We start from the raw sequence: 288,358 nt of genomic DNA on the forward strand, positions 1-288,358 counted from the left end.
TTGATTTCTTTTATAGTACCTCTTTCTTCATTTCTAAGCTTTTTTTTTTCCTGTGAGCTTCACAACATTTTGCCACTTTTGTGATATTTATCTTCTGTATTCTTACCAGTAAGAGTCTCTGTAGCTCAGTCGGTATAGATGAAGCTCTTTGGTCAGGAAGACCTGGGTTCAATTCCCGACTGTGACATAAGGAACCTTCATCTAGTCTCTTTCAACTAAAAGTGAGTTAGCCGGTCTCACAGAGGTAGAGGGTTTTCTCTCCTGGAAACTTAGGTTTTTCATCCCTCAGAACAGACAAACCGGCCAGTAGAACGCACCATTTACAGACAAAAATACTTGAAGGCATAGAGGTAACTGCCTTATCCTCGTATTACAGTTAGGAAATCAAAAGATACGTGGGAGACTAGCTACTGATGGAAGAAGGATTCTTACCAGTGCTTTCCTGTGACTTTTATTTAACTACTTTTAAGAATAGTTTTCTTATAACTGTAATCTGAGTACATCTACTGACTGACTTGCCAAGATCAGTATGATTTCTTTAACTTTTCACATTAACTTCCTCTTTAATATACAATTGACTTTCATTACATCTGCAACTTCTTTAGTTTACTGTAAAATTCCCATATTTTTTTATCTCTAAAGAACTTCACTACATGCATCTCTGGATTAATGAGTGAATTAATGAAAACATTTTCCTGAGAATGTTTCTTCATATTTTGCCACAGTTTTCCAAGGTTTTATTCTTGTTTTCAAACTTTCATTTTATCTTGAATAATATTTCTATATCTGAGATTACACTAATCCTCTTAAAGTTTCTCAACTTTAATTTTTTTAAACTTTACAACATATTTTTGTTTCAGCATGCTATTGATTTTTATTGTGCTCAAAACTAATTGTTGACCATTTCCTATTTTCAAGATGCATATATTTTTGCATCTTGAACCACTGTGAAGATATCACTAACAACCATAACATACTCAGTAATACTTTATTTCTTATGTCTTCTTTCCATATGAATTTATGTATCCATGTCAACAGAAATCCACAAATTTCCCAAAAGATTTCTATAAGTCTAGTAATCATTTCTTATTCCCTCAGTAATTACTAAAAATTCCACCCTTTATGCTTAGTGTAATCTTCTTTTGGATCATACACACAAACATCTGATTGCCAGTTGGAAATCCTGAAGTCTTAAGTGGATTGAAAATGCTGAAGAGTAGGGGCATGCAGTGTAGGGAAATGTTGCTCACAGAGAGCATTTAGTCTCTTTGCACTAACACAGTTTCAACCCAAGGAACATGCTATTTATCACCTTCTGGGTATGGTCTAGCATACCAGGAATACTAGTTTCATATAAAAACTTTCAGCAGGAATATTCATTTTTTTTTTTTTTTTTTTTTTAAATTCACTATAACAAACTGTTCTTGTGGTCTGTATGAGTTTGCTATAGTGAGAGTTGACTGTATGTGGCTCCACCTCCATTAGTGGCTCAGAATAGTCTGTGTTCATTGGAAATTTATAAGCAGGAGTTGCAGAATAAGAAAAATTAATCATCATTGCCCATGACCAGTAAAAGGCACAGGCAAGAAAGGTGATTTATATGATAAGGAAGGCCAAAAGAAATGCTATGCTGCAAGTGATTATGGACGGATGACTTTGAAAAGTGGTAGTTGTAGGGAGGTAACAGAGGCAACCAAATAGTTGAGTTAATGCGTGATCAATTTGCAATAGTGTACCATCCAAGTGGCAATATTGCAGTGTCAGCTATGACATTGACTGATGGGAGATAGAGGTTGATTAATTGCAGATAATTAGGATATTGCAAAACCTTAATGTGAACATAATGGGAACTATATACTATCAAATCCCATACATTACAAGAATGTACATGGGAATTAGCATCTTCTCTAAGCTGTTTAATTTAAGCCTCAGTTCTGGGAAGGTGCCAGTGAAGTAGAAAGAGGGCAAAATAGTTCCACTGCATAAAGGAGGCTCCGAGAGAGAGAAGTAGCAAATTATAGGTCAATCACTATCATTGTAGGAGTTGTGGTTTAAGTATTGGAGAAGTTGATAAAAGACAGAATTCAAGACTGGGTGGACAGGAATATGATACTCTATAAAGGACAACATAGTTTTGTGAAGAGTAAGTCTTGATTTAGTAATTTGCTTACTTTTTATAATAAAGTGACAATTATATACTATCAAATCCTGGATAAAGAAAATGGCTTCTCATATTTCTGACTTTGCAAAGGCATTTAACATGGGTCTGCTTACTCCTCCCCACTCAAGTTCTATTTCTATGCTATCTTGTGGCCCATAACACTATATATATACAGAGTGGCCATAATTAAAGAGGTGTTCAGAGCCTTGTAGCAAAATACAGAGTGGCCATAATTAAAGAGGTGTTCAGAGCCTTGTAGCAAAAAATGTATTGGACGTTTTTCAGACCGATAATAAACAATGCAGTGAAACTACACCGCTCTGTGACTTTCAGTGAGTGTACAGGTCTGATGAAACATGATTATTCGCAGCCCAAATGTGGCAATTGTGTGAGTTAACACTACCATTCAGATAAAAATGTGCCTCGTCACTCCAAAAGATCTTCCACAGCCATGCACCATCCACCTCCATTCATGCTAAGAATGTCAGGGCAACTGCTGTTGAGTTTTCACATCACCATGAAGCAAAGCTTGAGTATGGGAGATCTCATGGAAAAATTTCAGCATTTTATGCAGGATTTTCCACACAGTTCAGTATAGCATGTCCACTTGCCTTGATATTGTCCAAGCACTGCTGGATCCTTGTGTATTATTCATTCCCTTGTAACTTCGTCTACTTGTTGTGGAATAACCTGTTTGCACCCCCTCCCCTCATCCTAGCCTCACTGCTAAAGATTGCCATTTTCAAATCGTAAAATCATTTTTCTTAGATTTGTTATTGGACCGTTTCTCCCATCCCTCAAACACCAGAATCCTCGAAGCGCAGCATTAGCGTTATTGCATTGTTAATAGTAAAGCTTGGTTTGCAACGCATGTTCTGGTAAGGTGAAGTCCATATCACTTCTGTCTTATCAGAATGAGTGGGAATACGTTTCAGTTTTCCTTATATCCACCAACTCTTCATTAGAAACAGTGACATCATGCAAATATCGCGCTTATAGCGCGAAATTTCCCTTGGTGGCAGAATTGTATACTATTTTTTGTCTTCTGTAAATAACACCATGTTCCAGGGTGTACTTACACCAAGTTTCGTTGAATTTCGTCCAATACATTTTTTGCTACAGGGCTCTGAACACATCTTTAATTATGGCCACTCTGTATTATATTTTATTTTATATATGAAATAGCGCAAATTCTATCTTCGATTTTCTTGTATGGTTAAAATCCCGAGTTTAAGGCGAAAAAAACTATTGACATGTTCATTGCCAATCGCGCGATGCGAGTTCTCACCAAACGGCCGATCACGCGTTATCGCGTTGACGTCGCTAACTACACAAAAAAATAAAAAAAATTTTGGCCACCACACGAAATTCCAATTTTCAGCTTGGCAATGAACGATACGCGTGATGCGAGTTCTCGCCAAACGGCCGATCACGTGTTATCGCGTGGACGTCGTTAACTAAATAAAAAAAAATTGGCCACCACACGAAATTCCAATTTTCAGCTTGGCAATGAAAGTGTTAACGTGTGTCAAACGTCGACTAATCGAATTCGTAAAAGTGAAAACTAAATACAAAAAAAAAAAAAAAAAAAAAGTGTATACATAAGAATTAAAGTATGTAGGTTTTCTGCAGAATCTACACGGTATCATCATTCAACCGATTCCCACTAGGTTTGGAATATACTGTAGTTTCTTACTTTACAGGTGGATTTCCTTGTGGAAATAACCCAGTCACACTAGAAGTGGGGATTCTGTGGGCGACATTACTCAACCAATTTCGATGAAAGCCTATGAAGAGTTGCCCAATCTAGAAGGAAGAACTGAGAGTGGAGATGGCCTCCTTTATTGATAACTACAAGGTGCATCAGCCAACCGATTTCTACCAAATTTGCGATACGGTTGTTTTTTATATAAAATCCGATTAAGCTGAGAAATTCGCTTAATCGGACTAAAATAAAGTGTGTGGTTGGGTTTTTCTCAGCAGAATCCTTTACAAGTTCTATTGTTCGATTGCTGTGACCCAAACTTGAGATATAGTTGTTTATTAGCTCTAAGAATGACGTTTGCATCCATAATGCGGCGTTGGAAGGTTAGATTCAAGTCTCAAGCCAGAGGAACTTTTTCTTTCTTTCTTTGGTAGTTATTTAGTTATAAATGTAAGTTTCTGTGATTAAGCAGTTCTGTATGTAGTTTTCGATATTAAGACCACATTAATATAAAGAGTTTATTAAAAATAAACAATTAAAAACCCCACAAGTTTTGTTCTTCGTAAGACTTACATCATCAGAGGTAATGGTACATAAGTTTTAAACAACAAACACTTATTGACAATTTAATTACACATATTAGATGTTTTTAATAACGTCACAACTGTTAAATAATTAAGAAACTAGAATACAAATGATATATTCGTTACTGTACGCATGCTGGAACATTGCTAGTTGTCACGCTCTGTGCCACTTCCTAGGTCCTTGGCAGTTAAATTTTTATGAAGGCAGACCACACTTGATGTAAAATCAAGTCTCGATTTTTATTGCACTGTAGGGATCCTAAGCATTTGTGCGACTTCTTTAAATTTTTTTGTGAAACTTATTATCAATGTATGACATGTTTGTCTGTGGCAAGAGTACTTGATGGCCAGTAGTGGGTGTGTGAAATGCTAAACCTGATTTGTGCTCCCTTCTTTTTTCGACATCTTTTACATGCTCAGACATGCACGCCTCTCCCGACCTTTCCGTCTGGCCTACATAACAAATACCACAAGAGCAATGAATCTAATAGATGCCTGGTTTTTTCGTGGGGTGATGTAGTGGTTTTGGTGGATGTGGGAATCTTGATGTTTTTTTGTAAAGGTAGAAACGCCACTTTTATGTTGTACTCGGAACATCATACCCACTTTATCCGTGACAGCAGAAATGTCACGGATAAAAAAAAAGTCGAAAAAATCAAATAAATCAGCTAACGCCTTTTATTCCCTTATAGGGAACAGACGAGGCTGTTTTAGTCCTATCTAACTTTTGGAGACTGAGTGGGCAGTTCAACCATAATGTTTAGTTATCATAATGTTAAAAAGATCTGCTGGAGATCTTATAAAGCCACATGTACACTCTGTGATTCCCTTGTATCGAAGAGAATCAGAGTGTAATTTGGACATTTAATTTTGTTGTTATTTGGGATTACGTCTGTTAGAAACTAGCGGTATGATACCAGTGTAATGTCTGTTAATCGAATGTGTTCTTATGGCGGGATTGCCAGTATTGTCGGATGAAAAATCCGAGTTTCCTGGAAGGAAATACCCTTCCATCTCCGTCGGTCTCTGAAAAAGACATAAAGGTCCTCATTCTAGACGAGATTCGAACCTAGGTCTTTCCAGCCGATACTGACTGAACTATGGAGACATGTTTATGAGGGAGTGCTGAAAAGCTCTGATAAACACCTACACCCTCGGTCCAAAAAGAAACCGAACTTTTCGAAAATAGAAGAAACTAGTGGCGCCACCTGTTGATCTTTTTGTTATCGAAAGCAGCAACCTTCATTAGTGTTGTGTCAACTGTTTATGACATTTGTTTCGTTAACATCACCGAGTTAGGTGATGAATGCTTATCCCATACTCAAGTTTACGAGTGGTTTAACCACCCAACCAACCAAGACGTATATATACGTCCAGGTGGTTACCATGGATGCGAACTGCATATTAAAATTGTAATACTATTGATATTACATTGAAATATATGATGGATACGAAGTGTAGAGGAGTGGTGTATTTTATCCATATTGACGGCGATTTAAGCGGTTTCAAGGTGGTTGTGAGACGCTTGAGGACAACAAAAAAGCCGGGTCGTCCAAAAACTGAACTGAGCGAAGTTAACATCCAAAACGTGCGTAACTTCATCAAAGAAAACCGAAATCGTGCGTGAGATCGATTGAAGATGAATTGGAGATTCCAAAATCAACTTTGCACAACATTTTGACCAAGATTTTGGGCCTTCATAAATTGAATTCGCGATTTGTTCCCCACAAGTTGACCATCGACCAAAAAATGTATCAAATTGAACACTGCAAGGACCTCATTAAAACCGCTCGAAAGGACTCAAACTTCCTTGGAATGATCGTTACTAGTGAAGAAACTTGGTGTTTTGAGTATGAGCCCGAAACAAAGCGCCAGAGTGCTGAGTGGAGACCACCAGAAGAGGTGCATCCGAAAAAAAGTCGCGTGGAGAAGTCAAAAGTAAAGACAATGCTGATTTGTTTCTACGATTCCAAGGCATTATCCACAAAGAATTCGTTCCGCATGGCCAAATTGTCAATGTGAGTTTTATCTCGAAGTTTTGAAGCGATTGATAGTTAGAATTCGTCGTATACGGCATGAATATCGTGAAGTCCGACCGTTTGTCAAAACACACTGTCACTCTTGGCACTATAACTCGGCTTCTAATGAAACAAATGTCATAAACAGTTGACTCAACACTAATGAAGGTTGCCGCTTGCGACAACAAAATGATACAACAGGTGGCGCCACTGATTTCTTCTATTTTCGAAAACTTCGGTTTCTTTTTAGACAGAGGATGTAGAACATAACTTAACCAATTTGTACAACAAGGGAAATACTTTTTTTCTCTGAGTATTACAAATGATTTAACAGCGTTATAGTAGTGTTTACCACTTCGTGGGGAATATGTAGAATAATGTGTAAGTTACATAGTGTTACCTCAATTCCTGCATGGTGATTTTCACAACTTTTCACATACCTGCCTAAGGTAGTTTGTGGTAGTTGTAAATGCAATTTAGGTTTTTGTTAAACTGGGATGCTTTTCTTGATGTCTGCAAGTAATAACGTATACTAAGTATGTTAACATTTATATTTATAGTGCGAATACTGGTGAAGTGCATGTAAAAGTGATGATTTTTTACAGTCAGTTTTTCATGCCTTTTAAATGTTTTTGGTCAGGATATTTGGTTTCTTTTATAATTTTGTGGAATTAATTCTTGAGAAACATGCAGTGGCCTGCCTGCTTCTCCGAATGGATACCCACTCTTCAGCCAGTGGGTTGCGAATCCGAATGCCACCATGGGAATGGATGTTTGTGGTTGTCTCACTAATTTTATTTTTAAAGGACGAGTGAAATCTGACATCAAATGTCAATAACTAACTAAACGTGAGAACAGCCAGACGCGTAGATCATCTCCTTGCGATTCGCTAATAACTGTTCGTTAAACTAAATTTCGTGTTGTGTGCAAATAATAATCCTTTTAGTCTTTCAATTAATAAATATACAGATATAATTATACCTGAAATGAACATCCTGGAAAATGTTTAATTCATACCCTTTTTTTTAATTTTTTTAAGAATAGGTTAATTCTTAACTGGAAAGTCAGGAAGAGATGCCAGCTTACATTCGTTTATTATAAATAAAATAAACCGGCTATTACGTTCTATTCCTAGGAAGGAAACTAGACTATTTAATCCAAACTAGCGTTTTGAAACAGGGAGGTAGCTATCTCCACCCTTATCCAAAGCTGGCTCAAGACTATCAATGATTTTAATTAGCATCTGAGAAAGAGAGTACGGAAAACAACTGTTGCAATTTCATCTTGTGCACCCTAACACTATACATTATTATCGGAAATAGTGTGAGTTTGCATGAAGCAATGGCTGACTGTATACCTAGAGTCCGAATAATAAATCGACTAGAGGTTAAATGGATGAATAACACCATTAAGCTTGAATCTACTTTCCATTGCCAGAGATCAACTAAGTCGACAAACTATCGACGAAAAGTTTAGAAAAGCTCCTTAAATTGAACTTAGAACTGTCTTTCTTCGAGAGGACTAGCGCTATGATGCAAACACCATTTCCACAGGGATATACAAGAATATTAGTTTTTTTTTTAGTTTCAGAATTAAAGAAACATTTACATTTAAAGAAATGTTACAACTTATCAAGGAAGTCTATATACTTCATCTTATTCCTTTTCTTGTAATTTATATTTTATGCTGTGAAATGCGAAGGTATGAAATAGAAACATATAGTGATTGTAACAAAGTTATGACAACGATTCGATAATTCTGCAATACCTTTCTGTGAGCACCTCCAAATCTTCCTCGTTTCTCTGCCTGCATTGCAGACTTATTCCTCTACTCTTTACTGGGTAACTGACACATTCGAGAGCTGTTTAAGCTATTCTTACACGATCAGAGGAAATGATGTGGAAAAAAAAATTGGGCTCGCATTCAGAAAGTTGCCATTTCCATCTAACACTATTAGGACGATCTGGAACGTCGGTATGGACCGAACGAGTGCCTCCAACAATGACACACTGACTGTGACTTTCAAGTTGGAGGAACGAGGATCCGAAGTACATGTCACCGACTTCAAGAGAGTATGCCTAGAAGGTTGATTAAGCCAAAAGATCCCCCATGCGTTATTGAGGGTGTGCAAATTAGGTCTATCTGAAATGGAGCAGATTTCATTCAGATTCAATCCATCCTGAAGGCATTCTTGTTTGCACATGAACAAATAAATCTCTTTCCCGCTGATTGCATTTTTTATTCTATCCAGTATAACAGCTGGTTGTGCACGTATAATATCTCTTCCGCCTGCTACAGTTGGCAGAGCAATCAGGCATCTAAAAAGGTTATTATTTCATATGAACAAGGAATAACAATAACAGGTGAGTTTATGTGTAAAAAAAAAATCAGCTAACGCCTTTTTTATTCCCGTATACGGGGAGTAGGCGTGGCCATTTAGCCCTATCCAACTTTTAGAGACTGAGTGGGCAGTTCAATCTCCACTGGTACCAATCAGAGATAGATGGCCCAAGGCTATCACTAATTAAGCGGTACTCAGTGAAGAGAGACGGCTCAAATGTGCCGCCATATCGTGGTCCCTAACCCTAACACAATATATTTAATGTCTGAAATAATGTGGGTTCTACAGTCGATTTTGTTGAGTTTCCGGGAGGAAAAACCTGCTTGCCCGTGCCAGAGATCGACTAACTCGGGAACCGGTCGAAAAAAGGCTTAGAAAAATTTCCTCTAGTCGCCGACTAGACTCGAAACCAAGTCTTCCTTCGTGCGGCCAAGCGCCGTGGTTGGCAAACGCCACATCCACTGAGCTGCACAGGAGTTTATGTGTAATTATGGAAATTTAAAATAATTATTTTGCAAAATATTTTTTATTCTTTAACCAAAGAAAGAAAAGAAAAGAAAAATAAAGCGCCTGTGTAGGTCAGTGGAAGTGGCATATACCGTCCATTGCGCTAGACCGCCAGAAGAACAAGCGCCGTAAGTTCAATTCTAGTCACCGACTAGAGGAACTTTTACTAAGCTTTTTTGCAATCGGTTCCCGAGTTAGTCGATCTCTGGCATGATCAAGCTGGTTTTTCGGCCTGTGTCCTCAAGAAAATCAACCCGAAACACACACTCTTTCAGACAGAAAAATATAGTGTTCGGATTAGGTCAGCTGCCTCTCTTCGACGTTGCCGTGTATAATTTGTGATAGTCTTGGGCCAGTTTTGGTTATAACAGCAAAAGATAATCGACGCACGACTGCAGGTCAGCTCCATTCAAGCACAGGCATGCAGATATCTTTACAAACTGTGACAAGACTTGTGCGACAAGTAGGCCTATACGCCCAAACGCCTGTCGTCTGCGTTCCTTTATCTACAACTCATCGTAGTGCATGTTTTCAGTGGTGCTGTATCCCTAAAAATTGGACAAGACACCAATGGGCTAATGTACTCTTTACAGATGCGAGTCATTTTAGTCTTTCCTCCGATTCTAGACGGCACTTAATATGGCGTGAAAGTGGTGCTGCTTACAATCACGAGAATGTTCTTGAAAGGGATAGATATGGGGGGTGCTGGGGTTATGGGGGGGAATCATTATGCTTAATAGACGCACTGTGCTAAAAGTGCTGGAAAAAAGGGAACTATGACTGGCTAACGATATTGCAATGAAGTTCTTCAATGTCATGTTCGATTGTTCCGTGGTGCTGTAGATGAAGAATTAATTTATGTAAATTACAATGCCACAGCACATCGCACACAAGCAGTGGAGATACTTTTGGAGACTGAGGATATTAATAGAATCTTATGGCCAGCGCGCTTCCTACTTCTCAATCCCATACAACACGTTTGGGACGCAATAGAGACGCATTGCTGCTTGAAATTCCCCTCCAGGAAACAAACGCGGTCTTGTCCTTGCTCTGAAGGAGGAGTGGGCCAGTTTGCCTCAAGAACTCCTGAATCACTTGGTGCTAAACAGAGGACGACGTTTTGAAAGCTGCATCGCATTTCGGGTTGGACATATTCCATACTGAAATGTCTCTCCGCATAGTTTTCTGTAAGCACTGTACATTAATTCCTTACAAGGAAATTTGTAACTTTTGCCAAAAACGTATTGCAATTTAATTTGTACGAAATTTTTTAACACATTTTTATGTAATATAATTTGTGTGCTGGCAATAAATTTATGTCGACATTTGGCTGTAGTCATGAAAATGTTTAAATGTAGTTTTTTTTTTTTTTAAAGTATTTCCTCCTCTTTGGCGCCTTGACTATCCTGGCGCCTGTGTGCGTTGCACACATTGCACATATGGCCGGCGCCCCCCTGTATGCAGTTCAGCTTACCGAACCGGCTTCATACCTTTCTCTTGTATTTCGTTTATTTTTGTTCTTTGAAACAGCCTTCCTCACACTGTTTTTCTAAAGACTTGGCCTTCGTAGCTCAGGTGGTATCATCAATGCCTTTTGATTGACAAGACCTCAATTCAAATCCCGCCTAGAATGCGAAGAACTTTTATAGACATATCACACGCCTCATAACTTTAGTTGCTTTGGTCGTAACTCCAAAACTGCAAACTCCAAAGATTTCTGTTTCCAGCTGCTCAAGAAACTTATCACAAAATTCCTTCTCGCTTAACTGTTTGCCCAAATAAGCTGCGGATTATGGATTTTTAACCTTTTGTGTGTGTTATGTTGATATCTATCCTATCCCAATGGCTTTAATAGGCCTTTAAGGCCCACAACCTTTCAAGCATGCTTGGATTTCATAACCGAAATACGAGGATAGAATGGTCACTCCTATGCCTCAAGGTATTCTTGGCTGTAGATCCGTGTGTGTTCAAGGGGCCGGTTTGCCTGCTTGTGGGATGAAAAACACCAGATAAACTGGCGGAAAAAACCCTACTGCCCGCGCCCAAGACCGGCTAACTTGGCTATGGCTGAGGAAGATCCTTCAGCTCCTCACGTCTCCGACGGGAATCGAACCTAGGACATTCCTTCCCCAGGCATATGGTTGCGAAGCGCAAAGCCACTAGGCTAACCGCGCGGACGTGATGTTGATATAAAACACAAAAAACAAGTAGGATTCAGAGTTTAATTTTCAATCGCTATGAAGATCTTCGGTTCAGTTTATTATTATTATTATTATTATTATTAGCGAGAAAATATTTATTTCAAAACACATTACATAAGAGAGTCTGCTGTTTTTCCCCACTGGTTATGTCAAGATTTCAATATTGGAGATTATAGTGTACATTTTTGTTTATTTATTTATTTTCGTAACACATAGGTTTAAGAATTTCTTTTTAAATTGTTAAAAGCAAATCTTGTGTTTTCAACTCAGCACTTTTAAGCCATCATATTCCTGTCAGTTTTCCTGCCTCGTATAAAGCATCTTGTTAGCAATTTAATTATGCACCTTAATTATGAAATATTGATTATAAAATATTAATGAAAAATCATTTTTAATTTACTAAATAGAATTGCATAATCTCTAAGTTTGTGAGATGCTTAAACATCTAAAACACGTTAAACAACTTCGCTGTGATACCTATCACAGATATGTTTTTCATCTCTGCATCCAAGAAAATTATGATTTCTCTTTTGCATGCAATGTTCCTTTAACTCTGAACAGCTCTTAACACTATACAAATGTCAAATCCACCCGACCATTGAATACTGTTCTCATATCTGTGGAGCTCCTTGAAAATATTGGATTCTATACAGAAAAGAGCAGTTCCATTGATTGACGATCCCTCTCTCACTAATCCACTCTACTCACTTTTGCACATGCATTCAGTCTCTGCAGCCTGCATGTTCTATAAATAATTCTATGACCGCTGTCCATGAGAATTGGCATCAATACCCCCCCCCACACACACACCTTGCAAATCCGTCCAAACGCGTCAACATATCCAAACGCATCCAAATCCGTTTAAACAGCACCCCTCTCACAGTTCAACTCCAAACCCACAGAACAAATTTCTCCTTTTCTTCATTCATCTCTTCCACTGCTGTCTTCTGGAACAATCTTCCACCACATGTGTTTCTCAAGAAATACAATCCACAACTTTTAAAGAGAAATGTGAACAAGTTCCTTATTACCCATCCAAGGTGCTGGTGCTACAGATTGACCAATCTCTCGTGGATGCATTCTCTATAACAAGGCGAGGGAAGAAATGACTGTAATGAGTATCTCTAAGAAAATCTTTAACGTGTTCCTGACAGCAGCAAAAAACTTACAAGAGTAATAATAATTCCAAAAGGCATGAACGACATCGATCGTTGGATGTGATATGCGAAATTCCTCTGCATACATAACAACCAGGGATCGATAATCCGTTGTCTCACTATAACCAGAAATTCTACCTACACATCTGTTGCTGTTTTTTCTTTCTATTTTGTTGACAAAAGCGCCCGATGCTATGAGGCCAGTATACTCTATCATCTGTATGTGTTGTTCTAGTTAGTTTCTTCGTATCCCGTAAGTACCCTATCTTCATATGAGACTGTATAACTCCAATTTCATCGACTTCAATGTCTAGGAGAAAGGCAGGTCAAGTTTTTTTTTTTTTTTTTTTTTTTAAGAAACTGGAGTGTTTAATTCCATAACCTAGAAAAATAGGCCACAGAACGCATACGATTACTGAAAATAAATACTACTTATGGTTAGGAACATCTTTTAATTAGCTCAGGGGCGAAATGCACTGAACATCAGCGATGAAGAGAAGTGAAGACTGGATACTTATCGATTTCCAAAAAAGCGATCACTAAAAACGTATTGTCCACTCCCTTTGGAGATTAAAAAAAAAAAAAGTCATCAGATTTTATATTTATTATTATTTTCTGATATTTCATAATTTGAATTTTACAAATATTTCTACAATCATACAGAAGAATGATAATGATGAGAAATAATAATTTTTAAAAAGTTTAAGACTAGCTTGCTTAAATTGCACTTGCTACACTTTTGTTTAAACGGCAAAATTGTAGTAAACCCATTATCAGGACGTGAAACATCATTCTTGCACTTTGATGCTCCTCGTTATTCTTTCTTTCCTTATTTAGGCAGTAGAAGTTTCGGAATTCAAATTAACTAAAAAACAAATTGTTCTTCAAATTTTAGTGACGATTGTACAGAAAATTTCACCAGAATTTATCATGCAAGAGCATTCTGTTAAATGCATATTCAGGAGGCCCAGAACTCACCATATTCCACTTCTTCCGTTTGTCTTATTATCGTATTTTTACGCCTGATAATCCTACGGGTTACAAAATTTCTGCGATTCACGCTAACAAAGACTTAAAGCTTTGTTGTTTGCAGACGCAAACGAACTCTTGAAGAGTCAGTGTTATAATTCCTCTGCACATGTTGATATTTGTTCTTAATTCCATCATTAAGGAACCATGAAAGCCACATTGAGAAGCGTTGTCGTATTAGCATATTGTAGCAATTGTCACAACTACTTTTAAGAAGAGAGTCAAACGATACAGTGAAGAAATCCGTAAAGAACAACGCAAGACGCTGTTAACGAGATTAAAGAGATAAGCAGTGAAGTAAGATAATAAGGGCATGATGCAACTCTGATTTCTAGGATCAAGCAGTTGCCATTTTAACGATATCAGGGCTTAGCACGCTGTATACTTAACCATTTCCTTGCTTGCCTGGCAAACTGTTAATATCTCCTAACAGCCCGAACAACTCGAATGACGGGACACCTGGTGGTTATAAGGCTCAACCAAATTCCAAGGTGTGATAAAATAGCAGCACTGACAACTATAAAAGTCAGCTTCAGGCACTCATTCGCCTACGAACCAAACGATGAGTGCCACGAAGCGTGCGAAGCGTTACTTTTACGGCCTAACGTCTCCAGGTATATAGCGCTTTAATATTCCTGTTTTTCTCGCCTCGGGTTTTTAACACCCAGACGGCTCTGCTGACTTCTGTAGGTTTGCGCTAATGACGGCATTTGTCCGAATGGTCATAAAACTTTATAATCCTGCCAGGTTAAAACACATTGCTGTCTCTTGTGGGAGAATGCTTTCAGGGGGAAAGGAAAGGGGCAGTATTTAAATTAGAAAGACTTTTCGCCTCGGCTGCTTTGCTAAAAGAGAAAAGGTGCATTCTTGTTTGAACATTTCTCACTGAAACTAAAACACGTTTTATAAATTCTCTAATGTGACTGCTTTAATTTTTGATTAAAGTACCCACATAACCCACTGTAATAAATAAATAAATAAATATACGAATTACAGTAGGATATGTGAGTTACCCTGCCCCCCCACCCTCAAACACAAGAAACGATGGGAAAGCAGCTATGGGAATAAGACAGTCCAGAGTACAAATATTTTAACGGTTATAGTGTTTTAAAGAGGGCGCCAGGGAACATATAGCAGACGAACCTCGATGTCGACAACCAAAATCACCTGAGGCTTCAAACTGCTATATAAAGCGGAAATGCACTATCACGTGACAGTCTATTAATACTGAGAATGCCAGCAAGTCGTTTAAATGTGAATGAGGAATTAATAAGGTCTTTAATTGCAACACGCTTTGTGCGTGTCTGTGAAAAAGGGGGGGGGGATTCGATGGGGAATCCCCCACTGCTGATGGGGAAACACTCAAATGATTAAGGCTTTTTTTTTTTTCCTTTTTTTTTCTGGCTGATTTTATTCAAACGGCTGAAAGTGATTTCCATTTTAAAGAGCATTAAGTATGATCTTGAGACCAAAATGCAGAATGGCGTTTAATGAGATAAAAGAAAAACACTCCTGTAACCTTTAAATCCCCAATCGGAGTAGACGAGGCCTTAGCCCTAATTCTTGAATTTCGTTAAGCACCCAAACTCCATCTTTAGCCGATAACGATAGATAACTGTCCCAAAGCTATCGATGATTTCATAAGTATCCGGGAACGGCACATAACTGCTGCCATCTCGTGGTCACTAACCCTAAACACTATATATAATTACCTATATAAAATATTTTGAGTTTTTACAGTTGGTTTTCCTGAGTTTTGGAGTTAAAGATCCTAGTTTAATGGAGAAAAACCCTATTTGCCTAGAGATCTACAAACTGGGTAACCTGATTAATTTGAAAAAGTTCCTTTAGTCTGCGACTAAAATCAAACTTTTAACGGTCTTTCTTCTGGGAGTTTAGCACAATGGAAGCAGATGCAGTTCTCACAGGGTTACACGGACACTTAATAAATAAATAAAACAGTGGTCATAAGAGTTTGTTTCCAGAAATTGCATGTCAAAGACATGATGATCTCATTCTTGAATCACAAACAGAAACAGATAACCCATAAAGAATTTGTTCCATCTGTTACTTCAATCTCTTGCTAGCAACGGATTTGTTATTATTATTATTATTATTATTATTATATTATTATTATTATTATTATGTGACACCTCCAGGGAGTCCAAAGACTCATCGAGGGAGAGTCTGCCAACAGCATCGAACGATTGATCACCTTCCAAATACTAACAGTGCTCAAACTTGCTTAACTTTTTGCGAGCCATTAGTAGCAGAGGCTCCACCAATCGACCAACCTTTGCTGCTTTGGTTATTATTTGAATGCACAACTCGTTTCGTCTTGACGAAACGCGTTGTGCTAATATATCTGGAGACTTTATCCGGTATATAACATGAAAAGAGATACAGGAAATACTCATTACAAGAGAACAATAACTATAAATTAAGTTGCAAATGGATTAGTGATATTTGAAGAGATTCTGGATGCCATGTAGTGTTGAGTACGTTCACGCAAGCAGGATCTCATGTATGCCAAAGCTGGATAACTGAAAAGTAACAATCAGATAGGTTATAGTTTAGTTTAGTATAATGTGGACTGGATTGAGGACAAGTTCGGTTGAATCCATAATTCTTCTCTCCAGCTCATCGTATTGTATAAAAATGTCTGCTGATTTGTTTCAGATCACTGGATGAATGACAGAATCTTCATAGAGTTAGCAGAAATAGGAACGTGACAACAGAGCGGTGTCTCTCACATTCCATCTCTATACGTGGCTCAATAGGTTTTTCCGTCTAACCAAAATACGATATTTTGCAGTCACACCAAAGATAGTAAACCTGTGGATATTTTAATCTGTCATGTTTTGGTTTTACTATATGGAGCAAAGAATGGAGTTTAATTAGATGAGTGAAACAAGAGTGAAATTTATATTTTTTAAGAATTTTGGCTACATTTAGTGAAATACGACATATATACGGAAGAGATATAACACATTTCATATCAGAACTATTGTCCACACGGTGAGCAGGGCGGGGGTTAAACAGTAGCTTAATAATGGTCTGCTTATTTTGGTGATTTCTTCTTCTTCACTATATGACCAGTTGTCAAACAATACCTAAGGAACTATCACTAATAACACTCATTTTTATCCATTCAATATTTACTAATGAAATTTTGTGTTCGTTCTGTATGTACAGGTAGATAATTTGGAGTTCTTGCATTTATAACATTATTTTATATTTTCAATTCTTACAGTTTAGCATGTCTCTTGACTCCATGGAGGTCTGTTGATAATAATAATAATAATAATAATAATAATAATAATAATAATAATAATAATAATAATAATAATAATAATTTTTTAAATAATTTTCATTGCATATGATACATACATTACATACATTTGTTTACAAATGTATGTAATGTATGTATCATACATTACATACATTTGTAATGTATGATAAACAAATATATACGCATGTAGTGTTGTTAATATATACGCATGTAAAACGCATCTAATGATACGTACATTACATGCGTTTGATTACATATGGTACATAGTTTTTTTTTTTTTTTTTTTAAATCTTGGATGAGATGTAATTTCTCAGCTTTCATCCTCGAAGCTTACTTGTTAGCTTATCTAAGGATGACACCACTTATTATTAATAGGTTTGTTTGCTGTGTTGGGAAGCTACGAAATCAAATGTATGTTTAATAGGTTTTTTTTTTTCCATTGCAGCCGTTGATTGAGAAATTCTCTCTCTCTCTCTCTCGCACGCACGCGCGCACACACGCACACACACGCACGCGCGCACGCACACACACACACACACACACACACACACACACACACACACACACACACACACACACACACACACACACACACACACACACACACACACACACACACACACACACACACACACACACACACACACACACACACACACACAATAACTTAGAATGTATTGATGCATCGCTGAACTGGAAGCCCGAACGAATATATTGTGTTTCATTAAGTATGATATTTTGGATTCATTTTTCTTGTTCATAGTATGTCCTTAGAGCTCTTTTCAGGCTATTGTAGTTTGCAAGATTTCTGTATTAAAAAGGTAATTTGTTTATCATGTCTGGGATGTAGAAGTTTCGCGTGGCCTTTCCGTAGTGATTATTGTATTTATATGTGATATAATTAGTAGTCTGAGGTCTTGTTATACGGTATGTATTTCTGACTGTCCTGTAGTTGGCATCGAAATAATGTTTTAGCAAAGCTGCATAGTCACCTAAATGTTTTGCTTTCAGTATTTTGTGTTCTGACATTGCAGTGTATATAAAATCGTTATTGTCTCTTTGTTCCCAAAATATCAGTTTTATCATTTTGTACTGTAACGACATTAATCTATTTAGTTTGTAGGGTGCAAGGCCGGCGCTACTATTTAGGCAACTAGGCAACCGCCTAGGGCGCAAACCATGAAGGGGCACAAAACTTCAAGCTATGCTTTATTCATACTTTACTAAAATATCAAAATTAAATAGTGATATATGGTTTCGGTATCGATTCTTTTCCCTCATCCCTCACACATCACACTATTTTACTGTTTAACTCTTGGTTCTTTTTTGTTCCTTACCTAAATGATTTGAACTTACCGCTATTTAGAATTCAGTTAAGATAAATATTTTAAAATGTTAAGATTTTAAAATATTAAATTTCGGTATTTTATAACTTTTTTTTTTTTTTTGTAAATGAATTATAACAGAGAATTTTCAAATTAATTAAAAAAGGAAATAAAAAAGCCCTATTAATTTAACCTGAAAGACAATTTTATTTTGCTTAATGTCAATTAGAAACATTTTAGTTTATGAAATAAGGGGCGTACTTGTAAAATAAGGGACGCACTTGTAAACTTTGCCTAGGGCGTAAAATAACCTGGCACCGACAGTGGTAGGGTGCCAGAAAGCATACGTTGTTATAGCATATCTTAGTATATTTTGGCATAGTGCTTTGTATATTAGTGTTTTCAGGCGTATGGGAACTGTCTTTTAACCTGTAGAGTTTGCCACTTATTGTTCGGAGTTTGTTGTGTAGATGGTTTATATGGTTTACTATTCCAGTTCATATCTGCATCGAAGTAAACTCCGAGGTATCGTATTGTTTCAACCTGAGTGATTGTAGTGGTTTTGCTGTTCTGAGTGTTTTTTGTGTTGGAAAGTGGATGTTGGATGGTTATATATTTGTTATCAACTGGTCGAGTCAGTGGATTTCCGAATATCATTAATTTTGTCTTTTGTGAGTTTAGGTGTATGGAGGTTTTCGTGAGCCAGTCTGTGATCAGATTTATGTCATGTTGCATATTTGTTTGGGCTATGCCTGGCGTTATTGTGGATGGATATTATTGCTGTATCGTCTGCGTTTTGGAATATCTTACCTTTGAGAGGTAGCTGATTAATATCATGCGTGTAAATGTTGAATAGAATAATAATAATAATAATAATAATAATAATAATAATAATAATAATAATAATAACAAAAGTTAATGGCTTATTATTATTATTATTTGTTAATGAACTGAACAATTTCTTAGTTTTCATGTTATACTTATTTTGCATTAAATAGTAAAATTAATGTTTTTATTCTATAAAATATGTATTTAGTAGAAAAATAAAGTATAATTATTTTCTGTTCTAATTTAAAAAAAGAACTGCGACCCGCGATTTCCTTTTCTGAAATTCATCGTAACCTCCTACAAATAAGCGGCTATTTATTATTATTTGATTTATCCTTTCTTTTTATGGATTTTTTTTATTTTATTCATTATTTATTAATTGATTTATAAAAATAATACTAAATTCTGTAATGCCTTTTTATTCCCCAAAGGGAGTAGGTAGAATTTGCTCACCTCTAGCTCTTTAGAACACAGGTGTACTGTAAATCTTCACCCTTCACCAATGGTGAGCCCAAGCTATCAATCAATCAATCAATCAATCACTCAAGGCTTTTCATGAGATGGACAACTGCAGGCAACTGTTGCCATATTGTGACCCTAAACCCTAACATTGATTTCGTTCGTAATTGTGTGTTCTACGGTCAATTTTTGAGATGTGTAGTTAAAATCTCAGATTCCTGGAGGAAAAAAAAAACCATTCTTGTCTGTGCCAAAGACTGACTAACTCTCGGACCGTCCTGGAAAAGATTCCTCTAGTCGGCAAGTAGACACAAACCCATGATGGTCTTTCATCAGGTGCCCCGGCTATATAGATGAAAATGTCACTTTTGCATGGCTTCACGTGCACCTATTTATTTATTAGATTTGTTATTTTATTTTAATTTATTTATATTTCTGTTTTGAATCCTTTGGCATAAAATGAGCAACAGATGACAGAAGCTGCTACGCTTAGTCAGCTACTCAAAGATGACGACAGGTGAGAACGGCTTTCTCGCAAAACTTGTTTAATTACTCACATAATAAACATCAGCTTGGATTGTGTTTCTTAGGACATGAAGGATTTCACTACGTCAGTGAACTCTTTTTACTGTTCTGTCTCGAGAGAGAAGAGAAAAGTGGGATTCATCTGATTATACACCATACCAAGAAGTGGATATTTTCTTTCGAAAGAGAAGCTGATGTCACTTAACATATTCTGAATATGGAATTCTTACAGGCACTGTTCCTGTCAGTAACATTTCCCTGTTCTTCAGAATAAAGCTTTCTAGGATTATACTCTAATTTTTCTAAATCCCTCATCACTTTGTTCGCTTTGGTCATTCACTTAAAAAACTTATCTTTACATAATTATTCCGATATCAGGCATTGTGGGTCCCTGGCGGCTACGTTGGGCAATGCAAGTATTAACTCCTAACTCCTTTTTTTGAGATTAAATAAATAAATAATTAAGGCCAGCAAAGATTGATCGATTGGTAGAGCCTCTGCTACTAATGGCTCACGCAAAAAGTTAAGCAACTTTGAGCGCAGTTAGTGGATGCTGTTGGCACACTCTCCCTCGATGAGTCTTGGACTCCTTGGAGGTGTCAAATAATAATAATAATAATAATAATAATAATAATAATAATTAATAAATAAATGAGCTAACGCCTTTTATTCCCTGATAGGGTATAGGCGAGGTCTTTATATCCTATCTAACGTTTGGAGACTGAGTGGGCAGTTCAATATCCACTAGTAGCCAACCAGAGATAGCTAGCTTATGTCTATCACTAATTATAGGCGGCCAGTGATGAAGAGGCTGGCAAACAAGTACTGCCAATTCTTAGTGCCTAACCCTAACAGGATAGGTTACTGTCTGAAATAATGTGGATACTACGGTCGATTTTCTTGAGTTTACGGGATGAAAAAGTCGAGTTTTCGGGATGAAAAAGTCGAGTTTTCGGGATGAAAAAGTCGAGTTTCCGGGAGAAAAAACCTGCTTTCCCCTGCCAGAGATCGACTAACTCGGGAACCGGTCGAAGATAGGCTTAGAAAGAGTTCCTCCAGTCGGCGAATAGACTTGAACCTAAGTTCTAACTTCGAGCGACCAAGCGCAGAGGACGCAAGCGTCACATCACTGAGCTACACAGGCCTCTTTTTCAGATTAACGTCTTTCTTTTTTTCCCCGTTTCTCGTTTCCTTTTACTCTTCTCAGCATTCACACATTGATGTTCTCCGTTTGTTGCATAGCTTGTGGGCCACATTTGCCTCGCATACAGCTCTTAGGCTTGTACATTCCGTAATTGTATTTTTTTTTTTGATATTGTATTCAAATAGGCCCAAAAGTATTGTCATCCTACTAGTAGAAAATTGCCGTGCCGAATTCAGAAAGTGACACAAGAATCTGATCGTAAATACGCGTAGTTGTTGATTAAGTCTTATAATCAGTATACATTATTTTGTGGTCATCTCGAATGCTTGCCTAATCTTCTTTAAAACCACCTTACCGGCCATTATGGATCAAATACGCATCCTCATACGCTTGGTATCCATCATATATTTGAATGTAATATCAATGGTATTACAATTTTAATATGCACTTCGCATCCATGATAACTTCGACGTATATATACGTCCTGGCCGGTAGCGTGGTTAAAACGAAAACATTGCAGTTTATTATTTCATTAATTGGTAACATTTTCCACTATTAACAGATTTTTTTACAAACAAATTCACTACTGATTTATCTCTGCAAGGCATGAAAGTTTGAAAGTACCAACAACACTGAACTGGAGTGAAGGGAAGGCAGAGATTGACACCGAAAAAAACTTGATGATACTAATTGCACAGGCAGATGTAACTATATACAGTGGACCTAGCGCGAGAGGGCTACTGTAAAACTTTACAAAAGCAGAACAAAGCTCGTGGATAAAAAGGCATTTATTCCACGGTCAGCATCTTCTTCACGTTCTTTCTGCAATTTCTTTAAAGAATTACTCTTGGTGGAATCATTTCTCCTCGTGATTTCAGATCAGGCTCCTAAGGGTGTCCCTGCATTTCATCTGTCAACTGATGTCCATGAGCGTTGCTTTTCTTTCCTGTACATGGTTTTAGAGTCACCATTTCGACTGGTCCACTTACCTTTCCTTTCCAGGGCATGAATTGTTCTGCTATTTTAGTGGTCTTCACGAGTAAAGTTATAAGCACAAAGCACACATACACATTCTAGTGAGGGCTGCCTAACCAATGACGATGTCACTAACACTTAGTTTCCTACATTGATAAAAACAGAAAAGCCGTTAGCAATATATATATTGCTAACGCCTTTTATTCACTGTAGATTAGGATGACCATATTTCCTTGAGACAAAAATGGGAAATTGGGATTGCAAAAACGGGACAGGGGTTATGTAATATTTTGTATTCATGAAAAAGTAAGAGGATAAAAAAAAAGTTTTATTATATAAACATATTGAACATTGTTCTTCTGTCACTGAAGAATAATGTTCAATATTATTCTTCAGTGACAGATCCCATACAAAAATTAAGGTAGACCTTAGAGGGGAACTGTATTTCACCACGATCGTACCATGAAAATTTTGCAGATGAAGTGATCTTACACAGCAAATTTCAGTCTTTCAACATCCTATTATAAAACTTCTTATACTCCATGACACAATTTTGTCTTACAACTAACATAGCCCTCATTGTCTCAACACTTAATCTAGATTTCTCCTTTGACCACATACTGTTCATAACAGAAAACATTCCCTCAACAGGTGCTGTACTTCCTGGAAGACAATGAATAAACTCTACAATATTACAAAAGTGTTGAAAGTCTAGGCGTTTTTCGCTCATTTCAGAAAAAATCTCTACTTTTGTTCCATCAATTGTCCAGTTAAATAAATTTGAATTCTTTTTGGAGATCGCCATTAAAATTGTTGTTTCTCCTCTTTGACATTGATAAGACTTAAAACTTTAAAAAATATGAAATTTAAACCACAGGCATTGAATAACAAAGCCACCGGTTAGCATACAGGCAAAACAAAAACTAACGCTACAGCAGAACAGACGCCGCGTCTGAGAACCGCGAGTGTTGCCAGCATGCATTTTTTATTTTCTCTGAATAAATCACTGCAGATATCGATATTTAGTATCGAACAATGCGACTCCATGGTTATACAATTACTGGTATCTATGATATTGATATACGATTACAGGTTATGAATAATAATTTATGATTGACCAATATTAAAGTATATTTATAGTTTTTATTAAAAACAGGACAAAATTGACATTTTTATTAAAACAACGGGACCGCCGGGAAATATGAAAAAAAAAAAAACGGTACATTTGGTCAGCCTACTCTAGAGTAGGCGACTCCGTTTTAGCTCTATGACTTTTAACTCTTGAAGACTGAGGAGACAGTTCAGTCGGAGATAACTAGCCAAGACTATCACTAATTATAAACGGCATCTGTTGAAGTGCATCAGACAAGTGTCGCCATCTCGTGGTGCCTAACACTTGCAGTATATTATTTGTCTAAAAGTGTTGTTCTACTGTCAGTTTTCTTGAGTTTATGAGGAAAAAAACCTAGTTTCAGCGAGGAAAAAACCTCATGCCCAAGATCGATCAACTCGGAAATTTTTGGAAGAAAGGGTGAGAAGAACGACTAGACGGCCTAACGCATTGAATGCAAACGCCATTTCTACAAGGCTACACTAGAGTAACTGTCAACTAGACATAATACTATTTTTATTTAATAAAAAAATAAAATCTAAAAACTTTTTTTTTTACTTTAAGAAACTAAAATTTAAGTAACGAAAATTAATGTAAAAATATAGATTTCAAAATATCAATGTTGTTTTAACTGTTCTTGAATTCTTTGGAACGGTTCTTACACAAACGAAATGTTCTACTATTAACCACTTTGTGAAATTTCTATTGGGACATACCATTAAAATGGGTGTCTTTCGTGAGTACATTTTTTTCTTGACGAGTAGGATTTTTGCCTAATTTGTCGTGGCTTTATATGTTTCAATTTGCAATTATAAAAGATCTCAAATGAGTTATTTAATTTAGATGTGAAATTTTTTCGATTGGAAAGAAACACAAACAGCAGTGATTGACGAGGACATCTGTATTTATAATTCTTAGAATGGTTACAATTCTCCAAACCATCACAGGCTGTACACAGAAGGAGATCACACACACTTCGCCGCATCTTCATACATCAGAATCTTAGCTAAAGTGTTACTCTCCTCCTTCTTGGGGGAAATAATCTCAAAGGAACTGAGATTCGTCTTTCAACGAAGTGTGACAAACACAAGGGACACACGCACGCACGCACGCACACATGCACTCACGCACACATACAAAAAGAATAATAACACAGTAATAACATCACCGGAGTCGTCATGGAATGTGATCAAGGAACTTTAGAATGCTGTGGCCTGAGAGATATTCCACACTGCCCTTGCTGCTCAGTCATTCGGGAATCTTCTGGTTGCGAAACAGTTTTTCTGGCTCTGCTTTCTATCTTTTTCTAGTTCTAATTGGTCTCTCTTTTCTAGTGTGACAAAGACATTTCAATGTGCACGTGAGGCTTTGTTTGCGTGTATTTCTGTGTATGTATGAAAGATAGAGAGAGAAAGAAATTGAATTCACTGCAGATCCACTGAGTTCTTATCTGCTGCAGAATTTTGATTTGTGATCGTCCATCGAAACTCTTAATATCTTTCCTTTACTCACAACCAGAAGTCCGTCAATTCCAACAAGTCACACTTGAGGGACCATGCTATCACAGTTGGGATCAATAGAACTTTTCGATGTCGAAGGCTGTAAGAGTCGAGGATGAAAATAAGGGTGAAATCTCAATCCCGGATAGAGTCCAGAAAGGTGAAGTCTAGAAGTGTACAGACTGGAGGCGGAGGCAGGTAGCGGAGAACTGGCACCGGACACTGCTGCTAGGGATGTGAAAGGTAATGACGCTGCTCTTTGGGTCGTCGAAGCCGCTGCTGCGGCGGCTGCGGCTGCAAGGGCACTGTTACCGACCCCATCGGTGGAAGAGTTGCTCACAGGAACACCGTTGCTGACGCCCGAACTTCCAGTTACCATGGATACGGGTGGAAAGAATGTCCGAGGGAGACCGAAGTAAAGGCCGGCGAAGTTAGCAGCGGTCTGTTGCGGATTGGCCATCAGAGAAGACAACTCGGCAACACTAAGTGGGACCCCAGGAAACTTCCAAGGCGTTCCAGCTTGACTGGCCATCAGCAGGAGGTCACTGCTAGTAGGAACTCGGGCCAAAGCTGGAAGAAAAGGAAAAGCAATTTAATGAACATTGTTACTCTTTTTTGTTGTTTTGTTTAGCAAGCATAAATTACATCAGTACCACGACTTGTGTGGGATTCAGTTCCGAGGTGGCTCATATTTTCCACCAGTTTGTGACTTGCTAAACTACTCCCCTTCCATTCTTCATTATGTAACAGAAGACGGCGTTTACGGATGAATCCTCACCTCTTCAACTCGAGTATTAAGCAATGTTAGTTGGCAACCAGGCTGCCATTTAATTTGTCTTGATGCATTCATTCAACTTCTGTACAAACATGAAATTAAAAAAAAAAAAAAAAAAAAAAAACTCCTTTGTAAAATCTCCACATATATCTAGGACAACAGTCAATAATCTTTCATATCATTTTATATGAAAACTCGCTAAGGCTTGTCAGATCGAAATATTTCTTTATATATTTTATTAATAAAATCTTATGTTTTACGGGTACATATTTTTTTATTATTAGTTTTAAAAAAAAAGTATTCCTCAATCTTCAACATGCAATGGTACAGTGCACGCTCATTTCGGTACTTGGCACCATACAAAAAACTCGGTTTTGTTTGTACAATAAACAGTCATCACTTAACAGCGTATAACACACTTCTGTAGTGATTCCAACAAGCATTTTAGCTGCATGTAAATTAGTTTTTTTTATTATTATTATTTTAGAGAAGCTAAGACTACTCTAAGTGTAAAATTATTTCCCCTACATCATTGCCACTGGAAATGTGTTGCGATACCAGAGGTCCGAGCATTAGGTTATTCTATATTTGGGTGTTTCTACATTTGGAAACAGTGTGCTTTTAAAATTTTAATTATCTAAATTTCATAGCATTTAAGTGAAATATTTTATTTGTTGGGGAAGGGGGGGGGAACAATTTTAGTTTCTGCAAGAAAGTAGCAGAAATCATAGGGTTAACATCAATTGAAGTAACTTCGATTTTATTTTTCCGCTTAGTTCAAACATAAACACAATATCATGTACGAATAATTAGATATGTCAGTTATGCATGTAGTGAGTTCATTTTCCGGTTTACTTTAGTTCTTTATGATTCTACATCGTCATGTGTAATTGCAACTTGCGAATGTTATGTTAATAGAGTTCTTCCACTCTCGCAACGGCCATTATTGCATTACGCAGTTAATCAAATAACGTAATTGAATTGGTTTGCCGCATTCTGCACTATTGCTTATGAGACTTATAAAATATTCATTTCAGAAGTGCGTGATGTGGTTTACTGTGTGGATATAATAAAAATAATATTCAAAACATTTTATCATTCCTTCCAGCTTCACCTTTTTTTTTTTTTGGTATAAATTGGCTACTTAGTGTGCGCATTGAATAAATAAAATCTTACCAAACGACGCAAGCTACAAACAATTAGAGGCCTAAGTTACACTCACTATGTCACGGTCTTGGCTCATGTAATCTATTGGTTTACGTATTCAAATCGTTATAGAGTGACATCACATGATTCATCATCCTCCTTTAAATGGTAGTATCTTTCCTCGCACAGAATAGATTTACCAACGTGGTTAATTACCGCATTTTTCAAACCATAGCTTAATTAACACTTGAACATGATTGAACGTTCGCTGATTTGGCATTTACATTCTGGGAAAGCATCCAGTAGCGAAAATGCTTTAAGGTCGTCATGTTCTGACGAGCAAAATAATCTCTGAATAGCACACCGATTAAAACAATATACATACAGTATATTCATTACTTTAATTTAATTTACTGATTAGACGATCTTTTTCTATGCTTATTTATTTATTTATTTATTTATTTATTTATTTATTTTAAAGCCGATCTCGTATCCGAATTAGCCGACCTTCAGAGTAGGCAAAGAGTGTTTTATTTCTCTCGGAAACGCAACTTTTTTTAATCTTGCAGTTTTAAAATAAATAAATAAATCACCAGCAAATTCACACTACTTCAAACCATAACACTACAAGGATTTTAAGAACACGAGATTGTGGCAGGTTAACCATTCTGTACCTTCAAAGTCTTCAAAATTATCAGTTGCCTTAAACTCAACTATCGGTGATAATTGAAGGTGGAGGCTGGCTGCCTATTAATTTCCAAAAGTTAGGAATAAAAGACTTCTATCAACTCCCTTTAGGGATCAAATGTGTTGGATGACATATACTCAAAGGGATTCTACAGAATTCAAATCATATCTCCTCTTCGAGACATATTCTTGACTTTTGCTTTCCTGTAAATCATGTCCTCGTATAGCTGCCTTTATTACTCAGCATTATCGTGTTGAAATATGATGAATTTCGTTACACGGTGACGCTGTTCTATAGCACTGGTTCATCATATTGCCCAAATGTTAGTCTGAGTCGTGATGCTGAAAGATTCCGGTTCGAAACAAGAAAAGCGATCCCGCGCACAATATTTGCTCCTCGAAACTTCGTTGTAGGGGTGATGAACTTGATGACAATTTTAACCCATTCTATCTTTATTAGTCGCTTAGTGCTCCATAAGCTCAATTTCCATGAGACCAGAGTAACATAAAGATGGTGTCCGTTAGAACAGTTTAGGGAACATTAGTTTTTGTGGCCTCTGTTATGATAACTAAGGGTGACAGACAATGATCCTGCTTCCTATAACTTTAATCGGAATTTCAGGGATTCTTTAGGCACAATGAAGACGTCAATTATGATTTTTAAGAAAAGCAACTGATAATGTGTCCGATAAAATGCCAGTTTCTAGTAGCTTTACACAACAATTCGCAACTTATCTGCACGGTTTTATATCTTCCCTTTTTCATGTATTTTTTTAATGACTGAATGTAGGACTTACTCAAAATAACAAATAAATGCACCTCATGGCAAGACTGCTGAATGCTTGGGAGTCAAATACTTGGTAAGCTGCACCTCTTTTCATTGAGTCATACTTTGCATTTATTTGATGTTATCGTTATAAGACGTGGTGGACTGTAATCTTAACGATGCTGCCAGTCTAACTAGTAGTATCAAAATGTCCGTCTTGCATGAGGGAAATCATACACTGTCGGAAGGGTTTCCCTCCCGGAAACTCGAGTTTTTCATACCACAAAACAGGCAAACAGGGGAGAAGGTTATCATATAAGAAAAAAACTGGAGGAAAAAAAAGAGGCAAAGAGAGACCAGTATATAGGTACAGAGTCAGATCAAAAATATTCGTACACCACTAGCAGTGGACATACATACCACAAACATAGCTCAAAAGGTGTAAAAGAAAGTACAAGGTTCTGTAACCTTTATAGACAAACATTACCAATAACACTAGCCTCATAGCTTGCGCTGTTTCAGTCGCAGTGCCAAACAAACCAAAGATGGGAGAAAAATCAAATAATTCATGCCACGTCATGTCATATCTTTCACAGATTCGAATGGATATTCAACTGAGAATTCAACCTTTCAGAATCTATTGTCTGAACAGGGTTCCCTCGTCACTCACTAGACATTCATTATGGAAAGTCAGGTTTCGATTTTTTTTATGATTTTAGCGTCCATTATGACCCAAGTAGTATATGTGGAATCCACCCTAGCAAAAGAACATTCTTTTCGATATGAGCATGTATAACTGCTATAAGTTAGCAATGCCTAAGTGGGTAGCGGCAGGTAATCTTCACCCAATCAGCTGATGACACTCACAGAGATAGTAGGTGACTTGGATGGTATGCCTACTCAATTATCTGATCACATCAGTAGATTGCTGAACTTGTCTACGACTTCAATCGCTCACATGGTGCGATATGATCTCAGTCATTTCTGCGCTAATTATTAAAGCCCAAGCCAGCCAGTCAAAGAACTATTCGATTTAAATTGATCGAATTTCAGTTCCAGTTCATCCCACAGGTGTTCGACGGGGTTAAAATTAGGGCTCTGTGCAGTCCAGTCAAGTTCCTCAAAATCCATATAATCAATCTCTTCCTGCACAATCATCGCCTTGTGAATGAGGACCCTGTCGTGCTGATACAAGAAAAGGTCTTCAACGAACTGTAACCATAAAGTTGGAAGTGCAGAATCGTCTAGAATGTCACTATAGGAAGAGTATTAAGATTCTCCGTGACGGGAATTAGTGGCACAGCCCAAACCATGAAAACACCTCCAGACCATGAGGTATCCTCCACCAAACTTACAATTGGTACAATACCATCAGTCAGATAGTGTTCTCTTGGCATTCACCAAACCCATACCGGACTTCCAGATGGTGGAGCGTGATTCTTCTCTCCAAAGAACACGTTTCCACTGCTCCAGAGTTCAATCGCGTCAAGCTTTATACCACTCCACCCTACGCTTGGCTTTGTACTTGTTAATGTTAGGCTGGTGTGCGACCATGGAAATCCATAGTCTTCAGCTTCCGGGTAACAGTTATGATGCTGGCATGAAATCCATACCACAAACATACCACATACAGTTATGAAACAGTTATGATGCTGGCATTTGCTTTCAGAAGCATTTCGGAGGAACTCATTAGCGGGTGTTTCAACCGAGGGAAAGCATTTTTTTTTGTGTGTGTGTGTGTTGCTGTTACTCCTAGCCGTTTCCACTTCACAATAATATCACTTTTAGTTGATCGGGGAAACTGGCAACAGGAAAAAAATTTCTCGAACTGAGTCGTTGTTGCTACGTCGAAAGTCACCGAGATCTTCAGTACGATCCATTTTACTGGTAATGTTTGTCTATGAAGGTTACAGAACCTTGTACTTTCTTTTACACATTTTGAGCTATGTTTGTGGTATGTATGTCCACTGCTAGTGGTGTCCGAATATTTTTGATCTGACCGTGTACCTATATATTGGTCTTCCTTTGCCTCTTTTTTTTTGTCCATTTTTTTTTCTTATATGATAACCTTCCAACATGATCAAATTGGCTTGAATACTTTTAAAGGTTGCAATTACGTCAGATATGCAGAATATCCTTATCTTCAGTTTCATTGTAAGCTTTGTTCTTTCGTTTTTTATATTGTTTCCTCCATTTCTAAGTTTTTTTCAAAAGCCTCCAGAACGTTTTGTCACCTCAATTCATAATATTATTCTTCTTTATTATTTCTTATTCCCATGACTTCTGCTTAATTTTGTACAATCAGATATCTTCTGGAAGTTTGTTGCAATGAACAGCTACTCTTTTCTTGTTTTACTTTTTGCCTACTATTTTTCATTAATTTAAAACTACGCCTGAAATATTCAATCTTGGGAAAATTTGATAATATTCTTATAATTTATTTCAATTCTCATCTTGTGAACTTCATCAAGTGCTGTTCTTCCTTCTGTGCTTTTTTTATGAACCACAAAATCAAAGTTTTCTCTTATAAGAGCGTCCACTGATACTGGTTATTAATCTACTTGCTCTTTTCTGCTTTGTCCAGCAAAAAAAAAAAAAAACCAGCTGACGCCTTTTTATTCCCGTATACGGGGAGTAGGCGAGGCCATTTAGCCCTATCTAACTTTTGGAGACTGAGTGGGCAGTTCAGTCTCCACTGGTACCAATCAGAGACAGATGGCCCAAGGCTATCACTATTTAAGCGGTACACAGTGAAGAGAGACGGCTCAAATGTGCCGCCATCTCGTGGTCCCTAACCCTAACACAAGATATTTAATGTCTGAAATAATGTGGGTTCTACGGTCGATTTTCTTGAGTTTCCTGGAGGAAAAACCTGCTTGCCCGTGCCAGAGATCGACTAACTCGGGAACCGGTCGAAAAAAGGCTTAGAAAAATTTCCTCTAGTCGCCGACTAGACTCGAAACCAAGTCTTCCTTCGTGCGGCCAAGCGCCGTGGTGTGCAAACGCCACATCCACTGAGCTACACATATTCGAATTATTTGGATTACTCCAAGACGATAGCCTTGATACCAGAATATTTTGTCTGTTAATGGCATGAAGATAGACGTTCTGTTGTGGTAAAGAAATAACTCTGCTTGTTTGTCTATTTTGTGGGATGAAAAATCTCGTGTTTCAGAGAAGAAAAAACACTCTCACCTTCTATGAAACTCATATACGTAACTCTGTTTCAAATGAAAAGACTTGGTGAAGATTCTTTTTCTATTCCTAGTTGAATTCGAAAGCAGATTTTTAACTTACATGTCGCGTCCTTCGATTGCTTTCTGCAGTATATTATGTTTTCTTTTTATGCAGTGAGCCAACTGTAGAAAGAGAGCTTCTTGCATGTGAGGACTCTTTATTCGTCGCACGCACGCACGCACACAAAGAGAGAGAGAGAGAGAGAGAGAGAGAGAGAGAGGAGCACATTCTTTATGTAGCACTCATGCCGCTATATCAGTCTTTTCACAACTCATAATTATGCCCTTTCGTGTTTTAAATCGGAAAACCGAAATATTTCTACCAGTAGACCAGAATATTTATAAAACCCGATTAATAATTGCGTGAGGTGAAACTAAAATTGGCCGCATTTATTTTTTCCGATAAGCTTAATGGACAGGCCGCATTGCTTTAAAATTATTCATTGAGGTAATTCTCATAATGCGTATGTTGTTAATAATTCTAAAGACCCACATCTCTGTTATTTGAACAAGAATGAAAGGTAACGCGCAGAAACTATTTCCGAAATTTGGCATTTTTAAATCGAAAAAAATACACTTATACCGACTGGAACGCACATTTGAGAGTAATGTTACTGTGGGTTGAATTTTGAAACAGCGCGTAGGTTCCCAGAAAAAAAAAGAATCCACAATTTGGAAAGCTAGTGACAAATAAATAAAAAAAAGAAATTTTAATTTTGCACGTGCATATTTCACACCTTCACATTCTTCCAACGGAACTCAACCCAGTTTTGTTTTCGACAATTCCCTAATATAATTTTAAAATGTTGTCAACTGAATTAACTGACACACCAAAATCATATTCTCTCCAACCATACGTGCCGATGTCTTGAGTGGCCCAACACTCAACTTGCGGGAGTAGCCAAGACTTTTTGGCTACGGAAATCATTGCTTTGCAATCGAAAATAGAGTGTAACGGGAAGTTTCTATAAAATCTCGCTGAATGTATTTGATCTTAAGTCGTCACTGTTGTTGTTACTGGCCTGTTGCATCCTGCTACCTCCTGCTGTTCCTGTGATATCGCTCCACCACTTCTCCTGTTTTCCTCTTGATCTCATGCTCTCTCTCTCTCTCGAAAGATAAACAAATACTGTTCACCTGTAAATTTTTATAATTTTGTATTTTTGCAAAACTCATTTGAAGTCCACCAGTTTTTTTGTGCTGTTCAGTTCGTTTATGACCTCCAATCAATTCGGTGGGACCTTCTGAGAAGATGACAATATCATCAACAAATACAAGACTATTTAGTCTTTTTCCTTAGATACTGATATCCTCGTGGATCCAGTGAAGGTTTTCTGACGGTATGTTCAAATTAGCAGTAAAAAGTCTAGCGGTTATTTGGTCAGCTGGAAAATAATTTCCCTTTCCACTGTGCAGCCGAGCCTCTGTACCTCATTTTGTTTTGACAAGTCCTTCGATTAGAAAGACCCGGATTCGAATCCCATCTATGACGTGAGGAACCTTTATCAGGTTATGGTGAGTTACCAGTCTCATGTGGAGGTAGAGGATTTTTCTCCTGGAAACTCGGGTTTTTCGTCCCTCGGAACAGTCAAACCAGTCCTGTGAACATTCAGACATAAAACAGTCTGATTCTAACCATCACTTAAGATGGTTAGAATCCCCTTGTCCTTAGGGGATTCTAACCATCTTAAGTGATGAAATGGGCTGAAGGAGACTGTGCAACTGTTCACTTTTTGCGAATGTTTTAATAGAGTATATAAAAGAGCAACTTGAGCCATGGCATCAAATGCTTTATTATGATCGATAAAAAAAGCAAAAATGCGTAGAGATTTATTACTTTCACTATTCTATTCTCTTCCCTCAGCCATACGGCTCGTGGGGGTAGCCATATGCTACCATACTAGGGAAATGATTATTGGCAAGATGATTTCCCGTTACCTTCCTTGCCATACTATATCCTATGATTGTAGCCTGTGTGTTCACGGGGGCGGTTTGCCTGCTTGCGGGATTTTCATCCAGATAAACTGGGGAAAAAATACTGCTGTCCACGCCCAAGACCAGTTAACTTGGCTATAGCTGAAAAAGATCCTTAAGCTCCTCACGTCGTCGACAGGAATCGAACCAAGGACACTCCTTCCCCGGACATATGGTTGCGAAGCGCATAGCCACGACACATTTATTATATTTTTCAAATATAATGGGCGAGGACGTTTAACTAACTTTTGAATGCTATTGGAAGCCAATCTCCGCCTTTAATTCTCAAATGATCCGAGGCTATCAGTGATTTTCTTGACTATCTGGAGAAGAGAATACGGCGGAGAAGTGCCGCCATCTCGTGTTTCATAATTCTAACTATATATTGTTTCTTCCTCAACTCCTCTGTCCCTTAGGATGGGTAGCGTCCCCTGATTACTACAAATTAATGCAGACGACACATCACTCCTCTGCTGCATCCCGTAAGGGCAAATATGTTTTGGCTGTAGATTTGTGTGTTCACGAGGCTGGCTTGCTATTCTGAGGGACGAAAAACCTGAGTTTTCTAGAGAGAAAAAATCCTCTACCGCCCTATGAGACCGGCTAACCTACCATTTGATTCTATGCATATAGTGTATGCTATTGTGTGAAATAGAGTGAGCTCTAAAGTCGATTTTCTTGAGATGCGTAGTTTTAAAAAAACAGAGCAGTAAAACTCATTTGATATTTTTGAGATCGTTTTATTGTAAATATTACACCAAGTAAATATCGCTCGATGTGATATTCTCAATTCACAATAAAATCGCATTTGTGGAGTCTGAAGTTTTATGATGATTAAAGTATAACTAAAATAACACCCATGACGCTTAATTCTAAACCAATGCCCACTGGTTTAGGGGTACGTTCAATTGAAGTCATTCAGCGTTCATTTCTTGCCTTTATAAATTTTGGATCGTCACGCAGCTCTGTCGCTGGTATCAGCTCGTGAACGATGAAGCCATTCTGATAAATTTCGCAGCATAGCGCAGTTCTCTACGTAAGTGGAGTATAAAAATACAATGTAGTCTGATAACTCCACTCCTCTGCTGCACAATGGATTTTACTGGATGATCTAACATCTAAAAAAAAAGCGGTTATGGCAATGCCATGATACTGTCCGACCGCATAAGCGAGAGCCATCGTTGGCAGACCGCCAAGAAGAGTCAATTCATGTTGAAGGGGAAAAAGAAATAAGGCGATGCACGATTTGGTCACCAACACGCGAAATCACGTGCTTTATACGTAACATTTTCCAACTGTTATACAAGCAAAATAGTTATCACTTTAAAAACAACATGATGATAAAAGGGAAGTTAATTTTCCGACGTGTAATTATAAATAACTCATCCCACAAGAGATTGATTACCCTATTATCGGATAGATTCTCCTTCTTCTGACATGCGCAGAAGTGTCGAAGGGTCTCGTATCTGTGGGCGTACTATAAGCATCATTACGGGGAAGTAATTTATGAAAGTATATTTGATACCGGCGTAAAAAAATACTAACCTGCAGCTCCTGCGAAAGGATGTTGATCAAGGGAAAGTTCTCCAGTCACGAGGGCACGAAATGGGGAGTGTCGAAAAGCATGTTCCCGCAGCAGTGTCTCTACCGATTCCCTGAAATAAGAAATCATACTTAGAGCACCTACAGGGTATTATATTAAGGGAAAAGAATCCTATAATAAATCCTCTAATCTTACTCGGCACCGATAGCTGAGTTTATGACTAGCGATGAATTTTTTGAAATCAGGGGGGTGGAGAGAAACAGAACAGACAACCATTGTCATTTCGTATTATAAATCCTAACCGCTATGTTATTGTTTTTTGAAACAGTTGAGTTCTACGTCCATTTAGCTAAGATGGAGGATTAAAAACCCAACTTCCAACGAGAAAATTATTACTTTCCAGTGTCAAAAAGCAAGTTACTCTAGAACAGGCTGTAAAAGTTGAGAAAATTTTTGATAAAGAAAAAAATTTTGATAGAGAAAATTTTTCTCTGTTCGGCGACTAGAATCGAACCTGTAACGATATTTCCATTGGTGGAATAGCATTATGACTCAGAACCGTTATTATGTGCCTACACAGGCACCTAATGCGTTTTGCGAAAAAAACAACATTTAATTAAATTAAATAAAACAAATAAATGAATGAATAAATTAAATAAATAAAAACATTTCTGGGAATTATTTGATTAACTTCAAAATCCTTTATTTATTTATTTTCAATTTCATAATTAATTCGCAAACAGCGCCGACAGAAATGCTCTACCTCATAAACATGGGACTTCATAAGTGGTCTGTTTTATCAGGAATTAGATGCAAGAGCTAGGATTGGCGTATTAATATACACACCTTAAAGCAATATAAGAAATTGGCGTCCTCTAAGATGTCGGAACCTCACGTTGCGATTATCGAATTGTGATTATTCATACATAAACATGAGCGCTTGCAACATCCAGTATGACTTATATTTGCAAAAACAATTAAGACAAATAAAAACGAGTAAGACTTTGAGCCTGAAGTGGCTTGAAATTGAAAATATGTCTTGCTTATAGTTTAACAAAAGAAAGAAATAACAAATATGACTTTTTACAAGCTTCGTCTGATGTTTGAATCACATTAATTCTTTCGTTGATGAGAATCCTCTCTCGCCTCTCCTTAAGTTGTGTAAGATAGAATAATTGAAATAAGTTTTCATCTATCACCAATACTACTACAACTAATAATACTAACAACAATTAATAAATAAAAAGGCCTCAAATGGCTTTGGTATCCACAGCGCTTGACCTAAGTTTTAAGTTCGATTCTGGTTGCTGAGTAGAGGAACATGATCTAAGCATCTTTTCCTTTGACGAGTTCTCGCATTATTCGATCTCCCCCCGCCCCACCGCAAACTTGGGGTTTTAACACTGTTTCAGACAATAATACACAGTGTTAGGTGAAGTACCACAAGATGGAGACACTTATCTGTCGTACTGTCTTCTCCAGATGCCAATTAAAATCATGGATAGTCTTAGGCCAGCTATTATGACTGGCGAAGGATGAAGACTGTGTTTCTCAGTTTCCAATAGTTATGGCTAAACGGTCTCGTTACTACATTTATTTTCTATTCATTTATAATAATACATTTTTTTGGTTATGATCCTGAGCAAGCCTGGTAGTTTTGTCCATATTAAACGCCAAAACCAAGAAATAAATAAAGAATTTTAATTACATTCAAATAAGATTGCTTAAGGTTATTTCTTTAGGTTAGATATAAAGTTAGTTATTTCTTTAGGTTTTTAGCTACTTTAGACTTTCAATAAAAGAGCTCTGTCTTTGGTATCTGAAGGAGGGTTCTCTGTATTTATTTTTTAAAAAATATCACTGCAATAGTAATCAATAGAATACCCTTCCACTGCACACATACACTACAACTCTCTAAAACATGTTAATGAAAATGCATAACACATGGATAGGATTTCATATGGTTCTTTTGGGTTAAGTCTCACATTAAAGCGACTTAGAATGTACTTTGTGTGTGTGTGTGTGTGTGTGTGTGTGTGTGTGTGTGTGTGCGTGCGTGTGTGTGTGTGTAATTTTCGTTCTTACAACTTGTCTTTCTCATTTTAATGTTTTTATCACTGAATCAAAGCAGCCACAGAGTTTGCCTTTTCTCTTCTTTACATTTTAATCTCTCTGTCTGTCTATCTGTCTCTCTCTCTTTCACTCTCTCTGTTCCATCAGTGGTCCCGGTTATCGATGTTGCAAGATCTCATTAAAAACGAACCAGCTCAGACCTGAGAGTAATCATGGAAAGCTTGGCACATCTCTCATTCACCAAGTCCGCTTCTTCGTCACCTTCTTGAATACAAACAGACTTCCGTAGCTCCCCTGCCTAAGAAATCTGCCAGGGTGGCCGTCCGAGTACCGGATGAACAGGGTCGTTCATCAGCCTACCTGTCACGGGCTGGTTGCGAACGTGCGAAAGCACCAGAGGGGGTAATTCTGGAGGGGAGGAGTGATCTGTTGGTTGCATTCTGCCATTAGCACCTGGCCCGATGCTATCACCGCTGGTCGAAAGTCGGGGTTCGTTTTGAAAGGGAAAACTACAGAGTAGGTCGAGGTAGAAAAGGAAACGGGAGGGGAAAAGGACACTAAATGTATTTTGTGTGCGTTGGAAAAGGGACGGTCAAGAATTTCTTCAGACTCTAAATGAGTTCCAATGTTCTTATTTTCCAATAGAGACAAAAAAAAAGTATATAGGAGCATCCTGTAAAAAATTCAAAACCTAAGTTAATAATTTCATTGGATTCCAACACATACACATCCCTGAAAGCTTAACCCTTGAAACAAACGCTGAGTATGATTTTAGGTAAGCAGTAAAGTATATATTCATCATCACAACAACATTGTGTAAAAATTCTTAAGGCATTTACATTCTTTTGTTATCCCTATCACGAAACGCTTTTGACACTAAATCATTCCCTTAGCTTCTGAGTCGAATGTTGGGATGAAAAAGGAAGCATTGATAGGGATTTCATTGGAATAACGTGCATTTAAGAAGAGATGTTTCAAAAGATAACGATTGGAAGAAAAACAAAACAGCAAGTTCTAGACTTAAATTGTGAAGCCGTAGCAACCAGCCATGGTTATGTTTTAGTTTCGAGGGAAAGTGAACAAGTGAGAAAACAATCAGAGCATATTGGTTCCAGATGGTTTATAAATCAAGTTAAATATTTTCTTTTGCGCTGAGTGCAGTCAAGATTTTTTAGGTAATGCTTAGAAACTCTACGCACGTTCTTTTTTAAAGAACCAATCAGTCGTACACGAATAAACATGGAATGTTTGAGCACTAAGGTTTGTCAGTGAACTAAAAGAAACGAGAGCGGACTGTCGTCAACCAAACTATGGATAAGATATGAAAGCAGTATTTTTGATGCATGGAATGGCACTCCAGAATCGGGAGAGGAATCTGAAGCGAGGAGGCTGTCCAGTATGATGTGCAGTGAATGACGGACAAAAAGTATGTTCAATTACAAATGGTAGAAGGCAGACCATAGGAGTGCAATTCATCGATCAGGCCTTTATGAAATACCCGATCAAATGTTCTGGATATGATAACCGGAAGTGCATGGTACGGGATCAAAGATCCGCAATGGATTTCTCAATGCAGAATCTATAGTGTTCATTTCTCAATGCAGAACCCACTTCCTCATCACACGGGGGTCCACGGATTAGACCTCCATGTGATCAGGAAGTGGACTGTTATGCCTGACGTGAAGAATAAAAATTAATTTATTGAATACCCTCGTGTTGAAAAACTTGCGATGCAGGAAAACCAAGAAGGACTGCGGGTTAAAGTTATCCCGAGAAGACAAATCTTCTTTTCTGTCCGTTTTTGTTTGTTTTTCATGAAACAAGACAGAAAGTTCTCGCTCTTTCAACTGCAAAAATCATTAATATGAGAAGGAAAAAGATGAATATAAAAGGACTTTGATAAGCTCTAGGATCTGTCTATCCCACACAGGGAATGTGCATTGAGAGAGAAAATTGGCAACTCAGTTGAAGAAGTCAGAAGGTGGACCATAAGATGGGAATTTACTGTGGACTTTGTGCCAAACCCAATGAAATACTTTGGAGATATCAACAGCAAATATCTTGATTTCTCCAGAACACTTTTTTCATGACGTTTATCTAAAGGTGGGAGAGAATAGAGGAGAAAAATATCTATTTGGTCAACCGTGGAGGAATTAGAATGGCAATCGTCTTGTAATGTCCACAGGTAATGAAGTGACCTCTTAAAGAATGTCACTGTTATTTCAAAAATTATTAAAGTGGATCGGGGCGGATACTAGAGCGGTACTTTCATGACATAGCTTATTCTTTTCTTTTTTTTTTCTATTTTTAGAAATAGAAAAAAAGTAACAAAAAAAATCAATTTTGGATCATTAATTTCAGAAAAATAATAAAAAAATGCCAGTAGATTTTTATTGTTGTTATCCAGCTTCGGTGGCATTCTTCTAGTGCCTTTCTGACCAAAAATCGAAGAGGACATTGAAATGCAAGCATTGGAGAAAAAGATTTTCTTTGAGAGTAATAATGATGCTATCGAACCTTTATCAAGAGGCCCGACAGCATTGTGACCACGAATACGAATATCACAGTGCGAACAATAGGAGAGATCAGCTTGTGAAAGAACTGATTTCAATGTAAAAGATTTAAAAGTAGAATTCTATTTTTCACTGATATTATCATACGATAATATCAGTGAAAAAGGACACCCACTGATATTATCGTATGGTCCAAAACTACCGAATTGTTGATGGAGAAAAACTGCTAATGAAAAGTAAGAATGGAAAGGCACTCGAAGTCATTACAAAATAAATTGAACATTGAAGGAAAATAAATTATACAAAAGCAAAGAAACTGGATTAAATAACGCCAATCGAAGCAGAACCTCTGCTCAAAGTATAGGAGAATTTTTGTGGTTGTAAATCAAATACCCAAGTTGCTTACACGGAGAATAAATTTAAAACAGATGACCATCCTGAATCAATCATATATTGACTTTAGATAAATGTTTAAATGTACAACAATGCATCAGGAAGGAATGGAGTTTGATCTAAAGAAGTGGAATCTCACATTCCACTCTGTACGATTATTCCAGTCTTCATCCTGTAAGCCTCTTTTCCCCATCGCTCTCACAATGGTTCCTCTCCACGTTGCCTTTGGTCTCCCTTTTTTCTCCTTCCAATGGTGACCTATTCATATTTCTCAATGGTCATTGTTCTTCTTCCATTCTCCGAAAGTCTCTGTATCATTTCAAAGCACGTACTTCTGTCCTCTCCGTAAGAGGTTGTTCATCTCCTAGCTCTGTTCGAACACATGCATTCCTCAGACGATCCATCTCACAGTGATCCCTCTTCACAACTTCTACTTGTTTTGTTTGGTCATTTTATGCACCAAGAAAGCTATAATGGCATGCTATTGGGAGGCCTAGGCATTGGTCATCAAGTCCATCTATAAAGATACAAAATAAATGGTGGAAATCGGATCACCTATGTCAATTTGTTACTTTATGGACTGTCGTTCACTCATGATAAGGTAGCCGTAGTCAACGAGATGTAGATTCTGAGTGCATGTACTAACGAGTATGAAAAGTGAAGGCCTAAATAGACTTGGAGAAGGCTTTAGAATTGACAATGTCTAATGGACGATGAATGTCGTCCATTAGACATTATCGAAAAAAAAAAAAAAGGATCGATAAGCACATTGAGCTCCGAATGGCGAATTTGTTTCTTAAAATATGTTTAAGATACCAAGCAATTTTAAACCTGGTTTTACTCCATTTCCCAAGTAAGCAAACAGACTAAAAGTCAAGTTTGCGCCTCCACTTGGGAAATGGAGTAAAACCAGGTTTAAAATTGCTTGGTATCTTAAACATATTTATACCCAAGGTAAAAATACTTTCTACATTGTTTCTTAAAAGTTGAACAGCTCATCTGTTGCTGTTAAGAACATGATCAGTTGAGTGAGTGGTCACTCGCTTGATAGACGTATAGGAATACACAACTTCGTGGTGTACGACGGCGGATTCGGAATATGCTAGGGGTTATCGCAAGTCCAAGAGGACGAACTTTAAGAAGGACATTTCAATGTGACCGAAGCAATTAATTTTACTTCCACTTTCTTTTAATTTCTTTATTTGGACAGAAGACAGACTGCTTGACCTTCCGCAAGTACGTGATCTACAATGCTCCCCTTCGCGTGGTAAAGTAATTCGTCACCCTGAACCCCCTGGTGGTAAGTATGTTAACAAGTGAGAAATCCCTCCGGTTGAACCTTAATGAACTACCGGCAGTAACGAGGCTCGAGGAGTGCTGTCTTGTCGCGTCTTGTTAGGGATCGAGGTGGTGCTAACGAACGCCAAACGGAACGCGATGTGGGTGTTCGGTAATATCCGCGGACGAAGTGTAAGAAACATGTTACAGGAATGTCTATGCCTCCTTCCTCGTTGACGTATGCTACGGAATGGGGTCCAGCATGTGGGCTCCTTCAGAGAGAAAAAAGAAAAAAGAAAGAAAATGCCAAGAAGGACGAACTGATCGAGCATCAGTTCGAGCCAGTACTCGTGTTTCACTTGATTGTTGACAACAAAATGGATGCATTGCTCTGATGAGTGTCTCGAGAAAACCAGGGCTCATGATCGCTGAAAGAACTGTGGGGAAAAGGTAAACAAATAAAACAAAACAAAACATAAGTCTTGTCTTTAAAAAAAAAATCAGAAGTGGGTTTCATGGTACAAAAAGTGTAAACATTTTTGAAAATAATATAGCAAGTAATAGAACTTACATAACTCAGCCCACTGCGCATGAATTGTATTGCTCCCATTTTGTTGTTACTCTCGTCAACAGCTTGCACTTAATTGTTGCTCATAGGTGTTTAGGTCGTTGCCTCCGATGTCATTTAATAGTTCTAAGTTGAGCATTAGGTTTGTTTTGGTTATGTTATGCGAGGCTTAAAATGAGAATATGTTTAATTAGTTTTAGTTATTTTGATTAAGTTGAGTTATTTAAGTTTGCCAAGGTTACGTCATTTATTTATACGTATTAGGACAGCGTCGTTACTACGTTGTCTACCCATTAAGTATATTTCGTTATATGGCACATAAATTAACGCGGGGGTTGTTAACACTTTTATTGCCAAGCTGAAAATTGGAATTTCGTGTGGTGGCCAAATTTTTTTTATTTTTTTATGTAGTTAGCGACGTCTACGCGATAACGTGTGATCGGCCGTTTGGCGAGAACTCGCATCGCGCGATATCGCGTGATTGGCAATGAACATGTTAAAGAACACAGCAATATATAGTATAGTGCATTATACGGTGTTTCGACATTATGTCGTTAGAGGGCGCTGAAATCGAACTAATGATGAATTTTTTAAAAATTTGCATATCACCCGATTCAAGTTCATTTCCCACGAGTATCAGCCGCCGTGTGCTGTAAGTAAAAAGCTGTTTTTGAAGAAAAACACGAAAAAATGCATTTTTTGCAAAAGTGCACGGGAGCGTTATTTTCGTGTTTTTCACACACAAACGATATTAATTGAAGCTATATGCGTGTATTTAAGATTTCGTTCTTATTGGGACATCGTTTTACTTAGTACTGAAATAAACCCGACCCTAAAAAGAAAAAAAAAATTGTTTCAAGCTGGTTTTATGATTTTGGAAAGGAATACTGGAGCAGTCGGAATACCTAACCATACAGCCCAAAACTGACTCAGTATTGGAGATTAAATGATGATGATGATGATGATGATGATGATGATCATCATCATCATCATCATCATCATGCGTATCAAGTATTTAGGCCTAGCGTGTCCTGTTCCGGCCTTAGAAGTCATCGTTGAATCGTTTAAGAGGACGTCCTGGTTTTCGTTTTCCTAATGGCTTGTACTTTAAGGCTTGTTTGGTAATCTTTCTGTTTTCATTCTTTGAACGTGTTCCATCCATCTATGTTTATATTTTTTAACTTTTTTTTTTTTCTGGTTCTTGGTTTAATTCTTTCATAATTTCTTCGTTTCATTTGTGATCAAATAGGGTATACTTTGCAGTTTTTCTCATAAACTTCATTTCTGCTATTATTAATCTTTGTTTGTCTTTTTGTTTTATTGTCCAGATTTCGCTTCCATACATTAAGACCGGTAGGGCTAATGTATTGTATACTTTTAGCCTGGTTTGTTTTTGAACTAGGTTTGGTTTAAATATAGAGTTAATTACACTTGTTATTTTTAAATATTTTGCGATTTTTACGTTTATATCTTTTTCATTTTCATATGTGATCGTACATCCTAGGTACTTAAATGAATTCACCTGTTCTAAGATCTTGTTATCTGTTACTATTTTAGTTCTTCTGGATCTTGTCCTTTGAAGGTCACAGTTTTTGATTTTTCTGTTGATATTATCATTTCATAATCTTTGGATATCTCGTTTAGATTTAAAATAGCTTTCTGTAAGTTATCTTCAGAATTTGTAGTTATTATTTGGTCGTTGGCAAAGAAGAGAGTGTTTAAGCTTACTGTAGGAGAAAGTTTAATTTCTTGATGGAAATTTTTATTCCATTTTATTATTATTTGTAATAATAATAATATTTCATTTACCTAAATGAAATATTATTATTTCATTTAGGTAAATGTTAAAAAGTGTTGTTGAGAGGGGACATCCTTGTCGAACCCCTTGGTTTATCTCTCTCGTAAATGATAGCTCAATGATTTAATCTTATTTGTATTTGATTATTTTCATATATACTTATGATATATGATGATGATGATGATAATAATAATAATAATAATAATAATAATAATAATAATAATAATAATAATAATAATAATAATAATAATAATAATACAAAACTGCTAACGCCTTTTATTCCTTATAGGGAAACAGGCGAGGATATTTTAGCCCTATCTAACTTTTGGAGAGTGAGTGGGCGGTTCACTCGACGCGTAGCCAATCAGAGATAGCTGGTCGAAGACCATCACTAATTTAAGAGGCATCCAGTGAAGAGACGGTAAACAATTGACGCCATCTTTCCCTAAGAACAATTCTTTGTGTGCTAGTATCTGAAAATCTGTGAGTTCTACGATCGATTTTCTTCAGTTTACAGGACGGAAAAAAAAAAGAACCGCTTGCCAGTGACACAGATCGACCAACACTGGAACCGGTCCAGGAAATTCCTCTAGTTTGCGACTAGAAATGGACGTAGGTCTTTACTCGGAAAGCGTAGAGTATACAACGCAGTATAGATGATTCTTACTTAAAGAACAGGTATATCCAAAAATGACTTTGAATGCACTTTCTTTATGAGACAAACTTTGCCTTCTTGTTTTCTAACACGACTTAGAAAACGATGCAGTTTCCAAGTTATGCAATTGTAAGCTACAAACGTATCCAGAAGCAAAACAATCTTTCTGATGTTCAAGAAACGTGTATTTCGGATGATGACACCGTAAACTAGTTGCTTGAATATTGCTGAAGAATCAACCACCAAGAGATCAGTTGGGTTTGATAACAACGTGGAAAATCTGCACACCCACTGGGTTCGTGGTGTTTGTAGGTGATGACATCTATAATACTTTTTTCCCCACTGTTAAGGGTGCTATAGGTTCACAAATAACCTTTCGTGGGTGGAAGCTAGATAAAAATAAAAATAAAAATATTATAAGGTTGTACCTTACTCCTGGTATCCTTCTCCCAAAACAGACTACAGTAATATCAGCCAGTTTATTTACGACGTCCTTGCTCGCTACATCGCTTTGTGTTTTAATGTTTCGCTGCGAATTACCAACTGCTTATAACTAATATTTTATTTTATTGTTGCTATTAATGGCATATAAATTTCAAATTAAGGGTGATGTTGCGCTGGTGAAAAGAAGACGCCTAAACTTATTACATTCGATATTAGAATTAAAATTTAGTGACGAACATCGTGATGTGTTTCAGGTTAGGCTTACTGTAACAACAGTAGTTAAAAACGTCAAGTTCTGAGTGAAGCGAAAAGTGCTATACTAATTAATACTACAGTTATCTACAACCTTATTAACGAAAGGGAGACAATTTGAAGGTGTAGCTTGATGACCAAATTGGTTGCCATGTTTTCTTAAGCCTTAATTCCATAATTATAACTATAGCCGTAATATCCATAATTATATATATATATATATATATATATATATATATATATATATTCGAAATTCATTTTTACTCGGTTGGAATATTATTAAAAAAAGGTTTAATGACTATTACCGAGAGAAAAGATGACAAGATATATTTAACAAGATACTACTAGTTAACTAGTTTCGTTACATGAACATCCTCAGGTATCATAATCAAAGAAGTATATAAAAAATTACAGAGACTTAAAATTGTACTAACAGAACAAGTATAAAAAACAGTAGCGTGTTTGAAAAAAAAATGCAAGTATGAGTTCCAAACAAACGAATACTACGCGCTGTCGCGAGTGCGCCAGTACTGAACAGAAGCAACGTGTGCATCAGAGAGATTGTAACTCAGGCTGTTGTTGATATGAGAGGAATCTAGAGAAATTTCCCTAGATTCAACAATCTTTCTTTCGAATTCATCGTAGCACACATGGATGTTAGCAGTTTGAGTCCAGTTTACAATGTGCTGGCGGCCTTCGTCTGAGTTAGCTGAAAAGAGAACGAGGCTAGAGAGAGCGCTAGCTCTAGTCCTGTTATAGGAGATATCTCTACGGTGTTCATCCAAACGTAGAAGGATGGATTTAGCAGTCTGTCCATAGTATGGCTTTCCGCAATCACACAAAATCTTGTACACTCCTGGAAACTGAGTAGGAAGATGTTTCTGTTTATGTTTGCAAAGTAATGAACGAAGTTTTGGAAGCGTAGTGAAGCACGTTTTGAAGTTGAATTTCTTGAGAATCTTTGCCAGTTTTGGTGAAAGAGAGCTGATGTAGGGCAAGGAGATGAAGGCTCTTGGGGAAGAAGGATCTTCAGAAGTAGTTGAGTCCCTGGGGGAAAGAAATTTGTCAATTTTCTTTGGAGAGAAACCATTGTTAATAAACGTTTTTTTTAAGAAAACGGAGTTCATTTTCAATTTCTGTTTCATTATCCCCCACAAAAATGTGGTATTATTTCCACTTTAGCTCACCGAGCCAAATCATTACTTACAGAAGAAACAGAAATTGAAAATGAACTCCGTTTTCTTAAAAAAACGTTTATTAACAATGGTTTTCTCCAAAGAAAATTGACAAATTTCTTTCCCCCAGGGACTCAACTACTTCTGAAGATCCTTCTTCCCCAAGAGCCTTCATCTCCTTGCCCTACATCAGCTCTCTTTCACCAAAACTGGCCAAGATTCTCTAGAAATTTAACTTCAAAACGTGCTTCACTACGCTTCCAAAACTTCGTTCATTACTTTGCAAACATAAACAGAAACATCTTCCTACTCAGTTTCTAGGAGTGTACAAGATTTTGTGTGATTGCGGAAAGCCATACTATGGACAGACTGCTAAATCCATCCTTCTACGTTTGGATGAACACCGTAGAGATATCTCCTATAACAGGACTAGAGCTAGCGCTCTCTCTAGCCACGTTCTCTTTTCAGCTAACTCAGACGAAGGCCGCCAGCACATTGTAAACTGGACTCAAACTGCTAACATCCATGTGTGCTACGATGAATTCGAAAGAAAGATTGTTGAATCTAGGGAAATTTCTCTAGATTCCTCTCATATCAACAACAGCCTGAGTTACAATCTCTCTGACGCACACGTTGCTTCTGTTCAGTACTGGCGCACTCGCGACAGCGCGTAGTATTCGTTTGTTTGGAACTCATACTTGCATTTTTTTTTCAAGCACGCTACTGTTTTTTATACTTGTTCTCTTAGTACAATTTTAAGTCTCTGTAATTTTTTATATACTTCTTTGATTATGATACCTGAGGATGTTCATGTAACGGAACTAGTAAACTAGTAGTATCTTGTTAAATACATCTTGTCATCTTTTCTCTCGGTAATAGTCATTAAACCTTTTTTTAATATATATATATATATATATATATATATATATATATAAAAATATATACATATAATTATGGATATTATGGCTATAATTATAATAAAGATGTATTCAGCGAAGTGGAGTAGTGTGCCCTCCCACGATGAGTCCTTGGATTCCCTGGAGGTGTCACGTAGTAATAATAATAATAATAGTGATAATTAAATTTTATAACATAACCATAAGATTGTTATGTTTATGGATAACTGTAGTATTAACTAGTGTAGCACTTTTCACTTGATCTAAAATTTTATGTTAATAACTACTATTGGTTGATAGGAGAAAAAGAGAAACGTTTAAGTTGCTTAAAGGGTTTTATAGGATAAATGCAGGGGATATGTTTCAACACTTTGCTAGAAGGACCAAACAAGGGGTCATACCTGGAAGTTGAGTAAAGGTGGTTAGTAGGGATTTGAAGACTAGATTTTTTGCTTGGAGAGTTGTGAATGAGTGGAATGGGATGCCAGAGTTAGCTGTGAGTGCTTTTTCTGTTAATGGGTTCAAGGAGTGTGTGTGTGTGTGTGTGTGTGTGTGTGTGTGTGTGTGTGTGTGTGTGTGTGTGTGTGTGTGTGTGTGTGTGTGTGTGTGTGTGTGTGTGTGTGTGTGTGTGTGTGTGTGTGTGTGTGTGTGTGTGTGTGTGTGTGTGTGTGTGTGTGTGTGTGTGTGTGTGTGTGATGAGTGCGGGGTATTTATTCTTAAAATAAATTCTGCCATAAACTGCGTAGTAAAAACTACAAAATGTAAGACCATAAAAGATTCATTTTCTGTGGATGTGCATAAGCTATCGTATCCTCCCCCTCCTGCACATATTAAAGGAGCGATTACGTCAAGTTTATAAAATTAGGGATTTAATTTTTAGAAGAAAATTAAACACTCACCTTTCCAAGTCGGTCAGACGAGAAGAATCCCTAAAGCCTTTGGCAAAAGGATTGCTGTCGATTTTCAACTTGGTTATCTGCAAGAAATTCAACTCTTATTAGAAACTGCACATCATATGCAAGTCTTCATATTAATTCCAGCTGCGATTATTTATTTATCTTTGATAATTATGTTTAGTTCATTGTTGGGAGTGTAGAATTTGTTCACTACACGCTGTACACTTGATTGGCTGCGTGGTTAGGCATATCCACTTCCCAATCAACAGGCAGTGGGTTCAAATCCTACCTTAGGCATGTTTTCTGAATGTCTTTAGATGGGAAATGAATTTCCTTTCCTGGTGAGACTACCCTGCTGCTTACTTGAGGACTGAAGTGGCCTACAGGGCATAGTTTTCAGAGTATTAAACTCTTATCCCCCAATGAACTTAATAATTTTGAAGTAGATGGGGAGAAAATGGAAGCAGTTAACAATTTTGTGCTCCTAGGATCCCGAATTGATAAAGATGGTTATTATACCAAAGAAGTTAGAAGAAGATTATTACTCGGAAAGAAAGCAATGACAAATTTTAGCAAGTTCTTTAAAGATAAAGATATTAGCCTCACAAGAAAAATCAGAATCGTGAAAGCAATGGTATTCCCTGTGGTACTGTATGGATGTGAAAGTTGGACCCTGAGAAAGAAGGAAGATAGATGCATTTGAATTATGAGTTTGGAGACGCTTACTAAGAATACCATGGACTGAAAAGCAAATCAATCAATCAGTGATAGACAGAATAAAGCCAGATTGCTCCCTTGAAGCTATGAATATCAAGCAAAAATTGTCATACTTCGGACATATTATGCGAGCAAATGACAGGCTGGAGAAGATCATGATGATGCTTCCTAAAGTTGATGGAAGCAGGAGAAGAGGAAGACCAAGAATTAGATAGGTGGATGGAGTTACAGAAGCAACTGGAGTGCGCTTGGAGGTTCTGAAAGACAGTCAGGGACAGATCTGAATTGATCTGTTCCCCCAAAGTTCGAATCTGCTTTAGGTCTTTTTACAACTTTTTGTGGACAGGATTGACATGAAAAAAATAATAGTAATGGTAATAATTAATTTAGGAATGCTTACACACCTCCCCTTTATTCCATTTTCACTAATCATTATTATTATTAACTGACACGTCCAGGGAGTACAAAGATTGGAAGGGGTTCCAACTACTAACCGCGCTCAAACTTACTTAACTGAGCCATTAGTAGCAGAGGCTCTACAAATCGACCAACCTTTGCCGGCAAATCATGAACATTAAAATCCTGCTAATCTGCATTTCTTTTATCGTCCAAAGAAATCGCAACTGCCTTAGTTGCTTTTAGACTAATATAAGCAAACTGCGCCTTTCAACTTATGTCATTGTGGCATGTGATTTGATTCAGGACCCCGTCGTTCACTGCGTCGTTCACTACAGCTGATCTCCTACTCTGAATATAGAATATGCATGGAAAATTTTCACGCCACTTCAGTACTCCGGTAAGCACAGTGGTGGTCCCAACACTTTCGATAAACTTCATCTCCCATAGTAGTATTAACAAACGTGGCGCGATTCGAGGCATGGCCAATGATGCTGTCAACTTTATTAACCAGATTTGTAATACGACATTAAGAATATTTGTTAAATCCATTATTTATTTTTTAAGTTAAAATGCGTAATTTATTATATGTTAAATGATTATATGGCGTAACAATTATTATAATTATTTTAAGAATTATAATTATTTAAAAGAAAACATATTTGGCACTATACACACAGTGGTCTATATTGCTTTATCCAAAAATTCCAAAAAAAAAAAAAAAATGTTTTACTCATGAGAGAATGTTCAAGCAATGAAATATCAACGTGAGAAAACTCTTACTAAAAAAGCAGAATACGGCAATGCCTTCCACGCGTGGTTCTGAATAGCGCCAGTTTCGCTAGCACGGTTTGTAATTTTTACCAATTTTAATAGTAGTACGGCACCGTACTGTATTACCTACATTGCGAAAGCACTAAAACAGTCCCGTAGTGAATTAACATCCCGCAGTAATGGCTGTATCGATGTACCGTCTAGTATTATATCAGTTTTGATACAGTCGTGGTTGCTCTACATATTTTTATTCTATTTTTGATTACCTTTTTTACGCAATTATGAGTGGGAAGAGAAAATGCAAAGAAGCTTGTGAACATAACAAACGTCAGTGGTTAACAAAAGCTTGAAATTACAAAGCGTCAGGAAAAAAAAGCAGCGCATCTAAAATAGCACGCGAGAAAGGAATTCCCATTAAATGAGTTTTCTACTTTTATCGGAAAAATAGATTACACTTCTGATTTTCTTATGGGCACCCAATCCTTACATTTGAACGAATCACTCAAGTTTGGCAATCATACCAAAATTCTACTAGATATTGCAGAGATATTCATGCAGAGCAAACGAAGCAAAAAAAAAACAAAAAAACATGTAAACTACGTTTTTTTTTTTAAATACGATTTTTCCAAATAAAAATCCATGTTTAGTTATCAATAATAAAAAAAAATTAAATAAAACGGGAAAATATAGTAATCATTTTTAATTATTATTATTATTTTTTATAATAATAATCATAATTAAAATTTTAGTATTAATTAGTATATATCTGGTGAGCGTGTAGTAAACAAATGATGCGTAATTATTTTATTTATTTATTTTTTTCATTGTAATTGTTAGTTTGGAACGGATTTCACTATAATGTTTTAAACAGTGCGGTTTTGCATAGAACAGACTTTTTTGATTGCATTGATATTCTGGTTTATTTCTTCTGATTCCGATAGATGGCGACACATGCGCAGATGTTTCAGGAAAACGGTATACGCCTAGATTTGTCCTTATTCGAGTCGGCCACACGCTATTCATCCGGATACTTTGTTACATCGCTAATTACAACATCATCATTACTAACTTAAATTTCCTGTTTTATGGGAGTTAAATGAAATCCTGTCACTTTTCGTATGCCGATCTATGAATATTTTCAATTAAAAGTCCATCTGGTTATTTTATCTGAACTCATTGCAGAAATGCCACTTGCTTGATTTCATCATTTTCGTATTTTGGAATGCCCAACCCAACTGCGTAAAATATATGAACTTTTTCTTTATGATAAACATTATAGTGAATATTTTTGCCTTTTAGTAGCCCCTTTAAACGAAAAAAAAAAATGCTGAATGCCACTAATCCAAATTGTTTTCGTGTCCAGTAAGAGACGAGTTATCGTATGAAATACTAACTTGCTGTTTAAAAGCAACTCCAGGCAATCCCATGATCGCTTTTATTGTTTATTCTAAATAAAAGGCGTCAATAAAGCTGTCAAATGCCGGACTGGTCTTTTTCTAAATCGCTGACGAATGTAAACAGTGAAACTCTGGCAGCATTCAATGCAAGTGTGGTCCCGAATAATCCGCGAAGATTAGCGAAAAGGTGAAATAAATTCATATTCATCTCGACGGGCAGTTTAGCAAGTCTAATGGATTTTTGTAACGTCTGACCCCCCCCCCCTCCTCCCTTGCGATTCTGAAGGAAGGTGTCATTCGCTGCCAGAACGGCTTTATGTAGACAGGCTTCTTTTTATAGCTCGTCTTGGGACATTTTTCTTGCCTTTTTGAGCCGCCTAATGAAGTTGTAAAGTAATTATGTCTGTCATTATGGTGGCTGTAATCTGATGAAGGCTTATTTAAGAACACCAGCTTCTCGGGACGCCATATGTAATTAGGATTTGCCGCCGTAATTACAACTGACTGTTCACTTTACAGAGCCACATAAATTTACGGCCTTTGTGGGCTTTCTCGCCTTTTAGAGCGTGAAAGATTTCGGGGGGGAGGAGGGGAAGAAGTGCTGACTTTTATTGTCTCACGGCGATATGACTCTGCCGTCGAAGGAGGGGGAAAAAAATTGCCAAAGAAAAACGATAAATCCCTAACGGCATTCTTTGCAGCGATAGTTCAGTCGGGGAAAGTAGGGTGACTTCGAACATCCCCTACTTCTTAATTACACAGATCTGTAACGCGGGAAATGGATCATTAAAACAGAACGATTCGTCTTCTTCTTTTGCGACTCGTTCTTGTGAGATTTAAACTCGCTCCAAGGTGAAGAGGCTTACCGTTCGTCCGTCAAGCCTGTGGCGAATGTATGACGTCAACATACCTCCTCCCTGCGCCGCGCTTTGGGTGGCAGAGCAGTTCCCCCCCCCCCCCCCCCTCAGGCGGTGGTCACGTTCAACGGGTGCAACATTTGGCCTCTTTGGTGCGATGTTGATAGCTGGGCTGGATTGCTGTAGCCGTACGATTTACAAGGACGTTGATAAAAACATGGCCCCTAAATAGATGCCCTTATGAAGCGACAATGGATTACTATGCTTTTCCCTTTTATTTCTGTATACAATGTAAAATCAATTATAATGGATATATTTGTTCACATTTCAAATTGTTATTTACACGGAAGATTCTCAACCCAATCTGATGCATCCGGTCTCGGTAGAGATAGTAGGGTTTTCCTTCATGGGAATTGGAGTACCACCCACTACGGAGAGGGAATACTCCCATTTAACATAATATAATATACTAGTCTCGTGGCCTAAATGATATCAATAAATTTTAGTTATTTTTCGGATTTTTTACACTTTTCTCCTCGGATACGCCAAGTTCCATAAACAAACTCCCACCATGAAAAGTGCACAGAAGATGAAGAAGAAAAAGAAAATAGGAGGTAATGATCATGTGGTTTTAGCCTTAGTTGTTTAACATGCTGGATTAGTAGAAGGATACGCGTGTCTGAATTAAATCATCCAAAATTAATCCATCTGGAGTTCTCGACTGCATTTGGATTCAGCATGATCACAGTTTTCAGACGTCATCAAGAAACAATGATGACCCAACCAGTCGCCGGATATGCATAAAAGCAACGATTTCGCAGTGTAGCAGAGACGTGATGATGCATTTTTATTAGGCGCAAGCTCTGATCAAAAAATTTCCGGATTTACCTGCTGTTCCATGCTGTCTTCCATCCGCAGTAGCTCTCTTATGACTTGAAAGAACAGTTGCAGAAGTCCGGTTTGTCAAGCAGGAACTGCGTGATTGCGTGTGACATCTGGCGGTCAGTTCAGAAGCATTTTGATCACACTTTGTATTGCTGCAGCATGGATGATTGCTTCAATCGGGCCGCATTTCAGTATGTTTAAAAATTGCAAATCAGCTATAACATCTGTAAAAGGAAACCAAAAGTGATAGAACGAAGAAAAGGATATTTTCATTTCTCAAGCTCGTGACTGCAGATGCAAACAAAAGAAGGCTACCGTAGTGCAAAAGTCGGACTGAAGCAATAGGGGAAGGTCATTTCGCGTTAAAATCGGATGCATTATGAAGTACGGCAATCCCTCGATTAGTGCGTTCTTTAAAACAGGCGCATTAATCGAAAACGCACTAATCGAATATAATAACCTAATCGAATAACCTATGGGAAAAAGTATAACTCGTTCTTCAAATTTCTTTTTTGACCCTTAATTTTTTTTTTATAAAAGAATGAAGGTATGTCTCAGGGCCGAGTTAAAGGAAAACCATGAAGCTGAAAGACAATAAAACATATTCAGAATATAAATTTTATTATTCTACTTCTTAACAAAGAATTGAGCTAACGTAGTTTGGTGGGCATTTTTTTCAGACAACCGACGGTATGGTCCTATTGCCTCTTCTGCAAATTTTACTGCTTCTCTCTTCACCAGGGTCAGTCTGTAAGCATTGCTGCTTAAAAACTTCGATTTCACGAAAACTATTTTCAAACTGTTTCTCTTTGGGCTTGTCAGTGATTAGATTTTCTTCATATTCTTCAGGATCTAAATTTAGCAGGTCGGAATCACTCAACTTCTCAGAATGAGATTTAATTAACTTAGATCCATTTGAAAAGCCTCTAAAATCATTTGCACAATGTGGAAGAATGTGCTTCCAAACGGCTCGCAGATTGCTAGCAGTAATTTCATTCGACTTTGCGACTTTATAACCAGGCTGAGATTTCTATGATTTAGCCAGAAAAGTCTTGGAAGGCATTCGCTTCCAAAAGAAGACCGGTTTCATCTACATTTAATATTTTTTGATCACAATAGTCCCCTTCTTACACAATTTTCTTTAAAATCTCTGAATCTTTCCTCCTTATCTGCACTTGCAGCTTCGCCTGTGATTAGAACATTATGTAGGCTATTTCTCTTTTTGAAACGCTCAAATCACCCAGCACTAACGTGGAATTCTTCTTCATTTCCATCGTCGATAGTCCTTTCTTTCCAGGTTACAAAGAGACTTTTGATTTAATAAGGCCAGTGTTTAGCGGGATCCGTTTTTGGTTACAATCTTCGATCCATGTAGAAAGAATTCTCTCTAATTCAATCATTATAATACTTGGATTTCGAGTGCATGCACGATGAACTTGAAGCAGCCTCACCTTTCTCTTTGTATTCAGCAGTTGATTCACCCATTTTTGTGTTCTTCTCCTATCTTTCCTCTGGACTCGCCTTGTTCACTTTCTTTATTATTTCAAGTTTTTTTTTCCAATCAGATTACTTTTCGAATCATTTTTACACTTCTATTTTTTGCTCACTAATTCTTTTACTCTTGATTAAAGGTTAGGGAAATAATTTAAAATAAAAAAAGAAAGAAAAACAATTACACGAGATATGATCAGCAAAATGCTGTGTAAAGCAGACGACATAAATTTTGCAGTAAATTTGGAAATTTAAACATGGTGTACATGGAAATAGTGTAGAATGCCATTAAAAAATAACTTTGTAAAATGTTTCAAATCGGTAACTAAATTATTTCATTCTGGTGAGTGATTTTTTTAAATAGTTAGCCATAAAAATGTATACATACAAAATGTTCAAAATCTGTAACATTTATTTTTCAGATGTATACAGGCGCACTAATCGAATTTTAGAGGCGCACTAATCGGATTTGGGTATCGAAAAAAAACGACGCACTAATCGGGGGCGCATTAATCGAGGGATTGCTTCTGACATAAAATGGGAACCTTTTGACTCACCTTGAGCATTTTTGACCTATGGCTATTTATCCCGCATTTTGCACATAAGAAACGAAACCAAAGAATGTGAACTGCAACCGCAGATGTAAATTCAAGCAGGTTTTTGATTTATGTGTAAAGAGGGGAGGAGGGGGAAGATTCGATAGGATAATACGTGATTTGTCTCACATGACCGAATGCAAATATCGTTCACAATAAAAATAGCCAAGAAAGCATTCACGCATGCGTTCCAGTGACATTTGGTGGTCAATAGCTTGAAGAAACAAAGTTTCCTTAAGCTGGTGGTAAAACCAACTGCGGGATTCGATATCTGAATAAAAATGCCTTCCATCCCTCTTTATCCCGTGCTGTTTCCGATGGCACCTCAAAGCCAACACCAGAACTAAACACGAATTCCATTCAATTTTGTATAGAAAGAGCTCTAGAAAATCCTCAAAACAGTTAAACAACGTTGAAAGATTGTTTTTTTATTTTTATTTATTTTTTATTTTATTTTATGGAGCACGGAATTCAAAAATATTTCCACAACACCTCGGTATTGAAGAGTAAACGACAACAAAATTAGAACTCGTTTGCAAAGTCGGTGGAAAAATTTAAAATACCAGACATATGCAGATTAAAATATTTCCAGAAAACTAATCGCAAACAATGGACAAAGTAATTCACCAAAAATGTCGATGATTGCGAAGTAAGAAACCCTTCATGTCCCTTCAAATATTATTTTTACAGTTTCGTGACGCTTGCTGGTATTACTCAGAAGAGACTGTGCTTGGATGTCACATGAATTCTTTATGACACTTCCACGACGTCCCAAGAATCATCGCTAGAGGGCACTCCACACCATATACTTCGAAAATATATTTTTCTCTGTTTGCCCCGACCATTTGCTCTATTTTAGATTATTCTTATTATATGCGCATTACTTATTTCACAATAATAATGATACTGATACCATAATAAAATCCGAATGTAACAGCAATAATAATAAAAGATGTCTTTCTGGTTTTGTCTTCTTGGTCGTATTTTGAATTGCACTGTCATTTTGTACAAAGAAGTGGACTGCGAATAAGGGTGTCATAAATTCATAAATATAATTTTCTGGTATAGTGAAACCTGTGGAGTATTCATAACTATAAAATAACACGTATGCCACAGTAGATAACGTTTTAATATGTAAATAGTTCGTCTTACGTATCATACGACGTCGTCAGTAAAATTATCAAACAACAATAGGAATCAACAGCAGAGAAGAGCAACTCACTAGGAAAACTTCAATTGCGACAAGGCAAGTTGGGTGCCAGAATCTCATTTTTAAAGAAGTGCAGACGCGATAAACTTATTTCCACTTTTGCTAAATTAAAGGAAGTTATTAAATCACCAGGTACTCATGAAATTTATCAAAACGATAGTCATTGCTTGTTTCTTAATCAGTTACGAGTTTCAAAACGGGAATTTGCATTAAATATCATGAAAACAACAGAACTGATCTGTCAAATATATTAAATCAAGACTTGCTACAAATAGTAATATCTCAAAAAAATGCGGGCACAAAAGCATTTGAAACGAGCAACGCAAATGTCAATAAAAAAATACTTCACATTGTTCGAACGATCTAAGAAAAATACAACCTCACCTAACCTGCTGAGAAATGGGTTGAAAACTTATCTGACAAACCTCGAACTGAAGATGAGCTGAATGTGCTAGCACGAGATCATAAGTTTGCGATTTTGCCGAAACGTGTGCCATATTTAGATTTCATACACAACACTGAAAGGAACGCCAGTCATCTGTCTAGCATTGAAGGCAACAGACTACGTTTTGAAATAGCCAAAGTGATCTATGATGTCCAACCAGCAGAAGTGAATATTTCACCATCAATGAAATTCTTAAAACGAAACAGTAACATAGTTATCACCAAAGCAGACAAAAGCAACACCACTGTAGTCTTAGATGCTACGTCATACGATCAGAAAATGAATTTATTGCGTCGAGATCGCAAAACATAATCCCTTAATTATGATCCTACCAAAAGACAGCTAAACAAAACTCAAGTTGGATGAAACTACATCCATAGATCAAGAAACCATTAAAAGACTCAAAACATACCAAGCAAGATCTCCTAGAATATATAGTTCACCTAAATTACATAAAAGTAAATGCCCACTTAGGCCTGTTGTGGATTCTATAGGCAGTCCCACGTATAAAATATCAAGATTCTTGTCTAACCTTCACTGGCCACTCAACTTCGATTGAAAAGTCCATAGAATTTCTTACAATAATAAAAGCCATTAAATTGGCAGACACAGACATGTTAATAAGCTTCGACCTTGTCTCTCTCTCTTTTCGCTAATATCCCTCACAAAGAGACAATCGAATTGTTAACTCAAAAATTTCCATCCGATAAAAAAAAAAAAAAGAAATCCACTAACGCCGTTTATCCCTAATAGGGAGTAGCGAGGCCTTTATACCCTATCTAGCTTTTGGAGACTGAGTGAGCAGTTCAATCTCTACCTGTAGCCAATCAGAGATAACTGGCCCATGTCTGTCACTAATTATAGCAGCCACCAATGAAGAGGCTGGCAAACAAGTGCTGCCATCTCTTGGTACCTAACCCTAACAAGATATGTCACTGTCTGAAATAATGTGGGTACTAGGGTCGATTTTCTTAAGTTTACGGGACGAAAAACCCGAATTTCCGGGAGGAAAAACCCGCTTGCCCGTGCCAGCGATCGACTAACTCGGGAACCGGTCGAAGATAGGATTAGAAAAAGTTCCTGCAGTCAGCGACTCACCCGATATTATTAAATTATTCAAATTTGCAAGCATTTCAGGTTACTTCACATGAAAGATAAAACATGTAAACAGTAGGAAGGAACAGCAATGGGCTCACCAAGACGTTTTTGTTGTCTGGAGTCACACAAAACAAGAACTCAACTCATTTCTACAAAAATTCAACACCGTGCATCCTCGTGTCAAGTTCACACTAGAAAAAGAATCATCAAAAAGTATTTCTTTCTTGATGTACACACCGAATATAAACAAGATGGTTTCATTTCCACCACAATCTACCAGAAACCATGTTTTCAGGTCGCTATATCTATAACAAATCGGCTCAAGATCCATCTCAAATATATGGCACCGTAAAATCTTGAGTATCCAGAGCACATGAGAGTTGGTCTTCTGAAGAATCTCTAAAACAAGAATTGGAAATTATTAAAGAAACCACTCTACTACATGGATATAATCCAAAAATTACCCCAAAAAATTAACCACTCTCCTGCAACTCAATCCAAAACAAGAAGAAGCCCACAGGACTCCTATACCATATATTAAAGGCATCTTTGAACTTTTGGCAAAATATAAGGGACGGATGAGAAGGATAGGATGGAATCTTACTATGGATAAACAGGACGATCTATAAATAAACGTAACTCTGAACATTAAGACCACATTCCTCACAAATCTGGCCTTGCACAACATGGAATCGAAAACATTAATCACAGGATCCAATGGTAAAACGCTAAACTATTACATCGACCCATATGTAAACATGAACGTTTATATGGAGAAAGTGCTGAAGCCTTACGTCATAGACCTAATGTTAATCGGAACGACTGTCTCACTGTTCCAAAAGTCTGTAAATTGTTATCTCCAAGTGTATAAAATAAGTTTATCTATTATGTTTTAATTTAAATTTTTTTTCTGTCCAGTTAGGTTTAATCCATAAATACGCAACTGTATACGTAGAGGAATTCCAATTTAAGCATGCGCACTAATGTTTTTTTTTTTAATATAGTTTCTATTGCTGTTTGATAATTGTACTGACGATGTCCTATGATACGTAAGACGAACTATTTACATATTAAAACGTTATCTACCGTGGTGTACGTGTTATTTTATAGTTATAAATATAATTTATGAATATTAAAGCAGATCTCGATTAAGGAGACTTTGGAGGTCCCTAACACGAGTGTTAGAGTTGAGAAAAATGTGTTTTTGGGGTATCGTGCGCTTCCCTGTTGGAATAGTAGTCCTGGGCTAGTATGTTTATGTTTAAAGGGACATCGTGGGATGAAAGAAGTGCACTTTTTTTCAGGGAATAATAATAGACTGTTAATGATGCCCTCAATCAGAACCACCCGGAAATGTGCGGTGCCCTTGAGGTACTCCAAATTAAAACTGCTTTGCTTCATTTGATCGGACTGCTTTGTGATCTGCTTCCCAATTTATTAAGATCATTTTAATTAAGTGATGTTTTTTTATGTCTTTTGTTTATTTTTTCATTGACTGCTTATCCCCCCCCCAAAAAACCTATCCCGCGATGAATTGCTTTTATGGTGCATTGTCTTTTGACTATTGTTTTCTGAGAATTATCTCCCCACCAAGAAAAAAAAAAGCCCGACAAGTGCTCTTGAGTTGAAATTCCCTGGGTTCGAATCTCAATGGGTGGTCTGCTGGATTTGTGATCTGATTAAATTTTCTTCTATGTTTAAACGTAAATTAATGTCTTGAAAGAAGAAACTAATTTTTTTGGATGATGATGAGGAGGATATATTTGTACTTTTTTTTTTATGGAAAGAAGGACTAAAGGTAGGGATAATTCCAAGAAAAGACATCTCACTTGTCTAGAGATTTGAGTGTTGTCAAAAGTAAGACTGGAAGAAAAGGCTCTTCTTTTAAAGAAATCAAAGAAGGTCGAGTATTAATAGCATTCAAATAATAGTCATTAGCCCTCCATAGTCCGCGCGGTTTGCCTAGTGGCTATGCGCTTCGCAACCATATGCCTGGGAAAGGAGTGTTCTGGGTTCGATTCCCGTCGACGAGGAGCTTAAGGATCCTTAAGAGGGCTTAAGGATCTTTCTCAGCCATAGCCAAGTTAGCCGGTCTTGGGCGTGGACAGCAGGGCTTTCTCCCCAGTTTATCTGCGGTTTTTCCTGCCACAAACAGGCAAACCGGGCCCCCTGAACGCACATGGACTGCAGTCATGAATACGTCCCAGCCAAATGCCGGCCCCGAGAGTGGATACAACTGGGGGTTGGGGAAAGCAATGATGAACTACCCTGTAAAAATCTCATCAGGAACACTTTGTGGGCAATGCCTACGAAGTCGACTACGGTTGGAAACGACTGAAAAGGGAAAATCAGTCAGTCAGCACTCCATCGAAGAATAGTTTGGTGCCTTTTAGTGCAATTCTGTTTAAGGAGAAAGAAGGGTGTAGTGTTGTGTCATCAGCAAAACTGTGTATTTGATTGGCAATCAACTTGAAAAAGGTTATTACCATATAGAAGGAAGATCGTAGGTGAAGAACAGAATCTTGTGATTCAGGATTAGTTTCAAAGTTCTTGATCCACACTTGATGAAATGTCCGAAGACAGAAAGAGCAAGCTATTTTATTTACAGTTTATAGGCTCGATAAATAGAACTCTCAATCCAAATACAGTCACGCTTGAAAATATACAATACTTTAACAGTACCTACATTGCTAAATGGCAGTGAAATTCGGGCAATAAATAAACAAAGAATAAAAACAAGCGAAATGAGATTCATGAGAAGAACTGCAAAACAAAAAAGGAACGAAGACATTTTAAAAGAACTAAAAATAAAATCAATAGAAGAAAAACTAAAGAAATATAAACGAAATTGGAACATGTAAAACGAATGGCCAAACACTCGATATCCAAAAAAATTAATTAAATATAAACCAACTGGGAAGAGAAGACCGGATAACCTCAAAAGGGGATATTGCATTGAAAATGAGACAGAAACAGATCATAAGGATTCGCATTTAGCTTATATTACTTGTATTTCACCATTTTCTATAGTATTTTCCATAAGGTGGAGATATAAGCAAGGAAATCCAATTGATGAACAGTGGTGGAATCTACGCTGATTTTGGTTTAACTCGAAAGATTTCCAAGCAGCCATAAAGTTTGTCGTTAAAGAATTTCACGGAAGTGAAACCAACATAATAATCACATGACAAAGAGCCTTTTCTGGTATCGAGATTGAACAAAGTTTTTTTTTTAATGTGAGTTTGGACTTTGTAGGTGAATATTTGCAGAGATCATAAGTGTTAGAAGTAAACAAAATCAAATGATTGGCTTTGTTTTATGAATAACGATACAGTAAACATCCGAGATGGAAGTAAGATTGGATGGAAGTTTTAGCAAGGGGGGACAGAAATCATGATTGCTGTTTCAGACATGATGCGAGTTTCCTGATTGTGGCCCTTTCAGGATCACTTTTGAATGCTTTAATAATTTTCTTGCATCTCTTTAGAAAAGGCTGAAGAAGAAGATGATATTGCATTTAAAGCCACCAACTGCGATGTTCTTAGTTCATCTCTTGAACAGCCTTGGATCATTTCACGGGAGAGGCGTGGCTTAAATAAGGGACGAGAATATAAGATGGGATGAAGAAAATTGTTCAGTGCATTCAGTGCAAACATTCAAATCAGACAAACAGACACAATAATCTAATCAAGGAAACCTGACATAAAGTCACGAAGATCATTCTAATGTTGAGAGAGAGAGACAGAGAGAGAGAGAGAGGGGGGAGAGAGATACTGATTGCCATGGTATTAAACAGCGTGTTTGTCCCTTTAAGGTTTCTGCCTGTCTCCGATTAAAACCAACAGTTCGAAGCAGCTATCGAGCCAATGAAACCCGAATGCACTAAGAAAAGGCGAATATACGGACGCCAGGGGCAGAGTTTGTGTCTTTTGAGTAGTACAAGTATAAGGCAACTCTGATGACGAAGGTCGCGCTCTCGTAAGATCTCCGGTGTATTTCTTCGTAACATTAGAAGTTCCCATACATTCGGCTATGAAATATGAGTAGATTTACAATATTCGCCATTTCTGGCAATAATGGGTTGCGATCTGATCTCCACACTTGGTTGTTGGTTCATCGGTGAAGAGGACGCTGAATTGAAGGGGAGTTTGGATTATCTTGTATTCTGGCACGTGCGACCAGTTTGTGTGCGATCATTGGTGACAGCAAGTCTCTTCATCTCTACTTGCATGATTCAGTGCGCTTAGAAGAAGGAAGTTATTTGAAGTTCTGAACATTAATATCCGAGCGTACTGACCTCGCTATTAGGAAAGTTGAATTGAAGAAAATGAAGATTAAAATAAAGAATGATAAACGTTCGGGAAGATTGATTGAGGTTTGCATTTGGTTTTTATTGCAATGGCCGAAGCAATTTAAGTTAAGAAGCCGCCTTGTCTGTTAACTGCGTGTATCAGACCAGCTAACTCCCCTTCACTTCCAGAGCCTTCATTTTTAACGACGTTCAATTCTAAGTCTTTCCAATAGAAAGACAAATGGAGCGTCTTTCACATGACACCACGCATGCACGATTGAATAATAGGACACAGCAAATGAATTTCAGAATGAAACAAGACAATGAAAATAAAAAAATAAATAAGTGGAAACTCTCAGACGTAGGCTTTCGTAAACTTGGTGTCATAACGCTCAATGTCTCTTTGAAATGAAAAGAATAAACTTGGTCTTTAGAAGAGGTTAACTGGATTATTTACCGCTTTATCACACACACACACACACACACACACACACACACACACACACACACACACACACACACACACACACACACACACACACACACACACACACACACACACACACACACACACACACACACACACACACACACACACACACACACACACACACAATCTGATATGATATGATGTTTAGTGGTTGGAACTCACATAAAAGAAAAAGTAGAAAGCAATTAGTGATGGATGCAGCTGAAATTTCAGTACGTGTTGGGAATACCATCTAGGATGCGCAGTACCTTTAGAGGACTTTTTAGCTGAAGATGAGTTAGTCGATCGGATACGAAACCGGAAGGGTTTTTAAATCGAGCAAAACCTTACAAACTGGCTAAAGAATACGCGCAAATTCATCATCAACATAATACTAATTACAGGTGTAGACCACATTGGTCTGTTTCGGTCTCATTATCATCCAATATCATTTTTTGAGGTCCATTCTGCCTTCTTTTTCCAATTAAGTTGTATTTTATTATTTGTTTAGGATGTCGGGTGTTGGCCATTCGGTTTGCATGTTCAATCGTTTTTGTTTATAACTGCTTAGTTTTTCTTCTGGTGATTTTTTTTAGTTCTTTTAAAAATCTTTGTTCCTTTTTTGGTCTAACAATGTGTATTTTGCAGTTCTTCTTATAAATCTCATTTCACTTGTTCTATTCTTTGCTTATCTTCTTTGTTTATTGCCCAAATAATAATGTGGGCACAAATTGAGAAACACAATACTCTCTTCTCCTAGCCATAGTACTTTCGACTTTAATTCCCAAACTGGGTGCTTAAGGATCAGAGCTGTATAACTGAGAGGAGACCTCCAAATAGCCTTTAAAGGAATGCGGAGAACCGACCAGGGCTTCTGACCTAATGTCCAATCCTCACCTTCTCGTGGTGCACCCTGTTGGGTATCTACTTGGATACTGAAGGAACGAGGATAGGCTGGCAATTTGGGATTCAGCCGATCAAATTGTATTCTTAATAGTTAAACCAAAATAAAAAAAATGATGGTACGAAATGACAAAATTTCATGCCGGCTGGGGCGTTGCCCGGTTAAACAAGGCCTCCGTTGTTTTAGCCAGGGAACCAGGGCAAACAGCAAAAAGTCAGCTACTAGAACAAATTTGAAAACACACTCCAACTCAACATCACCAGAGTTAAAGATTGATACTATCAACATAAGAAGCCTGAATGGCAAAGAAATGGAGCTAGCTGAGGAATTAGATAAGTACCAGATTGACATAATAGGGATGACTGAAACAAAAAAGGCAAAACTGGTGAGATCTTTCTGAGCAATAAATACAAAATGTTATATTGTATTTATTAACACTAAATACAAGGCTAATCTTCTTTAATGGCAGGCAGTCTCAAGTAGAGTAATGTGGGCAAATATCAGAATGGGGAACTGGACAATGAGACTTATTTGTGCCTATGATGGTCCCACAGAAGGTTCTACTAAGATAGAAGTGGAGGAATGTTTTGAGCTTTAGAGAAAACAACTGACACAATGAAAAAGGAAAATTGGTCCTTGTTGGGGATCTAAAAAGCAGAGTAGGAAATGATTGTCAGACATACAAAAATATTTTGGGAAAATTTGGAGAAAAGAGCAAAGCTAATAATAATGGCAAATACCTGTTGGATTTCTGCTCAGGACATGGACTGGTTATTACTAACACCATGTTCCAACATAAAAATGTGCACAAATTCACATGGAGAGGAGAGGCAAGGAATAAGAAATGTCTCATTGACTATGTTATTGTTGATAGTGATGTTTTCTCCCTGGTGCAGGACACCAGAGTGTAGAGAGGATTTGAAATTGGAAGTAATCACTATTTAGTCTTGAGCAGGATAAAATTGAACTTTATATTGAAAAGAATAACATGTAAGAAAGTTTTAAAGCGAATAAAAGTTGAGCAGCTCTCAGATGTGAGCTGTAGACTAAAATACAGAAAGATTATTGAAGAAAAAATGAAAGAATTGGAGAACAGGACCCAAACCTTGGAGATTCAGTGGCAAGCCTTGAAGAAAACATTGATTGATTCAGCCAGAGAGGCATGTGGTGAGGTTGTCTGCAAGGATAGAAAAATCAGAACTCCATGGTGGACACAGGAAGTTAAAGAGGCAGTGAAGGAAAAGAAGAAAGCTTATCAAGGAACAAAAGTCAGCAGTTAGAATTGAAGGAAGTACAGGAAGATGGTTTAATGTTAAATCTAGTGTGAGACAAGGATGTACATTATCCCCTCTGTTATTCATTATCTATATGGATCACATTATGAAGGAAAGTGGAATTAAACAGGATATCAGAATTGGAGATGTTAATGTCAGCTCTTTGCTTTATGCGGACGATGTTATACTTCTAAATAAATCCACTACAAGTTTGCAAGATTTCCTGACTAAATTGAATAGCTGTTATAATACATATGGTATGAAGGTCAGCATTAAAAAGACAAAGACAATGAAAATAGGCAGAATCATTTAAAATGTCAACTGTGTTGTGAATGGAGAACCTGTGGAACAAGTAAAACATTTCAGCTACTTAGGCACGATTTTTACCGAAGATGGTAAATTAAATATAGAAATAGACAACAGGATCAGCAAAGCTGGTATGGTGGGAAGTCAATTGAATAAATTCATATGGAATAAGAGAGAAATTAGTCGGAACACGAAATTAGCTGTATACAAGACAGTGTTCAAACCAGTTTTAACTTATGGATCTGAGAGCTGGGTCAGAAGTAAAACACTTGACCGCAGATATGAGACTCCTGAGAAAGATTATAGGCATGAACAGACGGCATCAATGGCAATATTATATTAAAAACGAGGATATTAGGAAAGAACTTGACATTGTCAGCATCCAGGAATGCGTTAGCAGAGCTAATCTCAGGTGGTAACTTGAACAGAATGGGCAAGGAAAGATTAGCAAAACAAGTGTTCTCTGCCCGGTTGGCAGGAAAATGACACACAGGAAGACCAAGACATAGGTGGATTGATACTGTACAAAGACGATAGCCTTAGACGATAGAAATATAAGATCCGATAATGTTGGAGTCTTGACAAGTAACAGACTGATTTGGAGGAAAATTGTAGATAGGAAGTTAGTAATGATGTAATTTTTTTCGTGTAGTACTATCATATCCTGTACACCCCTTGAGAGTAAATGTCAGGAATTTGATGATGATGATGATGACATCTCACCCCTTAACATCCTTGGCCTTTTATATTTCTCACGTATTTCGTGGTGTCCCTTGCCCGGTTCCACATATCTGAAAATCTCCAGAAGCCTAACCTTTAAGTGCCGTCCACAAAGTGTGAAGGGAATGGACCCACTCCCGAAGTTACGACTAATGGAGCGCACTGAAGTAACGGCCAATTGGCAAATAACCGTTAAAGCCACACCTTCGATAAAAATGCCGAATATTTTTATGACGACTGTAATCCAGTTGCACTGCATGCCGGAATAAATGTGAAAAAAGGAATGCGTTAGCAGAGCTAATGCGTTAGCTGATTGGAACTCCAGCATAAAGTACCGCGTCTTTATGCTGGAGTTCCAACATGGTTTTTAGCCACTTGAGATCCTTGAGGACTTGTAAAAGTGCCAAACTCTAGAAGTTGGTTTTCGGTTTATGTAACCCTCAACCCACCACGGTACTGAATGCATGACAGGTTTACAACCTTTCTTGAGTAAGATTTGGATTTTTTTTTTAATACCAAATTGTCGGTTTGTACTCTAATCACTCCATTTTAATTGTTCAAGTCAAGGCGGTTTGTATTATTCTATATGGGCGCCTTATCACTACTTCATATTAACTGGTAATAATCCATGGATAATGAATTTTCCCAATCCATTAACCGCTGGCATTCCTTAAAAAGTTTAGATGCGATCATTTAAATTCGCGGACATCACAGTTCAAAGTTGAAATTTACATTTCGATAAACTGAATCTTATCCAAAGCTACGCGTATTTGATTCTTCATTAAAATATTCTTCAGCCCCAAATAAGTTTTAGTTGCTCTTCTTCTAAGTCGAGTGCTCTTGTTCAGCTTAAACTTTGCTCAAAGTCATCACAGCAACACTTGACGATCTGTCACAGACTATCTTCGTGTCTAAAAACCCTCGCTTAACAGCGAACCAGCACGAATATGAAGCGATATTCACGATTGCCTTCACTCATAACGTGCGTTAAGACGTGTACCAAATTGACTTCATTTCTTTCATATTTTAATTGCTTTAATTTTGTATTATTAAGAAAAAGAACTCTTAGTATTGAATTTTATATTTTTAATTAATAGATATCGTGTCCAGATGTAATCACTCTTCTTGTTCCACATATTCGGATATTCTATGAATGAATAAATAAAAACAACGCCTTGAATAATTCGGAGTCTATGCTTGTATGATAATAACTCCCTAAAATATGTTAAGGAATTAAAATGTAGAATTATTTCTATAATATTACAAAAATAATTTTTGTTAAAAAAATATATATATATCATAAAAGAAAAAGAATTCCAGCTAAATAATAAAACTTCTCCCCGGCGGGGAATCGAACCCCGGTCTCCCGCGTGACAGGCGGGGATACTAACCACTATACTACCGAGGAACTGTCTCTAAAGTTTCAAACAGAATATATAATGCATAATATCTTTTATTATTGTGTTTAGCATTCTTCTTCTTATTGTGCTATCTTCTATCGAAGGTCAGCGACCATCTTGGCGAACAAACTGCGCTCTTGTGTTAATCTGAGCAGTTGTGCACTGCTCTTTCCTGTCCACGTCTTGATGTTGTCAAACCATGATATTCTTTTTCTTCCTCTAGTTCCTTTGCCATCAATTCTTCCTACCAAAATAGTTTGTAGAAGTTGGTATTTGCTGTTTCTCATGATGTGTCCAAGATATGATGTTTTTCGTTTCTTGATTATTTGTACAAGATGTTTAGCTTTGCCAATGGATTTTAAGACATCTTCATTGGTAATTTTTTCTGTCCGTGATATCTTTAGCATTCTTCTGTATAGCCACATCTCAAAGGCTTCGATTTTCTTGATGGTTGTCGCCTTCAATGTCCATGTTTCAACTCCATAGAGCAGAATAGACCACACGTAGCATTTCAGCATTCGGCATCTGACTTCCATGTTTAGGTCTTTATTGCAGAATAGTGTTCTCATTTTCATGAAGGACTGCCGTGCAACTTCAATCCTTGTCTTTATATCTATTTCTGGATCCCACCGTTCATTAAGCCAGCAGATATAAATATAAACAAAGATATTTATATCTTGACACTTGATCAATATTTTTCCCATTGAGTGTCAGTTTCATTGATGAGGCTGGATGTTTGCTGATGATCATGTATTTTGTCTTGTTGATGTTTATATTTATTCCCATTCTTTGGCTTTCTATGTATACTCTGTCAATGAGTTTTTGGAGATCCATAATGTTATCTGCAATTAGCACGGTGTCATCTGCATATCGTAGGTTGTCAACAATCTTTCCATTTATTGTGATTCCCTCTGGACATTCTTCCAATGCTTTTTTAAAGATTACCTCTGCATATATGTTGAACAGGAGTGGTGAGAGCACACATCCTTGTCTCACTCCTCTTTTGATGTTAATATCACTGGTGGTAATGTTGTCTAATTGAACGGTGGCTGACTGATTCCAATTCAGATTTGTTATTAGTCTTATGTCTTGTTCGTCTAGCCTTATTTGTTGAAGGATTTCTATTAAGTTGGTGTGTCTGACTTTGTCGACACACCAACTTAATAGAAAATAATTTTTGTTAAAAAAAAATATATATATATCATAAAAGAAAAAGAATTCCAGCTAAATAATGAAACTTCTCCCCAGCGGGGAATCGAACCCCGGTCTCCCGCGTGACAGGCGGGGATATTAACCACTATACTACCGAGGAACTGTCTCTAATGTTTCAAACAGAATATATAATGCATAATATCTTTTATTATTGTGTTTAGCATTCAACATTTCTAATTATTATTATTATTAATATTTGATGACATCACCAAGGAGTCCGACCACACTCTCCATCTCTACCACTTCATCCACCAACTACGCCGAACCTCTATTATTTTCATCTACATAATCGCCATCTACTGCCCACCTATTACTACGAATTAAAAATATTTTTCTTTTTTATTAATCTGATATTTCATCTTAAGGTACTAAAGTGAATTTTACCAATTCCGTCTCCTAAATTATTATTTATTTAATCCGAGTTAAGGCCTATATTTCTTTTTACAAAATATTACATGAACAAATTACACTTGCGATTTTTTTTTTTTTTTTTAACAATAGCACTCACAGTAGGCTCTTTTTTTAATTTAGCATTTGCTCAGAATGTGAATATATTCGGACATGAAATATTTCTAGAACGCGTAACATTTATGCCTTTTAAATAAAGTTATTTAGGATAGATTTTTAAGGAGTAAAACTTTGTTTAACTAATGACACTGCATTAGAAAAAAGTTGACATCGCAGTGGGGAAAAAATTATTTAAATTAAATACGTTCAAAGATAGTTTTGCCATCGATGTCAGAACAGCTCCAAGAAATATAATCTTCAGCATATATTATTATTAGTAGTAGTAGGAGGAGGAGGATTGGCTTTTCACCAGAGACTTAAGTTCATTTCAGAGAACAACGTCGTTAACTCACCAATGACTCATATTCATACTTTACACCTAAATTACATCAAATGCGTTTAGGGACGGGAGCACTCGGAGGAAAACCAACCCAGATTAATTAATTCAGAGGGTGGCATCAAAAAGCAGGTGAACTACAGAGGGTTCAATACTACAGCCAAACAGATACCCATAACATGTGTTGGTTGGCTTCTGCATACTCACTCATAGCTTGTCTTCTTCCCAGTCTTAATCTCTCACATCGCTTACTTGCATATTTACACACACACACACACACACACACACACACACACACACACACACACACACACACACACACACACACACACACACACACACACACACACACACACACACACACACACACACACACACACACACACACACAATATCTTCCACTCATGACGACCATCTTAATTCTTTCAAAAAAGGTGCATAAATTCTCGCTCTATCTTTCACTGTCTTTTTATTATGTCCTTTAAAAGAACTTGGTTCAATCAAATCAACTAACTCCTGCTGTCTGTCTTATATAAATTCATTAGATTGCAACTAACCAATTGCAGTTCTTCTACCCACCATGCTGTTTTCTCCACACATTCAGTCCTTCGTTAAAATCCTTAGTTAGCAAAGCCGGGAGCTATAATCTAGTAATGGATTATGACGTCCAGCTGATTATGGATTATCTACCCACATATATTATAATTGGTTGATTCATTCCCTCAAAGCTATACTTTCAGTAGTTGTTTTACCAATATGATTCCTGTATTTAAATTCCCTATCGACCACAATAACCAAATCTTCTCCCTTCACCTTACTTGGCTAACCGCCGTCCTAGTTGCCGAGAGACCAACTAGACCAGTGGTTAGCCAAATTACATGATGCAACCGCTCTCCAAGCAGCAGGCTGTGCATTTGGATACTAATATGGTTGCATGTGAATGTCTTTACGTGGCTGTTAACTTTCTTCTCCCAGTGGTAGACCAATCAGCTTATTAGAAATCTGAAGTGGCTCGTAAAAGCTCCACGTTTTGTCTCTAAATCAGTGATCCAAGATTACCCAATCCTAATCGAAAGTTGTAAACCTATTGTACGTCAGTACAATATGCAAAACGTCTGAGTGTGCCTATGCCCATGTAACGAAATCGCGAGAATGAGGCAATATATTTTCTCCTATTGGACTTGGATCGAACCTCGTCTAGAGGGAGAGCGAGTACCGTTTTCTATTGGAAGTAAAACAGCTTGTTTCATATGGAGATTGCAGGTTTTTTTCTTTTGATAACTTGATCAACAGGCAAACCGGCCTTAGAATACACGCACGTGTTACCAAAGTTGAAACCTTATATAGAGTGAGAGAGAGAGAGCCCGGATTTACAATCCAGCATTACAGAATTTGGTTTTGACGTCATCAGATTGTCGTGACGTCGTAAATGTCAACCACAGTGCAAATAGCGAAAACCCTGACGTCATCACAGATGAGCATGTTCATAGTCTTCGGACATCTTTTATTTCTCATCAGTCTCCCGACCGACAACGTATTAGCAGTGGGACGGGCACGTGACCTCATAGTTGTGAAGGTCATCAACTTCGCCTTCGACGTGTTCGAGTGACCCTCAGGAAACAGTCGGAACTACTTGCGATGCCGACGTTGCTGGGAGCCTTTTTGAAGCGTTTCACACCTTTGGTACCGGGAACGGATAATTAGGCGCGTGTTAATTCTAGGACGCCACGAAATCTACCGAGACGATGCCATCGGGAAAGAAGGAAGTTGTTGGGGGGAAGAAAAAGCAACACGAAAAAGAACATCCGTCCTTGTAGCAAATTTCTGTGCGCTGAAAACTGAACAACGAAACGAGCAATTAATTGTTGCACATGCAGGATTTATCTTCAACTCGAGTGGTCCATTCAATGATAGAAGGCATTAGTTTATCTTTATAAATATTTTTTCTTTTTCTTTTTGACTTTTTTCCCCTTTCCTCAAGTGGACAGTCGTCATCTCAGATGTTCCTACTCTTCCACTCGCCTTCAGTTAAGCATTTTAGTGTCTCAAAGTCCTTTGAAAATTTTCGAATTTCGTTAAGTAAAATTCAGTCCCTTTCGAAGCTTTGAAATTCCTTTTCGGACAATTTAGTCCACAGATGAATTAATGGTGAAGACTAAGAAATTCTCTCGTGGCGCTTTTTCCCTGACAGTGGGTTTAAATACGCATACAGTGCGAATTTTTGGGATAGGGAGTGTTATTCTATCCGAAAGCAGGCTAGAAATCTTCAAATTCAGGGTGAAACGGTACGGACAGTATCGTGTACTGGAAGAAGACACATTGGATTAGGAAGAAATGAAAGAGGAGCCATAAACTGAATCAGAATTCTAGTCACAGGTTCAACTCAATGAAAGAAATCAATGCCAATGAAATCAAACGCAAGCAGAAGGGAACCTCAATAACTCTCGATGGTGGATGCTACTCAAGGAAAGGAAAAAGTCAGATCATCAACCATCTGAAGACACACGCTCACACATACAAAACATCCGTACCTTTTAGTGGGATTCGAACCCACAATTTTTATATATATATATATATATATATATTTTTTTTTTACAAAACAAAAGATAAAAACTGAGAGCAGAGTATTCCTGAACTAAAAGCGTCCACCAAATAGTTTCAACACTATTTGATTTAAATCCTTTTTCGCGTGGACTCACGCAAAAAAGGATTTTTTGCGTGAGTCTCACGCAAAAAACTCACGGACTGCTGAATGCGCATTCAAATACGAACCGTCATTCTTATTAAGTTCACTTCATAAAATGCGTAGCACCTGTGAGATTCATTTTGTCTATCTATATTCTATTGGCAAGCCTTAATAAGAACTACTTTGAGGGCTGGAAAAATTTATTTTCTTCTCCTTTCTTTTTTATTTTTATTTTTTTTTAATGTAGTATTTTGAATCAGTATTGAAAATTTTCGAACCACTCCACTTTGGCTTCGGTCGGATGTCAATATACAATAATGCTATAACGAAAATCACTTTATATATGTGTGTGTGTGTGTGTGTTTCTTGGTCCTGCACGTAGTTCAAGACCAAGGCAACTCATGGTAAAAATAGAATAAGCTCTGATCACTAATCTTGAAAGTTACCCTTAATGCAAAGCACATCTCCTGGAGGAGATATATGATGCTTTGTATTAAAGGCAAGGGGCCACTACCCAGACCGGTTTCGACCTTTATTGTAGTCTCATCAGTGGGAGCCAGGCTTAGGAATACCAAGATTTAAGTAATACAGAGCTTATAAGTAATTTATCAGAACAAGTTACCATAAGGTGTTTTAACCTTATTAAATAAAAATCTCAGGAGGAGATATAAATGTAGAAAATGTATAAATAAATAATAAATAAATAAGTGTATAAATATAAATGTATAAATAAATCTTGCACTACGTGCAGGATCAGCTAGACTTGCAGGCGCAAACTTGACTTGTTTGCTTACTTGGGAAATGGAGTAAAACCAGGTTTAAAATAGCTTGGTATCTTTAACATTTATTATACCCAAGGTAAAATGCTTTCCACACACACACACACACACACACACACACACACACATATATATATATATATATATATATATATATATATATATATATATATATATATATATAACCTGTCTAAAGTCATTGTCTTACTTGTTTGAGATGCTTTGACCAATCAGATGAATTCTCCTGTTAATGGACTCTTCGCTGAATTCGTACGTTGCACCATACTAAGGAGACAGCTTTCCAGTGTGTGTGTGTGGGGGGGGGGTTGCTAGGTTTTAACGCTCTTGGCAAATCGTAGAAACGCACCGTTTCAATGTGATAATTTCGTTAATTGGTAAAACATCCCGTCACTGGCCCCATTGGAAACTGCTCCAATGGCATAGCGTTCCTACGCTCTCATCTGTATTGGCGCAGTTCACACATGCTCGAAAACTGCCTTGTGTCAATTATTAAAGCATGACCAGTGCTGAAAGAGCGTCGAAAATATTGAAAAAATCCCACATACTTATTCTCGACTACAGGAGAATGATTACCAATGAAATGGGAAATCAGATTCACATTGGTTCGTTCCAGTATCTGAGCTCATGGCTACCGATGAATTTGGAGACATCAGGGGGAGAGATATGGCAGACGTCTGTTGCCACCTGTCTCCAAAAACACTAAATCTCATGCTATTTTCTAAAACAGTATGAGTTTTTTTCTGTCTTTTTCTGAATTTGGGGAGCTTAAACTCAGGGTGAAATCCTCTTCTTTGTCTTCGCTAACGATCAACTAACTGGGGAACCACCTGAAAAAAAAAAAAAAATGGGGTGGGGGAGTTCTAGTTGACGATTGGAATTCGAACCCTCAATGGTCTTATTTCCGGTCTAGCATTAAGGAATCAGAAAGATTTCAACACGGACACACAGGTATCTTCAGTGAAAGGTATGGAGACGACATTTCAGGTAAGATTCTGTTGACCGAGCGACAATCAGTCGAACAGAAAAAAGGGTGCTTGCGTCCCTTAAAATGATATGTAGTAAATTTCAAGCATTCATTGAACAGAGAGTGAAATCCGCAAACAAAACAATAATACTGTTAGTAATAAATAAATTAATAAGTGTATTCCAAAAAACATTAGCAAAGCTCTTATTTTGAATACGGGATTTTATTATTGGTCAGAAGTAATTTCGCGCTGCAATGTCTACTCACCAGTTGATTTTGGTAGGCTGTAACTGCAGTGAAGACAGTCTCAGGAGAAATGTAAGTCCTGTACTGTTCTGATTCGAGGTCGGTGATGAGCGGTTGATTGCTGCAGTCTGTCCGTAGCTTCACCAAGTGGATTCTCGGCTGGTATTTGTGCATCGAATTCAAAACAATCTACCGGGAGAAAAAGAAAAAGAAAAAAAAAATAGACTGAACACCGTGAATTTATTACAAATTCAAATAGACACTTTGTGAGATACATTATTCAGTTAATGTGAACGTAGAAATTTATTTTTAAATTTCTAATTTCTAGGGTGCGCGCTTCTCTTATCAGATTGACTTCGTTGCCAAGAGAAGCGCGCACCCTAGTGATAAGACTCGGCAACCATCGGTCATTAAGATGAGCAAGACAGTTACTTGAAATCCATAACGATTTGGTACTTGTATTACAACGAGGTCGAACACCATTGACCTGCAGCTACGAACCCGTCTTTTTGTACGAGTCCAAGAGGTCTTCGGAGAAAAGATAAGAGGCTTTCTCATTCCTTACGGCAGTGTGGGAAATTGCGTGTTGATGTGGGGGGTGCGAACGCTAATGGGTGGATTTGAGGACTTGTTTAAAATCAGCTCCGTTTGAATAATTGTATTTTCTTTCTCGTTGCGATGAGTTTGGCAAGAACGGGCGTGTCTTCGTGAAGTGCAGTGGCCCATCGTAAGTGGCAGTCTGTCTGGTTATGAATGTTCTGAGTTCAGAGTACGGACGCATTTCATAAATCAGGTAATAGTGGGTCCAGTTTCACAGCACAAGTCCACACACCAACTTGTACGTTAACACTGGGAACAAAGGCTTGCCTTTCTCGCACTGTATATCAAGTATCCGTTGACTGTCCCTCGCTGTATTTATGGCGTTATCGAAGTTAAACATGTGTCTGCGATTTCGCTAAACACGTCGAGTGTTTTCTAGCTGCCATAATAATCGTCTTGTGATAAGCAAACACATATAACAGACGTCGCTATTAACAGTCAAATTTTAATGCCCGATCTGTAAAATGCGGTTCTCACAGCTCTTTTAAATCGCCATATTTCAGCTCAAAACGAGCTGTCAAGGGTCGCTGGAAAGGTGTAGAATTAAATAAATCTAAGCAGACAAGACGACCAAATAAATTATGCCCTTAAAGCTAACAGCAAGGTGTTGATGATGTAGATAAACGCGCTGAGACTGCGTTCAGTGAAGGGGGGTCTTGTCGGAGGCAAAAGGATCAAGACGTTATTTGTCGCTGAGATCGTTCAGAAAATACTGCACAGTTGCGATCTTCCATCAGATGGAAATGGAACACGCGTGGGAAGGTTTGCTAATTCAAGATGCGGTTGGTTGTTGTCTATTGTTCTAATATTTATTTTTCAATGCTTTTTTCTGTGACACGCGCCCAAAATTTAGGATTTTAGTCCAGTATGGAAAGTCACAAACAAGCAAGAAATGTAAAACTGAAAATTGTAACGCTGCTTCCACATGAATCACGTGAAAATGCGAATGAAATAAAAAATAACATTTCAAAAAATTGATTACTGGAAAAGATGTCGAGGCTATGCATCGTGTTCATAGGGCCAAAAAAAAAAAAAAAAAAAAGAGAGAAAAATTCATTCCAAATGATCAGAGACAAAATGGTTGAAGAACAGGCGAAGTCAATTATCGAACATTCCAAATAGTGTACAGCAAAATGAACTTAAATGTTTCACTGAAAATGTGAAGCTTCTTCTGTTGTCAGCCAAGAAATGTCAATAAGAACCACACTACGAACATCTCCGAGGCAAAGAGATATTTCCAATATGAAAAATGAAGATTTTTTCCACATATCTTTTTAATATGATTCCCACTCACGAAAAGTTGTGAACTTATGAGGGGTCGAAGTTTTCATTTTATTTTTATTTCTTGTTATTTTTTTACACACGATGTAAGTCTGCTACAGATTGGCATCAATAGTAATGATAGCTGAAGTATCGTATTTTATTATTATTATTATTATTATTATTACTATATCCCATGCATAAACAGTAACAACAACATAAATAGTGAAGGCTAATCAAACTCTCTTCATAAAAGCTAACCCAAGCTTCGAAGTAGGTGGAAGTAGTAGGGGTCCCACTAGTGATGAGACCAAGATCAAGATAAGATAAGGAATCGTAACGTGATTGGTTGTTCATTTGATGACGTCATTGTTGGCGTGACGTCATGAGATTGGAATATTAGGAATTTCCCTGTGGGCGTGTCAGTGAGGCGAGTTCTTGTGTTTTGGTTCGCGTATGGAATTATGGGTGATGGTAGAGATAAGAATTCGTGTTGTGATTGGTGGGGCACTAGTGACCAAATGAAGATCAAGATAAGATAAGGAATCATGTCGTAGGTGTGTATTGTTTTCAGATATAGATAAGTAACGTTGTTGTTTTGAATGGAAAGGGATATATATATATATATATATATATATATATATTAGTGTATAAGGAATCGTTTCGTGATTGGTGGGGCACTAGTGACCAGATGAAAATCACGATAAGATAAGGAATCGTGACGTAAATGTTTGTTGTTATAGAGTTTGGAATTTCGCTGGGGCCCTCGTCTGTCAGGGACATCACGTGGTATATTTGGTTCGCTTATTGCTTTATGGGTGATATTTAGAGATATGAATCGTGATGTTATGTGTTTGGAAATCCACTGTTCCGAAGTTTTCTGAATAATTTAATTATATGCAATGTCACTCAAACATACAGTTTTTTTTAATTCTATAGATGGCTGTACTAATTTCCCAATACTTTAGGGTATTTCTTTCCCGTTAAAGGGTGGAAATTCTTAGAGAAGAGTCGTGGTGGCGGTAGTGTTTCCAGCTTTTCTGAATAATTTAATTATATCCAAAGTGATCTTACTGAAATATACAACGTACATTTAAGTAAGATCAACAACACTGTTGTTCTTTTAAGTTTACATATTTATTTCACAGATATTATTTACAATTCAATATGCAGAAATAGGAATTTTCAGATATCCCCAATGCATAAAAAACTATTCAGTATTAGAATTACACTTACCAAAACATATAAGCAGAGATTATTGAAATTACAATTATCAATTGTTATGTTTAAGTTAAAAAAATTAACTTACATTTCTTTCCAGAATGGGAACATATTGGTACTATCTAGGTTTTCTGAATATTCCAAATTGTTGATTTTTAACATATTCACAACACAGAACACAAACACAAGTCTGAAAATTCAGTTGACTTTTCATTATATGGTGACTAATATATCCACCAACGATCAGTAATTTCCCATCTCTCATTGCGGATTTGTTTTTTGTATTTTACTTTTAAAATTCAGTTAACTACATATTATAACCAGATTAATGGAGTAAATTAAATAAAGAAATTGTGTGTGAATTATTTTCCACACTGTTAATTTTTATTAGACTTGTTTGTAGATAACTGAGTGACTCATATCCGGTCAGTCAGTCATCGTTTGGAGATTGAGAACATTAGGTAGACATTTGTAAAATAAATTATCATCGCAGTTTCTTCAAAGGTAAATTTCCCCAGGATATTCATTCTTCGTTCCCGTAGGAATTTATTGCTGTAAATAAAGTAGTGCTTATATTACATTTATTTTTTTAAAACCAATATTGACTATTAATTTTATCTTCGAATTCTTGTGCTCTTAACCTATTTTTGTAACTGAAATTAATTTATTTTATTTATTTTTTCTTTAGCATTAGTAATATTAAATAACGGATATGCGACAAACAAGGTTTTGAACTCGCTATTGTGTTTTCTTTTAGAAATTTCTTTTGCAAGCACAACAAATAGATAGTTATTTCTTATTATTTCAAATGAATACTAGCTCTGTAATATATACTTTGATAATTTCTATGTTATCTTTTATTTGACTGAAATATTATTAACAAATGGCTCTGTAGAATAGACATATTCTTACAGTATTCTAACTTTTCAGTTGAAATCTTCTCCACTAAAATTCTGGCTATTAATTTAATACCCGATTATTCCCATTGCTTCCAAGAGTTGATAGTTTCATGAAATATTTGAGGGCTTGCATGAACAAATAAGACTTTTAATTCACTGAGTCAAAAAAGTCTCTGGTTACTTTATGGCATGAAATTTCACAAGGGAAAAAAATATTATGATCTTACTTAAATTTGTATAACACATCAACGACACCCAATTTGTTCATTTAAATTTACACATTTTATTTGAACAAATATTATTTACAAATTGTATTTACTGAATCTAACATACAGAAAATAAGTAAATTGAAAAATATATCAAAGGTTCTTCCCATGCTTCTGGAATTGCCATCATGCTGTTTTTACAATGTGACTCTCATCTGAAAGTTAATTTTTCATTTGGTGATCGTTTTGAATTTATTACTGTAGTAAAATTAAGGTTTGCATGTTTATTTTTTAGAAACCAATATATATACTTATGTGAATTATTAAAAGCACAGAATCTTTCATTATGTTTCCAAAAGCATTTAAAAGTATACTTAAATTTTTCACGTTTTGGGCATCCAATTTCATTTAAATCAAGAACAGGCCTCCCTATTAACCTCGTTAATGTTTTTGATTTTTCTCTTCCTTTGGCGAGTAATATTTGATATTTGCATGTTCATTCCATCATCCAATTTCTTAGTTTATCCAGAGGTAGTGAACCAATTTCCCACTTCAACTGATGGTTAGATTTTATTAACCAACAATTCTGTTTTTCAACTCTTTCAGATAATTCTTTCCAACTACAAGGTGATTTTGGCAATGCATATCTTACAATAATTCCATCAGAAATACAAATTTCTTTAGGAAATAAATTTGAAGTTCTTATTCAAAAGAAATTGGCAATCAATTATCCCAATGATAACTGAAAATTCATATTTTTCACCCACTGTCGATTTTTCATAATGGTTTTCCTTCATTCCTCTTCTTCTTAGATTACTTCATATGGCACCACAAATAAATAGTTATTTATTTATTATTATTATTATTATTATTATTTCACCGATTATTAGCTCTGATCGTATATTTCATGTTAACTTTCTCTTACAAAATTCTAAACAATTAGAACTTTTCACAAAGAAACTTTCAAAGAATTTTGTGGCTCACCCATTATTTTTACATTAACAAACACAAAACACCACAACAAAAACAGCAGCTGCAATGGATGAACAATTACCTTCAAGCCAAAGTCACTTGACTCTATGGTATTTTCTTATAGTATTGTTTACACTTACCATACCCTACCCTGACAATTCCTTCAAAAATGAAACTTTTGCACAGATGACTCAATGACATGTTTTCACATGGTGCTGGATATACTGTTGGTGTGTTTTTATCTTACTTTGTGTGGGTAAAAGTAAAATTTGTATATGTGTTATTTGGAGAGTACAAACATTTTTTCTATACCAAACTTTAACAGTTAAATAACCAAATTTTAACAGTTCAGATTTTGGATTATGTGAACGAATTTTTTTCAGATAACTAAAACAATGACAATAGGTAGCATTAGACAATTTCTAAAATAATCAATACATCGATTTCAGTTTTAAACACTTTTTTTCCTGATCCTGGTATTAATTTGACAGTTGTGATTTTTTTAAAAATAATTAAACAGAATTGCATTAAGTTATAAAATTTTGGATTTAAATATCAAGTTCTAATCAGAATAACTGAGTGAAAAAACACATCAACAAAAGTACACATCTTTGTTCATTTAAGTTTACAAATGCATATTTTATTTTGCTGAAATACTATTTACAAGTATGTTCACCGAGAAAAATTCAAAACATGTAATTACTTGAAAATATTTCACAATATTTAGTTTAGCCTCTTAACATTTTCCAGAGTTCAATGAATAATAATTTTTGTTACTCAATGTTTCTTGGTTGCATTACATCAAAATAGCTGGTCATGCAAAAGAGTTTTTAAATCAGATACCATGGTAACCACACTTTCCATACATTTGATATTGTGTCAGTCTGTAAATGACACCATGCCTCCCTAAACATTCTGTGTATTCTTTTGTCAGCAAATATACATGGACACTTTTTGTAAAATGTTCTTAAATGTCCCAAAATAAAGAATCTTTATCGAATTGGATAAAATCTTGTAAGTCTAATTTTACCATTGATGAATTTAAATGATTAGTGATAATTTTCACCATGATACAGACAGATGGTAATTCAGTTTCCAAAAATAGTAAATGATTATCAATGTTGTACATTTTTGGTGAAAATCTCTCAGCTTCTTCACAACTAATAGAAAAAATTTTACTTCCATCAGCTCCTGTATCATCAAGTATTAGTTCTCCATCTTGGCATTTCAGAATATAACACTCACCGAGGTCCATTTCGTAGTCAACTCTTCTTTGCAAGTAGCTAAAGATATCAGACTACTTCCTGCATAACTTTTTCCAAGTGGTCCTGGATAAATACATCACAATGTACGTGTCTTCTATAATACTAATCGGTTTCCATCCTTTTAGAGCTATGTGAAGAGTTTTGTCTCGTGTTATTTTCCTGAAGAAAGAAAATTTCAATGACTTTTGTGGCTCACCCATTATTTTACTTTACTTTCCTGGATACCAATCACCACAACACAATACGATAGCTGCACAGGATGAACGAATTGCCGGAACTGCAAACACGCTTGACTCATTTCATTTTCCTTATAGGACTGTTTACCTGACCCTTAACCCTGACTGTTCCTCCCAAAATGAAACTTTTGCACAGATGATTCACAGACATGTTTCTACATGCTGTTGGATATGATATTGATGTGAGATTATCTTACTTTGAAACATCATAGGGCAAATCTTATCTCTGTGGCTCGAAGGGTATTCTATATTATTTGTCCGTATTATGTTAAGTATTTTATCCTCAAAAGGTTTTTGATATTAGACCATGTAACTATATCTCTCACTCACTCACCCAACAATTTCAGACATGAAATTGTTGGGATGGGAAAAAAATAGCATTAGGTGGTGGAAGTGAAAAGGTTGTCAAGAAGGTGACAGAGGTCCTCCCTGCAATGCTCCCCCACCTAACCCCATCACCCATATTCTCCCTGCTCTCCTCCAGAAGATGTCTGCTCAGCCTTGTGGAGATGAGCAAGCTCATCATTTGTGGATATCTTTTAGTGATGTCACCTCCAACTGATACTGATAACTTTTTAGGAAAAAAAATAAAAAAACGCGTTTTTTTATGATAACTTTTGGAGGGAAAAAAATAAATAACGTGTTTTTTTATTTTTTTCCTAAAAAGTTATCAGTATCAGTTGGAGGTGACATCACTAAAAGATATCCACAAATGATAAGCTTGCTCATCCTCATCTCATGGAGGCTGAGCAGACATCTTCTGGAGAAGAGGGGGTGAGGGGAGTATTGCAGGGAAGACCTCTGTCACCCTCTTGACTACCCTTTCACTTCCACCACTTAATGCTATTGTTTTTCCCCCCTCCAAACTTACCAGTATCAGTTGGAGGTGACATCACTAAAAGATATCCGCAAAAGATGAGCTTGCTCATCTCCACTAGGCTGAGCAGTCATCTTCTGGAGGAGAGGGGGATAATAGAGGTGATGGGGTTAAGTGGGGAGCATTGCAGGGAAGACCTCTGTCACCCTCTTGACGACCTTTTCACTTCCACCACCTAATGCTATTTTTTTCCCATCCCAACAATTTCAGACATATCAGTGAGAGATATAGTCACATGGTCTAACATCAAAAACACTTTTTGAGGATAAAATACTTAACATAATAAGGACAAATAATATGCAATACCCTTCGAGCCACAGAGATAAGATTTGCCCCATGATGTCTCAAAGTAAGATAATCTCACATCAACATCATATCCAACAGCATGTAGAAACATGTCTGTGAATCATCTGTGCAAAAGTTTCATTTTGGAAGGAACAGTCAGGGTAAGGCATGGTAAGTGTAAACAGTACTATAAGAAAATACCATAGAGTCGAGTGACTTTGGATTGAAGGTAATCTTTCATCCACTGCAACTGCTGTTTTTTGTAGTGGTGTTTTGTGTTTGGTAATGTAAAAATAATGGGTGAGCCACAAAATTCTTTGAAAGTTTCTTTGTGAAAAGTTTTATTGTTTAGAATTTTGTAAGAGAAAGTTAACATAAAATATATGATCAGAGCTAATATTCAGTGAAATAATAATAATAATAATAAATAACTATTTATTTGTGGTGCCATATGAAGTAATCTAAGAAGAAGAAGAATGAAGGAAAACGATTATGAAAAATCGACAGTGGGTGAAAAATATGAATTTTCAGTTATCATTGGAATAATTGATTGCCAATTTCTTTTGAATAAGACTTCAAATTTATTTCCTAAAGAAATTTGTATTTCTGATGGAATTATTGTACGATATGCATTGACAAAATCAACTTGTAGTTGAAAAGAATTACCTGAAAGAGTTAAAAAACAGAATTGTTGGTTAATAAAATCTAACCATCAGTTGAAGTGGGAAATTGGTTCACTATCTCTGGACAAACTAAGAAATTGGATGATAGAGTCAACATGCAAATATCAAATATTACTCACCAAAGGAAGAGAAAAATCAAAAACATTAACGAGGTTAATAGGGAGGCCTGTTCTTGATTTAAATGAAATTGGATGCCCAAAACGTGAAAAATTTAAGGTATACTTTTAAATGCTTTTGGAAACATAATGAAAGATTCTGTGCTTTTAATAATTCTCAGAAGTATATATATTGGTTTCTAAAAAATAAACATGCAAACCTTAATTTTACTACAGTAATAAATTCAAAACGATCACCAAATGAAAAATTAACTTTCAGATGAGAGTCACATTGTAAAAACAGCATGATGGCAATTCCAGAAGCATGGGAAGAACCTTTGATATATTTTTCAATTTACTTATTTTCTGTATGTTAGATTCAGTAAATACAATTTGTAAATAATATTTCATTCAAATAAAATGTGTAAATTTAAATGAACAAATTGGGTGTCATTGATGTGTTATACAAATTTAAGTAAGACCATAATATTTTTTTCCTTGTGAAATTTCATGCCACAAAATAGCCAGAGACATTTTTGACTCAGTGAATTAAAAGTCTTATTTGTTCATGCAAGCCCTCAAATATTTCATGAAACTGTCAACTCTTGGAAGCAATAGGAATAATCGGATATTAAATTAATAGCCAGAATTTTAGTGGAGAAGATTTCAACTGAAAAGTTAGAATACTGTAAGAATATGTCTATTCTACAGAGCCATTTGTTAATAATATTTCAGTCAAATAAAAGATAACATAGAAATTATCAAAGTATATATTACAGAGCTAGTATTCATTTGAAATAATAAGAAATAACTATCTATTTGTTGTGCTTGCAAAAGAAATTTCTAAAAGAAAACACAATAGCGAGTTCAAAACCTTGTTTGTCGCATATCCGTTATTTAATATTACTAATGCTAAAGATAAAATAAATAAATTTCAGTTACAAAAATAGGTTAAGAGCACAAGGAATCGAAGGTAAAATTAATAGTCAATATTGGTTTTAAAAAAATAAATGTAATATAAGCATTACTTTACTACAGCAATAATTTCCCAGTGGAACAAATAATGAATATCCTGGGGAAATTTACCTTTGAAGAAACTACGATACGCCTATGAAAGGAAGTGATTCGAATAACTTAGTTCTCATCATCACATGAGGTCAATTGCAAACCTTTGCTACCAAAAATAGTGTAAGCCTTTAGTCACAACAGAAAGCTTAAGTAATTCATGATCCTGGGTAAATTTACCTTTGAAGAAACCGCAATGATAATTTATTTGACAAATGTCTACATAATGTTCCCAATCTCTGAACGATGACTGACTGACCGGATATGAGGCACTCAGTTATCTATAAACAAGTGTAATGAAAATTAACAGTGTGGGAAAATAATTCACGCACAATTTATTTATTTATTTTACTCAGTTATTCTGGTTATAATATGTAGTTAACTGAATTTTAAAAGTAAAATTCAAAAAACAAATCCGCATTGAGAGATGGGAAATTACTGATCACTGGTGGATATGTTAGTCACCAAAATACATGTGCTGTGAATATATGTTAGCCCAAGTAACCTATAATGAAAAGTGAACTGCATTTTTGACTTGTGTTTGTATTCTGTGCTGTGAATATATGTTAAAAATCAACAATTTGGAACATTCATATAAACTAGATAGTACCAGATGTTCCCATTCTGGAAAGAAATGTAAATTAATTTTTTAATTTAAACATAACAATTGATAACTGGAATTTCAATAATCACTGCTTGTATGTTTTGGTAAGCGTAATTCTAATACCGAATAGTTTTTTATGCATTCGTGATATCTGTGAATTCCTATTTCTGCATATTTCATTATAAATAATATCTGTGAAATAAATATGTAAACTTAAAAGAACAAACACTGTCGTTGATGTGTTATGTATATTTAAGTCAGATCACTTTGGATATAATTAAATTATTCAGAAAAGCTCGAAACACTACCGCCATCACGGCTTTACTCTAAGAATTCTCACCCTTTAACAGGAAAGAAATACATCCCAAAATATATTAGAAAATTAGTACAGCCATCTATAGAAGAAAAAAAAACTGTATGTTTGGGTGACATAGCATATAAATAAATTATTCAGAAAACCCTCGAAACAGTGGATTTCCAAACACAACATCATGATTCTTATCTCTAAATATGACCCACAAGGTATTAAACGAACCAAATATACCACGTGATGTCACTGACAGACGAGGCCCCCACCGAAATTCCAAACTCTATAACAACAAACATTCACGTCACGATTCCTTATCATATCTTGATCTTGATCTGGTCAGAAGTGTCCCACCAATCACGACACGATTCCTTATACACAGTTAATACAGCATTAACACCTATATCCATCCTTCAGTGGCTTTAACAGGCACTTAAGCACCCATTGCCTTCCAAGTATCCTTGTACTTTACAAACGAGGATAAGGCGGTGTTATGCCTCTAAGTATTCTTGTCTGTAAATTGCGTGTGTTCTACTGCCGGTTTGCCTGTTCTGGGAGACGAACAATCTAAGTTCCTGGATGAAAAAAAAACCCTATCTTCGTATGGTACGGCTAACTCATCTTTAGTCGAAAGAGACGAGAGACGTAACTCAGTTCCGACTGAGCTACGGAGGCTCATTAACATTTATATACTCTTCACAAATCACCAGCATCCATCGTCTACATTCCATCCATAAAAAAGTACCAAACAACATAAATAGTGAAGGCTAATCCCACTTCATAAAAGCTAACCCTAACTATATACGGCTTAATCAACTAATTCTCATTATCCAATCATTAGAATTAACTTCCAGGTCACAATACCTTGACCGATATCCTCTACTTGACCCTATATATATATATATACAGGAGCGCGCCGAGGGTATTTGTCTCCCAGGTGCAAACTTTTATCGGCCGCCCCTTAAAAAATAACTAAAATTGCATGTAGCATATGTCAATGTTGTTGCCTTGGTGGGGTGGACCCTTTGCACCCTCGGGTTGGCGCGGCTCTCTCTCTCTCTCTCTCTCTCTCTCTCTCTCTCTCTATATATATATATATATATATATATATATATATATTTTTTTTTTTTTTTTTTTTTTTTCAAAATTCATTTTTACTCGGTTGGAATATTATAAAAAAGCTTTAATGACTGTTACCGAGAGATAAAAAGATGACAAGATATATTTAAAAAAGATACTACTAGTTTACTAGTTTCGTTACATGAACATCCTCAGGTATCAAAATCAAAGAAGTATATAAAAAATTACAGAGACTTAAAATTGTAATAACAGAGCAAGTATAAAAAGATAGTAGCATGTTTGAAAAAAATGCAAGTATGAGTTCCAAACAAACGCATACTACGCGCTGTCGCGAGTGCGCCAGTACTGAACAGAAGCAACGTGTGCGTCAGAGAGATTGTAACTCAGGCTGTTGTTGATATGAAAGGAATCTAGAGAAATTTCCCTAGATTCAACAATCTTTCTTTCGAGTTCATCGTAGCACACATGGATGTTAGAAGTTTGAGTCCAGTTTACAATGTGCTGGCGGCCTTCGTCTGAGTTAGCTGAAAAGAGAACGTGGCTAGATAGAGCGCTAGCTCTAGTCCTGTTATAGGAAATATCTCTACGGTGTTCATCCAAGCGTAGAAGGATGGATTTAGCAGTCTGTCCATAGTATGGCTTTCCACAATCACACAAAATCTTGTGCACTCCTGGAAACTGAGTAGGAAGATGTTTCTGTTTATGTTTGCTAAGTAATGAACGAAGTTTTGGAAGCGTAGTGAAGCACGTTTTGAAGTTAAATTTCTTGAGAATCTTGGCCAGTTTTGGTGAAAGAGAGCTGATGTAAGCTGATATTTATTTTTAGACCACCTAAACAAGTGCCATGAAAAAATCTCTTTCACCTTCGAACTGGAATCAGATGACTGCCTTCCCTTTTTAGACCTCAAACTTACCAGATATGCGGAGAGCATTAAAATCTCAATTTTTAGAAAGCCTACTCATACTGACAGATATCTTCATGCTTCCTCCCATCACTATTCCCCACAAAAATGTGGTATTATTTCCACTTTAGCTCACCAAGCCAAATCATTACTTACAGAAGAAACAGAAATTGAAAATGAACTCCGTTTTCTTAAAAAAAACGTTTATTAACAATGGTTTCTCTCCAAAGAAAATTGACAAATTTCTTTCCCCCAGGCACTCAACTACTTCTGAAGATCCCTCTTCCCCAAGAGCCTTCATCTCCTTGCCTTACATCAGCTCTCTTTCACCAAAACTGGCAAAGATTCTCAAGAAATTTAACTTCAAAACGTGCTTCACTACGCTTCCAAAACTTCGTTCATTACTTAGCAAACATAAACAGAAACATCTTCCTACTCAGTTTCCAGGAGTGCACAAGATTTTGTGTGATTGTGGAAAGCCTTACTATGGACAGACTGCTAAATCCATCCTTCTACGTTTGGATGAACACCGTAGAGATATCTCCTATAACAGGACTAGAGCTAGCGCTCTCTCTAGCCACGTTCTCTTTTCAGCTAACTCAGACGAAGGCCGCCAGCACATTGTAAACTGGACTCAAACTTCTAACATCCATGTGTGCTACGATGAACTCGAAAGAAAGATTGTTGAATCTAGGGAAATTTCTCTAGATTCCTTTCATATCAACAACAGCCTGAGTTACAATCTCTCTGACGCACACGTTGCTTCTGTTCAGTACTGGCGCACTCGCGACAGCGCGTAGTATTCGTTTGTTTGGAACTCATACTTGCATTTTTTTCAAACATGCTACTATCTTTTTATACTTGCTCTGTTATTACAATTTTAAGTCTCTGTAATTTTTTATATACTTCTTTGATTTTGATACCTGAGGATGTTCATGTAACGAAACTAGTAAACTAGTAGTATCTTTTTTAAATATATCTTGTCATCTTTTTATCTCTCGGTAACAGTCATTAAAGCTTTTTTATTATATATATAAACTGAAAAAGGTAATTGTGTTAACAACCCTGTAAGACTGTGAACTATATTTACAAACTATTACTACGATAGTTATAATAATATTGCATGCAGGGGCGGCTCGTGCATAGGCACTGCGGAACTGCAGCACCCCCAATTTTTCTCGATATATAAATATATTTATTAATATTTGCTTGTAATATTTAATTTTATCATCAACAATCCTCTACAATTCTCTTATTTTGTATAAAAAATAATAAAAATCCATCTTGTAGCACTTAGGAGTGCGAAGGACGCTAGTGTGTTTAACCACAGTGTCATATTGCTACGCGTCATAGTGTGATGCGAGCTATTAGCGTAATGCGGCACTGTCCGTCCCGCAGTTCCACTGTTGTTTATATGCAGTTTGCGCCAGTAGTAGAGTGTTCGTAGTGCTTATCGTGTTTACTCCGTCTCTTTAAATATTTGGACATTACAATTAAAGGATTTAATTGTAATGTCCAAAAATTGTAAATCCATTCCTTTAAATGTAATTAAAGGAATGGATTTTATTTTTAAGTAATGTTGAATTAATATTTTTTCATTTTTAATGTTTTTTTTTTAATTTTTACCATAATTTTGATATTTTATCCAATTTGAAATTCTGATAATTTTATCAAAATTAAATTACATTATCGAAATATAAGTATACACCGTACTTACAGTGTGTATCTATATTTCGAAAGTTGCAGCACCCCCACGATTTCAAGCCACGAGCCGCCACTGACATGAATTGTTCTACTAAATGAATAGCATACAGTGCAAAGTATGATATGAATTGGAATTTGAACCGAATCACATGTGAGAAATTGAAGCATTATTTCCTAACTTCTATTGTATATTTATGTACGTATGTTATTCGATAGGAAATAAAGTGTTATTATTATTGTGAAGGCTAATCCTTGATTATTATTACTATTATTATTATTAGAAATAAATATTATAAAGATATGTTATTTCTCTGAGAGGTAATAAAAAGTAAAAGTCAAGCGATGTACTGAATTGTAAAGTAGTAAAGTTTCATTATGAGGATCCGTAATGATCTTTTCTTATGGGAGAAAGGGTGTGGGATGTCTCCATTCCTTTTTAATGTCTATAGTGAATGGATGATGAGGGAGGCCTTGGAAGATCTGAAGGATGGAACAAAGATAGATGGACATTTGATAAATAATATAAGATATGCAGATGAAGACATTAGACTTATGAGCGAAACAGAGGAAGGCTTGCAAAGAATTTCGAACAGACTGAACAGGGTTGGAAATGAGAGATATAAAATGAAAATAAACGTTCAGAAGACAAAAGTGATGAAGATTTCAAGGAAAGGAGATGATGGGATCGAAATCATTTTGAACGGACGAAGAATAGAAAATGTAAAAAGTTTTGAATACTTTGGGAGTTGGATAACAGATGACAATAGATCTAACTATGAAATTATGAATAGAATTAAAAAAGCAAAAGCAGCATCTTTCCAAATATACATAATATTAGGAGACAGAAATCTGAACAAACAGTTAAAAGTAAGAATCCTCAACACAATGATCTGGAGTGTGGGGACGTACGGACGTGCGTCCTGGACGATCAATAAGGAGATGAGTGACCGATTGAATGCATTTGAAATGTGGTGCTTGAGAAAAATGGATCGTATCGGCTGGACTGAAAGAGTGAGCAATGAAGAGGTCCTTAAAAGATTCAAGATGAAAAGAGATTACATGGCTAGTATCCAAAGAAGAAAAATAGCGTTTGTAGGACATTTGATGAGGGGTTCTTCTGGAGAGCTCCTCAGAATAGTGTTGCAGGGAATGGTGGAGGGAAGGAGAGGAAGAGGAGGACTCTGACTGCAATGGAAAGACAACACCAAAGACTGGACGGGCAAGCGTCTTACAGGAGCAACAGATAGAGAGGCATGGAAGCGGACTGTTCATCAATTGCGGCCACAGGATTAGATTAGAAAGTTTCATTGTAGTTGTAGTCGATTTACAAAAAAAAAGTATTTATTGTGAAAAGTGAAATGAATCCATCCATTCAGCATTCCCTACTCATAACAAAAAAAAACTGTAAATATAATTCGTGAATGAAAATGAACTGCAGATTGAAATATAAATGTAAATGACAAATTGCAGAAAAGAATTATGCATATTTATATAAAATTATTCCATAACCAAGTTAATATGAAAAATATCTTTCTCTTAACACATTAAATGAATCGTTGTAAATATGTGATAAAAATACATTGTTAGTATCATTATTTAAATAAGATATTTTCTCAAGGGCTCACATTGGTGAGTACGGGCATGGCAAACCCGAGATACCCAAGCTAGACCTGATCTTACTTCGTACAATATACACTTGGTACATCATATGTGGAGACTGGTCTTCTACTCTTCTTTCCCTCTACTCTCTCTTACTACTTACTCCTTCCCCCCCAGTGCTATTAGAGCAATTCGAGGGCGAGGGGGTGACTCTTTCCTCTCAAACTGTAGTTTCCACTATCTACTAAAAAAAGGCAAGCCTAGTTGGCTTAAGGTGGCAACCCCCACCACTAGGACACCTATCGTCATGCTAGTCACGTGACATAGGGAAACACATATTACTTTCAAGTCTCAACAAAATCCAAACTGGACAGAAAACATGGGAAACGACCCCAAACTAGAAAAGGTTAAGAAACTTTGGGAAAAGAAAAACGTAGTGAAATATGCTACATGGAACATTAAAAGCATAGCACATAAAGAAGAAGAATTAGATAAAATTTTAAATGACGAAAATATAGAAATTGCAATTCTTACAGAAACGAAAAAGAAACTTAAAGAACAAAAAAAAAAAAAAAAAAAAAACAGCTAGCTACAATATCATATATAGTGGAGTGGACAAAGAAATACATGCGAAAGCTGGTGTAACGATTTGGATCCATAAATTAGTTAAAGCAAAAATAACTCATTATACATACTGGAATGAAATAATATTAGAAGCTCGATTAAAATTAAATAAAGAAAATTATTTAACAGTTTTTGGAGTGTATGCCCCTGAAGAAGGAAAAGAAGAAGAAAATGATTACTTTTACAAAGAGTTACAAGGAATATAGATGAAAAATTAACCACGCTATCGGCCAGGAACGTATATATACAACAGACCATATAATTATAGCCGGAAATCTTAATGCCAGAATAGGAATGTAAAAAAATAACAATAATATACAAAAATTTGGAGAACCAACAGTAAACAAAAATGGAAATTGACTCATTTATTATACCATATATAATAATTTAAAAATCATGAATACATTTTACAAACATAAAAATATACATAAATATACGTGGTGTGAAAGAGAATAAAAATCAACAATAGACTACTTCATAGCAAATGAAAAAGCAGCAAACCTCTTCCTAGATGTTAAAGTTAGAAGAGGGCTAGAAATTGACACAGATCACTATTTAGTACAGGCAAAACTAAGGTTGTTTCCACCAAACTGGCTACGAAAAAATAAACGAAAGAAACAAAAATGAACTAGAGAAACAAAATCTAATTACAAAGTAAGACTACTAAATGATTCAAGTACAAGAAACTTATACCAACAGAGGATTAATAACTACTTTGAAAAAATACAAGAAAATGAAGACATTGAGAAAGAATGGAATAATATAAAAGAAATTATCGCATCAGCAGCGTATGAAAGTCTAGGAACGCACAAAAAATATCATAAAAATAAAAATTTACACACATGGGACAATGAAATAAAAACAATAATGAAAATAAAAAGCTGGCTTTTAAAAGATGGTTAAGGAGCAAATAACAAGAAGATGAAATAGAATATAAGAAAAGACGAGCAATAGCCAAAAGAGAAACCAGAAAGAGAGACAGAGAAAGCTGGGAAAAATTTGTATCATATCTAGAAAATGACATACAAAATAAGACCCAGTGCGTACAAAATACTAAAACACATGAACGAAGATATAAAAGAAACTGCAAATATAAATTGTGAAATAGATGTAAAAGAATTCTTGGATTACTTTTCAGATCTTTGGACGGATAATACTGGCATCAAGCATGATTGCACCAGAAACTTACAAAATACTTTAAATGATATGATAACAGTGAAAGGATTAAAGGACAACCGAAATAAAATAAAAAAATGGCAAATCAGCAGAAGAAGATGGGATTAACTCCAAACTATAAATTTGCTGGAAAAAATATTCATCAAAGATTACTAAAAATTATTAAAATACAAGCATAGTAATACATATATTTAAAAAAGAGGATAAAACAAAACCTGTTAACTACAGAGGTATTTGTTTATTGAATACATGCTACAAAATATATAGCAGAATATTTAATGAAAAACTAAACATATACAGTGAAAAAATGTTATTAGAATGTCAAAATGGATTTAGAAAAGGATGCAATGGATTCAGCTTTCTGTTTAAAACTACTTATAGAAAAAAGAAGAGAATTTAATTTGGAAACTCATCTTTTGTTTATAGATTACGAAAAAGCATTTGACAAAGTAAAAAGATATGTGCTGTTTGATATATTACAAAGAATAAATATACTTAATATTTTACTGCAATCAATATTGAATATATGTAAAGATAATGAAATAAAAATAAAAGTAAATGAAAAGTTGTTTGAAAAACAATCTATAAAGCAAGGAGTAAGACAGGGATGCCCCCCCTCTGTCTCCAACACTTTTCAATATTTACGTTAATGAACTATTAATACGGTGGAACACCTTAAACAATCCAGCAGGTATAGAAATTTCCCGGAATATCAAAATGAATACGCTATTATTTGCAGATGATCAGGTAATAATATCAGATAAGGAAGACAATTTACAAAGAGCAATAGATAATTTAAACATTAAAGTAGAACAGTTTGGAATGAAAATTTCCAAAGATAAAACTAAAACAATGGCATTTTGTGGACAGACTCCAGTTAGAAGCAAAACAGTTATTAATAATAAAATAATGGAACAGATAAATACTTTGATCATATTGAAGGAGAAAAAGACATAAAATTAAAAACTTCAACATTTTTACAGATTATAGGCCTGATAAATAGAACACTCAACCCAAATATAGTACAAAAAGAAACACGCTTGAAAATATCCAATACTTTAGCAGTGCGCATTATTATATGGCAATAAACAAACAAGATAAACCAAGAATAAAAACAAGTGAAATGAGAACTGCAAAATACACATTATTAGATCAAAAAAAGGAACGAAGACATTTTAAAAGAACAGAAGAAAAACTGAACAATTATAAACAAAAATGGGTTGACCATGTAAACCACATGTTCAATGGCCAACACTCGATATCCTAAACAAATACTAAAATATAAGCGAAAGAGAAGGCAGGGTAGACATCAAAAAAGGATAATGAGTGGATAATGGGACCAGAACAGACCAATTACACCCGTAATTAGTGTTATGATGATGAGATATTTACTTAATACTCTGTACTAAATAATTGTAGTGAACAAAAATGTAATACAGTAGTAGCACTTCAATTGTATATTTGTAAATATTCTGTATATGTGAAGAGGATAATAAACCGATAAAATAATAACAATAATAATAATAATAATAATTCATAAAAAAATTCCTTTAAATTTCACCGAGCCAGTAATACGATTATCACATGCAGCAAACTTAAACGTCACGGATAGATAAAACAAATTTAAGTACTTATTCATTAAAAAAAAAAAAGAAAAGAAGAAAAAAAAGAACCTCTCTGACTCTCTTAGAGCGTTGTTTGACGATCGTAATTCTCGTAACCAATTAGGGGAACTTCGACTTGGATGACCGATTGGATAGTTCTTATGCTATCAGCCAACAGGCTGTCGGTTCAAATCCCATCACGAGCCCTTAAGTGTTCAACGATTCTCTTCGCTTGGTATCAGATCACGGGGCCTCATTAGAGGACTCGAGTACCTTAAAGCTCCTCCTGATTCGTCTCTAGAAGAGGGTTGGTTCCCGAATTATCTTACTATAGCTCACTTACGACTAAATATACAGGGTTTACAGACTTTCGTGGACGGGAGTCATGTTGAATTATTATAATAACAATAAGAATTCACCGAGCATCGTTTTCGCCAGAAGATTTAGGGGTGGGGGGATAGACTTATCAGTTGTTATTGTTTTTCCATTTTTTTTGAAAAAATATCTTGCTTACTGATCGGCTAATTCAGTTTGATCCTCTCTCTCTCTCTCTCTCTCACACACACACACACACACACACACACACACACACACACACACACACACACACACACACACACACACACACACACACACACACACACACACACACACACATTCATATTTTGAATTTAGGTCATTAATTAGCTCCGAACATCGATAAAATATTGAACAGCTTTTCCACTTAGCTATTAACCTGTTATCGGTTTGAATCCAACTTTTCTTTGACTAATAAGTCGCTGTTTTCATTGTCCACTCAACCCTACCTTGCCCAACTACCTTTTTCTATTCCTATATTTTTAATATAATATACAAAAGTATTCCAGTTCTGAAAATAAAGGATTCAGAGTGGCCCTGCCACTCCAAGCCGCATTTCAGAATTACTATTATTATAACGTGACACCTGCAGGGAGTCCAAAGACTCATCGAGGGGAGGGCACCTACTCTACATCGGTTTCCACCACTCAATCCACTAACTACAACTCACCGCAACTATATCAACGTCATCTACCGCCCGTTACCACCACTACCATTTTCACAAACAATCACAAACCTCCACGCCCACGGCGAGATCCGAACCCGCAGCCTTTTGGGTAGAGAGCGGATACGCTAATCGCTCGGCCAATCGAGCCGACAAGATGAATTGTCTCTGGCACCTCTTAAAAACATATACTGAAAAAATCCCTTTCAAAATAATCTACTTTGACAGATTTTTTTTTTATTTTAGGCGAATGTCATCCATGAAAGGTCCCAAACATATAGCATTGACGCTGTGAATGGTCTGACGGTTAGATCATCATTCATGGAGCTATTTTTAAAGTCATTACAAGCTTCCAGTAATAGGGACTATGATCTCATAGCAGGCAACGAAATGCATCTGACAACTAAAGACGTACATATATTATCCATCGAAGTGGGATTTGAACGGGTAGAGCCGCTATCCAGCTAAGCAGGGCGTCAGCAAGACATTTGATTTTGTGCTGTACGGCTTCAATCCACAATATATATATATATATATTATAGTTTCGGCCTGTAACAGCCTTCTTCAGGTGACATTATAAAAGAAAGAAAAAACACTAAACATTGAGGGTTAAAAGACTATGAACAACATAGACAGTCTTTATACATAATTAGCATGAAAACGTAGTCGTATTTGAAGCTGTTCTTTCGTTTGTTCAACAAACGAAAGAACAGCTTTAAATACAACCACAACGTTTTCATGCTAATTATGTATAAAGACTGTCTATGTTGTTCATAGTCTTTTAACCCTCAATGTTTAGTGTTTTTTCTTTCTTTTATAATGTCACCTGAAGAAGGCTGTTACAGGCCGAAACTAGTAGTGTGTTTATATTAAAACCTTTTAAATTAAATCTCGGTTCTAGTCATTTAATTCTTCATAAAACTATGTATGTTAACCGAGTCAATGATCATTCTGTCATATATATATATTATAGACAGATAGATATAATTTTTTTTTTATTCTAAACATAACAATCTTATATACAGGATTAACCGGGTTTTGGTTCTCTGCAGTCAGGCAGAGAGGTTACCTGCTCATACTCTTGTTGAGGTATGTTACATCGAAATGTCAGTTAGAAGGTGAAGTACATTTTTTTTTTTTTTAAATAAAAGCCACTAACAATTATTTTGACATGATACTGTGTAAGAACGTACGATCTGTGTGGAAGAACATAACAATTGCTATAGCACAATATTATCTATTTACATGAGAGTGACAGCTGATTAATATTCGCACTGTTAAGCACAAAAAAACTTTCTTTCCCCTTTCTTTTTTTTTGGGGGGGGAATGATGTCACTTCTATGCTGGAAAGTGGACTATGATGCAGAACCTCGTATAACCAGTGTCTTGTAATTCTTGCCTATTTTGCCTGCTTATCGTTGATATTTTATGTCGATATTCTGAAATAATCATAATAATGACTATTGAAACTTAAAACGAATATCTTTCAGACACTTCCTCACACCTTAAAACCATATTTTCTTCGGAGATCACTGGTACAATCCCATATGTAGTTTTTTACTTAATTTAGTTCGATTTCAAACACACAGCAGAACTGCATGTGCATATTTGCTGCCCAAATACCAAACACTTCCTGACGTAATTTTTTAAAAACGAATTCTTCTACGAAAGAATGAACCAACAGCAAACGAGAACCTCTTTACATAATAACTGAATTATTTTCAATCTCGCTGAACCAACGAAGGAACACACTCACCTGGCCTTGTTTGTCCATCTCGTTATTGGTCAGCTTGACCTTCTCGAAAGAAACCACCTGCTTCTTCAGTTGGTCTCCGCTGAAGGGAGAATCCGGATGGAGATAGAGACGTGCAGGCGAAGGCGGGTCCGCTTTTCCAGCCACGAGCCACGACGATCTGTGGTAGGCGTAGCGATACCTTTTATTGTCCACCGGGACGATGTCCAGCAACACGGCGTACTTCGTGCAAGGGTCGACTCCTGTGAAGGACACTCGGATCGTGGGAAACATGCGTCTGCAGGAAGAGAATGAGAAATGAACATAAGCGCTTGCCATACTACAGAGCATCCATTGTAAAAGAAGAATTGATATTGAGAATGCAAAATATTCGAATGAGTCTCTTTTGAAATAATTTTTGTGTGTGTTATGTATGTATGTGAACGAATTTATTTCCTAAGTTCGTAAAAGAAGGGTACAAAAATCAAAAATATTTATCGTATGGCATAAATTATTATAAATCTTCCTTTAATGTGAGTAATTTTTTTTCAATGTTAGTAAATGTAAAGTCATTCACTTTGGCATGATTACATATCCAATTTCGTATTATGTTGGTGGGATTAGGCTAGACGAAACGAATGAGGCTAGGGATCTTGGAGTGTTAATAGATAGGAAGTTGAAGTTCAGGGATCATGTAGATCATATTAAACCACCGAACCTTCGGTTACGAAGTTGCAAGCCATTTATGCTATTCTCAATACAGTTCAAATATGAATGCCTTCACTGAGAAGAGGACTAACATCCTTGTCCTCTTCATGAAGTGTCATCTCCATCCAGGAGGTGGACTATTACAAATCACTACCTGAGATTCATAATGTGCAGCAGAAAGATAGGATGGTGAAGCTCAATTCTCTTCCATCTCGCAGTTAATATCCTACGTCTGTAGATATGTGAGTTCACGAGGCCTGGCTGTCTGTTTTGAGGGATGCAAACCCCTGGGAGAAAATCCGCCACCTTCGAATGAAACTGACCAAGTCAATCATGATTGAAAATCCCAGTCCCTCGCGTCATAAACATGATTGGAATCCAGGGCTCTCTATCCAAAGGATCATCTATGCCAACTAAGCTACGGAGGCTCCACTGCGTTCTTAGATTCACATTAATGACTGTCTTAACCCAACACACACAATTTACACACATAACAGACACTCTCCTCATAGCCTTAGATGATTCAGCAGTAATTCTAAATAAGATCGATAATATTTACTGCAAGGGTAAAGGTTTTCAATCCCTCAATCGATGTTTATTTTTTGAAACCGTTTGCTTCCATACTATACTGCAAGTATAACAGTTTCTCCAAATAGCAGACGTATACTTGCAACATGTTTGTGCTTTTGGCTTCTACCTGGAAATCTCTTTTCCAGTTGTATGATTTCATCGCAAAGTAAGCAGAAACCCAGACTATTGTGTTTCGAAGTTTTTTCAACGCCTTCAATGTACAAACACTATTTGTAGAGATCAGTGTTTTACACCCTCTGTCCAAAAAGAAACCGAACTTTTCGCAAAATAGAAGAAACTATTGGCGCTACCTGTTATATCTTTTTGTTCGAAAGCGGCAACCTTCATTAGCGTTGTGTCAACTATTTATGACATCTGTTTCATTAGAAGTTCTAGTGCCAAGAGCGACGGTGTGTTTTGACGAACGGTCGGAAAATGAGTTTCAAACAGAGAGCTGCGATTGACTTTTGTGTTAAACTTGGTATTTTACAGAAACGCATCAAATGCTTCAAAAAGCATACGGTGATGAATGCTTATCTCGTACTCAAGTTTACGAGTGGTTTAAGCGATTTCAAAGTGGTCGTGAGATGCTTGAGGACGACGAAAAGCCAGTCCGTCAAAAAACTGGACTGAGCGAAGTTGACATCCAAAAAGTGCGCGATTTCATCAAAGAAAACCCGAAATCGTCCGTGAGATTGATTGGAGATGAACTGGGGATTCCAAAAATCAACTTTGCACAACATTTTGACCGAGAGTTTGGGCCTTCGTAAATTGAATTCGCGATTTGTTTCCCATAAGTTGACCGACGACCAAAAAATGTATGGAATTGAACACCGCAAACGATCTCATTAAAACGCTAGTAAGGACTCAAACTTCCTTGAAACGATCGTTACTGGTGACGAAACGTAGTGTTTTGAGTTTGAGTATGGGCCCGAAACAAAGCGCCAGAGTGCTGAGTGGAGACCACCAGAAGAGGGGCATCCGAAATAAAGTCGCTTGGAGAAGTCAAAAGTAAAGACAATGCTTATTAGTTTCTACGATTCCAAGGGCATTATCCCCAAAGAATTCGTTCCTCCTGGCCAAACAGTCAATGGTGAGTTTTATCTCGAAGTTTTGAAGTGATTGATAGCGAGAATTCATCGCGTACGGCATGAATATCGTGACGATCGACCGTTCGTCAAAACACACTGTCACTCTTGGCACTATAACTCGGCTTCTAATGAAACAAATGTCATAAACAGTTGACTCAACACTAATGAAGGTTGCCGCTTTCAACAACAGGTGGCGCCACTAGTTTCTTCTATTTTCGAAAAGTTCGGTTTCTTTTTGGACAGAGGGTGTATTATCCTTTATTGAAATAACACAATGAGATATTGAAGACTTTTCGATTGTTTTTTCTTCTTAAAATTTTAATTTGTTGTCAGAATACCTGAAGCTGTTTCTTGATATTTAGAGTGGATGAAACCAGGTCCGTTTCTACATTTTGCGGGGCTCTGTGCGAAATGGAAAAGCGGGGCCCCCGAAAGTTAGTAACTTTTATGTAAATTTTAAATGGAAGAATATCTTGTTAATTACTTAATTAAATCAAATATGAAATATATTTATGCACATAAATAAACAAGTATGCTCTTTAGCATCAATTTAAGTAAAGGGAAAAAATTAGTTAAAAAATAAATGCGTTTGTATGTATATAATATATTATTTTTTTATGTAAGCACACATCATCATATAAATACGCCAGAACAATGATTTATTTAATAATATAAATAATAATATAAAAATATGAAATAAATATCCATTTTTACTATAAAGAATGAAATATAAGTATAACAACTTATAAGATTTGAAAGAAATCTTAATATATTAAATTTTATTTAACCTAATGCGCTTATGAATAAAATCATTTATAACGCTATCAAAATTCAAATATTTCGCAATTTCATGCTCTATAGCTATTATTGTCAGGGATGACAAACGTTCTTGAGACACAGAAGATCGCAAATAGGTTTTTATTAATTTTAATTTGGAAAATGACCTTTCTGCTGATGCGACCGTAACTGGACTGGTCAATAATATTTTAAATGTCGTAGTAATATTTGGATAAATATCCGACAAATTATTTGCAATTATGAATTTTAAAATATTAATGGGTGCATCTTCTGGAACAATATTTCTAAAAATAATTAATTCATCGTAAAATTCAGATTCGTCAATATTTGTATTTAATTTTTTATACAGCTGTTTGCAGCAAAAGTTTAATTTTAATTCATTTTCTGTCATTTTTCTTATTAATTTCAAATCGCAAAGAAATCCAAATGATTTTTCGTGAATTTCATACAATTCAAATCTTTTTTTGACAGATTGTAGAGCAGTATCTAAAATTGCAAAAAATAAATTTATTCTAAAATTATCTTTGTTATCACCAATCTGTGATTCATCAAGCGTTTCATAATCAAAAATTACTTTTCTTCGACGTACTCGACTTTCTTTAAATTTAATTTCTGTTTCTAATAGATTTGAGAGTTCTTTAGCAATCTCGAAACAGCTATCAAATCCTGATATTCTCTGCTCTTCGAAGTACTGCACTAACTCTTTAATATGCTTAGTTGTACGTCTATGGAAATTTTTGCATTTTGTAATACTTGACTTACTAAATTAACTTTTGACAAAAGCTCATTCCAAATTACAAGGCTTAGTATAAACTCCAATGAATCTATTTGTTCATATATTGAAACCACTTCTACTTTGATAGTATTATCTGATGCAGTTATAAATAATTCTTTTAGTGCATTTAAAAATTCTGGAATTTGAAAACGTACAGTTCTAACTGATTCTATTCTACATTCCCATCTTGTATCGCATAACGGTTTTGGAGTTAATTGTTTAACAAATTTCTTTAATATGTCCCAACGTGAAGTTGAGGCAGCAGATAATGTATATATTTTTTGTATAACATTAAAAAAATGTATTGCTATAATTGATGATTTTGCGACATCCCCTAAAATCAAATTTAAATTATGACAGGCGCAAGGGGTATAAAATGCCTTTGGCATTTTATACCCCTTGTTTTCATTTAAAATTTAAATGAAAAAACCTCGTTTTCATTTAAAATGTAAGCACGGACTCCCTTATATACTCCTTTCATATTCGCTCCGTTATCATACCCTTTCCCTCTACAATCTGACAATTTAAGATTTAATTTATTCAAAAGTGATTTTATATTTTCATATATACCTTTACCAGTAGTGTCATCAGTTGTTAAAAACGTCAAGAAGTGTTCACGAATTTCAATATCTGCTTCAAATATATGTAAACATCTAAAAATTACTGAAATTTGGTCCTGATGACTTACATCAGGAGTGCAATCGAGAATTATGGAATAGTACTTTGCCTGTCGTATCATATTTACAATATTTTGGTTCCCATATAAACAATTAATTCATTTTGCACAGTGGGTGATAGATACAAATTTTGTTTCTTACCTATAATTTTTTTTCCCGAACATCGCATTAAATGATCTTTTAAAAGTGGATCAAATTCTGCAATTAATTCTATGATTCCAAAAAAATTACCATTGTGGGCTGTGTATAAAGTATCAAAATTACCTCTAAAAGCTAAATTATGTTTGGATAAATAAAGAATTGCTGCTACTATTCGTCTTAAAACATTTCTTAACCGTTCTGCTTCAAATGTTTTGACATTTTGATTTGCCTGATCAATTGTATTGTGATTTTTTTAATTACATTCCATATGTGTCCATGAATACATGCATTTCATGTGCACTGGATTTCGTTCGTGCGACTTTAATCTTTCACTTGCATGTCGCCAGTCAGAAAAGCCATTATTAGATAAAACATTATCATCAGAAGAAAATAATTTGCAACAAAAACAAAAAAATAGAGTTGGAAGAGTTTGAATATACGATCCATCTTCTGTTTTGCTTCTCTCCGTTTGCAATTGTCCTAACCTGTGGAAAAACACCTCTTGTTGTCATCTTTTGGAAAATCATTTTCAGTCGGAGGAGACGCTGGACCACGTTGTACAATTTGTATTAGTGTTGCGTTGTTAAAAATTTTCGGCCATGTTGCAGGATCATCAATAGTAAATAGTTCGCCTTCCTCTAGTGTTTCAGTTTTAGGATCTTCAATACTCATCGTTTGACCGAACGCGTCATGTTCTCCGCTTCCTTTGAGTATTTCCGAACTCTCATTATTAATTAAAGTTGAAGCCGAAAAACTGTTTGCAGTTATTTCAGAACTCCCGTTATCAACTGATATATCTAAACAAATATGAGTTCAACTTCATAAATTTGAACAGTGAATTTCTTTGAAGTTCCTCAGCCGCTTCTTTTTCTTGTTTTCGCTTTCGTTTTTCATGCCCACTTGGGTATTTTCTTCCATAATAATCTCTCTCACGACTAGTCATACTCTAGATAGATTTAATTATAAAATAAGTTAATAAATTAAAACAAAACTACTTACCTGATAAATAAAATATATCTACAGTAGATAATATAAGAAAATAAATAAATCTAATCTAGATTGAAAACTGCTATTGAAGAAAAATTCTGATGTCGGATAACCTAAAACCAGTTTACAAAATATATTTTTTAAGATGTTTTGTCACATAAAAAATTGCCATGACAGTACGTGTATATACTCGCTTGTTCATAAAATCATAAACTAAAATAAAAAAAAAACTCCTTAAAATTATTAAAAACACCTGTTTTAAAATGCACTTTTCCCTATTTAACACTATGTTGTACGATATTTTTATATATCTTAGAGTAGTTTCAAATACTACCGCTCTAGCGCTACGATCTTATTTCGCTTACTATAACAACAATAGTTGGTTGTAAAATTATACACATATATTTTTCTATATAATAATATTTTTATATAATAATTACATTATTAATTTATATAATAACTAAAAAATTAATTGATTTTCTTTTTTCAATTTTTTGCGCCTTGCGGGGCCCTGTGCCACCGCACAGTTCGCACCCCCATGAATACGGCCTTGGATGAAACAGCCTTTCAGAATGTTCTGAGACAAGATATGTTCGACTTGCATCAGAAAAAGTCGTCTCTTAAGCGGACTGATTTCGTGTTGTGAACAAAAGATCCTTCTGCGCTGTTGTCGTAAAGATAAAAGACTGAAGTTTAGGAAAAAATTAACTTTAATTTATTATTATTATTTATTTAGGAGGTCGAGAAAGTGAGACGATTGCTTTTTATTAGAAATTCTTTCTGGTCACATGACTTAAGTCATGTGACAGGAAAGAATTTCTAACTGGTACAAAAAATAAAAATTGAAAAAAAAAAAATTAAAAATCTCAGGACGAAGTCAATGAAGATGCAAAACAAAAAAGTTGTCGCCTAAAAACCGATGAAAATGTTCAAATGAAAGGAAAACAGATTAAGTTTGTTTGATTGGCATTTAAGAACACCCCATTATCAAACGAAAAAGAAAGTTTGAATAAAGAAACAGGAAGGCCATTCCACTTTTTATGGAAAGATAGCCGAAAAAAGTATCATCTTACTTTGATCATTTCATTCTCTACACTTTTCGGTTTTCATTTTTTTTTTTTTTTTAATGTGCCATTTAGAAAAGCAATCGCTGCCATTGAAATCAACTCTCCTTTTCCTAAAAAAAGTTTAATAATTAAGTTTAAGGGAGATGGTAAATCCCGTATTATTCTAGAGCCGGGTACGAAACTCGAATCGAAATCCATCGTAATCCTAGAGTTTCATGCCGAAAAAACTATCGGCGAGCCCAAGTGTAAGTAATCACTTGGGTAGTACAACACCAGGGCAACTCGGAGCAAAGGTGGAGCAAACTCCGTCGCTATCCTTAATCTTCTCTCATAATGTAAAATGCAGCTCCTAGGAGATGTATTACTGTTTTACATTATGAGAAGAGGTCACTACCCAGACCGGCTTCAACCCTTTTTGAATGTAAAAGTGAAACGGGCTCTAAAAATAAGATGATCCCGAAAGATCGCCCAACTCTGCGTTGTTCCACTCAATGACAGGCTCACCCCGTCACCGAGAAGAACTTCTCAGTATTGGCTCTACTCAGTGGCAGGTTCACCCCACCACCAAGCAGAACCATAATCTCAACGGTGGCCCCACTCTGAGACAGGCAAAAACCTATCCACAAGCAGAGCCTCACGGAGCCCCAGAGCCGGCGCTAGGATCTTTGACGCCCGCATGCAATTTCTATCTAAGTCCCCCCGTAACGATCCAGGAGTGTGTGGTTCTTTTACGATAATAAAAAATTTAAATTATATGAAATTTCCTAAATAAATTTTGACAGAACAGCCACACGTTGGTTCGCTAAATGTAACAAACCAGGCGTGTTGACTAGGCAGGATAATCGTTAAAAACCCGAATATTCAAAAAAATTCTCAAAAGTTAAAGCAAATTCTGATAAAGCCACTTCACTTTAATCGTTGAATATAATGATACAGGGATTATAGCCTTCTCACCGACCCGAATCGCTAACAAAATTAAAATGAATTTTAATTAAAGTTAAAATTTATTTGAACTAAAGTTTAAAAAATTCTTGCATTTTACTAAATTCTTAGTAACTTGTAAAAATTTTTTAATAATTTTTATAAGTGGAACTATCTTTTAAGAAAATAAAAGAAACTCAAGATAGATGAGAAAATAAGAAAAGAATTCAGAAATAATTAGAACATTTAATATAAGTATTCAAAAAATAACATCCTTACAGAATAACAGAAAATAAATTAAATTACATAAACATACTTGAAATTTTTTTAATTAAAATTTTAAGGTTTTTGATTTTATATTCACAAAATTAGAAATAATGGTCTTAACGTCTAATTCCGCACATACATCATATTTAATAGCTATTAACGCCAAACTAACAAGCCTTTTTTGTGACATACTTGTTCTTCAGTAGGTTTTAATCAATTTAAACTTGGAAAAGGAACGTTAACCGCTCCCTACACTAACAGGTAAGGTTAATAGTATTCTTAAAGCGATTGAAAAGTTAGGGAAAGATAAATTATTGGACACAATAAAATTAAGAATATCGAAAGGGCTTTTGAATATTTAAATTATCCATCCGAAAAATATCCCGGAAAGTACATAACTCATCATATAGTTCTATTGCATTTACGTTTTTATTGTCGCAGTCCTTCAAGAGAATCTCTAAATAGTCACAAATTTTTGTAAATCTTCGTTATTAATTTGTAGTAATCTATACAAGAAATTGAAATTATCATATCTTTTAGTTGTTCAAAACGTTCTATTAACGAACACATTGCAACGTCTAGAAGTGTATAAAACACATTCACTCTAAATTTATCTTCTGGCGATTGTGGCGTTTCGTCATGATGCTCGTAGTCAAATTGTCGTGTCTTCTTTCGTCGTCGAACTTCCTTACCAGTTTTAAATTCTTGTTCTCCATTCACCCCTTTACTCAGTTATTTAGCCATTTTTAGAACTTCTTTAAAATTTATATCTGATCGATACTCTTGTAAGAATACTTTTAAGTTTTCGATAGATTCTAAAGCAAGTGTAATGTTCATATTTTTGTCTTGAAGCATTTTACTCACAGGGTTTATTCTGTTAAGTAAATCATGCCAAGTTATAAGAGAACAAATAAATTTGTAGTCCTTCATTTTAGCACATAATGTTTGTGCTTCGTGCTGAGTTTCTTTATTAAAATTTTCATTATTTAAAATTTCAAAAAGTGCATCGTAAATTTCTCGTAACTGATATCGTAGAGGGCGGATTGCATTAATTTTACTTTCCCATCGCGTTTCTGATGGCTGTTTCAATGTTAATTTTTTTACGAACTTTAAAAGGATTGCCCAACGTTTGTAAGAGAATGAAAAGAAATTGTATATTTCTTGAATAATTGCAAAGAAACTAATTGTATCTGCATTCACTTTGGCTGCATCGTTAATGATTAAATTTAGAGTATGAGCAGCACATGGCACCTAAAAAACTCGAGAATTTTTGTTCAAAAGCAAATTTTGGAGCGCATATTTGCCCCATGGTCATACCCTTGACCTCGCATGTCTTGAATGGGAATGTTCCATTTTTCCAGTTGTTCCACTATTGTTGCACATACACCACGTCCTGTGGAATCTCATATATCTGCAAAACCTAAAATTACCTGATCTTGACAATTCCATTGTCACAGGAAACAAAGCGAATAATAATGGTCATTTGTTCTGTTTTACTTGCAGTAAAATCAGGTGTGCAGTCTAAAATTATGGAATAATATTTCTTTATTAAAATTTGCATTATTTAAAATTTCAAAAAGTGCATCATAAATATCTCCTAACTGATATCGTAGAGGGCTGATTTTACTTTCCCATCGCGTTTCTGATGGCTATTTCAATGTTAATTTTTTACGAACTTTAAAAGGATTGCCCAACGTTTATAAGAGAATGAAAAGAAATTTAGAGTATGAGCAGCACATGGCATGTAAAAAGCTAGAGGATTTTTGTTCAAAAGCAAATTTTGTTGCCGATATTTTTTCCCTTTTATACTTGCCCCATTGTCATACCCTTGACCTCGCATGTCTTCAATGGGAATGTTCCATTTTTCCAGTTGTTCCACTATTGTTGCACATAAACCACGTCCTGTGGAATCTGATATATCTGCAAAACCTAAAACGTTTTCCCTGATCTTGACAATTACATTGTCACAGGAAACAAAGCGAATAATAATGGTCATTTGTTCTGTTTTACTTGCATCAGGTGTGCAGTCTAAAATTATGGAATAATATTTAGATTTACGAATTGATAATAAAATTGTATCCCTGATTGCGTTACTTAAAGTTTCCAATATTTCATTTTGACTGTCTTTACTCAAATAGTGTACCCCATTGTTTCGTTGTAGGGCCCTTTCAAAATGATTTTCCATAACGGGATTAGTTTTAAAAGAGATATACCGTGAGTAGACATATCGATACAAAATTAATAACGGAAAAAACTCACATACAAAGATTATACTATTAAATAATCTTTGTACGTGAGTTTTTTCCGTTATTAATTTTGTATCGATAACGGGATCAAACTTCCCAAACAGTTCGACTAATTTTAAAAAATTGCCGTTATTCCTTTCATATAATTTATCAGATGATCCTCGAAAAGCTAAATTTCGGCTGCCAAGGAATTTTATAATTTCAATCAAGCGTTCTAAAACACTCGTCCAATGTTTCTTTTCCATTTCATACATGCTTTGAGTCTGGCAATCAATAGTAGTTTTGTTTTTTTAAATTTTTATCAAGTTCCTTCCATTTTAAGAAATTTTTCATGTGAGCTAAACTAGTCTCATGTCTATGCAAAGGTGCATTTACATTTCTCCAATCGTTATAACCTTCTACAAGACTACTTGATTCGGTAGGTGCGAAAAGTTTGCAAAAAGCAAAAAAAAAGAATTTAAAGTTTCGGAATAAATGAGTCATGTTCTTGGCAAGATCCCCCTTTTTCCATTTTTCTATTATAATACGTGTCGCCAAATTTATGATCATATGTATCTCTGGGATATATTATATTTTTCTTTTGAACAGGCCACATTTCATCAAAAACAACTTGTAATTTTTCATCAATATTTCCCCATTCACCTGGATCTTCTAAATTTACAGAGACTAACAATGTGTTAGATTCGTGGTCAACTACAACTAAATCTTATAACTGTTTTTCGCTTAAATCATGAGTCTTGTTATCTTGTTCAATAGTTGCAATAGTACTTTCATGCAAACTGGATGATGTGCACGGTTCTTCAACTCTGATTTCTGATGTATCGAGTTGGTTACAATCAGCATCAGAATATTTTAATATTTTAACAAATTTATTAAGAGCCCCAGTTTGTTTCTTAATATCTGCTTCTTTCGCAGCATAACACTTACGATTTTGTGCACCGGATAACTTTTTTTTTTAATTTTTGATTCCGTTTCTATTTTATACCCACAAGAAATTATTACACAACACGACACAGAGACGAAATAATAGTCCGCACTGCGCTACCGTCAGTAGCCTACTGAGATACGTACCATATGACTGGTTTACCTAGCAACAAATGTTTTGTACGATAATTCATTTCTGCACATGTTCAGTTTCACTTTAGTTAGACTGCAGCAGACACAACATTCTGCTGCCAAGCATTTAGCCTGCTATCGCTGCAAAATTGTAAACAGCTGGCTGATCAAAGAGGCGGCAATATACATTTTTTTTAAAAATTTTTATTCAGTGTATACGGCCTTATTTATTTTAATATTGATCATTCTAAGAATTTTTTGTTTTTATGATAAAAATTTTGTATCTTAAAAATTAACTTATGAACCGTTCCCTGGCGGCGGCCCCCCCATCGTAGTAGCGCCCGCATGCTCTGCATACCCGCTTCCGCCGGCCCTGCGGAGCCCCCACCGGTTTCAACCTTTTTTGAGGTCTCCTCAGTGAGTAGCTAGACCCTAAATACCGGTCTCATCACTGAGTAGGTAGACGTGGAACATCAGTGAGTAGGTAGACGTGGAATATCAAGGTTTTAAGTTAACCGAACTTACATATACCTCTACTAATGAATTGCTAAACTGGTGTACTATATTGTTATTACTACTATAAGAAGCCAAAAGGCTATTTTACCGGCGACATAAATTAAGTTTAAGGGAGATGGTAAATCCCGTATTATTCTACAGCCGGGTACGAAACTCACTGCTGAGACCTCAAAAAGGGTTGAAACCGGTCTGGGTAGTGACCTCTTCTCATAATGTAAAACAGTAATACATCTCCTAGGAGCTGCGTTTTACATTATGAGAGAATATTAAGGACAGTGACGGAGCTTGTTCTACCTTTGCTCCGAGTTGCCCTGGTGTTGTACTTCCCAAGTGATTACTTACACTTGGGCTCGCCGATAGTTTTTTCGGCATGAAACTCTAGGATTACGATGGGTTTCGATCCGAGTTTCGTACCCGGCTGTAGAATAATACGGGATTTACCATCTCCCTTAAACTTAATTTATGTCGCCGGTAAAATAGCCTTTTGGCTTCTTAAAGTTTAATAATGTTTTACATAACGGCAGCATACAGTGAGAGAGAGAGAGAGAGAGATACTAGTTGATTAAATCAGCAACACGTGTGGTGGGGGATAACATCTATCTTTGTCAGTGGCATATATATGCCACTGACAAAGCATATATATATATATATATACACACACACACATACACACACGCAAAGAGAGGTCCTCTGAAATGATTCTATCATCATTTTTCCTTTGCAAAGTGCTCCAAACTATCAGCTCTTTATTTTACTCAGATTTACAGTTCAACAATTTTCTTTTTATTGATGTGGAGGTGTGAAATTTTTATGATACAGAAAAAGTGCACGTGCCACTTATATGCACAAAGAGAGGAAATTTTATATAGGCAAAAATACATGAAAGGTGATTAAAAATATACACGACATAATATTTTTAAAGCAATTAAAGCGCATAAACTGAAGTTACTTCGAATTATCTCCTTCACAGCACGATCAACCCGAGTGTATAAAGCAGCGATCCAGGCTTTGTGCTACCTTGGATCTACATAGTGGACCTATTTGAAAATAGTCTTCGCAAATGCAGTGTTATATTAGCTTCGATGTCTTAAATTGTTTGACAATCTTCGGGATATTTTACATTTTGGAGAAGAGGAAAAATTAGCACACATGATTTGTTCTTGTGTGGGTGGAGAACCACAGAGATGCTGTGTCGAGCTGATTATGATTTTTTGGACAGCCAAGTCATTTGCATGTCGTGTTGTCAGAGTCCCTATTGACTACATGAGAGGAAAAAATTGTTAGTCATATATGGGCATCCTCTTGTGAAAGGACCCGGGACCATATCATGTATTATTTCTAGAATACCGTAGTAGTAATACACTTACAGAAAAAGGGAGATGTAGATCAGGTTAAGTCCCTGTGACCACATCTGTTTCAAATATAGGGAAAAGGCTATGATTACTGCTAGGACTAAATCATAAGAATGATAAACGTGAATTAAACCCTTCGGGCCTTCATCATTCGAAGTTGTCACTTTGAAAATGAGGAAACTAGACTATGCATAACGACATTGAATAGAAGGAGTTTATTTCTGAAAGGCAAAAAAGTATTAAAAGCATCATCATCATCATGCTTGTCAAGGCCTAGCGTGTCCTGTTCCGGCTTTAGAAGTCATCGTGGAATCTCTTAAGAGGACGTCCTGATTTTCCTTTTCTTAATGGTTTGTAATTTAAGGTTTGTTTTGGTAATCTTTCTGTTTTCATTCTTTCAACGTGTTACATCCATTTATGTTCATATTTTTAAATTTTTTCTATTACTGGGTCTTGGTTTAATTCTTTCATAATTTCTTCGTTTCTTTCGTGATCAAATAGGGTATACTTTGCAGTTTTTCTCATAAACTTCATTTCAGCTGTTATTAATCTTTGTTTGTCTTTTTGTTTTATTGTCCAGATTTCGTATTAAACACGAAATGAACATCAGCAACCTCGGAATGAATAAGATTAGATGGACAGGATGTGGAGAAATAAAGATGGATACCTACACTTCAGTTTATTCAGATGAAAATGAAACATGAATATTTATGGGCAGTCGGACTTTATAATCTTTAAAAGGATTCTAGCCCACCTCAGACAGAATTATTTTGATTACTTTTGAACGTCACACCAATCAACTTATGCCTACTACAAATAAATAATAAAAAATAATGCAGGAAGAATTAAAAGTGTAAAATCAGATGACTTCTTGATTGACAAGTGTGCCATGTAGAGAATGCAAAATATGAAAATGCAGCGGGAAATTTTCGATCGAAAGAAATAACCGAGGTGACAACCGATTGACTTTTGTAAAGAAAACGACAATACTTTGTATTACTTGATTACTTGGTTCAAAAACCATCCAAGACGACTCTACACATGGAAGACGCCTGGGACCTGACAAGGAGTCAAATCGATTCGATTAATGATTAAAGATTGGTTTGGAAACTAAGTAAGACATTGATCGTAGTGTAGTGCAGTCTGTGATTCAAATCGCGACTCATTAGCGGCCACAACACACAATAAAACTGACGAAGTTAACAAAGGGTGGCATCAAACTGAAGACTTAATTTTAATGATAAATCAGCTTAAGATAAATATGCGCAAGAAACAGAGAAGCCATTTAAAGAATTGTTTTGCAGTGAAAGAGGGGAAGTGGAAAATGATGGTTGCGAAGCAGGTAGAATAATAAACACTTGGAATGATTTCAAGAAAACAATGCTCAAAATCTCAGAAGATCTGATGGCTTGAGAGAAAAAGGATCAAAAATGTAAGAAGACAAAGGAAGTAAGGTTGAATGATTAACTTGAAGACACCGAAAACTTGAACAGTTACTATTATTTTACAAAGTACAACAAAAATAAAGAATTCACAGGAAAGAAAAAAAAGGGAAAAACAAATGTATAAAAAATGAAACGCGGGGTGAGGTGATGTTTGAAGGGAGAGATGCCGTAGAACATTGGGATAAATATGTTAAAGAGTTATATTCGGACAATAAAGAAGACTTAAAAAGTGGGAAGAAAATAGAAGACGACCTTTCAATTCTACCTATCTTTACGAGACTCTATCATTCAATTTTTATCTCTTTATCTTATATTATAATTCTATCTTTCAATTCTACCTATCTTTAAGAGATAAAGGCATCATGTAGTTAACAAAAATTTCAATTTAATATATGATTGTGTATCTTGTATATATGATAGCAGATATGTAAATACATAGGTATAGAATACGTGATTATGTATTTAATCAGAGGCGTAGCTAGGGAAGGACGGAGGGGGCAGCCCCCCTGGCGGCACTTTGAACCTTTTTGAACTTTCGCAGTTAATTCTACAGTCTTGAGAACTCATTTCCAAATATTGTAATACTACTGCGAATTTTACTCACAGTTGCTGTAAGTGCTGCTAATTGTGAGAGGAGTTTTTCTAAATAAAATCTGAATAAGAATTACCTACATTACTGTGAAATAGACTTCGCCAATGTCATCGACGCTTTTGCTAACAGAAAAGCAAGAAAAATAACATTTTAGAATGTTGAAATTAAAGTTTTTTGAAATGAAAGTTTTACTTCAAAAATGAACACGGCGTTTTAATTTATTTCCCTATACGTCGTTTTGACGTTTTGTAGTATTTTTGGTGTGTATTGAGAGGGGCGGCAAACGCTCTAGCTACACCACTGTATTTAATATATGGTGACGTACAAAAACTATGGAAAACTCGGTGAGCATCTCATTACCGAAAAAAAAAAAAAAAAGCAAAACCATATTCACTGAGTTATGGTGATTACAGAACAATTACCTTCATCAGCAATGCCTTAAAATTATTATTTCTTACAATAATATTGAACCGCTGTCAAAACTGATAAATAAAATAATAGCCGAAGAAGTACGGATTTAGAATTGCATTCAGTATTACAAAACACAAGCGATGACCTAAGAGTGATGTGTGAAAGGTCAGTTGCAATACAAAAACATGTCCGCCTCTGCTTCATAAATTATGCAGAAAAAGCATTTCACACTCTTTCTCGTGATAAGCTTATAGGAATCTTAGAAAACATTGGGGTTGACTCAAAAATTTAAGGATAATAAAAAACATACTGGAGTCAACAATCTGCAATAAAAAATAAGCAACTCCCTTTTCCAATGGACAAATATGAAAAAAGAGCCTGACAAGGATGTGTATTATCATCATTAATTCCAAGAAACTTAACTTGCACGTAACGAGTGTTTTGCCACCACACGATACTGACATATAGGTCGTGTGACTTGTCGTGTGTCGGTCAAATACATATACATGATCTGTACCATGACGACACCATGCGGTTGTATTATGATTTTTGTAATACTTTATCTCCAACTGTTTTTTTTTTTTTTTTTTTTTTTTTTTTTTTGCAGAACAATTCATTAAAGCGACTTAAATATAAAGAGCCAATAATCTTCATTTCGGCGATATAAACATTATTCAAATTAAGGGGATATTAGATCCCACATTGCTTTAAAACCGAATAAGAAACTCAAAGATTGGAATCAGAGAGTTGCCCGAGTTTGTACTACGTACTTGGACTACTTGCATTAGCTCATGCTAGTAGTCGCTGATACTTTTATAGTTTACTATATTCGGCATGAAACTCTCTGATTCCGATCTTTGAGTTTCTTATTCGGTTTTAAAACAATGCGGGATTTAATATCCCCTTAATTTAAATAATGTTCATTAAAGCATTTATTTTAAAATTAAAAAGTGGATGTTCAACGGTTTATTTTGAACTTCGGAGAAAAATATGATTATTTCAAAATTATAGTAGAAACTTTTTTCGTTGGTACGTATTGAATTAATAGAATTAAAATTACAGAAAAATATTATACCCGAATTTCTAAAAATAAGATAAAATAAAAATAAGAGACGTGCATGCTCTAAGTGTATTGTTTTTATTTCATACAACTCACTTCATACATAAGCATCTACACACTCGTTAAAAACCACAAATGTATATTAATATTTAGCGCGCGCGCACAGACACACACACACACACACAGGTGTTGTTATGCCTGCGAAACTGGCAGCCGTCTGTTCTCAACTTGTATTTTAAATTCTAAGTTCTATCGAATTGTCATCGCTATTTACCAGCAAACGTTTTCCCGCGAAATTGTTGTTTATTGTGTTTATAATCCCAGCTTAAAAACCTTGTGGCAAATATACAACCCCAAATATCCAATGGATGTATTTTTTGGAGGGGGAAATGGGAAGGATTAACTCATCCTTAGGGTTCACTACGTGAACCTTAAGGATATGTTAACAGTGAATATGTTTGAATGCTAAAACGTGTAGGTCTGTTTTATTATATTTTAAAACTAATTTTATTTTTGTTTATAGTGAAATAATCCAATGTGCAAATTATAACATAAAATTATTATACTCAATACTGTAATAAATAATAAAAGATGAGAATTTTTTATTGTTAGTAATTTTTACTTGTTAGTAAAACAATCAGATAGAATCCCTGAGCATGCAGGGAAGACTGGGTCATAAACTACAAATTCTTCAAATTTAGGAACTACAACAAGATCTGATGATGATTCACCAGATGTCTAACTTGTAGAAGATTTAGACTCATCTTCAGTGGGGGTAAGTTTATTATAGCAGGAGTGGGCATCTTTAAAAATGTATGCATCACATCAAACTTAGTATACGCAGTTCATCTTTTATTTTTTTTTTTCCTGAACAAATCTCTTTGGAGCAACTGAAGCTCGCACAATTCTTGTACTATGTTAAACCTTTCTGTGTAGAAATCTGTTCCTAATAGGGAATGCTGGATTAGAACAGCAGTAGCACTTAGAAGCGCAAATTTAGTGAAGTTTGTGAAAACATTTGCACCAAAAGTGTGAAAAAGAACGAAGAGTCGAGATAAACATGTGCTTAATATGAATGATTATCTGATTTGCCAAAACAAGGACTTTTTGACGTGGTGTTGCGAGGAACAGTGATCAACAAGACAATAAAACAAAAATTGAAAAGAAAACAAATGTAAAAAGAAAATATAAGATTGATTTTATAAAACTGGGATTTTCCTGTACAGGAGAGAAGACCTGAACGAAGCAGCGAAACCTCCTTGTATATGTCAGATATGAATATTTAGGGAAATTTTTTTGTTTTCTGCCCAGCCTTGCCTGCTTAAGACCACAGGAGTAGATATTATTGAAGATTAAATTATTTTCTGGTACGTAATAAAGTGGATTAGACAAGATATATCAGTCTTTGCACTAAGAATATGCCAGACGATCTCAAAACAGTTATGAATGAAGCAGTAAACATTGCAATATACATCAAGGGCCTCCCTTTGAATATGCACACTTTTTAAATCTTGTGTGAGGAAATTAGAAGAGAATTAGAAGCGCACGCAACTTTTCTTTCGTACTGAAGATCATTGGCTGTCCCAGGAATAGCTCTTACCAGTGTTTTGAATTGCGAGACGAGATCAAGATCTGCCTCCTAGCTTGCCCAACTGACATATCTAATCGATAGTTTCAGCATCTGAAATGGTTTGAACTTTGCTTTGCAATAAATGATGGCACAGTCTTTAATGTGCATGGAAAAGTAAAAGCGATTTACACAAAAATGGAACTATAACGGAAACGCTTCAAAAATCAAGATTTTGAGAATTTTACAACTCTGAATGATTCCATGCTGATGTCCTGAGAAAAATTTAAAATCTGATTATTGAACGTGTATGGAGCACATAAAAATATCGGAGTTATGCTTTCATTGAAAGAAAGACACAATGTTTTCGAGCTAGCTTCAGAGGTCACAGAAGAGCTAATTCAGAGAGAAACTGATATCTGAAAGAAAGAAGTGCCACTCGTCACAGTAATATATTTAATATATTTTGTATTTAAAAAAAAAAAAATACAAACTTGCTTCCTTGAATTCTTGAACTTAAATAACAAGTACTGTAAATACTTTACAAATGTCTCTCGTTTTGGTATAAATCAAAATATGTCCCATTCCTATTCTGGTTTTCCTCCAGCTTAATTTTCCACTCAAAAATATTAAGGTTGTATATGCTACGCCAAGGAGCCTCTGTAGTTCAGAGGTTTGAATCCACTCCGGGTTGAACTTTTATCAGGACTTTTCAGATGAAGGTGATTTCCGGTCCCGTACGGAGGAGGCAGGTTTTTATCGAAAAACAGCCAAACTAGCCAAAACACACACGAACTTTAGAGAAACATGATACTACAGAAATAAGAATAGGCCATCCTGCTCCGTCGGATATGGCTTCGAAAGCCTGCATGGTCTATTCATAAGCATAAATTAGAACGGATGTTATGCCAACTACTCCACAATTGTTTTAACTTAGGGGCGGCATATAAAGACTCACTGTTGGTAGCAAAATACGACCTATTCCAAATTTTAATTCAGTTATGTCCTTTATGTACAACTAACTTTCTAAGAAAGTTGCCGAATTACCATGGTATATAAGCAGCAAATTGGCATAGCCACCGATTAATAATACTAAATCAAAATCAACCAACGCCACACGTTAAATGGATATATTGCAAAAGGAGTAAAATGAATTTGTAAACATTACATCGCTTTAGAAATGCGATTGGCTCTCCAGGACTTTACAATCGTCTTTAAGAGAATTTAAAAATACCCATTCATAAACTACACTAGTTAAAATTAGTAATAACCGTAACTGCAGTAAACTAACTGATTTCCCGTACATTAGTCTGGTCAGAAACTGCTTAGAAAAACAAATAGAAACATTTTTAATTCTAATCAATTAGAATGCTTTTGTGTTAAGTATCATATTTTAGACTTCTCTCTAATATTATGATACAACAATCTCGCTCTTCCCCAAGAGGATTACGCAATTTATGGAAAAGCGTTTATTTTCGTTTGGTTATGCCCTTATCTCTTCATTACAACTAATAAGATTATAGAGATTGAGTTAAGCCAGTCTCCACATGTAAAGTTTTTAGAATCTTGCCAGTTGTTGATTTAAGAATCAAAATATGAAGCTAAACCTGCATAGAACTTATGCAACATTATTAGTCTTCCTAAAAATTTAAAAATAATAATAAAACACTGAAAGAATAGTCATAACCGGGTTTGCTATTGAGAAGATGGTATTCATTCCATACAGGCCCTTAATGCAGACGGGCTACACTTCTGATTACAAACGGCCATTTGTTTTGTGAATGGTACTTTGCTACAATTAGTAAAATAACAAGGCGAATTCCAAAATATGTACTAGGTATTTATTTGAGAATTATATATATATAATTATAAAATAAATAAGGCGTAGAAAAGTGAACTTGAGTTACAGATCCAATCTGTTCTCTTAGACCGAGGAGCAGCTAGTCATTGACGAGGCGAGCTGTGCATCTTTTCAGATTGGAGAGATGTGCGAGGTGCAAATATTTTCAGTCTTGCATTAATTGGGAGAGAAACGTTATTTAGTCAGCATAAGACCATATGCGTCCAAAACGCCATTTCTGAAGCGCACAAGCAGCAATGAAATAGCAATTAATACACCCAACAGTATATCAGCGTTTCCCCTAAATGACACGATAACTTGTTTCCCAGCGACTTTCGTTTTGCGTCTGCCACAGCGAACAACACACAGCCCATCAGCTCAACGCTTTCCTGTTGCATAAGCCGCTAAATAAGCGAGCATCTTAAAATTACATCTTCTAATTGCCTGAAAGTGAGAAATTATTCATTCTCTTCACCTCTCTTACTCTTCGCAGGCAGCGTTTGCTCGTTAAAGGAGAACCTTTGATAAATGATGTTGCGGGGAAGTGATGCTCAAGAGGCAGGATGCAAACGAAGGATAAAATGACGCGTAATTAACTTTTTCAACAGATAACCAAGATGGATGAAAACACTTAGACCTCACGAGTTACCTAATTATATAAAATGACGGCCTGTGCCATTTATTTCTCTTCTGAGACGGCACCTTGTAAATGCCAGGTCGCTTGTTGGAGGCGAAGACAATTAATTCTTCCTTGATTTATGTTTTTCTTTTGGTTTGATTTCCTCGATTGTGCTTAACCTAGTTTTATACAAAATGAGCGATGCTTTAATTGTTCTTTAATTTGTAGGATAGTTCTACGCAAATACTGCCACTGATAATATGAAAACAGGTTATGGTGACTCAAATATCGTTAATGCAATTAAAACCGCCCAGCGTTACATGAAGATACGAGACTTGGTTTTCCAGAACACATACAAGCAGTTCATTTAAGACAGGAGAAAAGTCCAAAAATAACCGTAAATAATTGCCAAACAGCACAGATTAAAGACGACAGGTACAACATGTTTGACAGAAAACTGGTTGAATATCAATAAAGTTGTTCTGATAATCTAAATAGGCGGATTTAATTTTGACGTCAGAGCATTTCAAGACCATTTCAAAACTGGTAGTCGAGTTTGAGCCTTAAATCATTTATATGGTTCCCGTTAACTTAGAATTATGATATCATAACTCTAAAATTAAAATACGTTAAATTTTAGAATTACGATACCATAATACGAATTAAAATACAATTATATTTTACCGTAATACACATATATCAAATTAAAATTGCTAACTTAAACCCAAATGTATCAAAGGTGAATTTTAATGCACTAAAATCAACATGAACGCCTACTGCAGTAATTTATTACTTCAGTTAGTATGTTGATCGAATACGAAAAGAGCATTGCATTTTTTAAAAAGCTTTTAATGATTCAACCTCGAGGTTGAATAAAAGGCGTTGTGTTCTACTTAATCAAACTAGCTATATTTTGTAATTACGTAAATAAGTAATAAATCCACTAACGCCTTTTATTCACAAAAGGGAGTAGAATTTTCTAAATTATAATTCGATTTTAGCGCCACCTTAAACCTATTTAAATAGCAAATCTAATTAAATAGTTTTCAGATGGCGCTGCATTCTGGTAATGTTTATTGCAAGATCGTATAAGTTATTTTGATAATTAATTTTTATTTGATTTTCATTAATTAAACGAAAAAATCAATTAGCAATTTCTATTGTACGAAATTTTAAATAATTAGTATGTGTATGTCAGTTACATTAGAAATAAATTATGTGTGCGTATGTATATAAGCCTAATATAGTATATATATTACTATATTAGGCTTATAGTATTGTGTAAATAAATGTCGTCTCACATATTGTGGTTGCATAAGAATGATGATGATGATAATAATAATAATCTGGTGAAAAAAAATTCTTCATTTCTCATGTAGATATTCTGTAATTTTACAGAATATCTACATGCGCATTAATTACAACGCAACCAGTTTGCTTTGTTGCAATTTCTGTTCTTTGGTAAGCTTTGATTTTAACGGGTTGTATGGTGATGGGTAATCGTTATAGATTTGACAGTTCGTGTGGTCCAGAGATTAAAAATTGCATTCTAAATTTCATTTGAAATTACACAATAAATACAAGGATAATTCCCCAGGCTTATTTTTATTTCTTTCTATGTTTGATATTATCTATTTTGCTATGATAAACTGTCCCCATAATTTTAAAATATTCCTGCTATTTTCAGTAATCTTTTATAAACAGTTTTACTTTAAGGGTAGTAGTTGAATAAGTTATCCAGGGATATTTTTAACAATATATTTTTATATTACTTTACTTTGACTTTGACAGATTACAATTACAAGTTAATCGTTAGAAGTACAAATTTCGGCAAAGCTGTAATATACGGCAAGTCGATTTCGCTATGACTTTCTGCTACAATATTACTACTACCAATGAAGCTGTTTATCAATGTTCAATGTGTGTAGAAACTGATGGCCAAAACTTACGTGTAAGTTAATTCCTTTGCCCCCAGAGAAAGAGTTTCGAAGAAACAAAAAACGTATGTTTTGGAAGATTATTTCATAATTTGCCATAAATCTGGCTGACAATGAATAATTAAAGACCACTGTTTAACTTGATATTTACTGGATACAAATACGATCCTTAGATGAAATGTTTAGAAAGAGCAATAAGTATATATATATATATATATATATTAAAGAATAAATTTTAAATGACTTTAAACTGAGATAAAATATTAACTTTTAATGATAATGTAAACTTTAGAGACGTTATGTCGATGACATTTTCATTATATGGAGTCACGACACACATTTCTCATGGATTTTCTTCAGCATCTTAACAACCAGCATCCTAATATAAAATCCACTGGCGAACTAGAACGAAATAACTGCCTTCCTTTCCTGGATGCAATTCTTACACGATGCTCTGATAGATTTAAAATATCTATATACCGAAAACCAACTCATACTAACAGATATCTGCACTGTCAATCTCATTACTTTCCACCACAAAAGCTTTTAACTATTTCTACCTTAGGACACAGAGCATGATCTCTTTTAAATGAATCAGATGTTCTCCAAAAAGAAATTGAACAACTTTCTCTTATCTTTAAACAAAATGGATATTCTGAAAAAAACAATTAAGAAATTTCTTCTGGATCCTCCTAGGCAGCTTACTACGGAAACTACTGATTTTAAAGGTAGCATCTCAATACCTTACATTAATTCAGTCTCCAATAAATTGGCTAAAGTCCTTAAAAAATGCAACATCAGGACGTTTTTCATACACTCCCTAAAGTCCGTTCTCTTATAAGCCATCCGAAGCCTATTCATCACAACCTGAAATATCCAGGTGTTTAAAAGTTATGGTGCGACTGTAATATTCCTTATTTTGGAAAGACTAAAAAATCTGTTGAACTGCGTATTGAGGAGCATAAGAGAGACATCACCTATAAAAGATCACATGCATCTGCGCTATCCAGTCATGTTCTTTTCTCTAATAACCCTCATGACGATTTATCCCAGCAAACAGAGTCACTCAGTTTGCTGGGATAAATCCGAAAACATTTTTCGCTGTAGTGATGAGTTTGAAAGGAAAATCGTGGAGTCCAGAGAAATCCTCCTTAATCCTGAACATTTGAACAGCAATTTGAGTTATAACATCCCTGATGGCCGTACTGAAGTTGGCGCTCACGAGAACCTGCAAGCACGCATGCAACAAACAATAGCACGTTAGATAGAACGATTTGAACAATACAACGTTTTTGTGTCAATTATGTATTGCATTTTATGCCCGTAATTCTCAGTTTTTTGTAACTTCAATTTTTTATTACTGTGTTCTACCTTTAGTGGATACCTGAAGAAGGCTGAAACTAGTTGTATCATTATCATTAAAATTTAATATTTTATTCCGGTTTAAAGTCATTTAAAATTTATTCTTTAAAATGTATCATTACAACCGAGTAGAAGATCAAGAATATATATATATATATGTATATATATTTTTTTTTTTTTTATTATTATTTTTTTTTTTTTTTTTTTTATCGTGTACGATATTATTTAGCAATTAGCACTAGTAAGTTGACTGAATAATTTTTCTCGGATTTTGTGACTATTTTTGCTACATTTATTTTAATTTTTATTATTGGTTATCAAAGAAAGAGCCATTTTGACGATGTAAACAAATTATATAGAAAAAGGGGATATGTACTAACTAAAGGCGAATATCCTGGGCAGTACTCGCGTCTTTTAGGTAGCAAGTTAAGGCAATTCCGATGCCGAAAAATGTATTCTCATTAGCTCTCTGGTCAAAATTTCGAAACTTTCAAAGTTTCCACATGTATTTTGCTTTGAAATAAGGTTCGATCTTTAATATACCATAGTTATCTAATAATAATATTAATAATTACCTTTTTTAAATTTTATATCCTTCGTTTAAAACGGTAAATTTAATTTCTATATTTAGTAAAAAAGTATTTCTCATTTAGAAAGCTTGTGGTGGAAATATACCATACAGAAGTTATTGAAGAATGTTTATGTGATATACAGTTTTTCCCTTGTCTTGTATTCACACGTAATTTTTTTTTAAATCGGGGTGCTATTTAATCAACTTTTACGTTGTAATTAAATATTTTGAGCTGCTGTATCACAATTGAAAAAGCAGAAATCAACCACATTCCATATTATGATCTTTTACAGTAGTTTATTTATGTATACATTAACGTGCATTTATTTTAAAAAATGCAAATGAAGTATTTTATTTTATTTTTATAAAAGAAAATAAAACAGCAGTGGAAATCTTTAGGGGAACAACTTTTGTCTCGTTTTTCTCATCTTCCATATCCTAAAGTGATTACAATAAACTAGTTAACTTTAGCATCAGCCATTCTCATTAAATTTTGGGTCATCTATCGGTTAACTGGAACTTCGACTTTACGAAATGACTGCATATCTTATCTACGTAATACAACAAAGAACACGGTTTCGAAAAAATGTGCGGATTCCATTAATGGACACGTAGTTTTCCTTCATGCTATTTTTCAATAACTAATTAATCTGGTCTTAAAGAAAAGTGGTTGTATTATTCAAAATTTTTATTTAGTTCTACACCTCCTTTCGGATTTGAGACCCCTCTACGCCACCTTCTCCTTCAAACATTATGCACGCGGAAGCAGGTAAAATGGATGAGATAACGAATGTTAAATTTCAGATCTATTATGACTGGAAACTAATTTAACATGCAAATCATTTTGTGCGACGAAATTATTTTATGGTAATTTGTCACGAAAAAATGTCATAGCCCACCCGCTGTTTTATGTACTCAAGATTCTCAACCTTTCTTGGGTGGAAGCTTAATACCTAATTTTCTATTTGTATATTCCTTAGTCAGATCGAATTCAAAAAAGAACACAAACAATAAATAAAGTATTCTTTGCGTAAAAAAATATTCTTTTCGATTATTTTCTTTCAAACCAAGGCACAGAGAATTCTTATTGCCCTGGTTAGAAATAATACGAAGACGTAAGAAAATGATCCGAGAAAGTCATAAAAAATAGCATTTCTTTATCTTACTTTAAAAAAAATGGACTGAAAAAAAAATAGGCCCGAGATATCACTTGTCCAGAAGCTGCTACGATCAGTCAGATATTTGTAATCCCTAAAAATTATTTCAGGGATACGTAAATCGACGAATTAATTTACTGTAACCAGTTTCCAATTATTTATCAATAGCCAAACGAATTAGAACTTATTTTACTTTACACACGCGCTTCACTAATTTTAGCTTCTTCGCCTTTTATACACAATCATCGCCTTTATACGTTGACACAAAACCAACAGAATATAATTTCCACATGTTAAAAGATAAATGCAATAATCTGTTAAGAGCATTCTAATAATTTCTCTTAATATGAAGAATATTTAGTTGCATGCGAAATTCTTATTTTCCTTATGGCCCGCCGTCGTCTACAAGGAATAGGAGCCGATGTATACGCTTATATCTCTTCCCTAGGATGGAGTGTTGGCTGTATTTTAGCTAAATAAATGTGCTATTTTACAGGCAGGAAAGAGCCGTAGAAATTATGTAATTCTTTCACCATACGTTAGCGGTGGTGCCCGTTCGTATGGGCTCTTCTCTGAAAGGGCAAACAAGTGCGAAACGCAAGTTGAAACCGTGATGAAATAATTTTCGCTAGTTCGTGTAGCCGCAGTGTGGAAAGGAAGACTTGACTCTCGTGCGATTTTTGAGAAAATGGGTTCGCAATTCCTGAAGCAATAATAGTTCTCGTATACTTTGCGAAAAGTGCTGTGTGGGAGGAAGGCAAATTACCTGCCTATCTACTCCTCCCTTCAAAACGCACCACTTTTACCTGGCAGCTGTTTAGTATCATCTGTGTGATTGGTGTTTTTCGCAATCACGTGCAAAAATCAATTACCCTAAGGACTAGCATTTCTCTTAAAGCCGGATCAGTTTCCGGAACATCTCCTGCGTTTCCATGGATGCAAACAATGTTGTAAAGGCGCACGTGGGGGGTAATGTTGGCGGGCCGTTTTTCGAGGTGTTTACCATAAAGCAGTCTTAATCCCGAAACCTCAGTCAAAGCCGTGAGTTTAAAAAATGGAGCACTCCGAGCAACATCGCCCAACTCTTTTCACTTAGATGGGAGCCACGAGGCATGCACACTTTCAGCCGCACAACCGCTAACATCGGCTCCGTAATTAAAGCGACGGAAAACAAATGGGCAGGCGGGCAAAGAATGATGTGAATGATGGAAATAAGCAGTACGCAGGGCGAATTTGCATCGCAGGCTTATGTCTGCTTACTTAATGTTTCCTGTTCCTGACACCCAGCATCGCTAACTGCATTAGAGGCGATCAGCAAGTATCTTGTGGGCTGCGTGCAGATTTCCCTCTCCCTGCTCCGGATTCTGTGAAATGATGAGGATGCACAGCTGGTTTCCATGGTGAGAAATTATGATACCACTTCAGGCACAGGCGCGCTATTTGATATCACCCAATCTGCACGCCACGAGCAAAAGAAACATGCAAACCACCCAGCTGTATGCGGATAGATCAGAGCGCCGATAACCGCCCAACAAATTCATAAAGTGGCGTCTGGCCTTTGTTAAAGAAAAGCGATCGTAGAAAGGGATAGATGGCCGTAATTCTGCCACCCCAATGTGGCTGCTGCAGCTGCTGTTTGAAAGGAAGAAGGAAGGAAGCTGCAGTGCAGAAAGAAAAAGCTCGCTGCTGCTGATGCAGAAGTCGGGTGGGGCGGAGTGGGGGAGGAAACACACACCTAAGAGGACGATGAAAAAAGGGGGCTTGTGATCCTTGATCTTTCTCTTGACACTCTATAATTAAGCACATTAACACGTTGCCTCGCTCTGCAGGGGGCAAGATTAACGTTATCTCCTGGCATGGTTAAGTGTTCGGCGATCATCGCTGCAGATTTATAGCGAGAAAGGAAAACTATTATCACTCATAACCGCTCACAATTAGGAGAAAAGAGATATATCTTCTGCACCTCCCCAGGAGACAAGAAGCTAGCAGACACAGAGAACGAAAATAAACACCAATGAGAAACGTAATCTCTACGGTTTCGAAAAATATCGCCGGCCACAGGGAGACTTGAAAATGGGTTTCGTATGGTGATTTACGATGCCATTTAGGGCCGAAGAAAAACAAGTTCAAAATCGCGTAGTTTTCCCCCTTACCACAGTTATTACTGCTTTGCTGTTTAAAGTATTTAAAAATGCACCTGTCTATTTATAATATTCGTCAGATGGAATTTATAGAGAAAAATTAATCAGCATCACGTGTCATATTTATTCTTTGTAACGCATCTGTTGGTAGTTGATTCGTTAGAGATGTCCTGTTTGTATTCCTACTCCTGTTGCAGTTTTAAGCTAAGTCAGAATTGCTGCACTTCAAAGTTTACATTTAATTTGTTATTTCATGGTATTAACTATTTATCTAATTAGCTTTTCTGCTTTGCATCACGTCTACAAAGTTGCATCTAGCTCATTAGACGACTTGTAGTAATTAGATGAACAGGTTCAGAGTACACAGAGCAGCTTGGGACTAAAGTTACAAAGTAAAAACATTTGCCCCTTTCTAAACCTGAAGCTCGGGAATCATTTTCCTTAATAAGGATATACTGAATGAAACCTTGAACTGAATTGATTGCTTCGTATGAAAATATCCCTCTCATTGTTGTTGCTCTGTTTCAGAACAAAGGAACCACTGAGATGCTTTGTTTTCGTTTGAATTGTGTACAGGTAATGGCGAAAACACAAAGGCGTACGGGAATGTCTTAGTTAACGTTGGAAGAAGAGGAACATGCGTAACAGATAAGACCTCAGACTACGACCTCTATTAGTAATCCAAGTCCATGAAAATATTCTAAAAATACACAAACAGCTTCTGGCGATTATTTGCCAAGTTGTAGTCTAGCTAATAAATCTAAGCGAAACTTCCAAAACGTGTTTAAAATTTGAAGTCTGTTCTGAGATCAATAAAAGGTTAAATTTAATGTGCTTGCTCGAACCCTAAATGTCTGCTCTTTGACGTAATCTGACTTGATTACCTCATAAAGTATTTAACGGTGTATCTGTTTAAGAAACGAATACTAATATATCTTATTACTGCCACATAGCACTTCCTTGATGTTATCAAACTCTCTCTGTAAATACCTTCTATCCAATTCGCTGCATATATTTTCATAAATGTTGTTCGCTTAGCTTCTTCTTAGAACTGTCCACGTGACTTGTTAAGGGATAATAGATTATCACTTTCGAGTCTTACATTTCTACCGAATTGGCAATTTAATATCAAACCACTTGGAATTCGAAATACTAGGCTCGACATAGGAAACTGTTTCAGCTTGGCTTTGTGTATTTGTTATTAAAGGATATCGAATTTACTGGAGAAGGAGGCTATCGTCTGGAATACGACGCTGACAAACACATTAATAGCAAAATAAATAGTCAAAAATGAGATTTTCAGAAAATAAATTGTAACCGCACAAATTTTCTGGATTTACTAATTGCCAGTATTATATGTCTAATGCTCGCGGACACTCTGGAACTGGATATTTAAGAATGTGCTTCGTGTAGCCTTCTGCTATAATGACTTGGACGTGAAACTGCACCACGAATTCTTACTGGAGAGCAACAAAGTCCACCTTTCGCCAATTAAAGGAGCTAGTTCCTTCAACTTTATCAAGCACGGGGAAAATCTATATCATACGTCTCCAGATCCCATGGTTGCTATGGAAATATCATGTTTACCTCACTGTCACGAAGATTTATCTGCCTTCTCCCTAGATTTATGGAGATCAGAGCTTCCTGTTTGTTTCAGTGCATTCTTTGAAGCTGTTGATTTGTTTATTACACAGATTCAAGTAATGACAAATCACATTACATGTGTAGTAACAAGAATAATTATTGCCCTGGTTGTAAATCCTGAGGTAGTCTCATCAAGAATAATCCTCCAATTTATTTGATGTGTAACTCCTTGCATTCCTTTCTTCGATCTGTGTAGATTAAATTATCCCCACGTGTTTCCCATGTATATTTAATATGAGCCAGTTTTGTTCTCTGGAGGTTTGCCATTTGTAAAATATTATTATTTTAATATTCACTATTTTGATTTAAAATGTATATATTCGGCTTGAATGATGAAATACGACAATAGTATATATGACAACATTTATTGATTTCTTCTTAATTCAAATTCTCTCTCTCTCTCTCTCTCTCTTTTAAGGTTTCGACAAATGCGATCCATTATTACACTCTCCGTCAATTTATTTGTTTGTCCTTCAATCTATATATATATATATATATAACAGCGTAGTTTTAACGGAATGTATTTTGATAATTTTAAGATCTTAGCCAAAATTGGCGGAGCCGTTTCAATTTTTTGCTTAAATTCGACAACTTTCGGTACCAAAATTACGAAAACAATTATCATCATCATCAGTGCTCATGGGTCCAATGTCCGTTGGTGTATGATGCTATTTTCACCATTCTTTGCTATTTTCTCTCTGTCCATTGGCCTGGTGACTCCAATCCTGCAAACTCTTCCCATTTCACTCGTTCACATAATCTACCCACCTTCATCTCGACCATGCTCATTTGTTTATATCGTCTGTTGTACTACCAAACATCAAAGTTTTGATCTTTCTGCTGTTATCCATCCTACAGATAAGTCCAAAAAGCTTTGGTTTCTTTCGAATTATTTTCTTCATTAGATTCCCTTTGCAGTTTGCTTTTTTGAAATTAAAATGTATTAAGACTGAAAAAGTAGCCCAAATGATAGCAAAATGCAATAGTGCACAAGTATTACAACAATACAAGCGATAACAGAGGATAGCCAAAGTAATACTAAATATATTATAAATATAATATAATACAATTGCCGTTCAAGCGATAATATAGAGACAGATAGGCTAAAGAAAAGACCTGGGATAAAGAACAGAAAAAAAAATAGACCAGAAGGAACTGTACAATGTGTGTAACCATGGGCCATAGCTACGTTTGGTTACTAGAAGAATGTAAATGTAGGCGATATAGTCACTACAAAATCAAATTGTGGTATGAACAGTACATGAGACAGAATACATAACAGTTATGATGATCTCTTATAATATACGTTTAAAATATAAGTCAACATTATTTAGTCCCATGAGGTAGTCTCTTGATCTTTTTCTATTCTATATAGCCTTTCATTTTACCTTTTGCATCCTGTCAATTCGCAAAATCTTTGTATATCACGTTGGCCAATATTCGTTGAATATTGAGTCCTTGTCTATTATCTCACAACCACACACAGAGAGAAAATGTTTCTAGCAGTCTGAGCTTGGTGAGAAAAGCTCACTGATTGACTTTTCCATATCTTGTCCATTGCGAATAGGTTCACTTTCGCTTTTATTATTCGAGATATAATCTCTCTATTATAGTATAAATCATGTACATAAAGCGTCTAACAGCTTCCAGCTAATTTCCTTTGACCTTTATTTATTTATTTTCACCCTCTTCTCTCCGAATATCATTGTTTTAGTTTTTCAGTGTTCATTATCAACTCACATATATTTTCTTCTTTACTTAACGTCAGCATTATTCTTTCTAGTTCTTCATCTTCTTCAATAATGACTATGTCATCTGCATATCATAAATTATTGATCTTTGTACCTTGAACGGAAATTGCTTCCATATTTCCCTTCACGACACCCATTGGTCTTTCCAACAGCATCACAAAGATGCTCTTTATTAGATCTCTTAGTCGGTGTCTCTTACTTCCGTAACCATCTTTTTGTTTCTCCACAATTTCTCACGGCAGCTTCAGTGTTATCATTGATACTTTTCGAACAACATTTCAGAGTCTTGTCCACTCCGTATGATTCGCGTGCAGCCCATTCCCCTTTCTGATTTATATTGTCGAAGGCTTTCTGAAAGTCAACAAAGCAGGCATAAATGCTTTTATTTGTACGTAGAGCTTTTTTCCCAATTAACACACACACACACACACACACACACACACACACACACACACACACACACACACACACACACAAAAAAAAAAAAAACTGCATATACGCTTGCGCTTGTATATTCTAAAGTAATGGCATTCCCACACTTTTCTACATAAAGAAATTTTTTTAAAAATATGGAGTGCGCGTATTATGTTTGAGTTGTGTAGATTGTCTGGGCGTTTTAAAGGGAGGGCTGAAGGACAAAAGCTACCGAGAGGAAAAAATCCTGCCACGTCTATTATGAGACAAGCTAACTCACTCCTTCAGTTGACTGTACTGTGGAAATGGGTCGAGTGCTTAAACATTTTGGAATGGCACCTAAAATGGACATTTTAGGTGTATTCACAATATATTGTTTTGGACACTTTCAGACAGGTCACCCTTACAACTAGAAAATGTATTGTCTTGTTGAGGTGACTTGTCCAAAAAATAAAAATTTCTGCATCACAAAAGGGATCCCCGGATCCATGTCCTACATATCCATTTAATGACTTCAGATACCTTGTAGTTCAGAAGATCAAAAAATGAATATTGGGTATACTCGATCCAATATTTAACTTTTCAGATTATTCGCAGAAGTTTAGTAAATAACTAAAATTTCTACTACTTTATGCAAATGATTTATTTGTTAGTGTGGTTATAAGTTAAATTACGCCCAGAGCAACTAAGATTGTCCCATTTTACTGTGTTTATCATGGTATTACATTGCATTATACTATGATATTATAATAAGCCTTTATTATATGGTAAATATATAACGACTGCTTGTTCTTATGGCCGGTTTGCCTATTTTGCATGATGAAAAACCAGAGTTTTCAGGAGTAAAAATCTTGCAACTTCCGTGTGAGACAGTTAACTCTTCTTTAGCCCTTGTAAAGATTCCTTGCCTTCTAGATGGACATCATCGTAAAACTCTGCGTGATAGTATAATATTACAGCCTGAAGTCCTCATTTATAACTTTGAATATTCTGAAATATAAGTTTCACGAAGCTTCATCTTATTTATTATCTTAATGTCTTCATTTATAATTCATGTTTACTTGTTAATTGAGAGCGCACTCATCGCGATACTACTTTTTTCATTCCAATTAATGATACGGAGATTTATGCACCCTTTTTTGTTATTAGACTTCCCTTCCTCTTAAAAATCCATTTGATGTTATAAATAATAAACTAGATGTCGCTCTAGTTCATTATTAATGAAGTAATAACTCAGCAAACTGAATACATAAATCTTTTAAAAAGGATTGTTTGCTACGCATTTCAATCGTATTTAAATTTTGAGTTTTTAACTTGTTTAATCCCGAGTCTCTTTAAAAGCCTCTCTCTCTCTCTCTATTAGTTAAACAGATTTATATTGAGCATAGCAAACAAGCAAAAAACCAGCGCATAACAAATTAAAAACACTCAAAGCCTATTTTAGTTCTCAAACGTCTCCACTTTGCATCTGATTGTAAAGCCGACATCAGCAGTCACTTCATAATATTTAATTTCTTACATGACTCCATCAAGCAAGCAAAAGTTGCATAAAAATTTTCGTGCGATATCTTTAATATTCGTGTGAAGTAAAATAAAAAAAGTTCGGCCGAATAATCTCTTCGGCATGTTAATAATAAACAAAGAAACTGCACTCTTTCTCCAGAACTAGAGAATATTACTAAAGCTGTCCTGCTCACTAATTAAAATCGTATGAATGGATTCAACGGTGGCCAATTGATTTTTGCGACATAGAACTCACGCAGTAACAAGTTATCATTATTAATAAAGTTCCAGTAATACCTCTTTGGATCCGGGACTTATCGTCGGAGATTCGCTTTATCTAACTCAATGTTTACACGACGTCCTGGTTGGTCTGGTGTTAGCGTATCCGCTTTGCAACCGAAAGACTGCGGATTCGAATCCCATCTTGAGCGTGGATGTTTGTGATATCTCATTCGTTCATATACATGCATGCATACAATATATGCCATCTCCCAAGATGGACTGGGTCACCATGGGAGAAGAAGACCCAACCCTCGTCCAGTGGGGAAGAGGCCTTCCTCAGTAACGAGAGAGATCAGAGGCTGCATGCAATACAATATTTATCATATATACAGCAAAAGGAAACAATTTCCTTTATATAAATTGTACGGTATTTTTTAGTTGGTGCGATGAAATGTGTACAGAATACTAGGTATTCCAAAAAAAAAAAAAGCACATCACTTGTGAAAACATATTGCTCACGAAGGGATTGAATACGTGAAGAGAGTGGTTGTCTATTTTCATACGAGATGATAGCACAGCTGCACCATTAGTTGAGACATGGTAGAAAGACTAGAAACATGTCAGACGTAGAAGTGGGTGTGCGTAGCATAATATGATCTAATTTCTGGATATCGAGGATACCCACTCATCTAAAGTTCTTAACCGAGTTATTTCGGTTAAAAATTTTAGACGAATTCCAATCAACACCCAGTGCTGATATAACGTTCTGTATTAGTTAAGGCTGGCCAGATTCATCACAAAAGCGCTCAGGATTAAAAGAAAGCATTAGTTAATGCTGCCCAACAGAGCTGTGGTACACACCGCCAACTATACATGCGAGTGGTGAAGTCGTCACATGAACTTCTGGAGCGCTTGCTGCACAGTCCTGGTCCTGCATCTAGAGATTTCTGCATCACTGAAAGAGCATACGGCTGTCAGGAGATCTGCAGCGTGCTCATTTCCAGCCTAAGAAGGAAAATGAGGGTTTTTTTTTTTTTTACGATACACTCCTTGATACCTGGGGGATGGGGGATGCACAAACATAGCTTTGGCGACTGTGGGGAAAAATGATGAGTCTTTAAGTTCATTTATGTGTGTGAAATTCTTCATATTTTTTGGAAAACCCCCGTATATAGAAATTGGTTATTTTGATTTTGATTTATTTTCAATTCCTTACGCTTATATGCTCGTATTTGTTTATTCAGCTAAACTTGCCAGGATTATTAAAGAAAAACAGGAGTTCACATATGCTCCTTGTATACTTGGCAAGTACATTTTATTTCATGTAGTAATCGGCGCTGAGAAATGCGTTTTCTTTCTCCCCGTGCTCGTGTAAGATTGTTCTACGAACTCGTTCTCAGAATGTGAAAAGCATGCACTTTACATTTGTTTATTCCAATCAAAAACCCAAACTAAACAAACCCCTGCAATGCGTTCGCCTTTTCCATCAACAAATTTCATAGCTAGCGATTAACCTCACCAGATCTTCACCCCACCCTCTTCAAATGATCATGATGACAAGGAAGATGGGCTGCAATAATTTTAATGTTGGGTTCGGAGTTCACGCTGCGTTTTTCTCCGGCTTTAGCATCGCACTCATTAACGTCGGGTCGGTGCTTTGGGTGGTGGCGACTAGGGTCAGCTAGTACTATGAAAACAATGCCGTAAATCATGACACTTGGCGACGCTACGAGATGTTCAGAGGTCGCATTAAATCACGCTCAATGTAAGGAAAGGTCTCGCAGTGTCCTGCATCTCTGTTTCTGTCTGTTCCGTTTCTATCGCTTTTCGCGTTTCTTCTCTCTCTTATAACCCTACAACAACTCTGTTCTTAGAAGAGAGCTTGCGCATACAGTTGGGTGGCCTCATTATACACTTATTGTTCATACATGTTTACTTAAACTTGAACAAACATTTTTATGGCAAGCTGATGGCTCTGAAATATTGGGATCATTACATAAAATGAAATCCTGCTTTTCCTATATGCACAACGATAGACTGAAGGTACGCCCCTGTATACTTAATCTCTTCTTTTGGTATACATGTACGGAAGAAATGGTGTGAGAAAAGGGATAGGGAGAAACTAACACACTTGGTGGTCTGCAACGTATATTCAAAGGCTTCTTGGGCTCTGGAGGTATCCTTATTAACACTGCAGGCAATCACATTACAGGTGTGAATTATTGCCCTCTGAGCACGTACAGGGGAACACCCATCATCTACAGGGTGCCGTAGTTGCTCGTGAAATAAACGATGCACAAGCTGTGTAGAATTCCTAACGCTGTTCTTCATCGAAACTATTCAGGTGCTTGAACAGCATTATAACTTTTTTAATACAGTGCCGTGTGTACAAAAAAAAGCAAAAAAAAGCGGTAAAATATATCTCGTTTGAAGTATAGCATACATACTTTCGTATACACTGCTGCTGGTAACGAAGTGATTCGCTCCCTTAATACCACCCATACTTGGAATGAACTTGTAGACTGCACCACAACTGAAAGCCTATTTGTAGATTATCCTCATTTCAGCGTGCACTTCTAAATTTAAACCTGAATGTCTATAGAGAAAAAACGTTCTAAATGTCCATAACCCCCATTTTTATATTTCATCTTTCCAATAAAAAAAAAAGGAATCGAAAATCTTTCAGATTCGAATACTATCAGAAAAGCCAATTACAGTAATTTTTGCAGTTTAGGTAACTTGTTTGGTTGAGAAATAATTTTTTTAATTTGCCATATTTTGATGACGAATATAACAGTTTCCCCCAAATCGGTGAATTATTTTCAATAAATCTATCCTTCTTCATTTTTTGATGTAAATCTGCCAAGGAAAAGTCGTACTTACTGTAATACTTTGGATGGACTAAAATAATCTGATTTTTATTTTCTATAGACTAAACATGGTACTTTTTATGCAAAATACTTCAGGTCTTCAATAAGTAGAATTGTGGTCTTACACCAGCAAAGAAAATCGTCTACAACCCAAAGATTTTCGCAATCCTCCATGCCACAGTGGAATTTGAGCTTGTTTGTTAGGGAGCCCAGAGGCTGTCAACTTGGCTAACAAGGCTGAGGATGAATATCCAAAATTTGCAATTTAGAGACCATCTTAGTGGATGAGGAAGATTAAGATAAATAATTCTCCGACAATGCTGAAGCATTCTTTATCTACCCTCAAACGTAAACAAGTGGCCCTTCCAAGGAGCTTCTGTACAAGACCCAAATCACTCAAGATCAGATTTCCTTATTTTATCTCATCACAGGAAAGGGGAGGGGAGTTTACTTACCCCATGTCGATCCGATAATTCTTCCATTCGGACACTTGGAAATAAAAGGATGCACTTAGACCTTTCAAATGGTATACTAAGATCTTCATAGATTAAGAAAGCTGACTTTGTTGCTGGATCTGCTTATAGCTTTGAATTTGAATACGAAATAAACATTGCTACAAAGAGATGACTACTTTTTGTAAAAAAAGTAGTGATGTCTATGTTGTCCCTCCCTGTTGCTTGAGCTGCTCGACTTTACACTAATACACTAAATTCCTAATATTAGCTGATGACTAATTAGCAATTGCGGTCATTGCAGTTACATGGACTCCACTGCTTCCGAAAGAATCGCTGGACTTCATCTGATCTCATTCATAATTGATTTAGGTTGCTTAAGCCGAAGGGAGTTGGAAAGATAGGTTTTTGTCCCATGTCTGCAATTGCGACTGTTTTGGTGGGTTCTGAAACAAACACAAAATCATTCTTCTACAGATCTAGTAAAACTTTTCTTTCCATACGGAACTGGAACATAAAGAGACTGAACCTAGTCTCTTTGCTTGCTGTCCTCACTGAAGAATTTTTACAGCACAATTTGGAGATCGTTCTACAGGAAGTAAGAATGACAGAAAATTCATGTACTGTCAGTTGATATCAGCAAGGTGTAGGATGGTTCACTTCAGAGAAATGCTAATAGTGCTCCTCTTGGGTAAAACTATTAATGAAGGACTCCTAAGCGTGCAATTTAAAACTGAGATTAACGTTCTGAAAGTGGTTAGCTGCTATGGTCCTGAATCCTACTGAAGATTTAGAATATAGAGAGAAAGAGTGCCCAGGTTGGCACCGTTTTCAATTACTACGTATGAGTAATCGGATCGTGTGACATTGGTAATTGCAGTGACAATGGTGAGAGATTCCTTCAGTTATGTAAGCTAATTGGAATGAGAATAGCCAACATCAATAGATGTTGGCTATTCTCATACTTGTACACTTGAGTCTCGCCTGATGATATCCTCAAGAACATGATTTTTTATCTCATAAGTAATAGTAAATGAGTGAGTTCTGTATGGAATACTAGGACATACAGAGCTAAGATCTGACCATCACGACCACTTTGTTAAAATCGCAACTGAAGCTTAGAAAATGCATTTCAAGGCTTGTCACTGTCACTATTAAAGTAAAACATTGAGCAATGCTGATACTGAGCATTGGAGGGTGTTTTGGAGATAAGAGTGAAGGAAAGACAGCATTATTTAATCAGTAAGGTAATGCAGTGGATTACTGAAAGAAGATGATACAGGAGAAGGCTGGAGCAGCATCCAAATAATTATAATAGACTAAGTTATAGGGAAATTAATAAACAAAGGCTCAGATGAAAACTTCTGGTTTAATAGCATAGCAGAGAAAATAGAGAATGCACTCAGAGAGGAAAAATCACAAATGGCTATGTGAAGCGTATTTTTATCTTTTGATGGCGTCATTAAAAGATAAAAATAAGAACACAATTGAATTGTCTTCTGAGGTTGGACTGGCTCTAAATCAAGTAAACTTTCATTAAACCACAAAGATGTGACGAGATTACCAGAAATGCTAAAAGGAGGTGTAGGGAAAGTATAATAACTTGGGGGAACATAGTCTGACTTCGTGAATAATGATAAGATACTGCAGAAAAATAATCAACCAGCTCTTAGTACAGTCCTACGGATGGATGGTAATAATAAACATCAGCTTATGTTAAACACTCCTAGAACGCGACACTAGTTTATGGCGATCACGTAATAATACCGAGGATGCATGAATTTCTAGCTGGTACAATCCCCCACCCCCACGAAAAAAGTTAAAGACCAAGAAGACATCGGTGACGATGTACAAAGTTTTCTTCTGTCAAAACGTTGAAAGGATAAGAAATTTGATATTCAGATAAAATTAAGTGTATGATTAAGATAGTCATATTTCACTGAACTATACCATTAACGGTCGCCCTCAATCTTTCCCTTAATGTGTTAGGGCCGGTGGTCTGTTACAAATCTTGACTGTCATAAGGAGGTTAATTCTACCTATAGAGTCTGCTACATCTGTCAAAAGTGTCTATTTTCTTGCCGGTTTGTTCGTTTTGTGGGATGAAAAGTTCAAAGTTCCTTGGAGTGAAAACTCTGCGACTTCCCGGATGAGATTTTTTATCCCCGTACTAAGGAGGCTCTAATTAAAAGTCGGGGAGATTAATGTAGAAAAATAAACAATAAGATTCATCTGGTAGAAACGTTAAACAAACCATTTCAACATATTCAGCAAACATTTTGGACCAAAAAATAAATAAATAAAACAAAAGCTCATTTATCTTATTCCCTAGATTTCACTTGGAATGACGTCAGTTTATTTCCTAAAACTGAGAGGGAAACTTGAAAGGAACACACATTTGAGTATACTGGAAAGAAAGACTTCGAAGACAGTTGTAAGAGAAGAGTTTAGTAAGTATGTTGAAGAGTGAGCATAATTGGATGAAAAGTACACCTTCATTAGGTGACAGTGCAGACGCAGGCAAAATCGCTTTGACTCTTCTTCGTGTAGGCATTTTCTTCAAAATAAATTGCTAGCATATGTTCTGTCTCTTTAGAAAAATTCAGTAAGATTTATTTTGAAGAAGACGCCTCTGGTTCCATTTTCCTTTTGCCCTAAGTAATACGAAGAGCTTGATATATATAAAGAGGCGTTTTGGTCACAATTTTTTCTGGAGTTAGTTGGATGACTGGATACTTGTGTTTAATTCAATTCTCACAGGAACACTGTTTGCTTCCAGACAAATATTCCTAATAATGCTTTGGCGCTTCTCTAAGCAGTAACCAGGTTTTCACAATTCGCGTTCAATTATTCATTTAGCTCTTTTTTTTTATCATTAATGTTGCTTAGGCAACCACTTTTATATTCTGATCACGAGCAGCGAAACACTCTGCATAATAGGTGCTCATAAAGACGCCTCATAAATGGGCTTTCACTTATAGCTATATGTCATAACGTATAATACTTAGTAAAGGCAAGCTCGTGATAATTATCACATTTATTAATCCAGTCCAGCTCTTTACCAGTAGTAGTCAGACTGTTCATTCAAGTTGGTCAGCCCTCGAAAAATAGTAGGTTTACCAACTTTTATTATTGATACTCCATACTTTTTGAAATAGGAAATTAATACTAAAACATCCAACAAAGGATCACGTTTATATACAATTTTATTAGGAATTCTAATCCTAACCTGCAGCCATACCATACTTACCGTCCAGTTACGTACGATAACTTCGCACCAAGCAAGTTGAGCTCGGGTATCGTTGGAGGTAATGCTTGTCTTCTACGTAGCAATTCTTCCGCGAAAATTGACGTAATGGTATGCAACGTTCTATGAAAGTGAACGCTTCGCTGAGAGAATCCATCAATGCACTGGAGGAAGGCATACATTTTCACAATTTCTTCCTCCGCTAACTTACATAGTCTGGTAGTCACTTTCTTAGGTTTATTTTCGTCATCATCACGTTTCTATCTTTTGTAAGATTGTAATTGCACAAAGTGATTATTACTGATATGACAGCCTATGACGATACCTCGCTGAAAATCAGTTAACCTCAAACCATCCCATTTTCTGTGCACGTATTGCTTTTAATGGTGCTGTGAGAATGGTTTTTGCCATTAATCAGTATTTGAAAAAAATGAGGAGAAAAATTGTTCGTATAACTTTCAAAACAATGTCTTTTATCAATTTAATATCAGCAATGTTATGTCTAAAGCAAAGGTAACCGTGATCATATTTATCCTGCTTATTGGAAGCCTGAAGTGGCTCGAAAAGTATTTTCAGAGGATATTGGTATCTTTGAAGCAAGATAATCTAGCTCTAATCCTTAAGCCATTTAATATTTGTAAACCTAGAGTAGATATCGGGACCAGTGATACCAATGTACTATTGGTTTACAACTTTTCATGGATAGGAATAAAATAAAATTTTAAAAATAATAAGAAATGGCTAACGTTCACGAAACATTTAAAATATATAAGGGAGAGAAAAGGCTCATCTACGTCTTACTAATGGTTTAGAATCTCTCGAGATGCGCTTGATAATTCAAACTCAGAACAGACTGAAAGGCACATTTTTTAGAGGTTTGGCATATTTTTCAGATCATACTCGATGGACACTATTTTTTGACAATGTTATGGTTAACTTTCCGAATCATATGGTAACATCTTTCCATGTTTTCTTTTTTTTTAGATGTTTGTAAGAATCTTAACACGTTCACGCCTAGTACAGCACAAACTGTGTCGTTCGATACTCGACCATAGAAAGTTTCGAGAAATTATCTCGTGCTTCCGGTTTGCTATCTGTCGGATACGTGAAGAATCGTTACTTGTGCTTTCTAAGGAATCAAAGTTATGTTAGAATGGAATAATTAAGACAAACTCTACAACGGTTCGTATTTTGGAATTTCTAAAAGTGTTTATATATCATGAAAACAATTCACAAATTTCCTTAAAATATTCCCATCTGATATTAGGTCCACCCGAATATATATTCAGTCCACCCGAAGCCTGAAGGATATGTTACACGGCCAAGTAAGTTACCGTCGGATGCACAACACATGCAAAAGATGGCTCCGCGTGAATATATTAGGTAGTAATATCAGAACAACTGAAGTACAGGATGCAAAATACTTGGTTTAAGTCTGTGAATTATGTGCTATGTGGGGTCACCTGTATAATCGCTGGTATGAACTCCTACAGATATCTCGTCTGTGAGACGAGAGTGCATTTCTCCTGGAGTCAAAGACTCATCGAAGGAGTGAGAGAGATAGAGAGGCCTATACCATTAACAATTACATACATTATATAAGAAATATACATTAGATTATATTACAATGTGAAATAAGTATACGTGTATCGCAAAAGTCTACAGACTTACGGGTAAATCTTTTCTACCTGTAACATATCTCTTATACTGAAGCTTAAATTCATTCACACTGGTGGCATTCACAGCATACTCGGACAATGCATTCCACTCACCCATCGCTCTCACGTTAAACAATATTTCTCACTCTCTTATACATCACTTCTTTGCGCAATTTCCAGTGATGCCCTCTGGTTCGCTCCCCTTCTTTATTTTCACTATCTGAAAAATCTCGTATTCATCCGGTAAATGCCTCTCAAGAGCTTAAACGTCTCAGCCACATCATCCCCTTCACCTTCTATCAGACAAACCGCAGATTACATGACTTCAATCTATCCCTATAGGCAATATTCCGCAGTCCTAAAATCATTTTTGTCAATCGCCTCTGCATCCTCTCCAACGTATCTTCATCCTCTCTAAACCTCGGTGACCAGATTTGAGCACAATAATCCAGATGTGGTCTGATGCAGTGAAATCACTACCATTTCACCTCTGCCGATTAATGTTCGTCTTAATATTGCAGCAATCCTCTGAGTTGTCTTAATCACCTGTGCAGCATGTCCCTTAAATTTCAAATTTCGATCCACCATAATCCGTGATTTCTCAACTTCTTCCAGCGCATACTTCCACATATAGAGAATGCAACATCGCATCTGCAGTTCCCAAAATTCAAAACCTTGCATTCGGCAACATTAAATTGGTATTCCATCTTCCCATCTTATTCAGATCCTCCTGAAGAGCCACTACATTAGTACTACTCTCAATAACCTTCCCCAGATTCACGTCATCCGCAAAACGCTGAATATCTCCTTGAATTTCAGTAACAATATCATTAATATACAGGTTGAAAAGTAGTGGTCCCAGCATACAGCCCTGTGGAAAATTGCCCCTCCATATATAACCCTTTTGATATCTATCAGACAACCAATTGCCAATCCACCCCACAAACTTAACATCTAAACTCAATGCGTTGCAGCTTAAATATCAGTTAATTATGTAGTACCCTATCAAATGCCTTTTAAAACCTAAAAATTAATGACAGTGTATGCATTTCCTTCGTCAACCACTCTTGTTACTTTATCATAAAAATTAACGAGATTACTGAAAGAACACCCTTTAACCTTCACAGAGATTATTATTTTCATCTTCCCATACGATCTCTTACCAATTTTTCTAATTCCTTAACCACAGAAGTAACACATACCGGTCTATAAAATGATACCTTCATTCTCCCACCATCCTTATGCACTGGCACTATCTTACCTCCTGCCACTCCCCAGGGACTTTTCTAGTTGCAAGGCTTTCATTAACCACGCTACCGACCAAGACGTCTAAAGACGTCAAGGTTATCATGGATGCGAAGTGCATGTTAAAATTGTAATATCATTGATATTATATTGAAATATATGATGGATACGAAGCGAATGAGGATGCGTATTTGATCCATAATGGGCGGGTAGGTGGTTAAGTAGCAAGTCAATAAGGCTGTTAGTTCTTTAGCTCATTCCCTTAAGACTATTGGCGAAATTTCATCCACTCCCACAGCTTGGCTGACATTCAGAGTACTTATTATTGTAAATACATCCGCTTCACTTACTTCTACTCCGTCAACCTCTCCATCCTCTTTGGCATAAGATTCCCATCTCCAGATTGAAACACTCTAATAAAGTAATCATTAAACAGCTCTACAATATCATTCGCATTGGTCATTAGACCACCTTTTCCACCTAGCAAGACCATTCATCCACAATCATTCCTTCTTTTGCTAGCCACATAATGAAAAAATTCCTCGTGGTTGACCCTTAAATAATTTTTAACGTGGTTCAAAATATTACGGCAACTTCTTGCCGTTTCTTCATAATTCCCCACAAATTTTCAGTGGGGTTTAAATCTGACGAGTTTGTCGGTCAAGGAATTACATTGATTTGTCTTTCTTTGAGCCATCTAGTAGTGGTCTTGGAAGTGTGACAAGAAGATTAATCTTGCTGGAAAAGGAAATCACCATCACATAAATCTTCCGATGCCAGCAACATAAAGTGCTCAAGAATTTCTTGGTACACTTTGGAATTGACTCTTTCGTATACAACACAGCCTACCTGGACCCTCTGTAGTCAAATAAGCCCATACCATGATAGAGGTTGCAAATTTCACCGAACATTTCATGCATTCTTTGACAAATGTTTCTTGCTTAAGACTCTAAACATATCCTTTGATGACTATGGAACACACATACTTTTAATCGTTAAAAAGTACCTTTTTCCATTCCTCTTAGCCCCATATCAGTCTTTGCTTACACCATCGTACTCTAGCTGCCTTTTTCCTTGGAAGTCATGAGTGGCTTTGTCTTAGGCACACGTGATTTAAAACCCAACTTGTGAAGTCGTCTGAACGTCTCTCTCTCTCTCTCATAGATTTCGACACATCGCACTTAGTTCTTTCCATCGCCTGTGAAAATGCCTTACACTTGGAAGTGGTTTTTCTTCACGATATTCTTTAATCTCCTCTCACATCTTAATGTAGTTATTACCTTTCGACTGCCATTGTAGCGATTGTTTTGAAAACTACGGTTATTAGAATACTGTCTCAATACTCTACTCACGTTTGCTTCCTTGAGAACATTTCAATTCCTTAGCTATAAACTATTGAGTTTGGCCTTCTTTGTGTAGAGACACCATGCGAAACTTCTTAGCTTCCGATATGTCACTCGTTCGATCCATGTTTAGCAAATGATTAACTGAAATCCACGCGCAAACGATTCCTCACGCACGAGTCAGTCCCTCAGATTATTTGGAATAATCTAATATTTTGAACTACGTTAAAATTATTCTAATTTTGTGAATGTTTTCAAATAACAGTTTTCTTATAATTAATATTACATTTTCATGTATTTACATTGTTGTATAATCCAAAGTACGCAGATTCAGATGATATCTAATCCTGTGGCCTCCTCTTTTAAGAGGGTTGCAGCTGATGAACAGTCCTTTTCATTTCTCTCTATCTCTTATGCTCCTGTAAGACGCTTGCCCGTCCAGTCTTTGGTGTTGTCTTTCCATTGCAGTCAGAGTCTTCCTCTTCCTCTCCTTCTCTCCACCATCCCCCTGTAACACTATTCTGAGGAGCTCTCCAGAAGAACCCTTCATCAAATGCCCTGCAATCGCTATTTTTCTTCTTTGGATACTAGCCATATAGTCTCTTTCCATATCTTGAATCTTTTAAGAACCTCTTCATTGCTCACTCTTTCAGTCCAGCTGATACGATCCATTTTTCTCAGGCACCACATTTCAAATGCATTCAATCGGTCACTCATCTCCTTATTGATCGTCCAGGGCTCAGATCCGTACGTCCTCACTCTCCAGATCATTGTGTTGAGGATCTTACTTTTAACTGTTTGTTCAGATTTCTGTCTCCTAATATTATGTATATTTGGAAAGATACTGCTTTTGCTTTTTTAATTCTGTTCATAATTTCATAGTTAGATCTATTGTCATCTGTTATCCAGCTCCCAAAGTATTCAAAACTTTTTAAATTCTCTATTCTTTGTTAGTTCAAAATGATTTCCCTCATCTCCTTTCTTGAAATCTTCATCACTTTTGTCTTCTGAACATTTATTTTCATTTCATATCTCTGATTTCCAACCCTGTTCAGTCTGTTCGAAATTCTTTGAAAGCCTTCCTCTTTTTTGCTCATAAGTCATCTGCACATTTTCTATTATTTATCAGGGGTCCGTTTATCTTTATTCCATCCTTCAGATATTCCAAGGCCTCCCTCATCGTCCATTCACTATAGACATTAAAAAGGCATGGAGACATCCCACACCCTTGCCTCACACCCTTTCTTATGGGGATCCATTCAGTATCCTCTCCTTCAAATCTAACCCAGGCTTCTTGATTTAGATTATGCTAATTCATATTCGGTAATAATAATTTCTTTGCAATAAATTAGAATTGCAAATATCATTCAACACATTTTCTTCGATTATTCTAATTTTTGGATTCGGAGATGTAGTCAACTATCTTGCTCGAACTTTGTATTCCTCATGCAACTGTTCACTGCCTCTCATTCTATAATTTTTCCATAACCTCTTTTTTATCTGCAAATCTTTCTTAATTTCAGTGGTCATCCAATTTCATCCCAAATTTTTTTAATTTTTTTCACTCGTGGTATACACTTTACTACTGCTGTTAACAAATGTTCCTCGACTAGATTTCATGCACCACTAACCTCTTTGTCCTCTAATTCCTCCATCCATAGCACTGCCCCAAGTTGATTTCTAAGCTATCAAAATCGTCTGTCTTACAATTCCATATCATTTCTTCTCTCTTTAAGACTTTCGCATGCCTGTGCATCCCCAGATCAATACCACATGGTCACCTTCACCAAACGAGGCAAATATGACACTTCAGCCACTACCAAATCCTGTGACGCTGTAATCAAATCCAAAACTCTCGATCGTCGCATTCCCTCCGACACATGCTGCTGAAGACATTTGTTAAGTGCTTATGAAATTCATTCACTTCTACATTCTCTGGCCTATAGCACCATCCAAGTCTACATCTGGTCCTGTCAACCTCTAATTCACACCACACACCTTCAAAGTCATGCGCATTATCCTCTGAGTTTTCTGTCCTTAGAGGGTGCATCTCATCAGCTACCATAAGCATACTCGTCCATCCGGTTTCTCCTCCGATCCTGCCGGAAAATAGTACATCCTTCTACTTCTATTTCTGTCAAGACATCATTCTCTGTTAACCATGTTTCACTAATACCCAGTGGCGGCCCGTACATAAGCACTGCTACGCTGCAGCACCCCCCCCCCTAAAGAAAAAATGAAAAATTTAAATTTTGTTTGTGTTTATAAATAATAACAATGCTCACAACATTACTGTATATAAATGCAATACAACATGTTAAAGGTCACAGCTTATGTTTTGACATTGATTGAATAGTTAATCATTGGAATTGTTCGATTAACGCTTTAGATTACGAAACAAATGCACTGCGATCTAACGCCGATATTCGTTTGCCCTTGTCATTGCACGTTGCATCATTCCCAACTGTAACTGCCCACGCGGCAGTGTATTTTTAGTATGCTTCCGCGCCTTATTTCTGTGAGATATGAAACGTTTATTATTGGCGCGTGTTCGTGGTGAACTTTTTTTTGTAAATCTTATTTTATTTTGTTAAAATAACATATACAGTAATTATTTATTCATTATAGATACAAGGCTGGATTATGACGAGTGTCATTGTTGAAAATGTGAAAAGAATAATATTTTTTCAGTTATCGTTACACGAAACAAATGCACTGCGATCTAACGCCGATATTCGTTTGCGATTGTCATTGCTATTGATACGAAACTTTTATTATTGGTGTTTGTTCGTGGTGAGGATGAAATATTTTTAATAAAGCAATTTTTAATACGTAAATTTATTTATTAACAAATTCGTTACTGATTACAGTTTTTTTTTTTTTTTTAAGTGAGCATCCTCACTTTAAATTTTCACCGTCCGCCACTGCTAATACCAATAATTTTAGAGAGATTGCATCGATCACTGTTACTAATTGAGTTCATTTATTCCTAATGCTCCTGGCATTAGTATATAGAAAAAGGAACTTCTCAGTTATCTCTCTATATGTGCCAGCTAAATCGTTACTCTTAGCTCCATATGTATTATTTTCCGTAATCTCCAATGCACTCAACGTTATCTTATTTCCCGAAGCACCTTCCCTACATGAGGTTGTACTTCCTACTCTTAACCCTATCAATTCTAGTAGAAATTGTAGAAATGAAATACTGGCCTCGTTGGACTTTTACTTCGGCTGTAATTTCTAGAGAATAACTGTTTTTGAGATTCTTCTAAGTAATTGTACGTAGAAAGATTTATTCCCGTGCACAGTGATTGCAAATATGATTCGATAAAAGAACTCAAGGCAAGAAAAATGAAAACAACAGGAGGCTGCCATTTGTCGAAATCGCAACTGGAAGAAGACTTCGATTAACTGTTTTGTAATGCTTTGTGTGATGCTTCATAAAACGCTTTGAGTGGGGTACTCCCAAACCTGATTCTGCTCACTGGATATTGAGAAAACAAATAAACTTATTATTTAGTATCTGAAAATCAAACGTGGTAAATAGCAAATAAGACTTCCATGCTATTCCCGTATAATATAAGAAAGAAAACGTTTTAAAGCCCTATTACTATAATTTAATTCGAGTGCATTTTTTTTTTCTGGTTTCACAATTTGCCAGCAAAGGTTGGTCGATTGGAGGAGCCTCTGCTACTAATGGCTCACAAAAAGTTAAGCAAGTTTGAGCGCAGTTAGTAGTTGGAAGGGAACAATCGTTCGATGCTGTTGGCACACACACTTTCCCTCGATGAGTCTTTGGACTCCCTGGAGGTGTCACATAATAATAATAATAATAATAATAATAATAATAATTTGGAATCTTTGGAGTTGTGAAGTAAGAAAATTATCTCAGATGCTTTAATAAATTTGAGTAAAGATCCCAAATCCATGTAAGCATATAAAAGTGCACAGACAAACAAAGTAATCTTAATAATTATCGTAGATTATGTTTTGATACTCGATTCGACCTGAACGATGCTTGATGAATAAAAAAAAACGTTTCAGTGATATGGATTGTTATACGATATATTCTGTACTTTTTTTAGCAAAGAATTCATAATTTATCGCTTCTGTTGGGGATGGTATTTAAAAGACCTTCTCACGGTCAAATAAAATAAAAAATAAAATAAAATAAGCACTCAGGAGATTGCAATATTCAGATTTTATTCTTCCCCAAGGGGGTGAAGGGTGTAATTGGACACCTCTTGACTTGATAAAATCATTAATTTTTCGCCATTCTCAGAAGCGACTTGGGAAGAGAGAGGGTGTATTCTAGTTAAGAAAAAAACAACTTAAAAACTGCGTCGTAAGCGCCGTTGCTTTAGGAGGAAAGGGGTTTGATTACACCGGGGAAGCTTATAAGGTTGGACTGCACCTGTACAGTACGCTAATGAAGTACCACCCACAAGAAAACCAATCCTTTAATAGCTGTGTGCCTGCTAGCATCTTGCAGAATGAGTGCAAAAAGAAAGTAACAAAGCAGGTTGAAAGTCTATTCTTGACATCCGTGTGCAGGTGTCTGATCATGGAATCAGCTTCTTGAACTCTGCATGGTCCTGTCCCATCCGTAAATATTTCTCTTAACATTCTTTTTCATTTTCTTTACAGCGAACGTTTTCAGCAAGCGTTACTAATAAGTTCGAGACAGTAGATCATAAATTAACAAGGCACAGCGTGATCCGCCATCTCCATAGCACTGTAACTGTAGAAGGTCGGCCGTAAATCAAGTCGACCACACCGTCTGGACTTGACCTCGTGTAACAGGCTATGTCCGTATAATCAATAACTGGGGATGGCTTGGCAACATACCCACTGACAAATAAACGACTCGAGTAAATATTTTGGTGGTTTAAACTGGCGTGAAAAGGAACGGGGTAGGGAGGGAAGAGATTGGGTTTGATCGTTCAATAAAAGATTCGAGGCGCTGGCTCGAGTCACGCATCCAACCTACGCTTGTATAATTGGACCTGACGCGTTCGTGCTTCTTATTGTGGTCTAATGACGAGTGTTTTGGGGATAATAATCGCATCTCGTAAATCACTTCGCACAAGGAATCTTTTCTTTTCTTCGAAGCATGCGCAGAAGTATTCACTCTTGACGTAAACTTCGCATGGTTGGACTTCCGTTAAGTAGGTGAGAAGATATTGAAAGGGGAGTGTTATTCAGACAATCTTTGTTCATCTCGTTTTAACCCGCCCATTTAGTCAACTTTCTATTATCAAGAAGCTTAAGCCATTTATATATTTCTATATATGTGTGTGCTTAATGAAGCCCTGGACATTCTTCTGAGATGTGCAAAATAGGCAAATCCTGCTTGAATTGGTATTCTGCAGTAAGAAAACAAGAAGGATAAATGTGCCTATCGTACATTTAGTATCGCGGACCGGCTAAGGGATAGATAACACTGGCCAACACAATTTTTGCTGACTTTTATATGAGACTTGTTTTTTACTAATTTGGGTGCGCTGATTTCAAATATCGAACCCATTTTTCTCTATCACGTCAGGTTTTTCCTCTATGGCATTTTCTTTTTGCTAATTTGTAAGTTTTTCATAGTTTTAAGGCAGTACTATTTAGAGGATCAAAAAAATCGATTTTTTAATATTATTTTCTGAAAGTACGTACTTTTAAAAATCTGTTCCTAACTTTTTATCAAGAAATTCGAAAAATTCCCGAATATAGCCTATTATTCAAAGCGGTTCGCAGATCAGAATCGGAGCGCTCACCGCTCTCGCTTGTTAGTAAACGTCCTTTATAAATTGGCACGGCTATTTCATTGGAATGAGCAACTGGCCGAATTGCTGAGTCGAGATTTGGATACACAATTTTTTTCTTATTCTTCTTATAGTAACCAGAAGTCTGAACTAAACAAAAATAGCAATCATCTACGTGATTTTTCGGTTCACGCCAAATCATTGGAATGCCAAAAGCTAATTTTTGGCGTTTTCCCTTGCTCCACTGTCGTAAATTTTCTACACATGACTTACACACTTTATTTGGAGCCCATGACTTGTCCTGATCTGCAATTTTTACGTCAAAGTACGCAAAGTACACTTTCTTAACGAAATCAGTGATATTTGTCCTTTGACTGGGAACAGTAAAGCTGCCACAAATGTAGCAGAAGGAATCTACACTATTGACACAATTTCGAGTAGTAGACATGATGTATTTTCTTCACTGCCGACTAGCATGCAATTAACAACACAAAAAACCCAGAGACTTTATTGAAACGTTATAAGCGCTCATCATACTTTCACGATCGATTAACGATTGATCTTTGCCCGCTATGACGCATATAGCACGCAGTTATCATCGCCTACTTTTCATCACCTAAATGTATTAGGTCGGTTATCGGCCTCTCTCGCATTCAAAGCGCCAGTACGTGCCGTTGCAGGTTCTTACGCATTTATTCGTTTACTAACAAGCGAGAGCGGTGAGCGCTCCGATTCTGATCTGCGCACCGCTTTGAATAAAAGGCTATATCTTAGGGAATTTTTCGAATTTCTTGATAAAAAGTTAGGAACAGATTTTTAAAAGTACATACTTTCAGAAAATAATATTAAAAAATCGATTTTTTTGATCCTCTAAATAGTACTGCCTCCTTAAGACTATCAAAAACTTACAAATTAGCAAAAAGAAAACGCCATAGAGGAGAAACCTGATGTGATAGAGAAAAATGGGTTTGATATTTGAAATCAGTGCACCCAAATCAGTAAAAAACAAGTGTCAGATCATAATCAGCAGAAATTTTTTTTTTGTTGGCCAGTGTAATCCGTCAATTCCAATCTAGAGACGATGAACTTTTTCAAGCCACTTCAGGCCTCCACTAAGCAGGACGATTTCACAGCAAATGGGCTTACACTGAACGGCGAAATTTGCTCGCCACCTAAAAACAACTCTCTCAGACATTCGTGTCATAGTGGGACGCGAAAAAACCACGTGTGGGTTTCAGAGCAGGTTCTCTATCCGCTCAGCCAAACTAGGCTGCGTACTTCAGAAATAAAATAGATGCTGTATACCGTTACATGACTTTGTAGCATAACATTGGAAAGGTCTTATTGTAATATACGATGCGTCTCATATATTATGCGAGATACGGCAGCATAGAAAAAGAAATCCCAATATCAGTAGCGCAAAGAATAAAGCACAAACCCTTGAACTTACAATACTTCATGCGCTAAAAAAAACCGTGATAATTGCAAGTCATAATTTATAGCTGTCAAATAAACAAGCTCTTCATCATATTAATCGCTGATTAACAACCCAAAATATCTACGTAACCTTTACTCTTATAACATTGGGAACACATAAATTCCAAGCTGATTTGAAAACTCACGGACAACAGGCGTACTCTAATTAATATCTTTAGTGCGTAGTACGTGCTGCAGCTGCTGTTACCACTATACTAACAGTTTGCTAACAGAAAATCTTGGAACTAATAATGAAGAACTATTTTATTTATTTATTTATAAATGAATAATAACGAAGTTCACACTCTAGGAAAAGTTATTGGTCGAATGATTCAATTCAAACCAACATTAAAAGTACATGTTCTATTTCATTATAGATTGCTTATGCAAATTTCATCAAAGCGTGAACAGAAGCGATGGACAGAAACGACATGCTCATAAGATTGGAAGAAAGCCTGGAAATCGTCTTTTTTTTTTTTTTCGGGTGTTTTTTTGTTCGCTAATCAGAACATCAATAAGTCATCTTTATCTATACTACTACTAATAATAATCCAAGTCATTTCCAGGTCCTTAAGAGGCCCACAATCTGCCTAGATTGAGTTCCGCAACCATAATTTTAGAATAAGGTGGTTATTTTTATCACTAAATATATATTCTGGATTTAAATTGCGCGTATTCGTGTTTGCCTGGTTGAGGAAGGAAAAACCCAAGTTTCTGGGAGGAAAAAATCCTGCTCTCTCTGCATGAAATGGCTAACTCACCTTCAGCTGAAGAAGCCCTTATAAATGGTCTTTTCTTGGACGGGATTAGAACCTAGATCTTTACAGTCGAAAGTCTTCGTGGAAATCGACTAAGCTACGAAGGTTTCACTTTCATCTGTATATCAACCAGGGGCGAATTCTCCATGCTTGCTGCGCAAGCTCATTACTTGAGAAAGAAGTACTATTTATTTGTTAATAAATGCATGCATTTATAAGCATTCCATTTAGGCTTTTATTTTTGTAGACAGAAGACGTCTTAAAGCTTGCGCGGCAATAATTGAGCTTTGCGTTGTGAATCGAAGGCCGATGCTTGCTCGTCTAGTCAAAGCTACCTTGGCTTGCTCGGTTGTAAGAGCTTCCAGGTCCTCGCAGCAGCACTGTGATTTCATGCGCGCGCATAGCCATTTCCGCTCCCTCCACGTCATCTCACCCTATTGCTTAAACATAGGCCATACGCAGGCAAAGTAGCTCTAGCCAATGAGCTTCAGCCACCCTTTACAAGTGTGCGTGTTGCTTGGGAAAATTAAGTTACAACCAACTTTTTATGACGATGTTATTGACCAGTTCATAAAGAAGAACCGAAGGGTAGAATTTGTATTCAAGTAGCTAAATTGAAAAAGATAGAATATCATTTGCAAAATAAATGTTGTATTTGTACGATTAAATGTACAGAAATTTCTAAATATGTAGTTTTAAATGGTCAGTAATTCATTATTCCGCTAATCGGAATTCAATCACACCTTTCACTCCCTGAATGATAACAAGAGCATTTCAAGACCAGCATTCGGCCCTGATATGAACGTAATGGTCATTGAAATGGAAAGAAATATTAAGAAGGATCACAATCGCCAGAAACGTCGATGAGAGTTCCATTTTGATTTTAAACCTTTCTGAAATCATTACAAGAGTCGTTCCGAAATGTATTTTAAAATTACTCAAATGATATAACCTTAGTGTCATTTTATTCTGTAGAAACCCCAAGTTTTCTATGAGAAACATACCCCCCCCCCCTTAAATACCAGGAAAAACACTTCACATATAGAAAACGAAAGAACCAAGTTAAAAAATACCGAGTAGTCAATGATACGATATTTATACCAAGCACCAAATGAGCATTTCGATTGCAACAAGTGCAAGGAGGTTTAAACGCAGTCAAAAGCAAACTGACTCCAGATCTCCCGGAGGAATCTGACAATAATCTACTATGGTGTGTTGATATCTGTAGCTTTAAAAGCTTCGAATCTCTCCAAGAGAATAAATGTTTGTGGTTGTTTTTAAGTGGGAGATGAATCTCATTCCTGGTGTGAGACAACTGCGTAGCTTATTGGAGGCCTGAAGTGGCTTGAAAAAGTCCACGTTCAATCTCTAGAGTACGTTTCCGGAACAGTAAAATATGAATAAAAAATACAAAAATAAGTAAATAAATATAGAGAAAAAAATCCTTAGCCCATGCACGATATTAATGTGGTTTACAACCTTTTATTGGTGGGAGTCACATAAAAAATGTTCAAATGAATAACATCCGAATGACATTACGTTTAGTTTTATCGCGCATATTGTAGTACGCAGATGACTCAAGCGTTAAGTTCTTCTATGGCCAAGTCAATGCCTTAAAGACTAATCTTCTAGACAATCTTAAATGGGATGAAGATAATTTTACAAAAGTTAATGCTAACAGAAACACAATCCTGTTGTATTTCCCTGAGGGGGGAAAACTCCAGCTTCGCTCACCCTCACTTTTGATAACACTCTGTCAAATGTCAGTGTTTTTCTTTTTGGGCTGACTGTTACATTTAGCCTATTAAAGCATAGACGCATCACGTCAGCCTCCAAAAAGAGAGCTTGGTATTCTTTTTCGTTCTAAACATTACTTCTCTTCTATTCAACTCCTAACACTTTATTATGAATCTCAAATTCGTCCAACCTTATAATATTGCTCGCACATCTGGGATGGTGCACCCAAAAACCTTTCTCAGGATGCCTGATTTGTATCCAGAAGAGTGCTGCTTTCTTAATCGATGACCTTCTTTCACTTAATCCCTCCAGTTGTTATCCCACAGATGCTTTGTTTCTACATTGTGTCTTTTCTGTAACTCCCATGAATACTGGCTGCCCATTAAACGGGTCGCCACTATTTCCTCTACTCCTCTCTCTGTTCATTTACGATTAACATCCATACACCGTTCAGCTCCAAACTCACCGAGCTAACTTCTCATCCTCTTTCTTTATTCCGCATGCCTCTGTCCTTTGGAACCATCATCGCCATATCGTTTTCCTCGACACATGCAAACTCCAACTCTGAAGGGTTGGTGTTTGCATGTGGAAAAAAAGATCTTTCGATTACTGAAAAAGAGAGCCAAAAGGCTTCACTTCGGCGATTCAAAATTATTCAAATTAAGTGGATATTGAATCCAACATTATTTTAAAAGCAGAATAGAGAAACTACAAGAGTTTCGTGCTGAATATAAAAGCTATAAAGTAATCAAACCTTTCATGACAGGGGCAACTCGTAGTAAAGGTGAAGTAAGCACCCTTAGTATTTCCCATAATGTAAAACACATCTCCTAGAGGACATGTATGATGTTATACATTACGGGGGAGGGGTCACTACCCAGACCGGTTTCGACCTTTTTTTGAGGTCTCGTCAGTGGGAGCCAGATCAAGAATACTCAGGTTTGTTAAACGCTTCTCCTTAGAGATTACTCTAAGGAGAAGCGTCGATTAGTTAAACGATGATTACTGGAGTGAATTAACAAGAGACGTGCATTCATTTCTGTTCAAACTACGCGTTTGTAGATCGAAAACTAGCTTGCAAATGCGTCTCACCAAGCAACAATAGGTTTTTAGATGGCAGTCACCCAATTCTCCGCAGAGGCAGTGTATATTAATCCAAATGATTCTTAAATAGTTCTTTCCCGGTAGCCTTGTATGCGTCTGTTGCACGTGCCAGTTGGCGACAGAGATGATGACGGCATATGACAAGGGTGTTTAGTGACGCTAACCCCTTGACCTATTCATTAACTCTCCAGCGACATATGACAGTCCTCTACCGAGTGTCACCTGCGATCTGATTCTCCACCCCTGTTATCTAGACGAGTGACATTCGCGATTCCTCAAAATCACCGCGGACGAGACAGGATTCGGAATTTAACTTCTTCCGCGTAGCGTTAAATCGTGGCGCGTGCCAGGAAATCCGACGACGATTATGAATAATTAAAATCTGTAGACGTAACTCGTTGCGACGGGGGGGTTGAGCACTGTGACATGGGTGCTCGCGCAGGCTCTCAGATATTGGTAAAGTGACGTCATTCACTTTACCAAACGAACCAGTGTTCGTGAAAGATAATCAGTGGCTAATTATGGTCACTGACGATAATAGGATATTGATTATCTTTCGCATGTTTATCAGCAGTGGATGATACCAAGTTGTATTTGAATATGAGGAGGGGGGTTCTGTGGTAAAACAACCTTTTTTTTATTTTATAAGTACTAAGTTTTCTGTGTACAAACGGGAATGGATACTTCGTAATCCCACATGTTGGACCTGTAATACCTGCGTACTACATACGAAATTAGACGTGTATTTAAAATCAGTTTAATCCAGGGGCGAATTCTCCATGCTGGCTGCGCAAGCTCATTAATTGAGAAAGAAGTAATATTTATTGGTTAATAAATGCACGTATTTATAAGCATTCCATTTAGGCTTTTATTTTTGTAGACAGAAGACGTCTTGAGCTTGCGCGGCAATAATTGAGATTTGCGTTGTGTATCGAAGGCCGATGCTTGCTCGTCTACTCAACCTTGCTTGCTCGGTTGTAGGAGCTTCCAGGTCCTCGCTGCAGCACCGTGATTTCATGCGCGCGCATAGCCATTTCCGCTCAGTTACAACCAACTTTTTATGACGATGTTATTGTATCATTTGTATTTGCGTGATTAAACGTACATAAATTTCTAAATGTATAGTTTTAAATGGTCAGTAATTCATTATTCCGCTAATCAGACTTCAATCACACCTCTCACTCTCTGAATGATAACAAGAGCAAGCGTGAATTTCAAGACCAGCATTCGCCCCTGGTTTAATATGAATACTAATTACTTTTGAAACTTTGGCAAAGGAGAATAATAATAAAGATTTCAACATCTATTGTTACGATTAGTTTTATGGAATATTGCATGTTAATATGAATACTTCAGTTGATAAGATTGATGTAACATTCAAAGCCGATACAAATGACAATCCACGGCATATTAATCCAAAGACGCATTTTAGTTCAGTTATAGCGATTGATATTATTTTCCAAGAACTCTTACGTGACGAACCTTTTAAGGAATGTTTCAGATAACTAATTGTGAGAAAATGTTCTCACAAGGTGGCGACCGTCGGCAATCCACTCTCTTCTCACTTCACGATGTTCTTCCTGTATTATCTCACATCTTCCTACTCCATTCTTGCTAACTGCTTTAATCGTACTACTCCTGACGATAGTTATTTTCTATATTTGTGCTCTGCTTAACCTAATCTATTTTCGTTTAGTTATCCCCCCCCCCACCAAGTACAGTTATCGACAAGAAGTCTTGACATTATCGGAAAAATCCCTTAAATCGTGTATTATTAAGTTTAGTGTTTTTCTGTAGTAATTTACTTTGAAAGGTCAGTGTTTTTTGTTTTTTTTTCGTTTGTTTGTTTTGTTTTTGTACACGCGCGTGTTTCAGAATTTACTCTCAAAGTCCAAATTTATTGCACGACAATCTCATTAATAAAAATATAAACGAACAGCTATTTGCGTCTTCACAACTGATATGACAAATAACAGCGTTCAATGGTGTAACGTTCAAAGTCAATATGTGAAATAAAAACCAGTTTATTTATTTCATATGGGGGTTTCCCCGCTTTCCTCCCCGTCCCTGAGAACGGGTTGAGCCCTCCTAATTAGGGATTAAGTATGTATTTTACGACTATAGATCCGTGTCTGTTCACGGGTTTGGTTTGTCTGTTCTGAGAGAACAGAAGATTCCGAGTTTCTGGGTAAAAAACCCTCTACCACCGTATGAGACCGACTAACTCACCTTTAGTCGAAAGAGACCGCAAAGTTTCTTACATCACTGAAAAGTCTTCCCGACCAAAGGGCTTCGTCTATACCGACTGAGCTACGATGGCTCACATAAAAGCCAGTAAGAAATGATCAGTAAGAAATTTTTAGAACCCTGATCGTGAATCAGCATGCGGCCCTTGACTTTATCCGACATTTTGGTAAGTATCAGACGCATAAACATTTAGAAAATCATTTTGTCCTAAAGAACTCCAACAAATGTGTTTCTAGTCGAGATATTTTCCCGTTGCATTTGGAACAATATAAAAAAGGTGTTTGCTATAAGAAGTACAAAGGCTGGATTTCAGTAAACGTACTGGCAACGTAGGATTGTCAGAGTTAGTGAAATTGGTAACTATGAACACGTTAGTACTGTTTTGTGGTGAAAGTTTGACTTCAAGAAGCACATTGTGTTATTGAACAGCAGATGATGTTCAACTGGTCCTGGTCTTCAACCAACAAGCTGATAATTCGAATGGATGTTTGTGAATGTCTTCAGGTGGGAGATGGATTTCATTCTGACCTAACGTGAGTAAAACTCGTACGGAAAGAAATAATTTTTAAGAAATTGTTTTTTGTTGAATTTATAAAGCAATAGAAACAGCATAAACTAGAGTTCACTGTATTACGATACTTCATTTAATAATTTCGGTGAAAAATTAAAGCAAAAGAACACAAGTCGGGCAACGACACACCCGCAATGTTTAGATGAATCGCTTCATGATTTTCTGTTTAACACAATTTTCACCCGAAGAGGTTGAATTTACTTTTAGGCGTTTTGGCAATTACTGTTAATTTGTTAATTGATATTAATTACTGATCAGTTGATTTTGATCACGAAATGTGTCACAGAACGCATTTCCAAGAACGACAGGGAAACTTAGCGACAGTTTATTCACACCAAAAGATCGTAACTTGACGATATTTCTAGTATCCTAAATGCGGAAACCTAATTTAGTGCACCTTTCTGACATCCGTTAGCCCATTTTGCAACTTCAATAAACTAATTTGTTTTAAGTAATAAATAAATAAATAAATGAGATAAATAAATTTCTCTGCATAATAGGCAAACTGTTTTAAGAGTGTATGCAATTGGTCGACAGCAGACTACGGAGATGAGATTAACTTCCAATAATCTTTTACCATAATTAGGCCTATAAAAAGTTTAATCTTCGGTTTTTGAAAAGAATGGCTCAATTTTTTTTTTCCATCAAACGTAAACTGCTGCATCTGAAGCGCATTCCAGGGCATTACAAAATTGAAGACTGACGCTTGTGAAACGTCATAGTAATTAAATAAATCAACTACTTACCTTCCCGTTTTCGTTATGATCATCTCCGTCCCAAGTTCGTGGAACTTCTCCCACAAGTCCTTGGTTTCGAGATGGGCATCGACTTTCAACAATTCCTCGCAATTACACTTGCCCACGATCTTTGGGTTTTCTGGAGGACTCTTCCCTTGACCGGCTCTGCTTTCGGCATCGTGAGATCCTCCGTGTTCGCTGTCTGAACTGGTGACCATGGCGACGTCTATTCGGCAATTAGGACTCGACTCTTCGTCTGAGGAAGAAATTCGCCCCGACTTCCTGTCTTCAAGAAGCGGGAACTTGGATGCTGCCACCGTCTCTATTAGCTGTCCTGGACTTGTCGTTCGTTCGACGAGCTTTTCTGGAAATAGAAATAGGTGCGATGCATTTAAAGCAAACGAAACGACAGATGCAGTATTTAATTACATTTTGATAGAAAGCGGTCCTAACAGAAGTAAAAATATGCTTAAAAGTGATTTCCCCGGCCAAGGTTTTTCAGTGGATATTTCTATCATAATCTGTCCTGCTTAATTGTTTTCTTCTATTTACGCTTTTATTTCTTTCTTAAAACTGTTGCATTCCATGTGAAATAAAGAACGCATTCAGCTATCGTTTAGTAGACTGTCACTTCCCCCTCAACCACCCACAAAAGAATGATGCTGTTGTCAGTTTTTGAATAACACAATTTCCTATAAATTTTATTCAAAATACTGCATTCTGAATTTATATTTTTAATTCCATGACATTATTTAAATCTTGAATATTTAACTCAGACATCGATGACATTTCCAAGAGCTGAATAACAACGGTTGGTTGCGAATTTATATTTCTGCGCTCTGGGTTTTAATGCATTTCAAATAAAAATCTTCTATGATTATTATAAACAGTAACATTCTTATCACTAATCGTAGCATGGCTTATATTTTAAGAACTCTCATAGTTGTAGATTAGTTGTAGTGTTGTTTTGTTTTTTTCGAAGTAATCGCGGCATATTCTCTTGGGTTGGAATGGATCCAAACCTCGTTTAGGTAGTAAGCGAGGAGCTTTTTAGTAGCTTTCCAGTTTCTTGGCACTATAACTCGGCTTCTAATGAAACAAATGTCATAAACAGTTGAAATAACACTAAAGAAGGTTGCCGCTTTCGACAACAAAACGATACAACAGGTGGCGCCACTAGTTTCTTCTATTTTCGAAAAGTTCGGGTTTTTTTTGGACAGAGAGTGTATATATAAAGAGTGGGAATTAAATTTATCCAAGAGAGACATATTAGATAAATCTATATATATATATATATATATATATATATATATATATATATATATATATATATATATATATATATATATATATATATATTGTAGAAAGTTTTTTACCTTAGGTATAATATATGTTAAAGATGCCAAGCTATTTTAAACCTGGTTTTAATCCATTTCCCAAGTAAGTGAAGTTTGCGCCTGCAAGTAGTGCAAGTCTTAGGCAACTCGTGGTAAAGGTGGAATAAGTTCTGATCACTATTCTTAATATTTACCCTTAATGCAAAGCACATCTCTTTGAGGAGATGTATGATGCTATGCATTAAAGGCAAGGGACCACTACCCAGACCGGTTTCGACCTTTATTGAGGTCTTATCAGTGGGAGCCAGGCTAAGAAATACCAAGGTTAAATAATACAGAGCTTATAAGTATTGGGAAAGGATTAACACCAGGTTTAAAATAGCTTGGTATTTTTAACGTATATATTATACCCAAGGTAAAAAACTTTCTACATTTATCTCTCATCCTGAGATTTTTATTTAATAAGGTCAAAGCACCTTATGGTAACTTGTTTTGGTAAAATACTTATAAGCTCTGTATTACGTAAACCTTGGTATTTCTAAGCCTGTCTCCCACTGATGAGACCTCAATAAAGGTCGAAACCGGTCTGGGTAGTGGCCCTTTGCCTTTAATGCATAGCATCATACATCTCCTCAAGGAGATGTGCTTTGCATTAAGGGTAAACATTAAGAATAGTGATCAGAACTTATTCCACCTTTACCACGAGTTGTCTAAGACTTGCACTACATATGGGTCACCCAGACTTGCACTACTTGCAGGCGCAAACTTGACTTACTTGTCTGTTTGCTTACTTGGGAAATGGAGTAAAACCAGGTTTAAAATAGCTTGGTATCTTTAACACACACACACACACACACACACACACACACACACACACACACACACACACACACACACACACACACACACATATATATATATATAAACGACTTGCGCTTTTAAGGTGCAACTTTGAAGTGCGTTGCGCCCTTCGATTGGAAAAGGCCTAAGTTACGATAGGAATGTTTATATGTTGTTGTTTTTTTTCAATTGAAGGTGAGTTAGCCAATCTTATACCTTGCTACCTTCATACTGTGAAGGTTGCATGGTTTTTCACCCGGAAACTCAGGTTTTTCATCTCGCATACAGACTAATCATCCTTGAGAACACACGCAATTCACGGACAAAAAATAGCAGTGGTTGTGTTGGACAGTATTCGTAGATGGCGTTGTGTATAGATGATGATGGTAGTGGTTTCTCGGTGTAGTTGGTGGATTAAGTGGTATAGACAGAGTTACAGAGTAGATGCCGTTCCTCGAGGAGTCTTTCGACTCCTTGGATGTGTCACGTAATAATAATAATAATAATAATAATAATAATAATAATAATAATAACTAAACAAATAAATTAAAGGAAAGAAAAGCCCATCACCAAAACTCTGGAGTGGTTTTGAATTAATCTGAAAGTTAATAAATACAGAAGAAAGAGATTAAGTAAATGAACAGATCTCTTGTTACGCTTTGATTAGTTGCGAGGTTTGCGAATAATAATCAGCTGTTTATTATAATCATCCTTAGTAAGGAACTAAAGAGAAAACTGGCAACCGAACTGCAAAAGGTATGAGATTAGACCATGAAAAAGAAAACTTATTTAACTTACTGAACTTAACTTGCAAACTTTTCCATAGCACGATGAAGAATGGGTGAATCAAGCAAAATCCCCAATGAGTATGAGGTGATAAGTTTGTCTTTGGTTCTTCCTTCTGTTTTTTATTTTGACTTCGATACGTGAATTTGCTAAAATCAGACGGACCTAGTTCGACGAGTCGTTGGTGTATCCGCTCTCCAACCGTATGTGGATGTACCTTCGGGCCTTCCATAAACCTCGTTCATGGAAGGCCCGAAATGATTTCTTAAAGTTCCATGTTTGGCCTCTAACGCAGAATTTCCAGATTATGAAAGGAAAAAATAAATAAATAAATATATATATATATATATATATATATATATATATATATATATATATATATATATATATATATGAATCTCAAGTTTGAATTTTAAACCGTAAATTGAATTATTGTTTGATTTATTTCAGAGTAACTTTTTACTATTTTATTGATTGTGGAGAACTTGGAAATCTATACGCTAAACCACTCTGTATGTTGGGGGGGGGGGGGGGGGGGGTAGGAGAAGTAGGTGCGTGTGTAGAAGACGAAATGAATGGATTTAAAAGAGTGCATAGAAACTTTTTTTTTGTCGAAAAAGTAGTATCTTTATTGGTAATACATCTCTAGGTTTGTTTCCAGATGTGAGGAAATATTGTTTGTTGTCGCCATGAAAGAACAACTGACTGGCACGTATTGCTTTTTTTTAATGCAATTATTGCGTATTATTATACTCACAACACTATACCGTTTCGCCTACGACCTTGAGAATAATTGCCGGAGAGAAATTATGATCCGAAAATCATGTAGAACATATCAAAATTATTTCTTTAATAAAAGTACTGAAGAATACGCCAAAAAACGATAGTGGTAATGCAAAGTTATTTAGCCCTTCGTAGATAGTATGATGTAATAGTACTGATAATACTGATATTGCAACCAACAGCTCTTGTAGGAGTATAGTAAAGATTGTACAAACTATCGATGATTCAAAGAGTATACCTTGAAATGTTGGTAAATCCGCGAGTACTCTGCAATAAGCGCAAAGAGATCGCTCGTCAATTGCAGTTGGCAGTACTCAGCAATGAGAAGATCACGAGTTTGAAATAACAGTCGAAAATTAAGTAGAGCCAGGAAGTTACGTTCAGGAAGTTCCTTGTTAAATACTGCTGAATATAACCGGCTCGTGCATGAAGGAGGGAACCTATCGGCGCACCAGTACTGTGACAGATAATATTCGCTCTATCATAACAGGTTGGAATCTGAAGAGATGAAAAAAAAGTTATAAACCTATTGCGTCATCCTTAAGTGAATGAAGCTGATTATTAAAAGACTAAGGGGGATAGCATTTGAAGCAGAGAGGCATATTCTCTAAATACACTAAAGAAGAGCAATGCAATATGTAATCTTCTTCTTCTCTCCTCAACCTGTGGATCTCATGGGATGTTGGAGCCTTCTATTTGGTGCTGTTGGTTTGACTCTTTGGTGGCTGCGTCCATTTTTGATGTCACTCACGTGTTGGGTTGCGGGTCTCCCTCTACCACTTCTTCCCTCCTCATTCGTAACTTTTTCTGTTCGTGTGATCTTCAGCATTCGGCACCAACGCCACATCTGGAATGCTAGAATTGTCTCTTTTGAAAGTCCATGCCTCTGATCCGTAGAGGACTACACTCTAGGCAAAGATCCTCAGTAAAGATCAGAGCTTATTCCTTCTTTGTTCTCAATGACGTATTCTGTGATACGAAAAGTGTTCTTTTCTTGTTCAATGCCTTTTTTGCGTGTTTCTTATTCTCACATCTCTTCTGCTTCTCCCATCTGATGTTATTAGGTTTCCTTGGTTGGTAAATTCTTTTACTTGCATTCATATTTTCCTTTCTGCTAAGATATTTGTGATTTGTTTTTTCACCCCTGGTACATTTTTTATTTCATTCAACATAATAATATAACGCGTAATGGAAAATAAGCGAAGAATAAAATCCGTGGAGCTCATGCTTTAATTTTTTATGAGAATCCATCCAAGAAAGCCGTAAATCTATTACATTTAATACCGTGGGGCGGGCCAACGATAGATAATCTGGAAGGCCATGTTCGAGGGACCAAACAATATATTTCTTTTTTTCAGTCTCAACTATCAGTCCATTTAGACATCTAATAGCAAAGTGATGAATTCGTACCCGACTACGGAAATCGTCTACAACCTATGTTTTCAGCCCCCTATAATTACATGAGAACTCACGGGGGAGGAACAAGACCAATATCTTATAGTAGCAGATATATATTATCCTTTAACTGGCAATATAGGTACGCATTCCTATATATATATATATATATATACTAGGAGGGCTCTGTCCCCCTGGCACCTACGGCGCCCAACCCCCCGAGTTCCGGGCTGGTAAGACGGTTCTCCTTCAATTCTGATGACTCGAGACATGAAACAACAATGTGTCTCATGAAGGCAACACATTGTTGGACGTTTCAAAACAATGAAGAAACAAAAAACGTGACATAAAAACATTTCAAATTTCGGCTTATCTTTAAATATATATATATCCACAACTCGAAAGTAATTACCAGGAAAAAGTGGAGCATGGCTGAAAATCGACAAGTCACGCAGTGTTTCTACAGTTCAAACCCCTCAGTTAGGGGATTTCAGAAACGAATGTTCCAACTTTGGCTTGAACGACACGAACTCGAAAGGCTGATGCAGCAACACAGCTTCATTATCAAACGCAAGGTATTTAGTGAACTTGAGCTGGAAGCACTGAAACCTCAAGCTGTAAAAGGAGACTGTACTGACCCTGAAGTGACCAAGAATATGAATGGAGCAGAACCAGATTCCAATGCTGAAAATTTTGAAAATATACAAATAGTTGAAAGGAAGCTATCAGATAAGGAACAAGAACTCGCACGAAAAATTATCGAGCAAATGAACAGCAACCAGGAACGAGTTCGGCTTCCAGTACTGAGACAAGTATCTCAACAAAAACTGAAGGAACTCTTACAAGAGGCCAATAAAGCTGCAATGGCTATTCCTACTGGAACTATTGGGCAAACGAATCAACTTATGTACTCAGTAGCCTACGTCGTAACATCTGAATTAGGATATAAGATTAGTGAACCCAAAAGCAATAAGGCTCAGGAACCAAAATGGAAGTATCGACTGGAGAATAAAATTCTTAAACTCGGAGCCATTTGAAAAATCTTAAGGAAAAGAAGCTGAAAAACATGAAAATCCAAAATAACCTCATAAAGAGATATAATATTGGAACACGACCTATTGATGAAGTATTAGAGGAAGTGAAGCAAAACATAGTTGCAGTTGCAGCTAAAATAAGAAGATACAATGCACTCAACAGTACAAGCAAAATTCGATGTTTCGCGCAAATCAGCACTAGTTTTACAAGAAAATTGATTGCTGCAGGAATGATAATCTTAAAGAAAATATAAATATAAATATCAGAGAGAAACAAAATACACTTAAATTTTAGAAAAACCTATGGGACAACCCTAAGAGACACAATAACAAGGCAAAGTGGATTGAAGAAATTACGAACGAATCTCAAGATCGAAAAATGGACCAACTGAAAATAACAACTGAAATGATTCAAAAGCAAGCTAAAAAGGTAAAAAATTGGTCAACACCAGGGAAGGATGAATTACATGGCTACTGGTTGAAATATCTAACAGGCTTCCACGAAAGACTTGTTAACCAATTTTATGATGTTTTAGAAGGAAAAAGAAAAGAAGAGTGGCTCACAGTAGGGAAGACGTTTTTGATCATAAAGGATAAAGAAAAAGGTCCAAACCCAGAAAACTTCCGACCAATAACCTTTTAAGCTACTCACAGGCATACTAGCTGATAAAATATACAGCTATCTTAAAGCAAATTCTCTTTTCCCAACTGAACAAAAAGGTAACAGCAAAAACTCAAGAGGCACAAAAGACCAATTGCTGATTGATAAAAGTATTCTGAAAAATTGCAAACGTAGAAAAACCAACCTCATATGGCTTGAATAGATTATAAAAAAGCGTTTGATTCGGTGCCGCATAGTTGGATTTTAAAATGCACAGAACTATTCGGTATTAGCGAAAACGTGCAAAAATTTTTGCAATCCAGCATGAAAAACTGGAAAACAACGTTGATTATGAATAGAGAAGAAATTGGAGAGGTAAACATAAGAAGGGGAATCTTTCAAGGAGACTCATAATCTCCTCTATTGTTTATATTGTCATTGATCCCCTTAACTAGAATTTTAAATAAAACTGCTCATGGTTATCAAACTGCACAAAAAGTGCAAAGATATCCCACTTTTTATACATGAACGATCTGAAGTTGTAAGCAAAATCAGAGAATGAACTCGGATCATTCTTAATACTGTGCACATATTCAGTCAAGATATATCAATGGATATTGGCTTAGACAAATGTGCAATTGCTGGAATAACAAGAGGAAAGTTTGAATATATGAACGAAATCGAGCTGCTCAATGGTGAAATAATCAAAGCAATAAAATTCAACGATAGTTACAAATATTTGGGAATTTTAGAAGCATCAGAAATTCTGCACAATAAGATCAAAGAAAGAACCAGAGCAGAATACATAAGACGACTAAGAAAACTCCTTAAGTCAATGCTTAATGCTGGAAATTTGATAAAAGCAATTAATATCTGGGCCATACCTGTTCTGAGATATTCAGCAGGCATTGTTGAATGGACCCAGCTAGAGATGGAAGATTTAGACCGAAAAACTCGAAAGTTAATGACAAAGAACCATGCCCTCAATCCTCGCAGTGACATTGATAGGTTCTATCTATCACGCAAAAAAGGAGGTAGAGGATTATTACAAGATATGAATATGAAAACAAAATATGAATGATTATCATTCATATTTTGTTTTCATCAAAAAAATGGAAAATTTTCTAATTGAGGTAAGGAAAGACGGTTTATTTAAACCCATGGAGACAGAATGGGAATACAAAACCAACCAAATAAAAGTGTGAACTGAAAGATAGAAAAAAAAGGCATTGCATGGAAAATACCTTCACGGCATAGACGACAGCGCTGACAGCAACTTGACCTGGCAATGGTTGAGAAATGGAGTACTAAAGAAAGAAACAGAATCGGTAATTTTTGCAGCGAAATAACAGGCCATTAAAACCAACGTTATGAAGGCAAAAATACAAAAAATTCAAGAATGTAGATTGTGTAAATGTAGATTGTGCAAAGAAAAGGAAGAAACGGCAGACCACATTATAAGTGGATGCAGCAAAATCGCACAAATTAAGTACAGTAAAAGGCATGATAACGTAGCTGAGATAATTCACTGGCATTTATGTAAAAAGTTTGGGTTTAAAAAATATCTAAAGACCATTGGAAGCATAAAGTTCACCAGAAAGTGGTTGAGAATGAAAAAGCTACAATACTCTGGATTTCAAAATCCAGACTGACAAAAGCTTAGAATGTAATACACCCGATATAACAGTGGTTGAAAAAAGTGGAAACAAGGGTGTTACGTTTATCGAAATATCAGTACCAGGAGATAAGGTATTAGGTGCATTCCCTAAAACATTGAAAAAGCATCTAGAAGCAGTCGAGTTGGATTAAAAACCGAGCAGCTGCAAATGACCGTTTTGTTCGGCACAGCTTTCATTTTCAGAAAGTATTTCCAGAACTAATAATATAATTTTTTTTTATATTTTATTACGTGCATATTGAGTTCTTGCCTTAATTTTTATTCATATTCTTTAGCGTAAAACCAATGTTTAAATCTGACTCTTAGTTGAAAAGAAATAAACTGCCTTCCGTATCGAAATTTCCATATGCTTTAAAAGTTCGAAGTAAAAGAATACTTTCGTTTTTTTTTAAGTTAAATTTGAAAAATGCTTAATGTGGTAGAAGAAAAAGATGTCGTGCATGAAAACACACAATTCCTCCTACAAATTCAAAAATAATGTGCTCCATATTTCATTTATAACATTTCGATGGCTGATGTTTGCATAGACTACCAAGCTAAGTAAAGATATGCTATATTTTGATGGTAATTTAGTTAATTCAGATTTTTCTGTTTCTCTTTTCTAAGTTGTATTGATCTAGCTAAGAGAGAGGGTGCAGAACATTGGCTGTCACTAAGGTGTTCAACTCAGATTGTTTCTTTACACTAACAACGACACTAGGTAGCACAAATCGCGTATCAAAAACCATTCCAAATACACGCATTGCAAATTAGCTCCCTTCGATTAAATCTAAATGACTCTTCAAATCACAGATAAAGCCGAGTGAAGATTCAAAGATTCATCTACAATTTTGCATTCACGGTACTGTAAATTCTTCTTCCTTCAGCCGTATCAAATGCAGTGCCAATGTCTCCGTTGAATTTTCGCTAGACATTGATGACGATATCTTAAAAATACGAGCAGTGGCTATTAAATAATAGGATATTACTCAGTGAGTGTTTCCTGTCGAAATATGTTGTTATAAGTTTCGACTTGCATCGGATGTAATGGCATATTAAAGTCTTCTCTGGTAGCCAAAACTAAACTAAGAACTTCTATAATGCCGTGAGATGTTTCACAGTAAGCTTGAGTGAATATAAAATAAAAAAAAAGTTTGTAAGCGAGTACTCGAAATATTAAAGCACGCCTATGAGGATTAAGTGATGTTGTCACGAAACTTTTTTTTTGGTGAGTGGGGGGGAAGAAGTGGAGAGAAGTTTAGAATGACGTTACGGACGGTTGCGCGAAGCGATTATCCAGTAAACCATAGGCAGAAAACTTGCTGCAAGAGTAAGCAATTGGCTTCATTCAGCTACACACTTAGGAACTGAAGCTTTAAATTTAGATGAGGAACCAGTAACTATTCAGATTTTTCTGCAACTTGATTACCCACTTTAATCTTCCAGTAGTTTCTATCAGTTTTGGGGCTCTTTCCAAAACTGAAAGGCATCTTGAAAGAAAAAGAAGAAGAAGAAGAAGAAGAAGAAGAAAAAGAATGTTTTGAGAGCATTCAGGATATCAAAAAGAAATGCAACGGTTGGCTTCTTAAACAGTAAACTGATTTGGATGATCACTTTATGAGGATGATTAATTTATGATTACGATGATCACTCGTCAGCTGGATTCGAATTCGTAAATGGAATTCGAATCCAGATCTTTCCGACTAAAGCGCATGTCTCCGAAGACAGTTAAAAAAGAAGAGTTCAGAAAATGTTCTTATTGAAGGCAACATCGTTAACTTAAGTGTAAATTTTCTTTCTCATTTGACCACCGTTGTAATGCACAAGTAAACAAAAAAACTGCAAAGAGTTCTGGCTAGATTCTAAATGCCAATCTTCCTCAATCATTAAAAAAAAAAAAAAAAAGAGAGTTTTGTCTGATGGTGAAATGCCGGTCATAAATCTCCAAGTAGACTGATGAGGAACTCGCATATTTTGTCTGCAAACATAATTTGAGTTTTTTTTTTTTCTGAGCATGTTAAATCGCTGCAGTAGCAAGCCATCAAATATTTTCAGTTTAACGCCAAATTTACTTCTCATTCATTTCATCTTCACCCTCGACCTTTTTTCCCATTGGAATAAATTCTGTTCGTGTATTTGTGCTGCAGCCAATAGAAAGAAATTCCAAGTGCTAATAAGATTCCTCTCGTTTCTTGCTATCACCAAAAAACGGGAAACTATACAATACTCTAAAGCTGAATAATTGGATAACAACTGGATAATATCACGTACTTTATTTTCATTATCGAAACAATAATGAAAGATTTGAGGTACTACATTCTCGGATATGTCTACTCTTCCACTGTAACCAAATCATCCAAGTTCATCACGGAGTGACTTGCTGGTGAGAACAGCAAGTTGGTCAGTGGTTGGAGGGAAGGGAAAGCAGAAAGAGAAAGATTCTGTCATGGGCATTTTGCCAAGAATCCAGCAACTATCAATCTTGTGAATTTTTATTTGGCTGGCGATAACTAGCAAAAGAATTGGAATGATGCTCATACGAAGAAAGAGTGAACAGTAGTCGATAAGATGGCACGAAAGAAAATGAGGTTATGATATTTAGTACATTTTAACTTTTAGTGGTTATATTATCGAAAAATGTGAGAATTGGCGACTGTTTCCTTTAAAACATTTAGCTGGTAGCCGATGGGAATGACTGCTGTGAACGATTGCTTCGTCGCCTCAGTTGCAGTGAGGTTATTATAAGGCATCGGATTATAATATTTGGAATACTAATAATCATAACGAATGTCATTACAGCTATTATTCAGCGTTAAGAGCTTAATGATTGTCTGTGGCGCTGTTGGTAAAACAGTACGCGCCTTTTCTTTGTTGGTAAGACCAGGATTCCACTCTCGTCCAGGATGCTAGAAGCATTTATAAATATTTTTCAACGAAGCTCATTTAACTAATCTCGAATGGAGAGGAAAAAAATGTAATTACGAAGTGCGCTGACGACATAAAAGGCCATATTTATAAATAAAATGAAATGAAAGATGTAATACCATATTCGCTTTGGGTTTTTAGCTTCCTCTTCGTTAATTCTAAATCACTGTAACCAATAATCATTTCGATCACAATTCCTAGCTAAAGATCTACATTCAACTGCTAACTTCGTGCTCGCACATACATACGCAGACACACACACACACACATGCACACAGCCATGTATCCAGTGTCGTGTCGTTAAAATATAGGCTACCATTTCCCTATGGATTTCTCGATGGAAGAATTTTCATCAGGGTCACTCCTTGTCACGAAATAGGGGTTAGAAGACCACTCGCCAAGCTGTTGTCAGCAAACATTGTCACCATGAAAAGGGTTTCCAAGTGTGTGTGTGTGTGACACACAATGTTGTCAGGGACATTTTTCATGACTAATTTAAAAAACAAAATTATAAATGAAGGCTGAATATGCTTCGAGTTTCTTATAACCAATATTTGAAACCAAAACTTCTAACTGTGGTGCACACCACTACGATAACTATGCTTTCTTACCACAAGAATAGGTTACGGTATACTCGAGAGAAGTGTATCGCTTCCCAAACGCCGTTTCTTGAAATATCATATACGAATGAAGGCGAAAGGCCATACGAATGTTAAATCGATAACCGACCAACGCTGTATGTTCACAGAACGAGAGCCAAACTAAATCTTACCTATAGTTACAGAAGAATTGCAAATTGCAAAGAAGGTCCAGGAGCGGGGCAGGTCCAAGCATCGCAAACCTTAATGTTTGACAATAGTTAACTGTTCCAGCAGTAGTTACAGTCTTGGAGGAGTGGAGAAGGTTTTTTTTTTTTTTTAGGGAAGAATCTCGCTACTTGTGTTGTTTTCATCCTATAGAAGAATTTGAATCAGACAACAGATAGAAGAATGTGCTTCCACTAGGATTGCATTGTGTCGACTGTGAAGCGATTGTCAGAAATGTGTTAGTATTAAACGTTGTTTTGTGGTACTGAAGTTAATTTTTGATATTTGAATTTGTTTATCTTTCTATCGCTTCCCCAGGTGGAAAGCCTATTAGCTTCAAAACTCTTGAGATGCATGAAGCTCAAATGAAATTACACCGAAAACCAAAATACCCAAAGAATTTGTTGGGTAATTTGAGTATAACCAGGGTGTGAACTACTCTTCAGATCTTTGATTTTAGCTGGGCAAAATTTAATTCGCCTTGAATGTCAACGTGAATAAATTAAAAGCCCAAGGCATGTCTGCGAGACAGATTGAGGTGATCCATAAGGAAAATTAGTGCTAGAAAAACAGCAAGTAGCCATTCGCAGCGTTTCCTGAACACACAAAAGCATAGATTTTTTATGAATCACACTGTAAAGATAAAAAAGCACAAACCACTTCGTGCCCTGAGTTCGAGCATCGGATACAGCAGGCTGTATAATTTTGTCTCGTTTTGAATAAACTGAATCAAAATTGTTCAAGAATTTGTCGAATAGCATGATGCTGGTTAACTGATATTTTGGAAAAGGAGCGAACATGCAATAAAGCAGTGGGCTCCGAACTATGGGAGCTAGACTTTGTGACTGGAGAAGGATCGAACTAAAAAAACCAAGTAAGCTCACTAATGCCAGCAGTAAGGTGAAGATTGCAAGACCGTAAGAGCATGATACGAAACTCCATCCTTGATAGTCTACCTCTCAGTCGCCGGGACGTCGCCCTTTACTTGGAAAAACCTAGGTCCTAATCCCATTTAGGACGCGAAGAATCTTTATAAGGGTTGTTCAACCAAACATGAACTAGTCAGTCGCGCATAGAGGTGCAGTGGGGTTTTCATCTCGCTAGGAGATAAACCTCTGCCAGGCCAGCGACTGGATAAGATTAACAAGTCAATCAGAACTTAACTCCAATCTAAAAATTGAGAGGGAAGAAGAGGAAATACTCCCTTTCTATCATATGAACGAAATATTTTTATATTTTAAATGACATAACTTGCACGTCATTAATCTTAGGAAACAATTTATTTATTTATTCTCAATATGCAGGGTATCATTTTATGCCTTAGTTTCATTTAGGCATATCACAAAGCGCTAGTCATTAAATAAACTCCTTATCAGTCGTTGTTTGTAGATATCGCGATGAAAATATTTCTGAGATAAGGAACAAGCAGTCACAATGTTTGATTCCCACAATAAAATATTAAGGACTTTCATGCTACGTAATATGAAACACATAGGGGGGGGGGGAGACAGAGAGAGAGAGAATTCAAAGGTAGAAAGCTAATAGCAGTGCAGTGAGGTGTATATTAGATGAAGGTTATGCCCGGTGGGAATGTACAAAGTCCTGAGTGTGATGTGCAGATTGGGATTGAAATGAGCGTGAGAACGCGAGGGAGAGAATGTAGGTGTCATGTTTTTTTGTTGGATCACAGTCTAATGTTTTCAGATCAACTGCTTAAGGAACATTTTTCCCATCAAGTCTTTACAGGAGCGTGTACGTGTATTTCAGACTTCTATATTACTTGGTACTCTTAGGGGTGGCTCTGTAACATCACTTAACTTCACTCCTTTCCCAAGGGTACGATATGAATCGAGACCAGCTGCATCTTCCGTGGTTTCCTACGAAGTTCCCACCCACTACGAAAAATGCCCTTGAAAGAACTGTTTTTTTTTTTTTTTTTTCTAGAGGGTTGTTTTGTGCCGACGACTTCATAGCCGTGGCTAGCTCAAGTCTTTGAAGTTATCATTGTGGTCTCTTGCCTCGAGCTGATAATGACTCATCTTCGCCCGTTTATTGTTTTAGATTTCCATTAACTCCCTTTCCATTTTTTGTTCGGACTTTTCGCTAATGTACCTCTGGAATTAAACAGCTTTTACATTAAGGTACTGAAGTAATGATGTAGATGATAAGTTCTTTCAACTACTTTTATCACACACACACAACTTTCTCCATTTTCGCAACTGCCATTAGATTCGCTAAAATCCATTATACACAATTAATGCCTCTGTATGCTTTAATTTTCCATTACGTTTGCGAAAGAGTTCCATCGTAGCACCAGCAATTCGCATTCACACCCATGCTTTTCTCACGGCAACTTCTACAAGGATGGGCCAGCTTACACCCTTTTTTTTTCACTTACATCTATCATTACTTAAGAAGAAAAAAACTTTCATTCTAAATGTAGCTTTTTTTTTCACTAGATCTAAAAAAAAAATTTCTTTTGGATTCCTACCGCGTTTGTCACAAGCTAACCTTTCACTTCAAAGGTGAAAAAATATTATTAATAGCATTTATCAACTGGTAGCAACAAAATTAATTGAGTTCAAGTGACCGAAATGAATTTTCTGAGTTTAGGAGTTGAAAATATGTTTAAAATTAGTCCTTGTTGGGAAAATACTTCGCTCATGGACAAGTTCAAAATGCAATGGAAAATCGAATAAATGAGTGTGTGTGTGTGTGTCTGAAAAGATTAATTTGTTTTTAATTCGATTAAAAATCTAATATTAATTCTTATGATCAAATAACGAATCAAATTCTCCTTAAGACTCCTTCAACGGTGTTTCTTCGAGTCAGATTCCCTTTAAGATTGTTTCTTTGCGTCTTGCAGTACTTTGGCTGTTTATTACATTGTTACTTCAAAAGAGGATACAACTGTGTGAAAGAAAGATTTACAGTAATTTTCATTTTATTTTCATCCTCAAAATGACTTTTGATTAGTTCAAAGTGCATTTGATTTTCTCGCTCTGTCTTTCACACAAATTACAATTTTCAAGACCCCATTTAAAGGACATCTTCTGTAGGATTAACGAAGTCCATAGTCGTCATCGTAGGTGATGTTTATCAAAGGAATTCTATCCCAACTACCAAATGGAATTTTATCATCTGGATCGTTTATACCTCACTGTATCTTTTTCTTGTCAGGCAGTTTTCTTTCGGTCCAAATAGGTGCCCTGACGATAAATGCATTCAAGATGGGGCGCGTTACTTTGAAAACACTTCTGTAATGAAATCTTCCAGGATTTCTGAGCAAGTTTCAAAGGAGAATGAAGTTATCCACTAACTTAATGTCACTTCTCGCCTCTATTGAAGCATGATATTAAACCAGTGGAGTTTCAAATCCCCCGAAGTGATATTTAGGGTCTTCGTCCCGGGCGAAATTATACGCATAAATGCTATGTTTAGAACTACAGCATACTGTACCCGTGTATTTTGACAATAGGTTTGGTTGGTGGGTTTCAAGCTGCTCTCACTTGCTTTCGTAATGTGTATGTGTGTGTGTGTGTCCGGTTTCCACTGAAAAATCTCTCTCAACTACTTGCATAGAATATTGATTAAAATCACTCATGCGTGAACTAAAATAGAGCGAGAAGAGCACGTAGCTGGAACGGCTCGTTTGTTTGGTCCCCAGAAAGCACGAAGAATACACAGTTGACTGTGGCGGACGGTGAGTTTAGGGAGGGTGAGGGGGAATTATTTCAGCAATGTGTGTCTTTGCTGAAATTTTCAAATAGTTATTAATTTAACTGTTCTGTGTCGTTTGATGCTTTCGTGGGGGAGGGGGGAGAGAGGGGATTGTTCATATAATCTTAACGTTCACTGACGCACACACACACACACACGAACCAACCAAAATCGTCACACTTACCCAGTGGGGAAATCGACTCAAGCGGCGTTTCCACATCCGAAACAGACTCGTTGCTCTCATCGCTGGACAAGATGCTGTTGCTACGCGACCGGGAAGAGATGAGGGCGTCAATGGAGAAGTCTTTGGCACGTGCCGACAGCTGGGGAAGAGGGGAATGCTGTCCACGGAACAGTGCCTGCGTCCGCGGAAGGTCGCCTGTGTCCATGGGCGGAGTACGGGGAGCGGGCGCCACCATAGATATTTCCAGCTTGAACTTCGGAGGTCACCTTCGGAAGAGAAGATTTCCAGGAATTTTTCGGAAGATTTCAAGTCACCTGCGGAGAGGTCACAGAAAGGTTCATCGGGGGAGGGAGAAGGGTACGTGTTTTCGGGGATGTCGGCAACACTTAAGTGTCGGTGTGTACTCCCATGTCATCAACACCTCTTCTCAACGGTGTGTCCGTCTTGCACGTGTTTGTCGTATAGTCAAGTCCGCAGACATGGCGGAGTAAATAGGCGATGTCCTGCCATTGGCAACGACCTAACAAACAAACAAACATGCTCTCGCGCTGCGTGCCATTCTTTCGCAAACGAGGAATCACTCGAAGGGTGGTCGACAAGTGGCGCCACCTGGTGGCTTTCCTCTTGCTGCCAATGTGCGGGCTCTCCACGCCCAGAACGCAGAACGAGCTAAAGACTGTCGGACTCACCTCAGGGTGGCTAACTGTGGTGATGAATACCTCCGAAGTTTAGAGCGCCACCTACGAGAAAAAAATGCGTCCACTACGCATGCTCACAGTCGATCGCTTGTTTGGCGCTATTGGATACTCGCCTCTCTCGCTCCTCCAGACCACCCATGACGTACGCACTTCGACGGCATCTACCACGTGCAGGCGGAGAGCTGCCAAGGTGTCTTGTGATTGGTTCGCTACCAGCCATTCTACGACCGACAACAGGTAACAGCTTCTTCTAATACTTCGCTCACGTTTCCTTGTTTTGCACTCCGCTACGCTTCACGGCAGGGTTAAGGTGTGGGTCACTGCGGTACGGCCCAGTGGAATGTGTGGTCCCTTGGGAAAGGGGGAGGTATTTAAATACACGCGTGGTTATTTACTCAAAGAAGTGGTTCTGTCCACGGTTCATTTGCATTTTAAAATAAGTCAGAGAGAGGGATGCTCATTCATACATGGGATAAAACGTCTCTAAGAGCCGTTTTATTTGTTTGTTTGTTTCCCTTAACCCCCAGTGTATTTTTGAGTAGTTTTTTTTTTTTTCTTGGTTCGCTTAGTTGGCCTTTTTCTTCCTGTATACTTTCTTTATTTCTGTCTCTGCTTATTTGCAAATGCTCTCTCTCTGTGACTCTCTTTCTCCTCGCTCTCTTTCTGCTTTTATATATTTGGTGTTCTTTTGGTGTTTCTTTATCGCTTTCCATTGTTTCTATTTTCCCATTCATTATGAAGCTTTTTTAGAATTAATTTTAAACTGTTATTTTTAATAATTTTAATTTTGTGAGACTTTGTAGTGTTAGACCTTGATATTTTAAAAAACATTATGAGCTATGAAGTATACGATGAAGCTCCATTTGGGTATTTTCATGTTTTGCAGGATGGAATCCTTATGTACTTTATAATGCTAAGAGGAGGAAAAACGGTTTTTTTTTTTTTTCACCTACGTAGATAAATTGAAGCAAACTTCAATTTATTTATCCAAGTAACTCAAGAAATGCACGATTTCGTGAGTTACTTAGGTATATTCGCTATTTATAAATACAATCCCGAAGGAGACCATCTTTTCTCTTTTTCATTGGGATTTCACTGAACTCTGTTTTTATTATTTAGTTTATCTTAGAGATTCAGGAAATCCTAAAATACTTTGGAAGTAAAAGAAGGCGCTCTTCTCCTTTGGAATCGTACCTCGTGCATAAGTTTGCACGCTTCACAAGTCATCAGAATATTTGTCACCAACAAAATGATTGTAATTTGGCTTTGGAAAGTTCTTTGAATTTGTATTATGCGGATTACAAACACAAGAACTAAAAATAATCAAATGTCTTCTTAAAAAAATAAATAATTATAACAGAACGATAGCAAACGTGATACATGTTAACATTTTCAAAAGCTAGAAAATGGAGGGCGAGAATTCTCTCTCCTCCTCCACGTATTTAAAATGTATCCGCGAATATCCACGGAATGCAGCTTTCTGCATGTTTTTCATAAAAAACGATAACTAATTTTATCGCTGAGTATCTAACATACTGATTTCCATGATGACAATTTAGGGAAATGTTTGCAATATTATTATATTGACATTAATAAATTCACTCTAAATTTCACATTGTGGCACGAAATTTGGAAAAATCGCGTGTGTAATCTAGGAGCAGCAGCTGATCCGAATAGAATAGTTTTCAAGCCATGCTGTTGATTAAGCAACCAGCAGAATGTGACCATTTTCTGATTCGTATACAGAAGAGAGCGAATTATAATTTTAGGAGACCTGAGCAATAGTAAACAACAACGAATAATTTCTTATATGCTAGTAGAAATGAGTTTGTGTGGAGCAGAGCTTAGTAACACTTGAGAAAAATTCGAAGACGTAAGTTTATACCCGATTCTTTTCGTATGTTCGATAGCAAATATTATTCTTTGCGAATTTTCCGTTAAACCTAAGAAATCATAGGCTTAATATTATTAAATTATTAAGAAGAGATACTTGAATATCATTTCAGTCTGAGCATTAGCCAGCATGGTTCATCGTGTGACTCCACACGACATTCACAACCCTCCATGGATTCAAATCGCATGGTACACGTGGAGGATTGGAATGTCTTTAGGTGGCAGATGACTTTCATCGCCATGTGAGCAATCGGATTATACATGCCTTAGCTTACGGTACTAATGTGGTTTGCAATCTTGTGGATGGGATTATCATTTTTTTTTTTTTTTAAATGCTAATCCCATTCACAGTTTAAATGAAAGCCTAGAAAATGATATCAGGATAGGGCGGCCTTTTATACTTCGCAGTGTTTCCATTGAAATCTGAGATATGTGGTTCGAGGCCCCTGTTTAATATGGAAGTTGTCAGGCTGTGAATATTGGAGGACGAGTGCGTTGTACAAAAAGCAATGTCGTATGTTGATACCTCTTCTTAATTGCCAGGCCATTATCGATCTATTTCGTTATTCGCTGTTAGCAAGAAGAACTGGCAAAAAATAATTAAAAAAATTTTTTTTTCAATTATCTATTTCAATAGGAGTTCGGAAGATGCCAAAGGGGAAAAAAAGACCTTTGATAACGAACAGAGGAATAGAAATCGCACAGACGACACCATTGTATTAAGATTAACAGTTGTCAACTTCCGGTAAGGTCTTTGGATTTTTCCTCATTTCGTTTTCGGCATTTATTAAATTCTTACCTTAAAGAAAACGTATTAGGGAGAATAACTTTCTTGTGAAATAGAAGTAAGAGCATGCTACTGAGTGTAGCTAGGTTCCGGATTATTCTCGGCGTGTGTGTGTGTGTGTGTGTGTGTGTGTGTGTGTGTGTGTGTGTGTGTGTGTGATGCCCACCAAAGACATTTCCTCGGAGAATGTCGTTTGCTTTACGTGGTATCACATTGAAGTCTCTTTGGGCTGTGGGAAAAATTATTGATCGAAGACTAGTCCCCCGTGTGCTGGCACAGCAGGTCGGGGACTTGGTGGTGCACGTGATTCACAGGGAAGTACATTAGGGAAGGTTTTTAAACACATCCCCACAAACGGCGAGTTTGCTTGTGGGAAAATGCTTCAAATTCAAAAATAAATCATCGAATTCAATGTAAAGAGAAATTTTTAATTTGGAATCTTTTTCCTTTAATCAGCACCCGAGAATAATTTTAGAATATACGTCAAAATGTCTAATCTCCTCCATTTTCCCCCACTACTTTTAATTTTAGTTCTTGGCTTTCTTTCTGTGGTGTCAGAGTTCTGTTTGTGTGACGTTTGAGGCTTAAACAGTTCATTTAGATCTTTCCTTCTATCTTTCAGCATTTAAAAATGCATTTTCATCTAAGTTTTGTTCTCTGGCATACAATACCTTACTTTGAGGGGGGAAAACACCGAAAACTAGAAATATATAACCCCACTGGGAAGGGGAAAAAAATCTTTCTTCAATGTACAATGTTTTCTTCGGAAAAATAATATTCTTGGATAAACTTCTTGACTTGAAAGCAAACCGCATGATTACTTCTGGTAGTATTTTAAGGTACTCAAGCATACACTGTTTCAAATTCACCTCAACAACGCCCCAACAGATGATTACACTCAAATATAAACGCGAACAACAATCGACTTGCTGTTCTGTCTGTAATTTGTGTCCACCAAGAGTAGCAGTTATTTGCATACTGAAATACATTTCGGTACAAACAAAGCTCTTCCATGATGGATAATGTTTATAATAGCAATTAGTGTCAGCTGGTCAAATAACACTCTTCGTGAAGAACAAACGCATGCAAGCGTAATGTGGTCAACACAAATGCGACAATGGGGAATTATAATAACCTCATCTGTATTCATAAAGTGAGCGATTGGATTTATGCGAGTGGATGGATATCAAAACGTGAGAACAAGGGGCGAAACATCAATCGTGCAGCAGAAAATTTTAAAACAAAATATTCTGATATATATCAGAATATTTATTTTAAAATTTATCATTTTTTAAATTATGTGTGTGTGTGTATATATATATATATATATATATATATATATATATATATATATATATATATATATATATACACACACACACACATACACTGTTCCTTACGGTGTTATATCTTTCTAGCTATATGACTACAAACGAAAATATGAAACTACTTAAATACACACACACGAGTGTTAATAATTTTAATTATTAAATATAATTAAATATTTAATTATAAGGCAGTTTCCTAATGATTATAGATTTGTCGATTTAAGAGAATTTCTTCTATAGTATGCCCAGAGAGTTCGTTGGCGTGTTTTGATCTGGTTCTTTGTTCTCAGCCAACCAGATACACCAGAGCCACGTAGTAATATGAAAGTTAATGCTCAAAAACTGATATTCAATTTTATTTACAACGTGGAGCTAAGCAGGTCACAGGCCTGTGGTCTAGCTCTTCCTTAGTATAAAAAAATCAAAGAAAAAAACGAGCTAATCTAATTATGTAAAATTCAGGTTTTTTTCTCTAATCAACTCTTTTCCCAGCAGTTTCTTTAGAAATTTCAACCTTCAAACCGTAAATGTGCAAGCATTTCGCATTCAGTAGTCTTTTCTGTTTGGAACTAGATATAAAAATAAAAAATACCGGTGTGAAACACACACGTGCATGTGCAGCTTGATTTTTAAGTTTTGCGGGGTTTTTTTTACTTCTTTTGGATAAAAATAAACTCTTAGCAGACTGTTATAAGTGAATTACTTCTTTTTGTGTGGGGAAATGTGTCGACATGATTGTTTTGGTACAGTAACAAACAGCGCAGGCTCACTTGAAATGCTTCTGTGCGTATTGTAGTGGTGCAATACGGGGACACAACTAAACTTTATGTTAAGAGGAAAATATGCGGGAATTTTGTGATTAAAGACTCTACCTCCCCCCTACTTTTTAGGCGGAGTTCTTGATCAAACAAACAATTCATCCGAAATACAGTACATATGTAGTGGAGTAGTGAAATCAGTGTCGTGAGTTCGGCTAAGCGAATGGAGAAGCTTTCTGGGCGCACAGTCAGAAGTGCGCCATGTTATGCAAAAATACAATGAAAAAACTGGGCGTATTGATGTTTATTAATGTATTGTTTTTAAAGAAACTATTTCGAAGATTTCAGCCATTAAAACTAAATTATACTACAAAATATACTTAGTATTTCGTCGCTGATGTAAAATTTCAGAAACTAAGATAAAAAGAAATTTTAATAATTAAAATTATTCAAACATTAGATAGTATTTGTTGGACACACAAACGTTTTCTCCATTTAGTTCATTTAATATTTAATACAACTATCGTAATGACAGACTTTGCAATGTAGGATTCCCTCATAAATCGATGTGTGCGCGTGAGGGGAGGGGGGGGGGATGCCTAACCAACCAAATTCGCATTTTACTGTAAGTTAATAATAATAAAAAAGCTGAATTCTGAATTAGGTGGTCAGAGCTGTTTTTATTATTATTGTTCTATTAGTTTATCTGATTGTTACTAGTTGGTAACTCAGTCAAAGAAAGAAGCAGATTATGTAAAATATTTATAACTTAAAGATTTTAGGTGGGCAACCACACGAATACGTTCATTTTATTTTAAAATGCTTACGATGTTTGAGATCAACGTTCTCTGTTATTAATAGAAAAATATTCGTTACCAACATCTGTTACCAAGCTTATGATTTTGCCGTATTTCAGGAGATGTAAAAGAGAAGAATAAACTCGGTTTTAAAGGAACCCCGCCCCAAAAAATGGAGGGAGGGGGGGGGGGGCTAGAAAACAGGCATTGAGTAGCTGAGGACGAGTCGGGAAGATGGAAGGTTTTGTGAATATGTGTTTAAAACTCTTTTTGGCATGCAAATCGAAATCAAGTAGAGCGCGAGACCTGGAAAATAGCCTGGTTCGTCTCGTTTCTATTTTTAGGGTTCTATACTATTAGCGTTCAAAAAAGTTCGTTAAAAAGCGATTCGTGGTTCAGAATTCAAGCAGTAAAAAGAACAGTATTGCAGAACTCTGTTTCCTTTTAAAAATTCTTTCTTACGACGCTGTCTATGCTTAGTCCGCTACTGACCACATGCTATTAACTCTAACATGATCTAAAACGTCAGAGTTTTAAATCAGGGATTTTCAATCCACAACCCGTCGAATCGTCTTTTGTGAGTCTCCTCTATCCCCTATGTATCCTTCATAATAGCATCGGTCTGATAAGTGTAGGCTTGCATCAATCATCTTATTTTGCCACTGAAAACTTTGAACTGGATAGCAGTTTTTGTATGCCCTATCACCTGTCTGATTTATAATACTGTAATCAAAACAGGAGACTTTAAACTGCATTGGGTGTGGTTTTGTATCTTAAAGATGGACTTTTAGCATACAGAGGTTTGACAGAAATCGACCGGGTAGAAAGAATTGCAAGCTAGGAATTGTTTGAGTGCTTGCTTGATCCTCCCCCCCCCCAACACACAAAGCAGTTATTCACACTGAGATCTCTATATGTAGAAAGACTGCCGACTAAGAAATGTGTCACAAACGTCATAGGCAACCCAGTTTGATTGAGAAATAACGCCAGCAAATATCCTCTCACATATTTGAATATCGCGGAAACATTTTGTGAGTTGAGGCAAAGAGAAAGATGGTCATGCAAAAGGAGAATTGACATCTAGCAGACATTACAAGCGGGGGGATTTCACTTAAAGGGAGGTAGTTTTGCGTGAGTTAAATGTCAAAGTAGAGTTGCTCGCGTAGCGAGACAGAAATACAAGCCGAAAGATCCCAGTTTAAACAATTCCTTTAACGATCGACCTTTAGACTCTTTCAATTTTCCGCCTGCCAAAACGGAGCTCGTGTCTAGTCGGCTAGGAGAGCGCCAGTCCAGACCTTACAATCACAGAAGGGGGAGGATGTGGGGGGGGGGGGCTCCGATCTCTCTCTTCCCACTCATCTCCCTCTTGAGACAGTTTAAATGACTACGGAGGCGGTGATAGCAAACGATGCGAGGTATTGAACGAGTGTTTGGTAAAATAGCATTTTACCAAAATGTTGTTTTGGTTGCTGATCCCTCTTTCTAATGAAAACATTAGGACGTCGGATCCATCGAAAAGTCGCTTTCTTTCCGCCACACGTTAAGCTGATAACCAGAAGGTAAAATTTTCTCGAATTTCTTTCCCAAAGCCGAACACGCACACACACAAGTCGTTGACTGGGGAGTCTGGTGGAAAGATATTCGCTCCGTACTGATCACATCGAAGCACAATTACCGTAAGCATTGCTCGGTCGTCGCAAAACGTAACCGAAGACATGCTCCGATTAAATTGGTTGTTAAAGTTTGCCGTCTTACATGCGGGCTGATTCCGTATTCAGCCTGATTAGCTCCAAGGGAAGAATAACGATCCCATTACTTATTGGACATCTTCCATCCCGGTTTCGGTACTCGCACACACCCGTGCGTCTCATGCGCAGATAAAAATTAAGTTTTGATGAGCAGAAAGTGGTTGACGCCGTTTGCCTGCCCACATTTGACGATCTGGCGGACTCTATAATTTATACCGCGTTACATCATAATGTGCGTGTTCTTCGAGGGGGGAAAAGGAGAAGAAGGGGGTCTAAATGTCTTAATGGAACTTCGTGGGCGTGCTGCTGTGCACGAGGCTGTATTCTGACAGCCGCGATTTGTTAATTAGAATGTGAGGCGCACGTCCTTTCCAGCGACAAACGAAATTAAGTGCAAATAATTATAATTCGTCGAAATATTCCTCAAGTCTGAAGACGGAGCGCTCTGACAGTTTTGTGCGATTCGTTGCAGCCGTGCCTCGAAGGAAAAGTTCGGTTTGATGGGGGAAAAAGCGGGGGTTTTCCCCTGTCAAATGGAGCGATAAGATACGTTTCAGTTCAGAATTGCGAGCTGATTAGCATGCATTTAACTGCGAAGAAGTGTGTTGAATTGATAAGCGAAGATTAATATGCATCAGTCTTTGAATCAGATGATTCTTCGCTGCCGTTTTCTCCCTCCGCGTTTACCCTTAATCTTTTGACCTTCAGTACTTTCTCTCTTTCCTTAAATTCTTACTAGACCCAAGCCAACGGCGACGACACAATACAAAAATTGGTTTTCTTTAAGAATCGACACTTTTTTTTTTATTGATAACTGTTTCGTTAACGCTTATTTCATCGACTTTGCATAATTGTTGCCTTGTACTGAGCGAAACTTGAACTCAACCTTACTGATGAATACAATCCTAGCATAATAAGGCGTCGTCCGATTCTCTGCATACACAGCTCGTCTCTAAAGGTAAAGTAGTAAAAACTGTTTTGCAAGAATACTCCACAGTTCCACTTGATTTTGCTTTGCATCGCACAACCCTGCCGATCTCTGCCCGCGATCGAATGGTATTGGCAGAAGATGAAATTATGGTTGAAGCAGCAAGGCTAGGAGACAACGATACTAATTGCAAGTCCTCCGGCCTGTTCTGTGGGATGAAAAACCTGGGTTTTTCATCCCACAGAACAAAATAAAAAGCTAAAAAAAATAAAAACCAACCCCTTCATTTCCGCATGAAACCCCCAAACTTACTTTCATCTGAAACGAAATTCGAACTCTGGGCCGTCCTACAGAAAGAAACGCGACGCCCTTGTCACGATGGTGCTGCGGAAGCTGCTGTGACGTAATCCTAAAGGATGGTCAGATTTGTGATCTTCTGAAGAACAGAATTTGAAGAACAAACGACCAAAGACAACTGGACCTTGGAAATCTGGATATTACACTTCAAACGGGAACTGAGATGTTCCATGAAATTAACTTGTTCAAAAAACGTTTTTTGGTCTTTTTTAATATTTAGCGCAAATTTATCTAGAAGGGGCTTATTCACCAAATAAGTAAATTATCAATTAAGGATCAGTTCTAGTCCAGCCTACATAATTCATCGTTATTATTATGATCGTCATAACTTCTTGATATGGACTCTCAAAAGGTTTACAGAATAGTGTGCGAGTATTAAATTAAGTTTACGGTATGATTAACTTCTTGTCAGCAATTTTCTGGCAAATTAATTGGTTAACTGTCCAATATGATGCTGTTTAACATTTTGGTCTCTTAGGCACTTCTGACTGAATCGATCCACCTGGATCTGGATCTTTCTCTGGGGCTCTTTTCTGGATTGCGAAACGTCTGCTTTGCAATCTCTTCATCTCTCATTCTTTTTATGTGGTCATTACCATCTTGCACTTTCTTCACTCAGAATAATGCCAAGTTCCTTCCTGATATCTTCATTTTGATTATGATTTTCTTTCCTAATCTTTCTCAAAACTCTGATGTCTCTAATTTTTTTAAACTGTTTTATTTCTAATCGAACTCCCAGATCTATAATCAAATTTGGACACTGTGTTTTATCATTTAGCTGCATTCTCTCTTATTACATATAAATCCATTTGAGTGATTCACCACATGATATATTTCGTGTGCCACCTTCTCTAAAACGTTTGCCTAAATAGAAAAAAAAGTGCAACACTTCCTACATATTCATCATTGGGAATGTTGTTAATATTCTCATTCTCCTGTTTTCGTAGTTTTATTGTTCTATTACTTATTTTCTTTCTTTTTTTTAATGTTACATCAGTTATTCAATTTTAGTTAAAGACTTTCTACATCATCTACATAAAGTAAGGAAATCAGTCGAAGAATTCCAATGTTGATATCAGTTTTAATAGCACTTTCCTTAATAATGTGATCCATACATAATAAATCCGATAGCTGAATTACAACTTAATATAGGTTATGTATTCCTCTGTATAATGTTCCATTTAAACAATATATACAAAAATTAAATACAGATTAGGTCCGCGCGGTTAGCCTAGTGGCTGTGCGCTTTTCAACCATATGCCTGGGGAAGGAGTGTCCTAGGTTCGATTCCCGTCGGAGATGTGAGGAGTTTAAGGATCTTCCTAAGCCATAGCTAAGTTAGCCGGTCTTGGGCGTGGACAGTAGGGTTCCCCCCCCCCCCCCAGTTTATCCTAGGGGTTTTTCATCCCGTAAAGCAAGCAAACCGGCCTTGAGAACTCAACACTACAGGACATAGGATACACCGACGCGTAGGACTGACCACCTTATCCTGTGAACGGTTTGAGGTCTGATGATTAATAAACCCTCGACACCGCAAGATAAAAGAGAGTAAAAGGAAGATGAGATGAGATAAATACAGATCCTTACTATATTTTCATGATTTCTTAACTCTTTATCGTAAAGTGGAAATATAGTCCTGCCAGTTCTTATTTGGCCCAAATGCAGCTTGTTCTTTCCCATATTTCTCTCCCACAAGTGTTCTTGTCAAGAATAGCGTGAATAAATCTTACTTGGACCTCAACAGGAAAATTGCTTCGCAATTCTCGCATTCAGCTTTATTTCCCAATGTCTAGAAGGGTACTGTGAAAGGTGTCCAATTCATTCGGAATTCGACCCTCTGACCAGACCTTCACTGTGCACATTTCAGTTCAATTATGATGCACGTTTCAGATTTCTGACAGCCTTTTATATCTTCTATATTGGTACTCGTGACTACACGCATTCCCCTTGGATAGGTTCTGTCACTATTTCAATTTTTATAAGTAATTACTTCACACATGAGATAAATGTTTTTATCTGCTGAATACTAAACGGTGATCATTTCCCATTTGGAATTTCTGTACGTTTTAGGAGATGACTGGATTTTAAGAGCATCACCCCGCTCAGAGAAGACTTAAATGACTTGAAAAGAAAAAGAAAAAAAGTTCCGTTTTAATCTCCGATTATTTCTGGATTATGTAACTCTTAGCCCACCTGCGGGTGGGCTAAGAGTTACATAATCCAGTTGCATAACTTATTAATAGTAATGTGCTGTAGGTCAGCAAGTCTTGTCGGATAGGATTACTGAACAGGTGTGAAGATTACGCTATAAATAATAATATAACCACTAAGACATTTTTCGCGTGTGTGTGTGTGTTCTTTTTTCCTCTCAATAGCAACCCTACCAGGAAGTAATTTTATTTCCTACATGCTTCATTGTCTACAAAGCACATATTACAAGTATTTACATAATTTGTTTAACATTAATATTACATGTATTTTCGCATCTAGATATGTATATTTTCAGGTATACAACCCGGACGTTATGAGTAGTTTATGTTACGTTACAATGACTGAAAATTGATTCTGTTAACAAAGCCAAATACTTCTGAGTCATGTTTATGGATAAGTCTCTGTTTTGACTTCTTTTGCATCGTCTCCTGAAGTGATGTATGGCATCAAAGACATCTGAATGGAAGCTAATAACTGACAGTCAAAAAGTAGGTGATCAACAGTTGAACGTGTGGACAGTAAATTCAAAATGGGGATTCCATAATGCGGAATCTATGTAAGTTTATTTTTAATGGAAGTGTTTTTGTAGCTGAATTTGAATACTTTTCGTAGATCTTCATTTATAGCGCCTTCCATTAGTCAACTGATCTCTCTCTCTCTCTCTCTCTCTCTCTTCTTATGTGAGTGGGGGAATGTATTCGCTTTGTATAAATTTATGTATATCTGTATGTTAGAACTTTAGTGTTAGTAATAACAAGTCTGCATCCTAAATAAAAATATCGCCAGCAATTTCTATTATTATTATTAGCTTTGCTAATTTTCTAAGTTCTCAAAAAATATCCATACGTCTGGAATTCGTTGTGATCTGTTGTTTTTTAAATGTTCACACATCCCTCTAGTTGAAATTGTCTGCCATAAAGAAAAAAAAAATGCCTGTTACGTACTATAGCTGCTGCCGCCCTTTTTCTGATCACTGTTGCCTGTATATTAACATCTTATAATTATAATTTGCAGTATCGTCAATTCTGTCGAATTTGAGGCTATTCCAGCTGACGTTTCGCGAAACCAACTTATATCTAGGCGATGTCCCAGCTGACCTGGCATTTTATTAAATTGTACCGTCATCTTCGCGTGTAGTTGAAGCCAATTCAGAAATACAGTTGAGTCAGTTCTTTGTGGTCGGTTCTAAGCCATTCTTTACAGGCATCGGGAAGGTGTATTCCAAGTTCGAATCTTGAAGTTATCCCAGAGTGGATTATTTGTTCTGCTAATTTTTGTGTATAAGGGAATTTATGTAAATTCCCTTATACATATGAGAATGGATAAATGTAATTTATACTTATAAAAATGTATGTATAAGGGAATTTATGGGGTGCTTAGGAATGGAAAATTTACTGCTGTTATAGAAATCTCACACTGCACCAGTTTCGGTGTATGCATGTACAAGGGAACCGATTAATGTAACATGAACATCGTGATTTCAAACGACGTCAGGCCTCCAGTAAGTAAAGCAACAGTCTCACATCGGGCGGTGAAATTCATGTCCCACCTAAGCACAATCACAAATGTCGATGAGCACCCGTAGTCTGCTAGTTGGAGAGTGGGTACGCTAACCACTCAGCCAGCAAAATGTAACAATGTCACCTTGAAATCTTTAAAAAAATTAATAATTAAAAAAAAAAAAAAGAAAGAAAAGGAAAAAAAAACATTTCCAGTAATTCTTGTCAACAGCACACAGAAACTTTGTTAGTTCTCTTACACGAATTATTGTTGTTGGCTGAAATTATACGCTAATGGACGCGGCAACATGAGCATTGCACTTCTTCCCATGCTGTCTTGTGATGCTCTAATTCGGGTTTAGTTTCATGGGACTGCAAGAAATTCAGCTGGACGTATTAAGCAGTCCGTACTTAGGCGAATGAAATGTTTTTAATCAGTGAATAACTTTTAAGAATGTAAGATGTTTTTATCTTGGGATTTAAAAACGAAACGTAAGTAATCAATCAGAACAATTTTCATATCCAGTTGAGGGGACAGAGAAAGAGAGGGAGGGGCGGGAAGAGATCCCTTTTAGTAATTAGAAAAAGAATTTATATAGTTAATATTTATATTATATTATAGTATAGTACATTATGTTATATCATATTAATATTTACATCATTTATATAATTCTATAATTACATTTATAAATACAATTATAGTCAGATTTACTTATACTGCTAACAAGAGCTTTTTCTTACTCTTCACCAGACTTGAATTTTAAGACGTTGGTATGAAGGTGAGTCCTCAGCTTGTTAGATCTCATTCTGTCAGCTGCTACACGCTAAAGCATTTTGCATATTCAAGCCATTCAAAATCACAGATCGCTAAACTTGTGACCCGAGTTGTTTGTTCCGTAGTTTATCATATGCGGCTGTTCATGTTTCCTATTCTTTTCACTCACAACGAAAACCTGTCCATTACTTCTATTCACAATGATTGGAATACGATACTGTCGTTAGGAATCTCTGTCCTAATTAATTTTTACTAGAGGTAATTTGGCTTTTCGAAAAAGGCTTTTACGAGATGAGCGAAGTGAGTTCTTGTATCTGAATTGCATGTTGGCTTGTCCCTACAAGCCTTTTCAGACGAAGGCGATCTCGTTCCTGACAGACTCTCTAAGGATCACAGTTATGCCTGCTGGACAAGCAATGTCCAACAGGCATAAGAAACCATTGAGAAACCTGTCAGCTCCACTGTTTTTAAAATCCAGGGCACCTACAATAAGCCCTTTCTCGAACTCCGAAAGATCCTTTTGTTTTTTCGATTGCGATGAACGCTGCTGACGATTACTAACCAGTAGCATTCTTAAATGGTTGCATAGAACACGTGGTGACGCACGTGACCACGTATTTTGCATATACGCTGCGTAAGTGATGTTTACGTACATCTGCATGAAGGTTTCGAGTTCAGTGACCGGTATGAGGATGCTGTGTGCATCGCAGTTATTCTTTTACATGTAACATACTTCGATGAATGTTTTGTGTATCTTTTGTGGAGTCTCTGTGTATGACATTTATTTGGTACACTTTTCCTTCTTGATTTTCATTTATTCATCCATCTAATAATTCCTGTAATTTCTCTGATATGGTGAGTTTAAAACTGTCATTAGCATATCTTAAACTGATGAAAATATTTCTGGCTATTGTATTTCTTTAGCAATATTCTTTAAAAATACTTTTACTGCTGAATGAATATCTTGCTAAAACCAAACTACAGAAAGTAATTGGTTGGTGAAAACATACATATAGAGTCCACCGTTACATAGTGGTGAAGTTTAGACTAACAAAACAAGACACCAAAAGGTTGGAGGCATTTCAACTTTGGTACTGCAGAAAGATGAATAGAATTAGTTGGAAAGAAAGACTAATGAAAAAGTCCTAAATATGGTTCAGGAAAACTAGGTCACTGATGAACCATATCGTGATGAACCAAAGAATATGAGAAATAATACAGTTGGACTATTGAAGGGAAGCCACAAGTGGAAGACCAAGAATTTCCCATATAAACAATACAACAATAATAACTGAGCTCGAAAGCTATGAAGAAATAAAAAAGAAGAGCACAAGATGGGACGTAATGACGTACTGCTTCCACCAACCAATCTTCGAATTGACCCACCCGAGAAGAAGATGGTCTTGCTGTCTTAAGAGTACTTCATAAATTAAATGTTGAGGGCTTAGAACACTGGTGCGTGATTTGAACACGAGGAGGTTAAGCAGAAAAAATTATTTTGCGTCCTGAAAAACAATAATGCTGGGAGAATAATAATTATTTTTTCCTAAAAAAACAAAATTTCACATGACAAAGAGAACAGGAATAAACAAAAAATAGTGTCGTGGTTTGTACTAGAAAATGATGGTGATCAGTCGCATCTGCAACCTCATAATGAGATAAGAATGATTTTAGTCTTTAGGTGTGAAGTGTTCCAGACGGATTGCTCTTTGGTGATAGGAGTTTTAACACTTTCATTGCCAAGCTGAAAATTGGAATTTCGTGTGGTGGCCAATTTTTTTTAATTTTTTTATTTAGTTGGCGACGTTCACGCGATAACGCGTTATCGGCCGTCCGGTGAGAACTCTCATCGCGCGATATCGCGTGATTGGCAATGAACATGTTAAAGAGGTTTTTGGAACACTAGAAATACCGAAACAATATGAAAAAGTATGCTGGATGTAGTATGCAGACAGTAAGCAGTGGCTAAGGTGAAAAGTATCTTCTCGATTGTAAGAAGATGCATTTTAAATGCTGGGACAGCTTTAGGTGTAACATGTCTATGCCAGGAGAAATTTGCTGTTACTGTAACTCTAAGACGGAAGATCTCTTCATGATTTAAGACTTGATGGAATCATGTCATTCGCTGCATTTAATGGTATTCTCTCTCTCTCTCTCTTTCTTCAGATTATTCCGCTACTCATCAGGAAGTTCCTCAGAATTCAGTTATATCACCGATCCTCCTGTCTATAATCACAAAACATATTCATAGTTTTGTCGTTGATATTCTCCAACTCATGATGACAAATTTTACAGTGCTCAAACATCCCAAACTTCAAAATCTTCTACAATTAGTACCATGCCATGCACTCCATACCATCTCGCAATAAGATGATAACAACTTAGTTAACTTCAATGTTTGTTAAACTGAAATCTGTCTTTTTCTCGCAAAATAGACTTAAGTTCTTGCCTTACCTTTCATATCACTGGATTCATCGGTCAGAACTAAATGTTTCTTCTTCGACTGACACTCACCTCTAGCGTTTCTTGCACAAGCATATCTGGTATCATCTTCAGCTTCCATAAACTAGCCACCTTTTTTCTTCCAGACGTTATTTTTCATCGAGCTACTAAAAATGCAATCCAAAATCCACCCAGCCATTTTGAAATGGTACCCCGGATATCTCTCAAATTCTTGACGATATCTAGAAGAGGGCATTTCGGCTAATTGATAACTCCTGTCTCACAGACTCATTCCACTCACTCAGTCGGTTTCCGCATTGTGTCTTTTCTGCATATATTTCCATGGACATAGTTCAGCAGAACTGCTCCCCCCAATATTTTTCTAAAACTACAATAACACGAGCTGCAGCCTCCAGTTCTTCAAAAAGAACAACAAACACTTCGGCATCAGCTTGTTACATGTTTTGAAACATCTCGTATGTCTTGGAGGGATATGAAAAATGTCGAACAACATAAGATCTAGCGAGAAGTCTTTTTAATTGAAAATAAGTACGAGGTTTTAGAATTGAAATAAATTAGGTCCGCTTTTTCCCAATATGAAGTTCAACATTTAGGAGATTTGTTGCGGATGTTCTTGCTGTGTTTGTACACAAGTGTTCTGGATCGCAGTACTTGGCTAACTGTCTAAATGAGTGCAAAGTACTGTGATGAATAAAGCAAGGAACTTGGATTTGTGGTCGGTGAGACATTATAGAAGAATGGCATTGAAAAAAAAAAATACACAGCTTCTGGCATAGTCCAACATCCGTTACTTGATTTATTTTTGACAGCTGTTTACTTCCCCGATAATTCCATTTTAAACCTTGTCCTCATTTACGTACACTTACATATATTTAGATTAAAAAAAAAAATCGAGTGTGTAACAGTCTATTCCAGTGGAGGCGAACCTTTTTATGTCCGCGTGCCAAAAATTTACAAATCAAGTACTTGATTTGTAAATTTTTGTATTAATCAAGTAATTGATTAATACTTTATTAATCAATTAATATTAATTTTATGTTGTATTAATACTGTATTAATCAAGTAATTGATTAATACAATTAATACAACATAAAATTAATTAATTAATTAATTAGTGTTGTAATTAATTTGTAAGGAATTAACATTAATTAATACAAAATTAATTGCAGAATTTTATTGAGACAAGTTTAAAAATTAACATAGAATTTCATAAAAATGAACTCGTAATTTGGCATACACATTGTCGTATGCAAATCAATATCAACCTATTATCAATTTATTAATATCAACATATCAATTTATTAATGAGTTTTTGCTGTTGTACATTAGATGCCAAATGCTTTATATCAGGTTCATATTTTGTCACTTTTAGTAATACACGCGCGGAACTCGGTTCATCAGTCATTCTATTTTTTAAACTATATTTTATAAAATTCATTTCGAAAAATAATGACTCGTGACAGAGTCATTGTTTGACTCTGATAATATCGACAAAATAATAATATCGCAACAAAAGGTTTCAGGAATGGCATTCCAAGTTCTCAATATTTCCTCTTCTGCATTCTTTTTAATTGCGCCCAATAATCGATCATTTTCCATTATTTCCAAGTCATTTCTCAAATCGACAAACTTTTGTTTCCGTATAGAACTGGATTGAAAATCGATTAGTTGCATTTCTACATCTTCCAAATTCAGCCACTCGAAAATCTCCAAATTGAGTTTATCTGCTGATGTTGTGTCTGGATGCAAAATGAATTTTGATGTCTCTCTGAAATTGCCTGAACTGCGTAAATCTTGAAGAAAATTCGTTGATTGTCGACTGAATAACTGTAGAAAAAAAAACTCTTTTGTCAATTTAACTTGATCTGTTTTTTCATGGGATTCTAGATCTGCAAAGACTTTTTTTGTATTTGGAAAATATCGTAAGGCATTGGAAATGACGTCACGATTAAAAATTGGTAATTTAGCTTCGAATGCTTTGATTAAATCAAACATGACAATAATTGTCTTGTTAACACCTTGCAGTTTAACATTCAATTCATTTAAATGTAAACGCAAATCAGTAAAAAACATTAATTTCGAAAGCCATTCGACGTTCATTAATTGATTGCATTTTTCAATGATTTTCTCATTATGTAAAAAAAGTCTGACTTCATCTAAACTCAACAAATCTTTGAAGAACTTTCCCCCGACTTAACCATCGGACGTTGTTGTACATAAATAAACCATTGTACACCGAGTTTACCTCACTTAATAATTCTATAAATTTTCGTTTATTTAAAGCGCGTGCCGATATAAAATTGACCAATTTTGTTACAATGCTCATAATATCTTCTTGAAACTAGCCTTTGCGCATAAAACCTGCTGATGTATAATACAATGAAAACCCAGAACTGAATGTCCAATACGTTTGGTAAATAAATTGACGAACCCATTTTCCTCTCCAGTCATACTGCGAGCACCATCAGTAATTACTGATACAATTTGGGAGGGATCTATACAGTGGCGGCCGGTGATCATTTTAAGTGGGGGTGCTACATATACAAAATAAAATTTAAAAAATAATTCTTTTTTTTCCTAATCTATTTATTAAACCAATTTATTAATAAATAAATTTACATGTTAAAAAATTTCTTTATTAAAAATATTTCACCCTCGCCACGAACAAACACCAATAATAAACGTTTCGTATCTCACAGAAATAACGCGCAAGCATACGATCCGCTGCCCTAAAGAGCAGTGTCAAGCGTAAACGAATATCGGCGTGTCTATTATAAACCTGCAATTGGCGCGATCATTAGCAGTGTATTTGTTTCGTGTTGCCATAATTGAAAAAATATAATTCTTTTCATATTTTCCACAGTGACACTCGTCATTATTCAGCCTTGTGTAGATAATAAATAAATATTTATATGTTATTTTAACAAAATAAAATTTGCAAAAAATAGTTCATTGTTACGTGAATGAGAAGCACAAACGAATATCGGCGAGTCTGGCTGCGATTGGTTGAACGTGATATAACGTGATAATTCTGACACTGCGTTAGATAGCAGTGCCTTTGTTTCGTAATCTAAAGCGTTAATCGAACAATTCCAATTATTAACTATTCAATCAATGCGAAACATAAGCTGTAACCTTTAACATGTTGTATTGCATTTATATAATGTTGTAAGCATTGTCATTATTTATAAACACAAACAAATTTTCATTTTTTCCTTATGGGTACTGCAGTGTCGCAGTGCTTATGCACAGGCCGCCACTGGATCTATCTCTTTCAGCAAGTGCATTTACAACTGCGTTGCAAATGTCTATTCCTTTTGTTGTTGTTGCTAATGATGTTAAACTTATCAATTCTTCTTTGATGTTATTCCCAACAGAATAACGAATAAAAATTGCTAAACGAGCTGATCCAGTTATGTCAGCACTCTCATCAAGACAAGGAGAAATTAAACCAGATTTTATATCTGTTTTTTGCTGATGAGTTATAGTTTCAGCCATTTCTATGATTCTATCTTTCACCGTGTTTCTAGCCAAAGACATATCTTTTATTCTTTGAATAATTTTTTCCTTGTTTTCAAAATCTTCAAAGAGAACCGGTGCGCATTTTAACCACGCTTCTTTTATATATTCCCATCACTAAAAGGTTCCCGTGTTTGGTAACGGGAAACCTTTTAGTGATGGATTTTAGTGATACATTTGAGGCAAAAAAATTAGCAGCAGTTATATTTGAACGAATGCCGATAAATTTCATTAGCGTTGTTGACTGGATATTCCTATTTTTAATTGTCCGAGCAATAAATTCTTTCTGTTCGTCCTTGCTTTTCTCAAGGAGCAATTTATGGTTTGTCTCGTAATGCCGTTTTACTGACGACGTTCTGCACACAACTGTCCCGGAACATAAAACGCATATTGCTTTATTGTCATTATTAATCATGCCATACTCTTCAGTCCACCAGCTTTGGAACTCTCTGCTGCTTGACTGTGATAATTTTCGTTTTCTATTTTCGCCAGCCATGTTCGGAAGAACTGTAACAAAATAATTCACAACTTAAATCAAATGTATTTTTTATAGTTTCAAAAAAATCAACATTTTATTATATGCCTAAATTAAATTATCTTTATAAATCCCATTTACAGGAACAAAAACAAAACAGTGCACATATGCAACAATAATACACTTGCCGCTGCTTATTTCTGCCTACTGGCGGATGCGCGGTGCGAAATACATATTAAACGCACGTGCGATTAGAAAAGGGAAAAGTCAGGAAATCCTAAGGATCAATCGTTCTCAATTCTTTTTTTATAGACTGTATTTTTATTTATTCTTACTGTATTAGAGGGCTCAGTCCCAACGAATTTACTCGTAAATACCGTTCCCATTTTTTTAAAGTTCATACATTAAACAACATAAGTATTAATATTATATAAATTAAGTGGATATTAAATCCGACATTATTTCAAAGCCGACTACAGTAACTGTAGAATTTTCGTGGGAAATTTGACCCGCGCGAACTTACGGGAATACACTCGCTGCCATACTACCAGTTGCTCTAGCGGCTAGGGCAACTCGTAGTATGGCGACGAGTGTATTCCCGTAAGTTCGCTGGTCAAATTTCTCACGAAACTTCTATAGTTTCTGTAGTCGGCTTTGAAATAATGTCGGATTTAATATCCACTTAATTTATATAATTTTGTATCGCCGATGTGAAGCCTTTTGGCCATTTATTTTAGTAAATAAGTATTAATAATTAATTATGGCATAATCATAAAGAGTATTAATACACTATGGTGTAGCATGTTGACAAATATAAAAGTACGTATTTAAATAAATTATCAATCACAGGACTAATGCTACAATATTGTAGTTCCCTCAGGCCAACATCATTAAATTAACTTCTGGTAAGTTTTATTGACATATCGCATTCTGATCACCAAAAATTTATGACATAATTCAGTATTAAAATTGATTATTGCATTACTAAATTGACTTTAATGATGTTGGTTTGAAAAAAAAACGGTAGTGAGAAAAATATTTATGCATTGTAACTCACCACAGAAGTCAGTGGAGCAGGGGAAGCAGCAGAAGGATGTCGATTTATCGGCGAACGCTTACCGTCGAATATAACTTGCCCTCGCGTATAACTGGCACTCCCTGATTTCACTTTATGAAAAGAGACATTAAAAGGTTTTGCATATATACGCCCCACACAAAAAACATCACGCCCTCCTCAACAGCCATTATATACTGCAGATGCAAGAAAAAAAAAAGTTTTATTGTATCCCTGAATAAGGTACAGAGGCTTTTGCAGTCTGTATGTAATATATTTCTCAACAAATAGTGCAATTAGAGCCAGCTTGAATAAAAACGGCGCTAACTAATGAATCACATGTACACCTCTCACAGAAACTACGCTGTATAGACTCAAGCAAAACCATCTGTTGCACCGGAAACACAGTATCCAACTAAAACTATTATCCAATTTTTCGATTACATGAAATAAGTATTTATTTGATTGCATTTCAAATTCTCGATGTCATTATGACAGATCACAAAGGCTAACTTCAAATAAAATTCTACCACGAATTGAAACATGCCATATAATTCTTGTGTGAGTTCCCCTTCCAGCTCAAACGCAAACAAGGAATAAAAACCAATCATGGGTTGAAACTTTGTGCGAGTTGAGCCCCCCGGTAATGAGAAGTTCTGTTGGAACAATAAACTACACCCCGTCGTGAATGTCTTAAAACTAAGAAATATATAGTGAATGTTGTTATGACAGTTTCAGATGTTATGGAATTCGGTTGAAGAGAATTAGCATTTCAACTCAAAAATTGTCGGTTCCATTTGTCTTTGGGTCGCGTGATCTTTTGTTAATACCGCTCCAATCAAATTCATGTCTTCATAGCTGCTCTCTCCTGTAAAACAAAATTTAACTTGCACGTATTGTAACAATTAAAAAAAAAATGGAATAATTTATAAGCGTATAAAAAGGATATCACCAATAAATCGTTGACGTGCCAGCAAAATTCTCGGGCGTGCCATAGGTGAGCCACCACTGGTCTATTCTATCGGCAGCCCTTTCAATCTAAGTGGACGCGTTTCTATACTTGGTCGTTCTAATTGGCCAAGTGGATCGCGTTGTGGCTCTCTAACCAAGACACTGAGTCCGAATCTCACTGTAGGCAGGGAGATTTTTGAATATCTTAAGGCGGCAGACTATTGACGTCATCAGGATCTTATTGGTGACCTGAAGTTGCTTGGAAAAGGTACACGTATTTTGGTCTTCAGAGCAGGAGAATGGGATTATCTGATAATAGCTTACCGACTCTACTGAATGTATGACAACTGTACAATCTTTCTTGGATGAGATTCGCGTTGAAAATATATTTTCGAATCTCAGAATCTAATGGAAGGCAGTGATACACAATACTCTTTACTTGTCTCGATAGAAAGCTTTGAATTCTGAGATCAAAAAGCGAGTCATTTGCACTCCGAAGCAAATTTCTAGTCTGAGATGAGTGAAGTAAGTTGAGAAGAATTTATTGTAAGTGAAAGAAGAAAAAAAAAAAAAACTGAGAGGCTTAATATCCACGTGGAATTAATAAATACGCTGTTGTAAAAGCTGCATGCAGTGGCACGTTTTGCTGGAATTATCGAACACTGCATTCTTTGACAAAAAAAAGGATAATCAGTAGAAAATTATGGAACGAATTTGCCACATAAATTAACTTTGTACATCTTTGCCATCCTCAAACCTGTCTTCGTACTGGGAGGTCCGCGTTCACAAAGAGCTCGTGACTTGCCTTGGACGTGTCATTAGGTGTTGCTGCAGGACACCAACGACCTTGTACGTAATTAATCTCTGGTCAGCTAGTCGTAGGTGAGCGGTTGTTAGGCGAGAAAGTTCAGAGACAGAGGAAGTTCGCAATCCACTTGATTTGTTAAGATCCGACGTCTCATGTGTTGGGTGAGCAACAGTTTCAGACAGCCTGAACATCTTTCCGATCCACGCACATGCGTATTTCGGCTACGCAAACTGTGTCCTTAAGCAGTGGTCCTTAATTAGAAGCCAGTGTCCTCAAAGATAGAATGAACTTGAAGAAACCGTTCAAGAAGTCAGGTTAATCCTGTTCGTTGCTTTCGCTCTTATTTGGTTGCTACCCACCCCTTAACTTTTTTCATTCTTTTCAGTTGATTGTGTGATTTGTGTTGATGTTTACATTGGTATCCTTTTTCTTCTCAGAGTCCGGCATTTCTTCTTATTTTCTTAATATTGTTCATAACATTTTTTAACTTTCCTTGATTGTCAGACTATTTTATCATTTAATTCTTTCTTTTTTTTTGATATTTTTAATTTGAATAGAATTGAACATTTCCTATACAAATAGAAAATTCTTAAAATCACCCCCAAAATTGTTTTTTTTTTTTTGGGTCGTGGGAATTTCTTTTGAAGAGAAATAAAGAAAATGAGTAAGTCGATCAAAAGTTTCGTTACTAAAATAAAGAACTGTGTCTCAGAAGACACAATCATCAATAAATCAAAGAAAAGCAAATAAAGTGGCTGTGAAGAGACGGCATCCCTTCCAGCAGGTAGCCCCCCCCCCCCCTCCTGGAGCAGCGATGGAAGTCAAAACGAAATTAAAGAAATTCCGCATGCGAGGGATTAAAACATCAGCTAGCTTTACTACTCAGATGCTCACATAAAGAACAAGAGTGCTGTCCAGATTCAGCGGGACGAAGGCCGCAGCGAAACGTGTAAAGACCCCGTTGTGGCTGTTCGCATTGATGGCAGTCGAAGCTTTTGAGCTGTAAACATTTAAGCAAGCCATACAAAGAAGATTAGCTTGTTTTATTATTTATTGTTTAGCGAGTGCTCATGAATAATTCACTTGGGGGGGGGGGATTCACGTCCTCGGAGCAAGTCTTTCCGAGTTTCCTCCACATTTCGGATTGAGAGATCTGTGACAGCGTTCTTTAAATGCTCAATTCAGCTGTCAGTTTGCTCCTCGCGAGCTCAGGAACGCGAGATAATCCCCTGTCTGTGTCTGAGATCATCTCAGCAGGGTGGCCAAACAACCACAACAATGTTTGTATAACTCCGCCCTGCAGTTTGGCTCCCGAAAATGTCCCGGTATAAATGAATTAACGGGCGGTTGGGGGAAGAGGGGGTGAGAAACAGTAGGGAGAACAAACACTATCCCTAGATATTCTACAAGCAGTAGTCCCCGAGAGGCGGCCAGCCCTGATCTATTTACTCGCTCGGCAAGTCGTGTCAGGGGAACAAAAGGTGCTCCGCCAAAAAAGCAGCGGACGGTCACAATCTGAGCGACATGTCGGGGATGTGCGGGCACGAGGGTAATAAAGGATATAATTACGGCTCATTAATTTTAAGGTGCCGACGCCAGGCCCTTTCATTTATCCACCGCCGACCTATAAAGGTGAGAGCTTTTGCGCGAAGCAAAGTAACCGCTCCGCCCCTGGCGACTGCGTTCCACGCCCGTCAGCCCACCGCTAATCGCCGGCCACCTAGAGCCACGATAAAAAACGGGCCAGGTGCTTTCCTTCTCGGTAACAAGGCGCCTCCTATGGTCCCGAGACTTGACCTTTCTGCAGTAATTCGGGGCGTTCGTAGATTACGTCCGTGCGAAGAGGACAGTCACACACGACAAGCGTCGTTCGGTTGCACGTTCGCCGTATTAAGTGCATTGTTAAGTGGGGGACGGTTTTGTCTGACGTCAGATGGTGCAACAGTCTTATCTCCGCGTTCCGGGTCGTTATCGGACATTCGTAGAAATGACGGTGTCGCTTTTTTTTTCTTTTTTTTTTTCTTGTGCGACCTGTAATCGGCTCACCCCAACAGCCCCTGCCAACTCCAATATTCGAGTTTCTTTCCAAACTACTTTGAGCAGCTGGGACTTTTCACTTGTCAGAGTGGATCTTCCAGAAACCAACTCACTCCACCCAGTTCAGCGTTTGTCTCCTTTCTGTTATTGGGATCAAAAACTTTTTTGTCGTTTTTTATCCCATTTATAGATTATACTTTTCCTCTTTTTTTTTTAGGCCAATATTTTCTCTAGGAATTCTCTGAACTCAGCCATTTATTATATCAACACAATGAATACTTATGGATCATCCCAATAATTTAATTTTTGAAACCAAAAAAGTATTTAACAATTCGAGCGAAAGACTGTAAGGATTTGTCAGGTCGACCGTTACACATATATAGTAAGGAAATTGAAAACTACCTGTTTTTGTTCCCATTGAAAGCTTCTTCGAATGAATCCTTGAGAAATTTAGGTGTTTTTCCTCCCCCTGTGCAGTTAGTGAGGAAAAATTGTGCACAACTCCACAATTTTTTGTGGGAAATTATAAATAATTTCCCAGGATGATTGTGGAATACCCCTAATCTAATTGATTAGGGGTATTCCACACGCCCATTTAACGCCCTGCTTATTGAAGCTATAATGATATTTCTACGATAAAATTACAACACTTCGAGGCCAAAGCTGCAATAATTATGTGTAGCAACTATGCCTTATTCAAAACCAACATCTTTTGCCGCATGTACCATACTTTGCTTCTTTTTTTTTACTCTCATTCCCATCCTTCCCGTGTTGTGAATTTTCGAAACAATAATTATAAAATAACATGGCCTCGATGTCGGTGAAAAATCCAACGGATAAGAATAAGAATAATAAACAGCGCGCTCAAATCCTTTCTTTGCATCTATCTTCCTTGTCTCTAATGCATTTTTCTGTACTTCAAGTATCTGTGTGATTTATCAAAATATATTTAGAAGCTTTAATACTAATAGTAATATTTTTATTTCCACGAATGAGAATATACGAAGTATAAGAAATGTAAAAAAATATATAAAAACGTAGGTGTTGAAATAATCAACACCTAAGTTTCTCCACGAGTTTTTGTTATATGAATTTCCAAATATATTTCCCTTTACAAATATATTTCCCTGGTCATCATGATCATCACCATCATAAATGATGATGATCTTGGGTAAATTTGGCCAGGACAGTATCCTTTATAAGAAGACAGTGTTTGAGCTGAAGGATATTAAGAAAATAATTCAAGTCGTTGATGAAAAAAGAGGATCATTAGGGATCCCTGTGACATCACATTTAGCGACTTTTACTTGTATTTATTTATTTTTATTTGTTTCTTCTATGTGTTTCTATATGGCTTGAACCAATTGAAACGAAATCTCCCATTGCTTTGCACTGCAATTTTCAACATACACATATCAACATCTACAGGTGGGGATGAGCAACTTATTTTTCAGAATGGCCACAAATGTGCCAAATGAAAGCAACGTTGGCCACATTACGCAAAAATTTAAAAAAATAAAAAAAATGGAAACATTCCATTTAATTTTAACTTTTCCCAGAAATACCATTGGCCACAATTGTGTTCTTTACTGGCCACATGTGGCCAGTGACCATGTGGTTGCCCACCCCTGATCTAGCTGCATATTTCGCTGAGAGCTCATATAATGAGCTCTCATTATTTATTATAGCAATGATTGTAGACTTTTTTGTTATACCCACGAAGGCAAATTGCTTTTTTACTTTTTAATTTCTTCTTCTCTAAGTGCCATCTCCTATCGGAGGTTGGCGACCATGTTTGCAAATTTTGAGCGATCCTCAGCCACTCTGAACAGTCTCTCAGAATCCATTGTCTGATGTCTGCCAGCCAAGATCTTCGTATTTCTTTTCCTCTTCTTCCATTTATCTTCCCTTTTAGAATCAATTGAAGAATCTTATATTTTTCATTACGAAGTAGGTGACCAAGATCTGCAGTTTTTCTTCTTTTTAGGGTATCTAAAAGTTCAAGTGATTTCCACATTTGTTTCCGTACCTCTTGATTGGACGTTTTTGCTGTCCATGAGATTTTTAACATTCGTCTGTATAACCACATCTCAAAGTCTTCAAGTTGTTTTTAATCGATGTTTTCTTCAAAGTTTCTTCCCCGTACAGTAGTAAGACCATACATAGCATTGAACCATGCACACTCTAAGCTCTAAGTTTAAACTGCGGTTACACAGTGTTGATTTCATCATGAGAAACATTTTCTTCCCATTTCAATTCTAACATTTATTTCCATTTCTGGGTTGCATTCTTCATTTAACCAGCATCCGAGATATTTAAATTTTGTCACTCTTCTATTTGTTTCCCATTTAAAGAAAGTGCTGAATTAAGATTTGGTTTCTTGCTTCTGACCATGAATTTAGTTTCAGTGATATTTATTCTTAGTCCCATTTTTTTCATTCGCTTCGTTGACTAGTTCGAGAAGATTTTGAAGATCCTGAATATTGTCAGCCAGGAGAGCTGCATCATGCATATCGGATGTTATTGATGATTTCCTTTCCATTTCTTCCTTTTTAGATTTTTTGAAATATGACTTCTGATTATATGTTAAAAAGAAGAGGCGACAACACGCATCTTTGCCTTACTCCTCGTGTGATGTTAATGGTGTCTGTAATAATGTCATCAAAGATGACATTATTACAGACACCATCTTTCACTTGAAAGATGCCTTTTGGTTCTAATATAAGTTTTCGATTATCCTAATGTCTTTACCATTTAATCCAATTCTTTTAATAATTCAATCATTTTAGTGTGTTTGACTTTGTCAAATGCTTTTTCGAAGTCGATGAAGCAAATGAATACTTCCTTGTTTTGGTCACTACATTTTTGGAATAAGATGTCAGAACAGAAAAGAGCCTCTCTTGTTCCCAAACCATTTCTAAAGCCGAACTGGGTATCACTGATGGTGTGTTCACATTTTCTGTATATTCTATTTTGAATTATTTTCAGAAACATTTTGAGAACATGACTCATTACACTGATCATTTTATAGTCATTACAAGTTTTGGCATTTGCTTTTTTAGGCAGCATGATGAAAGTCAACTGTAACCAGTCTTGAGGGATTATGCCTGTATCGTGGATCTTATTAAATAGCTTTACTAATATAGTAATGTTGTCGTCTTCTAATAACTTTACTATTTCTGCTGGTATTCTATCTGGTCCTAGGGCTTTACCGTTTTTAGTTGAGTTCAGCGCATATTCTATCTCTGATCTTGAAATGCGTGGACCTTCCATCTGTTCATAAGTATTCTCTGGGTTATGTCTGTTATCAGTAAAGAGTGCTTCTACATATTTCACCCATTCTTGTATTTTATCATCCTTTTCGGATATTATTTCTCCTTTTTTGTTTCGAAGGATGCATAGTTGTTTTTTCTTAAATATACCTGAGGTCTCTTTCATCTTTTTGTGTAGATTAAAATTGTGTCATGCTTTTCCTGTAGAAATTCAATTTCTTTACATTTTTCATTCATCCAGATGTCTTTTGCTTCTTCGATCTTGTCTTTAATAATTTTCTGAACCTCTTTTTTTTTTTTTTTTTTTTCGCTGGACTATGATTTTTATAGATCTGCATTGATCCACGAGAGAAAGCATTTCATCAGTTATCCAATCTCCCGTTTTCACTGCTCTATCAGGACACAAAGTATTGGCAAATTTCTCTATAAAGACAGATTTTAATTTGTCCCATGATTCATCAACCCTCATGAGTCATCATTCTTGATAAGTGCTATCTCTTGATTCACATCTTGACTCAGTTTTTTTCTTATCTCTGTTTTTTTTTTAACTTTCCTAGATCAAATCTTTTTGTTGATGTTTCTTAAGTATAGCTTTCAATCTAAGTTTTAACTTTATCACCAGTAGATGATGATGATCAGAAGCAATATCCACACTAGGATAGGTTTTTGTGTTTATGTTCTTTATGGAACTTCGAAATCGTTGATTGATTTGCAAGTAATCAGTTTGATTTCTGACTATATTTAAATTATTATTCTGTGGTGATCGTCAATTATATAGCCTTCGGGTTGTAGCTTAAACCATGTGTTTGTGAGTATTAGTTCCTCTTCTTGGCAGAATTGAATAAGACGGTCTCCTCTCACATTTCTTGTTCTCAATCCATGTTCACCAACTATATCTCCACTTCTATCTTTCCCAAGTTTAGCATTGGAATCACCCATGACAATGTTGATATCAAGCTTTTTTTGTGTTTTTCATTAGTTCTTTTAAATGATCATAAAGTTCTTCGATCTCGGTATCACTCTTGCCAGAAGTAGGGGCATAGATCTTTATAAGATTAATGTCTAGTAGTTGACCTTTTAATTTTAATAACATCATCCTATCTGAGTAGGGGATGAAGGTCCACAGTAACTTATTGGCGTCTTTGTTTAATATTATTCAAACTTCGTTTTGATGGTTGTTTTCACTACTTCCAGAGTGGCACATTGTCATGTCATCAACTTGAGTTTTGCTTGATCCTGACCACCTAACTTTGCTCATTTCTAAAACCCCAATTCCAAATCTTTTCATATCTTAGATGGCGTTTCTTGGCTTACCTGCTTCATACAGGGTTCTGACATTCCAGGTTCCTAGTTTTAGTGGACACATTATTTTGACCCCGGGGATTCTTCGCATCCCTGTCATTTAAGGGACGCCAGCAACTAGGGGCCATTTGTGTAGATTTTCTCGGCATGGTGGTTACTCTGGAGAGAACAGAGTATCACACACCTACACAATAAACGGTATTTCCATCTGCAATTTTCTAATCACGAGCTTTACTGTCATCATGAGACTTCAACTTTGCCAGTACTGGCAAAGCTGCTTCCCTTTGTTAGAAGAGGATTGAATCCTTTAATTTACTTTGTAACCCTAGGTAGATATTTATTAGATATTTATTAATATCTAAAAAAGCAAAGCTATTTTAATAATTTTGGAAAATTTTGCATTTTGGTAAATCTTCAGTAAACGTTTCTCTCTTTTTCTATCAATTCCACACACGAAAAGTTGCAGAGCCTGCAGCAAGTGGTTGCCGTGTGTGAACTAGTGTTAAGAGAGGAGTTGTTGTTCTTCTTCAAGAGCCGGAGGCTGTGGCTTTTGGTGAAAACTTCACGAGGTACGAATTTTCTAGAGAAGTAAGATGGAATGAGAGGTAAATGGAAGTCATAGAATCGGTGAGGTTGGTAGTGGAACTGTAAATGGATGATGAGTACATGTTACTCATGTTATTGCAAGTTTAACGGAAATGGGTAAAGACGGCGCCAATTCTGCTCAAGACAGCGCCCGTGGAAATATCTGTAGAAGAGATACCATGCAGCAGCAACTGATTATCTATGAGACAATAGCTAAAGAGAGAGAGAGAGAGAGAGAGAGAGATGGAACGTCAATCAACAGAACTATTCTCTTCTGAACAGCATCGAGAATTTTTAGAGAGGCTTCCGTCTCCCATTGTGAGAACAGTATTCGAAGATTGGCCGGATTTGGAATTTGTACAGAGTTAGTAGCTGAACACATGAAAAGCAACGTCTCGAGAGGGCAAAAAAGATGCCGAGTTTTTAGGAAGCCAAGGATGCGATAGAAGTGATGTGTTTATGAAAAGGAGAACGTAAGAGTCACTCCAAGAGGAGAGGCCTTGACTATTGAGCTGATTGTTATCACAAGTAAGGAAAAGAGCAATACCAGGTTTTAATTATTTATTTATTTATTTATTATTTTTTATTTATTTATTGAGAACAAAAAAAGATAAAACTGTGTTTTGGAAGCATGGAAAATGATATAATTGTAATTTTTCATGCTTGACTTCTCCACTGAAAGATGGTATGAAGATCAGGGTTTAGGGCACTGATTGTAGATGATCTTGAAGCATGAGATGTTTAGATGCACTACAAGATCAAGATTTGTTATTTGAATAGGAGGAATGGAAAGCATATTATCAGCAAAACTATGAATAAGGTTTGAGGAATGTTAAAGAGAGTCGTTTATATATGCGTGTGGTGAAGAGAGTAGGTAAAATTCTAGAGCTCCCAAGTAACACCTGCTTTAATGAGAAAATCTTAAGAGAAAGAACGTTCCGCGGTAACAAAGCATGAAACCAGATAGAAACTGGTTTCAATTACGAACAATGAAAGTCAGACCATAAGATGGCAATTTTCTACGGAATCCTTAATGGTAAACTCCATTAAGTGCGTTCTTCAAAACCTTTCCATGATATGTGTCCAGGGGTGGGTGATGTTGGCAAGCAGATTTACTGTGAATCTTAATTAGCAAAATCCATCTTGCCACCCACTACTTAGTTGACGGTTCTTCAGGTATTGAAGAGGTTTACCGTTGACGACCTTCATTACTTCAGAGGACACCAAGGCAGGGGCGGCTCGTGCATAGGCACTGGGGAACTGCAGCACCCTCAGTTTTTCTCGATATATAAATATATTTATTAATTTATTTAAATTTGCTTGTAATATTTAATTTTATCATCAACAATCCTATACAATTCTCTTATTTTGTATAAAAAATAATAAAAATCCATCTTGTAGCACTCAGGAGGGCGAAGGACGCTAGCGGCACTGTGTTTACCACAGTGTCATATTGCTACGCGCGCAAGCATATGCACGTCATAGTGAGATACGAGCTATTAGCGTAACGCGGCACTGTCCGTCGCGCAGTTCCACTGTTGTTTAAATGCAGTTTGCGCCAGTAGTAGAGTGTTCGTACTGCTCATCGTGTTTACTCCGTCTCTTTAAATATTTGGACGTTACAATTAAAGACAACATTTGTTATAGTTTTTATTTTAGAACGTTATTTAGACGGTTATGATAATGGATTTTATTTTAAAGTATTTTATTTTAAATTTCCGGGTGAAAAAATTCCCTGCTTCCGTATGAGACTGGCTAACTTACCATTGGTCTAAAGAGACCAGATGAAGATTCCTCACGTCACTGACGGGAATCGAGCCCGGGTCTTTCCGACCAAAGGGCTTCGTCTATAATGACTGAGCTACAGAGGGTCTTGAGTGGTCCCCAGAAAAAAAGTTTTTTTCTTCTGTTTCCCTCCTACCCCCCCCCCTCACACTTCAAATGCAGCGTGAGTGATATTCTTGAAGGAGATGCGGGAAATGTTCTGGAGAGATCCAGCACTTCTGAATTTTAGTGTCCACAACTCCAACCCCCCCCCCCTTTCTCTAGTTCTGCTGACCAAGTTAGAAAAGATGCAGATATGTTTGCTATAAGCAATGACCCAAAGGAAATTGTTCATTAACCATTCAGAATACTCGACATTCCTCTTTCTTCACTTAACATTCTGAATCTTTTCTTCGCTATTTTTCTTTCCAGGTGCGCTATTGAGGTAACCTTTTCTCCTGGTACTTCGGATCATAATTTCATGCTGACTTCGCTCTGATGGAAGGCCTTCCTCCCGGCCATTCGCAATCCCTTATCCTTTTGCACTATAGCGTCAAGTAGGAGAAATTCTTCGAGATTTTTGCTCCTCTTTCGCAAGGCGACACTGCTGTTTCCGATTTCCAGAGAGTGATGCGTGTGAAAGAAATTATATATGTTGGAATGAGGGGTCTTCATTCTCCACTCTTATCCAAGATGTGGTTTTTCAAAAGGTAAGTCCAAAAATAAATAAGTAAATAAATAGAACCCATTAGCAAGCGCTTAAGACAAAATAATTCCAGCTGCATACACTGAAGCCCGCAACACTTCTTTTATGCATGTTTATGCAACAATTATGCATGTCTTCTTGTCCCTTGAAAAGCTGATAGGCACAATTCTTTCTATATGTGCCCATTCCTCTCTCGCTCTCTCTCTCTACCTATAACAGCGTAATACCTATATAAGCGTAGCTAGAGCTGTTTCCGCCCGGGGCGATCCCTGAGTTTGCCGCCCCTCTCAATACACACCAAAAATACTACGGAAAAAAGGCAAAACGACGTATAGGGAAATAAATTAAAACACCATGTTTATTTTTGAAGTAAAACTTTAATTTCAACATTCTAAAATGTTATTTTTCTTGCTTTTCTGTTAGCAAAATCGTCGATGACATTGGCGAAGTCTACTTCATAGTAATGTAGGTAATTCTTAATCGAATTTTATTTAAGAAAACTCCTCTCACACCTAGCACACTTACAGCAATTTTGAGGAAATTCGCAGTAGGATTACAATATTTGGAACTGAGTTCTCGAGACTGTATTTTAGAATGAACTGCAAAAGTTCAAAAAGGTTCAAAGTGCCGCCCGGGGGGACTTCTCCTCCGCACCCCCTAGCTACGCCACTGGTAATGAGGGTAGGCTACGGACATAATCGTCGAACGCTGAACTAGATAGCAAACGTGAGACTTTATCAAGTCAATTTGGTCTTCCAATGATAATTCGGTGTTGAAGATTAAAAATCATTGCATGGATTACCTGTTTATGCGATGACTTTAATCTTCAACACCTCCATGAAAAGGTAAAAATAAGAGAGTTTTCAAAGCTCGTATTAGCAATAATACCTTGAATCGATCTATGTATGGCATGGTGCTTGACATGGGAAATGATTTTTCATATTCCAGTGAAATACCATCGCCAAACAAACAAAAACAAAAAAGTGAACTATCTCTGTATGTATTAGGAGTACTGGAGAGCACGAGAGTTGTCTCAGTATTACGAGTTAGTTACTTTATTATTATGGGAGCTGCCCTCCTCTAATTAAATTCCGAGGTAAGTTATAGTTTCAAATCTGTTTGAACCTTCTTTCAATAACCCAAGAACAAGAAGCTGTCTCGTCTAGAAAATATACAGATGCAAATGGTGTTCCCATAATTGAGTGAAATGCGACAAAGAAGCATTTAGCAAATGCTAACCCCCCCCCCCCCCCCTTCAGTTTTGAGAGGTGCTTCGGCAGAGCCAGAAGAACCAAACTAATCATTTTGGTTTTTTTCTTCTCGGTACCACGATCAGACAGCATTGATTTGGACTATATTTGCCAAATCCTAAACTGTTTGAACTTTACGACAGGGATCTTTCTAATGGTGTCACACGGAGAGTGCTTTTTTATTGCTCTTGAAATATTAACCGGATGAGCTCATTGTTATTCTTCTCGCTGCTGGCCAAGGCTTGGTCTCGTGCCATTTCTCAATCCCCGACGTCGATTCCAATGCCTTTCTTCAAACGGGTTTCGCTAATTGAAAAAGCAAGAGTTAGCCTCGCACCCAACGTGCCTTCCTATTTGTCGGCTTTCTGGACACCCGGAGCGAGGTGTTAAAGTTTGATGAGGATTAATACGGATATCTGCCGGCGTGACCTTCGGATCAGGAGATTTGTTGACCGGAAACACACTCCGTATGGCCCAATTAGATCTCTGACACGCGAACGCCGAAGTAGTTACAAGTCGGTCTGCCTCACCTCGTAATTTAATTTGGCCCCATCTTTACCTGCATCCCCCTAGCGTAGCGATCCAATTAGGGCGAAGAACCATTTGCAGCGTTCGAAGCTGAACTGTCCGACTCTTTCGCCCGTCTTTAATCATGCACACAATACCGAAGGCCACGATAGCTCGCGCGTGCTATCGTGGCCTTCTTCCGGCTCCTCTAACCAAAGGGTGCATTTTAGCGTGGAATGCGATTGGGGCGCAAAGCATAGACACTCGGGAGTGGGAGGATGGGGATGAACCTGAACGAAACCTTCCAGGGCAGTTCAAATAACCGCGATCAGCAGGTTCATCTGGATCAAATGGGAGAGATTTTTATATAAGAGAGAAAAAGCAATTTGTTGTTGTGACCGATTCAGTTTCATTTTATGACGGTTTGGAAGCGGAGTGTGAATGACGTGTTCACTGAAATCCGCCCTACAAATGTTCACGTGCTAACATCGGATTTATTGATCATGATGCAGGGGGAGCGAAAACCCCCACGGTAAACATTAAAAGTTATTGTAGTTACGAGCTTATAAGCTACTCCGTTTTAATAAATTCTGTGAACTCCTCAATGACTACTAGTTCTATTATAGTCTAAATCAGTGCTGCCCAAATTCTGAATGTCAGGGCCCCCCCCCTTTGGAAAAATTAAAATATTTCCAAAGGGGGGGGCCCTGAAAAATATTCCCCCCTCGAAAAAAATCGTAATATAGACATATATCATTATAATATTTATTGTATTTATATTCAATACAAAACATACACAGCGAATATTGCAAAAATCAAATGCAAATATTACATTTTTAGCATCTCGCATACACATTTCGCATGGCACATTATCTCATATTTTTATAAAGATAGATTTATTGCTATTGTACATTTGCAGTACAAGCACATGAAACGTAAAACGATTAGTAATAAAGAAAGAATTAAAAACATAAAAGAAGTATAATACTGATTTAATGCGATGGATGTGTTTCAATACTGCTACACAGAAAGTCAGTATCAGGTGAAATATTTGAAACTGCAATTCTTAGATTTCTGCTTTGATATGAAACTTATACGAATAAGCATATATTTACTAAATATTTATTAAGCGCCGAAATACGCAGGAAGCGAAATTTGTGAACCCGCACCAATGGGTGATTTTTCCCCCATTAAAATATAAAAAATAACAAAAAAGAAATAATAAAAATTAAATACGTTTCTTTTAAGATAACAAAATCTACTTAGTCTTAAAACATTTTAAATTTGTTTTCATTATTTCAGGGCCCTCCCTCAACAAAACCTACGGCCCCCAAGGGGGCCAGGGACCACAGTTTGGGAAGCGCTGGTCTAAATAAGTCTACTTTAATTGTGGTACATGGCTAATTTAGCTCAGTATTTTTTTTTCGGTACAATAATTGTTAATAATTAATCAGTCCGGTGTTCGTTATATTAGTATTCATTTATTTTATTTTTTAATTAGGCAGTGTTGGATTCACGATCTCTATAGTTTAAAATTTATCTCCTAGTTAACTTCCTGTCCTTTAGTAGCGATTACTAAAGGACAGGAAGCGATTAAAAGACTCCTTTGAGAGCTACCAGAATGACAATCATTTGTCAATCTCATTAGATTCGAGTTCAGCAAATACAGAACTTGCAATTTCTCACGACTCGTGCAACTGTCAGTCAAGTATTTGGAATGAAAACCGGTGTATTAATGCCTGCGAAAATTGTAAACAATAAAGATGAAAGTAGATTGAGAAATACTTTTAAAGAATCATACAGATTGTCAGTTAGTCAAGCAAGAGTAAAAAAAAAAAAATAAATAATAAACTACTTCACTATTAAATTAAGTTCCAAAAATTCAAATTAACTGTAACAAATGGATCTCTTCTTTTGTGTGACTACTACCGAGGAATAGGGCATTAGCAACGTGGATGGACCAAAGGAATTTTTCAAATATTTTTATTGAATGATTACGCAGTCCTGAAACTCCTCTAGAAACCACGAGACTTTTTTCTAGCTTCTTTACGATTCCAGTAAGCAGCCTCACACCATTCACGAACTCTTCTGGTAATATGAAGTGCGCAAAAATATTCACTTCTGCAGAAAACGAACATCTGCAGTAGCATCAGATGAGAGGGAAAACATTGCTCACTATATCTTATGAGACTGGATTGATTATATTTTCCTACTTTTCATGGTAGAGATAATGTTTGATTTACTAGATTCGAGACAGCCTCGACTCTCGTATACACTGCATAAAACCTCCTGCATAGTCTGTAAAAATGAATGGAAAAACCGTCGCGGGACTAAAAGCATTGTGTGCAACACGGATCAACATGTACAATAAAAATATACGGAGTAGCCAATGATAGTAAACATGCCAAGAACTGAGAGAGAGACACCTGGGACTTTATATCATACTCCATCGGAAAATGAAAGTGAACGCTTGCCAGGATCTTTAACACACTGAAAGACAGAAGTGCCACTTACACGAAACTGTTAGCTGAATGGCGTCATGGACAGTAGCTTTCGCAAGAATTGCAGCTCGCTGAATTGTAAGTGAAAGCAGTGGGGAGAAATCTGCACAAAGAACGACAGAGTTATTTAAGTTTCAGAAGGAATATGTAACGAGTCTAATTACCCTAAAAGGTACTTTTATGTTAACTGTAAAATATATACAGAAGACTAAGAAGATACATTTTATGATTTCATTTTTTAAAAAACGTCTACTTCTATGACTGATTTTAGTACATACGTTTAGCAAACTGCATAAGCATCTGTTAGATTACACAAATGGAGCAAAATGTATAAAAATTAAATATCGAAGTACACCCTCTGTCCAAAAAGAAACCGAACTTTTCGAAAATAAAAGAAACTAACATTAAAAGCCGAGTTCTAGTGCCAAGAGTGACAGTGTGCTTTGACGAACTGTCGGAAAATGAGTTTCTAACAGAGAGCTGAGATTGACTTTTGTGTTAAACTTGGTAAACGTTTTACCGAAATGCATCAAATGCTTCAAAAAGCATACGGTGATGAATGGTTATCCCGTACTCAAGTTGTGAGTGGTTTAAGCGATTTCAAAGTCGTCGTGAGATACTTGAGGACGACGAAAACCCGAGCCGTTCAAAAACTGGACTGGGCGAAATTAACATCTAAAAAGTGCGTGATTTCATCAAAGAAAACTCGAAATCGTGATGAAGATGAATTGGGGATTCCTAAATCAACTGTGCACAATATTTTGATCGAGAGTTTGGCCTTCGTAAATTGAATTCGCGATTTGTTCCCCACAGAAGTTGACCGACGACCAAAAAATGTATCGAATTGAACACTGCAAGGACCTCATTAAAACAGTTCGTAAGGATCAACGATCGTTACTGGTGACGAAACGTGGTGTTTTGAGTATGAGCCCGAAACAAAGCGCCAGAGTGCTGAGTGGAGACCACCAGAAGAGGGGCATCCGAAAAAAAGTCGCGTGGAGAAGTCAAAAGTAAAGACAATGCTGATTTGTTTCTACGATTCCAAGGCATTATCCACAAAGAATTCGTTCCGCCTGGCCAAACGGTCAATGGTGAGTTTTATCTCGAAGTTTTGAAGCGATTGATAGCGAGAATTCGTCGTGTAAGGCATGAATATCTTGACTACCGACCGTTCGTCACTGTTGGCACTGTAACTCGGTTTCTAATGAAACAAATGTCATAAACAGTTGGCACAACACTAATGAAGGTTGCCGCTTTCGACAACAAAAAGATACAACAGGTGCGCCACTGGTTTCTTCTATTTTCGAAAAGTTCGGTTTCGTTTTGGACAGCGGGTGTAATTCTACTCTGGTGAGTAAATGTAATCCAATTTGGGGATGATGTTAATATGTCCCCAAGATATTTATTGAGTTCAGTTGTGGTTTCATTCGCACTTTCATATCGCAAAACCATTCGAACTGATATAAAAGGTCTCGAAAATAGATTTAGATTTCCTTATGTGGAAGCAGCTATAGAACTTGATTGATTACATACTTTAAAATTAAAAGATGGATCTTGTACAGTATGGCGAAACAGAAAAAAAAACAGTACTGAATACTGCGACGATAGATGTTATGCAGTAAATGGGTCTATTAACAAAGAAAGAGATGTTTGCACCTGATGGTGTGTACATCCACAACTATCAGTGGAATCTTAGTTGAACAAAGCATTAACGACCGTAGATTACGTACTCAAAATGGGGCACTTTGTCTTTCAAGACAGGTTTCGTAGCGCATGCGAAGGTTCGCTGTCAACTTGGAGAACAAGGGTTGGGACATCTGTTGGACATATCGTGTGATTTTATCTCGTAGTTCAAGGTTTGAAGGCGAGTCATGATGGAATACCCATTCCTTCAACATTGGCTTGGACCATTTTTCTATTCCAACTTCGTATGAACCAAAACAATGCTTAACAGTCAACGTCCTTTTCTTCCAACGTCAATACCATTACTGCAACTAAATGCCATGGCGTAGACTCTATACTTGCTCTTCTATTAATATCCATGCAGTTGAACGACATATCTCATAGGGCGTGTACTGAAGCGGTGTCGAAGTAGAGTACTGTTTTTTTTTTTTTTTTTGCGACAAACCTTATAATAAGTTTTATGTTTTGGAAGAACCTGTATAAACCTGGAAGGTGTCTAGTTCCGTAGCAAGAACCAGAGTCTTTTGGGGGATGATAGTGGACGTACCATAATTTAGTCATAACAACATACTTAAGCTGTGCAGTAAATCCACAGGAAAGCAAGAAGATAAAAGTTTAATTTCATGCATCTGAAATCACGTAACAATAAAGAAATGTTTTAAGCAAATATTTTTCGCCCTTTTTTCTGAAATTGCTGTTGATTTTCTTGATCTTTGGCTTCCCTGCTTATTGACAGATTTTTATACACATTCGAAAACAGAGAACGTTATTGTATTAACAATTCGTGGCTTATCCAAGAAGCACTAAAACTCTGTGATCGTAGAAACCCAAGGACAATGCTGAACAACCAGATTAGTAATGAACAACATAATCATCTTAAAAAAGACGAAGCGTGAGAAAAAAATTATTACAATTGGAGGGATTATCTCGCGATAACAAAGAATACTGATTATCCCATGCTGAAAGAAGTAGTAAGAAGAGAGAAAGAGAGAGAGCACGTATTGTTAGGGCACTCCAAAAAATTTGTCAGCAGGTTGGAACACAAAAAGTTGTTCCAAGGATTGGAGCACAAATTTTCTTATCCAATTCCCATCAGAAGAAAAATGCAATAATTACTGAACATTCATCCCAGCAAATTATTTTTCGATATTTTACTTTCAAAAAAATGGAAGTGAAAATTCACTTAAACTTCTCAGACTTTTAAATTCGCTTCAGGAAGAACAGAAGTACGTAGATCATGCGCATATATATTTGCTGCATATTAGGGGGAAAGAACATCGAACATCAAGTAATATGCGATGACTGTATTGTTCTAAAAAAAAGGTTTTGACTCTATTTGGAAAATTCTGGAGCAGATAACGAGATTATACGATCAACTGCATCCTTGTATTCGTTTTCCGAAACAGTGGTAGAGATCAAAGGGAATCACAGCATTCCAAATAAACCCCCTAACGTTGTTGGTGGCATCGATTCTGTTAGCGGAGGATAAATCAGATCTCTAGGAAATCGTGAAAAGCGAGATCACTTTCAAAGTATGGCCAAATGATGACGGTAGTAACGGTTTCGTCTTATTCGTTGATTAAATGGTGTGGTCGACGAGTCCTTGGACTCCTTGGAGGTGTCACGCAATATTAATTTTTTAACACTTTATTATGTCTCAAATAAATTACATACGTAAAATGTAAAATTTAAGCAATAATACATTTTTTTCATGTGACCCAGGAATAGATTCCGATTAATATCATTAAAATTTCCTGAAGTGCAATTGATATAACAAGATAATTCATGTATTAGTAATAATAATAATTTTCTTTTTTTTAGAATAGAACAGAATACGTTTATTGTCATTCGTATATACATATATAGAGTATTTACAAATATATAATTCAGATTAAGTACAAATATATAAACATGTGTAAATTATAATGAGAATGTTTTTTGCAGTTTCACTGATGTATTTACGATGATATATTTACAATAGATGAAAAAGATTTTTTATAATAATGAAATGTTTTTAGAGTAAGTATGTTGATTTCTAAAATGTTTACACAATTACAATAATCATCTTTAGTGACATTCCAACTTGTAATTTTTAAAAAATTCAGCAGTGAGTGCTACATATGTGATTCATATTCTACATTGCATTTCAATTAAAATCTTGATAAGAATACTTTTTGCATCTCTATTTACAACGTGTTCTTCTAATGTTAACAATGAAGATTGCACGGAATTTTTGAATAATGGATAATAATAATAATAATAATATGATAATGTACCAGATAAATTACATACTATATTCAGCACAGAATGCTAGGAAAATATCTTATTTAAATTGCATAAATAATGATATTACCAATGTGTTTTACGTCTTTTTTCACATTCATATTTACAATGATTAATTTTTTATTAAATTGTTTATAATATTTACTTGTTTCTTTGGGTGGCTTCTTCCTCGAAGCTTTGCAGAGCTTATCTGAATAATGTTATCAGTATCTTCATTATTGTCATGCACCTTACTGACTGTTTTGTTACATAATCTGCAGTCTTTGATTATGAGGATTAAGTGTAGATGAATAAGGCGAGTTAATCCCACCTACTTCGAAGCTAGGGTTAGCTTTTGTGAAGAGAGTGGGATTTAGGCTACACCGTTTATGCACGGGATGTTGGCATTGGTTGCTGGTGATTTGTGATGTGTATATTAGTGTTAATAGTATATTAACTTTGTTGGTATATTTTCTAGAGTTCGTCTTTTAATGTTCTGTGGTTATCTACATGTTTTAAATTTCTTGGTAGGTTGTTGAGTAGCGTGGGTATCTGATGTGATCTCACAGAAGAAACCCTATGAGTTGTTGAAGGGTGTAGGGATGTAGAGAGTTGTTGTAGGTCGTGTTATACGATATGTGTCTCTGTTGTTTCGATAGGTGATGTTGAAGTAATTCCTTATTAATGTTATGTAGTGTTTCAGATTTTTTATGCTCGGGATTCTGTGTATCGCCATGTGCGGGTCGGATATTGGTTATTGCGTGTAAGGTGTCCAAATCACTGTTTACACAATTTTCCTATGTAGGTTTCTAATTTTGTTAGGTGGCTGTTTGATGTGTTTGCATAGACTATTATTCCGTATCTGAGTAGGGATTCGCAGATTCCGTGATATAGGAGTTTTTTTTATGTTGGATGGAGTAATGTCTTTTACTTGGAAAAGTTGTCTTTTACTTGGAAGATAACTCCCTTTCAAAACAGTTAAAACATTATAAATTATGGAATGAAAGAATAATAGAAGCTAGAATAAAAATAGATAGAGGCTATTTAACAATAATTGGTTTATATGCCCCAGAAGAAGGAAGAGAACAGGATAATATTGATTTTTATAATCAGCTACAAAACATATATAATAAAATAAATAAAAATTATTACACAATTTTAGCAGGAGACTTAAATGCAAGAATTGGAAACACGAAAATTAATAATAATATAGGAATACATGGAGAACACACTCTAAACAGAAATGGTAAAAAATTGATTGACTTTGTAGTTTATAATAACCTAAAAATAATGAATTCCTTCTATAAACATAAAGACATACATAGATATACTTGGGCAGCAAGAGGATGGAAATCAATATTAGATTACTTCATATTAAATGAAAAGACATCAAAATTTTCACTAGATGTTAGAGTTCACAGAGGATATGAAATAAGCAGTGACCACTTCCTTGTTAAAATAAAATTAAGATTACCACCTAAATGGCTACAAGTAACAAGAACAGAAAGAAAAATTGAAACATTTGTTTATAAAATTAGACTATTGAATGACACAAATGTACAATGGCTATATGAACACAGAATTAACCAATATTTAGATAAAACAAAACCAAATGAAGAAATAGAAATAGAATGGCTTAATATAAAAACGATACTAAATGCAGCAGCAAATGAAAGCTTAGGAAAGACCAAAAAATTCAATAAAAGAAAAAAACTGAAGATCTGGGATGATACAATCAAAGAAATAATCAAAAAGAAAAAAGAAGCCTATCACAAATGGTTAAGCAGTAAAAGATTAGAAGATGAAATAGAATATAAAAGAATAAGAGCCATAGCTAAAAGAGAAGTCAAAAAAAGACATAGAGAATCATGGAATAAATTTGTTTCTAATTTAGAACATGATTTATATAAAATAAGACCCAATGTACATAAGATTTTGAAACACCTAAATGCAGATACCAAAGAAAACATAAAATTAAACACTGAATTAAAATTAGAAGAATTTCTAAATTACTACACAGAACTGTGGACAGACAAATATTTTAAAAAAGACAACGGGCACGCAATTAACGAAAATGAAAAGGAAATAACTGAAGAAGAATTAGAAATCAGCCTGAAAGAAACAAGAAACGGAAAATCACATGGAGAAGATAAGCTAGGTTCAGAACTATATAAATACGCAGGAACAAGATTCAAAAAAAGACTCTTACTATTTTTAAATAAAATTTACTCAACTGGTATCCCCCCAATAGAATGGAAAAAAGCAATTGTGATTCCTATCTTTAAGAAAGGTAATAGAGATGACCCTAAAAACTATAGAGGTATCAGTATACTAAATTCCTGTTACAAAATATATAGCAGAATCTTAAATAGCAAACTAATGAAATATTCCGAAAACTTTATTCTAGAGGTACAGAATGGATTTAGAAAAGGACGATCATGTATAGACCCAGCCTTTTGCCTAAAATTAATAATAGAGAAAAGAAGAGAATATAATTTGGAAACACATACTGCATTTATTGACTTTGAAAAAGCATTTGACAAAGTTAAAAGAAACATATTATTTAACATATTAAAAGAAAGACAAATACCAAATAATATCCTAAAAGCTATCACAAGTATATATGAAAATAATCAAATACAAATAAGATTAAATCACGAGCTATCATATACAAGAGAGATAAACCAAGGGGTCCGACAGGGATGTCCCCTCCCAGCAACTCTTTTTAATATCTACTTAAATGAAATAATAATAAAATGGAGTAAAAATTTACACCAAGGAATTAAACTTTCACCTACAGTTAACTTAAAACCTCTCCTCTTTGCAGACGACCAAATAATAATTACAAATTCTGAAGATAACTTACAGAAAGCTATTTTAAATCTAAATGAGATATCCAAAGATTATGGTATGATAATATCAATGGAAAAATCAAAAACTATGGCCTTTAAAGGACAAGATCCAGCAAGAACTAAAATAGTAATAGATAACTTAGAACAGGTGAATTCATTTAACTACCTAGGATGTATGATCACATATGAAAATCAGAAAGATAAACGTAAAAATTGCAAAATATTTAAAAATAACAATTAAGTCTGTATTTAAACCAAACCTAGTTCAAAAACAAACCAGACTAAAAGTATACAATGCATTAGCCTTACCGGTCTTAATGTATGGAAGCGAAATCTGGACAATAAAACAAAAAGACAAACAAAGATTAACAACAGCAGAAATGAAGTTTATGAGAAAAACTGCAAAGTATACCCTATTTGATCACAAAAGAAACGAAGATATTATGAAAGAATTAAACCAAGAACCAGTAATAGAAAAAATTAAAAAATATAAACATGAATGGATGGAACACGTTCAAAGAATGAAAACAGAAAGATTACCAAAACAAGCCTTAAAGTACAAGCCATTAGGAAAAAGAAAACCAGGACGTATGATGATGACTTGGAAGAGTTTTGCTGCGAAGACCCGGAGTTTGGTATGTAGGTATTCTATATGTTTTGTCCATTTAAGGTGGCAATCTATGTAAAGATCAAGGTATTTTGCATGTGTTACAGATTTGATTTCGGGACATTTGCAGGTATTTTTGTTGTTAATGCAGCGGCATGTGTGACAGTGTATCGATAGTGGTGAGGGGCGCATGATTGTGTATTATCAACATCTGTGTTTTGGTGCCGTTGATTACAATTGCGTTTTGGTAGAAGTATGTTGTGATTTCGTTTAGGTCTTGTTGTGCTTTTCAGAGAGCTATGTTAATGTCTGTGTGGATTGCTAGTAGTGCGGTGTCATCTGCATACTGAAATATTTGACTTCTTATGACCATGTTATGAACATCGTTAATGTATATGTTGAATAGAGTGGGTGATAAAATGGCGCCTTGGGGGACACCGTGTTTTATTTGTATACCCCGGCTGTGATATTACAGCCGGGTATACAAATAAATATATGTCACATGTACCTATTTTTGTTACTTGTGTTCTGTTTGAGAGTTAGTTCCTGAACCATGTAAGCAGTGTTCCTCTTATACCTACTGAGTATAGTTTGGTGAGTAGTATGTCGTGTTCAAGTATGTCAAATGCTTTGGTTAGGTCCAGCAGTATAAGGACGGCGTACTTGTTTTTGTCGAGAGCTTTGTTTATTGCGTCGGCGATGTCTTCTAATAAAGTGATGGTGCTTTTTGTTTCTTGAAAGCCGTATTGGTTTTGTGAGATGATCTTGTACTTCTGTAAATAGTTCTGTAGTCTGGTGTGTGTTATTTTTTCTAGAATTTTTGAAATGACTGGTAGGGTAGCTATTGGTCTGTAGTTCTGAGTATCGTTTCTTTTACCGTGTTGGTAAATTTGCGTAATTATTGCAGTTTTTAGTTGTTGTAGAATAATGGCAGTGTCGAATATTATGTTCACGAGTCTCAAAAGTATTGGATTTATTTGTTCCAAGTGTGTTATAAGGTCTGTGAGTCTTATTTTGTCTATTCCTGGAGTGGTCTTTGGTTTTAGTTGTAGGATTGCTTCTTTCAGCTCCTGTTTTGTTATGGGTGGAAAATACATCGTTTGTTGTTGACTTTGTGTCGGTAGTTTTTTGTTGATCGTTGGTAGTTTGTCTTTTTTGAGTTGTGTGATGTTGTTTGTGAAAGCATGGTTGAATGAGTTGCTAGTTCCTCTTGATTTGTGTCCTGACCGAAACTTTTTGCAATAAAATCTTGTGCTGAAGTTTTCTTTTTTCGAGTTACTAATTCGTTGAGTGTAGCCCATGTTTGCTTCATGTTGTCTTTGTATTCCATGAATTTTTGGAAGTAGTAGCGTCTTTTTGCCCTACGAATTTTTGTTGTTAGTTGATTTCTTGTGTTTTTGTATAAGGTTTGTAAATGTGTGTTACTGGGTGACTTGTTCAGTTTTTTTCATAGATTTTCGTTTACAGTAATACTATTTAGTATGTCGCCATTTATCCATGGATTGTTGTCGTTTTTTGTCGCCTCGTTTGTGTAGGCTTTGTTGCTTTTTTTTTTTTTTTTTGTATATTTCTGTGAACTTTAGTTGAAAATTCTCGTATAATGTTATAGGATCGTTTATTTTAAGTAGGGAATTCCAGTCTGTATTTTTTGCATATCGACAATGCTCTTTAATATGATCGAGTTTTGTCGACTTTTGTGGTGGTGGGGGGGGGGGGGGAGGGGGGGAGTAGGTAACGTAATAAAAAGAAGTTTGAGACAAAGTAGTGATCGGCAATTTTAACATTAATTACTGATGATGATGGATAGGAGCCCGTATGTTGATAATGATCAATGCATGATTGTGTTAATGAGTTATTGAGTATTTCTTCTCTTGTTGGGGAGTTAATGGTAGGGTTTATGTTGTACTGACTTAGTATATCACGATATGTGTCAGTGGTTGAGGAAGCGTGGTCAAGAGTATTTATGTTAATGTCTCCTATTAGGATGAGCCTGTGTATGAATTTTTGTCTTTTATTATTAGTAGTACTAATATTATAGAATTTGATACTAATACTAATAATACTATAATATTAGTACTACTAATAATAAAATACAAAAATTCATAAACAGTCCAAGTATCTGTTGCTGCTGGCCTAGAAAGAGCCGTAGTAGAAGCTGGAAAAAATCTTACTCGTGGGTGACTGACAGAACTTGGTAAGTCGAAATTATTAGACAGTATTCCGAATAAAGATGGAAGATCAAGACAAGATATGAAAGTTAAATTCCCAAAAAGATACAATATCTCTAAAAATTAAATCCACCAGTAGACAGGTAGACAGATAAGAAAATCACAATTATAAATAGATTAATTCTCTCTACATACTCGGTAATTCGGTGCTTCTATACGAAAGTGAAACTGGATCTTTCTTAAAAGAAGACGAAAAGAGGTTGCGTTGCTTGCATTAGAAACGAAGCCCCCCCCCCCCCCCACGTCTTCTTAAAACACCAAACTTATCACATCACCAATTCCAAAGTGCGGCAAGGAATCCATTATTTTACATGTCCAAAAGTAGCAAAGATCCGAAGTAAACGACTCATTTGGGTTGATCACATCAGCACACTTCACAAACTTCCAATGCAAACCCTTGAGGGACTGCATTGGAACCAGCATTGGAACAAGCCGAGTTATAGTGCCAGGAATGACAGTGTGTTTTGACGAACGGTCGGAAAATGAGTTTCAAACAGAGAGCTAAGATTGACTTTTGTGTTAAACTTGGTAAACGTTTTACCAAAACACATCAAATTCTTCAAAAAGCATACGGTGATGAATGCCTATCCCGTACTCAAGTTTACGAGTGGTTTAAGCGATTTAAAAGTGGTCGTGAGACGCTTGAGGACGACGAAAAGCCAGTCCGTTAAAAAACTGGACTGAGCGAAGTTAACATCCAAAAAGTGCGTGATTTCATCAAAGAAAACCCGAAATCGTCCGTGAGATTGATTGAAGATGAATTGGAGATTCCAAAATCAACTGTGCACAAGATTTTGACCGAGAGTTTGGGCCTTCGTAAATTGAATTCGCGATTTGTTCCCACAAGTTGACCGACGACCAAAAAATGTATCGAATTGAACACTGCAGGGATCTCATTAAAACCGCTCGTAAGGACTCAAACTTTCTTGAAACGATCGTTACTGGTGATGAAACGTGGTGTTTTGAGTTTTGAGCCCGAAACAGAGTGCTGAGTGGAGATCAGTAGAAGAGGGGCATCCATCCGAAAAAAAAGACGCTTGGAGACGTCAGAAGTAAAGAAAATGCTGATTTGTTTCTACGATTCCGAGGGCATTATCCACAAAGAATTCGTTCCGCCTGTCCAAACGGTCAATGGCGAGTTTTATCTCGAAGTTTTGAAGCGATTGATAGCGAGAATTTGTCGTGTATGGCATGAATATCGTGACGACCGACCGTTCGTATGACTCGGCTTCAAATGAAACAAATGTCATAGACAGTTGACACAACACTAATGAAGGTTGCCGCTTTCGACAACAAAAAGATACAACAGGTGGCGCCACTAGTTTTATCTATTTTCGAAAAGTTGGGTTTCTTTTCTGACAGAGGGTGTATGTAAGACTGCTGAAATCTAAGTATAGATCAAATAATGACCAAAGAATTTTTTTTTTGTGGGGGATCACCTCTTAATGCTTCTTCCAGCGGTCCTATGGATGATGAGCAGAATAACTTAAAAATAGCCTGTCATGGACATTCATGATAGTTCTCAGGAAAACAATGGAAATTGCGACAGTCGAAAATTCAATTCTGATCATTATAAAATTATATTGCATGTGAACAGTTACGAGGAACATTAATCGCGCTGTCTGTTGGCTGCAAATACGCAACGAAAGTGAAGTAATTTTCGTTATTAAACAAGTTCTACGTCTAAGAAGGAGATTGAAGACTTTTCTCCTTTGTAATTCTGTTTTGACTGCCAAAACGATTTGAAAAGATAATATTTGTTTTTCTCTCTCAGTTGCTTCCAGTGTAGCCTGTGGCACTACTCTTGTTTCCGACATTTTAGAACAGTCAGAAGAAAGACCATTTCTTCTTGAAAGATGAAAAAGAAAGAAAGATCGATTCTCGTCGCTGACCAGAGGAACGTTTTCAATGCCTTCTTTCAGTTGGTGAGTCGACCTTTTTTTTTTTTTTACCCAGGGAGGCGATCTTTGGCGCAGGTAAGTAGATTTTGTTGTTCCAGAAACTCGATTTTTTTAACTTCATAGCTCAAAAAACTCTTTCGGACAACTAATGAAGTTAGGAAGTAGAATGACTAGATGGTAGCAGAGTTATCTGCAACCCTTTCGCCCTTCAAAATAATCCGAAGCCTTGAGCTCAGCTATCAGTGATGGCCAAATGTGGAGACCAATTTCCTAAACGTAGGGCTAAAGGAGTTGCGCTTATTCCGTTTAGGGGATGGAAGGTTTTAAAAAAGATTTTACTTTTTGGCTAGAGTTGTTTTAATGGCCAAATATGCCAAAACGGGTTCTCGATCTAATTGTTGTAATCATGAATGGTTGTCACACTACAAGAACAGAATATGATTATTCTGTTCTTGTAGCGTCACCCTTCTGCGGTTACTACAACCATTTCTCTCACGTGTGTTAAATTGTAAATATAATGTTCAAAATGGTGCTGAGGAAAAATGGATTAATAGTAATATACGAAACTTAAGTCACCATTTCTGTGATTCATTCATTAAGAATGAACCACAGAAATGTAATACCAAACGTTTAAAAATCTTTTAACTCATTATTAATGTCATTATTTTTCTAAATTATTCTTCCACCATAGTTGCAGATGGAAAAACGGCTTGTAGTTGAGGAGACCAGTGTACGAATCTCATCTAGGAAGCGAGGACATTATAAACTCGTCTCACATGCAGATGAGATGGCAGACAACTTCTCGCCTCCTAGAAACTGAGTGTGCTTTCCCTCCCTCTTCAAAAATACAAACAACAGGCCAAAGAACACGAGCATTGATCAAAACATGATATATTATGCGGCTGCTTTGACATAATATTTAACAGTTCTCATGTATTACTCTTATTCTGGAGTTAAACTTTTTTTAATCTAAGTTAAAGAAGTTAAGAATTTTTTAAAAAAATGTTATACTTCTTTGTATTTTTATATCTTCTTTTTTACATAATCTAACCCCGCTCTAGTGACCAAACATGAAACTTTTCGAGCCACTTCAGGCGTCGAATAAGCGAAGTGGTGTTCTCCACTTATTCGAGATAATTAAAAGCATCCATGGGCCGAGAGCGGATACACTGACGAGTCGGCCAACCAATCAAACCGGTGTTACGCAGCAAGTGTTGATTTAATGTCAGTAATTCACGATTGTATTATTTGAAATATCGGATTTGTTTAAATTTTTTTTTATTTATTTCGCAAGTGAACTGTTTCCTGTTTATATCATGCTTGCAATGATAAAGATTGCTGAACACCTGCTTAAGATCAGCTCATTTAAATAAATAAAAAATAAATTAAATTAAAAATAATAATCCAATAATAATTCTAAAAAACAAGCCCAATAATTCTCAATCCATGCTAGGTTGGAAAAATAAAAGTCTCTTCAGGAGATATTTCGTTAATATGGAACATTTTTTTCACACTTTCCTCACAATCAGTAGGCTACTTATTTTCATTACAAAAAAAAAAAAAAAAAAAAAACTGAAATATCCGGGTTTTTAACGCGTGTTAGTCAGTTCGATGTGTTCAAGGGCTTCTTAATTTTAATAATTAGAAATATATGAAAGGTGTATAAATTAAGTGGAAATTAAATCCAACAACAGCTGAATACAGAAACTATAAAAGTTTCTTGCGAAAACTGACCAGAGAACTGCGGGAATACCCCGCCGCCATACTACGAGTTGCCCTAGCCGAACCTAATAGGAAAAGCACGAACGCGGAAGAAGCCTTTGGCTCTTTATTTTAGTATATGAAAGGATTTCCAATGCGCTTAATGACTTTCCTCGTGACATTCGACTTCTTTCCTTTACTCTGCTTAGAATCTGTCTCCGGCTGAATTATATTTCTCTGAGGCTGAATTCAATTCACTTCTTTACGCACCATTCAGGCTGTTTACTTTTAATTTGCATTTGGAACTTCGTTAGATTTGTTAGCTTCATTGGCAGATTGCACAAAATGTCTTCACTCTCAGGATTTGGGTTCGTTCAAATCCTACTGACAGTTGTACTTAACACAAGGTCAGAGCAGTTGGATGTTGTCTCCGCGATTTTATAACGACGCTTCGCCGCAAAGGTGAAGAATGAAATTTCGTGACCTGGTTAATGCAGAGAAACAGAGAGAGAGAGAGAGAGAGAAAGTTAACTTGAAGAAATACAGAAAGAGACAAAGGCAACAAAAAATTAAAAAAAAAAATAAATAAATAAAGAGAAAAAGGAATAAAAGAAAACAGAAAGAGAAGAACAAAAAAGAAAAACAGATAGATAAAGAAAGAAAAAACGAAAAAGTGAATGTTAAAAAAATGCTTGTGTATGTTCGTGAGAGAGAGAGATGAGGCCAAAGAAGGGGAAAAAAAGGAAGATAGAGAAAAGAAGAAAGAGAAGAGTATGGGGGAGTAAATTTCCATGGGAGGTTTAACTTTCTTAATTTGTATTTCATTTATTTTTTATAAACGAGCGATCCCCTGATTAGTATAACCCAGCAAGAAGACAAAATGGCTGCTAAATGAACGTGCAAGTTTTTGTTAATTTTTTTTTTTTTTTTTTTTTTCAAGAGAGTGGATGCGACCTCCGCTGTGTGAGGAGAAAGCGAATGAGATCTTTTCTGAAGGAATTTTCGCAAGAAATTCCGCTGGTTTCTCTTTTTCTGCGCGTTCTGTTCGCTTCCTTCTCCGCCTTGAAGAAAATGAAGGCGGAATGAATGGCCCACCTGATTTCCCTTCTTTCGGGAGGGGATGGAGACGACGTCGATGTTTTCGGAGATTGTAATGTCTTAATTTAATGCGCGTGATGGCCAGTCAAGTGGGGTCTCGGTCGAGTGTGTTTGCATCGCGCGCGCCCGTTGCGAGGCCCATAATTTGGACAGTTAGACAAGGCGGTAAGGGACGTATTCATCCTTTCCAATAACCATTAAAGACCACTCGGCGAATCCTTGTCTCCGGGTCCGACCCCCCAGCCAGTCTCCGATGCGGGTTGTTTAATGATTCGCTCAAGTGCGGCAGTCAGTTGGCGCACTGCGAGCCATATTTTCGTGGGGCAACTGCCGCTGCATTAGTGGGTGGAACGGATGCACTCCTTATTTATCCGGAGATTGTTTGACAATCCTTGCGACTTAGTCGGCGACCATCGGCTCCCTTGAACCCGTCGTTCCGTAATACCCACACCGTGATAGGATGTTCCGAGCGACAGATCAAAGACGCTCCTTTCTCTCGCGCTCGTCTCTCGTGCTTGGCGAGCGGAGATTTAGGCGAAGTGCGAGACGACACGAATGAGTCATTAATATAGAATTATGTGCCAGCACTTATCCGCCTCCCTTCGGCCTCGCAAAGCGAGACACGGTCACTTCGCTCGCGCCAGATTAGGAGGATTCCGAAGGGGTGGGGCCAAAGTTCGCTGAATGGGCAGATATGGATACACTCTCGACGGTCCGATGATATAGTGACCCCTTGGTGACGGTTCCGAGCTTGCTGGCGGATTGCCATAAAATTTACGACGGCACTTACAGCTTATTAGGTTGTCATTAGGAGGACTCGCCTTTCTTAATCGCCTCCTTTCCATTGCCTTCCTTCTCGAGAAGAAAAATTTTCTCCCGCAATGCAACGCTGAGCTATGGAGAGGAGGCTGGAGCCTGGCTACATTCACGTGCATTGCAATACCCCTTTTCCGAAGGCAGTCAGGATGCATGCACGACGGTATTTCCTACAATGAACCTCTTCTAATTGTATGTCCGTTTGCGAGTGAAATTGTTTCTGAAGAAGAAGAAGCAAGTCCCCTGAAAGTACATTTCGGTTACTTTTTTTTTTTCTTTGACTCGCATGAGTTTAACAGTTTCATGCTGTAAGTGAGACAGACAAAAGGAAAGTGATGATGCAACCAGCACTTAATTCCCAAAACACATTTCAAGTGATATGTTTAGATTCAACTGCACTGACTAACCAAGAGGAAAGAAGCATCTCACTGCATTCACGATAACAAATGCATTAGTTACCAGATACATCGAAAAAATGCAAAAAAAAGGGAAATCTAAGTGCTGAAATGAACAAGGGAATGAAGCGAACATTCTGTTACAAAGAGATGCGTTTCGACAAATGGGAAGACTAAATTTTCAATGCTCACTAGAAACTCATTTCTAGCTTGTTCCTCTAGCCTGCAAATTGAACTCTTTTTTCAGCGCACAAATAACAGTTGTCTGTATTTCATTTGCACACACAATCCCGCTTCGCAATATGGAAAGAAAACAGAAGGATGGATGCGAAGTAAGGACAGTGCAGTGCCCTCATTCTACGCGCAGGGGGTGGGGGGGGGTGGAGAATCGATAGTAGATAAAGGAGGAAGGAGAGAGAGAGAGAGAAAGAGATAATTAACCAGACAGATAGACGTATAAACACAAAGAGAGAGACAGAAAGAGAGAAACGCTAGCTCACAGAATCAATCAGCCGATGCTAAGGAGTCAGGGTGGCCATCTTTACGACCACTAAAAGGCTGATGGTGGTAGCTGCCGAAATTTGATTAGCGTCGACCTGGATGGCAGTTGCTGTAACGGGGTGCGATCGTACAACGCCATTAATCTTTGCCAGTTGAGCTGTAAGATAGCTAAGGAAGGGCATTTGTAGGTCTCGCTCCCGTTCACAGTACATGCACGTGTTGCAGTCTATCCCGTTAGCCGTAATTAAAGTTTCACATGACTCGACGGTACGGATGCCGAAATGCAAGCTAATTGACGGCAAGTTACCTTTGATGACGTCATACAGGAACCCTGTGGGTCCAAGCGGGATGGAAAATGCATTTATTTGCCGCACTGCCGTATACGTGCAGCTGTTAATGATGTAGTGTTGTGATGTGGCGGGTTTGTTTATGCTCTAAACCCTTGAGAGACCCACCGCAAGAGACCCCACCTCGGCTCAAATGCCAATAACTTGAGCATCTCATAAACACACGTCTTCATGAACCGAGAGGATTTGGAACATCTGCTGGAGTTTTCACTGGGAAACGACCTCCGACGTGTTAATTATTTAAAACGTCAGCCCTTGACGGTTTCCACAAATGGGGAGCAAAAAAGAAGTCGAAGAAGGGAAAGAAAAAGAATGAAAAGAAACGATGAAATAGGGAGGGAAAAGGTAAATGGAAATTGGAACGAAGAGTGGAGCGTAAAACCGAAAAGGAAATGAAAGAAAAAAAGCGGGAAATGAAAGCAAAGAAGAGGAAAGAATAAAAAAAGAAAAAAAATTGTAACTTGATAAAGAAAGGAAATAAACGAAGAAATAAAAAACCAAACACAATCGAAATATGACAAGAGAGGAACAAAAGAGAAAAATTGAAGAAATAAAAAAGGAATAAAAAGACGAAAAAAAGATTCGAAATTTCCCAGCGAGCTTATGAGAGTCTTTCAGCGTCGGAGGTGCCAAGGAAAAACAAAGAAGAGAACGAAGGGGGGGGGGGGAGAAAAAGCAAAATGAGGAAGGGGAAATGAAAAAGAAAACAGAAGAAATAAGAGAAAAGTATTAAGGGGAAAATAAGAACTCAAAAAACAAAAAAGCTCTTTTAAGGCTTCAACTTTCCTGTAATTCTGTTCCCTTCTTTTCTTTCATTTTTTTCTTTAATAATTATTTTTTGATATTCTGTCAATAAAAGTGCTTTGGCTAAAGACTTGGAATCACGTTCGTTGCAAATCGCAGATTTTCCTCTTGAATCTCCCTCTGATTTTCATAAAATGAAAATCAGAAATGAAGATGCCGCGTTTTAAACTCTGAAAGTCATTTCGAACTTTTCTAGTTTCTATTCCTGAGGGTTTGAATTATCCACGGCAGATATAGAGTTGTCTGACCAAAACATCATCTCTGTCCCTTTTTGGAACTTCCAAAAAGGGACAGAGATGATGTTTCCAAACACCAAAATGACAAAAAATTACAAATTTAATCTCCCTGCATTATTCTCATCCTTCCATTCCTGCATTATCTAAGACATTCATCACATGTCATCATGTGGATCGTACGTCTGATGATCCACCCTAAAAGCACTCCTGTCTTTTGTCATAATCTCTGCATATCTTCTGTAAAAATGTTTGAAAAAATTCGATCCACGGCTCTTGACATATCCAAAGCAGCTCCAACGAGAACGTGGGGGGGGGGGGACAACAGCTCCAGCATTAGATGTCGATGCGTCTGTTCCAAAGGATATAATCAGGTCTGACGTTAAGGTTTGTTCAGAGAAAAACACCCTCTTTATATCAGGCCTCCTATATATATATATATATATATATATATATTTATTTCGTCTGCAATTGGATGAGTAGTTTATTTATCTACCGCTCATTACATGTAGCCCTGCTACAAAGCTTTCTATCTTCATATCTTCCAAATGATGCAAATCCTCTAACCTATTATACACATGCGGGCCACAAAATAAGAAACTTCTATTTAATACCGTGTTGGACCTCCTTTAGCGACTGCCAATTCCGATCCTCTTCAATTCCCTGCGCACAGTTCGCTGAGATGTGGGTCTGGAATAGCCTTCATTAAATTTTTCGGTCAATTGCTGCACCCGGGAAGTTTTGTTTATACGTACAAGCCTTCTCAGACGATGTGATCTCGTTCATGACAGGCGTATCTGTCTTAGGACCACATATATACGTCTCTTAGACGAGCAATGCGGGTTATTTTTCCGCTGATTAAACACTCGGGATACCCCACATTTTGAGAAACGAGTCAGCTCTGCTGTTTTCAAAATCGTGGCTCCAGCCAGATTTACAGATGTTGTTGTTAGCGTATAGGAGTATCCAGGATACCAGTTTTAGTCACAAGTTACCACTTCCTAGGGGCCCACCATCATTCCCCGAAGTGTTCTGTAGGTCTGCTTTCACGGGACCGGTTTTTGAGGAATGAAAAACCCGAGTATTGGTGAAAAAAACTCTCCATCTCCATATGAGACCAACTAACTCACCTTTGGGTGGAAATCCCACTCTCTTACGTCATAGACGGGAATAGAATGCAGGTCTTTCCGACCAAAGGGTTTTGTCTATTCTGACTGAGCTACGGAAGTTCCAGGTTTTCAGATAATGGTAAAGAAAATGTAACGGTAAAAAAAAAATTAAAAAAAAAAGTAAATGGAACGTTTTGTTGACCCCATCTCTCCTCCCATAGCTTAGCTCGCTATTCGGGCTCGTGAGAAAAATAAAAGATATGCTTTGTCACCAAGTTCGCATTTTTAAATTAATAAATCATTTGAAATGAGATAAGAAAAGTTCGAATTTTCATTTTCCTTTTTGGGTCGAGGGATTTTATTTCTCTTTGCTGTCAACTCGCAGTAGCTTTTGGTCGCGTGTTGCTCTGCCTTTAAAAAGTATACAAAAACTTTTTTCGTCGTTAGCAAATTTCTTAGTTTTATGTCGAGTTGATTGATGTGCGTGACATCAAAGGTGTGCATGCAATAAAATATTCACAGATTTTTTTTCTTTTCATTGTAATCTTATCGGTTTAGTTAGCAAGAAATACTTTATGAAAAACGAATCGGAATATAAAAACATCGGAGTCCGTTTCATGACGTAATTTTCGTCATCATACAAAATTCATTGTTGCAGCGTGCAGGCACACTTTTGCGGAAATTCAACATTTGTATTTTACTCTCGCTGTCCATTGGAAGTGTTTTGCTACTCTCGTCCCTGGTTGAAATATTAAAGAGCACGAGAGATGAATTGAAAACTTGGCTTGTTCATTTCCTCTAAAAAGCATACACTTTTAATCACAAAATATCTCCTTTTAGTTATAATAAAAGCAAAACATAATAAAAATGAATAATAAATTTCACATGAATATTTAAAATGATGTTTCGAAATACAGCAAAGTAGCCATTACTTTTATTTGATTTTTGTTTATTTCAAATGATTTTCCACTAACTTGTCTTCATATTATTTAATGGAGTGATGCCAAACACAATCCAAGTAGTTTATATTTTCTTAAGATGCGTATAAATTTGTACGCACAGTTCACAATAGTTCGTGGCTTGATAGAGTATTGGAATGCAAAAGTTTTTTTTATTTTCTTGGTCATTTTTTCTATCCTTTTAACTCGTTAATCGATACGATAGCATCCTCACTCTTTTCCCTATAGGCCGCAGGTTGAAATCCAACTTTGGTCTGAATGTTTGTGAATATCTTCGAGATCGTGATCACCTTGCATAATGGAGGCGTGAAGTGTCCTAAAAAGTTCCCCGCACACTTTGGCATTAATTATAATGCCGAAGTGTGCGAGACCCCTAAAAGTATGGTGACTAGGCTTCATTGTGCTATCTTTTGCAATTCGCGTAGGCTTTGATGGGACAATTCGGATCTTTAAATGTGGCAAAACCTACACCACACCAGTGCCGTGTTTTGGCATACGCTTTTGAAAGCATTATACGAAACTGCAGAATTAAAAAAATACTGGAGTTTTTATTATTCTTGTGATGACATTTTTTAGATTTAAATGTGATATTTTTGCTCTTAAAGCAGTTTATTTTTGCTGAATTCCAGCAATTAGGGAATCCATTTTCGTTATTAACTGTGGCTATGTCCGCGCGGTTATCCTAGTGGCTGTGCGGAAGATCCTTAAGTAATCTTCCTCAGCTTAAGGAGCTTAAGCTGAGGAAGATCCTTAAGCTCCTCGACGACGTGAGGAGCTTAAGGATCTTCCTCAGCCATAGCCAAGTTAGCCGGTCTCGGGCGTGGACAGTAGAGTTTTTCCCCCAGTTTATCCTGGGGTTTTTCATCCCGCAAAGCAAGCAAATCGGCCTTGAGAACTCAACACTACAGGACAGAGGATACACCGGGGCGTAGGGCTGACCACCTTATCCTGTGAACGGTTTGAGGTCCGATGATTAATAAACCTCGACACCGCAAGGTAAAAGAGGGTATAAAGAAGATGAGATTGTGGCTACTAAGCTGATGAGGTCTGAGAGCAGCTTCTAAAATTTCCTCGGTGATTTTTGTAAATTTATATTCGAATACGTTCTCTTTTTTATTAGTAAAATACTTCAGTCAGTTGAAAATATCGTAGTCCTAATCAATGTGAGGACAATCAGTATTTGCGCTTTACTGTCTCGAACATTGATCGATTTCTGCACATAAAGTTGGAAGCATGTAAGCCTATATAATAAGCCATTCCAAGTTTTTTTTTTTTTTTTTTAATTTGTTTGATTGAAGTCTTCGGTCATTGAGAACTTTAAATTCTCCAATGCTTTAAAAATGCAACACGTGAATGAACTATATTCTAAAAAAAATAACACCCGGTCACATCAATCCACCCAACTCACCTCTGTATATAAGCCTCGCTACCAAACGCAGCTATTCGTGTCTAAACAGAGTTTAATAGTGTCACTAAGCTTCTGTAGCTCAATCGATATAGACGAAGCTCTTTGGCTGTAAACACCAGGGTTCGAATCCTGTCTGGGACTAGAATAACCTTTATCAGGGCTTTCTAAGTGAAGCTGAGTTAGCTGTGACAGTTTTCCCTCCCGAAACTCGAGTTTCTCAAACCCTCAAACCGACCAGAAGAACATGAATGCAGAATTTATAACTCTATCAGAAAATCTAGGATTAACCACTGTTAATGGGTTTGTGAAAAGCAAAGTTACTTGGCCCTGACAGACCATTGAGCTTAACAAGAAAGGGAAGATGAGATGGTATCACTAAAAAGAAAGAACAATACTAAATGAATAAAGCCATGGCTGTCCTCTGATTTGTGTCGATGTGCTCTGACCCATGAAAGAAAATTATCATCACCTATTCCACCTCGTATTGTTTGTATAACTACACCGATCCATATTCATAAATGGTAATTTGGTTGGGATGTTTAAGTAGTGTTGAAGAGGCTCCATGTTGGAGGTTTAATGGAATATTATCAGCACTGAGAAAGGATTAAAACTAATTTTAATACTTCCAATATTCGTTTCCGTCACAGAGACATCTTCAGGGATTACAAAAAAAACTTTTTGTAACACACAAATATATTACAATAGTGAGTGAGACTAAAGTCCTATCTAGGTGGTGCGCAATCTATGGGCATTTGCAGCTGGCCTAGGATGTAAAGAGGGATCTCTGATAATTAATGTTTCCTAAATTTTGGGAAGTTTAATGCAACCGTATTTGTTTAAATTTAGTTGATTCCTGAGTGCAGATGCAAATTCAAAGAATAGCCTTTCTTTTTTGAATTTACTACGGTGGAGCATGGTGTTTTTTTTTCCAAGAGATGCGATTTTAATCCCTGAAGATGTCTCTGTGACGGATATGAAATATTGGAAGTATTAAAATTAGTTTTAATCCTTTCTCAGCGCTGATAATATTCCATTAAACCTCCAACATGAATTCCTCACAGCACTTAAGCCTTAACAGACGGATGTTGAAGTGGCTGTTGGTGTATTTCTCAGTATTATTATGTTCCACAGCTTGGAAGACATCTTTCTTATTTCATCTAAATCTTAATTCCTGTGGAATAAATAATTCCTGAAGAAGACCGAGAAGAAGGTGAAGGGATGAACTGGAACAAGTTGCAGGAGCGAGATGGATGGGAGAGGCAGAAAACTGACTGGTCTGGAAAACCATAGGGGAGACCTTCGTCCAGCAGCGGACAGAACCAAACGCTTGAAGAAGAAGAAGAAGAATATGGGAAAGGAGAGTATTGAGATAGGATTAACTCTGGAGGCATGTTTACAGAGCGACTGGATTGATGTAGTATGAGATTTTCCTTGAAGGAGGAGATTTTTCTTGATTATTTATGTAGGAATATGAGGAAAAGTATATGCGTTTAGGAGATCTGCTTTCGGGGGTTTGCTATTTGCTCATCTGAATGTAGAAGAAATGATAACCGGGTTGCAAGAAGTTGCAACTAATAATATTTTCAAGAAAAAATAACAACTAACATTTGACAATAAGCAATTTTTCCACTTTTTCCCTTTCAAAATTTTCAAAGTTGGTAAATTAACCGATCTCATACGGCTATGGCACGTTTTCCCTCACACAAGCTGCATAATACCTAAAATTAACAGACCTAATTTACTGGTGCGATACTTGCTTTATCGTAATACTTGCTAACCCTTTCAAAGTCAGGTTTGAATGGTTTATTATGTTTAATATGCATTACAGGCTTCAGTATTCAAAATATGGCGCTCCATGATTGAGCTCATCATCGCATACTTTATATTTTAGTGTGAAACTGCTTCTGCACGTTTGTTGGAGGACTGCTCGAGAATTCCCAATGAATTTCTAATACACTCGTGCCAGTAAAAATATTTCTTCAATGTGTTCAGAGCAAGTGTTAAGATCGAAGAATTTTAAGCAATAGTCGAGACAGGGGAAGTTAATGTCCTTAGAGGCGATGGTATTTTGCATAGCACTATCTGGAGTTAGCCACCATCTTTCTTGTCGAAGGCCTGAAGAAACTACCACGTTTGGTCTCCGTAACAAAGTTTATGGAAAACAGAATAGTTAAAAGTTGGCACTCTTATAACTCTAAATGTGGCTTTATGAGGTTCGTTGTGCTGAGGAAGAAATCTGCAGGATTGGAATTATTAATGGAAGATCTGCAGATAAATTGAAAGAGTTGTTGGTGAAGCAAATATCATTCAGTATTTGAGAACAGATATAAGGAATTCTTCTGGATCTAACTATTTTTGTGTAAAGTCATTGCTGATCAAGTATTTCGAAATTTATTTCTTCAAGGTTAGAATTGTCCTCGTACATGTTGCAAGAATAGAGAGCGATGACTTCGTTGATGATGGAGTCGATCTTCAGAGAACAAATGCAGATTCGAGCAAAGAAAGTCGAAAAAGATCTTTTTCATCGACTTAACTTTTTACCTGAAATACTAGATTAACAGATGAACTGACTTCTTTTTTCCATTTGAACCAGGTCTGACGGTTGCAATTCCGCTATTCAAAACTATCCCCAAGTCTCGAACGTGTTTCCATTTCGCATAAGCCATCTTCTTTAAGGCGATTTTATGTTCTGTTAGATAATAATATTGTCTTAAATTATTTCATTACTTTGATTTACTAGATGTTTCTGCATTCTGTCAAGACCTGTGCTTCCTCTAAGATAAGTGACCTTTGAACATTTCTCTTCGTTTTTTCACTTTATTTGTTGCTGCTATAATTCTTCGATGTATACCAGGAATATCAGAGGGAAAAAATCCAGTTAAATGTATTGGGGGGTTTATCTTAGAGACCTGTAATACAGTGTACGTAAGGCGATCTCCCTTTGAGATAATCTTCGCTAACAGTCTCATGGTGAAGATTACTTGGCTTGCATTGTGCAAAAATGGTATATATTCTTAGGAGTTATGGGAAAAGTCCACCATGGCTTGCATTGCAGATTATGAATCTCTTCAGATGTACGATTCACTTAATTCTGTCCTAGTTATCCGGGGCTTTTAATGCCGATAAGTCAGAAATCGTGAATGGTTTGTAGCAATATTTCAGGACAGTACAGAGTGGCTGTCCATCCTTCTGGACTCCCAAAATAGGGAAAATCGCCTGCGAAAATTGATAAACAAAGAGGGAATCCACCTTTAGGTTTCCGCGAGCAACGTGAAGGGGAGATGCACTGATCCCTTTGAATATGAGGACGTGTCTAAGTTGCTGTTTTGAGGTTCGCAAAGGTCAGCCCACACTTCTAATTGTTTTCAGCTCCATCTGCGATCTCAACGCCTCTCCCAACAGGGTATCGAGTAGGTCAGCGATTAGTTTTTGTCAAAATTAAAAAAAACAACAAAGATATGAGTTGACTATTAGAAATTAACTGGTGCTAATTTTGAACTTCGACTGATGTTTTATAAGTATTTTCTGAATAATCAGCTACTCCTTTGGATAGAAATTATTACAGCGAATGCAATAAGAAAACTGGGTTTCTTAGGAAATTTCTTAGGTAAGCAACAACTTCAAATTCATTCTCCAAAGCGAGGACTTTCGCAATGAGATATTCTTCTCATAACAAAGAACAAATCACTCAATTGGATGCATTCCAGAAAGTGTATCACAACATCCACGTGACCAACTCGTTGGCATCTAATTTCGAAAAAGGACGCCACGGTCACGTGGCTAATGACAAATCACTTGCCAACTGGAATTTTGAAAATGTGTTTAATCAGTTTAATCACCACTTCAGGTTTTTAATTTTTTTTTCACTTAAAATATGACGAATCAGAACGATAACCGGGTAGGGGGGGTCGAATGAATGCAAAGGGGGGGAGATGACATGTCACGTTGTGCTGCACTCCCTTCATTTGATATTCGTATTCCTGTGTGGTCTTAATGAGCTCAGACAAGCCGAGGCAAAACGTCACGTTTAAGGACCAATCAGCCAGAGTAGTTGTAGCCATAGAAACCGAGGTGCGACCAGCGGAATTTGGTGGGGAATAATCGCGCGGATCTCATTCAGAGCTTTTGCATGACGTCTCTAAATGACGAAGTGACTATAACATATGCAAGCGAGCTTACGAAGCACAGCTGGTTATTACACACCGGAGTATTGGCCCATCACGTCGCAGGCATTTCTGGACAATCTGCGCGAGGCACGAGCAGCGGCGTTATTTTTCTAAAGGCGCTATAGACGGTCCGCCATGCGCGGGCGAAGGTTGTACGATACGCTAATACCGCATATTAATGCACGGAGATTACCCCAGACGTATCGTCTTCTGCCAAGCACACAGCTCGTGTGCTAATGTCGAAAAACTGAAAGGAGATTTCCGAGCGTCGCGATATTACCGAGTTTCATATTCAAATGTCTCGCGGCTGCCCGTGCGGGAAGGCAGTTTGAAAATCATAAAGAGGATTACTCGGAAACATGCATCGAGCATAGATCATCGGCGAAGGCATGCGAGCCCCAGTCTCGGCTGCGTTCTGCCACCGTTGACTCGATCGTTGTGCGAAACGCGCATCTAACATGCATGCAGTGACCCCCTGTTTGGACCTAGGTCTGAACGTAACAGGTAGAAAACCCCACGCCTTTTACATCATCGCTTTGTTGCTTTCGCTTCACGACCGCGTTCGGCAGTAGAACCACTTTGGCAAACGTCCGAAGTTTAGTGGGAAGCTTATAAATTATTGGTGCGGCTATCTGTGCATTTTAAACCACCCCCCAAATGGAGTTTAGAACGCTGCTGAGAAAACGAACTAACTAAATTACTCTCACAGGGAGGGCAAGCTGTCGGAGGCTGCTGGAACACTTCATGAATGCTAAGTGGATGCGTGTCTCTGCCCAACCGACACAAACTCCGAGGATTAGGCTTAGTCGAGTCTCAATTAACGTAGAACTTTGTTCGCATTTTTTCGAAACTTACCCTCCCATCTCCCCCCCCCCCCCAAGACGTCTTTTCTTGTGTTGTTCGCTGACAATGATTACACGTTTTCTGCATGAATGTCATTGAGTGGACTTTGTTTTCTTCTGTTTCAATGTCTCCCTCCCTTCCGCAAATTTAAACATTGCATTGATTAAACCATGTCGGTGTAAAAGAAAAAAAAAAAAAAAGAAAGAAAAAAAACCCTGTCATGAAGCTTTCTTTTCAGCTTAAAAAAACTTCGTGCCAGGCAGAAATGCTCACGTTGAAATGTTAAATGAATATATTAATGGCATTACCCGATGATAGTTTAAAACAACAATAATGGAAATAAAGCCTTTGTTGGGAATCCTTGTTCGTTTATCATCTTGATGAGAAAGGGCACGCGCTGTTACCAGGAGGACAATCTACCGTATGACACCAACTTTTACAGCTTCCCAAAAATGTAATAAAGTAGTAGAAATGTAATTTTCCAATTGATATTAAAACTGGATCGGTTAATTAATGTCTATTATTATCCGATAAGTTATATTCTAATTAATATAAATTATAATCCGATAAATTCTAATAGTTATCTAATTTTAACTGTACTGTACAATAAGTATTATTGTAGTCTACTACGAATACTTCTTCGCTGAACTATCAAAAAAAAACTCATTTTTTCCTTAAAATGACTTCGAGATTTTTATTTTTTATTTTTTAATGCGACTCTTCCATTGAGAAAGATTGTGAACTTATATGGCAATTAGTACCGCGAGTGAGCCACGGGATGAGCAAATCCCAAAATGCGGCTTCAGATAAGCAGGATGGTGGTTTTACACAAAATAAAATTCACAGAAAGCTACAAACAATTTAAATGTTTTCAAAATTCACGTGTTCTGATGTGTTGGGATGAAGTGGTGTTCGGAAAAAATCCAAGAAATTAAAGACACTCTAAAAAATAAGGTGTGAATTAAAACATAATTCAAACGAGTTAAATATTAATGACAAAGATAGTATTAAATAATGGGAGAGAGAGAATACAATGTAGAAGTGTTAAGAGAGAAAGTATTAAATCCTGAGAGAGAGTTTAAAAAATGAGATAAATACGGGCAGAGAAACTACTATGAAAAAAAATATACAATCAGAAATAGAATGGAGGAAAGGTATACAATGGAAATGAGGCATCTGATCGAGAGAGAGAATAATGAATGGATTGCATAAAGGTAGAGAAAGAATAATAGGGAGGTTGAGATGAAGTGGTGGCAAACCACCGATTACCAGTGCACCACCAAGAAAGAAATGCTTTTAATAAATCATGATGGAGTCGCCTGCTTGAGCTTATAAATGTGTCGTTACGACAACGTGTCGCACCCCCGGACGAAATGGCAAATCCCGCTGATGTATCGCTATATACGGCTCTATTTATATGGAAATGGATGACCGATGTCGAATTTGCCCTCCATTTGTTGCCCTCATCCTCGGTACACCGGCTGCTACGGGGTGGGCGGGGGACCGCACTGCAGTCATTGAACAGCCAGATATTGACTGCGGGACACTTCTGCTGTGGTTCGCTTTATAAGCCAAGTGTCGAGCGATTACGGCAACGGTGAAGGTTAGTAGTTATCCACAAAGCGCGGACCACCCGTTGAGGTGTCACAGATGTGGGATCGGCGACTGGCTCCTGGACACCAAGGTTTTTTTTCTTTTTTTTTTTTTGATAATAGGTTTTAGCTCGAGCTGGGTAGAGACACCACGACAGCGTTCTTCATGAAGATTTTGTGGGGACGGTTATGTTAGTGGGAAGAACGAAGAGCAGTTACAAAATGCCGCGTTCTTCTTTTTTGTGCCTTAATTGAGGCTAACGGAGCGGAAAATGAAAGAACACAAAACGTGTAGAAAGGATGGCCAACGTACTCTCCATTTCGATTGGCGTTTAGCGTGTTCTGGAAATAAATAAATGCTTGGGAATTTCAGAAAATAGAGATCTCCGGGTATTTTAAAACTCCTCTGAACATTTTCAGAAACAGCTCCGAAATAATAGCATGGGCTATGTCGAATTACAAAAAAAAAAAAAAAAGTAAATTGTAAATAAACGAGATAACAATCCCCAGTGCAATGGAATGATGTTGTGCTAAAGATCCAATACTGTAGTTGGTTTTTGCCACATGTGAAAATTCTGATCATCATATTTATTGCTTCATTAAAACATATTCTTGTTACTTTATAAAATTCTATTGCTTCGCTATTGCCAATAATATACCTCGTTATTCACATTCCAATCACTATTCATATTTATTGCCGTTTAAAATGATGGTTTTGTTTAAAATTTCATCCATTAGTGTTGAAAAGTAGTGATAATAGCGATCATTCTATATTGCGACAAAGACAGATATTTACGCAGCAGATAACCAAATTAAAAGTGGTAGAAAACGAATTCACGAGTGCTGTACGAACAGTTTTTAATTGTGACAGACACTTTCTTGTTTTTAATTGTGATCTTTTAATCTCATGAAAATTCTGATTATAATTGAAATCTGCATACGTTTTTTCAGGTTTTAATTATTATTATTATTATTACTTGTAGTAGTAGCAGCAGCCGTATTGATTTATTAGGGCCAACAGTGCATTCAGACAACTGACACGCAAAAAATGTTTGAGTGCACATTTAAATTATTTTTAAATTAAAACAATAACTTCACAATACATTTTTCATTACGTTTCGGTAATGTGTTAAATTATTTAGTAACTGTTAACGTTAATAAACTATTAATTTCATCAATAGTTTAGTTTTTATTAATACCTATCGTTACGAGATTTGATTATTAATAATTTTAAACGAAAAAATAATTTCTTTTTTTACTTCTATAATTTTTTTAAAAAAATTCTTTCTATTGCTCTGTGGGAGTTAATTTTTTTTCTTTATGCGCACTTATAGTTTTGTGTAGGGACGTCGCTGATAGCTTTTCTTTCTCTCTCTCTTTCTTCCAAATAAACGTGTGTATGTGTGTGTGTGTGTGTGTGTGTGTGTGTGTGTGTGTGAATAAAAATAGAAACAAAATCCTTAGTCAACCCACGGTGATGCAATGTGTAATATAGATTTACAATCTTCATACAAAAGAATTCTTTATTTAATTTATTTCATTTTATTTTTTATTTATTTATTTTTTGGGAAAAAACTGGAGTAAGATGCACGAGTCATTTGTTCTTTATATATCGCTCAAGTAAATTTATGAGTGGCGTAAAATGAGAATAATCACAATCAGTACTGCACAAAAGGCTTTTGACTTTTATTGATGCCATAGGAATAATGGCAACGATTGGAAGTTGTTCGCAATGTCACTTTCGATGCTGTAGAAGAATACACAGCAGATAAACGACATCGTAATTTCGTTCATGTGATATGAAATTGTAAGAAATTAAGAAAATAACGATTTCAAGTATTTAAGGAGTAGTGCTGGGCTGAGATGGAAACATGTCCAATTCAAAGAGCCTCCGTAGCTCAGTCGGTATAAGGAAGACCTTTGGCTGGAATGACCTGGGTTACAATCTATATTGGAGTATTTCAAGTGAAGGGTGTTTAATCCCCTTAAACAGACAAATCCGTCAGAAGAACATACAATTTACAGCCATTGCAGATAGGATTAACTGTCCTATCATAAGTAGTATCAGGTTTCTAAGAAGAGAGGCACTTGGGCCTTGACAGCTCCATCTCGTGTGAAACTCAACGGAGCATAACATGAAAAGGAAAGGCACGATGAGATGGGTTGGGACGTACTAGAAAACGGGAGTACAAGATTTTCCTTTTCCAAAGAAAGAAAATAAAGCAAGAGGGAAGGCAAGCGAGCACTAAAAAAGTTTAAAATTGAATCGGCTTTTCTAAAAAAACTGAAAGAATCAAGTGGCATGGAATTTTCGTGACCACCTGAAAATTATCCCAATTCATTGCATCTTATTGTTTACCAGTTGAGCTGTTCAGAAGTGAACGAGGGTCAAAGCACTCAATTTATATAAGATTTCATCGTTCAGGAGATGCACTTTGCTTTTCGATTCCAGCTTAAAATGTTCTTAATATTGTGAAAAAAAAAAGTTCCTGAATGTTTTCAAGTGTTTTGAAATTATTGCGAAAATATTATGAGGTATCCTAAAAATATTCTGAATTTATTTAAAACGTTTTGAATTATTTTGAATCTATTCGGTAATAGCTTAAAATATTTCGAATTTTTCTAAATCTGTTATGAAACGTATTGAAAATATTCTAAACTATTGTGAGCATGTTCAAGAAGATGTTGAAGATTAGTTCTAAAACGTTTTCTGATATAATGGAGAAATAAATTCAGAAAGAATTGCACTTCCCGATTCCACTTCTGTTTAAATGTAATTTCAATGGTGTTCTTAGCCCCAGTCGACTTTAAATAAGCTCCGTTGCTAAAGGCCGATTGTGGCCACCAGGGAGGCTGCTCTCTGAACTTCCTTTGCCTGTCTGTATCACGAGATGATTATCCCCGATGATATATCGGCCTAAGTGTTCCTATCGATCACAACCAGGGGGCGTCATCTGCTTTGTTCATCCATTAGTGTAGAGAAATTGTGCCAATTGCGGCTGCCTCGGGGTGGATGTCAATATCACAAATTGCCCCCATTTTAACGTCCGAGGTTGCCACCGCGGGTCATGTATCATCGCCGTCACCGATCGCTATGAGGAGGTGCGCGCGAGGACACTGCCCATTGGGCACATCCGTCATCGATGGGAGGCGAAATTTTTGCTGCTGATTCGTAATGTCTGAGCCTAAGCCTTTGTCGATTTTCGGTGCTGAAAAAGGATGGGAACACAACTTTCTTTTTTTTCTCCAAGAAATAAGTCTGCAGTTTGCTGGAGTCTTGAAAGTTTTTGTCCATTAAATTACAGACACACACACACACACACACACACACACACACACACACACACACACACACACACACACACACACACACACACACACACACACACACACACACACACACACACACACACACACACACACACACACACACACACACACAGAGAGAGAGAGAGAGAGAGAGAGAGAGAGAGAGCTATATTCAAAGCCGCTTTTTTTGCAGAAATGCTTCTAGAACGTTTCAAAAATTATGCATCATGAAATCATTCAGATCAACAGAATAATGTATCGTACTAAGACTAGACCTTCTGCGCATTATCAGCACTTTAAATACGCAATTATGTTGCCAAGAAATAAAAACGGGGACCATTACTAAAATTCCTGTCAAAGCAACTAAGGCTATGAGTGTCATTTACTGTGTCAGTTAACTACGTGTAGTCTCCAACTGGTTCACCTGTTTTGTGGAATGAAATTACCACGCCAGCTACATATCAGACTGAATAATTTCAAGTGAAACGTCCTATGAATTCAGAAATCTTGGGTTTCTATAAATATATCATCGCCAGTCGCCTATTTCGTTCTTGACGAGATAATTTATTTACATATTTCTTGTTCTTTGTATATTTCATGGAAGCAGCTATCTTATTGGTAATTGGTTTTCATTGCCAGTATGTGTGTGAAATAGTTAGAAACATTTTCACGATTGGTTTCTAAGCAATTTTCCCGGATTACCAGTCTCTTTGCCCACCCACAATACTAAAATGGGCTACTACAGTCTCGCGTGGGTGTTTATAAACACAGAAATAGAGAGCCTGAGAGAGAGATGCACTCTTCATTGCTCGGTGAAAGCATTCCTTCCTTTCAAACCAATTAACGTCTCGATCGACAGTCCACTGGGATTCATTAACACGAGAGCCTCCGCAGTTCAGTTGGTATCGACGACAATACCTTTTGGTTTTAAAGATCTAGGTTCGAATCCCGTTCAGTATGTAAAGAAAGTAAAAGAATCTTCTATAAGGACTTCGTAAGAGCCATTATAAACAACAACTCACCTTCAAGTGAAGGTGAGACAGTTGCTTTATACGGACGTGCAAGATTTTTCGGACAGCAAAACAGCAAATCGGCCAGAGAACATGCGTATTTGACATGCACGATATATTAACTTAATAGTCTCTGTAATTCTAAACAACTGATTTCGTTTGGGATCCGCCGTTCTAGCGTTTCCCATGGAATTCAGAACACAAATGTGGACGATCCAAATAGTTTTGGGCGTTCGTTTCATTAAATGATTACTTAAGAACTTTTCTATATGGGAGAGAAATTGATTATTTACGGTTGAACTGTTAAGAATTTATAGCACTGACCTCACTATCACTCACTATCAAAGTAGGGTTTTCGGAGTACACAGATTCTGAATCCATGTTAATAAGACTTGCCGAAGAGAAAACCTTTCTAGGGAGACGATACGTGTGTGTGTGTGTGTGTGTGTGTGTGTGTGTGTGTGTGTGTGTGTGTGTGTGTGTGTGTGTGTGTGTGTGTGTGTGTGTGTGTGTGTGTGTGCAGGCAAGAAAGATCGGAATAAAATTAGCAAAGGAGAAAAACCGAATCACTCTTAGAAATCTGAATATTTCCATGATAGAAATTGAAATTTATTAATCCCGAAGAAGCAATAATAAAGAATATAGTAAAAAGTAATACAACATATATTATAAATCTAATATAATACAATTACTGTTTGAGTTGCTATACAGAGAATGATTAAAGAAAAGAAAGACATGAATAATGAATAGGAAAAAGAGATAGAAGGGACTGTACAATGTATGTAACCAAGGGACGTAGCCATACTGGTTACTATAAAAATACAAATGAAGACGATCCAGTCATTGAAAAATTAAATGGCTGCATCTATGAGGGCTCACGTAACATATAATCTATATTTAGCCATAATGTATTAGAATCATAATGAGACATGATATATAACAGTTATAGTTATTTCATAATATACTTTTAAAAGTCCACATTATTTCGTCCCATAAGCTAATCTCTCGATCTTGTTCTAAAAGTGTATCCTGATGCTACAGACTTGAATTCATTAGGCAGTTTATTGTAACTGCTAGTTGCCAGGTGTTCAAAAGATTTATGAAACATTTCTATGTTTGCAGTGAGAACTACCATCAAGTTCCAGCCAATTGTTGTTGACCTCCAGGGAGTCAGGGACTCATCGAGGGAGGCAGGCCCCATACTGCACGCACCAGCTATCCTACTTATTCTTGAATTCATTCACACTGCTTGCACACATAACATCCCATGGCAATCCATTCCAATCACGCACCACCCTCTGAGAGAAAAATCTATCCCTCACCCCTTCTTAGCTTCCAGGAATGCCTTCTTGTCCTGTTCCTACCCTCCATAAATTGAAAAATTCCATCACCTGAAACCCTGTATTACCCTTTCAGAAGTTTGTATATCTCCATCATATCACCCCTCTTTCTCCTGTTTGCTAGTGTCTGCAGTCTACAAATTCTCAATGTCTTCATAATCCGTATTCCACAATCTCTCCAATATATCAGAATCATAATGGAAACCAGACCCATGCACAATACTCCAAGTGAGGTCATATCAAGGCCTTGTAAAGAAGCAAAATGGCATCCTTATCTTTACATGTGAACCTTCGTTTCAGCATTGCAATTATTCTCCGAGTTGTATTTACAACCTTTCCACATGGCCTCGCCCCTCTACTTCAATTCCTATCTACGAACACTCCAAAATTCCTAGCCTCATAAGTTTATTCTAGCATAATCCCACCAATATAATACAATACTGATTATGTAATCACAAGTGAATGACTTTATATTTACTGACACACCCATTTCCCATGCCCACAATTCCAGCCTATTCAAATCATTCTGCAAGTACTGCATATCAGCAGCATTCCTGATTCCCCTACCTATCTTTGCATCATCTGCAAATAGCTGTATGTCGCTTGTCAAATCCTTCCCAATATCATTAATGTACATATTGAATAACAGTGGACCAATCACTGATCCTTGTGGTACCTCGATGGTTACTTTAAATCTTGAAGACTCACATCGCCCGTATACCACTTTTTCATATATCTGTCAGTCAGCATCCTCTTATCCCTCGCTAACATTCTATAATCCAAACCCATATTCTCCAATTTATGCAGCAGTCTGCCATGTTGTATTCTGTCAAACCCTCAGCAATATCCAAAAGTATCATGTTGTATCCATTCCCCTTGTCTAGTTCAATGGTAACATTGTTATAGAATGTGAGCAAGTTGCTAAAACATGACCTTCCCTTAGTAAACCCAAGTTGTTCATTGTAAAGTAGAAATTCACTGTCAGCCCATTTCTGAGTGGGAGCCGTAACCAATTTTTCGAAAATCTTCACCACACTCCTAAGATATTAATTGGTCGATAGTTGGATACATCGGTCTTTGCACCACCCTTGTGCAATGGAATTGCCATACATTCCTTCCATTCCTGCGGAATCTTTTCTGTTCTGAGACTCATATTAAATAGCCTGGTAAATGGAATAGCAAGTTCAGTTGAACACTCTTTTAGCACATGTGCTGATATTCCAACAGTCCCTATTACCAATTCTTATTTAGTTGGTGCAACAGCTCTACTAACTCTTCCTCATACACCTGAATTTCTTCATCCAGTGAATAGGTAGCAGTGAGCTCAATGTTGCGTACACCAGGTTGATAGCTTTTAAAAAATGTGCACTCATTACCTGAAAACCTCTTCTGCATCTGTTACCCTCACGCCATCTGCATTTAGAAGAGTTCTTCTTTCATCTTCATTCTTTCTTTTACTTGCAGCATATCGATAGAATTCTTGTGGGTTGTCTTTAGCACGCAGGGCCAGTTTCTTTCCATACTCAGACTTTGCTTTCCATACAACAGTTGTGACTATTCTAGCCTGCTGCTTATGATTTTCATAACGGACATCATCCTTCTCTTACGAATCTCTTGCTTAATAAGATTCCACATCCATATGACTCCTACTCTATTTATTCTTCAAACTCTCGGGACACATTCTGATATCGCATCATTTAATTATTGTTTAAATGCTTTCCATGCACTGTCGATATTCTTTCCATCCAGCAACCGATCCCATTCCACTGAACTCAGAATACTCCTCGGTTGGTCATAATTTCCTGCTTTGCAGTTCAGCATGTAACCCTTTCTGAATGGAACTTTCATAAACTTCCCAAGTGAGTACCGCATGATCACTATCACCAACTGGAGGCAGAATAGTTACGTCTTTAACTGAAACGTCCTCTGACACTATAATTAAATCTAACACTCTTTGACCTCGAGTTCCTTCTGTCACATGCTGCTTGAGGAAGTTGTCCCTCAATAGCTCAATAAATGCATTTTCATTCTTCTCTTGAGATTCTACTGCTACCCAATCAATATTTGGATAATTAAAGTCTCCCATTATGATTACTCTTTTCCAGCTCACCTTTTCTATTTGATGATGCATTTCTTCATCACAAGCAACCGATCCACCAGGTCTGTATCAACACCTCACACCAGATGGCGTCAAACTCACAGCCACATGAAATGCTGTTAGTAATAGTACTACAATCATAGGTTTGAACTCTAACTGGATTCAGATCATCCGATATCATTAGCAGCACGCCCCTCCTCTCCTATCTTCTCTATCCTTCCTAAGAATACTTTACGCTTTACATTTGATCCCAACTAGTATGTCTGATTCTAATAACCAAGTCTCACTAATGCTTACAATCTGAGATCACAACACATTGATCAAGGTAACAAACTCTACCCGTTTGTTTCTGATACTCCTATCATTCGTGTACAGACATAATAATCTACCTGCATGTTCTTTTGTTTACTCTTGTCTGCATGACACAGTTGGACAACTTGCAGATCTCTATTCTTCTCTAGTGGATTATACATATAGAGATCTGCAAGTTTTCCAACTATATCATGCAGACAGCAGACAAGAGTATACAAAAGAACATGCAGGTAGATTAACATCAAAACACACGTTTGATGGGTCCGAACCGGACGAACACAAAGTCGAAATCGTTCTCTCCTCGTCAGCATTTCCATGATAAAGTCCATTCCCGTTATTAACACAGTTATATAACATTTTCGCTCTTACATTCTCGCCATTCCTCCCTTTATAATTTAGTTTCGCTGACCCTCTGTGTTAGGTCTCATACCAGTTATTAGTTTTTCAAGACTCCTGATACCAAACGCATTCAGGTGCAGGCCGTCCCTCTTATAGCAATCCAGTCTTCCCTCAAACTCGCTCCACACATTCAAAAACTCGCCTCCATTCCTTCTACATAGTGTACGCATTGAATCGTTTGCCATCGTAGCCCTTCTTTTGATTCACTTTTGTCATAGCGAGGTAAAATACTAACGATTTTCACTTTCTCACTCTTCACGCTCGCCTCTTGAAACAACCCTTTCATGCCCTCTCTCATATTGAACTTATCGCTAGTTAAGTCGTTAGTACCTATTACGATCTCATTTATTTTTCTCTTCTGTTTTTGAAGTGCTTGCTTTATATTCTTAATATTCGCTCCTGGAAAGCTCGAAGTTATAACTCGCTCATCTAAGCATGTTTTATTATAGCCAAATAACTTCTTTCTTCTTTTTACAAACAACGTCACTTACCTGATTCCCGTCACTTCCTGACTTACCTTTTTCCGTGCTTTGTTGTTTCTTATTTTGCTGCTTAATTTTCTTTTTCTCCCTTGTTCATTTAAACCCCATTCCATTTTTTGAAATTCCCGCGTCGTCTCTCTGATGATCTGCTTTAATTTTGCTATTTCGGAGATTAATTCATTTTCATTAACCTCCTCCACAGATCCAATAACCTCGTTAGCAGGGCTAGCCTTCTTGTTCTCGTCTGCGGCTTTTTTTAGCATTACATTTGTTGCCCTTTTTGGGCGCCATTTTAAACTTATTATTGAAATATCTTAATAAAAATATGTTATAAGACACTAAAAGCACTAAATTCTACACTAATATTCTATAAAGCAGTGATTTTCTAAGGGAAAAACTCAATACATTATGCATACAAAAAATTTAACGTTATTTCTTACTTTATAGTCTACAATTATAAAGATAGATTTTCTGTAATAGCAAAATATTAAGAATAGTAGACCGATTGCTAGTTGAATATGGGAAGAAATCAGTAAAGACTATAGCTCTAATTATTCTAATTTGTATTCTTATCAAGGGAAGCAGATTGTTGTAGTAATCTCCACCCCCCAACAAGTGATGATGCTAATTGCAGGGAGGAATTTACCCAAGAATAGTATAATGCTGAATTGACAATTTTTTTTAACATAAAATACTCTGTTAATTACGAACTTCAACTTATTTGATAAAAACGTGATGTAGGAGATCCATTTAAAATTGCTATCGATGGGAAGGCCCAAATACTTGTGATTTTGTTTTGTTTTTATTAAATTACAGTTGCAATTTTGAATGTCAGTACAATCGTTTCTAGCCATTTTATAGGTTATATCGTGATCTAGCTTATCTGTTAAAGTGAAATAAATATGTTTAGTTTTTTATCGGTATTAATTTTAAGCTTATTGCTAACCCACTTATTGCTAACACACTTATTTAGTTTCAATGTATCATAGTTAATCCTGGTTTCTAAATTCTCAAGAGTCGTTTCACTGTATATTAATACGTGTCATCAAGTTTGTACTCACACAGATTATTTACGTATAGAGTATTAAAAATGGGACAAAACCTTGTAAAAATCGTACAAAAGCTTGTGGGACTCCGTATTTTATTATTATTGTTCCGTAGTTATTTTTGCTGTAGCTGATGGATTGTTTTGTGTCATTTAAATAAGATTTGAACCAATATCAGTAACACCGTAATACAGTATTAGGGTGTTACTAATATTGGTTAAATCTTATTTCTGTCTAGACATTTTCAGAAGTAAGTCATGATGTATACAGGTGAATGCCTTTAGACATACCAAAAAAAAAAAAAAAAAACGGCCGCTGTATGCATCCTCCTATTTATCCCACTATAGACTGTTTTATGAAACTCCAGTAGCGCTTTTTTCTTAAATCCAGAACTAAATCAACTCTTACTTTTTAGGCGCGTAAAAGGATACAGAATTTAGAATTTATTATTTTTTTTTATTAGGCTTTCAATAACCTTTGACACTGTGAATAGTATAGATATTGGTCTGTAATTTTTTATTTCATTTATGTTTCTTCTTCTCTCCCTATTGCTAAATGGACCGTTGGGTCATTCATGGCTGGTAGATGATGTTCTTTGTTATCTTCCTCCAATCATCTCGGTCTCTTGTTCTTGATGTCAGTTGAGAAAGGGAGGAACTTATCCATTTTTTGATGTTATCAGTCCATTTTAATTGAGGTCGGCCCCTAGTCCTAAAACGATTCCTTCTAGTGTTTGCTTTGGAATGCCATTAGCCCTCTCCACATGTCCGAACTATTTCATCTGTCTTCTGATGACTGTCAGGATATTTTCCCTTTTTTTCCCGTCTATTGAATCAATCAGTTTTCGGACATTTTCATTGGTTTCTTGCGATGTATAGGGAATTCTCAAAAGTCTTCTGTGAGTTTTCATTTCGAAAGACAGGAGTCTCCTCTCATCTTCCCTCAATAAAGTCCAGGCCTCACAACCATACAAGAGGATAGAATTCACCAAGATGTCAATTAGTCTTAGTCTGGTTGTGATTGCTATTCTGTTATCTCCCCACAATGGTTTTAACTTCTGTAGGGCCACGGTTGCCTTAGCAATTCGGTATTTAATGTCGGTTTTTGAACGACCATCTTGACTCAACGTGCTTCCTCGATAAGTGAACTCATTTATGTTACCTCCTTTAAATGGCGGAATAACTGAAGCAAACTTTAAGTGCTCCATAAATTTTCCGTGTTCAACAGATTTATTAATAATATATGTAAAGAACTTTAGTTTATGTATAATTATAATATGTAGTTTTTTAACATTTATATCATCACATCCCAGTTTCCTTTTTAAAAAAAAAAATCTGATTACTACAGTCTTTACTTTATTCTTATTTACTGCATACAGATGCATTGAAAACTAGGAGACTAGACTTTCTAGTCTCCAAGTTTTCAATGTACATGCATTCTTCAATTGAAATCCTTTTTAAAGGCTAAATTATCAATTTTTTCTGTGTAGAACAATCGCCTATTGTTATAGCATGGATTTCTAGTCCTTCGTATGCAGAAGCATTAAACCAAGATCAGCCTCTCTCTGTCTTTCTTTTAACTCCTCCCTAAGTTGAAGTGGACCCCTAAGCCATCCGAGTTATATCTTCGTATTAAATATTTCACTTTCTCCTCGCGAATTTGGCAAGAGCTTTAAAACAGCGCTTCTGGCAGCCAATTACTCAACTGAAATATTAACGTCAGGAATGGAGAAAGATAATCCACAAGATGACGTAAACGCGATTCCCTGTTTGCACGCTCGGCCAACGTGTCGTGACTTCTTTCTTGGGCTGACAGAGTTTTAAACGCTTGCAATGACGCCATTAGCGACCAAGCCAATGATAAATTATGTGAAATAGCGCGAGCATTAACGTGTCGACTGTTAGCGACTGCGCGTTCTGTTGTTCCAAACATAGAAGGTTCAGGTGCGGTACATGAGCGCGATCTCCAAGACAACACAATAAACACCGCTGGATCGTCTCACCTCACTACGCCTAATATGTGGAGAGTGTGCTCGACTGAATATTTCAGAAGACGCTAAGCGAGGCCTTTACGATTTCATGAATTTTTTTGGGGCCGACCGTTGACGTGACTAAGGCAAATGACAGAGGCAATTAATGTGTCAGCAGTGAGTCCGAAAAATAAAATTGTTCTCGTGTATCTGCCATATTGAATTATTAAAAGCTCATCATCTTAATTTGCTGGCTAATTTAGCAAATGAAACGCATGCGGGCTCACGAAAATCAACACTCACGCGTTCGCCTGCCTGCTGAGGAAATCTATAACGAACAGACTTCTGTCGCATGCTAATAATGGTACGAGACTGCCCCTGGTCTGTGTGTGTGTGTGTGTGTGTGTGTGTGTGTGTGTGTGTGTGTGTGTGTGTGTGTGTGTGTGTGTGTGTGTGTGTGTGTGTGTGTGTGCGTGCGTGTGTGTGTCCCTTCTAGTACGGGTCGAGTGCTGTTTCTTTCCTGAAGGCTTTTCTGATAAAAAGGCTTTTCCTGGTAAGGCTTTTTACTTACGACTATTGATCCTCCACATATTGCACAATCCAGTAAGTCGGCCTCATATATTTGCTTTCTTTTGCGCTCGCCTAATGCTTTGATTATCTTTCAAGTATTATTCAGAGTATTATTCAGAATATTTTGGATACTATGAAAAGCATTGAAAATGCTCCGCAATATTCTGAAAGTAATCTTGAAGGGGCAATTGTATTCGTTCGGTCTTAGAAAATATATCTGATATAGCACCAGATAAAATTCATCGAACGACAATTCGTCGAAAATGCAATTCATCGGAAAACCAATTCACCGAAAATTTTAACTTTTCGAAAATGTTATGAGAAAAGTGATCCATTTAGAACAAAAACTGAACCGTGCAGAGTGAGAAAGCGATGCTACTTTAATAGGGACAAATTACAGAACCATATGGTTTCTTATTGTCTTCCTTATCCGATAACTGTTTCATGTTTGATTCACTATTTGAAACGTTTACAAGAAAATGTCGAACTGTTCCAGTTTTCAGTTCAGCTATATTCGGGGCGACAAAGAAATCACGTGTATTTCCAAATTATGTATTAGCGGAATTAGTAGAAGTTGCCAGCAAGAAGCAGTCTGCACGGTTCAGTTTTTGTTCTAAATGGATCGCTTTTATCATAACATTTTCGAAAAGTTAAAATTGTCGGTGAATTGTTTTTTCGATGAATTGCATTTTCGACGAATTTTCATGTAACCAAAATTGAGATTTGCTCTACTTTGATTCATGCAAAAAAAAAAAAAAAGGATTTAGTATGGGACTCATACCGAGTCCCATACTAAATCCTTTTTTTTTTTTTTTTTTGATAATTAAAATTTATTTATTTCTATACCACTTTAAATACGCAATTAACTTGAAAAATCAAGTTATAAGCTCAAGGTTTATTGAAATAATAATAATAATAATAAAATCCTTGTATGGAAAATTCATGGTAAGAAATTTCTGAAAATGCTGTTATAGTGTTCAGAATGGCTTCCGTAGATCCAAAATGAAATACTTTTGATGATATATGGTTATATGGAAGGCGGGGAGAGAACACGGGGGAATCCAAGGAAGTTGAAGGTTTTCTCAGTCAAGAAAGGGGTAAGATAGGTTTTTCTCCCAGAGAGCAGTGAGTGAGCGGAATAATTTGCCCTTAGGGGTAGTGAGTGCATCTAGTGTGAATGAATTTAAGGGAAGGTATCATAGCTGGGCTGGTTATGAGTCCTTGACTCCCTGGAGGTCTCAGATAATAATAATAATAATAATAATATTCCACTTTTGGGGAACATGGAAGAATAGATTCCATGTGTGGAATGGAAGTTCGGGGTTGGGTAGGATTTTTTTTTTTTTTTTTTGCTTTTCAAAAATTGCCAATAAAATAAAATACAAAAAAAAAAAACTAAATAGAAAGGTGGATGGATCATTACGATTCCAATGCACATGTCTGGCTAAAGATTTCAATCTTTTTCCAGCGACTACCTTTCATTTAAAATGCAACAAACGTAATCCAGATGATTTTATTACAAGATACACTTATAGCTCACGCAGTCACGCGTAAAAAACAGAAAAAAAATTCAGTTTCCACTTCTTGCATTCTTCCTTTATTTCCAGAAACCCCAGTCCAGCTCGTTTGTGAAAGGATGGCTTGGTTCGAGTAGATGGCGTCTCCTCTCTTCGGTCAACCGGTGGGTTCGAATGTTTGGGGAATGCTTTCAGGTCGTGAATAGTAGTTCCGTCTTCCTGATTATCTATTGAGAACATCCTGTTCTACATTGCGTCTATATCCTCTATATCAGGCATGTCAAACACGCGGCCCGCCGACAAGAAACATGCGGCCCACCAAACTTTGTAACCAATATGGTTATTTAACTTTCGACAACAGCGAATTAAATAAACATATTTAAAAAAAATTAACATTTCCGCTTAAGATTATTTTATACGCCAAACTACTCTGCAATTTCTAAACGAAATAATGTTCTGTTTCTCATTTCAAAAAATCTTGTTCCACCACTGCATAAATATCGAATTTTTACGAGCAAGTCTACGTATGCGGCTGCACCCACTGACCACAGCGATCAGAGGTAGCCGTTAGCAATTTTCAAGTCGTAAGAAAGTGTATTGTTTTCTTTATAATTAATGAAGAATTTATAAAAATAATATCGAAACTTTTAAACAGTATGAGTAAAAAACGATTAATTGAAGAAGAGCATCGTAGTTTTCAAGAAAAATGGGAGAGACAAATATTTCTGTGTTCAAGGGCAAAAAAAAAAAAATTATGTCTGATATGTGGAAACTCGATTGCAGTTTGCAAAGAATATAATATTGAAAGGCATTACGATACAAATCATAAAGAAAACTATGATAAATACGTTGCGAAACTTTGAAGATAAATTGTCAGAATTAAAGTTGACACTTTCAAATCAACCAAGTGTATTTACAGACCTATTGAAGATAGCAAAGCTACGGTGAAAACCAGTCGTTTGTTAATCCAGTTAATTCGCGAATGTATTATTAAAGCAGTTGCAGTGTTGTGTCCTGATCAATTAAAGAAATTTAGAAATATAAGCTTATCTCGAACTACCATTGCTAGCAGAATCGATGATACAGCCGGGAACTTAAGGAATCAACTAAAATCAATAATTCCAACATTTCAGACCTATTCCCTGGCAATTGACGAAAGTACAGATGTACGGAATACCACTCAGCTGGTTGTTTTTATTCGTGGATGTGATATGAACTTAAAAGTAACGGAAGAACTTCTAGAAATTATTCCTATGAGCGATGCAACCACTGGAGTTGATATTTTTGACGCCCTTTGGAAGTTTGGAATGAATACAATTTACCGTTAAAAAAAAAAAGCTAGTTTGTCTTGCAACTGATGGTGCTCCTGCCATGGCTGATTTGTTAAAGGAGTTGTCGTAAATTTAAAAGAAAAGTGCAAAGAACGAGGTAATAATAATTTTCAACATTTTCATTGCATCAGCAAACACTAGGCTCCAAAGTTTGAAATATTGGACATGTCCTAAAAATGTCAGTAAAATTGTAAATTATATTCGTGCACGTGGGCTTAATGATCGCTAATTTAGTAACTTTCTAGAAAATATAGAAAGTGAATCTACCTTATTGTAAAGAAATTAGATGGCTTTCCAGTCATAAAGTTTTCAAGCGATTCTTCGAATTGCTAAACGAAATTGCCATTTTTTTAGAATCGAAAAAAGTATGAATGTGAAATATTAAAAAATGATCAATGGATAAAGGACCTGGCTTTTTCAGATGACATTACAAGTCAATTTAATCTTAAGCTACAAGGCAAACATCAAGTAGTTACCGTGTTATTTGCCAATATTAACATTTTCAAACAGAAATTATTACTTTACAAAAACAAGCTCAAAAGAAAATTTATCCCATTTTGAATGTTGTCAATCATTATTACAAAAATCACCGAAATTGAAATTTTCAGAATAAGCCAATCAAATTAAGGTATTAGAAAATGGATTCGAAAGAAGATTTTTAGATTTTAAGAAATATGAAAATCAGTTTCACCTATTTACTTCTCCTCTATCGATTGATGTCGAAACTGTTGATGACAATTTACAGTTGGAATTCATCGAAATTCAGTGGGATTCCGTATTGAAACCAAAATATATGGATGTTGGAATTCCAAAGTTCTATAATTATTCATCACTCGATCGATACCCCAACGTGTTATGGGCATTTAGGCGTATTTTATCTACGTTCGGTAGCACATATTTATGCGAACAACTATTTTCAACTTTAAAGAATAATAAACTGCGGAAAGATCAAGATTAACAGAGCAGCATGTGCGAGCAATGTTGAAAATATTGCTTGCACGTGCTGCTATATACAGTTGCTTGCAAATACAGCTCAACAAATTCAACCAAATTTTGAAGATTTCGGTAAGGAAAAACTTTGTTAAGTTTCTTCAAAAAATTGATAATTTTATTTAAATATGTTAACTTTATATATTATAATTTATATTTTTTGTAACAGGGTTGTATTTTGTACTCATATACTCTAATGTTAATATTAAAAACTCTGTTTTCTCTTTATTTCGAGATTTTTTTTCTGTTGCGGCCCGCGGCTTGATGTATAATTCTTAATTTGGCTCTTGGAGGTGAACGAGTTTGACAGGCCTGCTCTGTACCCTCCGTGTCCTCTCAACACATGTTGTGCTGTATGCGTTCTTGTTTTTTAGTTTTTTTTCAGCGCATCATTTAGGTATGACAGTACTTGGTGTACATCACCAGATGCCTGTTAGCATTTATTACTAAACCATTCAGCATTTTGCAAATAAAAAACACGATAAAACGGAAAGCCTTGAGTACTTCGCTGTTTCCGAGCATCGCCTTGTTATGCTGGTGATCTGAACACAGTAATAAAAGTCGGCTCTGATAAGCCCTCCTTCCTGATGTCGCACCTTAAAGCAACATCAGCAATCTGTTGCCTTCATTCAACACCTTCCGATGCAAATCCGCCTTCTTTTATGCCTTCAAACAGGACTCTTCACTCGACATGCGTTCTGTTATTTGAATAAAGTCCTTTATCAAAGCGCTGTCGTTGAGATCGGCACATAAAAATCGACTGCAAGTGCAGCCGAGTTCTCGCTTTATGAAATCCGTAAAACTTTGTATCTCGATTTTTAATAATTTAGCGATTTTTGCCGTGCAAAAGCAATGGAGTCTCACAATAAAACATTCGCTATCGTCGAGAGAGCTTGCAGACAGCTAACCAATCAGCAATTTAATATGCGCACATTCATTGTTGCGTCAGCCAGCAGCAGTGATGAAATGTACTAGGAAATGATAACTTCTCGCGCCTAATAGCGTCGCACAGCTATTGATACGCACGCTTATGACACGCGCCGGTTATAAAGTGGAACGATATGACGCAAGAGAAAGAAGATATTGTTCCCCATCTCTCTCTCGAAACGAAGCTTATCTGCATAATAATGGAGTTGGCATCTGATAGGCGTGATTTGCAGGCGAATGGTTCGCGATATGTCCTGACGCTCGAGCTATTCCAAGGCGCTCGCCGGAGGACACAAGGAACTTAGCAATCATTTCGGCGTGTTTGATGCGTTTAAGAGATATGGCTGCAGACGAGACGGCCTGCTGCCTCTCCAATTAAGCTAATAGTACGAAATTTGACTCGCAACACTTACACAGCTAATCGCATTGTCGGGGTAATTTGGCACCGCACTAGACGGCCGACATGGACTGCAAACTGCTCGTGCATTTGGGGAGATGACACATGTCCGATTACAGTACGTCCGCAATTCGCTTACTTTGCATAAGACTTCCGAACACAATGATGCGTATCGCCCAAGCCAGCTTCTTTAAACACCGGGGAATCAATTTCTTTAAGCAAAGGCCTACGTTCTGCTCTCTCGACAAACCAGCATCGTCTTGGCCAACTGCAGTCAAAGATTTAACCATCCATACGAGAAAGGTTGGTTACGCACAGCGCGTTTAGGAGATTCGAATCACCTAAGTCAGATTCTCCACAACGTTCCTCTAACTTCTTATTGTTTAAGGAAGCTGGTTTAGATGAGGTATTGTTCTTGGAAAGCCCTCTTACGTGACCACCCTTATTCAGTTGATGCCCCTGTGTCCATCACGATCCAAGTTCGCTGACAAACGAAGTTTACGGCTGATTGTTTGCAATATGGACAGCACATTTCCACTTTACAATCCCACACATGCTTAATCACGTGATATTCAGTTAAATGTTCATATGTGTTCGTCTACGAGAATGGCGTAATTTTTTACACCCAATTTTATATCTTTTATGTTTATATCTCTAGAAGAAATTATTTATGCTCTATGACATCGGTTCCCAACCGGGGGTACGCGTAACCTCGGAGGTACCTGCTGGGCCGTTCAGGGGTACACGAAAAATAATGAGCAATGGCGGAAAAGCAAGTAAAGGAAACAAAATGAAAACTTAGTAGTGGAACAATAAATGTTAAGTTTGAATCACCGCTAATGGAGACACTTCAAAACCTCTTGCCATTTACTAATACTGAACTAGTGGAGTTTTCTTCTTACACCTCCATAAAAAATAAATACCGCAACAAGCTTAATGCAAGACCGGATTTAAGAGTCTATCTTGCATCTTTTGAGCCTGATTTCGAGAAACTAAGTGCATCGAGGCAACCTCAACGATCTCGGCAACAAGGTTTCAATCGACTAGTGATCTGTACACCAATTATTACAGACTTTTCCGATCACAAATAAATGTTATTAATAATAATAAATTAAAAGTTTGTTAAATACTTGATCATCATTATCAACATTTAACACGAAGCTGCACTTATTTCTGTGTTACGAATATTAAATCTGCGGTTTGTACTTTTAGTGTAGTAATTTTCCTTTCCCAACTCATTTCCACCACTTTACATTAAGATAGAAGGGACTGAACAAAAGTATTTAAAAACAGCTATTTTAAAAACAAGGGGTACAATTTATAGAAATGGGTTTAAAAGGGGTACACAAGTGGGAAAAGGTTGGAAACCACTGCTCTATGAGAATGGGAAATGCATCATTACTTCCAAAATTCAAAATACTCGTGCTGGAATAGTGAAACATTTTTTTAAAAAAATTTAAATTACAATTAAATAACATGAAGTAAATTATTGTTGTTTTCTTTAATATATTTATGCTTCCATAAATATCTTAGAAAGTTTTTTTTTTTAATTTGGCTGTTCGTGAGATTTATTTGCAATATAAAGAAAACTTAGGTGGGAGATTAATTCCATCGCTAGGCGAGAGACATGAGCCTCCGTAGCTCAGTCGGTATAGACGAAGCCCTTTGGTCGGAAAGACCTGGGTTCGATTCCCGTCAGTGACGTGACGAACCTTCATCTGGTCTCTTTCGATGAAAGGTGAGTTAGCCGGTCTCATACGGCGGTTGGGGGTTTTTTCATCAGGAAACTCGGGTTTTTCGTTCCCCAGAACAGGCAAACCGGCCCCGTGAACACACACGGATCTACAGTTATGAAAACGTACGTTCCAACCACATGCCGGTCCCGAGCCCGGATAAAACTGGGGGATTGTTGAAAGCAATGGTGAACTACCCTGTAAAAATCTCACCACGAATACTTTGGGGGTAACGATCGGAAACGACTGACCTGGAAAACCAGGTAACCAGGGTGTAAGGCGAGTCTCGCGGTTATTGGAGGCCTGAAGTTGGAAAAATTTTAAAAAGAGACGAAAAATGCACATAAAATTAATAAAAATAGAAACCAAAACAACCTTGGCACGAATGCACTACAGGTTTACAAAACCCTTTCATGGGTGAGAACTACGTGAAAAATAACAACACAAAAAAATCCTCAGACAGTAAAACGACCAATCCGGTGTTCAGAGGTAAGAAAAAGTTCCGCCCGATGAATGAGGCTGCGTACTCGATAGCCGGCAAATACACCGCAGAATGTTTCCTTCCAAAATTAAAAGGACACGAGAGGTCACCGGGGGAGATTCTGGGAAGAGATTGAGCACGAGACTTCTCCAAATATGTTTGTGTTCAGCGAGAAGAAAAAGAACTGGCAACGTACGGACTTCTGAAAAAAAAAAGGGGGGGGGGGAATTGTAAGCCACGCCCAGTGAACGGCGTTTTATTAAATCGGATCTTCCTCAAACAATCCCATAATCCAACTGGTTTGACTTCCAACACCTTTAAAACTTGCTCGCCCGTCACTAAACAAATCGTTGAAGCAACTTCATTAAACATTCTTTCTCTCCTCTCCCCCGCCCTCCTCCCCCTTTCGGTTCCATTCCCTGTCTTTTACATCGGCGATGTATGTCGTGCAACGTCGGTATCTTTACAACCACCCACTGTCAGGTTTCCTTCCGAATTAAGAACGATTTATTCGGGCGCGCGCAGAAAGACGAACCCCTCCCATAAATGTATATTTAAAACCGCTTCATTTCCATACGGAACACACGAAAATGTGTCCGGTCCGGCGTTTGCACGAGCCAAAAAAAAAAAAAAAAAAAAAAAGAGCGCGCGCGTTCTATTTTTTGTTCATTGTTGCTCGAAAGCCTCTCCGTGGGACGGGTCGTTATGCCGCTTTGAATGTCCCATTATTCCTCCTGTCGCTTGCTCGTGGCGAAGATGAAACAAATAGTCTGTTGCTATGCAACACCAAAGTCGAAGCCTTTCTCGGCCATCGTGGCTGGTGGGATGCTGCGAACGCCCGAGGAATAAATGAAATTTTTCTTCCTATTACTTGGCGTCACCTTCTTCGAATTAATGGCACATCAAGCACTTCCAAACAGCGCCGCCATTCTACAGAAGCGGCCGTTTGCATGCGCCTTGCGAGCAAGCCAAACTAAATAAACCAATACCCCGAGGACCAAAGTAAGCCTGGCAATTATGGGCAGATTCGGAAGTCCATAAAATTTTAGAGTTGTGCCTGTCGTGTAGCCTCATAAGAATAAGACAATACCGAGCCGAGCGTGAAATTGAACTGTCTACCCTAGCTACGGCGGGAACTAGTGCTCACACGCCCGCCTGCTCTCACAAACACACGCGCACACACGCACACACACACACACACACACACACACACACATAAGGGAAGGAGAGCCTCGACAACGTATTTCCCTCAGCTGCTCGAAATGGGACTGTGGCTATAGCGAGCTGGAGAAGAGAAATCCGGGGGTCAACCGGCCATTTATAGACTGTACGACGAAACAACTGGTGTGCCGTGTAGGGAGTTTTATAGGCTGGACTCGTGTGGGCTGCAAGGTCGGGGGTTTGCTGCACAAGACAGATGCAATATGTGCGTGTAGCTTACAAGTTGACAGACAGAATGGTTTACGACGGAGCCGGTTTAGCGCTGGAAGAAATCACATAAAAGACCCACCTTGGAGATGTTGCTACGGCTTTATGGCGACCCTTTGCAGATATGAGGAAAGCGCACAGCAGTGGACATCAGCCAGGTACAAACAGGAAATCTTCATTGCCCTCCAGATTTCATCATCAATTCACCTTCGTTTTGTCGTCTTTTTAATTTTCTTCATCTGTCAATCTGTCGTTAGATCAAACGCCATTTGGTCAAAAGCCAAAAGAGGTTGCTATCACGAAATTAATGCAAATTGGTTCATCATGCACCCCCTTTCACCAGAGCGAAGTCGGCCTCATACGGGAGTGAGTGAAGCGTTTTTTTCTCCCTGAAACTCGGGTTTTTCTTCCCTCAAGCCGCGTGAACTCTCATAGCTTCAGACATAGAATGCAATTGGGCAAAGCAGGTAACGGAGAACCACCTTGTTGTATCAGAATTCTTGTAATGTAGCATTGCTACTCCAGTCATCGGATTGAGAGGAAACAAACGGAGCCGATGGGTCATCAATAGCAGAAGGAAATTAGGAACTGAATATTTTTGCATAAATTGTCAAGATTTTGATATCTATTATTTTCTGTATTAAACATCAAATTTTTCAGTATTCTAACAGCATGAACTGCTTATTGCGATTATTCTAACAACATGCGATTATTTTCTTTGCTGAATTGTCTCAAATGTTAAGTTCTGTTATATTTCCCATTTTATTCTCTTAAATGCAAAGAATAAAAAATATTTCAAAAAAGTAAACGCATCCATAGCCCACCCATGTACTAATGTACTAGAAGGTTCCAATTCTTTGGTGGGTTGGAGTTATAAAGGAATATTATAAGCTCGTTATACCAAACATTTGACGGTGGTAGATTTTGCTCCCCTTATCGGCTGGATATTGCAACAGCGAATAAATGATAGCGACTGCCGAAGAAATTCACAGTCGGCTATCACAAGCGGCTTTTAATTTGGCCCCTGGCGACACGGGAATATAATCACAGGGACGTGGAAGAATGTTTGATCCCTTAACTTTTTTTCTGACCTCCAAAGGAGAACGCAGATGGGTTCCTTTAAGCCGTCACCGCCCAGGCTGTAAACCCCCCCCCTAGTGCCTGTGCTAATCCTTCCCGACGGGATTCAGGGCGGATGACCAACAGAAGTCCCCGAACTCCAGCATCCCACACTACCATTGGAGCAAATATTGACAAAGTCATTACGTCGCGAGAGGCTGTAAGGAATTAGTCTCGTGTTGTTGTCGGCCCCTTCGACGAACGCCAGCTCAGTGTGGTGATTTGTCTTCTTCGTCCTCCCATCGCACGGTCGCTCGCCCTCGTGCCTAACTCGATTATAATGAACACGAGTCTTCTGTTTCTTCTGTAAAAGGGGAAAGCGCGCGCGTATGGCTAACCAGTTAACCAGTTCCGATACTTCGACGCCCAGAGATGGTTCCCGATACGTTAATTTGGGCGCAGTTGCAAGCGAGCGCATTTCCCACACTTCAAAATCTCGCGACAAAGCGCGCAATTATTTTTGAAGCCATTTTAGTATTTGATCAAATACTAAACGGAGTTTGCGTGCAAGCTTTGATGTGAATAATCAATTATTTTCCCACCATTCTCAATGGATGAATTAATAACTGCTTTGAGGAAGAAGGAGTCCTTGGTTTTCAAGTAACATTTTCTTCATAATACATATATATCTTCTTCTTCTTAAGTATTCTGCAATTGAGCAGGTTCTTCTCTTAGTAGCCAAAACTTTCCTTCCGCTCTCTTCTGTTCTGAGCCTTCTCTTTCAAGATTGCGTCTTCATTGAGCATGTCATCTAGCAGCACTGTTTTCCTTACTCTTCCTCTGGGTCTTTCTTTTCCCGTCTATTTTTCCTTCGATGGCATCTCTGATGATTCCATTCCCTCTCAGAATATGTCCGATCCAGTTTACCTTTCTTCTTTTTATCCTCTTTAACAAACTTCGTTCTTCTTCTACTCTTTCTAAGACCTCTTTAGTTATTTTTTCTGTCCATTTCATTTTTTCCATCCTTCTCCAAGTCCACATCTCAAAGCTTCTCAAAATCTTAATTTCTTCTTTCTTCAATGTCCAAGTTTCAGCTGCATAGAGGGCAACACTCCACACATAACATTTTATTAGTCTTTTCTTTAGGTTTCTGTCCACTTTATTTCTGAATAAATTCCATTTTCTATTAAAGGCATCTCTTCCCATCGCTATTCTTGCTGTTATGTCCCTTTTACATCTTCCATCAATTTTATATACAAAACAGAAATTTCGTTTTTATCTCATAATAACTGGAATGGTCTTTGTTGCTTTCAAAAAAAAACTAACTCGATAACGTGCTTTGTGATCTACTTTAATATAAAAAAGCAAAACATCACGACGCAAGAATAACAAGAACTTGGTAAGATGTCATCCATACGAACAAATCACTACAAGAAAGTCCCCTCTCCATCAACTACTGTCAAAAACATTCGAGTGACACCACTGAGCTGTGTGATTAGCTTTATTACCGAATAGAGGAGGGGAGTAGTCGCAAGCAAAACTCTGAAAGGGTAGTAGACAAGAGAAATTAGTAGCTCCACCATGACACCTTTTGTCGAGGGCGACAGATGTCGGCGTGACCGAGAGCGTGGCTGCGCATGTAAGCCACTGTTCAAACATGAATTACCATGGAAATGGGGCGCCGTGCATCACGCATTGGGTGACGAGTAGGAAGACAATCTTGTTACACGTGTCGCGCAGTATTCGTGTCCTGCTACGTCACGTGAACTGTGATGAAAGAACGTGCGTGTTCGTCGCAAGAACAAACTGCTGTTGGTGCACTCGCAAAATTCGTGGAACGGTGCATCTGGCCTCTAACAACGTTTACGTCACGTGGGATGTGCATTTTAAGTGGAACGGCTGTCCTCCCATAATTCCATGCATCACTCCACCCTGCTCGGCGTGAAATTTATATCCCCTAAGCATTATGTTCGGTAGTACACTAAAGAGTATTCTCGTTGTGCCGTTCGTGAAAGTGATATTTATATACACTCGCCTCACAAACGCATGCGATCATCTCTTGATTTTAATTTTAAATCCAGATCGTTGAAGCAAAATAAACTACTGCTGGCGATTTGAAATTTTTAGGGAACAACACCGATTTATAACATTCATTTTACAGAATGGATGTGTCACCATGTTGCAATTCTGATAGCTAATTATTATACTAAATCTCGCCGTTAACTATAGTTAAGTGTAAAGAGGTTCTCCAAAACGAAACCCTTCGAAATGATTTCGGGTCAATATCTCAAAAGTGTTACTGCAGACATTGTTACAATCTTTGTGCTGATAACCGGAAGATGAGATAATAAAATGTGCACTTGATCTTTTGTTTCAAGTACTTTAAAAACTGACTATAGTGGTGGCAAAGTTTTTTCTTCTTTTTCCTTCTACGTGTTAGGCTTACTGGCTGTTACAGAGCTATCTTAAGCCCTTATAAGTTGTATCATTCCTGAGGATAAGGTGACTAGCCCTTCTGGTATATTCCATAGCTGTAGCTGCGTGTGTTCACGGGGCCGGTTGTTTGTGGGAGGAAAAACCCCAGATAAACTGGGAAGAAAAACCCTGCAGTCCACACCCAAGACCGTCTAACTCGGCTTTGTCTGAGAAAGATCTGAGAAAGCTCCTCACGTCGACGACGGGAATCGAACCCAGGACACCTTTCCCAGCATATGGTTATGAAGCGCAGAGCCACTAGGCTAACCGCCAGACTTTTTTAACTTTAATTTTAGTAAAATAAGATACCAATTTGCCATAGACCAAATAGGTAAATGATTGGACACAATCATAAAAGGTTATTTAGTTGAAATTTATGTATAGAGGCATCTTTATATGGTGTCATTCATATATACTGACATCACATTACAACAGTTGAAGACAAAGCTTTTTATTTTATTTTATTTTATTTTTTGGCATTTGTACTGTAAATGTAATTTTGTTTTTTCTGTTTTTTCACTCACACACATAGAGAGAGAGAAAGAGGTCAGGATGTAACCAGATGTTCTCATCTGAATGGCATCAAGAAGTCTTAGAGGCGATTCCGGTGCACCACCTTGAATGTGTGGGAACAGTCTTGCATGGTTAGGTTGATTTCGGATTTAAAGTCTGTGAACAATTTTATACGTAAGAAATGGTGCTTGAATGGAAAAGCACACCGAGTTGTTTGGTGGCTGCAGACGCTACGGGTGAGTTGTGTTTGTGCCAGCAAGGCTGGAGGTGTAGGACAGCTCAAGGAGGGACATTTAATCATTTCTGGCTATCTGAGTATTCCAAAGTTAGGGGAAACGACGTGAGATCTTTCTTTTGAGAAACTTGGTATCAACGAACTTTGCAAGGACCCTCTGAAAGGACCAGCGGCCCTCTGAAATGCAATAAGGAGATCAGGGATTAGGACAGGTTATAATAGATATTTAAGGCTTCCAATAATTAGGCACTACAAGGTTTGTCAAATGAAAGAGAGGAATGCGATGTATCCACTCTCTTCATAGAAGCTACGGTAGGTGATGAAGTCAATGAAAGCAGGTCATTTATGTACAGGGTGTTCGGGATAAATTTGACATATTTATAATTAATTATATTTTTCCGTAAGTTACATGTATTAACACACACTTCTCTTCATTTAAAAGTTTGGACCCTTCTTCATTCATATACAAGATGTCAGAAAGGATGGATAGCTGGAACCCACCTGAATCATGGAAGAGAATAACTTGTATCATGATGATTCGTGCCCGCCATCAAAATAAGGATATTACGACTGCTGCCCAATGCTCCCTGAATACAGTAAAAACAATCAGGCATGAACTAGAGACTTGCAATGGTGACTACGAGGATGTAGCAAGAAGAAAGATCCCTAGCAGACGATCTGATTGCGTTCGTACAGCAGAATTCCTCGCAAATCTGCAGGAACAGGTGTTGAAGAACCCTGGCATTGGAATTCGGGCTTTGTTCGTGGAGTTGCTAACTGTAGTCAAGCCCTGGATAACAAGGGTAGCCAATGGTAGGCCGTATGTATGGCAGCAGGATTCGGCCCCTTGCCACACCTCTGGGAAAAGTCAAAAATGGTTGTCTGAAAATTTCTACGACTTCACCAGTCCAAATGTTTGGCCTCCAAACTCCCCAGACCTTAACCCCATGGATTATTTTGTATGGGGCGCAGTTGAAAAAGACACCAATCGCACTTCCAGTAATACAAAAGCCCAGTTAATGGATAAAATTAAAACAGTTTTTGCGGCCCTTCCCAGGGAGACTGTAGCATCAGCTTGTTCGAGGTTCCGAAGCAGAATTGAAGCTGTGATCGATGCTAATGGTGGTTATTTTGAGTAAATCTTGTTGATAGTATTGTAATTAACTCTGCCTGTAATGTTTTTTTGTCAATTCATTAAATTTAATAGATACAAAGAAGATTTTCTTTTTACTTACGAAACTGTCAAATTTATCCCGAACACCCTGTATATGAAGAAGAGAGTGGGTGAAAGGGCCTGAGGTATCCTGAATTGACAGAAAAATCTGAAGGGAGAAAACCATCCACGACCAGAGAGTAAGCAGGCTATTCAGTTGCAAAGTGTAAAAGGTAGACAATACACAGTAGTTTGCTGAGCATCATTCTAGTCATACACGATCAAATGCCATAGAAAAGTCGAGGGTAACCAGGTGAGTTTGTCCAAGCCATTGCTTGAGTACAAATGTAGATGATGGAGGCTAGATCAGCTGTGGGTCAAGAATGGAGAAATAGATATTGCCGATGCTAACTGTTTTGCCTTCAGATGGTGACAAAGTTTGCAGTAGCTGACCTTCTCCATGCCCTCTGAAGAACGGAAGAGAGAACAATCGGATAATAATTTGTTGGCTGAATTTTATCCCGCTTTTTGGAAATAAGCTGAATGTTGGTTTGTTTCCATGCGATAGGATAAATATCAGTTACGAGGATGGTCTGAAAAAAAGTTCTCGGCCTAACAATGAAAAAACTAATTTATAATTTCAAAATTATTTTTATTTTTTAACATAACCTCCCTTAAGACTAATACATTTATTCCAGCGATGCTCCAGCGCCATTATCCCATCCCTTTATCGGTTCTCAGTAAGATCTGCAAAATTTTAAAGCTATAATCACCTCTCTTGATTCAAATTAAAACGCCGACCAGCGTGGAAGAGTTTTAGTTTTGGGAAGAGACAGAAGTCAGAAGGAGACAAATCTGGGGGAATAGGGTGGATGGTCCAACAATTCATAGCGCAGATCCCTTAATTTTCCCATTGCTAAAACACCTTTGTGGGCAGGTGCATTGTCCTGATGAAAGATGATTTTTTTCTTCTGCAAACCGGGACTTTTCTCACGAAATGTTTCGTCTAGTCTGATTAAAAGATCAGAATAATATTCCCTGGTTATTGTTTTTCCCTTTTCAAGATAATTAATAAACAAAATGCCTTTAGCATCCCAAAACACCGATATCACGACCTTTCCTGCTGATGGAACCGACTTTGTCTTCTTTGGCGCTGAACAGACGGCTTCTGTCCACTCTTTGGATTCTGGTGTGTAATGGTGAATCCAAGTCTCATCCATAGTAATCAATCGACCCACAAAATTAGTTTTATTTCTGTTAAAACGCTCCAAGCACTGTTCAGAATTTTCCATGTGAGTGCGTTTTGGATCTGCTGGGAGCAATCGCGCACCCATCTTGCGCAAAGCTTTTTCAGTTGCAATTCTTCATGCAAAATATATCCTACACGTTCTTTTGAAATGCCTATAGTCTCACTCAGCAATTTCACGCACTTTGACTGCAGGTCATCCAATATCATGCACTTGATCAATGATTTCTAGTGTTGTTACACTTTTTGGACGTCCTTCACGTGGATCATCTTCAAGGCTGCTAAGGCCACGTTTAACCTCGGCAGCCCATTTCTTAATTGTCGAAAACGAAGGAGAAGAGTACCCGTAAACTTTTATGAACTTCGAATGAATTTCGTTTGGCGTTAAACCTTCTTTTACAAAGAATTTTATTACCGCACGATACTCGATTTTATCCATTTCAAGGGATACAGACAGACTACACTTTTGCTTCAGACAGCTGAATAAAACAAACTACTTGATAGAATGACTTGCAATTTCACATGGATGCTTATGACCGATGTACCAACTTAGAAACAAAAATCTTGCCGATAGTGTTTCCATCTTTGGTTGAAGCCTAGAACCGTTCAAACCACCCTCGTAAGAAGATGAAATATAGACATTGGTTCTGAAGCACAAGTTTTTAGCGCAATGGGAGGATACTATCAGGACCTGATCCCTTATTGATGTTCAAGACTAAGGATTGCATGGAGTTAGCAGTTCTTTCTAATGTGATAAAAGTTGCCTTAATGTTAAACGCTGGAATTGAAGAGAAACAGTGATATCAGTAAGGCAGCCTTGTCTTTGGGTGATATTACTATAGCACCATCTGGATATGAGAACGGTGGAAGAAAGAGGATGTGCAAAAGTTGCACATTCGTTGCACCCATTGGGCTTTGAAAAGGCCAAGAAGGTTCGACTACTAATTTTACAGAAGACAAGTTTTCAGCATTCGGTTCTTTCGAAATCTGATTTTTAAGCGTTGTTGCGGCCTACAATGTAGCTGAGTGTGATGCTGAAGTTTGCTCCAGAGCCAATGATGATATTTTTTTCCTTAGACTATCTTATACTCTTGTTGGAGAACCAAGGCTTGGACAGTGGTCGGAAATTTTGATTGGAATCAGGGATGATGAACGCTTTCATTCCATTAAAGATTATTTCTCTTATAAGCAAGTGTTTGGATCAGAAGAACAAAAGCAGTAGGCAGATCATGGAAAGGGGGAAACATAATCATGGAGATCATCCCATTTCACATCATTGTAATGGCAAAGGACCCAAGAATGAGAACTGTTGAGTGACGGTTGCTCCATGACGAAGGAAATTTGGATATGGTTAACTTGGTCCGAGTTACCAAAAGAGAACTAACATCCAGTGTGTATTTGGAAGGTACTTATTAAGAAGACATGGTGTTGGCGGGAGGATGAGACGGTTGTTTGTTTGGTTTTCTGGTAAGTAAATGGACTATCGTTACTAATAGTAAATATACTGCTTCTATATTCCTGTCCATTTGATCAACGCAACTGGAGAAGAGAAGCCAATTTTTGAATGGTGAACATTGAGGGTTCCATTGAAGATGCCTTCACTGTCTGAATGTTTCACAGAAACTCGAGCTGGAGAGAGACAGGTAGTCAGAGGGAGAACTGATCAGGATCTGCAGAAGGACAAAAAACAGTAAATGAACTGGCAAGGACATTTTGAGCCAAAGTAGATTGGGGGAAAGGGATTAAGGTGCAGTTCTGATGATTTACAAGTGTCGAAAGGAACTAGGTAAGGTGTATTTGGGGCTTCTGATGCGACGGTAACTGTTTAGCTCGTCAGCTGCAGTTCCTTAAGAAAACTGCATGATTTTTGATGACTCTAAGTGGTGCCGCGAGTGTTGGTAAGTGGAAGAGATAGAAAAAGAAACTTTTTCTGTAAGAATTCTTAATCTTTTTTGGGCGAGAGGTTGTTGAGTTTTTTTTGTTGCTGCTTTGATTTTTTGGTCGACTTTTTGTTGTTTTTACGGGATTTTGTAATTGTTTTTGTGAGGGATTTTACAAAAAATCCCTCACAAAAAACTGAAAACTGTCTTATGAAGACAACTTCATAAGACAGTTTTCAGCAAAACTGTCTTATGAAGTTGTCTTTCATTATAAGTGGGGATGAAGAAATAAAGAATAGGTCATGCACTGGGAGGTGAAAAACTTGCAAACATACCTCCCACACACACACACACACACACACACACACACAGGTAACCCAGTCTCCTGTGTACGCGTGATCTTCGGCACTTCGTTTACATACTACAATAGTTGAGCTCCCTCCAGGTACGAAATGGCAGACTGAGTGGCAGCAGGATTTACCAGTAGGTAGTCGGAAAGCCTCCCGGTTCATTGCTATTAGGTATCATGTATGCTGTACTATCGAGCAGCAAGCCTGCGGAACTGTTTTACTGTTATATTCTCGAATGGGGAAAGGCCCGAGTCTCTACAGTGTAATTGGCGTATCCTTGAGGGGTATCATCGACGCATGTGGAGCATAAAAAAAGCCGGAGCCAGATCAAAGGCTCCGGCTTTTTTTATTTCATAAAATTAAAAAACGCATGCAGTGATAACATAATCAGATACAAATGTAGTGCACAAAGTTTATTTTTTTATGCTGAATTTTGGAATCACTTTTAAATTGTCGTAGACCCATCCTGCCAAATGACATGCAAAGATAGATATTACAAGAGCCACAGGAATGAAGAGTCAGCACGGGAGAATGCAATGTTTTCAATCAGAAAAATGTAAGCGTATGATCAAACAGTATCATGAGCCAAAATTATCTGATGAAACATGTCAGGACCATCTTTGTCACCTGCAATGTTCGATGGTGCGCTTTCTGCTTTCTTCATATTTCGATCTGTCTACAACCGGAGGAACTGGAATCTGAAATGTTTTCTGAAAATTGAATGTTTTCTTGCTCATGAGCTCTCTAGCTGCCAAATCTTACTATCTTTAGGATTTACATTTATGGAAAGAAAAGCATGGAATAATCGGAGAAGCATCAAAAGCGTGTTTCGCGGCCAGTTCCTATTCTGTTATCCCCCATGTACTACCGCTAATTCCATTCATCATTATTACCAATCAACTGTCCAAATACTAAATTTCATCAAAATTCGTCACACACACACACACACACACACACACACACACACACACACACACACACACACACACACACACACACACACACACACACACACAGATGATATTATATTGTTTGCAATGATAATTAAAAACATGCTATTTATGTTTTCACAAGATGAACTAATTATTATTAAAGAACAAAAAAATTACTCATATTCTGTAAGGAAATGATTTTTAACGCCAGGTGGGATACTACCATCTTCTTTGCTCATGACCTAAATTTTTAGTTTTTTTTTGGAGTTTTTCTTTTCACCCTTCCGTACCTTAATCTTATTAACGTCCCTTCCCCAATGATACTGGCGTGTTGTAAAATCGTTGAACATCAAGGATTCTGCAAACTGAAAGAACGCAGCGCAAAGACAGAAGAAAAGCAAAACTTTGCAAAGAATGTGCACAGGAATATTAGTGGTTCGTCTGCACAGCTTTTTTGCGGCCATTAAAACAGATAACCCGTCGTGTTGATTCGCAATGCTAAAGCCCAGCAAAAGCTCTTGCACAACTAACTACCATAAATCTTCGCAAAGGAAATAAAAACTATCTTGGGGACAGTGGCGCTCTCTTGCGAGTGGTCATTGTGTAACTGTGACGGGGGGGTGGTGGTGGTGATGGTCATCCCTCGGGCATTAATCACCGTGCCATAAATGGGATTCTGGTGGACGGGATCGGCTCTCCTTCTCGATAAAGTGCGACTTTCCACCCGCCTGCACACGGCCGACGAGGCAGCCTGGCTAAAGCCTCTCTTTTGAGCTTCCTGGCGTCCAGGGCATTACCGTAACTGGTGTGGTGGCGTGATGCAGCCCGTGAGTTATGATATCCCCCTTACGTGTTGACCTGTGATGAGTTATCAATACCGTAAATGACCCTCCGTGGCGGCAACGGTCCTGCCGCAACTCCGACGCAAACGTTCCGCAGCCATCGACTAGTCCTTGGAGATTACTTCGGACACTGGTCTTCCTGGGGAGCGAAAGACGTTACGGCCGTCCGTATATGCGTGCTATATGCTGCAGGAGTGGCAGAGACGGACGGCCATACGTTCCGTCCGATGTTTGCAGCCCATTGGACCGGAAGCAGCGTCATCAGCTAGCTCGGAATGCATCCTCTGGACTGCGCTGTAAAAACGGTCCGTTACCGTAAGAAAGGCGAGCCGAGAAGATGACAACAGCACTTTTTAGACGCTCCGAGGAAGAGAGTGATAAATACGGGTCGTAAAAGTTTGCTGCAAGGCAGGGGGGGGGGGTCGAAGGGAACGGGCTCACCTCACCACGAAGCTCAATAAATCAGCTCGAACTCTAATTCCTTGTGTTGCTCGACTTATTGGGATGTGCGGGTGTATGGGGGGGGGGGGGAGAGAACGTAGGAAATAGAAACTGGCCTTAGATATTCCATGTACAGGTTCACAAATCATCAGATGTGCGCGCGCGCGCATGTTCAATAGAACGAGAAATGTTTTCATTTTTGATTTCCGTTGCAAGTAGTTTGTGGCGATCTCTGTCATCTCTTCTTCAGTCTTGCTTCTTCACCCTTTCTTATTATATATTTATTAGCTCAATGAACAATTAGTCCACATATTTTAAATTCTTGAAAAGAAGAGGAGAAAGAAGAAATTCGAATGGCCAACATTCGCTGTACAATTTTAATATTCCTTCCGCTTTTGTTGGTAATTATGTGAAGTGTTGATTTGTGCAAAAGTGGTTCATCTCTGAGAGTCCTCATGCAGGGAAGACAACATCGAATAAACTAATTCTTGCATTCTTAGCAATTATCATTAAATAATTTCGAAATTTTATTTGGAATTTTATTAGACATTTTATTTTTTTTAATTAAATGATCTCGAAATTTTATTTTACAGAATGCTTACAAAAATATCATAAAAACAGAGAAAAAATGCCAAAGTACAAATATTCGATTACATGAAGTTTCTGTTTTAAAATTATCAGACACATTTATTTCAATTTCTTCAATATATATATATTCAGGTATTTCCAAAACTCATAGGCCCTTGGGTAGGACTCGAAATATAACCAGCCTTTTACTTAAGGCTGAGGAAGCAAATCAAACGTGGATGAATATTTATAAATAAATAAATATTTATTTATTTATTTATTTATTGAAATAAATACTGCGGCTTCTTTGTAGCGCAGTATCACAATCCCCTGCGTCCCTTGTTTGTAAAGATCCAGATTCTTCTAACTCTGTTTAGGAGGCGAGAAATCTGCATATCATTCTTGCTTCTTAATTGATGGAGAGTTAACTGCTGTTGTAGGGAGATTTTTCCCTTCTAAATATCTTGTTTTAGCCCCAAATTCACATCATACCCATCTGATATATAAATAGAAGAGAAACTGGGAATATATAGGCCCATGAAATTTCTTCAACTTTTCATAAATATTTTGCGATTTTTGTCATTAGATGTGGATTTTAATTCTCACAGCATAAGGAAGAACGCCACCATAAACCTTTATGTGCATTTCAAGCACCTTTGATAATAGTTTTGTAATATTTCACAAAAAGGTTCGTCAAAACCGTGAGAATGAACTCGGGAGAATCGGTTTTGAATTGCAGTGAAGACAGTTTTACAGGGGCAACGGTGGATTCAGAACTGTTTATCCAGTGGATTCACTTCTTCTCTGTCTCTAGATGCAAAGGCAATGCTGAACTTTGCCTCTACTACTGATGAGTCTCGTGAACGTTATGAAAGCCATTGTTTCTTCTCATGGCTTCCGTTGGTGATGCTGTACACGATAAGCCTGCCGTTGAGGTGCTAAATGAATATTTAATACTTCGTGGTTACATTTTAATGTGTGCATTTCCCCTGCCGAGTACCGATTATCAGCTGTTATGGCAGCGGCGGGAGTGCAACGTCACGTGTGGGTATATTATTATGGCACGTGACACCTACACTACATCGAAAAGTCAACAGTGTAATGGAACACACGGAGTCCGTAAATTACATCTCCGTTGCGAACTCAAGGGCGGTAATTGGCTTCAATTATCGCCTTGTACTATTTAACAGCAAGTCTGCAAATTGTTGATGCGTTCTTCATCTTCCAGCACGAGCCTGTTCATCTCACTCGGGGAAGGATGTGGAGTGCAAAACTGCTAATGGTTTCGGAATAACAGCAAACAGCTACCAACCGTTTGTTTAAGAGCACATTTGGTTTTTCTGACTGGCCGGCAGATGGCGTCGTGTACATGCACGAGCTCAGTCTAATTTCAGTTGAACTCGGATGTTGTTGTTGTTGATGTTGATGGTCGATGTGTTCTCCGTCTGGTTTGTCAACATTCGGGGGGGTTTCAGGAGAATCTTTTCCTGTATTTGAGTATGGTTGCCTAAAAATACCTTTTGTTTATTTGCGTATTTGTTTTTATTTTCTTCTTGTTCTCTTGTTCGGGACAAAAGATGTATCAGCAGATGCGGTTAATGTCCTGAAATAATGGATTTTATAGAAAGAATTCAGTCTGTTATTTTCGGTACCAATAGGTAAAGCATCCATATTTGGTTTATATCGTATGAATTTTTAGGAATTCCTCGGCCACAGACTCTGATGATATAGAAAACGCCATCATTAAGGAAAAACAATTAACAAACCCACACTCGAATAGTTGAAAAGAAAGTTGAGGAAGAGATACTTTCCACACATGCAGATCAAGTGGCAGCAGATTTTCTATGAATTAAAATATGGACGCTTCTACAAAGGATTGTGATTTATTATTTAAGAACTATTCAGATCCCAACTCATATTCTTTTGCCACATATGCATATACTTCAGCCGATGACCACTTTTTAGAAGTGGAATTTGCTTCAACTCGGGCGATTTCTAATTTCAAGGTGCTGATGGCAGATCTCTGGACGACCGAGAAACTTGCTAATTAGAGGCGAGTAAAATGTGTTTTGGAACATATTTTTTCGATGAATCTTTCTCAGGGGGACACAGAAAGAGACGAACTGTTCTGTCTCGCTCTGCATTCATCCCACCGTGAAAACAAGACGCGAGGAGATTCATTTTTTCTGTTTTTTTTTTCTGCTCTCCGAAGAAGCAGCCACCGACGTGAAGATGTCTCACAGCCCGCTGGTGACAGAGCGCGCTCTGTCGTCTTTGTCTTGGTGTGGTAATAGAGTTTGGCGCCGCAGGCTCATTTCTATGCCGTCTCGCTTCGCGGCCGATACATCGCTATAATTTAATACCCCATCGTATCTGAACCCTGGCTAGCTATTCGTCCAAACTGCGAAAGCGAGAAACAATTGACCCCGATCCGTGTTAGGGGCATCCACCTCCCGTCACTCGAGAAGGGAGATAGCGACGCACGCTCCACTACAGCGTTACCCTGTTCGTACTCGGTCTCGTGGCAGCGGAAGCCGAAGATAAGAAGCGACCTTATCTCGGCAGCTCGTGCATTCCGTTATTACTCAAACTGCCATGTCGCAACTGCACTGCAAGATGACAGATACCCGCCGAGTGAGGATGAAAGAACGCTTCGTTACGCGGCGATAGACGGGTGTTTAGCGGTTGTTTAGCGACGGCATCTCCTCTCCAGATCGTCAGCGAAGGACTGCGTATAATAAGGTGACACCATCCGGAGGATAGAGGACGAACAGATGACATCGAGAGGGAATTGTACAGGAACGGATCTCCCCCTTCCCTTCCCCCCCCCCGGAAACACAAGAGAAGTTGGGATGTCTTTCCCGAGCGAGTTTGATACTCTCGGTGTGCGCCTGTTTTCGTTATGGGGGTTGTCAGTAAGTTAGGTTTCTTATATTTTAAGGCGGCTGCCTAATTTCGCGCATGTACAGCATTTTATGAACGGCCACGTCTTAATGATTCATGCAAGAATACGAAACCAATCACGTGGCGGAAACACTTTGAGTGTCCCACTTTGTGTTATCGCAACAACGGATTCGCGTTTCATTCAGTGCAGTAATAAAAGAGTTTTATTGCCGTGTTCAAATATGAAAGATAGAGAGGTGAGAGGAGGGAGGGAGAGAAAGAGCAAAACAGGCGTGAAGGAAAGCGGAGAATAATAGAGAGCGAGAAATAGGATGAAATAAGAGAGAACGAAAGATTAAACAAAAGAGGGAATGGAAATGAATAGACTGAAAGATGGAAAACAGACCCGACAGAAAGAGAGAAGGAGTCATATAGTGAAAGGAAATGAGGGAAAGAAACAAAAAAAGAATATTTAGAGAAAGACGGGTAAAGAGAAAACAGTAAGATGAACAGAGAGAGAGAGATGGAGAGAATGAAAAGGATGAAAGAATATTAGGAAAGAAAATAAAACACAGAATGACAGAAAATAGAAAAACAGGAACAGTCTTCTTTCCCTCGACTATTATACAGAAAATTAAAGAAAAGAGAGAGAGAGAGAATGCAATAAGAAGAATTGGACAGAAAGAGTTAGTTGATGGTTGTGAATTGTGCGAAGGCGACCGAGTTTTTAAAGTAGTCCATTATGTCAATCAAATTCCTCTTCTCCACTTGGTTTGATTGTTTTGAGAATGATCAACCCGGTCATGTCCTCATAAGATTCAGCTCTCCTTTGCTCGAAGATCCCTTCTAATGGTTAAACTTTCTCTCCCGCCCACACCAAAGGGCATCGTCACTGTCCAATTCCTAACAGACTCGACCATGGAAATTGTACTTTGGAGTTGTTTGGAATTCCCACAGAGAGTGCTGAAGCCATCACTTCTAATCTCATGTTCTGCAACGAAGTATGTCATCAGGAAGCAGGAATGTTTTTTTTGGGGGGGAGGGGGTTATAACTTTTTTTATTGATCTGAAATATTTACATATATTGTAAGCCTCATATTCTGATACAATATGTTGAATAATCCTATGTGAAACCTAAGAGCACGTTAGAGTTACAAAATTTTATGTAATGCATTATCATTATATACACATATGTACATTCATATAATATACATATTACATATTATTATAATATAATTACATAATAAAATCGCAGGAGATATGCTAATATGTAAAGAGAAAGTTGCATAACAATTAATTGGGAAAAAATAAAACAAAGCAGTTAAATAGCATTTAGATTTTTACGTTTTACACATGAGACTGGATCTTTGAATACAAATATGCTAAAACCCAATAATTTATACGATTATTTTGAACAGAGCTTCCTCATTTCTGTGGGAAAATAAATACTATTTGATTAGAGTTTTGTATTTGTTTGGGTTAGTTTCATTTCTTATTGTGAAAGGTAGTGTGTTCAATACTTTTGGCGCTAAATAAGTATAATGTTCGTGATTTGCTTCTTTATTTGCTTTTGGAACTAAATATTTTAGGCCCTATGTCTACTAAGGAAAGCATCTTGTTTGATATTTACATATTCGTTGTCGTTTTTTATGAATAATAGTACCCTATAGACGTATAAATATCTAAGGGGTAGTATGTTTGGTATGGTGTATTTATTATGCATTGCAGCATCCTTATGGTTCGCTTGTATTCTTTGACAAGTTCTATGAGCGTAGCATGCGCTGTTGGATCACCAACTCTCATTCCACCAAATACAGTGTTTTGGAAGAAATGATTAAGCTTATCTAAATATAAATATTTTCTTCATTATGCTTTTGCACTTAGATAGATGTAAATAAAGTTTCTCTTTTTTACATCTATTACCCCAAAAACAGCATGAGTAGCATTACAAGGTGTAGGTTATAAACTAAACCATAGAAAGCTACTTGCACAACAAGCATTACATTCCCGTCTAGATTTACAAAGTTCGCCCTCGAGTGAAATCAAAAATTAGTTTGTATGAACAGCTTACGATGGCAAAGAAGGTAAAACTACTAATCAAAGTATTTTGTTATTTTTCACACTAATGGAGAGAATCTGAGAAGCAGGTTGATATTGATGAGTCAATAAGTGAGTTTGCAACTTATAACAAGTCGAGTTTTATGTATAAGTTCACTATTTCCTAGAGAATAATATTCTCTAAGAATGTTTGAGGTTAATTTACATCCATGTAATTCAAGAAACTTATAAATAAGATCTTCTTTTCCAACCCTCGCCTTTACCACACACTCGGCTAATATAAAGGTGAACCTTGAGTGTATCGGAATGATATTAAGAAATTTAGCGATTACAGATTGCAGTGATTGTGATCACGAAAAGATATCCCCTTAAAGATACTATCGCACATTTAATACCGTTAAGGGTTCGATGATCGAAACCCTGTTCCAGAGGCCAAATATGAAACTTTTCAAGCCACTTTGGGTGTCCAGTACTCAGGGTTGCACACCAGATGACGAAAAACTACCACCTAAACAATTTCACAAACGTTCATGCTCATAGCGAGATTCAAACTCACGGTTAAAGAGCAGGTACGGGTACGGGTACACCATCCGCTCGACTAACCAGGCCAGCAAAGTGTTTACTAATTAGAAGTAACATTTTTATTTATTTTAAAATGGCAGAAACTGTGTGTAGTGTTTGAAGTGGTATTGGAAGCAGATTCGTCCTATTGCAGTATTCATTTGAGGGATTTTTGTTTAACAGCTTTATGGTACAAGTGACCCTCAGTGTCTGGTGTAGGATTGAGTGGAGGCTTCTAGAGTAAGTCAGTGGTTCTTTAAGACTTTTCCTATCTGAGAGGTTGTTTTATGCGTGAGGCAAAACAATATTCTATCTGCAAATTTCTTGTATGATAAGGATAAGCACTGCCCAAATGATTATTTAAGGAAATCTGTTGCTGAAGTGATTACGTAATTCTACACCAACAAGAGTTCTGAGAGTGGTGCAGAATCTTTTTTTTTTTTTTTTTTTTGCAATTTCAAGAGTTTTCTAAGGCGCCTTTTAGTAGCACTTCGCCCAAAAGAGTTTAGACTATAATACTGAGATGTAAATGGACAGATTATTAAAATACTGTGTAATTCAATGTTAATAAATATTAGGTGATGCACTTGAGGGGTGATGAGATATCCAATGTCCTATTATATTGATGGAGTTATGCTGGAAGAAACTCATCAGGCTAGTGTTGGTAGATAAGAAAGGGGGGAGTGATAGTAGACAGGAGGTTCGGGGACCATGTAGCAAAAATTATAAACACAACTCAGAGAATAACGGCAATGCTGAAACGAACCTTGACATGTAAGGATAACGATGTCATTTTGTCTCTTTACAAGGCCGTGATAAGACCTCACTTGGCCCATGTCTGGTCTCCCGGTTTCCGTTGTGATTCTGATACAATGGAGAGAATGCAAAGGAGAGTAAATATGATATCAGGGTTGTGGAATACTGATCATGAAGACAGATGGAGAATTTGTAGGATGCAGACAGTAGCAAACAGGAGAAAGAGGGATGATATGATTGAGACATAAACTTCTAAAAGGGTCATAGAGGATTTCAATTGATGGAATTTTATTTTTTAATTTCCGGAGGGTGGGGAAAGGACAAGAGGGCATCCATGGAAGTTCAGAATAAATGCCCCTAAGAAGGGGGTGAGGAGTAGATATTTCTCTCGTAGGGTGGTGCGTGATTGGAATGGATTGCCATTGGATGTTGTGAGTGCAAGCAGTGTGAATGAAAGAGAATAAGTGTGATAGCTGGTGCGAATAATACGGCCTCCTCGATGAGCCCCTGACTCCCTGGGTGTCTCCCTTAATAACATCAATAAAAGAAGACGTCCAGTATTTTAGACATTTTTTATTGCTGTATGCGTTCTCTTCGAAAAAGAAATTCGTTTTCCTTTGAAGTAATTCTAATGGTTGAGACTTTCCTTAAGTCAACTTTTTTTTGTTGTAGTTGGTGGTGGTGGTGTCGCGAACATTTTTCCGAAGAGGCATCATTTGATGACGTATTAAACCGCAGTAAAGAGTATTAGTCACTGTTCCCTTTAAGTATATCGTGCAACGCGTCATCTTTATATATAAGTACGGTATTGTGGAATAAACAATTGTTCACTACGGAAATCTCTGATTTCGCAAACGATGATCATATTTAATGCTCACGTGGCATTTGAATAGGCCTAAAAATGTAAACAATTAAATAATATGCAAGTGAAGCAGACAAAGTACAAAATGATCACCAAATATTTGGGGTAAAGCCAGATAATAATGGCAGCACAATTGCTAGACATAAGGACGATTTGGATCGGTATGAGGTATGTTCGTGCTAATTTGGTTTCAAATCCATCATGACACTGTTTGGAAAGCCGTGGGTTCGAATCCCTCCCGAACAGGATGCGAAAACCTTTAAAAGAGCCTTTCAACCGAAGCTAAGTTAGCCACCTATATTCACCTTCAACCGAAGGTGCATCCCGCAGTGATTATAAGAGCACAATTAGATCATCGGTTCACACAAACTCGCCAGATAGATGAGACTTGCATCCCCGTTGCTAATTGAGGCAGTTTGGGGCATTCTCGTTTTGAATGCGAAACCTGCCAATGATATTTTAGGAAGGTTATCATCCAAGATTAAAATGGAAAACTAATTAATATTTCGAAGAATAAAAATATTCAAAATTTTAACTAATTAACAGCTGTTTATATTTGCGTAATTTAGCACTTCATTCTTCACTAAAAAAAAAACGTAATTTAGCACTTCACTGAAAAGAAAACTACTCCGTGTATTTGTTTGTTTTTTCTTTCTTTCTTTTTGTTTTCGTTGAACCAAGATAGGATTGATGCACCAAATACTATTTCTTTCTTCCCGAGTATTCTTGCGTTCAAGCGAGCAAAATTTGTTGACCTTCTTGAATTGATATCAGTCTGAATTAAGATATAATCCGAGTCTGGATTTAAGTTTTATGATTTTGGTACTAAGTAAGCTACGAGGATATATAATTGTGTGTATGAGAGCTCTTCTGGATAGTTTGTTGGTTTGCAAGAGAAAAAAACTTTTCTACCTTCCCAGATGAACTCGAGAGAGAGTGGCTAATTCACCTTTAGTTGAAAAACCCTTATAAATGTTCTATGCGCCCCGGATGGAATTCTAACCAGTCTTTGCGACTAAAGAGCAGTTTCCCAAAGCAGCAGCTCGCCGATAAGCACTATTTTTCGTTCAAGGGTCATTTGTTCAATAGAAGCCATAAGGACAATTGAATGACTTTCTGTCAAGGCCTGTTGCTACGGTCTCCACGTGAAAGCTTTAGTGCTGATGTTATGAGGCAATCACGCGGGAAGACGTGAGACTCTCGGATATTATTATTGCCCATATTTTACGATACCAGCAACGATGGTGAATGTTGAAAGTTTTAAGATGGTAAGTCAGTTCATTAATATCATCATTTTACATCGGTTCGACGAAACTTAAATGAAAGGTTAATTATTATAATTATTAGCGTATAACGGGGTTAGGGAAGTCGAAATTATACGTGCTGTTTTTAAGACAGACAGGATTTCAAAGGGGCGTGTAGTGATGGATCCGAGACAGCATCTCTCGAACTTCTGGGGATCCAAACTTTCTTAATTGTGATTTAACTTAAAATAATTTCGTGTTGATCAGAGCAAACACGTTAGCCACTCGTACATGTAAAAAATATATTTATTTATTTATTTGATTTTATTTTTTGCATAGGAAGACCAGATTCTTGGCATGAGTCAACCAGTGACCCAGCCAAGACTCACCGCAATTCTAAATCTTTCTGTATTGCTGCAGATGACAGCAGTTAAAACTGTCTAAATAAATGCTGTTAACTTTGAACTTTTTAGAGGGTTCAGCAGTTTGTTAACGAGACCGTAAATTCCACTTGCAATCCGCAAATATTTATTCTGTCTGTTTGTCTTGTTGCTGATGCTGCATGCGCGTCACCTCTGCTTCTAACCTTCATCTCTTTCTAAGAAATTATTAATTTTCGTTGAACGGCAGCATCCGGGAAGCAGCAAGTTTGTTCTTGTTGGAGAAAGACACACACACACACAGAGAGAGAGAGAGAGAGAGAGAGAGAGACAGAGAGAGGGGTGCACTATAAAGAAAATAAGCAAAACATGCACGTCTGTCGCACTCACCTGGCATTAAGTCAACAAAGTATTCGAAGTTTTTTTTTTTTTTTTTTTTTTATGTTGTCGTACATCTTCTATCCGACCGCAAAAGTCATTCTTGCCGCCATCTAACCTTCCCCTTTCCCCCGTTACACGGCACTCGTGGGTAATATATTTGTCGCAAATTTGAAAGTTTGTTGCCTCCCAAATTGACGTAGTTTTGTGACACTTTGGAACAATATAAATGCGCTTCGAGACAAAAAGCAACTTTGTCCAGATGGCGCCCGCTGGTCTGGGGGTCCCGGATCATTTAAAGGAAAACGCATAAAGCCATAAATATAAATGTCCGGCCGTTTGTTTTCGCAGAGTTATTACCCCGGGCACAGCTTCGCTCGCAGAACGAACATTCTTCTCTCAAATAGGAATTTGAGCAGAACGTTCACTGACTTCCCTCCAGGTGGAGCTTTTATTGGCGGCTTGTCATTGGGGAAGACTAACAGATGTATCGCTCCGTGTGAGGACCGACGTAGGGGGTCGAGCATAAACAAGCGAGAAAGAAAGAGAGAGCAGATCGCATTACTGTATCTACCACGATTGTGGGTTTTCAAGTACCTCGTGTGAGTTGAATTGGAATATGAAAGCGAATGGGGGAGGGGGGACGGGAGGGGAACCCACACAATCTCTTCTGCTTAATGTTCCTTCTGTGCATTTGAAAACAATAGCACGGTAAATATTATCACTGAGTAGCGCAATATCGTAATATTTTATACACTCTCCTCCGATATGATTAGGGAGGTTGAGCAAACGCATGTAACGCTTACTAAAATTAAAAGTTTTTGAAATGTTAGAAGGTGCATCCATCGCCCACGTCCTGCGCATTCATCGGAAGCATTTATACAGAAAGGCTTGTGTCTGGTATTGTTTCAGAACCGATTCATATTAATACCGCTTTCCCAGTAGGGCGTGAATTCAACTCCATGGATGTTTGTAATAGTCTTTAAGAAGTAGGAGACTTTCATCGTAAAGAGTAAAACTATTATTGGAGGCTTATTGGAGGCCTGAAGTGGCTAGATCCGGAAAATCACTCACGGTACTAATGAAACACAAGTATAGAGATTTTAGTAAGTGGGATTCAAGTTTAAAAAAAAGAAAAAAAAATGGCCGCATACCAAAAATATCCAGGACTGTGGCAAGACATTAAACAGTCTTGTCCCAAACTTGTGGAAGAACACATCATCATCATCATCATGCTTAAGGATTTAGGTCGCATGGCCTGTTCCGGCCTTAGAATTCATCGTTGAATTGTTTAAGAGGACGTCCTGGGTGTTTTCTTTTTCCTAATGGCTTGTACTTTAAGGCTTGTTTTGGTAATCTTTCTGTTTTCATTCTTTGAACGTGTTCCATCCATTTATGTTTATATTTTTTTGATTTTTTCTATTACTGATTCCTGGTTTAATTCTTTCATAATTTCTTCGTTTCCGTTTTACTCACAAACTTCATCTCAGCTGTTATTAGTCTTTGTCTTTGTATTTTATTGTCCAGATTTCGCTCCCATACATTAAGACCGGTAGGGCTAATGTATTGTATACTTTTAGCCTGGTTTGTTTTTGAACTGGGTTTGGTTTAAATATAGAGTTAATTACACCTGTTATTTTTAAATATTTTGCAATTTTTACGTTTATATACTTTTCATTTTCATATGTGATCATACATCCTAGGTAGTTAAATGAATTCACCTGTTCTAAGATCTTGTTATCTATCACTATTTTAGTTCTTGCTGGATCTTGTCCTTTAAAGGCCATCCTTTTTGATTTTTCTGTTGATATTATCATGCCATAATCTTTGGATATCTTATTTAGATCTAAAATAGTTTTCTGTAAGTTATCTTCAGAATTTGTAATTATTATTTGGTCGTTCTGTGAAGAGGAGAGTGTTTAAGTTAACTGTAGGTGAAAGTTTAATTCCTTGATGTAAATTTTTACTCCATTTTATTATTATTTCATTTAAGTAGACATTAAAAAGAGTTGCTGAGAGGGGACATCCCTGTCGGACTCCTTGGTTTATCTCTCTCGTATACGATAGCTCGTGATTTAATCTTATTTGTTTTGATTATTTTCATATATACTTGTGATAGCTTTCAGGATATTTGGTATTTGTCTTTCTTTTAATGTGTTAAATAATATGTTTCTTTTAACTTTGTCAAATGCTTTTTCAAAGTCAATAAATGCAATATGTGTTTCTAAATTGTATTGTCTTCTTTTCTCTATTATTAATTTTAGGCAAAAGGCCGGGTCTATACATGATCGTCCTTTTCTAGATCCATTCTTTACTTCTAAAATAAAGTTTTTGGAATATTTCATTAGTTTGCTATTTAAGATTCTGCTATATATTTTGTAACAGAAATTTAGTATACTGATACCTCTATGGATTTTAGGGTCATCTCTACCACCTTTTTTAAAGATAGGGATCACAATTGCTTTTTTCCATTCTGGGGGCGGGGGTTACTAGTTGAATAGATTTTATTTAAGAATAATAAGAGTCTTTCTTTGAACGTTATTCCTGCATATTTATATATTCTTAACCCTGCTTATCTTCTCTGGTGATTTTTCCATTGTTTTTTTTTCTTTTTTCAGGGCTGATTTCTAATTCTTCTTTAGTTATTTCTTTTTCATTTTCATTAAATGTTTGCCAGTTATCTTTTTTTTTTAAATATTTATCTGTCCACAATTCTTGTAGTAATTTAGAAATTCTTTTAATTTCAATTCGGTGTTTAATTTTTTGTTTTCTTTAGTATCTGTACTTAAGTATTTCAAAATCGTATATGCATTACTACTTATTTTATATGAATCCTGTTCTAAATTGATGTGGAAGAACACAATGTCGCTAAATTCGTTGATGTCTTTTATGATTGTGAGAATTGAGTATTTGTGGCTCTTAAGACTCTTTGCTGCCCTCAAACAAGCCACTTTGGGATCCTCCTCGTGGTTCTAATAGAGTGTCTCATAACAGTCCCTCTGTGTGACGAGAAACTCCTAATCACCCAATGCGTATTGGGTGATCCGACACACAGTGATAATTTCCAGCTCAGAAGACATTTCCTGAATATTTTTGATGAACGTGGGTGTAATTGACTAATTTTTCAGATATTTTTGACTTTATGGATATTTGCCGTGTAAGTCCCCATAGAGCCAAAAGAGGAATTAACCACTTATTTCCATTCTGATACCGCCAACCGCAATCAATTAGTAGGAATTAGATACGCTGTGCGAACAGAATGACGTCACCATATAGACGTCATCGTGGTCGTATGGTACGTATAATTTTTTTTTCTTTTTCGTTTATTGGATGGATGTTTCCTTCTTTTTTTTTTTTTTTTTCTATGGACTTATAGTAATCATTGCCCAATTAAAGGGGTGGGTGGAATGTCACATCATCCAGAAGCATCTATAAGATCAGCTTTAATGTAATTTATATAAAATTGAAAATCATTTTCTCTAACGACGTGGCATCTTAACGGTGTGGATTTGTTTGTATGCTGGAAAGTTATTTTTATAATTCAGACCACATTATTCGCTCTGAAGTTCTTTTTTTAAATTTACAGTTCATTCTTGATTTTCTTGATGCTTGAACAGTGTTGTCACGTGGTTACTTTGTGATACCAAATTTTTATGACGTATCTGCCCGTTTTAGAGACAGCTACGATTTGGAAAAAGCTGAAACCACTCGAACAGATGCTCGAAAAGTCTCCAATGTAGTTGGCAACATAATCACCGTGTGTGTGGTCAATATTGTGGCGTGATTCTCGACCCCCGCTATTCTAATAAATAAATCATCTTCAGTTCCGCAGCAATTCTCGAAAAGCCCTTGCAAACGCCACCCTTCACTAACCTTGACCACCGATAGCACATTAAGTGTTATTTTAGGTTCCACTTAGCGATGACATTTTGGCGCGCTATGCCCCACTGAACGCGATGGCAGCGCGTTCATAGCGTTGTTAGCAGGCGCCGTTTGGTCTCGTCAGTATACGCTTCATTGTCTTTTTTTTTTCTTATTTCTTCAACTCATCTTCACCAGTAGATGGCGTGGTTTGCACTCAGTTTACAACGTTAAAGCAGTCAACACTTCTTTTTTTTTTTGCCATCACCGTAGACATTTGCCCCGAAGGCAGTTCTCGAGCTCTCCCGACTCTCTCTCCCCCCCTCTTCCCGTGCCCACCCCTCGAGACCAGAGGAAGAAGTACGAGCCAAAAGTTCATTACGGATCTAATCAAAGAGGTCCCGTCGGGCCCAGAGGAGCACTTAAGCCTAATCACTACCTGGAGACTCCATTAACTACCTCACAGTCCAGTTGACACGCACCCGCTATTGATTGCAGCGCCAATGATGGCCGAGTAATGAAAAGTTGGTTTTGTTCACATTCAGTTTCCCGCTCCCGTAATGAAACCGTTTAATTATTAACCAACTGTGCCGTGATATGCCCAGACCTCATCTGTCACAGCATGCACCAGTGACCGCGTTGTCTACAGAGCGCGTGCACACACAACGTAAAAATCTTAACTCGCTTTTCAAATCTATACGTGTTCGATTACACTACTGATCGTTCTTCGGGATTGAACGCACTCGGCTTTTAACTATCCAATGGGTGGGTGGGTGGCGGAGGGGGGGATTATATTTGCTTCCGAACATGATCGGCCTACACAAAGTAGTAACAAGTTTTTTAAAATGAAATTTTAAGGTAACGTTTAAGAAACCATACCCCTCTATATGAGATGTCAACCTATTTAAGGGCAATAAAAATGATGCAGTTTCGCCGTAATGTATCCACCTCAGACAAGCCGTGATGATAAGTAGTATTTAGTGCGAACCGTTTTTAAATCGAGAGGTAAATCGCAGTGCAAAGCTTAAGGGAAAACGAAAGGCAGCAGAAAAAACTGTCGACATAAAAGCAATTAAAACATAAAGATTAAAATATCGATGAAAAACACAACCAAAAAAAATGACTGAAATAGTTACGAGGTTACGATAAAATATGAAGAGATGAAATAAGCAGAAAACGACCAAACATAAATATGTATTACAGTGCATTTCTAATCACACCGATTATAAATGCAAATATCTCCAACGCTATTTTTGAAGTAGTAACAAATCAAACATGTCCGCGAGGTTAGCCTAGTGGCTATGCGCTTCGCAACCATATGCTTATGGAGGAGCTTAAGGATCTTTCTCAGACATAGCCAAGTTAGCTGGTCTGGGGCGTGGACAGCAGGGCTTTTCTCCCCCAGTTTATGTGGGGTTTTCCCTCCGCAAGCAGACAAACCGACCTCCCGAACATACGCGGCGACAACCATAGAATATACCAGGAGGCATAGGGCTAGTCACCTTATCCTCGGGACGGGTACGACTTAGAAGAGCTCTAATACGTAGTAGGGAGAACAAATCAAGCATCGTACGGCAAAAGAAATGCATCACGTATCCTACCCAATTGTCGTTATCTTTCCAACCCTAGAATGACTCTACAGTTGTGTGTTAAGGAAACTGGTCAAGCGAAAGTTCACTTCTCAAGAAAAGCGCCAATTTTTTGTTCTCTTCATATGTCTCCTGAATTTAGTCAACTACATTTCTTCTTGCGTGAGATTGTGCCAAAGATCATGTTAACATTTCGCCATCATCATCTTATCATGGCATTCATTAGATGCGATTTTCAATTGATTTAGAACTAGATTTAGCGGAAAAGTTCCTGCCCACTTGTGTTGTCCATACACAGATTCTCTTTCAAGATACTTTTCCATTCAATCTTGGTCTCGCTAAGAATTTCATTTGTTATTTCTTCAGATGCGATCTTTGAATTTTGCAGCTTTCTTTTTTTTTTTCATTTTACAACTCCTTTGCTGTGGATCTTTTCAGTCCACTTTTATTTTTCGCATTCTTATTTGACGTCCTCTTTCTTCATGAATCATGTTTCAAATTAATTTCTTTTTCATTTACCGAAATGCAGATTTTTCCATCGCAGTGGTTTTGGGATGGAAAAATCTACAGACCCTATCTTTTTATTTTGGAGAGGGATGTTGCTGCTATAAATAGGATTAGATATTTTCATATAAAGTTTTTTTTTTTAATGTTGGGCCCATATACGAGAGGTTGGCTGGTCAACCTACAGTACTTTAGTACCGTGTATGGGTAGTGGGATGGGAAAGGGAACTTGTTTACATTCGATTTAAAAGCCTGCGTATTGTATTCCTTGGGAAGCACATCAGGGGGAAGACTGTTCCAGAGTACAGCAGAAGCAGGGATGAAGGAGGAGGAAAAGAAACTTGTTCTGTGGGTTTTGAGGTGTACTGTGAAGGGATGTTGGGAGGTGGCGGTACGTGTTCTGAACTGATTTTAACCTGATCGTTCTGTGCTGCTCATTTATCGATTTTAAAAAATTCTGAAAGGCCTTTCACTACTGGCCAAGAGAAAAGAGTTATCCGCATGTCACGCATTGTTCAGCGTTCCATTTATCTTGAAGGCTTCCTTATTTATCTGCGAACTCGTCATTAATTATTATCTCTGAATAGATGCTCAAAAGTAACGATTATAATACGTAGATCTGGAGGATCTCTCTCTCTTTCTTGATAACATTTATATATACTTAGACCGTTTTTCATCTATTTCTGCAGTAGTTTCTTGATTCTAGTATAACTGTCTTGATATTTCTCCATTAATCCCAGTATTACAGGAGATTTCAGTTTCGCTTTTCTTATTACATTTTCTCGCATGCTTTATTGTAATCACTAAAGCATGCAATAACTGGAAAAAGCTTCGTTTTAATCTATAATATAAGCATCCAAATTATCTAACTCTTGGCATATCCGGTTCAAATACTAATGTACTATCAGTTTACAGTCTTTCGTGGGTGGAAGTCACATAATAAAATCTCATATTTGATATCAGAGATGTTGAGAGTAGCATTTTAACTAAATATTATATACATTTGGTTAATATCTATAATTATCAGATATCTAAAACAATTGAGAAATCATAAATGTTTTAGATAACCGAGGATCTTATTTTCTCCACTTGATTTTTCACGTTTATACTTTCCATTGTGCACTGATCAGATTTAAGTTGACCTCCACTATTAGTTGAAAGTCCTTTATTATCTCGAAGCAGTCTTGTGATCTCGTCATCAGTTCTTACTAACCGATGATTATAGAGGTGAGTAGCGGCTTGTTTTTAATTCCATTCCCGTTACTTCTTGAATCAGGAAATTTCGAAACTGAATCTTTGCTTGTAACATTTCCATTTCTTTACATTTGACTTCCAGTCATTTTTCTTTAGCAGTTCTTATTTTTGTTGTTGTTGCCTTAGTTTATTACCACTTTCGTATTTGGTTGGTACCGTGGATTTTTTCTTTATTTTTTCCCTGTCTTCCCTTAGCCGTACGATGCGATCTATCATGCATTATTTTCTCGTATGTGATACATTGTTTGCGTCTAGGAGTTTCTTGTGTTGCATCCAAAATTTTTTTGAAAAATTTCTGCGGTTTTTCTATATTTCCGCTACTATCTATCCCTTTATTTTAGTGGTTGCGTATCATGAAGATAACTAAAATAGAACAGATATTTATACAAACGAAACCGAATTGATATTCGTCGTCGCATGTTGGTCTTCCACGTCTTCTCTTCCTCTCAACTTTCCCTTGTAATATGGTTCTTGTCAGGTGTCCCGAAGAACCTCTCAGAAGATGTCCCGCAAATCTGGTCTTTCTTTACATAATATTCTTGAGCAGTGTTCTTTCCATCCCAACTCTTCTTAAAACTTCTTGATTTGATATTCTCTCTGTATATCTAATCTTTTCCATCTTTTAATAACACCACATTTCCAATGCATTAATTCTTTCATCTTTCTTTCTGAGTGTTCAATGACTCACTTCCATAACTTGCAATACTCCAAACTGTTGCTTTAACTATTCCAACTCTCTAACACCTATTTTAATATTCTTGTTTATTAAAATTCTCTTCATTTCCATAAATGTCGATTTAGCTTTTCCTATTCTGTTTCTAATGTCCAACTCTGAAGTTCCTTTCTCTGAGATCCAGCTCCTAAATACTGAAATCTTTCCACTTCTTCTAAAATCTTTCTTCCACATCTTATCTTTACATTATCTCCTATTTTTCTACCCATTATCATTATCTTGGTCTTCTTTGTGTTAATTCTTAGTCCATACTCTTTGCAAATGTTTTCAATTCTTTGAACAATTTGTTGTTTGATATTACACGGGTAAAAAATGGAGTACAACAGTGTAAACAATTATGCACTGGGTGAACAGTCCATTAGTGATCTTTAACCAACCAGTATCGTATTGGACTGCTGTAATAAACCTTCAGAGCAGCCTCAACACAATGGGACAGACTCCACAAGAATTCGGAAATACTTCAAAGGTATCCTAGCGGAGACTGACACGATTCTATCATATTTTCTGGCAGTGTCTCGTTTCGCAACATCCTGCGAAACGAGAATCCAATGACTGTGGGCACGGGGACAGCAGCTGATGTCAAGCTAAGGTAAATAAGGTAAGGGTTATTAAGTAGAAGTCCAGGCCATATCAGAAACGATGGTTTTAATGCTATTCTCCAATTGCTTTCATATACTTTTTAATGGCCGATCTTGGTGTTTTCGATTTGTAGTGAAATAATTCGAATTCAAATCGTAATCAGTGGTGAAATTTTGTCACAGATAATCAGAATTATGCTATTTGGAATATCATTCTTGTTACTTACCTTACTTACCACTTTAAGAAATTTGCACAGGGTCAAATATTAGAAGTTGATGGCGATTTATTGAGAAAAGTTGGTTCAGTGCACTCGAATCACCATTGGTCGCTGTTTTCGAAATTACTGCCGGTTTACAACTATTTATTTCGTGCAGAAGCTTGTTTTACAGAATATTAGAGTCTTATCTGCATACTCGGGATTCCCAAGTGAGACATCAAAACCGAGGCTCAAAATAGGATGGCGGCTCTTTGGTAAACTGTTTAGTTTGGGTTTATGGATCGTGTGCCGATTTTAAAACACCAGAAGGAAAGGATCTGTATGGCCATGAAATATCGTAACCAAGGCAACAGACGCCAGAGAAAGCGTGTGGGGGAATCCTTTCTTTCTATTCCTGTTGGTGATCACAGCCTGGCAACTTCCATACGAAATATTATCTGCCTGCTTGTTATGGTCGAGTAGATAGCAGCGCATCTGTTCTCCAGTTAATAATCAGTGGGTTCGAATTCTCTCATCTCATCTCATCTTCATTTAACCCTCTTTTATCTTGCGGTGTCGAGGGTTTATTAATCACCGGACCTCAAACCGTTCACCGGATAAGGTGGTCAGCTCTATGCCCCGGTGTATGCTATGTCCTGTAGTGTTGAGTTCTTAAAGTCGGTTTGCCTGCTTTGCGGGATGAAAAACCCCAGGATAAACTAGGGAAAAAACCCTACTGTCCACGCCCGAGACAGGCTAACTTGGCTATGGCTGAGGAAGATCCTTCAGCTCCTCACGTAAAAACACACCATAGCACACAGCATACATAAGAATTCTATGAAATACAAATCAATATTATTTATTTTTGATTAAGTTCTCAATCTTTTTTTTTTCTGATTGTAATCATTTTAACTTTACTTCATTGGGCAGTTTATTGGAGCTGCTTATAACTAAGTGGACACCGAATAGATTCAAAAGATTAGTGAAAGATTTCTTTGATTTTTCTTAGGAGCACATGACATACAGAAATAAGAGCCTCCGTAGCTCAGTGAGTATAGACGAACCCGTTTGGTCGGAAAGACCTGGGTTCGATCCCCGTCAGTGACGCGAGGAACCTTTATCTGGTCTCTTTCGACGAAAGGTGAGTTAGCCGGTCTCCTACGGAGGTGGAGGGTTTTTCCACCCTCGGGTATTTTGTCCCTCAGTACAGACCCTGTGTATATTAATGCTATGCCATCGATATCGTTAAAAGTTTATCAACTTTTCCTGGGTGGGATTGTGAAAAAAAAAGTGTTTCTAATTTAATGGTGCCAGTAGTAGAGAATATCACTGATCCGTTGTCAGCATTATTCTACTACTTTCAAAGAAATAAAAAAAAATGTTTACCATCGCCGATAATAGTTGGAACGTGTTTAAATCTACAAATCAACACCAAGAGTTCCATGAGAAGATAACTTCACACTTGAACACGAACTGTTAATTCACATCTGTTTTGAAAACACGTTAATCCAAACAGATGTTACGAATTTGTTTGTAGTCAACTCCTCCAAGTAAAATCAACTGCTGTGCCAGATTCCAAGACTTTCAGTGAATGAGAACACCGCACTCAACGAATGTGTTGTTATCGTTGTGGTTTACGAGTATTGAGAGCTAAAAAGAAATCAGGAGAATCGCTTGATGAAGAAACAACACGAGTGGTTGGAATTGTAATCTCAAATGTATACAATTAAACTCAACGAAGAATCAAAAGCTTATCGCGTGAGAAGGTGATGGGCGGCGGGGGGGGGAAACAATCGCGGACATGGGTGACAAACATCTGAATCAGCGAATCATATAAATGTTTAATGAAAGTCGGCGGCAACAATTAGTGCCCAAATGATCCAAGACAATCATGCGAGTTTGCAGGCTTATGTATTGTAATTATTTTTGTCTAATTTGCCACTGAAAATGGTCCAATGAAAATTGTGATGATAAATTTTAGTGTGATGGACAATCTAACGCCCGCACTCAGTTAAATTGCATCATGTCAGAAGGAAGTTATTGCTTCCTATCATTTTGAAGTGTTTTTAGAAACTTTTCTCCTAATATCGACTTTAAAAAAAAATCTGTTTATTTTTCTTTAAGGTAATCTTTAAGATAATATAATCTTATTTATAAATAAGATTATCTTTTTTTAAGATAATCTCTTCATTTTTCTTTCAAGATAATTTTTAAGAAGGATGTTCTAATTATCTTAGAACACCCTTCGTATCTGTTGGAAATGAACTTCTTCTGCCTGATTTAATTTAAAGTATTAAAATTGTTTTAATTCAAGGTATAACATGTTTACTTCACCGAAAATCTAAAAAAAAAAAGCAATTTTTTAAAATCAAAATAAGGTTTCCATGATGGTTTAAATTCGCATT

The 288,358-nt window shown here is 36.9% G+C and overlaps 1 protein-coding gene and 2 non-coding genes across 3 annotated transcripts; all 3 read right to left on the minus strand.

The window, feature by feature from the left end:
• Positions 1-24,901: 24,901 nt before the first annotated feature.
• LOC150103638 (T-box transcription factor TBX20-like) lies at positions 24,902-154,752 on the minus strand. Its single transcript, XM_090398502.1, has 6 exons — positions 154,544-154,752; positions 95,953-96,226; positions 73,933-74,100; positions 47,933-48,009; positions 34,991-35,100; positions 24,902-25,431 (listed from the first exon to the last, which is right to left on the minus strand). The coding sequence occupies exons 1-6, from the start codon at positions 154,750-154,752 to the stop codon at positions 24,902-24,904; spliced, it is 1,368 nt and encodes a 455-aa protein (XP_090254628.1).
• TRNAD-GUC (transfer RNA aspartic acid (anticodon GUC)) lies at positions 67,096-67,167 on the minus strand. The gene has a single exon. It is a non-coding gene; the product is annotated as a tRNA-Asp (tRNA).
• TRNAD-GUC (transfer RNA aspartic acid (anticodon GUC)) lies at positions 68,400-68,471 on the minus strand. The gene has a single exon. It is a non-coding gene; the product is annotated as a tRNA-Asp (tRNA).
• Positions 154,753-288,358: the final 133,606 nt, after the last annotated feature.

The sequence above is a fragment of the Typopeltis vanoorti genome, chromosome 9 (genome assembly GCF_054136105.1).
Source record: "Typopeltis vanoorti isolate ZY-2024b chromosome 9, IOZ_Tvanoo_1.0, whole genome shotgun sequence".
Taxonomy (NCBI): Eukaryota; Metazoa; Arthropoda; class Arachnida; order Uropygi; family Thelyphonidae; genus Typopeltis; species Typopeltis vanoorti.

What these genes read in the sequence shown, in the direction of transcription:
- LOC150103638 (XM_090398502.1), bottom strand. Translation starts at nt 154,752, where the DNA reads ATGGTCACCAGTTCAGACAGCGAACACGGAGGATCTCACGATGCCGAA. An exon ending in AGATGGACAAACAAGGCCAG is followed by an intron (nt 74,101 to 95,952) that starts GTGAGTGTGTTC and finishes TTCTCCCGGTAG; the next exon opens with ATTGTTTTGAATTCGATGCA. An exon ending in CAGCCTACCAAAATCAACTG is followed by an intron (nt 48,010 to 73,932) that starts GTGAGTAGACAT and finishes AATTTCTTGCAG; the next exon opens with ATAACCAAGTTGAAAATCGA.